At 51.4% G+C, this 228,545-nt stretch overlaps 29 protein-coding genes across 32 annotated transcripts; 18 read left to right on the top strand and 11 right to left on the bottom strand.

The window, feature by feature from the left end:
* The first annotated feature begins 1,262 nt into the window (after nucleotides 1-1,262).
* On the top strand, nucleotides 1,263-26,267 carry LOC128271125 (NPC intracellular cholesterol transporter 1). Its single transcript, XM_053008563.1, has 12 exons — nucleotides 1,263-1,400; nucleotides 14,410-14,628; nucleotides 15,765-15,921; nucleotides 15,997-16,301; nucleotides 16,385-16,589; nucleotides 18,115-18,255; nucleotides 18,774-18,959; nucleotides 19,027-20,877; nucleotides 20,941-21,816; nucleotides 22,575-22,657; nucleotides 23,839-23,893; nucleotides 25,206-26,267. The coding sequence occupies exons 1-12, from the start codon at nucleotides 1,263-1,265 to the stop codon at nucleotides 26,201-26,203; spliced, it is 5,214 nt and encodes a 1,737-aa protein (XP_052864523.1). The 3' UTR covers nucleotides 26,204-26,267.
* A 3,079-nt stretch (nucleotides 26,268-29,346) lies between these two features.
* Nucleotides 29,347-31,025, bottom strand: LOC128271124 (uncharacterized). Its single transcript, XM_053008562.1, has 3 exons — nucleotides 30,972-31,025; nucleotides 29,640-30,914; nucleotides 29,347-29,553 (listed from the first exon to the last, which is right to left on the bottom strand). Exons 1-3 carry the CDS (start codon nucleotides 31,023-31,025, stop codon nucleotides 29,347-29,349), a joined length of 1,536 nt encoding a protein of 511 aa, XP_052864522.1.
* Nucleotides 31,026-44,710: 13,685 nt separating this feature from the next.
* On the top strand, nucleotides 44,711-46,371 carry LOC128274483 (argininosuccinate lyase). Its single transcript, XM_053012700.1, has 2 exons — nucleotides 44,711-45,939; nucleotides 46,010-46,371. The coding sequence occupies exons 1-2, from the start codon at nucleotides 44,779-44,781 to the stop codon at nucleotides 46,286-46,288; spliced, it is 1,440 nt and encodes a 479-aa protein (XP_052868660.1). The 5' UTR covers nucleotides 44,711-44,778; the 3' UTR covers nucleotides 46,289-46,371.
* A 15-nt stretch (nucleotides 46,372-46,386) lies between these two features.
* LOC128271123 (uncharacterized) lies at nucleotides 46,387-65,722 on the bottom strand. Its single transcript, XM_053008561.1, has 13 exons — nucleotides 65,546-65,722; nucleotides 61,926-62,270; nucleotides 60,880-61,184; nucleotides 58,747-58,914; nucleotides 56,474-58,062; nucleotides 55,227-56,150; nucleotides 54,926-55,057; nucleotides 54,435-54,855; nucleotides 54,068-54,356; nucleotides 53,778-53,997; nucleotides 53,291-53,710; nucleotides 53,100-53,229; nucleotides 46,387-47,041 (listed from the first exon to the last, which is right to left on the bottom strand). Exons 1-13 carry the CDS (start codon nucleotides 65,720-65,722, stop codon nucleotides 47,017-47,019), a joined length of 5,145 nt encoding a protein of 1,714 aa, XP_052864521.1. The 3' UTR covers nucleotides 46,387-47,016.
* Nucleotides 48,450-51,150, top strand: LOC128274482 (carotenoid isomerooxygenase). Its single transcript, XM_053012699.1, has 4 exons — nucleotides 48,450-48,815; nucleotides 48,903-49,201; nucleotides 49,268-49,414; nucleotides 49,471-51,150. The coding sequence occupies exons 1-4, from the start codon at nucleotides 48,450-48,452 to the stop codon at nucleotides 50,825-50,827; spliced, it is 2,169 nt and encodes a 722-aa protein (XP_052868659.1). The 3' UTR covers nucleotides 50,828-51,150.
* Nucleotides 65,723-66,575: 853 nt separating the features above from the next.
* LOC128271122 (uncharacterized) lies at nucleotides 66,576-68,107 on the bottom strand. Its single transcript, XM_053008560.1, has 2 exons — nucleotides 66,830-68,107; nucleotides 66,576-66,770 (listed from the first exon to the last, which is right to left on the bottom strand). The coding sequence occupies exons 1-2, from the start codon at nucleotides 68,105-68,107 to the stop codon at nucleotides 66,576-66,578; spliced, it is 1,473 nt and encodes a 490-aa protein (XP_052864520.1).
* A 26,074-nt stretch (nucleotides 68,108-94,181) lies between these two features.
* LOC128273414 (RNA-splicing ligase RtcB homolog) lies at nucleotides 94,182-95,827 on the top strand. Its single transcript, XM_053011369.1, has 2 exons — nucleotides 94,182-94,490; nucleotides 94,552-95,827. Exons 1-2 carry the CDS (start codon nucleotides 94,246-94,248, stop codon nucleotides 95,825-95,827), a joined length of 1,521 nt encoding a protein of 506 aa, XP_052867329.1. The 5' UTR covers nucleotides 94,182-94,245.
* A 1,589-nt stretch (nucleotides 95,828-97,416) lies between these two features.
* Nucleotides 97,417-103,305, top strand: LOC128272173 (RING finger and SPRY domain-containing protein 1-like). The gene is made up of 6 exons (XM_053009930.1): nucleotides 97,417-97,652; nucleotides 100,462-100,795; nucleotides 100,870-100,959; nucleotides 101,028-101,145; nucleotides 101,210-101,829; nucleotides 101,906-103,305. The coding sequence occupies exons 1-6, from the start codon at nucleotides 97,417-97,419 to the stop codon at nucleotides 102,179-102,181; spliced, it is 1,674 nt and encodes a 557-aa protein (XP_052865890.1). The 3' UTR covers nucleotides 102,182-103,305.
* An 854-nt stretch (nucleotides 103,306-104,159) lies between these two features.
* On the top strand, nucleotides 104,160-108,293 carry LOC128271847 (protein phosphatase 1B-like). The gene is made up of 3 exons (XM_053009511.1): nucleotides 104,160-104,242; nucleotides 106,906-107,005; nucleotides 107,078-108,293. Exon 3 carries the CDS (start codon nucleotides 107,155-107,157, stop codon nucleotides 108,226-108,228), a length of 1,074 nt encoding a protein of 357 aa, XP_052865471.1. The 5' UTR covers nucleotides 104,160-104,242; nucleotides 106,906-107,005; nucleotides 107,078-107,154; the 3' UTR covers nucleotides 108,229-108,293.
* Nucleotides 108,294-108,771: 478 nt separating this feature from the next.
* LOC128271121 (protein phosphatase 1B-like) lies at nucleotides 108,772-109,989 on the top strand. Its single transcript, XM_053008559.1, has 2 exons — nucleotides 108,772-108,780; nucleotides 108,926-109,989. The coding sequence occupies exons 1-2, from the start codon at nucleotides 108,772-108,774 to the stop codon at nucleotides 109,850-109,852; spliced, it is 936 nt and encodes a 311-aa protein (XP_052864519.1). The 3' UTR covers nucleotides 109,853-109,989.
* Nucleotides 109,990-113,001: 3,012 nt separating this feature from the next.
* Nucleotides 113,002-114,072, top strand: LOC128272979 (metaxin-2). The gene is made up of 3 exons (XM_053010876.1): nucleotides 113,002-113,121; nucleotides 113,186-113,777; nucleotides 113,854-114,072. The coding sequence occupies exons 1-3, from the start codon at nucleotides 113,076-113,078 to the stop codon at nucleotides 114,005-114,007; spliced, it is 792 nt and encodes a 263-aa protein (XP_052866836.1). The 5' UTR covers nucleotides 113,002-113,075; the 3' UTR covers nucleotides 114,008-114,072.
* A 50-nt stretch (nucleotides 114,073-114,122) lies between these two features.
* Nucleotides 114,123-117,587, bottom strand: LOC128273902 (DNA-directed RNA polymerase III subunit RPC2). The gene is made up of 2 exons (XM_053011975.1): nucleotides 117,519-117,587; nucleotides 114,123-117,458 (listed from the first exon to the last, which is right to left on the bottom strand). The coding sequence occupies exons 1-2, from the start codon at nucleotides 117,585-117,587 to the stop codon at nucleotides 114,123-114,125; spliced, it is 3,405 nt and encodes a 1,134-aa protein (XP_052867935.1).
* Nucleotides 117,588-120,002: 2,415 nt separating this feature from the next.
* LOC128271120 (toll-like receptor 6) lies at nucleotides 120,003-125,563 on the top strand. The gene is made up of 8 exons (XM_053008558.1): nucleotides 120,003-120,139; nucleotides 120,218-120,378; nucleotides 122,145-122,467; nucleotides 122,531-122,733; nucleotides 122,792-123,038; nucleotides 123,095-124,246; nucleotides 124,311-124,993; nucleotides 125,058-125,563. Exons 1-8 carry the CDS (start codon nucleotides 120,003-120,005, stop codon nucleotides 125,473-125,475), a joined length of 3,324 nt encoding a protein of 1,107 aa, XP_052864518.1. The 3' UTR covers nucleotides 125,476-125,563.
* Nucleotides 125,564-138,453: 12,890 nt separating this feature from the next.
* LOC128271119 (uncharacterized) lies at nucleotides 138,454-139,677 on the top strand. Its single transcript, XM_053008556.1, has one exon. The coding sequence runs from the start codon at nucleotides 138,454-138,456 to the stop codon at nucleotides 139,675-139,677; it is 1,224 nt and encodes a 407-aa protein (XP_052864516.1).
* A 5,752-nt stretch (nucleotides 139,678-145,429) lies between these two features.
* LOC128271118 (uncharacterized) lies at nucleotides 145,430-147,436 on the top strand. The gene is made up of 2 exons (XM_053008555.1): nucleotides 145,430-145,908; nucleotides 146,056-147,436. The coding sequence occupies exons 1-2, from the start codon at nucleotides 145,430-145,432 to the stop codon at nucleotides 147,434-147,436; spliced, it is 1,860 nt and encodes a 619-aa protein (XP_052864515.1).
* Nucleotides 147,437-152,221: 4,785 nt separating this feature from the next.
* On the top strand, nucleotides 152,222-154,000 carry LOC128271597 (COP9 signalosome complex subunit 6). Of its 2 annotated transcripts, XM_053009188.1 has the most exons (5): nucleotides 152,222-152,438; nucleotides 152,484-152,745; nucleotides 152,819-152,970; nucleotides 153,043-153,402; nucleotides 153,471-154,000. In XM_053009188.1, exons 1-5 carry the CDS (start codon nucleotides 152,307-152,309, stop codon nucleotides 153,609-153,611), a joined length of 1,047 nt encoding a protein of 348 aa, XP_052865148.1. In that variant the 5' UTR covers nucleotides 152,222-152,306; the 3' UTR covers nucleotides 153,612-154,000. The 2 variants fall into 2 exon arrangements, with proteins under 2 accessions (XP_052865148.1, XP_052865147.1); XM_053009187.1 differs by having other exon boundaries at nucleotides 152,222-152,745.
* LOC128271599 (zinc finger protein 330 homolog) lies at nucleotides 153,672-155,137 on the bottom strand. The gene is made up of 3 exons (XM_053009189.1): nucleotides 154,814-155,137; nucleotides 154,182-154,729; nucleotides 153,672-154,107 (listed from the first exon to the last, which is right to left on the bottom strand). Exons 1-3 carry the CDS (start codon nucleotides 154,945-154,947, stop codon nucleotides 153,863-153,865), a joined length of 927 nt encoding a protein of 308 aa, XP_052865149.1. The 5' UTR covers nucleotides 154,948-155,137; the 3' UTR covers nucleotides 153,672-153,862.
* A 157-nt stretch (nucleotides 155,138-155,294) lies between these two features.
* Nucleotides 155,295-155,899, top strand: LOC128271117 (deoxycytidylate deaminase). The gene has a single exon (XM_053008554.1). The coding sequence runs from the start codon at nucleotides 155,295-155,297 to the stop codon at nucleotides 155,895-155,897; it is 603 nt and encodes a 200-aa protein (XP_052864514.1). The 3' UTR covers nucleotides 155,898-155,899.
* LOC128272821 (nucleolar protein 10) lies at nucleotides 155,887-158,310 on the bottom strand. Its single transcript, XM_053010702.1, has 4 exons — nucleotides 158,245-158,310; nucleotides 157,059-158,185; nucleotides 156,324-156,983; nucleotides 155,887-156,251 (listed from the first exon to the last, which is right to left on the bottom strand). The coding sequence occupies exons 1-4, from the start codon at nucleotides 158,308-158,310 to the stop codon at nucleotides 156,008-156,010; spliced, it is 2,097 nt and encodes a 698-aa protein (XP_052866662.1). The 3' UTR covers nucleotides 155,887-156,007.
* Nucleotides 158,311-158,601: 291 nt separating this feature from the next.
* Nucleotides 158,602-163,379, bottom strand: LOC128272435 (myb protein). Its single transcript, XM_053010245.1, has 8 exons — nucleotides 163,270-163,379; nucleotides 163,022-163,171; nucleotides 161,011-161,928; nucleotides 160,677-160,946; nucleotides 160,388-160,608; nucleotides 160,021-160,303; nucleotides 159,787-159,945; nucleotides 158,602-159,720 (listed from the first exon to the last, which is right to left on the bottom strand). Exons 1-8 carry the CDS (start codon nucleotides 163,345-163,347, stop codon nucleotides 159,592-159,594), a joined length of 2,208 nt encoding a protein of 735 aa, XP_052866205.1. The 5' UTR covers nucleotides 163,348-163,379; the 3' UTR covers nucleotides 158,602-159,591.
* A 2,443-nt stretch (nucleotides 163,380-165,822) lies between these two features.
* LOC128271967 (ribonuclease H2 subunit B) lies at nucleotides 165,823-166,810 on the top strand. Its single transcript, XM_053009664.1, has 2 exons — nucleotides 165,823-165,912; nucleotides 165,979-166,810. Exons 1-2 carry the CDS (start codon nucleotides 165,879-165,881, stop codon nucleotides 166,806-166,808), a joined length of 864 nt encoding a protein of 287 aa, XP_052865624.1. The 5' UTR covers nucleotides 165,823-165,878; the 3' UTR covers nucleotides 166,809-166,810.
* LOC128271968 (SNAPIN protein homolog) lies at nucleotides 166,710-167,438 on the bottom strand. Its single transcript, XM_053009665.1, has one exon. The coding sequence runs from the start codon at nucleotides 167,299-167,301 to the stop codon at nucleotides 166,903-166,905; it is 399 nt and encodes a 132-aa protein (XP_052865625.1). The 5' UTR covers nucleotides 167,302-167,438; the 3' UTR covers nucleotides 166,710-166,902.
* Nucleotides 167,439-167,667: 229 nt separating this feature from the next.
* On the top strand, nucleotides 167,668-168,384 carry LOC128272137 (NHP2-like protein 1 homolog). Its single transcript, XM_053009887.1, has 2 exons — nucleotides 167,668-167,764; nucleotides 167,876-168,384. The coding sequence occupies exons 1-2, from the start codon at nucleotides 167,762-167,764 to the stop codon at nucleotides 168,254-168,256; spliced, it is 384 nt and encodes a 127-aa protein (XP_052865847.1). The 5' UTR covers nucleotides 167,668-167,761; the 3' UTR covers nucleotides 168,257-168,384.
* Nucleotides 168,385-168,465: 81 nt separating this feature from the next.
* LOC128273076 (la-related protein 7) lies at nucleotides 168,466-170,343 on the bottom strand. Its single transcript, XM_053010991.1, has 3 exons — nucleotides 170,162-170,343; nucleotides 169,228-170,098; nucleotides 168,466-169,132 (listed from the first exon to the last, which is right to left on the bottom strand). The coding sequence occupies exons 1-3, from the start codon at nucleotides 170,340-170,342 to the stop codon at nucleotides 168,466-168,468; spliced, it is 1,719 nt and encodes a 572-aa protein (XP_052866951.1). The 5' UTR covers nucleotide 170,343.
* Nucleotides 170,344-170,527: 184 nt separating this feature from the next.
* On the top strand, nucleotides 170,528-172,677 carry LOC128272190 (endoplasmic reticulum lectin 1). 2 transcript variants are annotated; one of them, XM_053009947.1, is made up of 5 exons: nucleotides 170,528-170,766; nucleotides 170,831-171,520; nucleotides 171,783-171,830; nucleotides 171,974-172,156; nucleotides 172,223-172,677. In XM_053009947.1, exons 1-5 carry the CDS (start codon nucleotides 170,638-170,640, stop codon nucleotides 172,670-172,672), a joined length of 1,500 nt encoding a protein of 499 aa, XP_052865907.1. In that variant the 5' UTR covers nucleotides 170,528-170,637; the 3' UTR covers nucleotides 172,673-172,677. The 2 variants fall into 2 exon arrangements, with proteins under 2 accessions (XP_052865907.1, XP_052865908.1); XM_053009948.1 differs by lacking the exon at nucleotides 171,783-171,830.
* A 48-nt stretch (nucleotides 172,678-172,725) lies between these two features.
* LOC128273914 (intraflagellar transport protein 43 homolog) lies at nucleotides 172,726-173,563 on the bottom strand. Its single transcript, XM_053011988.1, has 4 exons — nucleotides 173,385-173,563; nucleotides 173,262-173,294; nucleotides 173,049-173,195; nucleotides 172,726-172,951 (listed from the first exon to the last, which is right to left on the bottom strand). Exons 1-4 carry the CDS (start codon nucleotides 173,513-173,515, stop codon nucleotides 172,726-172,728), a joined length of 537 nt encoding a protein of 178 aa, XP_052867948.1. The 5' UTR covers nucleotides 173,516-173,563.
* A 355-nt stretch (nucleotides 173,564-173,918) lies between these two features.
* Nucleotides 173,919-177,201, bottom strand: LOC128271937 (nicotinamide/nicotinic acid mononucleotide adenylyltransferase 1). Of its 2 annotated transcripts, XM_053009626.1 has the most exons (7): nucleotides 177,105-177,201; nucleotides 176,525-176,804; nucleotides 176,231-176,454; nucleotides 175,895-176,170; nucleotides 175,655-175,812; nucleotides 174,977-175,385; nucleotides 173,919-174,226 (listed from the first exon to the last, which is right to left on the bottom strand). In XM_053009626.1, the coding sequence occupies exons 2-7, from the start codon at nucleotides 176,607-176,609 to the stop codon at nucleotides 174,188-174,190; spliced, it is 1,191 nt and encodes a 396-aa protein (XP_052865586.1). In that variant the 5' UTR covers nucleotides 176,610-176,804; nucleotides 177,105-177,201; the 3' UTR covers nucleotides 173,919-174,187. The 2 variants fall into 2 exon arrangements, with proteins under 2 accessions (XP_052865586.1, XP_052865587.1); XM_053009627.1 differs by lacking the exon at nucleotides 174,977-175,385.
* An 8,000-nt stretch (nucleotides 177,202-185,201) lies between these two features.
* Nucleotides 185,202-202,711, top strand: LOC128269682 (homeotic protein spalt-major-like). Its single transcript, XM_053007067.1, has 5 exons — nucleotides 185,202-185,265; nucleotides 194,718-196,197; nucleotides 196,332-199,075; nucleotides 199,394-199,533; nucleotides 201,981-202,711. Exons 1-5 carry the CDS (start codon nucleotides 185,202-185,204, stop codon nucleotides 202,560-202,562), a joined length of 5,010 nt encoding a protein of 1,669 aa, XP_052863027.1. The 3' UTR covers nucleotides 202,563-202,711.
* Nucleotides 202,712-222,011: 19,300 nt separating this feature from the next.
* LOC128271115 (glucose dehydrogenase [FAD, quinone]-like) lies at nucleotides 222,012-223,926 on the top strand. Its single transcript, XM_053008553.1, has 2 exons — nucleotides 222,012-222,837; nucleotides 222,899-223,926. The coding sequence occupies exons 1-2, from the start codon at nucleotides 222,012-222,014 to the stop codon at nucleotides 223,924-223,926; spliced, it is 1,854 nt and encodes a 617-aa protein (XP_052864513.1).
* The last annotated feature ends 4,619 nt before the right edge of the window (nucleotides 223,927-228,545 follow it).

The raw sequence follows: 228,545 nt of genomic DNA, 5'->3' as shown, positions 1-228,545 counted from the left end.
TGACGCCTCGTCCACACTATGAGATATCTGGGCCAGATTTTGGCTGTGCTGGCGTCCACACTAGCAGATTCTGGGTCACAAATCTCTGAGCTACAGTAAGTGAAATGGCAGTTCGTTTGTTTTTGCTTTAATATTTCATTTTCCTTTTCCTTCTAGTGCCGTTTTTGTCATAATCTGGTCCGCGATCGAAAATCTGTGGCTGTTTTGGACTGCAAAGAAATTTGGCTGAAATTGCGCGCCAACTGTCAAATTAAAAAAGTATCCCGCCGACTTCAATGTCGACCAATAACCGCTGGGCACACCAATGTCGACTGACAGTTTACCCGCTGTGTTAGTTTCGGTTAAGAAACGTAAGGTTCAAAAGTCAGGTTTGCGTTCTTCTAGTTCTTAGTTTTCTTCGTTGCAAAGTTTTCATGTTTTCTTATTATTTTTATTATTATTATTCTTTTCTTTTTTGAAAGAGACCGGGAACGCAAAGAAACACAGAGGCAGACGAATACTCAGAAAGTTTTGAGAGTTGAGAAAAAAAAATTCAGGCGTGCGGTTGGTTGCGTTTTGTGTATTTTCGCGACTGTCAAAAAGGACGGAGAAGTTCACGTTTTCACAGCGGAAATCACTTTTAACATTGTTCAGTTCCTCCGCCTTCACCAGTGCCTGCAAAAGTTATTGTCGCTGCGACCGTGAATAATAAGAAAAGTCACTCCTCCGGTCCGACGAAGGTGTGGCGCCATAGGTACGCTCCGTTCGGTCGCTGCAAATGGCGGAGCGGTGGTGATTTGCTGGCCGACAACAATAGAAATACCGCGCGACCGCCTTGTGTCGCCTTCGGTGCGTGACCCTTTTCGTAAGCCCCGGTGCAAGAGGCACAAAGATAATTTCCCCGGCCTCGCCCGTGGCTTTCCCGTTGGCGCTGAGTGTTATTATCGATTGAGAAATCAATGCCACCGTCGTTCGGTCACTTTCGTCGTCGATTTTAGTGCAGAGAGCGATTTCGAAACGCCGCTACCCCCGTGCGTGTGTGTGTATCTGCTGGTGCATTTGTGTTTATTGTTAGTGCGCACGCAAGGCCGTGTCCAAAAAGTGAATCGAGAAAATTCACCAGCACATCGTAGTTAGCGGGGTTTTTGGTGAAAATAATCGGCGATACTGAAAGCAAAAGCCCGAGAGAGTCCTGCCGTTGGTGAAAGGCAGGCAACGAGAGTACTATCGGCAAGCAGCATCACTTCGGTAGTGGTCGATGCAATCGTGTGCAAAACATGAAAATGATTCGTGGCAGTAGTCAAACCTGCCGTCCATCCGCCGCCGCCGCAGCACGAGCTTGGTCCTCTAGGTTCACCGCCCTCGGACAGCTGGCATGGATCCTGGTACCGCTCCTTATCAGCGGCTGTTTGATCGATCAGGTAAGCATCCATGTTTAGATTGCTTAGACGCTTCCAACAGTTGATGATAACCTCACAGTAGTTGGCCGGACGTCCAATATTGGTTCGCTTTTGTGTTTAGGAATAGCATTCTCATCATCGACCAGCTGGGACGATGGAATCCTTACACACACCACCGTTTGCGCTTGTGTGTGTTGTTTGTAAACAACTGTTGTCTGCTAGTATGCGTAAAGTGTCGCAACACAGCGAGCCGTTTGACGTCACAGTCCAAGGAACATTAGATTTGTTGCTACACCGCGTGCCATCTCTTTTCGCCTGCTCCGTTCTGTCTCGATGCTCTCGCCGCCTTTTCGCGGTCGCAGTAGCCAGCGATAATTAGCGGTTTGTGGTGCGCTTACCTTCGTCCGCACCTTTCAAGAAGCGCAAATATTTCATGACTCGCGGATGCATCTTATTTGCCTGGTGGTGTACGTGCACCTCTCCTATCTGGGCCGGTGTGTGTGTGTGTTACGCGGAGGCCATTGCGCTACAAAGCAACAATACGCACGTCTAATAATGGCGCTCTCCCTTTTTAGCTCGTCGAGGGGTGTGCGTTTCACAATCTGCTGACTTCTATAGTCATGCGGCTGGAAAAGTGTTCCGCTAACGGTGGCCTCCATCGTTTTGCTCACAATTTTCACACGATGAAAACGCGACGTGGGAGAGGACGCGAATGGCGTTGAAAGGCACTAAAAGTGCCAAGTAATAAATCAAACACCACCGTTTGAAGGCGATCGAGAGGCAGCAACGGAACACAGTTTCTACTTCCAGAATCGTCGGTAAACAAAATCTGCATTTCGGAAGATTGCCATCACCATTAGTGCCGATGCTCGCCGATCGTTAACGGGTTGAGTCATGTTGGCTCTTTTGTGCCGACGTTCGATCGAGAACGAAATGTGGCTCAAAATATGAAGCGATCGAGTTTGTTGAAAGATTAACACCGACCGCCGGTGGGGGAGAAACGCTTTGAATTGATTTTTATGATAAGAAACCACTTTGTAGGCCGATTTACTGATAAAATTATGGACGAATCGATTGGCAAAAATCCAAAGGCCACAAGGGTGTGCGAGTCACGCAAAGCAACGTGGCTCAGGTGTATTGCATTGCATTAATTCCACGATTGGGGTGGAAAAATTTATTGGCATGATCACGACGGTCCGCACGTGAACCATACTCTCTTAACAAGATCAGGATTACTTGCGTATTCATCGGGGTTTCGTCTGGGCTCTTCTTTCGTCATTACCATTGTTAGCATTGTTGAATTGTTCAATCTATCGATTCCGTATCGCGCTTATCAAAAAAATTGGCCCCCGCATTGTCACTTCGCCAGTGAAGGTTTTCCACGTACCGGGGGCTGAATCAGGTCCGAGCTAAACCTTGTTTCGTTACACCTGTTGGTGATACGTTCTGCGTTCTAGGCCATGTGCCGCCCTACCAAGAAAAACAATCATCGGACCTTCAGCGGACTATGGTCGGCACGATTGGTGTTTTATCAGCTGATGGCCCCTATCAACTTCCTACTCATACGTGATTAATCACACCTTACGCTGAAACCGTATACGACGATGAGCTTGCGGTTGGTATGTGCAGGTGTCCCAGTTCTGCTTTATTGTTTCTGCTGACGCTGTGGACTGGCCAAAGGTTGTTTGAATTTGAGGTTGGAAATCTGAAGCATGTTACAGAATTATTGTTCAGCTCGGTAGCAATTTTGTGCTGGCAATTTTCCAGGGCAAGGTCTCGAGTACACTCGGTGGGCTACGCCCATCTCGGTCATTAGGACAGGTTTATGGTGATATATCATCCGGGAAACTAACTGGGTCAGGGAAATACATATATCCGGAAGATCATTCCTCGCGTTCCCTCGACCGCCGAGATAGGTAGGGCACACCATTCGCGAGCGTCACAGCTGTGCGTGTACCATATCGGTTCTCAAGTGTCCTCACTTCCTGGTATTATATGGCATCGATTAACCTTCCCTCCCAGCGGAGTCGGTGAGGCGATAAGTGATGACTTATGGATTCGCTGCAAATGTCACCCATCCGCCCGACCCATCATTAAGCTCAGGGGGAAACCATGTGCTGTGAGCCGGAGTGACGAATAGAAGCTCACGTACTCCGACCGGCGGCGCCGGAGACATCGATATGCATTTTTCACGGTTTCAGAAGCGATTACTGCTGGGGCGGTGTGCAATCCATTGACCAACCGTAACATTATGCGCCGGACACTATGCAGGACCAACATGTGACCGGATCCAAAATCGATGAAACATCCTTGGACCACCCTGCGTCTAGCGTTACTGTGGAACGTGATAAGGTCCGGCCGGCGCACCCTCTGGTCTAGTCGCGTGATCGCGTGATGGTGGTCAATAAAGTGGCCAGACTATGGCTGTGTCACGACCCTAGAAGAAAGAAAATGCCAGCTCGTCTGGAGGAGGAATAGGGAGTCTAATGTAAGCCAAAGAAACCTGTTATGCGGACTAATTCGATTAGTTCCGAAAGGAACTGCGCCGTCGAACTTGCCGTTTCGTGTATCAGACAAACGTTAGAAATGGATCACGTTGGACATCCGTTCCGCTTGTGAAACTATAAATCATCAATCAAATTACACAATAAATAGCTTGACCACATGATGTGACCATGCAAAAACTGTAAAAGGTGCAAAACGACGTCGTCCGACATCAAGCGGTGTGAATGATTTACGCAACTAACGTAGGATTGGCATTTCTCATGTACTTCAGAGCCATCCAGTGGCCAATTAGAAGGTACATATGATGTCCATTATCAAGATTTCACCGGCCAGTATCCCGATAATTGTCACATGTTGTTATTTGTCACACACACCAGCCGGCGGAACTACACATCGAACGGTCACAATCGATTTTCTTTATCTAACAAACCCGATCCGCTACAGGTATTCGTTTGCTGGCCAAAGTATGCAGCAATGGGTTTTAATTAATTCATGACGCTATCGATACGATAAGAAACAGGTCAGGTTCCAGGTATATTTTAGGGAAAACCGTGTCGGTGGCGAGTATTATTTTTAGATTTGGTTATCACACCCGGAAGCGGTCCGTATTTATGTTGTGCATATTTGATACGCCAGGTGGCTACGTTCAAGGTTACCTATCAATGTCACGATTGTTTTCGTCGGATGGTCCAACGACTCCGGTGGTTGTGGATGATTTAAGGTGTTGCACCATATCCGGACCACGGAGATCCGGTTGGATTATGAAACGATCCGCTTTACCTTCGTTTCATTGCCATTTTTTGCGATCACTCATATCGCTCACAACCGGCAAGATGGCAAGGTATGATCCGCAACAACAACTAATCGACGATTTGGGACGACTGGTGTAACTAGGACGCCCATAACCATTCAGCGTTGCTTCATCTCCGCCAAAACCGTGACGGCCACCAGTGATCGATGATCTGGAAACTCATTGCCGGTGGAACTTTTATGCAACGTCGGTGCTAGCTCGAGACAGTTCGAGAAACAAGTGCCGCGAAGAGGTATTGCGCCTTCAAAATGGCTGCAATCATTGGTATGCGACGCGCTGGTGGTGGTCACATGTCCGCGTGTCGCACGTGCTTCGAGAAGGCGAGGCCTCACTCGCAATGATGGAGTGCAGAACGAGGCCAAATTATCGAGGAGACACCACCGCGTAGTGTTGCCGTGTTGTTGACAAAAAAGAAGAGGGATCCCCGTCACCGGCGTCCAGGGGTTTGGCCAGGAAGCGATTGGTAATTGGATTTTCATTGCACGATTTCTGAATACCGCCGTCGGGATTAGTCGCCGTCGTAAATGCAATTAGAAAGCCACCCTCGAACTAGGTTAAACTAAAAACGGCCAACCGAAAGGTCGGACCATGTAACTTCGGACCAGTTGGCGTGGCGTTCAAATTAATTATGTCAACCATGTCCCCGTCGTAGGAGGACATCGCAGCACCGTCCACCGTAATTTCGTTGCTTTTGCTCTTGTGGTGGGGAACATCGCCGAAATAGTCAATCAATCTGCCACCCCAATCTGTCGGGGCCAGCACACGGTTGCAGGACGTGGTACCGAGGACTCGTGGTTAGGACGGCCACGGGTTTTATTGCCAACATTTCGGCCACATTTGGTGTGGTCGATTTGGAAGGTTACAGCGATCGTAGTAGCCGGCGGCGGGCTGCTCCTTGCGCGGTGGTTCGCTGGGTATGTTTACGTGCCTGTGCGGACATGTTGCCCTTGGCTGTGGGGCTGGCTTCGGAATGTGAGCATCAAGTAGCCATCGATCAACAAAGGCATGGCCTCGAGTGCGCTGTGAACCACACACTCGAATGGAACACTCTGGAACACCGTTCGATAATTGAAACCCGCCAAGAGTAGTCATGCATGCTTGGATGGTGGCAATTTCACTCTCTTCTTGCGGGCTGCGGCCGACAAAGGAAAGTATGGCACTAAGCGCCGCGCGCCCGCTGCTCATGTTTGAAATTGTTCACGAAAATCGCACGATTGCGGACAGACCAAACATTTTCCTTGCGGTTCGTGGTCCAGCAAACCTGCAATGGGTAGCACTGTTGCTCATTAGTGCGTACCACTGCAGTAGCCTGTGTGTGTGTGAATACATTAGCATCGAGTAGGCGAACGATAGAAACGAAAAGTTTTGCCGAAATTATCAAAATGGTTGGTGGTTGCCTCCAAGTAGGCTACTCTCTGCCTCTCTCGAACTGTGTTACTTTCGTTTCATTTTCCTTCTTCTGCGCAAAAATGAAATTCGATTGAGTATCAAAGCGTCGGCTGTTGTTTGTAAACAAAATGAAGCGAGCGAGAGTGATATTTACAAACGTGTTGTGCATACTAAGCAGCGCACTGTACGATCCTAAAGTGTAATCGGCAGTTTGGTGAAAGCAACACACTCTGCTGCTTTATGATTACGATTTAAATTTCTTCTTGTGCGGCTCACATTTCGAATGGACTTGATGAACTTTTCATTGGTCTTTGATTTGCCTTTCGAGGATTTTGGGATTTTCTGTAAAAGGAAATTTTAAAGAAGTTCGTTCGATCTAGTTAAGCCCACGGTCACGTGGCATACAAATCCGAGCGAACAACCTATGGTCTACTAGAATCTTATGAAGCCTCATGCCTCCGCCAGGCGCAGGCATCACGTTGTTTGGGGAGTACTGAAGTGGCCGCCGACCACCCATTTTGCTGTCAGCTGTTACAACTTCGTTGACAGTGTGAGTTGAAGCGCATAACAAGGATACTACGGCACACCAATACACAATGCGCGTGTGGGGCAAACCAATCCCCAATCCAGACTAACACACAGATTGCTACGGTTTTTCCACGGCTTTTTGCGACGGCTGCGCGTAGCAGCGCAGCTCGTCATTTCTTCGTTTCTCATTTGAAGATTTTAGAAAAGGTTTATTTCCTCACATAAAATGAGTCCGCAAGGCTCAAGAAGCCCCGTCCTTTTTCTTTCTCCGTCGTTGCATTTTTGGAACATTTTGGTCGCCCCATAGCAAATAATCTCTGCGCTGTGTACCGTTTCCTGGAATGGAAGGCCATCTGGTGGCAATCGTGATGACGTCATCGTTGGTGGAGCTTCCTCCTGAGCCGTCGTGACCCCCGGCGGGGCACTGGCACTGGTGATTGACCCGTTTGCCTGGGCCCAGTCAGCGAAGTAGCATTTAAGCGTACTTGTGCCGTGTCGTGTATTTTGAAAACAAACGGGAACGCTCCTGATTAGGAGAAAGATGCTGTGACTCATCCAAGTAACACACGACATGCCACATCAACCATGACATCTGTCAGTCGTCAGTGGCGAACTTCGACGAAAAACAATTCAGAACTGAACCGTTTGTCCGACTTGCTGCGTTCATCGGGGACCTCGCCGGACAGAACAAAACTGCCGCCGTAGCGTCCAGCAACAAAGGAAGTCCGTCAATCGGATGGACGGTTGATTTTTCTGAAGGATTCCTCCGTTGTCATGAAAGTTTTGTGACTGACGGAGAAAGATGCCTGATTCGAAGAAAAGAATGAATAAATTGAATTCGCACATACGAATTGGGTCACGGAGGCTCACTAGCAATAAAATAAACACAAACAAAGTGAAACGTTAGACGTTGGCCAACAGTTTGCAAGCATCAAAACATGGACACGGGTTAGTTCGTGTTTTTGGTTGATGATTCTGATATATTTTGTTCCCACGCCAAACGCTTGTACTCCTTGACATTGGCCCTAACAGTCACCTTTATTTGGGCCCTGTTGTCGATTTGCCAAGATCGTGTGAGTTGGTGGCCGCGCCAAGTTTTCCCCTTTTACAACCATTTGCGTTTTGTTTCCACGTTTTCGCCGGTAACGGTTAATGTTTAATTTTCATTAGTACGCCGTGTTTTCCTCGATGCGCCATATGTGGTGCCGTGTCGGTTCGCGAATGAAAGTGTCCGCGAACGGTGATGACGGTGTGTCGTACATGTTTGCTTACGACATTTGCTTGACGTTCATAATTGAGCCATAAGTTTCGGCAAACAGAGAGAGAGAGAGAGGGGCCACGGCCGTACCGGAAAGGAGACACTGGTGTTTTCTTTCTTTACGATCGAATAACGAGAAATCGATACGAGAAGGAACGGCCAGTAGTTTAGCGATGGCGCAGGACACGTTGTGCAATGAGCGAAGATTTAATTGACCAAAACATTGACTCATTTGAGCAATATTTGGCGCTTCAGTGACATTATTTATCAGTTGTGTCGTGCGTTTCATGATGACCGTAAAATTCTTCATCACTGCAGTCATCCTAATCATAAATGCGATGGCATTTCCGCAATACCCACAATTCTATGCCGTATCTGGCGTGTCACTCTCTGTCGTTTGAAGTCTGCCCTGGCCAAATGCAATCCGCTTCTTCGACAGTCACCTTGGTCAACAGCCGTATTATTGTACCGCACCACGTACGGCTTTACTGCTTCCATTCCATCGACCACGCGCGGCCACGGGGATAGGATTGTGGAATGACGTCACGCGCCCAAAAGTCGCGGTGACGTTCCGGTGTTGTTAACGGTCTACTTGCGATCGCGAAAGACAAAGAAATACACTACTCCGTACACGATCGGCCGCCCGGTCTGGTAAACGAGCGAAAGAAAGCTCGTTCCCACGTGAGGTGTCTCACGATAAGAACACGACGCTGTCACCGTGAGCCGGTGAGCAAACAACGTCTTTTCTGTTCAGAGCCCCCCTCTACGTGGCGTGATCGTGTCTTCCGATTTGGAAAGATCTTCCTCGTTTTCGCTCTGGACTTGTTGTTGTTGTGGTAAATTACGCACAGTTACATCGTAGCTACGTAGTACGCACGAGAATATTAGCCCTGGAGATCGTCGAAATTAAAAGTGGTCAAACCGGTTCGAAGCAACACAACATCTCGAAATCATCGTATCGATAAGAGGAATGTTCAATTTTGTTTTCCGTGTTTACTCTCTTTCCTGTTCTTCGCCCGTCAACGCTCTGCTCCCTTTGACTCCGTTGGTGGTACGGTCTAAAAATATAGGGATGTGACGTATAATACTATCATAATTCTTGCCATCGGAATGCGATGCATCCGTGCCTTAGCGTTAGCTGTGGTTGAACAGCCGTTTTTGTCGGTATTTCCGTTCGGCATTCAAACGGCCAGCTACTGCGCCAATGTGCAGCGGGAGTTTTAAAATGTCGTTCGTTCCGCCGGAGTATCGTCTTTGTCTCGAAGGCGGCCTCGCATAACTTCGCTGATGACTCAGCTTGAGTCGGGTGGTTCGACGGAGAACTCCGGCGGTTTATGATGGTGGCGCGGTGCGTGATAAGCGAGCGGCTGGCGTGTTTGATTTCACTCAGTTTCTTACTGGTTCGACGTAGAAAAACCCCTCAATGATAATGCCGCCATCGCCGAGCCCGTATGTGTTTCCCGTTCCCGTTTCGCTTTCCTTGCTGTTCCTTCGTTTTACTGATCGTGATTTTGATAAATTTTACCACCAAACATTGGTGCTTGTATTATGTAAATCGGACCTAAAAGTACCTTGAGGCCAGCAAATTTATTCGCGCCGCAAGAGATTGAAAAAGTGCATGCTCCCTACAGTTTTAATACGTTCAGATCACGTGACCCTTACACGGCTCCGATTTGCATGTTCACTGTGCAGCCTTCAGCGGGGTCTTGATTGATTGCGAAGGCCGCAAAGTGTAGCCCAGGCCCAGGACTAAACTTTCATCAACAACCCCGGCGGGGCTAGGCTTGTTGAATACCAAAAAGTGTGTTCGGTGTGCCCCTCAAACAAAGTTCAATGTCATTTTCTTCCCGCGACCTGTCGGAACTAAACGCAAAAGAGAGCCTTCCGTCGAGGGGGGAATTTTGTTGACCACAGCAAAACAAATTTGTGTAGAAACAATACCGAGACAGCGTCACACTTGCACAGCCTTTTTGAAGGTCGCCCTCAGCGGTGGCACTGTCGTGACTAAGATTTTGATGCCTAACTATGGCCCGTTTCTTGAGTTGTGCATGCAAAAAAGACACGTTGAGTTAGGTACCCCGCCGTTTATGACCTCTCGTGTGTGAGAAGACTAATTATTTCTGACCGTCAACGGTGCCGATCCTGTTCTAGAAAGGCCTTACGTGTTCTGCCTGTCGTTAGAACAAAATGTTAATATGAATGTTTTACATTACATTATGTCACCATGGGCGCTCCAGTAACACTTTGCTTCACTACCGTTTGTACTGTTGTTGGCTGAGAATTGCTCCATTTCGTGATAAATAGATGGTTTTTACAAACATTACGCAAATGTTATGACACACTTGGCCCGTTTCAGCGGGACGCGCTGTCCTCGACCTAAATTCTCCCAGGGGAACAGATTTTGCGGGAGAAAAATTACTATCCTCGTGGAATCACGAATATGCGTGTTCTAAATTTCCCTGCTCCGACCTCAATGACGTCGACTGGCCAGGATCCGGTCATGGTCACAGTGTGTACGCCACCAGCACACTACTGGAGCGCATTGGACCTCTGCCAATCGGGAGAAAATCGGGGACAAGAGTTCAAGGAGAGAACGAGATTGTTGGACCCCCAACACCATTGCCGGCGGGTACTCTCACAAATTACCCGTTCCGTAGTTTTGTAGATGTCCTTACATTGGTTCTCCAGTGCATGTAAATCGACGGTCAGCAACAGCGAACAACCGATCACCGGTGCTCCGCTCGTGCATCATCTCCATTTGCATTGCTTTGCAATGGGCGCTCTGCTTCCGCAATTGCTACTCGGCCTCGGAAAGGATGGCACTCAATCCGATATAAAGTGGCACTTATTCAACAATGCAGATGAAGATTTTTATTTTTTGTTGCATCTATTTGCAAACACGTGCCCCAGGTCACGTGTTCCACGTTTTCTAGAGTGCAACAAGGACATCGATCTGCGCATCGATAAACAGTTTGATTGGCTTCCTTCGTTTTACGCGGCTTAAAAGGACGGGGACAATCTCGTGGTTTTGGTTTTGATGGAAATATAGATTAATATTGTCCGGGACGGAAGTTACTGGACCCCTTTATGTCGGTCAATGTACGACTGTTATTGCCAAGAGCGCCGACGGCGAAACGTTTGGAACGATCCGGAACGAATACGCTAGTTCGGAAACACTACTCTATTGTTACGCTCCAAATCCGCTTTTTTCCCGTAATTGATTGAGGGCGCACACGCTTGGGGAAGGAAGAGTTTTTGGCACACACTAATTGGTCAGTTTGGTTCCTGTAGATGTGTGCGAAATGTCAATAAGTGCAGGAATAAAGATATTTTAATATATCGTTTATATCTTATGGTAGAAAACTAGTTCCTCCGGCCGACGAGAGGAACCTCAGGTTAATATTGAGATCGAAACGATCGATCGCTGCGGCCAAGGCCGTCCGGTCAAGGCGTTAGTGGAAAGGAATGCGGTGGACTCTTCGATGTAAAGCTGCTGAAGATTGTATCGCAACAACACCCGGAACAATCGAGAATCCATTCCAGTGTTAGTGATCCGGATCTTTCTCCGTTTTACGCTTGTGCAATACCTAGAAAATGGTATATATATTTAGTAGAAGCAAAAGTGTATGTACTTTAGGATAAGGATCCATCGGCTCAGGCCACGGCACAACATATTATCTACTGCGAAGGAAAACTTTTGGAGATGACGTATGCGAGGGTTGCTATGTGCCGATGTGGATACTGTTTTAAAACTCAAAGATAAGGCTCCGGATCATGCTTACAGGTGTGACAGCTACATCGTACGAGGCATGAGTAATCCAAGTCAATACTCGTTACATACTGCCGCAGCCATGCGATTAGTCAGCGCTGCTGCGACCGGGTATAAACGAGGGGGGCAAATCGAGGGTTAAACAAGTGTAATATGAAGCCTTAACAGGTTAGGCTCTGTTCCGACGAACTGATCAAGGAGCGCGCCGATGACTTAACCTCTCTAGGCCTTTGCTGTGCAATCATAGCAATCTGTGTGTGTGGGTTTCTTACGAACCGGTTATGCTTTGCGTTTCAACACTTTTGCTACAGTCGATCGCAACGAAGCGTTTCTCAACAAATAATATCTAGCTTTTTATCATAAACGATCGGATATTTACCTGTACGTGAGCAGAATGTTTGAAACAACTTTGCAAGCTTGTCAATTTGAATGGAGTATTAAACCATCCTCATGATTGCTAGCGATTTTTACGAGAAACACGAGCCGTGCAACAGCATCCTTAATAACAGCCCTTCATAGACACTGCAGCGGGTCAGATGCTGAGAGCGCAACCTCTGAGACGCACAAAAATGGCCCCAACCAGGCACGTGGCACACCTTGTCTAAAACACGTGAAAAGTATAAAGTAACACTAGTTATATGGGAGTGATGAGTAAAGGTTCCGGTGCACCTATTTTCCTCTCGAGTGAAATTTAACTGCACCGTGTGGTCCCTGCAGTCGTTAATCGAATGCATCTGCGGTCAGTTTCCGATGCTTCCCACTTGTTCGTTGGTTGGCCCTTTGATCTCCATCTCTATTTACTTCTGCTGTAACTTTTCGCTTGTCTGCCGCCGGGCCATGTTCGCTTGCTCCGAGAACGGCTACCAAGTGTGTAACCATCGCCACGCAACCACCATTCGGCAGCAATCTGGTTGGCGAACGGCGAACGGCGAAGTAAAAATAACACCGAACTTTGAGGAAAGCAATTAAACCGTCACAGCAAAGGCACACGCGTTTCGATATTTTTACTTGTCATCCAAACAATCGGCGATGTTACCGTTTTGGGTGGTTTTCAAAATAGTTTTTACAACCCGCTGGGGCTGAATGAAGGGCTGAAGACTCCGACAAGTGGGAAACAATGACGCACAGCAAACGTCACAAGTTTGCTGACTTTATTACTTCCAATTATACAATATTAGACGTTTGGCAATGGCATGGCTACTACGATTGTCTAAAAAGAAGTTAAGATTGGGCGAATCGAATGAAAATTATCTTTCAAAACTGACCTCGGCTTGTGTCTTGTAAATCAGAAACATCAACTTGTAATCTGAACCTTGTACCTTCTCATCTGATAGCGTTGATTACCCGGTTGGAGGAGAGTCCCCCGGCGACGAACCAGCACACTAAACTTGAGTCAAGTGTGTTTGGCCAATTGGCCCCCGTGATGTTGATTCAATTAGACAAATAATTTTCTCTGTCGGTGATTCCTTGGACAACGAGTGCCGGCTGATGTTCGTGGCAGATATGCCGTGGTGCCCCCATTTCTGGTGGATGACTTGTGTTTGATGAATGCGCCCCTCTTTCGGTTTCGGTTCCTGTGTCTCGTTGTGAATGGCCGCGCTCGGATCGAGGGGAGCGTGGCAATGATCCGGGTCCGGGTTCAACTTGCCATGCCGTTCGTCACCGTCGGTCGGTCTATATTGATTTGGTCGAACGAAGAAACGTTGTTTGATTGAATTAAGCATTCAGGCAGAGCGTAAATGCAGCCTCTACGTCAAGCAATAGTTTATTCTTCTATATTAAAAAAAACTTGAGAAAATACTTGACGACATTAACGAGCACAATGCGGTATCTAATCAGAACTTACTCCATTTCTCATACTCATACACCAGCGAGTGACCCGTCCGGACCGGTCGGAAACTGATTTTATCACTCCAGACAGCTGCCCCCCGGTCCCGGCAGGGGTTAATTGAGTACGATGCTAATCATGGACGTGCGAAAACACGAAACTGGCCGTAGCGTAGGGTCAGACTGGAGTTATGAGAAAATATTCCACAAGGCGCAGTCTAGAAAATGCAATACGGTGGGAAGTTTCCGTGATTCCGACGAGCTGGCCTTGAATACACCTACCTTTTATCGACCGTCTGGTCATTGAGCGGACATTTAATTATCACTTCCATCCAATCAGAAATACAACGATAGCAATATTAATGAGATTCTTCTAATTAGTGCTTGACTTGGTGCACTTTTAACGCTATCCTTCTAAAATCTTCATCGGTGACTGTTTTAAGGTAAAATTTCATCTTATCACCGCATCACTGTGCGCATTAGATTTGTTTTGCTGGCGTCCCTGTGCCCTTCTAGAGAGGCCAATTAACTTCCTGCGTTCCTCTTGGCTGCTGGCGATTACACACAAATGTCAACGCGGTGTGAAGTACGCGGTTGTCGCGCCGTCGGGAAATTATTTTTGGCAATTTTCGTGCTGACATTGAAAAGTGCAATGTACCTACCCCAGCAGCACCCTCCTCACACGGACGGATCGGCGTATGATGTGGGCAAATGCCATTAACCATGCAACAGCAGTGGGGCTTAGCGTAGCGACATTCGGCAAAAGTGCGCCGTGCTTAGTGAGGGCCCGCAGCAAATGAGCGTAACAAATGGGTGATGTGTTTTGTTGTTAAGCCACTGCAGTGGAAATTAATCTCCTGGTGGACAATTATGTTCCCATTTGGCCGTCGTTGATCGGTTTAGATTTATTTATTAATGTTTTCCTTCCTTTCCTTCTTTACAGACACAGGGCCAAACTAGTGCCGAGGGAGGACTAGGCGGTCAGTGCGTGTGGTACGGCATCTGTAACGTGGACTACTTGGGCCGATCTCAGTACTGTCCGTACAATGGGACGGCGAAACCGGCGGACAGCCAGGCAAAGGACCTGCTGAAGGTCTGGTGTTCTCATCTGCTGACCGAGGATGCTTCGGGCAACGTAAACACGTGCTGTGACTCGAAACAGGTTAGTTTCACCACGGACAGCTCTTCGCAACACTACGGCGCGCGCGTTGGCGAAGAAGCAGACCGGCCGCCGATGAAGTAACTTGGTGAAACGTTTTAGTTTCTACCAACACTCTGACCCTATGGCGGCTCCCACGGACCCCACAAACACATTTCAGTGATCTCATGCTGGTAAAACTCGTCCGACGGGTGGTGGCCCGTAATAACGCGCGCCCGGCAGAGGTCATTTGGCCTTGACAATGACGAAATCGTCTTACCCCGCGCGTGTCGGCTTCCTTGTCTTTGCTGTCGACCGATCCATCCGACCGTGTCGAGAATTCTTGATGCGTAGCAGTACCGCGTGTCCGTCCCTTGAGACGCCCATTCTGCGCAATGTTCTACGTTTCTGCGCAGTTCTGCGCACACTATGCGTGTTTCAGACGCACGACAGAAAGTCACAGAGTAGTCAACGATAGTAAGATGATCACGGACCAAGTTGGCGGAAAACTACTAAAACACGAGCCAGCGACGCGAGAGAGCACTGACACGGGCGAAGGCTGTGAACCACGGGGAATCGTAGCGACGCATCAAGGACTCCCGCCTTGCGTAACCTGATATTGACCCAAAGAGGAACTGCGAATGAACTCCGTTCGGGGTTCGGTTCAGTTTATTTATTCACGCTTCGAATCCAGCCCGACAAGATGCCCGACGGTTCCGCGTTGCTCTAAGACACAGTACGCCAATAAACACAGCCACTCTCTTTCCTTCCGGCAGCTCGCGCTAATCCCGTAGAGTGCGGCGTTTGCTTTTCTTTCCATCCTCCCGTGGGGAGGTTTTGGCAATAAACTATTTTTACAACACCATTGCGCCCTTACTTGACGGATGGATGGACGCATTTCGCATCGTAATGCTTTGGCGAGTTTCGCCTTCTTTAGCCTGTTCATGCAATGCGCTTCTTATAAACACAGCGGAAATCCTGGAAGTGGATCTGCGTTATTTTTCAAGCGGTTCCATCGAGAATGGCTAATCGGTTCCAGGCCATTATTAGTTTCGTATTTAAATCGATGTCGTTGGTTCGTCTGCGGCGCAATTTTAGGTTCCCGAAACCGACGCTAGAGTTTCACCGTTTTCTGTTTTTGTCATCCGTCTCTTCCACAGGTTGCCGTGTTGAACAAAAATGTTGGCCTTGCAGCCAACTTCCTCGCGCGGTGTCCTTCGTGCATGGCCAATCTGGTGCGGCACATGTGCGACTTTACCTGTAGTCCCCAGCAGGCGAGCTTCATGAAGGTGGTCTCGACCGAGGAGGTCGAACCGAAGGATGAGCCGGCCGATGGCGATGAGGACGGTGACGGGTCGTCCACCAGCACCACCACCACTAGCACTGCCCCGGCGGCCAAGGAGTACATCACGAAGATCGATATCCACATCACGCAGCAGTACCTAAACGGAACGTTCGGGTCCTGCAGCCAGGTGTCGGTCCCGTCGACCGGTCAGCTGGCGCTCGATCTGATGTGCGGTGACTGGGGAGCATCGCGCTGCAGCCCCACGAAGTGGTTCCACTACATGGGCGACGCGCAAAACAATCTGTACGTCCCGTTCCAGATTGACTACGTGGCGCACGGCTCGGCCAACGAAACCATCGACGGTTACCTCCCGTGGAACCCACGTGTCGTTCCTTGCCGCGAGAAATTGAACGTGCGTAACTCGATTGGGTTCTAGGATGTTGTTAGTGGACCTTTTTTTGAATGATCCCCAACCCTTGCTGCTCTCTCTCGTAGGATAACACTCCGGCCTGTTCGTGTGTGGACTGCGAAGCGTCCTGTCCGAAGCCACCGGCGCCACCGGCCCCACCACAGCCGTTCGTGATCTACAACCTGGACGGCTACGCGGTGGTCATGTTTGTGGTGTTTGTCGTCTGCAGTGGCCTCTTCCTAATCGGTGCCTGTTTCTGCCACTCGAGTGCCACGGGCAGCGCTGGAGCAAGTAAGTGTTCGGTGTTCGATGGTCACCTAAAGTGCGGCATTTCCGGGCCGAATTAACGCGATCACCCGTTTTCTCTTAACCAATCCAATGCGAGTTACTAATGGCGTGATTTTGGTTTATGGGGCAAAAGAGAGCAATTAATAACACGGGATTATTCGGGATTGGTGCAGCGAGTGCAAATATAATTTTCTTTCGGTTTTCAGCACCGCGCTTTGCATATTCAGATTGTTTATAGGGCCTCTACGATGGTGCCTCTATCTGTTGATGATCCTGGTGGAAATGATAATTTGGACACACATTTGGCACACCACAGTTCCCTGTCGAAAGTGCCGATCGTGTTACTTACCAACATTCGGCGATGAATAAATGTATGAGTAATGGTCTCTGGAATCGAATGCAAGAGCGTAACGGAAGTGATCGTAAATAAAACATACACCGATCGGCATCGGTTTCAGCATCATTTCACAGAAAGGTGACATTGGTTGTCCTCGATCCGTTGTCGAACGGAGTGTAACGGTGCAGATTGGCGATCAGTATGGATGCATTAGCATTTTTGACTGCACACCACACGACCGTTTGTTTTACATTTCGCTAGCGTGTCATGCTCATGTTTGTTGGTCAGATTAAGCTTCAGTCGTCATACGATGGAATTAAATACGGCAGCGAATGTTCAAGTAGATATCGATCCGCGGGCGTTGAATGGGTGAAATGTATTGACCGGGGTGGACGTAGCCGGCTCTCCGGTGGTAGCGTGCCAACCATCCGTCGATACCGGTCTGTCGTATTGCGACAAAAGGATGCCACCGTTGCGTGTCCACCGGTTTGATAGGGACAAAATGAAAGCTTCTTTGATAAGGTGTACTACGACAAGCGGTGGCCAAAACATGTTCAGCGTGCGAAGGTAGATAATGATTGTTTGAACGCTTCATTTACTTCGTACCATAAAAAAATGGAACAATTTTTATTGCATTACCTGAGCGTGAGAGAACGGATCGATTGCTTCCGCTTTTTGTTTATTTTCGGAAATGTATAGCAGTTTCGAGGATTCGAGGAAATATATTTGGACGCTCCTCGGGTCAAGAATTACCAAACAGAGCAACGATTAAATATGCCCTAACGCTAACACAAGTGTAACTAATCCCCATCGCCAATGGACACACATTTATTGGGTATCTCGGACAAGCAGAGCCGGTGGCTGGTTTCGGTGGCGATGCAACACACAAGTTCCAATCCGGCCGATGAACGCGAGATAACACTTTGACTGATCGCACCATGTTTTCCATTTTTTCTTTTTCTCTTTTTCTCTTCGGTTTGCTAAACAAACAAACAAAAAACCGCTCGCGGACACTGACTGGCCATTATGTAAACAATCGCGACAACCCATCATACGCATATCTCTCAATCCGTAAACAACAACCAAATCTACAACTACAACAACAACCAAATATCATCCCAACACCACCACTCCTCATTCAACAACCTGCAAACACCCCAACATGTCCATCCAATTCCGGACCGCGTGTAGAACTATTGGTTGATGGTGGTGACACTCTGCCGTCGGACCTGCGGGCCCACGTGGGCCGCAGGTTGGCCGGTGGCATCTCCTCTAACAGTGGCGATCTGGGCACGGATCGGGAAGACTCACCCCTACAGTCCAAGCGATCGAGTAGGTTCCCTTCGGGGGTTTGTTCGGATACCACGTGTTTTATGTTTGCACCGCTTTCTCTCATTCGATTTCACCCGACTTCATCGCGCAAACCTCATTTATTCTAACAGTATTGTTGGTGTGTATGTGTGTTCGTGTACGTGTGTCCAACTACATAACAATCACCATCACGACAAGAAGCCGGCTTCAAAGCCGGTACAGCACTCACACGAAAGAACACTAAGAGCCCTTCATCCTAACCTGTCCTTTTTGGAGCATCATCATCATTTGAAAGCTTCCCGTTAGTTGCTCCGAATTCACCTTTTCGCGATCTATCAAAATACACACACACACACAGTTGTCGTTCGGCACCTCTCCTTGCTCCTATCAGCTGTCTCTGGCACGCTCTGGCGCCTAACTTTCACTCACCGTCACTGTGTAAAACGAAGCATGTACACCTTGTGTATACCCATCTGTGGATCTGTCAGCGTGTCCCGTCCACGGTCCAGATACTGACTGGCTTTTGTTTCGCCCGATAGGTGCCACGTGGGACGGTGAACAGGAGCTTCGACCCCATCCTTCCGGCCCCGGGGCCGGTGACGATGATGAGGACGAATCCGGGTACTTCGAGCGGCTCGGAGCGAAAACGGAAACAGCACTGGAGCAGTTCTTTACCGCGTGGGGTACGACCTGCGCCAAGCATCCGTGGCTAGTGCTGCTAGGAGGTAAGCGGCCATACCATGTCCCACCTTCTTTTCGTCCCTAACGTTCCCGTTTGTTCATTTTCCGTAGGGCTGGTGTTCATTGTGACCATGGGCATGGGTATACACTTTCTGCGCGTCACCACCAATCCGGTTGAACTGTGGGCATCACCGTACTCTCGGTCGCGTGTCGAGCGGGAATACTTTGACTCGGCCTTTGAACCATTCTACCGCATCGAGCAGATCATCATCAAGGCGGAAAACATCAGCAACGTGCTGCACAACACCTCGAACGGTGTGATCGAGTTCGGGCCCGTCTTTAACCGGCAGTTCCTGCTCGATGTCTTCGAGCTGCAGGAGCAGATCAAGAAGATACAGGCTCCGGGGCTGACCGATAACGCCAGTACGATTGGCCTGAAGGACATCTGCTTTGCGCCGCTCAGTTCGGCCTACTCGGGCCCGGTCAAGACGGAGGACTGCGTGGTGCAGTCACTGTGGGGTTACTTCTCGGACGATATGGACAACTTTGACGAAGAGGAAGAGGACGCCCAGGGTTTCGTGGTGAACTATTTGGACAAGATGGTGCAGTGCTTCGGAAACTACTACAATCCTGCGTGCCTTGCGCCATACGGTGGTCCGATTGATCCGGCCATCGCACTCGGGGGCATCCCGCAGCCGCGCTCGCCGGACGAGAAGCCCAAGTACACCGAAGCTGGGGCCGTTATTCTGACGTTCCTGGTGCGCAACTATCACGACAAGGGCAAGCTACAGTCGGCCCTGGCCTGGGAGACGGAGTACGTGGCGTTCATGAAGAATTGGACGCGGCCGAACATGAGCATCGCGTTCACTTCGGAGCGCTCGATCGAGGATGAGCTGGCGCGCGAGTCTCAGTCGGACGTGTCGACCATCCTGGTGTCGTACATCATCATGTTCGCGTACATTGCCATCTCTCTGGGTCACGTCAACCAGTGGAGCCGGGCAATGATCGACTCGAAGGTCACACTCGGACTGGGCGGTGTGGCCATCGTGTTGGCGTCCGTCGTGTGCTCGGTTGGCTTTTTCGGCTACATCGGTGTGCCGGCCACGCTCATCATCGTGGAGGTGATCCCGTTCCTGGTGCTGGCCGTCGGTGTCGATAACATTTTCATTCTGGTGCAAACGCACCAGCGGGACACGAAGAAACCGACCGAAACGCACGCCGAACACATTGGCCGCATTCTGGGCCGTGTCGGCCCGTCGATTCTGCTGACGTCAGTGAGCGAAAGTTGCTGCTTCTTCCTCGGTGGCCTCTCCGATATGCCGGCCGTGCGGGCGTTCGCTTTGTACGCCGGTATGGCGCTGCTGATTGACTTCTTCCTGCAGATCACGTGCTTCGTTAGTTTGCTTGCACTGGACACGATCCGCCAGGCCGACAATCGGCTCGATGTGCTGTGCTTTATGCGGGGCTCCAAGAAGGACGCACCCGGGAACATCAGCGAGGGGTTGTTGTACAAGTTTTTCAAGAGCATCTACGTGCCGTTCGTGATGCGGAAGTCGGTCCGCGTGGCGGTGATGATCGTGTTCTTCGGGTGGCTCTGCTCGAGCATTGCGGTCGCACCGCACATCGACATCGGGCTCGATCAGGAACTGTCGATGCCGGGTGACAGTTTCGTGCTGAAGTACTTCCGCTATCTGCAGCAGTATCTGAGCATCGGTCCGCCGGTGTACTTTGTGGTGAAGCACGGACTGAACTACTCAACACCGCACGACCAGAATCTAATATGCGGCGGACAGTACTGTAATCTGGACAGCATGTCGACACAGCTGTACATTGCCAGCAAGCAACCACAGTCCACGTACGTGGCCCGTCCACCGTCGTCTTGGTTGGATGACTACATCGATTGGTCGGCCGCTCCTACCTGCTGCAAGCAGTACGCGAACGGAAGCTTCTGTCCTCACCAGAGTAAGTACAACCCATCGGGTGCCATCGGTGCGTTTCTAACTATCCGTCCCTCCCCGTCCACAGAGAGCGCTTGTTCGTCGTGCCCGATATCACTGACCCCGCAGAAACGGCCAGCCGAGGCCAGTTTCCGTCGGTACGTGTCCTATTTCCTCGAGGACAATCCGGACGAGGCGTGTGCCAAAGCGGGGCACGCAGCGTACGGTAGTGGGGTGAAGTACCGACCCGATGCCGGCTCACCGATGTACAGTGACGTTGGCGACTCGTACTTTATGGCGTACCACACGATCCTCAAGTCGTCGTCGGATTACTACGAGGCACTGCGATCGGCTCGCAAGATATCGGCCAACATTACCAGTACGATCCACGCCAATCTGCGGCTGCAGGGCCGCAGCGAGCCCGAGATCCAGCAGATCGAAGTGTTTCCGTACTCGGTGTTTTACGTGTTCTACGAGCAGTACCTGACGATGTGGCCGGACACGCTGCGGAGCATGGGCATCTCGGTGTTGGCCATCTTTATCGTTACCTTTTTGCTGATGGGCTTCGACATTCACTCGTCGCTGGTGGTCGTCATTACGATCACGATGATCGTGATCAACATCGGGGGGCTAATGTACCACTGGAGCATCTCGTTGAACGCGGTCTCGCTTGTGAACCTGGTGATGGCGGTCGGGATCAGTGTCGAGTTTTGTTCCCATCTGGTGCACAGCTTCTCGATGTCGGTGGAGGAGACGCGCGAGCAGCGGGCCGCCGATGCGCTCACCAAGATGGGCAGCTCCGTGTTCTCCGGCATCACGCTCACGAAGTTTGGCGGCATCCTGGTGCTAGGGTTCGCGCACAGCCAAATCTTCCAGGTGTTCTACTTCCGCATGTACCTCGGAATCGTACTGTACGGGGCCGCCCACGGGCTCGTGTTCCTGCCCGTCCTGCTTAGCTATATCGGTGAGTAACGGGCACCGACGTTCGATCGCAGCGCTAGCTCTCCTCTCTCTCTCGCGCGTTAGTTTCGAAGCTTTCTGTTTTAATCTGCTCACTCACCGGACGGCGGAATGCTTACTTGCAAGGACCGTTATGCCGCTACATGCAGCCAATGCTCTGATGAGGCACTGAGTGCTAACCTTTTTGTGTCTGTCATTTCAAAGTTTGAACAAAGTTTTAGTTCAGTTTCCTTTGCGCCTTTTCCCGCCATGTCATGTCATGTGTGATCACGACGGAGCTGAAGCAGCGTGTTATCAAGCCATATCCTCTCTCACTCAAATCATTAGCTTTGGAATTGGAAGAAACATCGTCAATAGCCGATCAGGCTCTAGATCAGTCTGCAGATTGCAGCGCTCCACATTCATTCATTTTTCTTTGATGATAGTTCCATTTTTCCGTGTCAATCACACGCACGAATCTAGTACCGTCATCGGAATAGTTAGTTTATGCTAACAATCGTAATAACAGTGTCCCGTGTAGCGTATCGCGTGTAGTTTATCTTGTCCCGTAGTGTGCATGCCTTGTGCCCCGGCATACGAACTGGGCGTCAAAATTATTATTAATCCTCGAATCGTATTTTCTTCTCTTCCCACCGAAACCCGGTGCCACTCGAAAATATCCGCGATCGCGTGTCGTCCGCGATACCCGCGCGAATTGGGGGTCTCAAAATTCGTCAATTTTCACAACCGAACCCCCACCACATCCATCCACAACATCCACAGGCGCCCCTATCAACAAGGTCAAGCTGGCCAACCACCGCCGGCAAGCGATGCAGGAAACCCAGGAAACGTCCCTTTCGACAACCGTAAGCAAACCCTCGAACCCTCGAACCGAACATAGAACCTATCCTACTGCCGACGGCTACCGCTACGTTGCCGGTGGTGGCCATTGTAGCAGTTGCAGTTGTTGTTGTTGTGTAGTGGCACCATCATCATCATCTAACACGACGCCACCATCATCATCCTATGCACCACAACCATTGCACCACGTATCGTCTTCATCTTCATCATCATCACACACAATGCATTGCTTGCGCTCCAGTAGCTTTAAGATTACCATCTTTTCATCCCGGGCGCCGCGCTCGACTGAAGGAGATCGTGGTGCGTTCGAACGATCGGGCACGATCTCAGCCGGCGATCACCACCCGTCTGCGGCACTCGAAGGCGGCGATAACAAGCTCTGTGGTTGCGTCGCACGTCCGCGGTGGTGGTTCGGTGGTGGTGGCACCCGGAGTGCATACCATTTGTCGGGTCTTGAAAGTACCTACTATTCCGACCGGGAATACTGTCACAATGTGACCCTACCGATGAGCTGCACGGTGGCTGCCAGCGCCACTGACGGTGCCGTAGCGGTGCAAAAACACTAGCCCCCCATTTTAATCGCTTCATCCGCTTTCCGGTTCCAGTTTTCATTTCGCGCGGGGTGCTTTCTTAAGTATGTTCGGCTTATTTTAATGCATGCCTTTCGGTGATGGTTCCATAGGAATAAATGCGTTGCGTTACACCCTTTTTTGTTTGTATGATTTGCGCATGATTAACAGTGGCTTGTTTAGTAGCATGTTTTATGTTTACTGACTGTGTTGCACCTCATTATCACGAGCGCCACGAAGCGAACGATCGCGCGGACCGATTGGAATGCCTGTTCTCTCTGTCTAATCTTGATTGAGCGTAATGAAAGGTGGTTCCCCGCTTTCTCTAGTTCATTCAACCGGACACGCATATAGTAGTCAGCAGTAGTGGCTCCCGCAGTGACCCACAGTTGGGGTCAACGCTTGAGAGCCAGCAGTAAAGCACTAAACACCAGCGCCCCAGTCAGTCAGTCAGTCAGTGCACCAGTAGTAGCGCCAGTGTTGTTCAGTGTTCAGTGGCGCGGCGCGAGCGAGAAGAAAACTAACCATTGTTTCGTTTCGTTTTTTTCTTTCATCTATCTCTCTATGTTCTCTCGTTTCTTTTCCGTGTTCCCTTCCGCCTTCCTGTATCGTTGCAGCTGCACCGGGATGAAAGAATATTTATGTTTGAGCGAATAGAGGCCGATATACACGGTTATTAAGTATTTCTGTTTCTCCGACGTTCGACGTGATCGTTGTGATTCTGCTTCCGTTTTGTTTCGTTGTTTGTGTACATTTGTGTGTTGTGTTTGTTGGTTTGTTTAACTGTGGTTGCTTCTAACGTTGCTGCGGGACGGTTAGAGACTAGTGGACCCTTGCGGCTCTTTTGTTTGCTCCTGTCCCCTGTTCCGGCCTTGGCCGGAGATTTTTACACAATGACCATTGAGTGTTTGAGAATTGGCTACTTTCGTTAGTAGAGCTCTCTGTGTCTCTCAAGCGTCTTGCTTCCATGTTTCTTCGTCAGTGTGTTTGCTAATAACTTGTGTGTTGGTCACGTAAATCTGCACCACTCGCATCCACCCGAAGTGGCACTGTGTTACCGCCAGTTTAACCAGTTGTGTGTATTGTCTCAGCTGGAATCCAGACTTGCTGTTCTAACTGGGTACACATATTTTTCATTGCCGCACGGCCACAGATTACCTTTTTTGATTATTATTTCCGTTTTGTTATCATTTTTCCTTTTTTGGCAACGATGAGCTAAGCGTTAGCAAGTGGGAGATCCAATAAAATGAGGACCTCTTGAAACTTTTTTGTTTAAACCACAATCGGCTACTACTAGAGAATCGTCACCGTGCGTTTACATTTCGAAGCCAATTTGTGCCTTTCCGTTGACGCGCTGGCGCCCCTTGTTGTGGATGCCGAAGGTTGGTACCCCCCCAGTGTGTAGCACTAGTGACTATTAGAGCATTGTTTGGGTTGCTTCTGTAGCTTTCAATGCTTCTGTGGGGTCGACCCTTAGAATCGACCAAGGGCCATGCAGAACCGTGGGCGGGTGCCCTGGCAAACGCAGCGCGCGATGCGCCACGCACGGTTGCGCTTAGAGAAGCAGCAGCGCTTGGGAAGCGTTTATGATTTTTACATATTTCACCTTGCCGCAAGTACTACTAAATACGGCTTCTAGTTAGTCATTGTTTCTTTCTCCTTGCGCTCCTTTTGAAAATGCTTGGGTGGTGGTGGTGGTGGTGCTGGTCGAAAGCCATGTTTTGCGTTGTTGAACAAATAAGGATTCGGGGCATATTTAACACAATTGCTGTTCGGTAGACCGCTATCTTTCGGTAGAATGCTGCTTTCGTATCTTTTCCTGTTGTGTACAGCTTGTCGAGCTGCTTGTACTATAGTTTTGAGCTCACGTTCCTTGTCCTGACTCTTGCTTGGTTCCGTTATCTGTCCCGATTATTCATGTGCATTTTTTTTGTCATTTTCCAATCACTTTTATCGCATGCCCGCGATTCATGCGCAAACACAGGCGTGATGCATCGCCGAAGACGTTTCAGTAACGGTGTCACCAACCCGTCACACCACACCAGTGTTGATGCGATCGATGAGGAGCCGAATCCGGAGCAGAAAACACCGTACCACAACCGACAATCCGCCGAAGATGATGATGACGACGACGACGACGACGACGACGGCTACGGACACGGACATCATACCGCCACCTACCGCCAACAACAGCAGGACCAACAGCACCAACCGCAGCAGCAGCAGCAGCATCAATCGCGTTATTCTTCGATTCAGCAGGAGCACGAACGAGACCACTGGCCGCCAGCAGCGGCTAACGGAGCAAACTACTCCGGAACACGTTCCCCCCAAAGCCAACAGCAGCAGCAGCACCGAACCGTTCTCGATGTCCACGTCCGGCACGTTCCTCCGGGCGAGGATAGAGAGGAACTTACCGAGCCTCTTTTGCAGCAAGCATCCACCAGCAAGCCGGGCCCCGCGGGCGGATCTCTAAGGCGGCCATCGAGTGGCTCACCACCGCACCAAGCAACAGTCGATCGCACCACGGCCAAGCCATCGCCAGCACAGCAAGAAACGAAACCGACGCCAGCACCAACCGGTGGACCAACATTGAAGCTGTCGCCTACCTCATCCCTGTCGTCCTCGTCGCTGTCATCGAAGGCCTCTAAAGCGTCCAAAACGTCCAATCGGCACCGGCTACGCAAGAGTCGCTCGAAAGATGCCCAAACGGAGATAGAGCATCCGAAGGCACCGCTGGTCGTGGCGGAAGATTCCGAAGATCTCGACGACGACGACAACGACGATGTTGACGAAGAAGGTCAAGATGAGCGTGTGGCGACGCAGCAAAGAAGAAGCGACAGCGGTGGCCGAATACCGTCACACGAATCTACCACTGCCGATGATGCCGCGGAAGGGTGGTCTAGCCGTAGTGGTTGCGCCGAAACGGCGGATGACCAACGTACTTCGTCCTCCCGATCGACGATCGTCAATCGTCGCCGGTAGGGGAAAGCGCCACGCGACAGGCGTACTGTGCGTGTGATGTGTTTGTGATGTGAAGACAAATCATTGGCAGAGCGAGAGAGACGGAAGGGATAAAGAGGATGCTGGGGGATGAGAGGCCTATATACGAGTTCCGTGGCTCGCGAGCGTCACGTAACGAGGGACGAACTATACACACGGACGCGCACGGACACTGTTGCCATTCGAGAGGAAAATGAAACTATTTTTCGGAACTCTATTTTTTCCCTGTCCAACTCTATGAGCTTGGGGAATGGTACCACATAATCGCTCGATCGCAGCGGAGATCGTCAGTCGACTGAAAGTAAAAGGATCGGAGAGCGCTCCCAGCGCTGTTGTGTGAGCCTCTCTGGGGCCCACGTTAGTAGGTTGACGTTGTAAAAATACATTTAAGACTTTCTTTTCAACAAGTTCACACGACACACGGGAGAGGGCCCTCTCGGGGAAGCCAAATTCCTACAAACTCGGCAAAGGCTTCGGAACGGCGATGAGATGGGTACAACAATGGGGAGAGGTCCAGTAGAACTGCGCGCGCGGGTTTATTGTGTGTGCATGAATGTATACATATGTGTCCAGATGAATATTCCTAATAATCGTACATAATATCGCCGTTCGTGAACTGTGTGGTCACTGTAATGCTGGCATGGAAAGTGTTGAGGTTGGAGGCAAACTAGAAAAGGGTATACTTAGGAAACAAATGATAAGAAAGGGGAATAGCAATTAAGGGCAATAGCAACGCGAGATGGCTCCAGCCAATCGCAAGTATTGTTGTGTTGTGTTTGTTTTAGCTACCGAAGGCCGCAGAGTGAGCGATAGCGAAGGAACCGCGAAAGTCAACGAAATCAAAAGTTCTCTAGAAAATGAAGACGCGACAGACAGATACAGGGCCGATATTGTGTAGGGAAATGTATTACAGATCGTTGAATGGTTGCTAATGGTTGTTGGTTGTTGATTTTGACACTATACGCTAGTAGAGAGGTGCGAGTTTCTTCGTGAGGATAAAAAAGGGTGGAACGATCAGTGGGTCTTGTGTATGCGAGTGCGACTGACAAGGAACGAGCAAAAGCAAACGAGAAAGATAGATTGCGTGTGCGTACTCTCGGTACAAATAAATATACGGCTAACAATATTTCTACACCGTCGTGTAAATCGTAAGCAGAAGACGATGCAAAGTGGAAGCAGAACAAACACAGGAGTGCTGATGTATAGAAAAGTACAGGAAGTAATGTTTTGTATCTTGCGACAGCGACCGACCGACCTAGCAGGCGGTATCAATAATGATGAGTACAGGCGAAACGCGCGGATGTTGCAACTCTCGATTTGCAAAAAAAAAAACACTTCATACCAAATGTAGCGAGGCGTGATAAGTGATGGCAGTGCTCGAGAGGACTTTTGTAGGTCTTTTTGTCCCGTCGGCAATACGTTTAGGTCATCGTTTCGCTCACCAACATCATCCCCATCATCCATGCAAACTGTTGCTTGGACGCGTTCAATCCCTACGAGCTGGTGTTACTATCTTTCCCCTAGCCCCGATAGTGAAGGACTTTTGCGGTGCCTTGCGTGCTGCGGTGAAGCAGCACTTCCTAAACCCCCCGCGGTATGGAGCTAAAGTTAAGAAACGTCCGCCACGGGGGAAAGTTGCAAAAACGGGGGGGGGGGGGGGGCCGCCACTCTCCAATCGGAGACACGCTGGTTGTTCGTTTTCGATTCGTGAATATAACAGTTGCACGAATGCTGCTCAATAGTTGCACTCGCCCGCAGCATTCGGTTTAAGGTGTCCCGGTAGTAGCTTCTTGTGATTCCATTGAAAACTAACTAAAAGTATTCTCTAGCGCGGCCAGGTTTTCAGAGCCCGAACCCGTCGATAGATAGAAATGCGTTAATGCAGCAAGTAATTCGTTCGAGTCTGTATTGATAGGAACGGTGTGCGATGATGCGTTAGCTATGGGTTAAAACACCGAAAGAGTCTGCGTTTTATCTTCGATTCCATTGGGCGCGGGTATGTTTTGAGTATTCCATCCCCTCGTCAGGTTCATTCTCTGGGCCGCCGTTACCATGGTAACGTGCGGTTTGTTGCTAGGAGTGCGCGTGCGCCGCTAGTATGTCTCATATATTTTAGTATCGTTAGGCTTAGTAATTATTATTGTGATTATCGTCCTTATAGCAACAAACCCCGCTAACTAGATCTTATGGCAAAAACTCAAGCGAAGCGAAGGACACAGCTCTAGTAGAAAGTTGAACCGGGTCGGGGTGCAGTTGTATAGCGTGTAAAAAACGGTCCGCGGCTGATGGAAACACGATGTGTAGTTAGAATTTATCGCAGATTGATAGATAACGAAGGAATGTGTTTTTTGTTGGTAGGAAATGATGAAATGACGTGTGGCGATCGCCGGTTCACTTGCTACTTGCTCTGAACCCGGCTCGAGGTTGTTTTCGGTTTCGGAGCTGTGCTGCTACATTCGTATTGAAAAAACAGACTTGTATTACACCTTGCTTTGCCCCCACCGTGTTTCGGAACGTTCGGTTGTTAAAAGTTGCAGCAGGGTTGATTGCTTCACACCGCCATGGGGCGCTTATGTTTTTGTCCAAAGCGGTCGACGCTTTCCTTTTGGGAGTGGTTACAGTGTTTTGTTTAGGAAGAAAAAGGAACAGATGGAAAGCTGGACATTCTAAACCGGGATCGGGGTGAAAATGTGAACTAATAGGACAAATGAAATACAAACATGAGGTTTATGAATAAATAATGGAAATGTAGTCGGTTTTGTGTTGTCTTTGTAGTCCGAATAATCACAATCCGAATTGTCTAAATTAGTGTATTTCTTTCACTTTTGCAACGACTCATCGTGGAGACGCATGGTGTTTGGTGATGGAGGCGCATGGTAGTGGCAATAATTTTTTGTTCTTCTTCATATGATCGTTTAGTGAATACTAACGCATTACTGCACAGTGAAGACTTCACACCAGCCAAGTCCATAAGGGCCAAACAAGAACGAACAAACCATGTTTCGCTCAGCTACTGTTGACACAAGTGGCTATTAGTTCCCTCCGCTTTATGTTCGAAAATTCGCCGATAAAAAAAGACAACGCATGACACGTACCGTTTTATTGGCAATTTTTCTTACGTGTTTCTAAGGCCCCACGTTGGGACCGCTGACGGTGCACTCCGTCAGGTCTGTGACGAGGGCCGCGAGAGAGATGACCATCGAATATTTGGCCACCGTAACGCATGCGTTCAGGCGCTGCAAACTAAAGTTGGTCTCCTGAATCAGGACGTCTACCATGTAGCTCTGCTTCGCGTCGATCGTGATGGCCAGCTCGTCGTAGTACGATCCGATCTGCAATGATGGGGAGTGAAACAGGGAGATCATTAGACTGCGCTTGAGAGAGAGAGAGAGAGAGTAGTTGCGCCCCAAAGGTTTACCAAAGTCAGACAGGCGGCACCGTTGGACAGAGGTGCGCATGAGGCGATCGCTTCCCCGAGATCCTCCACATCGAACACGATCATGTCGATGATCACCTGCATCAGCGTCTGCAGCGAGCCCAACCGGATCACCTCGATGACCTTGCACTCCGACACGTCGTAGAAGGTGAGCGCGAACTGGTTGAAGGATCGGGGAGAGAACTTGCTGAAGCAAAAGCTGGCGTACGGTCCGGATGCGACCAGGGCATCGATGGTGGCCTTAATCGCACCGCAGCCTTCACTCTTGAAGAGCGTTGCGATGGCGTCCGTGCCGGCTATCGATTCGTCCACCTGGGTGACGAAGTTGCCTAACGCATTCGCGATGTCGGTCTGCAGGGCACTAATGCCGTCGGCGTCAAGCAACGTGTCCAGCATGCCAAGGACCGGCTGCAAATCTTGCTGGTACGAGCTGATACTGCTCAGTGCGCCCTGCACGTCCGCAATGGCTGCCAGCTGCGCCGCGTACACCGGTGTTATGGTTACATTGAACGCCGTGCCAATATCGGATGCGATGGATGCTGTTGCATCCGCAAACGTCTGCTGATCGTCGTCCACCTCACCGAGCATCGTGTCTGCCTCGTTCGTCACGTCGGTAACGAAGGCATCCGACGTGGCGAGGCGGCCCTGCACCGAATCGATGATGTACTGTACCAGCGGAAGACTCGCACTGATGGACGACAGGGCGTCCTGCACGTCCGAGATCATGACCGTTTTCACGTACTTGTTCACGTTCGCGGTCGAAACGGCCGTAGCCGTGTTGCCCGGTGCATCGCGAGCCGCTATCAAGCCCGCTTTCAGCCGGTCCAGTGCTCCGGAGAGCGCCGTCAGGCCCTGAGCGACCGAGCCGAATGCATCGTTAAACTGCTTCGTTATGAACAGTCCCTGGGCCTGCAGGGTGATAAACTGTGCACTGTAGCCACTCGACAGCAGCGTCTGCAGCGCGCCGATAGCCGTGTAGACCGGGGCAAACGCTCCGTTCACGTCGTTGGTCTTGTTCGCCGCCAGCGTACTGATGGTGGATGCCAGAGTCATTCCGGCGCTGGCCAAACGGGATCCAATGTTGAGCAGGGCCGCTTTCATGTTCACCAGCAGCGAGTACCCGCTCGTCAGTGGGACATTCGTATTGTCAATCTTATCAAAGTTGGCTGACAGTTGCGACGACAGGGTGGTTATTCGCGAGGCACCACTGATCGTTGCCTTGATGCCCAGGTCCGGCTTTGGTTCGGCAGCGACACACTAAACGGAATGGACAATTAGACCCCTAGAAGTCCGGTCTCCAGTCGTGCGGCTTACCTGCAGCGAAACACAAAGGAGCAACACGGCCCCTAAGCCAACGGTTGATCTCATCGTTGCTTCAATTTATTTCAAGACACGACGGATGGATCCTCTTTTAACAAACCGAGAACTATGCTACCCGATTTGGGGCCGATTCATGCACGGTCAGGGTGCGTGTTTCACTCAAAAGAATCGACTGACGAGTGGTCCGTGGCGTTTGGGGCGAGTGTTTTCGCCACTTTGGCAAAAGGAGAGGGGTCCGTGGCCCGTTTCCGCCCCGTCGCGTTCCTAGGCTCCGTGTTGGATTAAGGTTGCAGCTGTGTCAACCACCAGACTTTGGTAACAGCTTTGTCGACAGAAAACAGAGATTCGCCATTTTTACGATCTACGCTTTCGGCTAATACAATGCGATGCCAGCAAAGTCAAGTGGCGTCATTGATGAGTTCTTTGGGAAGAATAGCTGTACCACCAGGGGTAGCTGTCGAAACGATTCTGACTGACGTCGCCAGTAATGGCAATAATGCGCAGAGAAAAAGACTTAATGTTCTGGAATCCGTGTTTTATTGAAGGAATATGCAATCGATTCTTCCGCTCAGTTGTTTGCTAATTATATTTCATTTGTAGAGTAAAACAGAGTTCTCGTTCACTGTCCTGTCGCGAGACTAATGCGAAGGGCCAGATGTTTCACACTGGCCGATAGCGGAGACGATCGTTTCGGCAGCCAGCACCATCTTGTACTTGGCCGTGGTCGCGCACGAGCCCATTCGGGCGGCGTTGGCGTTGGTTTCGAGCTCAATCAGCTGCTCCAGATCGTCCTTCTTCAGTGCCAGTGTATCGCCGAGCTCGATATAATATGGCCCAATCTACGAAAGGGCAAACAATAAGCGTAAGAGGAAGATCAAGACAAGGATGGATTCAAACCCCCGGCAGACCTGTGCGTAGCAGTCCGAGGCTTCGTCGATCAGGTAGAAGCAAGCGAGCACATTGTCGGCCAGGTCCGCGACGTCGAAGAGCATCTGTGTGACCATTCGTCCGGTCAACGTGAACAGCCGCTGCAAGCGAGTCGCCTCGGTCTGGTAGCACTCCTGAAAGTCGTACGAGAGAATGATGGCCAGCGCGCTGAGGCGCGGCGAGTACTTGCTGAAACAGTAGTCGGCCCACGGGCCGGAAGCGATCAAAACTTCCAGCACCGCGCGCACCGGCTCGCACAGCCTTGCGTCGAGGAACTCGCCGAGAAAGTCATCGAGCTGCGCGGCCAGCCCGAAGTAGGTCGAAAATGCGGTACTGATCGCGTCGTACAGAAGCTGCAGCCGCGCATCGTCTATGGCGTTGGCGTACTTGGCAAACACCAGCTGCATGGCGGTCGCGTACGAGTCCATCGTGGCCAGGTCGGCCATGATGAAGTTAAGCCGGGTCGTTTGATTCTTGTAGCTGGCCTGAATGTCCGTGAATACCATCTCACGCGTAGCCACTGCGTCCACGGATGCTTCAACGTAGAAAGGTGAGAAGTAGTTTACCGCATCCTGCACAGCGTCGTCCGCATCGGACATGAACCCGGACACGTAGATGTCGGCCGTCTCAAGGTGGCCGAGTGTGAGGTTGATGATGTAGGTCACTAGCGGCAAGTCGGACTTCAGGTCCTGCACCGCACGCTCCAGATTGTCGATTATCTTCGGTGTGATGTAGCGTCGGATATCCGTGGCCGGGATTGGCGTTGAGCCGTAAGCGTGCTGCGCCTCGATGGCCGCGAGCTTGGCCTTCGACAGTGACTCTTCTAAGCGATGCAGTGTGCCAGTCAACCGATTGAGTGCATCGCTGAGCATAAGGCCGATAGCGGGACCGACCGCTTGCTCGATGACGGATTCCTGTGACGTCAGATTCACAGTGATCAATACGGAGAGATCCCCTAGCGCGGAAGTGACAGTGTTGAACGCATCCGGTAACGGCCCCGTGCTGTTGGCGAGCGTCTCCAGCTTGGTCGTCAACGTTTGGCCGGCGCTCGCAATTTTGGTCCCGATGTCGGTCAGCGCATCTTTGAGCGTGTACAGTGTGTTGTACTGTGAGTTTAGTGTTATTGTCTTTTGGTCGATCAAGTCAAACAAGGTGGCCGCTTCACCGGCAACCGTCATCACACTAGCGCTGCCGGCTACGGACCCATCCAGGCCGAAGTCTGGTCTCGGTGAACCGAACGCATGCTGCTTGCAAAGGGAAAGAGCGAACGTTGTGTATTGCCACTAGGTATTGCACCGACCGGCCACTCACCTGGCACCAGAGACCCAAGATTAGCCAGCCAATAATTGGTTTCATCATTTACTCCTTGGTGCACCGACGTACTGGTAGCGGTGGCAATGAAATGAGCTATTTTCTACCGCCACCGAAACGCTATGTCACGAACGTATCACGAATCCCCCAGCTGTCCAAACACGTTTCGAGCGTCCTCGGGCTGCCAGACATCAGTGACCCCGCAGCACAGTGATATTCCCCGCAATGGATCCCTTGAATGCGTCGCAATAATCGCGGGGCGCCAAAGTTCCGTAGAACGCCTGTAGCCAAATTTGGATTTCAAAACGGTCGCTTTGCTCAGAGATCGGCCTGCAGTTTTCTGGCGTTGCAGTGTGAATGTGGGCCACCTGCGGAAATATCATTTGTGGGCAAATACCAGCGAATCCATCCGCTTCCTCTGTCAAAATCAACACATAGGACCACTTTTAGGAAACGTCTTGCTGTCCTTCACTCTTGCCTTGCTCAGAGACCAATGGAATATGTCGTTCTAGTCGGGCTTAAGAATTTAGTCGGACGACCCAACATGAGTTCGGTGAGAGGTTGGAACAGGCTTTTTGTACAACCGAACCTTCGATCGATGCCTTCTGTGATCGTATTTAATATCACACACAAAACAGATTGTGACTGAGAACAGATTTATTTGAAACCGCATATTCGATGCTTCCGAACCAGAAAATCATACCGGGGAATTGTCCCCTTCGATCGATTCCTTCGGGTCGTTTCTGTTCAGACCCAGCTCGAAGCATCGCTGCTGTTGGCTCACCAGCGACTCGAGTTCGCTCAAGGTGAGCTGCCGTGTAGACGTAACGCACGCTCCCAGCCGCTGAACGCTGCTTTGCAGCTCAACTGTGACCAACTTTTTCATATTTTCGATCTGCCCCTGCACAATCAAGGCAAGCTGCGCGTAGAATTCGCCGAGCTGCAACGAAAGCGTAGGATTTGGAGTGAATCTAATTCTAGCGCAGCCCCAGCACACAGATCTGCCGCGCAGTCGTTGGTCTTACCGTGGTTAAGCAGTCACCGGCGCCGTTGCTCATGGCAACGCAAGTGCCCAGAGTGGGCGCCAAATCTTCGACGTTGAACAGCAACATATCGACGAGAGTGGTAAAAACGTCGAACAGGGAACGCAAACGGCCGACCTCGGTATCGTAGCACTGGGCCGCAGTGAAGCGGTACTGGCTATACAGCGTGTAAACCCAAGAGCTATACTTGATGAAGCAATACTCGTTGTACGGCCCGGAAGCGACCCGTCCCTGAATGCTGCCTTGCACTGCCTGGCAGCTGGTCGTCTGGAGGAACGACTCCTCGTCCGCCTCTAGCGCGAGGGCCGCTGAAACGTACTCCGAAAATTGCGCTTCGTAGGCCAGCACCTGATTTTCCGCATAGCTAGAGCTGAACACCTCCAACAGAGTGGTTAGTGCTCCCTCGAGCATGGCAGGGAGTATGTTGAGCTGCACAAGCTGCCCCATAATTGGCGTCAATGCCGAGAGCTCCCTCTCGACGACGGTAACGAAAGTGTTTTTGACCGAGCGCACCGTACGTCGCAACCGTCTTCGGACGCGTTGCTGGAACTCGTGCAGCTCCACCGCCTGATAGTCGGCGGCGTTGCTCTGTGCTTCCGCAGCGACGGCGTTCAAGAAATCGTTGGCTTCCGAGAGCCCGGACATAGTGTTCTGGACGACGTACAAAATGGTCTGCACCGAGACCCGCATAGTTGTTAGCTCGATACGGATGTTGTTCTGCGTTTTACTAAGCACGTTAATGCGCACGACGGACGCAGGGATGGCTCCGGTCCCGGTGTAGACCGCTCTCGCTAGCTCCACTTGATGCTGCAGGTCCTGCAGATCGACTTTCAGCTTGTCCAACGTATCACGCAGCAGCCGAAACGTGTCCCGGAATTGGCGCGATATGTACACGGCCCCCGTCAGACGTGATAATTGGCGTAGCTGTTGTCTGAGCCCGGTTTTCGTCAACACCCGAAGCGCATCGATAGCGTCGTAGACCGGAGTGAAAGCGGATCCCACCGCTGGGCCCGAATTAACCGCCAGAGCACGCAAACTGTCCATCAGGGTGTTGCCAGCCGTTTGAACGCCAGTTCCAATCGTCACAATGGCTTCCTTTAGATTGCTCAGCAGCACGTACCCCGAGTCCAGATCAAGGTTGAACATGTCGTCCATTTGATTTAAGTAAGTCGTAACTGTGTTCGCCTCGCTCGTAACATCGTTCCGTGTGCTGCTGATGCTTCCATCGATACCAAAGTCTGGGTTTGGCTTCGCGAAACTGCCCTAGATTTGGGGGTTCGATTCGTTTACTGTTTTAGGAGCATGCGCGAAAACTCCGTGTAGTACTTACCTGCAGCAGGCAGAAGACAAGCGGCCACACAAAAACGATGCTACCGTAGAAATTCCTCATAATCATGTGGACCTAGTAAGACGAAGCCCAAAAACTACTTGTCACCGGTGAATGAAACGCAGCAAGCGTTTTTAAGCATAAAACCGAAGCCCGCCAGTTGCAGCGGGCTGCATTCACTGGTTGGGACCCTCCCAACTATATAAACAATAGGAATGCACAATACGGTTTGAAACACTAACAAATATGTGTGACACAATCACGGTTGGGATGGGATGAATCGGATTGAACGGTTTCGTAAGTAACATTGAGCAATAATGGGCGATCGACATCAAACCCAAACATGGAAGCTGGATGTGGAAACTCTCGAGTAGAGCAACCTTTTTTTACGGCAGTTGTTATTCGGCAGTTGAGTGGTGAGAATGGTCCCTTTCCTATCGATCCATTGAGTTGCCCAAGGCATGCGAAGCCGGCTTAAGTAGGTTTAATCATTTTTATGAAACAATTCCGAAATAAAAGTGTTTGGTGGAATTGTGATACGTTTGTCTGCGGGTTTTCCACGAGATTTCCGTAAATGACAGATTTTCCATCATTTTCAGTCAATCATAGCATTTTTATCGCCAGTCCCAAGACACAGCCAATGTAACAGGACAGGCATTTGTGGCATACCATAAGACTTTATGAAGGGGACAACCACAGCTATGGTGTCGAGAATTTTAAGTACTTTGATCTTGCAGGTGCCCAGTACGATATGTTTGTAGTTGTTTTTAGTTGTACCACAGATAGATTGCCACAGATAGATCTTCCATGGGTCCTGTATGCTGACCGCCAACATGATTTCTTGGACAGAACCTCCAAGGTACTAGGTACAAATCTTGCATAAAATTCGAAAGCTGCTACGCGTCTCGGACAATAGCCCCAAACATGCGATTGTTAATGAACGTCTTTTCTGGTCCAATTTCTAGTATTGCGATGCCTGCGGAAGGTTTTAATTGTGGTCTGTATCAAGGTATTGGGTATGGGTTGGACCATCTTCGGGGATTCGCATAACACGGCTTCCAATTGTGCAAATGCACGTGCTCGTGTGTGTGAGTGAATACGTGATTTTGTATAGGTTGCCTGACCGGCGTTGCGATAAAATAAATTCAAACGCTCTTTGGCATGATATTTTTCAACTATATTTTCACACTTTGGAACTAACGGACAGTTTGTGACCATGTTGGAAACAGAAATATTTGTTCTTAATCGATCGGTTTAAGACCCACCAGCGTTAGGACCGTTTGCAAGGCACGTCATGGCATCGTTACCGATACCAATGGAGACGTCGGTCGTAGTGTGTAACGTGACGCTAATACATGCTCCCAGTCGGTTATAGCCAGCAATCAGTTCGGAACTTATTAAATCGAATAGCGTATCCACGTGTGTACTCATCTGAGCAACCAACGCTCCGTAGTATCTTCCAAGCTGCGCGGACCAAAAAAGACACATATTAGCACCAGAAAGTAGGCGGAGAAGTCACAACCTTGACAACAGATGATCCTCATGGTGCTACTTACCATGGAGTAACAGGAGGCTGCGTCTGACAAATTAGGAAGACTGAGGCATACGGATAAATTATCAAATAAGTCTTCCACGTTGTACGAGATCTGTGTGCCGACAGCATAAGCGATATCTTCGACTACCAGTAGACGCTGCAGCTCTTGCTCAAAGCAAACATCCAGCATATCGGTGACGTCCTCTACCAGGGCGAAGGTTCGCGGAGAGTACTTGCTGAAGCAAAAGTCGGAAAATCCTCCGTTGACGATAGAAACATGGATCACCTGCCGAAACGAACCGCAGAGTGCCTTTCCAAGGAAAAGATCCATATTTGGGATCAAACTGGGCACGTTGGACACGTAGCCGTTAATATCGGACGTTAGCGGATTATTAGTGGACAAGTTTGTGATTAAGGAGTCGATTCCATCAATTGCCGGTTGCAGATATGCTTCGAATGCAAGATTTTCTTCCACGGCAGGCAGTATGTTCGCAATTAGCGTCGAAGGCAAATCACCGAATCCTTCAATGAAACTGGCGACATAGGAGGATTGTAAATCTCCCAAATTCGTCTGGAAGGCCGCCATAGATGTCCCGTAATCGGCGGTGCCGCTAACGGCTTCCACTTGAAGATCGACGATGAACTCATCAGCAGCCTGCAGGTTGTCTAGCGAGCTGGAGACAACGTAAGCCACCACGGGAATGGTGGCACGAAGGTTGCTAACTTGCACCTGAACATCGTTGACAGCCTTGGTAGGAACGTACTTCTTTACAACGGCAGCCGACACAGATGCGGAGTTTCCTGCTGCCATTTTGGCTTGTGTGATTTTCGTTTGAAGCGTCTGGAGCACAGGCGTGAGGCCGTTCAGGGAGCTTATTACGTAGCCGAAGGCATCTTTGAACTGTTTTGTGATGGAAGTATCAGGAGCCGTAAGAGAGTTGATGGCGTTCAAATTGTTATTTAGACCGGTGGTCAACAAAGTACGCAAGTTGTTGATCTTAGTGTACACTGCATTGAACACTGTGTCGATTGGTCCAACATCATCGTTGGCCAGGAGTGAGATCTGGGTCGCCAAGGCGTCACCAGCAGTGACGATTTGCCCTCCGACAACACCTATTATGGCTTTAAAATTCTCAAGCACCCAGAAACCCGCTGTGAGGGTTATAGTGTCTGCGGTCACTTTGTCGATTTCGACCTTCAACGCAATGGCGGCCTGGTCCACTTGGTCGTATCCAGTCACTACTCCATTAATGCCGAAGTCGGGACGCGGGTTGGCCCATGCCGGCTGGAAAGAGTCCGAAGCCATAATGAAGTATAGCAAACGGTGCACAAAGTGCAGGACTGGTCTAAACAGGAAAATAATCACAAACCACCTACCAGCATGGCACACAAAATGGTCAAAGTGAAGCAGACTACCTTCATGTTGCAAATTACTGGTACTTGTTGCCGGCATTTGCTTTTGCTGGTGCGCTTTATAGTCCCGTGATGCCTGCAAAATATGTTAGTTGTGGTTTATATCAAGGTGTTGGGTATGAGTTGAACCCTTTTCGGGAATTCGCATAACACGGATTACAATTGTGCAAACACGTGCTCGTCTGTGTGAGAACGAGTTTTTTTGTCGCCTCTTCTCACCGGCATTAGGACAAAAAAGTTAAAACGCTCTTTGGGGCGGTATTTTTCAACTATATTTTCACACTTTGGAACTAACGGACAGTTTGTGACCATATAAGAAAAAGACATGTTTATTGTTAATCGATCGGTTTAAGACCCTCCAGCGTTAGGACCGTTTGCAAGGCACGTCATGGCATCGTTACCGATACCAATGGAGACGTCGGTCGTAGTGTGTAACGTCACGGTAATACAAGCTCCCAGTCGGTTATAGCTAGCAATCAGTTCGGAGCTTATTAAACTTAACAGTGTGTTCACTTGGATAATCGACTGACTAACCAGCGGTCCGTAGTATCCTGCGAGCTGTGTGGACCAAAATAGACACATATTAGTACCAAAAAGTATACAAAGAACTCAAAAGCTTGGCAACAGATGCTCCTCACGGTGCTACTTACCATGGTGAAACACGAGCCTACGTTTGCCATGCTGGGCAGACTGAGGCAAACGGATAAATTATCGAATAAGTCTTCTACGTTGTAGGAAATCTGTGTGCCGACATCAGAAGCGATGTCTTCGACTACCAGTAGACGCCCTAGTTCTTGCTCAAAGCACACATCCAGCATCTCGGTGACGTCCTCTACCAGGGCGAAGGTTCGCGGGGAGTACTTGTTGAAGCAAAAATTGGAATATCCTCCGTTGACGACATAAACATAGATCACTTGCAACAATGAACCGCAGAGTGCCCCTCCGAGGAAAAGATCCATATTTGGAATCAAAATGGGCACGTTGGACACATAGCCGTTAATACCGGACGTTAGCGGATTATTGGCGATCAAGTTGTTGATTAAGTGGTCGATTCCATCAATTACCGGTTGCAAAGATTGGAATGCTTGATTTTCTTCTAGGGTAGGTAATATGTTCGCAATTAGCGTCGACGGTAAATCACCGAATCCTTCAACGAAACTGGAGAGATAGTCGGATTGAAAACCTCCCAAGTTCGTCTGGAAGGCCGCCATAGATGTCCCGTAATCTGCAGTACCGCTAACGGCTTCCCCTTGAAGGTCGACGATGAACTCATCAGCAGCCTGCAGGTTGGCTAGCGAGCTGGAGACAACGTAAGCCACCACGGGAATGGTGGCACGAAGGTTGCTAACTTGCACCTGAACATCGTTGACAGCCTTGGTAGGAACGTACTTCTTTACAACGGCAGCCGACACAGATGCGGAGTTTCCTGCTGCCATTTTGGCTTGTGTGATTTTTGTTTGAAGCGTTTGGAGCACAGGCGTGAGGCCGTTCAGGGAGCTTATTACGTAGCCGAAGGCATCTTTGAACTGTTTTGTGATGGAAGTATCAGGAGCCGTAAGAGAGTTGATGGCGTTCAAATCGGTAGTTAGACCGCTGGTCAGCAAAGTACGCAAGTTGTTGATCTTAGTGTACACTGCATTGAACACTGTGTCGATTGATCCAACATCATCGTTGGCCAGGAGCGAGATCTGGGTCGCCAAGGCGTCACCAGCAGCGACAATTTTCCCTTCGATATCACCAATTACTGATTCAAAATTATCAAGCACCGAAAAACCCGCTGTGAGGGTAATAGTGTATGCGTTCACTAAGTCGATTGCGCTCTTCAACGCAATGGCGGCCTGGTCCACTTGGTCGTATCCAGCCACTACTCCATTAATGCCGAAGTCGGGACGCGGGATTGCCCATGTCGGCTGGAAAAGGTCCAAAGTCAAAATGAAGTATAGCAAACTGTGCACGAAGTGCAGGGCTGGTCTAAAGGGGAAAAGAATCACAAACCACCTACCAGCACGGCACACAAAATGGTCAAAGTGAAGCAGACTACCTTCATGTTGCAGATCACTGCTACTTGTGGCCGGCATTTGCTTTTGCTGGTGCGCTTTATAGTCCCATCATGCCTGCGAAATGTTTTCGTTGTGGTCTGTATCAAAGTGTTAGGTGTGGGTTGAGCCAATTTTCGGAATTCGCACAACAAGGGTTCAAATTGTTCAAACTGGTCCCAACTGTGCAAACACACGTGCTCGTGTGTGTGAATACGTGATTTTGTGTAGGTTGCCTCTTCCCACCGGCATTAGGAAAAAAAAAAATTCAAACGATCTTGGGCACGATATCTTTCAACTATATTTTCACACTTTGGAACTAACGGACGGCTTATGACCATTTTGACAAGAGAAATATTTGTTGTCAATCGATCGGTTTAAGACCCTCCAGCGTTAGGGCCGTTTGCAATGCACGTCAGGGCGTCGTTACCGATACCAATGGAGACGTCGGTCGTTGTGTGTAACGTCACGGTAATACAAGCTCCCAGTCGGTTATAGCTTGCAAGCAGTTCGGCGCTCACTATATCGAATATCGTATCCACGTGTGTAGCCATCTGGGCAACCAACGTTGTGTAGTATCCTGCAAGCTGCGTGGACCAAAAAAGACACATATTAGTTAGACAAAGTAAGCAGGCAAAGAAAGCACATCCTTGCCAATGGGTGCTCCGACCCTACATACCATGGTCAGACAGGAGCTTACGCTTCCCGCGTCGGGAAGATTTAAACAATCGGATAAATTATCAAATAAGTCTACCAGGTTGTAGGAGATCTGTGTACCGACATCAGTGGCGATATCTTCGACTACCAGTAGACGCTGCAGCTCTTGCTCAAAGCACACATCCAGCATATCGGTTACGTCCTCTACCAGGGCGAAGGTTCGCGGGGAGTACTTGCTGAAGCAAAAATCGGAATATGCTCCGTTGATGACATAAACATAGATCACCTGCAACAACGAACTGCAGAGCGCCTCTCCGAGGTAAACATCCATATTTGGGATCAAACTGGGCACGCCGGACACGTAGCCGTTAATTCCTGTCGTTAGCGGATTATTAGTGGTCAAGCTGGTGATTAAGGTAGTGATAGAAGTCATTGACGATTGCAGAAGGTTTGTGAATGCAGGAATATCTTGCAGGGTGGACAATATGCTCGCAATTAGCGTCGAAGGTAAATCACCGAATCCTTCAACGAAACTGGCGACATAGGAGGATTGTAAATCTCCCAAATTCGTTTGGAAGGCCGCCATAGATGTCCCGTAGTCTGCAGTACCGCTAACGGCTTCCACTTGAAGGTCGATGATGAAGTCATCAGCAGCCTGCAGGTTGTCTAGCGTGCTGGTAACGACGTAAGTCACCACGGGAATGGTGGCACGAAGATTGCGAACTTGCACCTGCACATCGTTGACAGCCTTAGCAGAAACGTACTTCTTTATGTTGGCGGCCGACACGGAAGAAGAGCTTCCGGACGCCAGTTTGGCTTGTGTGATTTTCGTTTGAAGCGTTTGGAGCACTGGCGTGAGGCCGTTCAGGGAGCTTACTACGTAGCCAAAGGCATCTTTGAACTGATTTACGATGGAAGTATCAGGAGCCGTAAGAGCGTTGATGGCGCTGAAATCGGAACTCAGACCGGTGGTCAGCAAAGTACGCAAGCTGGTGATCTTAGAGTACACTGCATTGAACGCTGTGTCGATTGGTCCAGTATCATCGTTGGCCAGGAGCGAGATCTGGGTCGCCAAGGCGTCACCAGCAGTGACGAATTGCCCACTGATATCATCTATTGCTGATTCTAAATTGTCAAGTACCGAATAATCCGACGTAAGGAGAATAGTGTATGCGGTCACTTTGTCGATTTCGGCCTTCAGCGCAATGGCGGCCTGGTCCACTTGGTCGTATCCAGTCACTACTCCATTAATGCCGAAGTCGGGACGCGGGTTGGCCCATGCCGGCTGGAAAATGTTCGAAGCCAAAATAAAGTATAGCAAACGGTGCACGAAGTGCAGGACTGCTCTAAAGAGCACAAGAATCACAAACCACCTACCAGCACGGCACAGAGAATGGTCAACGTGAAGCAGAATGCCTTCATATTGTAGATAGCCGCTGCAGATGGATGGTCGGCTTCGGCTTTCGCTGGTCCGCTTTATAGTCCCGCGAACATGCCTGCGAAATGTTTTCGTTGCCGTCTGTATCGAGTTGTGTGGTGTTGGTTGAGCCATTTTTGGGGATTCGCATAAAACGGGCTGCAATTGTGCAAACACACGAGTTCCTGTGTATGTGTGTATAAATAGGTGGTTTTCTTTCGTCCCACCATCTCTGCATTTGTCGTTTTGTTCGGAAAAGTTCGCTCCATCAACGAATCTTCGAAGCAACACGGAACACTTGAGATCATCGAATTTTAAAAATGTGGACCGATTATACATTAACGAAAACCATTGTATTGTTTTTGGAGCTCTTGGAAATTTTTCTAAAGTAAACTTTTCGAACTTTTCCAATTACTCATATTGTGGCAACCAATCGATCACTTGACACGCAACGATGTTCCATTTCTCAACCACGGCGTCCATGGTTGATCAGTTGCGTAAATAAACCTTGCTACCGAACTGGGCGATTGCAATTTATCATTGTTATTTACTGGGACCTCTGCTTACGGAGTATTCCGTCGTTTGACTTCATGAAGAACCGCACGTTACGTCGCAAGCGTTACGTCGTTACTTCCCATGATGCTGGGAAGATGTAATCGTGGATCTTAATATTTGCTATGGCCACTGGCTGGGTAACAAATAGATTCCTAATCACGGACACAGCTGGTTAAGATTTTCATGGTCCTGTATGTGTTGTTCAAGAAACAAACCGGAAAATTGAACCATTTCACCGACAAATGTTGGCCAACGGTATCTTTCGGTATCAGATCATCACCGCAGCAATCATCGCTGACGTGGCATCAAAGTAACCCTAGGAGACATGCCAGCTGAAAAAGCTTTTTGCTTGAATGGAGTACTGGGGAGGTGACTAGAAAACACTGCTGACTGACACTGCAAGGTGATACAGCTGTTTATTTTCGTACGGACTGCTGATACTAATGACAAATATTACACAGCACTGTGCGAATTGAAAATAGAGCAATGTTAACCCATCGTGTACAGCCCAAGGACGCGACGAGTTTTCCGCGGCCAAAAGCATCTGGATGTGTGTCTCTGTTACTTTTTTGCTTGCTTTGAGAACGAACCTCTTCTAGTTGTATCGCCATGGCTACAATAATGCAGAAGCAAGAAATATCAAAGATCCCCTTTGACGTCCTGCAAATTCGGCTCAGAAATGGTTTTCCCACCACACTTCAACGCAATTGCAGTGTACCACCAGCCCCAGCCCAATCAAATGACCTTATCGCCACCGGCGCAAGTAACATTACTTCTAGAACAAAGTCTGAGACTGCGCAAAGAGGAAGCGAATTTATTTTCGGGTATTGATACGACCTTAACGCGGCGCGATAAGCAAATCGCGCTGGCGAATGGCGCATGATTGCCGACGTCCCATGATCCCAGCCGACGGAGAGAGTGGTTATTTTTGAAGCACGTACTGAATTTGACACACCTACCCACAGCACAGGGAGGTCAGTTTCACAGCAGCAGAAGCAGCGTAATTTCCAGGGGACGGACTGACCTCGTACGTTAGCGGCCCACAGTTCAAATTCTGAAACGCCGCCGCTGGTTCAAGTTCAAAGCCGACGGGCGGTGGCTCGGTGGCCACACCATGTCCAGCTGTTCGGTGACGGGTCAACGCCGATTACGCCGACCGTCGCCGGGGTTACGTCCGAGACGATCTCTCCCGCGATCACGTCAGACGCCGGGCTGTGATAACCTCCGGCGTGACCCAACCGGCATCCCAACTGGGTTCCTGCAGCGGGAGAAGTAAGGCCGCTGCTTACAATCGCTGTATGATAATCGGACGCAAGTGTGAAAGAGCACAAAACAGCGGTCGTATGATGAGCTCAGGACTATTTAAGGGCGCACCGATGGTGATCACAGCTTTCGAATCGCGCACGGTGCGCAGCCCAATTCTACCGAGTGTAGTGTGATCGAGCAACAGTTTCCGCGAAAACGAAACGATCGTATCAATCGAAAGTGCACAGTGTCGACCCCAAGATTCTCCGTTTGCAAGAGTGTTCTGATCTGACGGCAACCATCATAAATTAGTTTAATACGAAGTCAGCGAGCAAGATGAGCAACAAACCAAAGGCGCAATCGGCCGGGGCTGAGCACACGCAGGTGCCGTTCAAGTTGTGGGGTGGCCGGTACTCGAAGACGACCGACCATGTGCTGGCGAAGGTGAACAACTCGCTGGCGGTGGACAAGCGCCTGTACTCGCAGGACATCGACGGGAGTATCGCGTACGCCAAGAGCCTGGCCGAGGCGGGCCTGCTGACGCAGAGCGAGTACAAGGTGATCGTGTACGGGCTCGAGACGTGCCGGAGCGAGTGGAGCAAGGGAACGATCAAGCTGCTGCCCCGGGACGAGGACGTGCACACGGTGAACGAGAGGCGCCTGTTCGAGATCATCGGGCCGCAGATCGCCGGCAAGCTGCACACCGGCCGGAGCCGCAACGAGCAGGTCGTGGTGGACATGAAGCTGTGGATGCGGGACGCGATCGCCGACCTGCAGCAGCTGCTGCTCGATCTGGTGCAGAGCATCAACGACGTGGCGGAGCGCTACATCGACGTGGTGATGCCGGGCTACACGCACATGCAGCGGGCCCAGCCGGTGCGCTTCAGCCACTGGCTGCTAAGCTATGGGTTCTATTTCCAGGAAGACCACAATCGCTTCACCGAATTCGGCAAGCGGATGAACGTGCTGCCGCTGGGGAGCGGGGCGCTGGCCGGCAACCCGTTCAACATCAACCGCCATCAGCTGGCGGCCGATCTCGGGTTCGACGGGGTGTCGCACAACAGCATGAACGTGGTCAGCGATCGCGACTTCGTGGTGGAGTTTAACTTCCTCTCCACGCTGGTGGCCGTGCACATGAGCCGGTTGTCCGAGGACTTGATCCTGTACGCCACGAAGGAGTACAATTTTGTCGAGCTGTCCGAGGAATACACCACCGGCAGCAGCCTGATGCCGCAGAAGCGCAACCCGGACAGTCTGGAGCTGATCCGCGGCATTACGGGGCCCGTGTTTGGCCAGCACTGTGCCATCCTGATGACGCTCAAGGGCCTACCGTCCACGTATAACAAGGATCTGCAGTGCGACAAGAGCGGAATGTTCGGGGTGTACGATCAGATGCAGCTCTGCCTGTCGCTGATGGCCGGCATCATCCGGACGATGCGCGTCGACGAGGACCGCTGCCTGAGTGCGCTGGGCTACGAAATGCTCGCCACCGATATGGTAAGTTGCGCGGGAGCGGACCGGTTGTCGGCCCATAGACCTGACCTCGAATCGGTTTCTTGTTCCGCAGGCCTACTACCTGGTGCGCCGTGGGATCCCGTTCCGGGAGGCTCACCACATCTCGGGCGAGGTGGTCGCCCACGCGGAGAAGGTCAAGATCCCGATCAACAAGCTGACGCTCGAGGACCTCCAGGAGATCAGCCCGTACTTTGACGAAACGATCAGCCGCATCTGGAACTACGAGAACAGCGTCGAGCAGTACACCGTCGTCGGTGGAACCTCGCGACTGTCGGTCCAGGAACAGATACGCGTTCTGCGAACGTTTGTCGACGCACGGTTCACCCACTAAAGGCGCTGTAGAAGGCGTGTGCGTACCACCCAACAAGACGAGACGTGTGTGTTTGCTAGTTTTAGAACAATTTATTACATACATTCGCGCCTGCCTTTCCGGTGTGTTACTGTTACAGAGTGTGTGTTTTGCGCTAGTGGACGTCACCGTGTGTCCCGGTGCGTCCGTGCCGTTCCTTAGAGTCTAACTAACTTTAGCGCTTAGAGCTTAGCCGTGGAACTGTAATATTATCGGTAGTGAAGCGAAACGTATCCGTAAGTACCGAGACAGACAGACAGAGAGAGAGAGAGGTGAGAAAAGGCTATAAAGTGATCACAAGGTTAGCGGCTACGAGCCGGCCGTCACCTGTCCCCGTCGGCTTTCGAGAATTGATAACACATACACACAACTACTCACACAAAATAGTAGTAATAATAATGATAATAATAATAATAACACATTCTAGTATTCTTGTCCGCATCCGAATGTCGGCCCCGGTGGGGGACGGTTCGTGAATTCGTTTCGTTGTTCGGGTCCCAGGGCCCGGTGTGGCTTCTAGAAAACTCCATCCCAGGCCCACTTCTTCGCTCTGCATTATCGTTGCTTCCCCACGGACGGGACGTCTTGTTCTAGATTCTCCCCCAGTGGCATGTAACGGCCGCATGTCCTCTTATCATCTGACGCAACCGCTCGCCCCCGGACGGTTCTCGGGAGCCGCTACAAATGTGTTGCGCGGCGATCGTCCAAATTCATCGGTAGTGTTTTCTGGATGACCTGCAAAGAGAGACCGGACAATCGAACAAACCGGATTAGCGGATGTGAGGCCAAAGCGTAGCATGCATGCGATTGTTATGATTGTCTACGGGGCACGGTTAGATGGATCCGATTAAATGAACCGCCCGGTACCGGTTAGCGCTGCCATCGCGGCGCGTATAGTAATTGGTAATCTGGCGCATCATCTTGGACCGGGACCTTTCATTGACGCCGGCAGTTTCGGTTGACCGATCGACCGGCCGGACCACAAAAAAGGTGGTCCTGCTCGACTGACGCACCGATTTGCGCAAATGCGCTCTCGATCCGACCAGCTACGACCGGTTCTGGCGCCTAATCTGCGTCAGACAATCGTTTCTAATCGCTCGAAGATCGCTACTGCGCAATGGCCCGGAGCGACGGTTTGATTAACGAGTGAAAGTCACACTGATAACAAGGAGCGGTCCGCCGGGAAGACGCTTCATATGCCGAAAGCACTATTGTGGCGCAATGAAATCGGGGAGCGAGACGGATTTTTTACGACAAACAGGACACGTTAAGTAACAAATTATACTCGCGCGGAAAGTTAACAGGTTAACCACAGCCAGGTTGACTAAATGAAGACTAAACGCCTCCTGCATGCAGGCCCAATCGGCGTTACGGCTGCGAGAGCCAAGCAAGCTGCGAACTGTAGGTTAGAGTTTAGATAAGAAGCAAACATACTGAACGGTGAATCAAAGCAGCCCGACGCACCGCTTGCTAGATTCAAACGCAGTACGAAGAGCCCCACCCTGTGACAGCTTATCACGTGTTCCGTCCCATTACGGTAATTCGGAACAACTAAATCAATAGTGAGTGTGGGGATCGCCTTTGATGTTGCGCAATATGGCGAAACTAGGGACGGCGGACACAGCTGATGGCTCGGCACCACTTTATGCTTGATTTAAATCGCCGCAACTGTCACCCGGAAGGTCAAGTGCAAACGAATCCTCGGATGGGCGTGAAGTAATCCCTCGTAGGGAGCGATGGACCGCGATGGATAACACGGTAATATGGAGTCACTTCCATTCGCTTCCGAGAGGTCAGAGACGCATATCGTGTGGAGGTACTCCGCAGAGATTTGGCCCCTTGCAGTGACGCAATCCGGTCCGGTGGATTGATTCATTCGATTAAGTTAATTACAATTCGGCGGGAGCCAGTACAGGTGAGTGCAGGCAGGTGGCACTGAACCACAAAGCGGAAGCCACAAAAGCTCGGCCCAATATTAGGTCAATCCGACGAGGAGGGCTTCCTTGTCGACCGAGGGCGCATGTCACCACACGTCGTCTGTTCTGATTCGCTCAGTCTCGAGCGAACCGTGGAGCTGTGGATAGAATATAGATAAAGTGCTGCGCTTGTGAGTGGCGGGCCATTTTCCGACCCGGTGCCGAACATGGATTGCAGGGCGAAGTCCGACTTTTGTGAAGAAACCAGCTTCAGCGAGCCAGGGTTCGAGACGATCAGTCTGCAGAACATGGACTTTCTGCAGATCAACGGACATTTTACGGCCCACCCGCCGTCGACCTGCTCGACGAGAAGTTGTTCCTTGGCAGCAACTCCGGTTCCACCGGATGAGGTTCACTCGGATGGCGAGGTCGCCCCGGAGAGCCCGATGCTGCCACCCCGTCGATGCTCCCTACCGGCGGCGCACCAGTTCGATAGCGGTGGCCGTGCAACGCCCGTCTTCACTTGGAACCCGATGCCGACGTGTAGGAACGTGGTTTATGCCGAGCAAAACCAACAGATTGTGTTTTCGCAGGTGCATCCTCCGGGGAGTGTCCCCGTTGTTGTGGTGACCGGCGTGTTGACGTTTTGTCTTTTTTTTTTCGTGTCCCACGATTGCTAGCTCGAGCAAGAGGTGGAAACGGAGACGAGCGTTTCAGACCTGTCCGGCTCGGCCTCGGACGGCGAGGAACCGGAGCACTCCGACGAAGGAATGCCGCCCGAGGGCATCTATCCCAACTGTGACGTGAGCGTGTGGTTGCGGTCCTGCGAACAGGAGATTATCGACCCGATCGAGGGCACCGTCAAGGGCAGCGTGCCGGAGTGGCTGAACGGAAGTCTGCTTCGAAACGGTCCGGGCAGTCTGAAGGTGGGCGACATGATGTTCAATCACCTGTTCGACAGTTCGGCCTTGCTGCACCGGTGAGTTCGCTGTTAATCGGGTGTTGCTGATTGACCACTTCCTGACCGGCATTGTTCCTCACGCAGGTTCAACATCACGAACGGGAAGATCACGTACCAGTGTCGGTTTCTCAAGTCGGATGCCTACAAGAAGAACAACGCCGCCCGGCGAATCGTGGTGAGCGAGTTCGGTACCAGCGCCGTTCCGGACCCGTGCCACACCATATTTCACAAGTAAGTGTCCCGCCAGTGGCTCGGTTCCTCAAAGTGACCATTGCTTTCGATTGCAGGATTGCGGCGATCTTCAACAAGCCGGGCGAGAACAACTCCGACAACGCAATGATCTCCATCTACCCGTTTGGCGATGAGTTCTTTGCGTTCACCGAGAGTCCCATCATTCACCGGATCGATCCGGAAACGCTCGACACCGAGGCGAAACTGAACGTGTCCGATTACGTGGGCATCGTGAACCACACGTCGCATCCGCACGTTATGTCCGACGGGACGGTCTACAATCTGGGGTGCTCGGTGACCCGGACCGGACCGGCCTACACCATCATCTGCTTTCCGCACGGGGAGCGGATGTTTGAGAATGCGCGGATTGTCGCCTCGGTCCCGGCCCGCTGGCGGTTCCATCCGGGGTACATGCACACGTTCGGCATCACGGAGCACTACTTCGTGATCGTCGAGCAGCCGCTGAGCGTGTCGGTTCCGTCGATGGTGGTCAGCCAGCTGCGGAACAAACCGATGGCGGCCTCTCTGAAGTGGTTCGCCAACCAGCAGACCCACATTTATCTGCTCGATCGTGACACGGGCGAACTGCGGCACACGTTCCACAGCGAGCCGTTCTTCTATCTTCACATCATCAACCAGTACGAGCAGGATGACCATCTGGTGCTGGACGTATGCTGCTACAAGGACCCGGCCATGCTGAACTGTATGTACGTCGATACGATGCGCAACATGCAGAGCAATCCGGACTATGCGCGCATGTTCCGTGGGCGGCCACTGCGCTTCGTGTTGCCACTGCACTGCAGCGCCGGGAAGCTGAAGAAGCGTGACCTCACCAAGACGGCCAGCGTGGATGACGCTTCGTGGGCCGATATGTGGCAGACCTTGGGGCACACCGCAGACGCCGGGTGTCGCGAGTCCCGCCCGACCCAGGAACTGGTGCTGCAGAACCTGGTGCGACTTGCCGGTGCCAAGGCGACGGCCTACATCATGCCGAACCGTACGATCTTCTGCAAACCCGAGCTGCTGTGCGATCTGGGCTGCGAGACGCCACGCATCCACTACGAGCGGCACCTGGGCCGGCCGTATCGATACTTTTACGCCATCAGCTCCGACGTGGACGCCAGCAACCCGGGCACGCTCATCAAGGTGGACGTGGTGGACAAGAGCCGGCTGACGTGGTGCGAACCGAACGTGTACCCGAGCGAACCGATCTTTGTGCCGGCCGCCGACCCACAGACCGAGGACGATGGCGTGGTGCTGGCGGCCATGGTTTGGGGTCGCGAGGCCGAGAATCGAGTCGGGCTGCTGGTGTTAGACGCCAAGACGTTCACGGAGCTGGGTCGCAGTGAGTTTACGACACCGGGTCCGGTGCCCAAGTGTCTGCACGGTTGGTTTCAACCCGCGGCCAACTGAGGCCACCGCCGCCAACAGGGCCGTCGCGGGCCTAAGGAACTCTCGGGGCCAAAAAAACACCGGCTCCGGGCGTGCTTAGGCGCATGTCAATGCACCGCCGGGAGGTTATACGTATGCTGATAGCCGATAGAGAAGCCGGTTCTAGAAATGCACCACCCGCGGTGGCCCGATCCGTTCGGTGACCGCAAAAGTTGCGTTGCGTGTAGATAACGATCCCGCGGGGATGCGGATCACGAGATCACTTGGAAAACGCGTGCTCAGCGATGCGTTCCGTTCCGCACAATTGACCTTCTCTGCCGAGCCGCGATAGGGGTGAACCGGACGAGGCCACCGTAATCGCCCGGACCGAAGTGTCGATCGGACAGCCGGCGGCGGCCGGGCAGCTGTGTAATAACATTGTAACATTGTGCCGCGATAGGTCCGGAACGGATGGCTCCTGCGGCGTAGCCAGTGCACTTTGCACTGGAGGCTTTCCGAGAACACTGGGTCAGCCGCCGTTTGCCAACGACGCCAGCAGGCCAGATAAGCGGGCCCGGACTCAATCGAATCCGTGTGCCCCACTTGAAAGTGAACACGGCTATCTGGGCGCCCATCGGGCGGACAATCTTGATCGGGAGATGCCAAAGGGAAACCAAACAACCGGACCCCTGGCTGGCGTCAGATGGCACAGCCGATTAGGCAATGTCCCCACGTTAGCACGGTTGCAAAATGAATCGAGGTTAGAAGTACTACCCCCCGCAGGTTACTTGGCACGTTTTATGTGGGGTTTAGTCAATGCTGCTGTAATGATGGATTACTTGGGCCCACCGATCGTAGCACCCATTGGAGAGTCGCTCAGCTTGAAGAAGATAGAAATAAGAGTGGTCTTTTGGAGTTAATTTGTTTGGCCCGTTTCATTTTTCTGATGATGGTCGGAATTCACCTTCGTTTAGCAATTGAGGACAATTACCAGGCACAACTCACCGATGGGATGCCGTTATATGAAGAAGAGATTTTAAACTATTGCTTCACCCCTTGTTCAAGGATCTCATGAGAGAATTTGTATTTGTGAATTTGTATTTTGTATTAAAATCGATTTCAATGGTGCTCAAACCTTGAACATGTTGGAAAAGTGTTTCAGCAAAGATGCTTTAAAGAAAACAGTAGGCCAACATCATCATCCAACATCAACAACATCGAAAACCGAAGAAACCGTTGGTAAAGTAAAGGAAATGTTGGCGAACAAACGCAAGTTACCCATTTGAAAGATAGCAGAGGCCTTGAATATTGCTACTGGATTCGCTAGTGGCATTTTGGTGGACTAATTGGGTACTTCGTCGTATTGCAGTAATGTTGGTGCCAAAAAACTTGAACCAAACATGACATCGACAAAGAAGGCTGAATGGAATGCGACTACTTTGATGGAGACACTATCGACTTTTAACCATAAGCAGATATCGAACATTTTAAAAATGAATTCCGGGATTTTTTTGTACAAAGTAATACTAAACGATAATTATTTTCGCATGATCAGTCCAAAACAAGCGTATTACTTGATGCCTTGTTGCTGATTCGACTAGTGAAGACCAATTTCCATGGTTTGTGGTACCGAAGGTTGTTGTCTTTAATTGTTTTTTAACGAACATAGCCGGACACGTTCTATCCATCAGACTTTGGACTACTATTGGAAAAGAAATGACCACCCTTAGCTCTACCCGCCGCGAGCTTCGGTTATCAGGTTTTTAGCATCGTGTTGTGTTATGATGGCGTAGAGTAGATGGGAGAACATAATATGACAAAATTCACCTATTGGGGCAGAGTGTATAGGGCTCCCAGATGTTATTGCACCAACGCACAAACACACACACACACCCACACACAGACAGACAACAAAGAAGCAGGCCACAGGCAAAACATAAAGAAGCGGCGCACAGCAGCAGCATCCACAGCCATGGTGGTTGGGAGGAAGTGGGATTAGCGAAGGCGGAGCCGAAGCCCGGCGCGGTGTGATGGCGTTGGGCGTTGGGCTCCGCGCGTACCCTACGGCCCCACGGCCCTAGCGCGGCAGGCAAAAGCGGTCAGCGCTCATGCGAGGGGCGGAAGCGAGAGCGGGCGGGCGGGCTAGGAGCAGATGCACCGCTCCAGTGCACGTCGGCGGTGCCGCTTGGGCGGGTGCAGCGTGCGCCGGGACGAGTGGCGCCGTACGACCTTGGCCACCTTCGTTGGGTGCTGCTGGACCGGCTGGCGCCGCTTGCGCCGCGGTGGCGGTACGAGAAACGATTGCAATACGTACGTCGTTGTGCTCGACAGCGCGGTTCCGGCCTGGCCGGGCTGCACAGCTGCCGGTTGTCCGATGCCGGCCACCACCGTCTTTACGGGACGCAATCCGATGCAGGGACTGTGCCCGTTGGCAGCGCCGTGTCCTGCAAGATGTGAAGCTGTTAGCTGCGGGACGCTGCGGTTCCACGGGTGCCGCCAACTTACCGTTTCTGGAGCTGGAACTGCGGATCGAACCATTCGATCGCTCACTGCGATGCGATCGATGCGACGAAGATCCGGACACGCGCTCCGTCGATCGCGCCACCGGCTGGTCCTTCGAAACGTACCGGGTGCGGCGCGGTCTACGCGGTGGCTCCACGACCCCACCGTTCGGGAGGTCCTCCGAGGAGCTGGCGTTTGACTGTAGCTTCTCCTTGCTGCACATACGCACCAACCGTCGGCTCGATTCGCCGCTGGACGTGGACATCTGGGGGCGACTGCGTCGGCTAGAGCCGGATCGCGACGACAAGCCATCGGCCGTTGAACCCGACTGTACCGAGGATGTGCCACGCATCGAGTGACTTCTCGTGAAGCCGGTGCCCTCTGCCCGGTGGCCAATACTTTCGTTCGACGATGCGGATGACACTGTGAAACGGAAACAGGTGGTGATTTAGAACCCGCCGGGTCACTTGTGACCAGTACTGGTACCCACCTTTACCACACTGGCGATAGTGGTGGCGCTTGAGGCTATCGTCCAGGTTCTTGGACACTTGCACGCCCCGCGACTTCATGATCTTGTTCGTGGTGGAGCACTCGCGGATCGTGCCGAGGGCGCAGCCTCCGTTCGATAGCCGCCGATGGTGTTCGCCGCCATCGTTCAGCTCGCTCAGGATGCTCTCGACACTCTCACCGTTGGACATGTTGTTGACAACCTGCAAATGGCGGTTAATGGACGGTGAGTCAAGGAACACAAGGAACGCGCAGTGTTGGTGTGTGTCTTACATTCAAAATTTCATCTGCAGCCCGGGTGAGCTCCTCGAGGATGCGCTCGTCGCGCTCGAGATCCTTCTTGCGATCGTACGGGGCCACCACATCCTTGCTGCTGGTGGTGGTCGATGGCGGCGGTGCGTAGTCGGACCCGCTGGCCGCCGTTCGTTGGGCTGCTTTCGGTTTGGGCGCAAAATGGGCCAGATTTTCGTAGTGCGGTCCTTCGGCGGCGGACGAGAGCGTGGACGTGGTCACGCTGCTGCTGCTGCTATTCACACTTACGCTCGAGTTGTGTCCACCGATGCTGGTGCTGGTGCTGGTCGGTGGTGGCGGCGGCAGACCCTTACTGGCGGTCAGCTTGACATCGTCCACCACCTCGGGCTGTCCGTGGCGCAGTAGATCCGGTTTATCGTTCGTTAGCTGCCAGCTGGTGGCCGTTGCGGTGCCGCCAGTCTGTACACCGGACCGCCGCATAAAGGACGAGGTTAGGGTGGCTGAGCGTTGGAACGCTGAGCCGGTGGCGATCGATGGGGTCGTTTGGGGTTTACCGGTTCGGACCGATCCGGACGACTGCTGCTTGTTCGGGTTTACGCCGAAGAATGACAGTTCATGATCGCGCAGTTGCCGCGCCCCGGACGATAGCCGGAGCGAGGCCCGTTCCTCGCTGGCGGCGCCGGCCGACGGACGAGATCCGCCCGCCGTAGCCGCCGCCGCCGTCGTTGTCGTCTTGGTCGGAATGTGTCTTCGAAAGTTCGTTGACGGAGCCGTCGACTCGTCGTTCGATTGGGACTTCGTGGGTCGGTCTGGAGGAGAGAATTGAAGGAAGAAGAAGCCATTAGGATCTCCGAGTGTCAAACGTGTAGGGCACCGTACCTGGACTAGAGGTACGGGGCGAGGGCTGTTTCTTGGCGGGAATCGGACTTTTCAGCTCGATCGACATCACGTTTGACGGCTTGACTGCCTGGCGACTGATCCGGGCCGCCGAGGGCTTCACGATCTCGAATTCTGCGAATGGAACACAAAGCAAACGAGTTAGAGGATCTGGTCTGGGTCGATTCTCTTGGCTCCAGTTCTGTTAGTTCACTCGGTGCAGATGGGTGCATGGTGGGGCGGGGAATGCGGCAAGCTGCGCTACGGTGCATTGGTACAGTCAGTCGGAACAGTGCGGACTCACCTGCGGACGAGTTCACCGACGCATCTCGAGCCGTGCCGTAGTTCTTCTGAATGTTGCGCTTCGCCTTGATCCGGCTCCAGCTGCCCGACACCTCGGTGGTCAGCTTTTCCTCGACCCCGGCAGCAGCCGTTGCCAGCGAACCATCGGCCAAGCTGCCCAGGTACCGGTTGACTTCCTCGTCCGCCTTGGCACTATCGCTGTCGCTATCATACTGCTCGGCCGCATCGTACAGTCGTCTCAACTGTGACAGCTGCTGACTCAGCACACTCGAGCCGAGCTTCTTCAGCCGTGGCGCAGCGATCGGTTTGCTGGCCGCCTGAGCGATGTCGTCGGCCGTGCTCGATCGTCGCACGGCCATGTTTTTGCTCACGTACGCCTCCAGGTCCGACAGGCGCGACTCGTTGGTCAGCGAGCGCCGGGTGCTGATCATGCTCGTCGGCATTCCGGCGTATCGGGACGAGTGGCCACCGGTGTCCAACCGGTCCAGTGGGTCCCCGTCGAGGGAGGACGCATACTTGCCCACCTTCAGCTTTGGGTACTCGACGTAGATGCTGCTGGCGCTGCTCGACTTGGCGATCGACTGGCTGCCGGCCCCGATCAGCTGGAACGCCGAATGGCGCCGCGGTTTCGCGATGTCCGCCGACAGGCTCAGTTGCTGGTGGTACAGTGGCATCCCGGGACCGCTCCCGTCCTCCAGTGAGTCACGCCGGACGGCCTGTAGGCTTTTCAGCGCTTCATCGAACTGCGTTGCCGATCGCATCGTGCGCATGATCAGCGAAGTGGACTTCAGGGCGTCCGCTGGCCCGGTAGCCTTCGTCGTCGTCGTCGCAGCCGTTGCCGCTGCCGCAACCGATGTCATATCGATCAGGATCTTCGTGGTCGACTTCGCGGCCGCCGGGTCATGGGAGACTTGGAACTTGTCCGCTGGAGTCGCAATGTTGAGTGGTGTGCAAGGCAATGATGGCATTGGGTGCGATGGCGTGGCGCAAGCCGTGTTAGGTGAATGTACAGGTGTTGGGAAAGGGGGCGTTACACGGAAGGGGGTTTCCACCGGAGAGCGAGAAAGGGAAGAAAGAGAGAAAAACGGGAGATAGTTCTAAGTTTATCGGGTTCGGCCCCCCAAGAGAACACGTTCGTTTGAACAGACGGTTCGAAGATGGAGGTTATGTTGCTTGAAGCCTATATGTGTGCGTGTATCTGTGAGCACAGGTGTTAATGGTAAGCCAAGAAAGCCACACGCGCCTTACCTGCAACGGTGGTGTTCCAGGAGCTGGCCGCAGTCGGCGAGGCAGTCGGTTGCTGCGTGAGGTTGATCTTCGTCGAGTAGCTCCCGGCCAGAGGCGACACGCTCTTCGGTTCACCCCCAAGATCGACGCTCAGCCTCAGGTTGGTCGGCTCGACCGCCAGTGTCCCACTGACCGGCCGCAGCTTCACGCCCCACAGACTCTCGCTGCTCTCCAGGTGCTCGCCCAGCACGTACGGCTTCGGTTTGACCGGTTTGTTCTTCAGGATGCCCCGGAGCGATATCTCGTCCGCCGAGTGGCCATCGCTGTCGTCCGAAACCGACGGTCCCGGTGCGGCGGTGGACGGCGCACTCGGTGGAACAAACTTTCGCGGAGTCGGTTCCGGCGCCGCCCGACTTACGCCGATCGTCGTCGTGACCACCACCGGCAGTTCCGCTTCGTGTTCCAGGGGACCGGCACTGCTTTCACCCGCCCCATTGCCATCCGCCAGACATCCGCCGGAGTCGATCAGCATGTAGCCGCCAGCAGGCGACGAACCAGATGGGCGCCGGCGGCGTCGGAAGTTGTTGGTCGGCGGTGGCTTCTCGTCCGTCTCGACGATGTTCACGCGGCCCGAGTCGGCCGTGAAGTGGACCTCGGTTTTGCAGAACTCAACCCGTTTCTTGTTGCGGCTCATCTCGTCGATGAACGTGTGGCTGAATCCGTTCACGTTGACCGACGACTTGCGCTCGAACATGCTCCGCAGACTGTCCCGAACGTAGCTCGTCTCGTCGACGGCGATCGAGTGGCGCTTTGGTTCGTCGTCCTGTTCCGCATCGGCCGTTCCGCCGGCTTCGGCCTTGATTTTGATCACCATGGCCGGGTTCGGCTTCGCGGTGGCCGTTGGCCGCTGTTCACCCAGCGTCACGATGGTGGCCCGCTGGTAGGCGCTCTCCGTGGGCCCTCCGCCACTGGACCAGCTCGAGCTCAGCTCGGACGAGCGGCCGATTCCGCTGTCGGTCGACGAGTCCATCTTTGCCATCCCAAAGCTGCCACCGAGCGGCTGCTGAGTCATGCGCTCGAAGCCGTACGATTTGCGGCGTGAATGCCAATCGTCCGGTGCCAGGACGGCCGCGTCCGGTGGCTTCTTGGTGGTGGCCGACTGCAGACTGTTGCTCTGGTAGTTCGAATCGGACGAGCTGCTCGTTTCTAGCTGCCCGAACCGGGTCTCCACCTCGGTGATCGTGACGCCCGTAGCGGAATCATCACCGGAATCGCTTGGCCGTCGGTTCGTCGGCTCCTCGCCCGGGCTCATGTCGTCCCGGTACAGACACTCGTTGCTGAGTCGCCGCAAACGCCCCCGGATCTCGCGCAAGGACTCCGCCGTCAGGAAGGACGTCTTCGGCGGTGACTTCGGCGGCGGTGACACTTCCGGCTTGGCGCTGCTCGAGCCCGTTGGCTCCGTTACGCTCTTGAGAATGTTGTCGAGGGCCACAAAGTCGATGTGATTGTTTCTCATGGCCGTGTTGAGGCGCCGCCCGTTTTCCAACTCCTGGCAGATGCGGGACACACTGACGGAGTTCTCGGGCAGATCGATCGGCCGGCTGCTGGTCCTAGAAAGGGGGGAAGGGCGATCAGAGTAAGTGTGACAGCAACTTTAACTAGACGCAGTCGCAGTCGTTATTTATGACCGACCACACTCATTGAGCTGTGCCCATCCACAGCACACCGTGCCGTGCCGTGCCGTGGTGTCTGTAGCGAAAATGCTAAACCACTCGACAAGTCTGGCCCCTGAGGGTAGGGGGCTGGGCAGAGATTTCAACATGGCGCACGAACTTCCTACGCAGTTCGATTCGGTTAACGATGTGTGAATGTTTGCGAGCCCGGACCACGCACACAGCGGGCCCCGATTGGATCATGCATCGCGGCTGCACCCCCAGGGCCGCGTCGCGCTCAGTTCCGTTCTGACTGATTTGAATTTCAAGTGGATTATTCATCATCGCCCCGTCGCCGTCGTCGTCATCATGCGATGTTGCATTTTGTTGTTGCTGGCAACGCACGGGTTGTCGTAGGCAAAACAATCGAATCGCAGCAACACATCGCTGCACCGGGCAGCTTTCTTCTACTTCAAAGTATACTTGGACCGAACGAAACACGAAAAAAGAAATTAAGCTCCGACTCCGGTCGGAGCGAATGCCACCACGAAATGGGAGTAAATCACGTGGCACGCGCGCGTCGACGGGTGCGAAATTCACCGAGGAACGAAAGTGCTGCGCAGGCCACTGCCTACCACTTACCTCGGGGTGGTTTTCCTTGGAAACTGTAATGATCGCCGTATTTTGCTCACTCGCTTCCACTGCGTGGGCTCGACGTCGTCATCGAAGTTGGCTTCGTCGCGCTCGGTCGAAAGGTCCTCGATCGAAATGCTCTTACCGCGGGCCAGCGGAATGTTGCCGCCGCTTGAACTGCGGGTCAGCCGGAAATCCCGGAACACGCGTGCAACGAAACGAAATGGGTTGGAAACGGATTAGCTGTGTCAGGCCGGATGTCAGCGTCGGATCATAACACGCGCATCATGGTGCGCGCATTTTGATCGAACCACCACACGATCGTAAGCCTCCCAGAATGGGCTGCCTCCGGGTTGTGGGCGGCCAGTGCACCAGGGAGCGCGCAAGACCCCTACGCAAGACCCGTGCAATATTTTGCCACACCCGACGGCAATCCACAGCGCGCGATAATTCAAGATTTTGCTGCTCATTGTCTTATAACACGCCACGCACCTGGTCCTCGGGCGTCTTGCACCGATTGCAAGACTCGCAGAAAGCCACCGAAGGCTACACTTGATCTAATTAGGCAACTGCGGCTAATGAGACGAACCACCAAGCACTGTTCCACACCGAAAACCCGTTCGATCTCCGATCGAACGCACACCGGTTGTTGTTGATCGACCGATCGTTGCGCGAAGAATGAAGCAGTCGCTAGCATCAGACGGGCGGACCCCAGGAGTATGCCTCACTCGTGTGTGCGTGTTCGGGGCGATGTCACACTCGGTGCCGAAATCCCACGTACCAGAAACCGGCAACGGAGCGTCACTCTCTCACAAGCTGCGGCGCGGTGAATCATGGCGTGGTGAGCCGTTTTCTTGGCTCTACCCCCTGGTGGCCGCTGCTTAGGCCAAACAAAGGAGGAAACATGCCCAAACAACCGATTGGACGCACCGGGGCTTATGATACCTCCAGACAATTGCCAGCGCGGCCGGATGTCATTATTTCTTTCGCAAGTACCGCCGAGGGGGACAACATGATTGGGAACGTCGAATGGCGGGTGCTAAAGTATTGACTGCCGCGGCACGCCGAGTGCGCGGCGCAAACAATTCTAGCACAATTGGGCACGCCATACTGTCTGCGGCGGGCGACGCGCCGATCGCGTCGCCCTCACTCTTGTAGGTGGTCTCATAAACTTGACTTGACGCCCAAATTGGGAAATCGAGAAACCGGCGACGAGAAGGCCGAAACTGAAGCTCTAGAATATCGGTGGCAAATCAGTGACAGTGAGGTCCCCAAGAACGGGCGCGTGCCTCTGGTTGTGGTATAACATTGATTGCATTTTGATGAACTCTGCGATGGATGCGATGCTCCCGAAACACCCGACCATCGCGCTGTCGGTTCCCGTCGCGTAATGAACCGGGGTTCGTCGCTTCGGAGCGAAGTCTTTCGTTTTTCGGTCTCTTTTCGCTACTTTGCCGGGCGTTTGTGAAGCAATTACTGCACCAAATGAACTCACAGGACCGGGTGTGTGTGTGTGTGTGTGTGTCGGGTACACCGTCCACGGCGATTGGCGATGAAAACTTGTTGTGGGCCCCCGTTGGCGGTTGTACGAAGAAATTCCGTAGGTGTACCCGATGACATAACGAACTGTATCAACGCGCGCGCCCCCCGCTTCAGCACGGCCGGTGATGGCATTTTTACCAAAAAGGGGCGACGCATATCCTATCGCCTACATTCTTTCGACATCGCCCCCCCCCCCCCGGGCTGCCGACGACAGGGAGGGTCCCCGGAGGTACGTTCTTTTCGTTTGCAGAAGAATTGCTGTCGATTTCTGCCGGAGAGCGGGAGCCGGTTAATCTGATTTATGGAGCGAACCGACGGGGACGAGATTCCTTCCCGCAAACGTAGGCCCGACCGCGGCGAGTGTATGAGGTAAGAGATATTTCCAATGTTCCTACAGCTGATGGTACTAACCGAGGCTAACCGATGGTCTTTGTCTTTCGAGTGGTCACTTGGCCCACTTGACCGAAGGCAACGGCCTCCGGCGTAATCAGCATTCCCGGGGACCAGTTTCAGGGATAATATCTGCCACCTACCTTCGAGCTCCGGAGGATGCTAATTCTTGTGTCGAGATCGAGACTTGTCTAACTTCTAACCACTTACCGTTCTGATTCGACTGCAACGGTTTGCGCTGGAGCGTAAGATCGATCGTTGGCTTCCGATCCGCCGGCCTGGCTGAACCTGCCATACCGCAGCGGGCTACCGGTGATGAGGCTGCTGGAGGCTGCTGCTGTGGTCGGGCTCGAGAACAGTGACTCGTGGTTGGCGGAGGTGGAGATGCCAGCATACCGTGCCGAGAACGACTTGGCCGGGCTGGCGAGTGACAGCGTTGATGGAGAGTTCTGGGTGACAGCAGCGGACGGCATGTCGTCGGGCGCCGGTGGACCCGATCGGGTAAAGCTCGAGCTCTGTTGGCGATACGTGCAAATTCATTACGACCTGCTTCACAAACCCACAAAAGCTTTCGCTCGCCGCTTGAGACGTGGACAACATCGCCTCCAGATACATCACGACGACGGTGATGACGATGATGCTGCGAAAAGCTTCTACCTGGCCGCAAACCGAACAGTAATTGCACTGTGGGGAAATTATTTGCGCTCGACTCGGGCCAGGCCACCTACACGCCACGCGTGCCAGGCCTCGGCCGAAGGTTCGGCCGATGTTTGGCCTACAGATGGCACATGCGGAGCGCCCGGTCTAAATTTGGCAGCCAGTCTGCCCATCTAGGGGCCAAATGTCAATGCCATGCCGCGTGAGTTGGTATTTTATTTTGTTTCGATTTGGGCGCGTTTCGGTGTGGGCATTGAGGGTAATAAATAAATAAGGCAGGCAAAAACGAAGACGCAGAAAGACAGTGACACTGCTTCATCTAAACAACCCGTGAGACCCGAAAGTGCGGTGCGACGGTGCACTAGTACAACGCCGCGAACTCTGGCAAGCTGGCTTCGCAAATCTTCCGGGCCACTTGACGAAGGAATGCACAACAACGCCTCACAACGACAACGAGCGCCGATATTGTCGGGCATCTTGATTAGTGAAAATATTTACTCGATCTCTAGTCCTTGGGGTGATGCGAAACTCGCAGTCTCTCGCATGACCGGCTGCACAATGGGCCAACGATCAACTTCTCCAACGTCCGCTTCTCTTACCAGCAGTCTACTGGAACCGGCCACCGGTCGGTGGAACGGGGAACCGTGCGACAAACGGGGCTGGTGGTGGTGGCTGGGGAAACCATTAGCCGTGAGTGAGGCGACCAGTGCACTGGATGCGCCGCCAAGGTGCGCTACAGGAACGGTGGGGCCGGCGCCAGTGCTGCTCGAGATTTCCTGGTGCTGGTGGAGCGTCGACGTTGACCAGCGGGACGAGGTGGTTTGCACGGTTTGCGCCCGGACCACTTGTAGCGAGCCGGTGGACGTGCGGGCCTGAAGGATCTCCATCTGCTTCCGCTGCGTGTGCTGCGTGCCGTCCGGTGTCGACAGGTTTTGGGCGACCATCTGTGCGGGCGAGCGAACGAGCGAGAGAGAGAGAGATGGAGAGCGGGTGAGACACATGCACATTGGAGTAAAGTAAACCGGCAAATCGATCGATCAACCGAAACCCCGACGGGACGGGTGGAAACCCGCATCTTAAACGCTTGCTCCAAGGTCACCCGGTCATCGTGGCCACCCGAGGTCTGCACGCGTCCGCGCCCGCGCCCCGGACAAGTTTCGAGCGGATCTGTCATCGCCCTCGGAAGGGGGAACCACGGCAGAGTGGCGACCCGACTCGTTTTTTCTCCGGCGCAGCGCAGTAAACCGACACCCGGGAATTGGACCGGACGATTACATTATGCTTCACGCAGACCGCCGCGCACCCGACGAGCGGAGTGACACATTCCCGGCGACGTCGTCTTGTGTGTTGCAATTGAACTTTGTCGATCGATTTGGCCCGCGTTTTAGCGTTGCCAACGCGACGGAGCGTTGATTGACGGAGTTCCTGGTTTGCTTTGATTGAATTTCGCCCCAAAGACAGTCCCAAAAGACACAGAGAGTGGTTCTATCGACAATCAAGACGCACGAGGCAAGCTAACCGTCGCTAATCCGTCCACGGAGGGCGTCGATAGTTAGCGTAGCTAATTGGCGAGTTGGCGAGAGAATGAAACGAAAGCTGTCAGCCAAGCGAAATGGGGCCGACGATTCACTTCTCTGTGCGAATTACGCACAGAACCAATCGATGTCGCCACGCCATTACCGGTGGACACTGGCGCCTTCCGAGGCCCGCGGTCGCCGCCAGGCTTTCCACGGGCCTTTCAAGGGCGTGCCGGGCAAAGAAAAGTGACCATCGGCCAAAGTGTCACCCTAGCCTACGCTAATCTGTGCGACCCGCTAATCTGCTGGGTAAGGGTGGATTGGCGTGACGAATTTATCGCTCGCCAATCTCCCGGCCTAGTACGCGCGAATCGCATCGATCCTGGTGATTTACCGTAATTGGTAGCTGCACACGTTGGTTTTAATTAATTGCCCACCCATCGGCCGGGCGTGCGTGCGTGCGGTCAGTGCAGACCCTTGTTAAGAGCCACGACACCTCTCTCGGTGACGATCAATTACATATTCATTACCAGACACTCGCGCGGGGGGGAAGAATGAGGATCGAACCAATCGGAGGCACGGTGGCAGCAGGTGGCAGACTATTAATAGCCGTGGCCCGTGGCCCGTCCTTCAACCGCAAAACGGTCTTGAAGTATGGACACACAACAATGTCCGCCATGTGGGAAATATTACTAAGCCGTTGGTTCTATTCCTTTTTGAAAGAAATCCTCACCAGGTTTAATAGCCTTTCAATGCAGCCACGTAGTAACATCCTCATGTTGTTGGTATGTTTAAAAGTATGTACATATGATACAACAAACAACAGACCCTTCGAAGGGCTTCGAAGTGTTGTAAGTTGTAACAGAAATTCTTCCAATTACATATGCAGTCTACAGCACTTTTTGCGCAAAGTGTAGTACGAAAGAGGTGTCTGATGATTACTTCCTCATGTGCAGCAGTTTACATCACCGCCCAGCAAAAACCGGCGGTAGGATGGCGCACGGCACACGGTGCAAAAATTACATCCATCCGTGTGCTTACATGAGTGCAAATGTGGTTCGCAAAAGTGAACATAACCACTCATTATGCGCCCATTCACGCCATCCGCGCTTCCGGAGTGCGCCGTTACGATCGGTGGGGCGTTTTTGTCAAATTCTCAGTACTTATTAAAAACTGGCGTCGGGCTGCAATTGAATGAAAACATATTAAATAATGTATGCACATTTGAAACCACCTCATAAGCTGTGTTTACTCTCTTCGCATTGAGGTTCTCAGCGATCCGTGGGCCGATCGGTGACATCGTAAAACAGCCCTTTCTTCGCGGAGTGTGCATTGTGATTGTACTTTATTGCATCTCGATGACCTGCACAGCGCGACGGTCTGACCTCGATGGTTCGTTTGCCGTTTAGTCTGCGCGGGGGACTGTTGCAGATCCGATGCGCACTGATCCATAAATTCCCGACCGACCGAGCCGACCGAGACATCCCGTCCGCGGTCGTTTCCGGGCGCCTACCGCGAGGTACTTGACGTTCAATCGCTGCAGTTCGAGGCCGTACCCGTCGTCGTCGTCGTCGGCGGCTGATGAGAGGGCAAACCGGGTTGCCGGCCGGCTGGTTGGCCGGTTCATCAGCCGGTCAGGGCTTCTGGTCGAGATCATTGTTATTATTAAGTGCCGACCTCGCGGCCAACCGGGGGCTTCACTGCTGCTGCTATTGTGTCGCCTCCCAAAAAGGGGCATCTTACAATCAATAATTTTGCCACTCCGCCACTTCGCTGTTCGTCTTCGTGCCGCGCCGTGCCGTGCCACGGCCAGACATTCGACTCCGATGGTCCATTGTTTCGTGCAAAAAGGGCAAGTTCATTACAAATTCTCTCACCACGAACGAAAGCTTGGGCCACGGAAGACGCGCGCCGGCTCGATTGTTGCCGCCCTGACGACGTCGGCGACGACAACTTCCCATGGGGGAACCGGACCGGGTTCACTTTGGTTTAGTGGCCCGTGTCAGAGTGAGGTGCGCGCACCTCGCTTTAAGGACGTTGTAGAGCGCGAAAAACATGCGATTACTGCAGACACTGAACACAACTTCTTGCTTCCCACTGCCCCGGCCCCATTGGCGAGACTTTCTCTTTCGGCCACCAAACTGCGGCCGCCGAGTTTGAGCTGTACTTTAAGGCAAAATTGGCGTAAATGACCTCTTCGCTTCGCATCGGCATGTCGTTTCTGCACCTTCGCTTGCCAGCAGGCTTCCTGTTAATATCGCTGTCCACTTAAATGTGCAATAATATAAGATTTTAAAAAGCTTCTTAAAAGTATGTTTACGTAAGGAATATGCTGAAAGTTCAGCTACGTAGCACGCAGTGTCTTGCATTTTGATTATGATTATGTTGTATCCCCTTAGCAGACTTCTCTAGAGGTCCTCAAATTTGTGGCATCTGGGTCGTGGACACAGCGTCTGAGTTCTTTGGCCGGCAATTCATTATCCGGACAAGAACGGGGAGGAAGCGACAAACCAAACATAGGTGTCGCATTGGCATGTGGAAGTGATGTTTTGCGACAGAGAGGACGACCCCTTTTTGGCCGCGGGGCTCGCGTTTTCCCTGCACCCCCCATTCCTTTGGGAAAACCCCGTTAATTGTGGCGAGAAAAGAAGAGCCACCAGAAGAGACATTCCGTGGAACGCCGTCCGTCCGCCGTTCCTTACCTTGCCGTAGCTGTTGAGCGGTCCGTTCACCCAGCGGTCCGCCTCGAGGCGTCCCGTCAGCAGCGCGCCCGTATTTGGATCGACATGTTGCCACTCGCGCACCTCACGCTGGAACGGTCCGCGCGGGTTACCGACCGTCGTCGTGCCGCCACCACTTGTCAGGGCGGCCACCTCCATATCGGGCGATTGTTGTCAGATTTTCCCAACGAATTCTCGGACCGCGCGGCTAATATGCTCTCGGCGACGGGACGGGACGCGGGGTTTTGTGTTCCAATTTACGGTACGTCCAGTCCAATGATGTTTCTGTCCGGTTTCCACAATGACCGCCAGGGCAGCTCGCTGTAAAAGGTGGTCGGGAGAGGTCGAAAATGGCGATTAAGTACATTTTTCAGGCGAGAAAGAAGATTTATTTGAAATGTCCTCCCTGTGGACAGGCGCGGCGCGCAAAACGAAGATGAAATGGGGTCAAACATGTTCCCCGCGCGATTCGCTACTAGCGACTCCTAACAACCAATGATCCAGGTCCAAACGAGAAGCCAACGAACTCGATCGATACGGTTCGAGCGTTCGAAATGGTTCGTCTGCAACCGGCCGTAAAAGGGCCGGCGTATCGGCGAGCTGGCATCGGTGCCACTGTAAACGGGTTCCTCGCTTCATCCGCTCGACGATGTCTTTCGATCGCCGGGTGCTTCGACGGTCCATAAAGAACGCCGAAGCGCAACGCCGGTGCAAGTTCAATGCCGCCGGTTACGGAGGGCACTTGTTATTTATTAAAGTAGAAAAACGGCGCACCATTAAGGAGTGATCCAAATGGCGGCAGTTAATGGCTTACTTAGGGCGAAGAACGTTTCTTCCTTGACATTGCATTCGCATGACGACAATCGGACCGAGCAATGGTTGCTGCGATTTGCGAAGAAGGAAAGTTTCTATAGACTGAGTGACACTTTGCGTGATAGGTAAAAAATGCTTTATTTTATAACTTTCATTTGAAAATACACGTAACGCCCATCAATAGCCAAGGGCTACATAATTAGTTCCCGCCGGTGAGGCATTTTTTGAACTTCTCGTCCGTCGCCTTCACGTGGGAGTCTATATCGGCACGGATGGCCGCAGCGCAGATGGCGTATCGCTCGCTTAGTGCCGCCGTTTCCGTCCGCAAGAAGGATTCGAAACTCTTCAAACGATCCTGCATCTGTGAGTCAAGTGTCGGCAGTGCTTCGATGTACTGGAAAAGAGAAAAGTACTGAATCTTGGGGCACACTAAACGGCACGGTTGGAGCCTACCTTGGCCGTGCAGTTCGAGGCGCCTGATCCGCAGATTGACTGAGTCTGAGCGGCATAGGCGGCCCCGCTGCGAAGCTGATCGAGGAAGTTTCCGCTCGCCGCTTGAAGGTAGGGCAGCGTGCGAACATCGGCCTGGTAGCAGCCGGAGAGACGTGTTATCGCGTACGGTCCCTGGCGGAAGTCGGTCACATGGCGCTGCAGGCACCGATCCGCCGTGGGGCCGTCACTCACCGTAGCCTCATCGATCAGTGCGGTAGTCGCGGCGGAAAGCTGCGCTGCCACCTCGTCCGCTGCTGCCTGGAGCGTCCGGCTGTAGTTGGCGGACAGTTCGCGGAACAGTTCGCCCGCGAGTCGGTTGTGCTTGAGCCCCTGCGCCGCGACCATTTCGGCGAACGTCTGCACCAGTTCCTCATCGGCTGCGTCGGCCAGACGTGTCTTCGTCCGGTTGTACTCTTCGCCGACCTGTCGCACGGTACCGTTAGTCTGCAGCTCCATTTGGCGAATCGTTTCGGAAACGGAGCGATCGACGGTGGTGAAATGGTTGGACAGATCTTGCAGTGCATTGCGCACGGTAGAGTTCATGGCCACTTCCTGCGCTATGGCATCGGTGCGATCTTTCCCGATGGCAACGAAGACTTTCGAGATGTCCCCGAGGGCGGCGTTGATTGCACGCACCGGCGCAGTCAGCGACTGGACCATATCCGAGTCGATGAGGGATGCGATGGTGGAGGCATTGTAGCTCGACTCGGGATCTTCTACCTTGCGCAGTGCTCCACTGAAAGTGGCCACGTTGCGCACCAGCGTGCTGAGTTGCGTCGCGATCGTCGACACGTTGGCCGACAGACTTTCTACGCGCCTTGGGCCAACCACACCATCCAGCGAGCCCACAGCTTCCGATGCCGCCTCCAGGGCAGCGGACGTCGGATCCTCCAAGGTCTGGAGATCTTGCAGCAGCGTTTGCACGGTATCGGTGCTGTTGCCACCGAAAGCGGCGGCCACATGGCCAAGCATCCGGTTCAGTGGGGTAGTAAGATTGTTGGCCAATCCGAACAACACCACGGTGGCACCACTGCGATCGAGCGAGGCGTTATACTTGCCGAAAGTGCCGTTGGCCTTCACCACGCTTACAACGCCCGATCCGATGGTGCTACGGAAGTTTGCATCGAATCCGGGCACAGTGTAGGGCAAGCCAAAGTCACCGGCCCCGGTGGAACTGTCGGGAATGATAGCCGTCGTCACTAGCACCAAAGCCGCCACTAGCCCTCTTCCGCTGGTCATCTTCGGAGGAACGTACTTCGGTCGTCGGTCTATCACACACGGTAAAACACACCCAACTGGTTGGCCACCGATGTCCAAATCATCCCTAAAGCCCCAATCTTGTTTAAATATTCTCTCGCCTCTCGATCTCTTGCTTCTCCTGTTCTCTCCCGTTCGCTCGCTGGCGACTGGAAACGTGGCCGATTCGAACGGTACTTTTACAGCACCGTCGGCCGACGTGCCGAGGTGCGTACGGTGTGCTTGCTGAAGATGCGAAGAATCAAAACAGGAAACCTGACCGCAGATCGTGCTCGCAATCTGTCGGCGACCGACTTTCACCGCACGTTCTAGCCCTCGAAAAGAGAGCCGAGACCGAAGTCGGGCTCCTAACGAAAACCGGACGTCGGCGGATCAGAGGAACAGAACACGACCGGAGACCATTCCGGTGACCCCGATTTAGAATCGCTCAAATCGAGCAAACATCTACACCAGATTCGGGGCGGACATTGCGCAGAAGAATATAGCATTCTGATGTCACCGTTGGGCCACTCTCGTTGGGCACTCTTGTTTCGACGTGTTAATTGTTTGGTTAAACTGCCGAACAATTTGACTTCGATTGGTTTTAGCAGTTTAATAGATGCCACTTTTTATGTTTACACACATTAGATTAGATTTACTTAAAACTCACGCGCGCTACTCAGTTAAACCCAAAAAACAGTAATTAAAAATGGTAGGTTAAAACTTTTACATAACTTTAGGCGTAATTTGAAAATTCGAATATCGAACCCGAAACCAATAATCCGGCTGCGGGTTTCTCAGTCAATGTTTTAGTTCCCGTTATACCAGTATTAAGGCAAATTTGTTGTTGTTTGTTCAGATGGACCGTCTTTGGCCCGGTAAATTTGCTGTCAGCCACTGGAACTGCTGCAAGATTGTTCATTTTACATAGTGATCGGTTCACATCGCACCATTATGTGTTTAAGAACTCTTTCCGCATTGTGTGTGCGTGTAGCTTTTCAGGTAACGTATGTCCGATAGCCATGATCTACAGTAATCACGTTAAATTAGCCCATGGAGCAGTAATCGTGGTTCTCTTTTATTTGCAGTCAGTGCTCTCCATGCCTCGTGCCGACTTTGGCCTCTCGCAGGATGTAGGAAACAGTGCCAAAGTAGCCGATCGTGCCACGGTACTACGTGGATCATTTGATCAACTGGACAATTTCTCCGTCACCATCAAATCGGGATATGCGTTACTCATCCTGATTCGTGACATCGTCCTGTCGATCGCTACACAGCTGAGCGCCCGCGGAACGTTGCTGATGGATTCGATCGCAACGCTCGCCAACAATGATACCGGTCCGGTGAATGCCGCATTTGGACAAGTCAATCAAGCGATCGTAACACTGAACACCCTACTCAACGGGGGTCTCAGTGTGGAGCTTAATACTTTAACCAGCAAACTTGGCCCTTCGTTGAGCAACCAGTTTGTGGACGGATTTAGGGGCATCAGTAAGGCCTTGCAAGCGTTGTCCGTGGCACTTGGTGATCTTCAGAACGCCATCGCTCAAGCACAGCTCGCTGCCGGTAGTGGCCCCGTAACAGCGAGCATTGTCCGGAAGTTCGTCCCAGCTGCTCTGGTGTACAATGTGCTGGTGGCCCTCGATGGTATCGGATCCGGGGTGCCCAGTGTAATGTACACGCTAAAAACTACCCTCGGATGACACGAATTCGTTCGTATGTATTGCAAATTTACAATAAAAAAATGGCATTGTCTTTTGCGATTTGCGTGATTTTGGGTGTCGAAAATGTGTTGATTAAATGTTTGCTTCTCTAAGTTCTCTATCACGTGTGTCCCAGAAAGCGGTTCCAGGTCATCACACTTTTTGAGTAACAATATTTACTCAGATGAATTCGCAAAGCACTAGCTAAAACGATAGCAGCACTAGCTGGATAGCATTAACCGCAGTTTTTGGTTGTCAATTACAGTTCCAGTTCACCGATCGGTCCGTGGAGTTGAGCGGAGTCGAAGGCTTAAATTACTTCAAACCTCTTCTTGGAGTAAATGTTGTACAAAAGTAATCAGATGACCAGCATGAGCGTAGCAGGCACACTGATGCTGACCGTCTGTTACATACTACAGGTGAGGTAAATCGTTTTCGATCACTTTAAAACGCTTTATCCGTTATCGCGGTTTCTCTCTGCATTAGAAAGTATCGACCAGTCCTGACTTTGGATTAAATGGTAACATTTCGGGCAGTGTTGAGGCGTCGCAAAGGTCGTCGTCTGCCGCGGCTCTTATGGACCTCCTGCACGATTACATAATCCCACTCGGCTCAGGCTACCAACTGTTGTACGAGATGCGCGACGCACTGTATTACATTGCACGAAACTTCGTCGGTACCGGCGTAGCAATGGCGGACTTTCTCACCGCTCTGGCCGACGATAGTACCGGTATTGTGACACCCCCCTTTGTGAACGCAATTCAAGCCTTAACCAACCTGAAGACCCTGCTCAGCACGAGATTCGCGGAAGAATTTAGCACGTTTGAAAGTAGCGGAGCGTCGTATATCACCACCATGATTACGGATAATTTTAACTACATGTTGGAGGTGATATCGTCGCTCGAAGAAAGCCTCACCACAATGTACAACACGCTAGTGGATCTGGAGCAAAAAAATGGCCTCGAAGACGGAGCTCCCATATCGCGTGCCCTGGCTCGTCACCTAATTTCCCCGCCGCTGGTTAATGAAGTCTTGCACGTCATCGTGAATCTGCCGGTCGCCCTTGCGCGGTTCCAGTACTCGCTGCACAGCACCCTGGCAAACATCGATCAAGCGGACACATTCATCCTAACGGCCAAGAGCGACATCGGAACGGCTGTGCTCGGTGCGCACCAGGAAGTTGTTAACTTTAACGCCAGTCTTCAGGAACTGAAAGCGGAAGCAACGCAGCGCATCGAAAGTGTTGCACCAGCGTATTACGCGCAGCAGCAGGAGGTCAACGGTTTACTATCGCAGCTACAGGTAGTCCCGACGTTTGCGTCAAATCTCCACGCTGTCCTGACGTCGTTCAACTCCAGCCTGTCGGCGGTTTCGATCGCCGAGAAGGTACTACTCCTGAAGCAAACGCTGGCCAACTACATCCTGCAGGCTGCCACGTTTGTCGACGATCTGGCGACGGTGTATGGTCAACGTATCTGCCCAGCCCTGCAAAGTGTTGTGCTTGTGCTCGTTTCCGGCGGTCCCCACGCACGCTATTGCTACGCAAAGTACTCCTCGAAGGTAACGGATCTGTTAGTCGACAACATTTTCGACGTCACCCTCTGCTACGAGCAGGAACTGAATCGACTGTACGCCGTCGAACGACTGATAGGCGATATCGTCAAGCTGGTGCTGTTCAACGTTGCCGATCTCCTCGTCAATCTGTCCGTGTGCTTAGAATCAACGCCATGCCCAGGAAGCTGCGATAGTTGCATCAAAACGGTAAGTGAATCCCATAGAATGTTCTTTTGTCAATGAATTAACTACATTCTTCGGGTTATAGCTCGGTAAGTTCTACGAAACTTTATCCCAGCTGACGGTTGAAAAATTTGACTTGATCCTGCAAATCGTCCCTTACGAAGCCAATGCCAGTCTACAGCGATTAAGGTCCTGCGTAGCCTTTAGTAAATTTAAGATGATAGCCAATGCTCACGATCTGACCGATACGGTATACGATTGCGAGTTGCGGGGCTATTACTAGAGTACAATGGTGTTCTCTGATTGCACCTTTATGTTTTTGAATTATTGTTTTGTAAGTTTTAGTAATAAGCAGTTGTAAGTCTCACAAACATGGTTCGCATGGTTGGTTTGCTTGAATGATGCCCGAGAAACGTCTATTTGTGTTGGTCATGACCTCGATACTGTGGCAACAATTTGCAATCGTTCCATCCAAGCAAGCATTGAAAGAATGTTTTCCCAGCAAAGAAGATGCAATTCGCGGAGTATAAGTAGCTGTCCCATTTTCTTCGGCCAAATACCTTGGCCTACTAGTCCACCGGGCTGATACGCTGAACTTGTTTAAACAACTGGTGTGCTAAAACGGGAGAAAAGACAGCACCATGCTGCCATCATCCGGGCCTTCGACGATGGACATGTTGCTTAAGCTTATGACCGTTCAGTTGGTGATCGGTACCGAAATTTCCCTCACGTGATCAACTCCTGATTGCTGGAAATTCCGTTGAATGATCGGTAGTCATAACGAGGTCGAAAACGTCCTGTATTGAGTCATCGTTCATGAACCCAACGGTGACCACAAGCTGGTTTCGTCCAACGTTCATCAGTCGATGAGCAGCCGTCCTCTCAGCCCTCTCGTCCAGCGGCTCAAGTGCTCGGGTGAGTAATGTAAAGTGCTACTCTGGCACCACCCGATGTTTCTTCTTATGGTTCTTGTCCGCATAAACACCTGAGCCCCCCCGCTATCGGCCTGTGGCGCACCCGCTCAAGACAACTAGCTAAATATGGCTAATCACGAACGAGCGCTTGGTTTGAAATTGTTGATTGATTGTCATAACCGAAATCGTACGCTCCATAAGACCGGCGGGACTGACGCCGGTTTTGGCGATGGATTTCGGTGGAGTTTGACTGTTTCGGGTCGCCGTTTCCGACAAGATCGTGATCGGCGGTTCGTCATCGGCAGGCGCACGCCTATCAACACCCTGCTGCTCTGGCAGCTTGTTTAACATCAGTAATGAAGGTCGATCATTTCGTCAGCTCAAAACCCGATGGCAGAGTCCCGCGTATGGCACATCTTGCTGCGGAAATGTTTTAAGGCCACAACCGCAGCGGTAGATAGATTGGTGCTACGATAGTCCGCAGACTGCGATTAAATTCGGGGGGACATTGGTTCGAACGTAACTCAATATGCGCAGTCTCCGTTCACCGATTGGCGCCGTCAGATTTCAACTCCAAAACGCACCGCACAGAAGTCATCCCGTTAAAGCGGAGCCAATTGGTGGACCCACGGCTGGCACCAGAGATTGCTCATCGAAAACTATGACAGAAACTCGTTTGCGACTCAGCGCCGTGAAAGCTCAAATTTCCGGTTCATTTAAAGCCTTTCTTCACCGCGATGCTGCTGCTTCGCGGTTCGTGAAACAGACCGCCGTCTCATCGATCATTTTCAAGCTCAATTAAGCCCCATCGGGCGCTGGCCGCTCAACGGAACGGAAGACACACCGATCGTAACGCGAGCGTCACGGTATGCTAATGGTCCCCGAATGCTGCTGGGTCTTCGATTTGGTTCGTTTTGTTCGTTTCGACCGAAGGGAAAGAAACCAGTTGCGGCCCATCATGCAACGTCCAACGGAAGCAAGGTGGGTGGCGGTCGGTGAGCGTGGTGTGAAGTGAAATGCAATATAATCGAAAGTGAATACATTTTGGGACCGTGCGGACTACAGTCACACTCTAGCTGACCGCTCCGGCTCCGAAGATTTGAATCCACGCTGCTGAAACGATTCCAGACAACGATTTGACTCCGATGACGGCGCGGCGCTGCATTAACGCCTCACACGTCTGTTCGTGCCATCGTCACAGTCACTTCGAAAGAATGTCAAAAGATTGGCTGTGGCAAGCAATGAAGAAGAAAGGTCCCGAGGAGGATCAAACGTCAAGGATTTGTGGTTGTTGAAGTACAGAAACTTGACGCAGAAAGTTGGCCGCAAAAAACCCAGCTCACCGCAAGTCGTCGAGCCGCGTCGAGGTTCGTCGCTTTTAGCACAGTCTTTTGTTTTTGCCCTCTCGTCACTGTGGCTCGGGGCCACGGCGAGATCTGCGGAGAAGGACGAACGATCAGACTGAAACGAACCACTCACACGGCTCGGCTCTTCAAACCGGAGCACCTCACCCGGCTGACTAATGAAGACATGCTTTTGGTTTTTATCAGCACACTGGCTACACCTATAAATCATGATGGCAGCCAATATTTTGCCACGATGTTTGACGTTGATAAACCATTCCCCGTTTTGGCCGGCCGATAAGTGGCTAACGTCAAAGAAACTTGCCAACCGAAACGCGCGAAGAAGACGGACGGAAGAAAACGACTAATCTCCGACTCCAATCCCCGCCCCACCGGGCGCTCGATGTCAGGCGCCAAGTTTTGAATTTTAACGGAGTTCAAGGGCATGCAAATCAGCGTTCGGCCGTTCGCGCCGCACCGTAGCCCCCGCCCAGGGTAATCCGATACCGGCCAACGACCACGACACGTCGTTATGATCGTGTGCATAATGGTAGCGAAAGGCAGTGCCATATTTTCGGTAAAATATGCGTTTGACTCATATTTCAACCCATTTGCCAGGGCAAAAGATGCATTCCGCGTTTGTTTTTGTCGCTACGTTATTGGACGCTTGTAAACACGGGGCCACACCAACATTTCGAAACCGAAACAAACCAACCATATGGTGCCACGGACACGGAACGAGAATCAGACAGAGAGAAACAAGGGGGGTTCAAATCTCTCCGCACGCACACGCCGACGTTCGAACCGAATAAACAAACTCCACCGTAACAGAATTAGTCATTTCCTGGCCAGCCATCAAGCGTGTAATTTCGTGCACCAACCCCCCCGAAGGAAGGCAAAATCCATTTGCACTGCACTCTGCCCGCTCGCGGTTATTGTTTAATCGCGTCCCGTCGTCGTCGATCGGTATGCACGATTTCACTTTCGGTACTTTGCTTAATCCAAGATGGTTCAATTTCAATATTTGTCAATAAGCGATCGGTAGCAGCTGCTGTTAAGAAAATGGACCCACCGCCAAACCCACCGTGTGATGGGAAAGCAGAGCGCTCGCCTCGCAGTGATTTATTTGCTCACCGAACTAGGTCACGGCGGGCTCTCGGGGCTGTGTGCCTGCCTGGTTCCGGATGTCGACACGGGATGTGGGTTTGCACACCTAATGGCGCCCGCGGGCTTCGAAGCTATTTTTGTCCGCTCATCTCCGCTCTTCTGCTGACTCAAAGTTCACGCAAAAGGCAAACGTTGAATTGGACGCCCCAAACCCACCAGGATTTCCACCATTCTGCCGGCCCGAAGGAGGCTCGAAAGAAAGCGATTTGATTAATCGATAAACATTTGTCACATTTAATGTCAAGCCCGGTCCGGTTCTGCGTTCGTTTGTGCTTTGCCTAATCTGCAAAACAGAACCCGGAACCCCGGAGAGCGCCAGCACGGCTTGATGTCGCGGCCAAGGACTTGCTGTGCTCTGGCTGTTCACACAAGCCACAGAAGCCACACGGCGTACCGGTAGTAGCCGTGTGTCAATAGTTGTGCTCGTAACAAAACAGCCCGTGGCGTTACCATGGCGATTTGAATTCAGCAAACGCTTCTTCAGGTGTCATAATTGATGCTGCCCTTATTGGGTTCAGGTCCGGGCGGGCTCGGCGGACAATGTTGCGGAACGGCCTGGAGAGCTATCGTCGGCAGCTGGCCAACTGGCACGTCCACTCCCCATCGGGCATCGAGGGTACGTGACGGGAGCGTTTGGCGAATGCTTTTGTTTTGCTTCCTCCCGTATGTTTTTGTTACTCCAACCTGCCGTCCACGGCCACCCCAGTGACACCCCATGGTGGACCCCAGGGCTTGACTCTTGACAACAGTTTAGTGCAGCGAACCAGATAAACAAAGCCCACAATGTTTGGCTTCCCCCACCCAACACACACACTAAAATTGGAACTCCGAGTGCAGATAAATAGAGAATGATGTGTCAGTGTTTTTCGGTGCGTCCGCCCAACGATAAATCATAACTTTCGGCCACAAAGTGTGTCGAACGGCAGCCAGAAACAAGATGTTGAAACATTGGAAGGCCCCGTGCCGTGCCGTGCCGGTAGTAGTGTGGTACGGAACACAAACACTCCCGATTTCCATACTTTGCCGGGGCCCCAACCATTAATTACGAAGCGCTCCACCAGCGGCGGTCGCTCTGGCCAAGTTTCCCGATTTGGCCACCGAGACTCCCACCAAACCGGATCCCGCGCCGGGCTGGGATCGGCATCGGTTCTAATGGTCCCGCGAGACCGAAGAATTTACCACGCACCCCGCTGAGCGGCCCCCCAAAGGACCCCGAGCCCCTTGGTTTGATTTCGTTCTCGCCGCGTTCTCGTTTGTGCCAGAGTATCGATAAGTATATTTACCTTTCGGGGCCACTGTTTGCGGGCCGGATGACGCACAGAACCCGTGATCGCTGATCGGAACGGCTGGCTAGCGTTTCGGAGGCTTTCCCTTGGCTGGTTTGAAGGTTAGTTTTCTTTCCTTTGCTCCGGTCGGTTTTGGTCGAGTTTTCTGCACGCCCCCTGCGAGTCACGGAACGGTACGCACGCCAGCCAACCACGACGCACACACACACGCACACACACGGTGGGGTACCGTTCTTTGACCGTACGGCGAATTGCGGCTAATTTTAACCGGGGGCCCCTTTTTCAACCTTAACTTTTCCGATCCGTTTGATGGTCACCGGTTTCTGTAGTGGCCACACTACTACGGGGAATGCTTCTATTACCGGCACAACACACACACACACAGGCACTAGCACATGCGCGCAGATATTGGGGGACGTTTTTTGTGGCCGCGGGAGGGCAACTAAGCCGGCCAAAGTCCCTGTTTAAGTTGGGTCGATTTAGTGGCCGACAGCTGGCCAGCTGGCGATGGCTCTGCTTTGCTGGTCGGCTGGTGATCTTTCGTGTCCTGATCTTCAAAAGGACTTTTTGAGGCGCTTCCTTTAGCTTAGGGCCGGGTCAGACTCCAGTACAGCTCAGTTTAAAACTCTAGCTATTTGGTGCACTTCGAAGGCGGAGAAAGTCCGTGCAGTAGCGGTGTGCAATTCGAAGGAAAAGTGGTTACTGCCCAAAGAGGACAACTGCTGGTGCACAAAGATCGGAAGCGGAACAGAATTTTCTATCCAACGGCGCGTTGGACCAGCAATTCTCGGCGATCTTGCCTTCGCTAACACGCACGATGCACAAACGCGATGGTATGCAGATTCGCACCACAAAATACGGCCAGAGTGGCGGTCGCAACCCCTCCTGACGTCAAAACCTGGTTTTACGTCCGTTCGGATTGCCCGCCAACGCGATACTGAGCCAACGCGCGCGCAGCGGCCCAACGGCTTTGCGTGAACTCGCGCGTTTCGTGTTTTTTTTTTGCGCGCTCCCGCGAACCACAGCGGCCGAGGGGTGGTGATGGCGGGTGGGGGGGGGACGGAACGCACCCAGGTGCGCGCGCGGCCGGCAAACGAGAGAGCGGCTTGTGCAGCGCGCGCGTTCGACGACCGACGGCGGCAATGGCCCGAGACCACTCTTCGCGACTTCGCGCAAGACTCGCGACTCGCTTCGGCTTCAGTTCCGAGCGCCAGGGCCGATTGTGTCGATTGTGATTTTCGTCCCCCCAGCGGCGTGTGGGCCGTTGGGGTTCGCTTTACTGTTTTCGTCAGGATAAGTCTTGGCGTTTGCAGCTCGCCATCCGTAATTCGATTTGCCGATCCCGATCGGTTCATAAACAGAATAATTGAAATAATGATCATTTTAAGTAAAGGAAGACACCACCTCTAGGGAGTGCCCGATCTTTCTCGCTGCACCATCTCCGGGACTCTGGTTAAGGATCAGTTCGACTAAATCGCAGCCCCCCCGCCCGAACGTGGGGCAAAATCGCTCGACTAACCCTCGACGGCTTTCTTCGCGATTGCGCTCCGCGAAACTCGTGTTTTCTTTTGCCTCATGCGGACCATTCTCTTGGCTTGGCCCGGCCCGGAACCGGTTGCACCGTCGTCGTCGTCTTCGTCGTGCCCGTCGATGTGCCGAACGCCCGAAACGGCTGGGCAGAACAGAACGAACAAGGTAAGGCTGGGAACAGATTGAAGGAAGAAAAAAACGCATCGATACCCTCGGCCCAGTCGAAAATAAATAAAAACAACCATCGGAACCCTGAACCATCGGATCGGACCGCACAAACGGAAAGCAAAAGTCTGGGTAATCTCTTCTCGTCGCGTAGGGTCAACGGCGAGAGCCATGAACCCACCCGGCGAGCCAGCGCCTACGAGAAGCTGCCCAGGCTGTAAATCGTTGATGAAAGGACGACGGCGAAAGGCCAGACGACAGATGCGTCGCAGTACTTGGCGAACGTTGCGTGTAGAAATGGAGAAGTGCAACGAAGATCACGATCGCCGGAAGATCGACGACACCGACTATGATCGTTGGAAGAGTTTTAGAACTATAGAAAATCGCCATTCGAAGAACTGGACGCAGATGGGCCACTACGGGCGGCCAAGGTTGGCTCTCATTAAGGCCACCGAAAGGGCAACTCCATAAAGTGGCGCATTATTTTCTTTATTATCCTGACTCGTTTGCCCGCGCAGGATTCGGTCAGCCTTCGCACCGCGGTGCGCTTCGATAATTGGTCCATTCATGGACCAGAGCGTCAGAAAACAGGAACCGGACCGTCTCGCGCGCGCGCCGATTTGCGCCATTCCAAAACCGGGTTCAATTAAAGTTGCACTCTTCGGCCGGTACATAAATTGGCCGGGCCAGCTCAGAACCGGCTCGTCGGTCGTCGGGAAGCCAAATTCCCGAAAAGCCCACTTAAAATACCATAACACCTCATTTCATCCGCGCGGCACCCCTGGCTTGTTAGCCACGGTCCCCCGAGAGAGAGAAGTGTTTCGTTCTTCGCGCGCTCATAGGCAATTGAAGGAGCTCCCGTTCTATCCGCCGCACCCGGCTGTGAGGGCTTTTTCTGGGCCCCCTCCTTTCGAACCGGGTAAGATTGCAAGCAGAAATCCTACGCTCCGGCGAGCCACTTATGGGTGCCTCCGGAGCGTCGTGGCCTTTTTTGCGAGGCCCACCAAAAGCCTAAGCCGGAGCTGGGGGGGCCGCGCGAAGATGATAAAGTGCCACGACGGCCACGGTAACATCTGCGCCGAAGAAGACGTCCATTAGGGTGGTGGGATCGTCGCTAAAAGAAGGGACGACGAATTAAGCTTTGCCGGGCACGGAAACAGGAAACGGGCGCGTTTGCCCACCGATCGCAGCCAGCCCGACGGCTTAATGGGCCCGTCCACAACAATGCGTTTATCGTTCGCGCACGACGATGCTCGATGGCTCGATGGCGGGGTTAACACCTTTAGCCGTCTTCCGGCCCGGATTGACGTGGACGCCCATGATGCTCGGCCGAGCGATCCTCCGGAGGCCGAGGCCACGGCCAGACCATTAAGCCCCCGGGGGCCCGGGTCCCGGGCTCGAGCGCCGACAGTTTTCCTGTGGTGAGCGTTTGCCATCCATCCGTTGACCCAGCCGGGCCCGTTGCGCCCAGCCCAGCCCGGTGCAGTCCTTTCGATTCGCCAGCTCATAAATCATCTTCCTCTCGGGGCTTTTCGCGGGGGTCGCGAGACGATCCTTGATGGTGATCGTGCCTGATCGCGCGCTCGCGAAGTTTATGCGGAAAAGCGCAGCGCAGGCGGGACCTTTTCTGCACGGGTTCTGAGGGTGTTCTGGAGGCGCGTGGGCGACGATCATGGCGCGAGATGGTGATCGAATCGAGTGCGCTCTCCGTAAGCCGCACTTTCGATCGGTTTCGCCCCGACATATCGTTTATCTCCGTCGGGCCAATGACGGGGTGACGCATTAACGGCGGCGGATTAACCGATCGCCCGACGATTATTCGTTTTAAAAGCCACTAAACAGCTAGTAAAATGAACGTTACCGGAGAACTCAGAAGCGAGGGTTTCGTCTGCGCGCGCTAAGATTATTCAGTGCCGGATGCATTCCGGATCCCTTCGGAGCGACACGTAGCGCACACACGCAGCGTGGTGTCTAAATATTTATCCTTGCCCGCATCGTGGGCACCGCGGCCGGTTCGAGGGGGGGCCGCGCACTGTTGTCAGATTTGCGCCGATCGAATCCGCCGCGGTAATAAAGTAGCTCCGGCTGTCTGCCTGTCTGTCTGTGTCTGTCGGTCCGTCTGTCCAGCCGTCCTGCAGTGGAAAGCAATCAAACCGAACAAACGAACGACGCACTCTCGGTCGCCTCCCGTAATCCGGCGATGCACCCATTAAAATAAAATCGAGACGGCCGCCTTGACGCACCGACGGGTTGCTGGGCCGAAGGAACGTTAAATGGCCGCCACAGTCCGCAGCCCCGAATGGGCCTAACGAATGGGGGTCCGAACAATGCTTCATAAATCAAGGCGTCCCCGGAGGAGACGGGGTTCGGCGTGGCCACGCGATGGCCATGAAATTGAACTCCACGATCCGCGGTGCGCTGCGATCGGGTATCTCTTCGCGATCGCGGCCGCCCCGTGCGTATGTACGGAAGCCACACGCGGTACGGTACGGTCCTCCTTTTTCGGTCCATCCATCAGCCGACCGCGCGGCGAGGTGGTGTCTTAAGCCGCAGCCTTATCCTACCCGTTCCACGATCCGTTCCACTCGATCGGGATCGAGCTGATCGAGCGAATCGGATCGATTATTCACCGCATCGCCCGACCGATCGGCGGTGACTTCATTTCAGCGCATTATACCGACGCGATATCCGTTACAGTTTTATTAACTTGTTATAGCCTAGTCTTCGCACCGCCATCGTCACCGTTGCCGCTGCCACCGCCGGATGCTGATGATGATCTCCGGCTTAGAGAAGGCGGCGTTCGGTCGACGAGCAGCCTGCGGCCAATAACGGTCGCTAGAAAAAAAAAAACAACCCGATCACTCGCCGCTCGCGTCCCAACAAATATGGCCATTTGCTGACCGTCCGAGGTTGGGGGAAGAGGTGGAAGCCAGGCGGCCAGGGATGCCGGCATCCATATTCATTGCGCTCCCAATAACCACCAGCGAGCCACTGGAAGCCGTGAAGACGTGTGGTGCAGCAGCAGCAGGAAACGACCGTTTGTCGTTATAAAAATATTAACGCACCGATATGGGCCGGCCGCGGGAATCGCGAACCAGGCTAGTTAATGCCCCGCTCGCCTCAGCCCCATGGGGGGCGAGGAAGTAAAAATAGAAATGGCGGAGGATGTGGGCCGACCGGCTCTTCCGTCGTTCGGAGTAGAGAAACCGATGGAAAAGTGCAACGGAACGCGGTGCACACACGAGCTGGCTGCAGCGTAGACCTAAGGAGCAGACTGGACACCACCAACTTGGGAGTGGATTATGCCGTAAAGCTTAGCGCCCGGGACCGGGAGCTTTACTGTTGTTAAAATCAGATAATGGATCAGATTGCTATAGGGTGGTTGAGATTGCCCAAGCGGTTACGAAGCTTTCTGGCTACGATGGCTTCTGAAAGTACGCGCCTGCCCAAAGGCAGGTCCCGTATGTTGGAACACCCTTCCCTAGAGCTCACGCAGCGACCACAAACGACCAAACGATCAATTCAATGCTAATGGCCGTCGACCGTCGTTCAGCGGCCGCCCTCGGTGGTGGTGATCACAGAACTGGGCCAGCCATGTCCGTACGCAGAGAGTGGACCTTTTGCACCATCGCGGCCACTCCGGTAATAAGGGATGTCATCTATTAGCAAGGTACGGTCCAATAAAATGATGTCTTACTATTTGCACGCCATTTAGGACAATCGGTACGGGGTGCTCGATTCGGTGCTACCGCCCCGGTTCGAAAGGAAAGGACGATTTCAGAGAACCAAAACAGGAAACCGGGAAGTACGCCATCATCGTTTTATGCATTCAATATTGAAATCTGAAACGATTACTCAAAATATTATTGCAACTCGTTGCCGTTGCCATTGACGACCGCGAGGAATGCCTGTGCCTGTGATTTCTCCACCGTACACCCTTGAGCTAGCCGTCCGCGATTCTACTTTATCACCCAATAAATAACATCCCAAGCCCGCGTCGCGGTTCGATACAGGGTTTGGTGTTTTTGCATTTACAAAGAATGTCAAGCACTTAACGTCAAGCACCCTTTGCACAAAGTATGTGCACATTTGTTGATGTCATACTGCAATCGTAGCAAGCGATGCGTGTTTGTTGTCAGATTGAAATGGTTTACTAGCAGAGAGAGGGGTTTGGAAGTTCGCTTTAAAACAATCACATAACCTAGAACGCGTTCATAACTGACACTCGTTCACTCGTCATACTTTCGAGGCTCTCCTTTCTAATTTCTCCCGTCCTTTTTTATCGACTTCCCACTAAACAGCGCTTTCCCTGTGGCCTGATGGCCTGATTTTGAATGTTACTATAACAGCCACCGCGCATTGGATGCACCCCATAAAGTACGGGCGTATACGGTGCACCGTTTGGTTTCCCATTTATTTGAGCTGGTTACACGCCGCCAGCACCTTGGATCGGCGTAAGTGTACCTTCACTTTTCTCTATCCCTCTATCTTGGCTAAATTTTTCAAATAAACTCGAGCGTCGAGCCGGCGCGCCATCACTCAGCCCTGCCTTGGCCGATCGACAAAATTGCCATGGCGCGCGTGCACAGCGTTCACGTGTGAGTTTTTCTTCTCGCGCTCAACTCCGTGCTACTTTCCGGCTCTTACCGGATCTCCGGCGAAACTTAAACCGGCTCCGGTCGGTATCCGTAAAACTGGTGAGATTTCAAACTATTTTCCGACAATCGGCGCATCGTGAATGCCTCTCGGGCAATGCCGTCGCCGCCGCCGTCGCCTCCAGTGTGCAGAATTAATGACGGCTTCGCCAATCACTGTGACGCCGGCGTAGAAAAGCGCCGTGCGCACTGCCGTGATTGCTTGTGGAACGAACGTTCTGCCCCGCTGTCGCGTCGAAGCCGCGAACGTCTCCCCAAAATTCGTTTCCGTTTCCTCATACGGGCCGCGGGCGGGCCGGTCGGAGCGGAGTGGAGCAGAGTTTTCCAACTAGTCCACCAGTCACCGTGTCGAACTTTTCTTTCACCGCTTCCGCAAGCTCGGCACAACTTTCCTTTCGCCCAACAAGCGAAAGCCCTCCTGGCGCCGCCGTCGTCGTCGTCGTCGTCTTCGTGCGAAATGGCACCGCCGGTAATTACTTAGACCCACTTCCTAGTGCTGCTCTTTGCCACAATTAGGAATTTCTTACGGTCACCGGGGGCTGATTGGCGTGCGAAAGCGAGACAAAAAACAACAACAATCCACCAGCGCCGGTTGTTTTGACACCCGGGCTACGGGGCGCGAGGTTCGTCACTTGCGCTGCGCTGAAGTCTTTTGATTTTCACATCGAACTGTGGCGGGCGCTGACGTAAGAACACGCCCGGCTTCAACAGTTTTCGGAACCGATCGGGGCGGCGCATAAAGTTTCGAGAGGAGCTCTTTTTGGGGGAGAAAAATAAATAAACCCTAATGAGCGGGTTCCAAAAATGGGCATCTGGATTCCAGGAAGCAGATCGCGGCCAATTGTTCAACTTGCGCTGCGCACTGTATCGTCATGCGCTAACCGTACCGACTTCCCAAAACCACACACCTCGAACTAGTAACAACGAGAACAACGAGCTGTCATTCATCGAGCGTTGTCGCGCCGGCCTGACCATAACCGTAGTTTAACCCTGAAAACGCACCGACCAACCGACCGGACGGCGGACCGGAAGATAAACAAGGGCCAACCGCGACACAATGGGCACAATCTGCGGACCACTTGAGCTGAGTTACGGTTAGCCGGCCGCTGCCGGTGCCGTACCGGACGGCCGGAGATCCACGCCGTCCGTCGGCCGATCAACCGAGAACCGAGTGCGTGTGATTTACAGGCACCAATTGCATGTTTATCTTCTTCTTGGCCAAGGGGTATAGAAAAAGTTCTATCATATCCAAGTGTTGCCACTACCGCCGGTCCGGCACTCCGACGGCACGGAACGGCTTATTAATCAAACTGTAAGCGCATGCCCAAAAAGGCAAACGTTAGGTCATTAAAAAGCTCGAAATTGATCGTTATGCACGATCACCATCACTGATTACCATTCGGCCGTCGTGCGTTCTCCGTCGCCCGAGCCTTGGCCGACCGGTCCGGTAGACCGGACTTCGGAGGGCTCCACCGGTGGACGCCGCGGCCGCGTTTTTGTTCCTCTCCTGAACCGTTTTCGACCGATTCTTTATTCACTCCCCTCCCATCCAAGCACACAGCTGCCGGAGTTTCGGGCCCGTTCGGGCCGAGCCGGCCGAGTGACGACATTAGCGAAAACGTTGACGTCCAGCGATCGACAGTTTGGTCCCGCGACGGCCCCCTTTCGACGGCGCGCGATTGGCTTTTGATCTTAATCTTGGGCATTTTACGGGAATTTATGGTGATTGGATCAGCCCCGCCGTCGGCCATAGTTTGGTGACCATTCACAACGCATTTCCGGATTGTTGTGATGGCGCCGTTGTGGGCCGGACTTTTCGCACAATCATCCCGGCTAAATAAGCCGTTCCACCGTTAGATCGGATAATCGGAATTACAAGTGAGATTACGACCGAATCCTTTTCTGAGTTCTACGATAATTCTCAAGGCCACAAGAATAATGCAGCAGCGTTTTAATTATCTGTACCCTGAGGTGCAAAACACCTCCACTCTAATGCACATCTCGTGTACGTGTGCGCCAGACGGGAGTCCACGCCAAAAACAGAGTCCTGCCGTGCAATCGAACGACAACCGTTTGATTTCCGTCCGACGTTCGACATTCGTTCGCGACATGTTTATCACCTCGGCACCGGCCCCGAGTACATGGCGATCGTGATTGGACTTGAACTTGAAATCCTCGCCCTCGCCCTCGCCCTTTGCGCCTGCTTCTGTCTCTGCGGTCCGTCACCCGGTGTCTGGTCAATTCAACCGAAGAACTTTTGCTTCCGGGTTTCGGCCGGCCGGTCGCGGGTCGTGCTCGCCTCGGTTCCCTAGATGGGCATAATGTTTCTGCGCACCGGAAACCACTCACCGCCGCTGCAACCCATCTCGTGAACGATCGGCCGACCACACATGCGCTGCGACGCTCGGTTGTCGTGACGCAATCATTAGATGAGTTATGGTTCATCATTATCTTAACGGAACCGCAGCACCATGGGGCAAGGAAGCAAACGTGCATGTCAATGAATGTTTCAACATTCCAAATTCCCCAGCGATGACCTCTCTCTCGACGGACGGTGGTGTTGATAACCCTCTGACGATGATCACCGAGGGTGACTTTTGGACCTTTTGGACGGGGGGCCCGAAGGATTCTACCCCAGAATCCGGAAACGCATTCTGGTGTCCCGCAACTATTGATGATTGATTGGTCTCGCACAGGATGACGCATGCGTTGCGTTAAGGGGTAAAAAAAGGGCGTCTAATGATTTGTTTACCCAAAGTCGGGCTTCGCAAACTCGTGGTCCGGGTTGTTATTTTGTTCCGCGCATAAAAGTGACGCATGATCTTTAAGCTGAAATCAATCAAACCGCATTTCAAACATCTCTCGAGATCAGCCCCCGATATGAGCGATCACTTGGCAGCGGGCTCGGCAGCGAAACAAACACACACACAGGCATTGTCCGCAGGCAACGGCATCTGCTTCCTTTCGGGTGGTACTTCCCGGTTTTGCTACTTCCCTACATGGAACTGCGGTGCTGGTGCCGGTGGTGTGGTGGTTGAGTTTTGAATATTCATAGCAACAATCGAAAGTGGATCATCTAGCCAAGCGAAACCAAACCGGCCACCCGGCGGTTGGCCGGTGCAAGGGTGGTATTTGCTGCCCGCCAACCGGCAGCGCCATGTCCGGATTGTAGCATTTTCTTTCCGACCCAATCGACATAATATGCGTAAAATATTTAAATGATGTTTCTCTCTCGCCGTCCGGTCGGTTCTTTCCCCCGTCCGGGTGCGGTGCATGCAAATTTCCTGTTTTCCTTTTTTGCTTCCCTTGTCACAGACGACGCGCGAGCGCATGAATGATGGCCAGTTATTTGTGGCCCCCGGACAAGAATTGGTTTTTCCTTTCCATTTTTTTGTTGTTGCACTGGCGCATTCCACTGGCCGCCGTTTAATTTTGTTCCCCGTTTTTCCTTTTGTCCATTCGCTCTCTCTCTCTAGCTGTCTGTCTTGAAACTATTTCCTTCCTCGCCAAGCTGACCGAAGGCAAATCTTCGGTTTAAATGTGCGCCCATTGCTTCCACCCACCGTCACCGGCAACAATCAATCTGAACGCACCGAGGCAAACGATTTTTATCGTTACACCATGTTTTTCTAGCCTTAACAATGTTGCACCTTTCTCTGTCCTGTAGTGCCCTTTTTCCGGCCTGCCCGGGGCCGGCTGATTGATAGTATCCGCGGCGCGGATCCGCGAGCCAATTGGCCGCCGGGGCCGAAGCAACAACCTGCGCTCCCTGGCTCGCGGTGCGGTGCGCTATCACTAACGAGTTGCATAATTTATTTGTGTCCAAAGCCCAACTTTTAATGGTCAACACTTTACTCTTTTGTCTACTTTATTTATTTTTCCACTGCATTTTCTTGAGCCACACTTAGGTTGTATCTTTTATTCATTTACTTTGTGTTTACGTGTGCTTCTTTTATACGCGTCATTATTTTGGGGGCCCCCAGAGTTCCGGAGTTTCTTGCTTTCGTTTGGTTTTCTGTTTTGTCCGCTTTTCCATTCTCCATTTCTGTCGACTTCCTTCCTCCTGTGTGTGTGTGTGTGTGTGTGGCTTGGCATAACCTCTGGCGGTGCGCGATTTTTATCAACGTTTTTTTCCCTTCATTTACCGGCCGCTGGAAAACAATCAACCCGAGCTCCGCGTCGTCGGGCAGTTATGTAGAGCCCTTGTGCCGTTTGCTGTTGCGTTGTGTTGTGTTGCGGTTCAATTGTTTGCCTCCCGCACGTATCTGGTTTTAGCTCGTTTCCACCTTTTCCTTGATTTGTTTTCCATTTCGCCGCTCTTTGCTGCGGCTGTTTCCACTTTTCTCCATTACAAACCACTTTTCATTTACACCTATCTGTGCCGCTAGGATCTCTAACCCTGCGCTGCCTCGGAGCAAGTGTAGCGTAGCCGATTGTCGTTAAGGTCGGTTGTATGGGTCCTATCGCTGGATGGGCTTGTTACGTGCCTCGCGTTTTCCCGCCAACCGTGCCAGTGACGCTTGAATGTGTTGCAGTAAAATTCAATTTTCCACTCACCTGTTGGGCGTGTGTGTGTGTGTTGGGAGAGTTCAGAGCGGAGCCTGCCAGAGCGTCACTTAATGGTAGACTTTCACTCGACGAGCCCTCCTCCGGTACTCAACACTGATTTTCCACCCTCCATTCAGCATCGGCACTGGGCCAGCGAACTATGAGCCCCATAAACGGAGTGTTGGCGTTGGGTTTCGAAAACTGAAAATCGATTATTCTATAACCGTTTTGGCACTTGGCACGGGGTAAGCGCAGCCGTTTTTATGGTCCAACCCACCGGGGCCCGCCGGGGTTTCTTCTAATCCTCGCGGGGCTTCGATCCGTTTTTCACGCACGCAATTTATGATCTCCGTTCCGGTGCATCAGCTCGATCGCTTGTCGTCACTTTCATTCGGCGATCGGGTGAATCCGATCGGGCCGTTGAAAATGCGATAAATACTGTGTGCGAGGAGTGACCCAGTTGGGGCAACTCTCTGTCCCGATCAGTCATCGTCCGGGCTGGTTCGCCCCGTGATCGTTACGATTGTTGCGCAATCGATAAATTTTATTGCTCGGACAGCAATAGACCACGGACCCTGGACAGTGGATAGGCCACCACCGACGGGCGTTATCGTGATGCTGCATTTTGTGGGCATATTTATCATTTTTTACAACCAATCTGTGTGACACTGCCGGCCTGGCTAGGCAGCTAGGCGGCAGCAGGACAAAACACCCAAGCGGAACGTTCCTATTCAATGCTAACGACATGCAGGCGACAAACCACGGTCCACGGGCACGGGCCACCAGCCGGCCTCTTTATGCCGGGTTTGGACCCCTTATGGACAAAGCTGCACGTGCGGCATTCTACTTCTTCCTCCGAAATTTTACCGGCTGCTGCTATCAAAGCGTACTTGCGAAGGCCCTTTCTTGTGAGCGAACCGCAAGCATTCAATCCGCGATCCGTTCCATGCGATAGAAGTTTTCGACTGACGCCCCTTTCGAGTGGTGCACTTCGAGGACAGATCCCCGGAAGGGGGGAAAGGGGGGTATTGTATCGCGCACCGTTTGCATACCGGTGACCATCGAACACAAAAGAGCCACTAAATAAATGGTACGCTGAAAAGCCGTGTGATTGCCGGCGACTAAGATGTGCAATAAATTCTGCTTTATGTTAGCTTTGTGGGGACACCGGGCCTGGTCTATGGCCAGATGCCTTTCAGATTAGTCAAGAAGGGGCTCACATCTCAATTCTTTGCGTACACTATTAAGATGGGATCTGCGTCGACGAGAATTAACGCAGTTATTTCTATTCACATCGAGTTCGAGTCGTTGTGCCGGTCTTCATCCAACGAATGGCGGATACTGATTTATGGTTGTGATGTGGCCGATGCGCTGAAAAGATGCCCCAAGTAAAGCTTTATTGAAAGGCGGCACGCCGTCGCTGTTAAGAAATGTTGAATGACGGATGAGGTTCAGTAGTCACAACCGTCAATGGCATTTATTCACCTCTCCATCATCGTTATCTTTAGTTCGCGGGCAGAACCTGAAACGTTCCCACCAGTCCGATTCATCCGATGTTGAATGCTGAAAATTCGATTCAATTTTACACTCATTACGGTAGCAAGGTGTGCAGAATACATTCCGCGGCGAGAGTGAATGTGACCCAAATTGGATCGATACGAATCGGCGGCAACCTTGTACTGTTCGTGAGTGATATGTTTTAATCCTGTTTTCATCATACTACACACGTGTGCTCTTTAGGGTCGCGTATCGAGTCCCGTACGAAGTTTTGAAATTAACTTTACCGTACAAATTAATACATTTCGCAAAATGGAGCGAGACGTTACTCCGAGAGCATGTTGACCACAGCCACTGTTTTCACCACATGACGCCGGCGGTCGTGAGTTAAAACATTTTTATTTATTTCATTTATGATTTCTCGATTCCGACCCGGGCAGCTGTCCTTGAAGTTTGAGACAGTTTCTCCCGTTCAGCTCACCCGAAACCGCCGCCAGCACCGTTAGCTCCAGGCCAAGGTACCTCCGCCCGGTACTCGAATGTCGTGCTCCGTCGGAGATGCGCTCCAAAACTGCATGATAATGAGCGGCAGCAGTAGTTTTTAGTGCACAGTTCCGCGAAATTGGAACACGACCACCGGGAGGCTGGCTGGCTGGCTGGCTGGCACGATGCACGAGCAGATGCGAGCAGGAGTTAGCCTCCCTTAACGGTACATTCGAGCCACCCGCCGGAGCAACCCTTCACGGCGAATAATCGGCAAGGCTGTGTGTCTCTCTTTCTCCGGCCGTCTGGGCGTCCGGCGTCGACGAATGGGGCCACTGGAGGCGCAGACTGTAGGCGACATCATTACGCCTACCCTCTGGACGCTGTCTGGCGGCTGCACTGCGATCCTTCAGGGTACCCGGGAGAGCTACAGACGTGATCTGTCTGCCTTTTCGTACGGCGGAGGTCACAACGAATCTCCGGGGAAAGGAATCTTCTTTTTTATAAACCTGTTCGCCATTGTTTCGATCTGGCCAATTTCAATAAATAACACTAAACAATAGACTTTAGACAGATTTCGGGCTCGGGCGGCAAACCCGAAAACTATCTAATCGCTCAGGTGTGTTCGCACTGAGCACTCTACGGAAAGCATAAACTCGTACAATATACGACACCTAATCCGGTGCTGCACTGACCGGGACGCCTTCGGATTTGGCAGTGAGTTATGGGATCGATTGAACCTGATCAGTTCGGTTGGCTACTGAACAATCTTTCGAGCCTTTGCTTGCGGTTTATGCTGATTTTCTTCTCATCCGATCCAGAAATGGACAACATCATTAGCCGCGGGCGCCGTGCCGCTGATGAAATCCACTTTTGAACGGTGCTAATCTGTCGTAATATAAAGATTATACACCTCTTCTTGTGGCCCCGGGTGTTTAGCTTGGCCGATACGGTCGAAAGTGGTTGAAATTTTGGAGTGGAATAGGTTATGGAATCTGCTTCTGAAAAATGATCTTGAAAACGTCTTAGACATTAGCCTAATGGTCCAATGATCCAATGATACGAATCGTCTTCGAAGTAAGGCTTAGGTTGGAAATAAAAAGGTCAACGAATGTTGCTGAAGTGAAGTCGTTGTTCGTGCGTCCAGAAGTCGAAACGTGACATAAGCAACGCCTTCCAAGGTTACGGCAGACTTTCTACAGGTCAACGAGACGGATCATGCTTCCGAATCGACACACCTCCGGTAAGGGCCCATTTGTAACCCAATCCACCGAATGGCTGTGGATGACCGTTCAGCTAGTCGCGTCATCGCTAATTCCGAAAAGTATGCACCGCGGCACTCAAAATACCTCCTAACCCTGACACCGTAAGGTGGCGGCAACCACACCCTTCCCAAAATCCGCGTCGCGTCGAAACAGAAAATCAATCTCAACACCAGAAGTGTACTGAACGGCCGCCGAGCGGCCGTTTTTGAGCAAAAGAACTTACTGACCGAAAAAAAAGCGCGAGTGGGTTTGACCGAAGGTCTACCGGTGGGCACATGTCCACCAGCGGGTCCCTCGAGACAGCTTGTCCCTGGCGGAGCGAGGTGCGTAGTACGTAGCCGCAGCGGGCAGGCCCCGAAATGGACGAAATACAACAAAAAGCAATATTGAAAAGACATTCAAGCTCATTCGCCCAAATATGGCCCGGCCCGGCCCGCGGGCCCAGAGTGAAGCGAAGATCTAGCGGTCGCGATAGCAAATCGTTGTTCATCCCAGAGCGATCGTCTAGGTTTGCCATATGCCGCCAAGTGCAGCGGCGCGCGCTAATTCGTCCGACCGCTCCGGGGAAGGCTGTGGGTGTGCAGAGGGAAGCAATAAACGCCATCAGCCACCACTAAACTGCTGCTCCGTGGGGCTAGATGAAACCGCTGCATACGCAGGGTACGATCACGATCGTTCAGCCGCTAACGTCAACGATAGCGGTAAGACAACGCACGCCACGGCCACGACAACGATTGGGTGGGTGTCAAAATTTATGCAACTTTTACGCCAACCAACGCCACAGCCCAACGATCGGAACGGTTGACGGAACGCACACCTCACTGCGCGGCCAAATGGGAGGCCTACAGTGCCACGCAGCGGGAGCAGCCACCTGCAGCAGAGAAAAGGACTGGTGCCAAGTCTGGCAAGGGACTCGATTCTAGGTCGAACTATACTAGGCTTGCCGACACTGGGCTCTGGCGGTGCCGACCACGTCACCTCAAGTTTAGCTATCGCGCCGCTTCGACCCAGGCTTCGGTGTACGCAAATACGTGTTCTAAGCTATCTCTTTCGCCTCGGCCATTAGCTTACCTGTCGATTGATCCTCTCGTACACTCGTGACTCCTAAATCCTCAGCAATCAGCTATCCTCTAAACGGTGCGAACTGATGATCGCAAAAGCCAACCCAGCGCCACGCGGGGCGCCCCGAATGACGGTTTTATCAGGTGTCGTGTGATTGGTCGTTTGCCTCGTTGTGTTTTTGTTCTCGTTCGAGCTTTTAATCCGGTCCTTCGCCTTAATCCTGTTACACTTTAGTGCCGCACCGAGGTGGCCGCACTGCGATGATGCTGCGCGAGACGGTATGCTAATGATGTAGCAAAATTGCGTTAAATCACGGTAGCGGGTTTCACCAACGAGAGCCGGAGCCACGGAACCCACTTTTGACCACCAACCGGGGAGAGGCCACACAGCGAGTCTGGACTAATCGAATCAAATCGAGGATGGTATCGAGCATCGGAGTCTTAATGGGGTTTTTTTTTGTTTCTTCTCGTTAAACTGCCGTGCACGATTCTGGCGTTCGTTCGAGATCACATGATCGGTTCAAGTTCGGTCCGGTGCAGCCAAGGAAAGGCAACGCAACGAGAAGCAACCACAAACGGAGCCAAAAGAAACCAAAACTTCGCACAGCTTCGAACCACTTTTGGTGCACGGGAATCGTAAACGATGGCTGGTCGTAACTGTTCAGCAGTCGGTCGAAAACTGGTGCACTTCGCGTTCGGACACTCACTCACAGTTGGTCAGCCCATCCGCGAGTCCAGGACCAGACCTGGATTCGCCATGGCCGAATGTGGTTTTCCACGTTTTTGGTAACTTACTTATTCGGCCCAAAACGGTGTCTCTTTCTTTCTTTCCTTCCTTTGCCGTTTGCCCACCCGTCACGATACCCACCGCCCCAAAAAGGCGAATAAAAATCTACGACGAAGACACGGAGCAGGGAACTGACTGTGCGCTGCGAAATTCTGCGAAATTCGAGCTTCGTTTAGTTCAGAGCTTCTGTTCCCTGTTAATGGTAGGACGAAGGTGAAACCCGCGGAAGCTGCTCCGCACAGACTGCACTTGTTGGGTGAAAGATCACTCTTGCTCCCGACTGATGGCTGCCAAAAATTCTTTTACCATTAGCTGTCACTATCGGAACGGACGGAAGAAAACTGATCCACATTCGCTGATGGCGGTCGGCGATTAGAAATGAACATGCTTTCAAGTCACTGGCCCGCCTCTAACGTTCCGAATTACCTTACCACCGAGCGCGATCGCGAAGGTACTGTGAACTGAAGCGTAGTGTCGACCACGGCAAAGGCTGTCGCTGGCGCGATCGCGTGTACGGGGCCAACCGCTAATCTGTCGATTCTCATCTGCCCACGCCAAACTGCTACCCACCCGAGAGAGACCCGGGGGCCAACACGACGGATTCGGGACAACGGCAAGATCACACCAACGACGACGTTCGCCTGCCTGCCGTAGATCCGCGTTAGGCGACACAAACGTCATCGGAGTCGGATACACTACACCACTCGGTCATAGGTTGTCGCTGCTGCTGGATCTCAGGGCTCCGGCGGAAGGAGTAGGTTTTGAATAATGCACACCAACCGTGAACCGAAGGCGGCGGCTGGAGGCGGAGGGCAGGCTGGTTGTGGTACATGAACTGCCGAAGGCGACAGTTTACAACTTACCTCAGCGCTGGACATTCCCATCGTACACGCCCTCGATGCCAAATGTGTAAGCGGGGTAAGCGTTTCGACCGGTCTTTCGGCGGTCAGGTTCAAATGTACGCTCCGGGCAGCGTGTGGTGGCCATCGGAGCAGCCAGACACCTGGAGAGGATGGAACTCGCTCCACCATTCAGAGCGCTCGTGTTCTCTGCCAGATGTCGATTCCCCTGAACTTGGTGGCTGCTCAGAACCGAAAATCAACGCTCCACAATGACCGGTACATTAGATTGAAGAACAATGAATAATGAGTCCATTAAATGGTCAGGACCGACCGACGGTGACTGAGGGTGAAACGAAAGCATGCCGCCCCGGAAGGCGATGGTCATCAAGGCGACGGTGCGGTGGTCCTACCGACGGTGGCCCCATTCCGTTTCGCCTACATTGCCGATCGCTTTTTGGGGAACCGACCAAGGACTGGAGGCTGTGCGCACTTGCCCACTTGCGATCGGTTTTGTATTATTGAGGTACACGGATCCGACAATGGGTCGGCATTTATTTGATTCGGAAATCCCCATCTCCACCCACTACGGCTGTTCTGGAGATTACGTTATTGCAGTTCGGAAACCGTTGCCTACAAATAAGTAAAGTACGAACATTAGTCAATTGTTAATCAGAACTCTAGTAAGATCCCAGCTTATCAAGGTGTAATGCGTCGGTCGGACCTTAAAATTTCCTAGTTTACATACGATAATGGAAATGTGATCAATTACATTTTAGGTTGTTTTGTAATGCATTTCAGACGCATCAGATGACCTCACCGGAAGGACACAAAAGTGTAGGTTTTCTTCTAGTTTGTATGTTTTAAGGATTATATAAAATGGCGAACATATTTCCCACGAAAATAACCAATTATTTGGAAACATCAACAGTTTTGAGTATTTTAATTCATTTTCAAAAAACCCCAAATTGAAGCCACGCGACTGCGGAAGGCCAGTTGAAAGGAACTGTCAAAACGCCGGCCTCGGTTGTCAAAAGCAGCATCACAATATTGTGAAAAAGAAAACATTCGTCATTCATTTGCAATCAGTAATTTTTCTATCGTCGATTTCATTGCGAACACATTAATTTCTATTGCAACAGAACCAATAATTTCATCACAATGGTCGTGCGAGAGTATAACGAAGAAATGAAGTACATCGAGCGGCTGTCGCCAAATAGTTTTCTCATCAAGAAGGGCTTCCAACCGAACATGAACGTTGAAGGCGTATTTTACGCCAATAGCCAGCTCGAGAAGCTAATGTTTGATGAGCTCCGAAACTCGTGTCGACCCGGAATGATCGGTGGGTTCCTGCCGGGAGTGAAGCAGATTGCGAACGTCGCGGCGCTGCCAGGAATTGTTGGACGGTATGGTTTGAATTCCGTTCGTTCGTGCAAGGCTCTGATGCTTGTTTGTGGTACTTTCCAGCTCCGTTGGTCTTCCTGATATTCATTCCGGTTACGGATTTGCAATCGGCAACATGGCGGCATTCGACATGAGCAATCCCTGCTCCGTTGTTTCGCCGGGTGGTGTCGGCTTCGACATCAACTGTGGTGTCCGTTTGCTGCGAACAAACCTCTTCGAGAAGGACGTTCAACCGGTGAAGGAACAGCTCGCCCAGAGTCTGTTCGATCACATTCCCGTTGGAGTTGGATCGAAGGGCATCATTCCGATGAATGCCCACGACCTGGAAGAAGCGCTCGAGATGGGTATGGATTGGTCGTTGCGCGAGGGCTACGTATGGGCGGAAGATAAAGAACACTGCGAGGAGTACGGCCGTATGCTGAATGCCGACCCAAGTAAGGTCAGTTTGCGGGCGAAGAAACGTGGGCTTCCGCAACTCGGAACACTGGGTGCGGGCAACCACTACGCCGAGATACAGGTGGTGGAGGAAATCTTCGACAAGTACGCTGCCAGCAAGATGGGTATCGAGGAGCTGGGGCAGGTCTGCGTGATGATCCATTCGGGAAGCCGTGGCTTTGGGCATCAGGTAGCCACGGATGCACTGGTTGAGATGGAAAAGGCAATGAAACGGGACAAGATCGAGACGAACGATCGGCAGCTCGCCTGTGCTCGCATCAACAGTCCCGAGGGACAAAACTATCTGAAGGCGATGTCGGCCGCGGCCAACTTTGCTTGGGTTAACCGCAGTTCCATGACGTTCCTCACGAGGCAAGCGTTCGCCAAGCAGTTCGATACCACGCCCGACGATCTGGATATGCACGTAATTTACGACGTCTCGCACAACGTAGCGAAAATGGAGGAACACATGGTGGACGGTCGTCCGAAGCAGCTGCTCGTCCACCGGAAAGGTGCAACCCGGGCGTTCCCGCCTCACCACCCATTGATTCCAGTCGATTATCAGCTCACCGGCCAGCCGGTTCTGGTCGGTGGTACCATGGGAACGTGCAGCTTTGTGCTGACCGGCACCGAGAAGGGCATGGTCGAAACCTTTGGCTCCACATGCCACGGCGCGGGTCGCAGCTTATCGCGTGCCAAATCACGTCGCAATCTGGACTACAAGGAAGTGCTGCAGGATTTGGAAAAGAAAGGCATTTCCATTCGGGTGGCATCGCCCAAACTGGTGCAGGAAGAAGCGCCCGACTCGTACAAGGACGTTCGGGACGTCGTTCAAACGTGCCACGATGTTGGCATCAGCAACAAAGCCATCAAGCTTCGTCCTATCGCCGTGATTAAGGGATAATTCTGTATAGGGATTAAGTCGTTGATTTCGGCACTTATAATTTCATAATAAACGATGTTCATTACGAAAGACTTATTGAGGTGAAAATATTCAATGCAATCCAAAAGTTAGAGGTTAAACAAGAACCAAAAATACTTCGAAACATAATTTATTTACCGAAGCAGTGCTCGAGTGATGGGAACACAACGAACGGTTCTGTCACATTTGAACGGCAGATGTCAGACACAGTCGTTTCACCACCTGGGCCAACATCTCGTGGGAAACTGTCAGTTACTTAATGACATTTTCAGTTGTTGATTCATCGCCTTCAGGAGAAGAAACACACAGTTTCGCAGAAGATAGAACACACACGGAACAAATCAGTGTTATTCGTGTCCGGTTCGGTCTGCCCGGAACAGTGAGGCAGTCCCGAAAAACTGTTACTATCGACTTCCATTCGAATCGTTCCATTAGGTGTACCCAGAAAAACCCATGTGAACCGGACCGAGATTTGGTGACCAATCACCTCCCCACCCTTGCGTACGTTCCACAGCTGCTGCCACCATTTCTAGTTGTGTGCTGGACAAAACAAATCAACAATTTCAAAGTGTGCTGTTTACTAAGTTCTCCGCGCCACACCAAATCTACACATTAACCACTCGAGAGATATGCTAGCTCATTTCATTCCTGTTTACTGTCTGTCCTCTTTGCGTCGAAGTTGTTTCATCTTATCGAAAGTTTACCGAACGGAAGACGATCGGCAGCCGCCGCGCCCTCAGCCGTTCGAGAAATGCAGGATCCCGTTATAAAAGAAGATTACGTACGGCGAAGATGATGTGTTTGTCGTTTCGTGCCACGGCAGGGCGATCGTAATCGTCCCCCCGACAGTGGTGGATATTCTTGGCCTGACGTTCACGGGTGGCGAGAATTCATTTCGTGCAGCCGATAACACCTTCGCTTAAACCACAGCCCGGTGAAGTGTTGATTAGCAACGGCCAACCGATACGAATAACGGGTTAAGGTGATCGCACGCGAGGCCCTAATCGTTCCTGGTCTCGGGTGTGTTCGTACATATTTTGACCGTTTCGCACCCGCCCGCCGAGCCATCAGCGAGTGCGTTGAGATTGCGTTTGTTTACGTGTTTGCTGCCATAATCGCATCGCAGACGGCGACGATGTAAATTCGTTCGCGTATCTCCTATGCGCCGAGACTGCCGACCCATTTATCATCCTCTCACTGCACACTGTGTCTGCCGTGGCGTGTGTCTCTCGTGCTTAGGTGAAGTAAACAAGAAAGGGCAGTGGTGTGGCGTCCGGTTTGAGGGAAGCGAAAATAGCAACGCCGCTTTTCCGAGTGTAAACCCCCCCGCGGGGTGGAAAGTGAAAAACGATATCGAAGGTTGCGAATATCCGAGGCACCGGAAACGAGCGACGACGATGTTGACAACATAACAAAGTGGACAACTGAGTGGCGGCCCCTCTACGTCCGAGTGCGATCAACGCGTACGCACGATCGTCATCATCTTCTCGCTTCGCATCGGATCCGTAACGTGTGTCTTCGCGAGGAACTTCCAACTGCCATCACCCGATTTACGCACACTCGACCGCACAATGGGAGTTTGCCTCTGCAAGGACAAGGTCGAGGAAGGATTCGCCAATGATAGTAGCCGCGACTCGTACGTGGCCAGCAACAGCGAAGCCGGCCGGTTGGCCGGTGGCGGAGGATCCGGTTCGAACGGGAACCATTTGCGCAACTGCTCCCGGTCCGACCGTCAGGTTTCACTATCCGACACGGTCGACGAGCTGGTCAGGGAAACGCTCGAGATAATTGGTTCGATTGTGGACAAGTGAGTATGAAGGTTTGCTTGGCCCCAGGCTAAAGAATTATCTTGCACTTGTATCGTCCTCGATACCCGGCCACGGAAAGTTTGTAGTTTAGCGGTAGTTTTATGCAACTGCCAAGCGAATGCGAATGCCAGGGTTTTGCAACTGTTACGGAAACATTTAACACTAACTCGTGTGTGCGGTTCCTTTCCTTTGATCGAATTGTGCCAAAAGTTGTGACAAAAACCCCAGAGCAAAGACCATTGCCTCATTGCTTCTCCCTCCATGTTGACCCTGGGGCGGGGACACGGGCTGGCAGGCGAGAAACTCTCAATAAATTAGTATAATTATCGTGTTTGCTTCGAGGCCCCCGCACGATAAAATCCTGACTATCGACCGACCGACCGATGGAACGATTTTATTTTCATCGACTCGCCGAGCCACCTGGTGGCCACCACATGGCCAGTTCAAGGGTTACGCACCGGGGGCCATCAAGCAATGATTACCCGGCGACCTTTGCCGCGTCCGGAAGCTCTCGCTAAAGAGTAAAAATAAGGTTTAATCGTTAGCGTATATCCGAGCTTTTAAATGCTACGCTTGGTTGGGCGGTGGAATGTGTTTAGCTACTAGATTACACCTTTGTTGACGTTCCGAAACAGTGACACGCAAACGGTTCGCTGTAGGATGTCAAAAGTTAGTGATTTTTGTCAACTGTTTAAGTAGCCTTTGCAGTGGTTTGCTTCGATGTGAAAGGTGTTCAAACTGTAAGTAGTTTCCGTGCCAATTTTCGACGGCCACATCACCGACGCCGTATATGACCCGGGGAGATTTGGAACACTTTTTTCATGTCCTATTTTATCTGCAGCGCTCCATCCGCTCCACTGGTTTATATGAACCTTTCTTCGCGGGCCAGAAAATGAGCTGAGAATTTAGCATTGTGAAACTTCCCACCAGCTTTCAATGAATCAACCGTAAACGATGAATCACGGTGAACCGTTGAATTAATCTAAATCCGCACCATTACCGACCGCCAACACTACGTGCGATGTTTGATGTTTTCTCGCATCACTGGCATAGCCGCAGTGCGAAAAACGTTTATGGTTATAGATGGGGGGAACAATCTCCTCCTGCAGAGCGGCTTTCTTTCGAATCATAACCCCCATTGTGACCCGGCATGAATTTCGCTGACCTGGCAAAGATTTTGCACAAAGGTGGTTACTTTTTCCGCCATCGTTACCAGCACAGTGGTCCGCCTCCGTAAGCCAACCGTTGACTCTCAATGGCCCTCACGCCATTGCGTATAGTCACAGCCGTGTAGCCGCTGGACTAATGTTGATTGCAAGTAGCATGTTCTGTGTCACCGTGAACGTCTGGGGCTACCGTTCGCGGTTTTGCTGCTTTCGTGAGTTTCGGTGAAAACCGCTACACGTGCCTTTCGGCGAGGAAGTATACGAACATGCGTATCGCATTACCGGCCTCGAACCGCGAACAAATTGTTCGTTTTAGCCGTGCTTCTCCAGTGTTCTCGCCCGGTGTCCCCTTCACAGGGCACACTGCAGCACCGTGGGTCCCCGTGGGAGACCTAATTAATTTCTACACGAAACTTTTCAATACGAAAACGGTACCACTCCTTCGCACGCTGTCCGTCCTTTGGGTCGAACGGGGTCAAAAGCGGCAACGTTTGGTTTGCACCTCAGCATGACGTCATTGTCGTCGTACGGGTTCCTTGGCAGAGAAGGAAACTGACTTACGGTTGTACCTGTCGGAGGACAAAAAGGACCTCCGAAAGGCGCGGTCGGCTGCATTGTTGACTTGAGCTTGATGTAACTCTTTACCTCTTTTTCGGTAAGCAAACCGGATGCTCATCGTTCGGTCACTTGCTGCCGCAAATGTTTTTATAGATAAAACACGCCTTGGGCCCTTGGGTGGACTCGAATGGCGTGAAGCACATATTTTTGGATACGGAACACCGTTGCCTTGGGCTTTAAGTTTCGTACGACGGATGATTCAATATTTGGAATCCGCGTACCTGCCGAAAACTGACCTCACGGAACGTGCCGCTCGAGTGTTGACGGAGCAAAAGTTAATCAGCTGCGGTGCTAAACAGTTAAGCTGGATGATAAATGCACAGATATGTGAAACGTGCTTCCAATCCTGCTTACGATATGTTTGCCTCCTTTCAATTCTCCATTCGCTAACCAACCCGCAGAATTGATTTGTCTTTACTTAATTGTTAGTATGCTTTAGAGTATCAAAATGAAGAGCAATGTTGCTGAAATATGCGTGAGACGGCCCCTAATTGAATTGGAGCCATCCACCGTACCGGCAAAACTAGCAACGATTCCATACCCGAGAAAGGTGTCTGGAAATCGTGGGAAACTATCGAAAAATGTTGCGCATAAACAACACCGTCCATTCGGTGCCAAGATTCGCGCGCATCGTGTTTGAGGATGTGTCGGGTTGTGTGCTTGGAGAGAATTGTATATTTTTCTTATCGTCACTGCAAAACTAAATTAAACGGTCGGGACACGGACAGCTAGCGCTCGGACACGGATCTGTGGCCCTGGCCTGTGTGGCGTGCGTTGCACTTTGGCGTCGTATCGATTCAACACATGCACTCTGGTCATGTTATTCTGCAGCAGACGATTTGTAAAGTAAACTGAAGAATTAGCTACTAATGGGACTGTTGCACCAGACGAGACTATCCAGTTCTTTCGTTTTGTGGCATTAAAAACTACAGATTGTAGACTATTTTATTAACAACTAAAATTTATGCAACGACCAAAAGGTAGCGAAAAAAGATTTCAACTTGTTTGTCCAACTTATTTACAGTGAGCCGGAAACACCAAACTCGATGGTTCAACTGCACGACATAACGGACAAACCGTCTGGCTGGATACAGCTGGTAAAGTCGCTCATCCGCGTCGTTCCGCTCGACAATCCGATGGGCCCGAGCGTCATCACGCTACTGCTGGACGATAGCCCGCTACCGTCGAAGGACTCGGTGCTCGAGGTGGCCGATATGATAACGCGGTCGATCCGGCGAACCCCGAAGCGTGAGCGAAACATGTGCGTCATCCTGGGTTTCCTGGCCGAACGGCTGGCCGGACCGTGTAGCATCTCGGTGCTGTCGGATGTTACGCTCGGTTATCTACTGGGAAACTTGGTAATTCATTGACTCCCGTGCATCCGGAGCTACATCCTACAAGATTCGAACTAAAATGTCGTTTGTTTCCACAGGATGAAGGTATCCACCCGGATGTGATGCTATTTTCGCTCATCGCACTGGAAAAGTTTGCCCAGACGAGTGAAAATAAAGGAACCATACGGGTAAGGCGGGGATACAGACCGAGCCAAAAGGTGCGACGATGACAAATGAAATGATTTTATGTTTCTAGCGGAAACTGGCCCTCTTCCCGGACAATCCCCTAACGCGACTCGAGAGGCACACGGCCAGCAACGATTACACGCTGCGACAGGTTGGATTCTGTGCCCGCTGGTGTCTCGACAATTACTGTGAGTGACCCGTCTGCCATCGACCACGATATTTTTATTTAATGTCTCTTCCTGATGCTTACAGTCCTTATCGAGGGTCGCCAGTACTCGTACGAGGTGGCCGATGTGAGCAATGTGAACGTAATGCTAAACACGCGGGACGTGAGCGAATACCTGAAGATATCGGCCGATGGATTGGAGGCCCGCTGTGATGCGTATTCGTTCGAAAGCGTTCGCTGCACGTTCCAGGTTAGCGCCGGTTGCTGGTACTACGAGGTGCGCATCATCACGCCGGGTGTGATGCAGATCGGATGGGCCACGAAGGAATCGAACTTCCTCAGCCACGAAGGCTACGGCATCGGCGATGACGCGTACTCGATCGCGTTCGATGGCTGCCGGAAGCTGATCTGGCATAGGGCCAAATCGATGCAACACACACTGCACGTCTGGTCGGGAGGGTCCGTCCTGGGCTGTCTGCTCGATCTGGATGCCCGCGAGGTCGTGTTCAGCCTGGACGGTATCGTGGGCGAGGTGCAGAAGCAACTGTTCGGGTCCGGAGCGCGCGATGGCTTCTTTGCGGCCGCCTCGTTCATGTCGTTCCAGCAGTGTCGCTTCAATTTCGGCTCCGAACCGTTCGTCTATCCGCCGAAAAATCGTCCTTTCAAAAGCTTCAACGATCATGCCGAACTCAACGAGCAGGACAAGGTACGAACGAGAGGTTAATCTGGGTTCACCGGCAACTCACACACGGCCACGGGTTTGTGCTTTTTTCCCATTTCAGATCGTTCTTCCGCGACACCTTTTCCTGGAGCAACTGCGCAAACTGAGCGTCCGCGAAGACTCGTGTACGCTCTGTTTCGACATGAAAGCCTCGGTACGGATAGAACCGTGTCAGCATCGTGGCTTCTGCACCACCTGCGCTGCCATGCTGCAGTTCTGTCCAATGTGTCGCGCAGAGATCATCAGCACGGTGCAGGAAGAGATCGAACCCGATAGCAGTCCACACTCGGAAGTTACGCAACCGAACGCCGGCGCGGATGATGGTCCGGCATTGTGAGCCCATAACCGTGCCGCACCTGTCTGATTTTATTTGTTCGTTTTTGTCCCAATTCCATTCTTCCCTGTTTCCTTTCATCGATGCGAAAAGCAATTGTGATACTACTCCTTAGAGAAAAAGAACCGGGTCGGCGTGTTGGTTGGCTCAAGTAATCGTCGTAACACTTGCCGCGAGCGGATGTTTAAGTACTTAGGTCTTCTTCCAGTAAGCCTACAGCGTGTTACTGTTTCGGAATTGGTATTTGAATTGTCTTCCGTTGTAACGTAAAAAGTGATCCGTAACTCGTCGTTAGGTGAGCCGTTTGCTTGTGTACAGTTCAATACGGTTTTTATGTTCTTCTCCATCGATCGATCGGCTCGATTGCGCCTTGTTGACGGCGTGATCGACGAGTTAACTCTAAGGAAATCCGTTTTTGCCATTAAATGTTTTAATTTTATGTTTACACATCAATCCCACAAACTGTATGGTGTAGTCACACTATTGTTCAGCCACCATTTACTGTACGCCTAGGCACACTTCGAAGACAATACCGAATAACGAGCTGTAACAACTTGCAACAATCATCACCGTATTGGCACCGATAGAAGGTGGCCAAAATCAAAGGAATGCAGTGGAGCAGCAATGAACTGCTGCTCTGCATTTAGACAGATTATGTAATCCTTTTAGATTCTGTAGCCGTTTGACCAATCCTGTTCGTGGTCCGTTTTTGAGACTAGGTTCCCGTTGTTTCTTAATCTGGTCCGCCTAAGATCAACCACACACACACATGTTAATTACTCACACAAACACACCGTAAACCATACATGCACAGCATACACACGCACAGGTTGAATCCTTGCATTGCCGATATACAAGCTGTGCGACTTTCGTAAGTTCGTTATTAAGTACGGAATGCACTACTATACGAGGTTAGGTACAGATTCTAGAAAACAAGTTCTAGCAGAGGCCGTTGATCGATCGGGGCAAACGCGCTGCAAGATCAGTAATAGAGATGTATAAATAGTGTAATGAATACGACTGATATATTTTTGTACGTGCAAATAGGATGTTTGAAAGTAGTGTGTAAAGAATAAAACTAACAAAACATCAGAAGAGCGTGTGGTACATGCCAAGAGACAGAAGTTGAAAAATAAAATGTCTCACGATTGAATCTCATGTCTTCTCCGATATAAATCAATTCCTGAAAAGTCCCATTTGCAACCAATCCGAATTTTTATCCGAGAATTGTTTTGCTTTCAGCGGACCAATTTAAAAGAAAATCAACCGACCAAAAAGGTTTATGGCAAGCTCGGTCGAATCAATGTGCCGTTTGCACATTCCTACCCCCTGACAGGCGGGCGGCTAACTGTTGACGGCGCCGTGTCGTTGCTTTTGACGGCGGCTCGTATCGGTGATTGGCGAATGGCTTGCAGCAAAAAAGGGCGGCTTGTTGAGATCCATTTTCGCAGCTCGCACTTTTGGCGGCGGTGGTGAATGCGTACGCGAAGTTTGGTTATTTTGTCCGCGAATTTGTCCTGGGATTGACTCGATAATCCGTCGAGCAGACACGGTGTATCGTAACCAGCGCCCTGTGTTTCGTACGAACCTACTACTGCCGATTACGCAGCGTTCCAATCGAGACCACATCGCCGCGTTGAAGTGTTCTTGAGGTTGTTTTTCTTACTCGTACGCGTACGCCCAGTTGCATCTCGTGTGTTCTGTAGGTGCGCATTCGGAAAACGGTTCTCCACCACGAACGCTCCGGGGGCAGTGGAACGTGGTCTCGGGATTGCCCCAGAAAGAACCGGATCGGGAAGGGTGGTGGCAGTAAAAACGGCAGCCACTACCGGTAGCCAAGTGGCAGGCGACCGACCCTCGAGAGTGTCACCAGGCGAAGGTTTGTGAATAAAGACACTGCTGCTCATGTGATAGCGTTGCGTTCATGACTGACTGTATCTAACTGGGCTCTTTTTCTTGGCTTTGTTGCAGAACGGATTTCTTTCCGACTTACCGTTCAACCGGCACGGATGTTATAAAACAGAATCCCATCTCGGAAGGGGCGAGAAGCATGCGAGCTGAGAAGTGAGTTGATGGGGAAGAGAACGCATTGAGATCGTTGTGGGGTGACGGAGAGAAAGTTTAAATCGAAGCACACAGAACACAACAAACCCAGCCTAAGCACAACACACAGCTTGAGTGGTTTTGGCGTTCCAATAACCTATCGTAGTGAGCTGCAAACGCAAAAACTATGGAAGATGTGAGAGCGTCGAGAAGTAGTGATCGCAGTGTGCATTCTAGTTTGTTGTTGTTTTTAGTAGCCATTCGGCGCCCAGTGTTCCAATCAGGGTCTCGCTGTGGGGTCAGAGCTAACGAGCGGCAAGCAATTAGTGTTCGCGAGGCAATCTAGATCTAGGTAAACACATTGCTATCGCAGGAGGACTTTAAGGAGCCGCTCTATGTCGCTGACAATAAAGCAGTGGTCGCACCTTGGATTGGTTATTCGATCGTTAGTGATCGCAGGGCGACATTCACGATCTTACTATTCTTTGCTAACACACGCTGCCGATGACGTACTTCCTACAAATATAAGCGTGCATTCAGTACAATGGTTACATCTCGGAACAGAGAAGAAGCAATCAGAGCCTGACCTAGAGAGAAGCTTAGATTCAAAGCTGTTATCGTTTCGGTACAGTAGGCCGTGCACCGACGATTTTGTTCTTTCGATATTTGAAAGTGATGATTCACAACCGAACGGGGAAAAAGCGAACCTTGCGGAAATTGTAAGTTTCCATTGCATCACTCATACTCTCTTGGGGGCGCCTGATCAGTTTGGCGAACGTTTATGCATTGGCTGTTTATTTTCTGTCGGTAACCAGGGCCATCCTGAAATCCGTCCGGAAATCGGTTCCTCGTCCCATGCTGAACGTTGTGAACTGAACCACCCATAGTTTGCTATGTTTTCCGGACGCCATAACAACGGAATTCAAAGAGACATTCGAAGCAAACGCGTTCTTACTCGTGTCAGCCCCAGTGACTGAAGGGATTTTCCATGGTCTCTGAGTGCCGGTGGTGGTCCTGCCACAGATGAGTAAGGTGTGCACAGCAACGACGCAACTTTTCCTATCGGTTACACGTTCTTTCGCGTTTTCAACGTGACTCATTCGGCACGACGAAAGCAGGAAGTGAACTCTCGTGACAGAAGGTAATCTTTTGTAACACAAAGAAAAGAGGTCCACTTCGTAACGTGTTTCGTGACTTGACTGTGTCAAACCCAAACCGAGTTCAACTTTTTACACTGGACAAAGAAACCAGCAAAGCCAACCTCGATTTGATAAGTTGCGGTACAAAGTTTTTTTTTGTTATAAAACACTGAAACCACCCTTCCGTTCACCCTTCCGTCGGTGCGGTGCGAAAGGACGAATGAATGAAAATGTAGGTCACCGTCTGTATGCCAAACGTCCATTCATAAACCGATCAACGGACTCTAACGATGGCTCTCTCTCTCTCTGTTCCGTGTGATGGCTTCGCCATCCTGTGTAAGTCATCGTCTGGTTGCGCTGCAGAAGATTGCAGAAGAACGAGCGGCGGAATGCCACTCATCACATATAAAATTATGTCCTCTTTTGAAACGAAGCTCCCCGTAAGGGACGCCATGTCGTCCTGCTGAAGGGTACAACATTGACAAGGATAATCTTCGTTCCCGACAATGGGCAGTATCAGGCGGGCGTTCCTATGCTATGCCACATTGAGCGCGCATTGCCATAATCCTTTTATAGCCTTCCCGTGTGCGATGCGATGCTTCCTTAGCCAAATACCCGGCGCCTGTGTGTGTGTGTGCGTCGCGATGTTACCCGACGATGCATGACGGTCTGATGCAAAGTGTTTGCGCGTACGCCAGCAATTTAAAAATAATCTATTTTAAATTATTTAACAATGACTAGCAATTGCTCTCGATAGACGATAGGGAAGAGGTGGCCCACCAGACCAGAGACCACGGGGCATCAATAAGTGCGAACCAGCTTTCTTTGATGCTTCCACCGTGCCTACTATTTATAGTGATGATGATGAAGAGTGTAGCGCGCCGGTTGGTAATTGAATTGTATGTAAACATGCGCTGCAGTTTTTGCTCGCCTGCTGTGCGTCTCGTGGATGGATGCTCTACACACCGGCCAATGTGTTACTTTGCCGCGAAGCCTACCACGATCCGAGGCCGACAAGAGTGCAAACCTTTTATCGGTCGGTTTCACCGATGCCTATTATCAAATCAGTTGTCCACCCGGATACCACCCGAAAAGGGGATAAAATCCTCAATGGGATGGATGGCGGTCAGTCCACCCGGACCTCGACGCCCGTTCGCTCGCGTGTCATCGATCGGTGCTCTTATCGACTTATCGGTGCACGGCGCACAGTTTTACGGCTCTACTTTGACTGCCCTTTCCGTGCCATCGGATAACACCGGCCCGCGATATGAACGCGTGCGTCGGCGAGAATCGGCGGCCAAGAAGTAAAAAAGTAGAACTCATGAGATCATTTCTATTTTCGTGCGGAAGCCTCGCACGCTTCTGCTGTGAGACACGGACCACCGGGAACCGAATTCCGAAGCTCCACCGCAAATGAGGAACTCGGGAAGGGAAATCGTCATGCACGCTTCAACAGTTCAAACCGCTGGCGGCGTCTTATCACAGAGCGGTGCGGCCTGAATTTGTTTCTAATTCTAATTTATGTTGTCGTTTTTTCTCACCCAGGGCGATCATACAATCCCGGGGATAAGCATTGCGCGAGAGAGTCACGAGAAGAATAGCATTTAAAGAGGGCGCCTCTGGCGGCGGTCGTGAATACTTAAGGGTAAGAGCAAGTCCTCGCCGGTTCGGGCGGCTTGGGCCATGAATTATCCATAACCTTTTTATTCACTTGCAGCGTACAGCGTACAGAGTAGACAGAAGCATAGTGGAATTTGTAGGGAACGTTCGGCGGGCGCTACTACAACAAACGGAATGGGTGCCTTTTTAGAAAAGCCAATTACGGTGAAACACAACGAGCAGGGCGAGGGCAATGGGTTGCGGTTCGGTGTGGGCGCCATGCAGGGCTGGCGGTGCGAGATGGAGGACGCGTACCACGCGAAGACGGGCCTGGGCGAAAAGCTGGAGGACTGGAACTACTTTGCCATGTTCGATGGGCACGCCGGTGACAATGTGGCGAAGCACTGCGCGGCCAATCTACTGCAGCGCATCGTGAGCACGACCGAGTTTAGTAACAACGATATAACGCGAGCCATTCACGCCGGATTCCTGAAGCAGGACGAGGCGATGCGCGACATTCCCGAGCTCGCGTCCGGCGTCGACAAGTCCGGCACGACGGCCGTCTGTGCGTTCATTTCGCGCGACCACCTGTACATAGCAAACTGTGGCGATTCGCGGGCCGTGCTCTGTCGGAACGCGCAACCAATCTTCACGACGCAGGACCACAAACCGATCTTGCCGGGCGAGAAGGAGCGCATCCAGAATGCGGGCGGCTCGGTGATGGTGCAGCGAGTGAACGGCAGTCTGGCGGTCAGCCGGGCGCTCGGCGATTACGATTACAAGAACGTGCGGTCACTTGGCCAGTGCGAGCAGCTCGTGTCACCCGAACCGGAAATCTTCTGTCAGGACCGCGATCCGGCCGACGAGTTTCTCGTGCTCGCCTGTGACGGTGTGTGGGACGTAATGACCAACCTTGAGCTGTGCCAGTTCGTACACAATCGGCTCCAGCTGTCGGACGATCTGGTGGTGGTGGCGAACCAGGTAATCGACACCTGCTTGCACAAGGGCAGCCGGGACAATATGAGCATCATCATCATCGCGTTTCCGGGCGCCCCGACGCCCTCGGAGGAGGCACAAACACGGGAGGCAGCGCTCGAGGCCCACTTGCGCAAGCGCGTAGAGACAATACTGCGGCAGATGAACGAGGTCGACTTTGGGGAACTGCTGCGCGAGCTGGGCGGTGAAGACATTCCCGATCTTCCGCCGGGCGGCGGTCTGCACGCCAAGTCCACCTTCGTTTCGGACGTGTTCAAGGAGCTGCATCCATAGCTAGCGGATAGGTGCGAGCCCGGGAACTACTAAAAGGGCCGCCGAGTGCACACCGCCGTCATCCGTACACGAGTGTTCTTTGGCTCTCGACACCGGCTGGGCAACGCCGGTAGATGGTGTGCCCCGGAAGCGCGCAGTAAATGTCCCGAAGGAGTGTGCTCTCGGCACCAAACTTGTGTCACCAATCCTGACCGCGTGTTATCTGTTATCTCTTGTACGATCCTTGATATCTCCTCTGCCGCATTACCATGCACGAGATTAGCTACCAAAAAACAAAAAGTAAGCGAAAGTCGTTGATTGTGTGTGTGTGCGCGCCCATTGCTCATATTACCAAAGGGGTGTTAAGGGAATTCCACTCTGTGTGTGTGTGTTGCAAGTGGGGCGAGCCCGTTCCGGGGGAGCCTCCGACAGCCTGTGTGGCATCAAGGAACGCAGGAAACAAGAAGAAGAAGAAACTCTTATCATATACTTATGCGCATCTATCACACATACCCCCCCATTCACACACACACACACACACTAAAGCACACATACACACCCGAAATGGTAGTCGTAGCTAATAAGGCTGTGTTACATTGTTGCTGTTAGTAGAGACGAAATCAAGTGGCGGGGCCGAATGGTGGAGAAAATGCGAAGAAAAAAACACTAAAAAACATTGCGAACAACAAAGAGTTGTCTTCAAAAATAGGTGCCATAGCTGGAGGACTGGAACTACTTTGCCATGTTCGATGGGCACGCCGGTGACAATGTGGCGAAGCACTGCGCGGCCAATCTACTGCAGCGCATCGTGAGCACGACCGAGTTTAGTAACAACGATATAACGCGAGCCATTCACGCCGGATTCCTGAAGCAGGACGAGGCGATGCGCGACATTCCCGAGCTCGCGTCCGGCGTCGACAAGTCCGGCACGACGGCCGTCTGTGCGTTCATTTCGCGCGACCACCTGTACATAGCAAACTGTGGCGATTCGCGGGCCGTGCTCTGTCGGAACGCGCAACCAATCTTCACGACGCAGGACCACAAACCGATCTTGCCGGGCGAGAAGGAGCGCATCCAGAATGCGGGCGGCTCGGTGATGGTGCAGCGAGTGAACGGCAGTCTGGCGGTCAGCCGGGCGCTCGGCGATTACGATTACAAGAACGTGCGGTCACTTGGCCAGTGCGAGCAGCTCGTGTCACCCGAACCGGAAATCTTCTGTCAGGACCGCGATCCGGCCGACGAGTTTCTCGTGCTCGCCTGTGACGGTGTGTGGGACGTAATGACCAACCTTGAGCTGTGCCAGTTCGTACACAATCGGCTCCAGCTGTCGGACGATCTGGTGGTGGTGGCGAACCAGGTAATCGACACCTGCTTGCACAAGGGCAGCCGGGACAATATGAGCATCATCATCATCGCGTTTCCGGGCGCCCCGACGCCCTCGGAGGAGGCACAAACACGGGAGGCAGCGCTCGAGGCCCACTTGCGCAAGCGCGTAGAGACAATACTGCGGCAGATGAACGAGGTCGACTTTGGGGAACTGCTGCGCGAGCTGGGCGGTGAAGACATTCCCGATCTTCCGCCGGGCGGCGGTCTGCACGCCAAGTCCACCTTCGTTTCGGACGTGTTCAAGGAGCTGCATCCATAGCTAGCGGATAGGTGCGAGCCCGGGAACTACTAAAAGGGCCGCCGAGTGCACACCGCCGTCATCCGTACACGAGTGTTCTTTGGCTCTCGACACCGGCTGGGCAACGCCGGTAGATGGTGTGCCCCGGAAGCGCGCAGTAAATGTCCCGAAGGAGTGTGCTCTCGGCACCAAACTTGTGTCACCATCCTGACCGCGTGTTATCTGTTATCTCTTGTACGATCCTTGATATCTCCTCTGCCGCATTACCATGCACGAGATTAGCTACCAAAAAACAAAAAGTAAGCGAAAGTCGTTGATTGTGTGTATGTGCGCGCCCATTGCTCATATTACCAAAGGGGTGTTAAGGGAATTCCACTTTGTGTGTGTGTGTTGCAAGTGGGGCGAGCCCGTTCCGGGGGAGCCTCCGACAGCCTGTGTGGCATCAAGGAACGCAGGAAACAAGAAGAAGAAGAAACTCTTATCATATACTTATGCGCATCTATCACACATACCCCCCCATTCACACACACACACACACACTAAAGCACACATACACACCCGAAATGGTAGTCGTAGCTAATAAGGCTGTGTTACATTGTTGCTGTTAGTAGAGACGAAATCAAGTGGCGGGGCCGAATGGTGGAGAAAATGCGAAGAAAAAAACACTAAAAACACAATTGCGAACAACAAAGAGTTGTCTTCAAAAATAGGTGCCAAGTTCATAAGAAATAGGTGGCCGCAGCGAAAGGAAAACCAAATTTGTACAGAACACACACGACGACAACAGACTCCGAGGCAGGGCGCATCCGCGTCATGCTGCTTTTGCCCCCACACCCGCGGCCATCACTAGGCCGGCTGTAAGTGAGTGGCCACCAGTAACGTACTACAAACTTGTTATCAGAAAGGAACTCAACCACACACCGCCCACAGATCGGCGTTCGTTTTCACAAGCCTACGTTTCCCTGCTTTAATTATGATTTTCTTAACAACCAAAAGAGCTGATTTTAATAACTCCCAACTGGTCGCAGCCAAAAGCTGCGAAGCATCTTTTATTAAGTGTATAATTGTATTTTCTTTTTTTCGGAGGGAGCCAAGTCCATTCTTTCGCGTACGCCTTTTCGCTGCCTTTTTTTTATTATTATTGTCCTTCCTTCTTCTTTTGTCTAGTTCTGTTGAACGTAAACGTTAAGATATCATTAGTTTAGTGTGTTGTGATAGTGCTAGAGAATCGTGTTTGTTTATTTTAAATTCGGAACACCCGCCGAGAAGTGCGCGCTGCTGTCGTCGGGATGGAGTAGCAAAAGAAGCGACGTAACGATTGGTTCTGAGTTCGTTCGAGGGGTGGCAAGGAAAAGAACAGAGAAAAGACATTAATGGGTAAAGAAACAAACGACAACGGAGAATCAGGATCAGAGAGTTGTAAGAATTGTGTAGTGTAGAGCGTGGGTGAAGGAAAGAGAATCAAGTTGTAGAGTAATAGAATAGAACAAAAACCACAGAACGTTGTAAGTAATAGTCATACCCCCCGGTGTGTGTGTGTGCGTGTGTCTTTCTTTTGGCGGAAACATTTTGTGATACCAAGCAAAATTAGTGTCCCAGACAGAGCGTTGAGCCAGCAAACGGCAAAAGGGCGCAGCAGATCATCAGGCATTTAAAAGAACAGAAATACGAAACCGAGCAGAATGGCGGCGGCGGCGCAATGCCGGCTTCGATCCTGCGAAGTTGTTGAAACGAAAACCAATACATTCCAATCAGAGATGGCACACACTATCGAGTTTTATTTCCACTGTGACAAAAAACTCATCTTCCAGGCCATCACAGGAGGCGCGATAAGCTATATGAAGCGCGAACGGAACGTGTGGACATTGTTTTTTTTTCTTTTTGTGTGGACGCGCCATTAGTGAAAGCGAACAAGCAGCAGAATGCACTTGTAATGTAGTAGAGATGGCTTCAGAAGCGGTCAGGAAACAATGAGACTAATTCTAAACTCGATCCAATCTCGTTTAGAAACATAAAATGTAAAACACTGGTTTTCATAAACACTACCCGGCGTCGTCGTTCCCCCTATCGTACACGGTCGTGTGTCATTGATTCGTGCTGGTGTGGCCGACCCCCCTCCCAGAAGGAGGTGTTGATTGTGAACCAATGATTTGTTCTCCCAATGTCCCCCAGTGAGTCCCACAGTGCATATTAAACAGAAAAAAAACAAAGCGGCGTGCATTCCCGAGTATCGTAGAACGTTATTTATATTTATCAATGTACGAAGCCAAGCAGAAGCAGCGCTAAAACGGAAGTGTATAATAGTAAAAGCGTAAACCGAAATTTGTAACCTCTGGCAGCAGCAGCAGCAGGCGTTGCGGTGCGCGAATGCGTAACACACTGTGGTTGCTTCTCGTGTTCACTTTGGAAACGGAAAGCAAAGTGCGGTACGTAGTAAATTGCATTTAATCGCGTCGATGATTGATTTGTTAAAGGCGGAGGGCGGCAGCAGACCATAATATGTTGGCAGAATAAACTGAAAGTGTTGCAAAGTTTCCACAAAAACCGCTGTACCGCGAGAAGTTTCTGCCTTAGGTCTTAGGTGTTTCCGGCTGCCGGCCGGGGAACAGTTAGCGGCCAAAAGGCACATATAAGCTTGTGCGGAAGGGGCGCATCAGCGTATCTGCGGAATCGGAGCCGTTAGGAGCCCCCCCCCCCCCCCCCCCCCCCCGTCGCCATCGTACCAGCAACAGGAATCCTCCCTTCTCCGTAATCCGCCTATGATCGGTGTAGGGTGAACAACCTTTGACCGTGTTTCCCACCCGCCGTCGTCGGCACTCGAGTGTGTCCGCCAAACCGGAAACCAAACAAACAAAACCTGTGTAACACACATGATGTACATGAAAAACAACAAACAAAATAGAGTTGGTGTTTTATTGCTAGAAACCGTTTTTAATATACATGTATATATGTAGATGTTGTACAGTGATTGACACGCAGTGGAGTATCACAGTCGCTTCCAAAATACGGCGCCAAAAGGATCAGTAGGCCGGAGGAAACCCACCGGAAAAAAGAAGCGCTGTTTGCGCGCGCACCGCCAACGGTCAACTATTCGAAAAGTCGACATTGAGTCGCAAAGGTCGACAAACACACGCTGTCAGAGTGTTGTTGCGTTTGTTTTGATTTTTTCATTCGCGGGCCTTTATGTAATTTGCGCTCGGGTTCATTGAATCGTCCTTAGCTTTTGTTTATGGTGCGCTAGGGTATGTCTGCAACGATTGAAAACTTTCTGAAGAAAACCGCCACAGCAGGTAAGCTACCGTTCTAGCTGGTTTTGCTACCGACTGACCGCTGCCGCTGCTATTGCTTCCGCAGACATGCAGGAGTGGCCCCGGGATGCCGTGCTGTACCAACCGTACGAGGAGGAACAGATTCTGCTGGCCGAGAATGCAAGCTGTCTGGCGGTGCGCACGTACTTCAAGATGCTAAAGCTTCCGGTTGCACTCGAGCAGCGCGCCAATGCCGAGTTCATCTCACCCGGTGGCAAGCGCACCAAACTACCGGTACTACGGGTGGAGAACTTCATCTACGCCGAATTTGACCACATCGTAACGTTTGTGGAGCAAAACTTTGGCAAATCGATGAGCGAATTTCTGTCACAGGATGACAAGGATACGATGCGAACGTCCATCTGTTTGGCGGAACACATTCTGACCAACGCCGAGCATTACGTGAGCTGGTCGCTGAAAGAGGTTCGCGACACCGTGACAAAGCAGCGCAACGGGTGTGTGTACCCGTTTCCGCTCAACTACGTACAGAACTGGCGCAAAGAGAACGCCATCCAGCGTCAGCTGAAGAGGACGGAATTCCACGATGCTGACCTGGCGAAGGTAGTGGACGTCGTTCACCATTTGCTGACCGATCTGAGCGGACGTTTAGGTGACAAAAAGTACTTTTTCGGCGATCGGTAAGTCTTTCCGAGAGAAGGGAACTTAGAGTGCATCACAATAACGTACATTCCTTTACCCGCCCCCCCGAAACAGCCCCACAGAACTGGATGCCCTCGTGTTTGGCCATCTGTACAGCATCATCACCATGCCGCTACCGAACAGTGTGCTCGCAGAAAACGTTTCCCTTCACGACAATCTAGTTCAGTTTTGCAAAAACATCGATCGCGCATACTTCTCGGTGAAATGAAGCATCGTGATCTACAGCGCCACCCGTTGATCTTTGTGTTACAAATTCTTAAGCTTGAATATTAAAAAGGAAAAACTCAAACAATAGCGCGCTTTATTGGGAAACCAGTTCCAGTTCAGTAGTTCTGTAACTTCAGTCGCGGCACAATGTTCATGCTGGTCAGTTCCTGGAACAGTAGCTTGCAGGCGTACGGCATGGAGATTTTGGACACGCTGGCCGACGAGCGGCAGTTGTGGCACCAGGACGAGTACGCCAACCGTCCGCAGACGTTACACACGTCAACGTCGAACGCATCGGACGAGATCATGAGCCGTTCCATGATCAGCATCGAGGCCCCGTACGAAATCAGGCAATCGCGCTCCATTTCGCCCAACCGTAGGCCACCTTCGCGACTTCGACCCTGCGTCGGTTGGCGCGTCAGCACGGCCCTCGGACCACGAGCCCGAGCATGCATCTTGTCCTGCACCATGTGCTTCAGCTTCTGATAGTACACCGGCCCGGAGTAAATGTACACCTCCAGCGGTTCTCCGGTGATGCCCGAGTAGAACACGTCCTTGCCGAGATAGTTGAACCCGTGCTTGAACAGCTCGTCCTGCAGATCCTGACACTTGGATCCACCGAAAGCGGTCCCGTAGTGGAACTTGCCCTCCAGCACGCCCGCCTTGCTGCCGAGCAGCTCCAGCGTTTTGCCCACCGTCATACGGGACGGGAATCCGTGCGGGTTCATCACCATATCCGGCGACATACCGTAGTCGTTGAACGGAAGGTCCTCCTGCTCGACGATCAACCCGGTCACACCTTTCTGGCCGTGGCGCGAACTAAACTTGTCACCGATCTCGGGTCGGCGCGTCTGGCGCAGCAGGATCTTCACCAGAAACTCTTCCTCGTTGTTGGTCGACACCAGAACCCGCTCGGCGTAGCTCGGCTCGGTGCCCTTGTACGTGATCGGCACCGCACTGTACGCGATCGGTTGCTGGCCCGATTCTTTCTGTTCGATCGGATTGTTCGACTTAACGGCCGGCATCTCCTTGTTCACCATCGTCTGCTTGCAGACGAGCCGCTCGCCGGGCGACACGATACCGTCCGTGTCGAGACACTCGTGCCGTGCGATGATCTTGCCCGTCAGCGAGTCCTTCATGGGGCCCATTATACGGTCGAACGTCTGGTTGCTGTACCGCTTGATCGTACACTTGCTGTTCTTGTACACCAAACACCGACCGTAACCGCGATCGATGGACGCTTTGTTGAGGATCAGTGCGTCCTCAATGTCGTACCCGGAGTAGCTCATGACCGCAACGGTTGCGTTCTGCCCGGCCGGCAGCTTATCGAAGTTTGTCAGCTCGATAGTGCGCGATCGTACCATCGGGCTCTGCGGGTACACGATGTTGTACATCAGCGTATCGATACGGTTCTTCTGGTTGTAACCGATGATGCCCATCGCTTGCTTACCCATCGCACACTGGTACGTGTTCCGAGGGCTCTGATTGTGGTGCGGATACGGCACCAGACCGGCGCACACTCCCAGCAACGTAAACGGTTCGATCTCCAGGTGGGTCGTCTTCTCTGGATCGATGTCCCGCTCCTGGTAGGCAATGAACGAATCATTCTCCTCGTTCACATCCAAATACTCGATCAGTCCGTCGTGCAGGAAATCGTCGAATTTCCTCAGCCCCGCCTTCATCTGTTCCAGGTGCTCCTGCTGGACGAGTGGCCGTCCGCCCTGTACGATAATGTACGGCCGACACAGCCGCCCGCCGTCGGTGTGGATGTACACGCAGCGCTGCGTAAACGAGGTGTGAATCGAAACGAACGCCCCAATCAACCCACGGCGGCGCATCATACGGAACACTTCGACCAGCCGTCGGTACGCGATCGTTACGCCGAGGATGTTGCCGTTTATGAACACCATAAAGACGGTCGGATTGTTGATCGTTTCTCCACCGAGCAGGCGGATGTCTTCCACGCCTGCATTGTACGCCAGCCGGATCACCGGTTCTTCGTCCACCTCCGTCGTGATGTGCGTCATGAGGGCGAGGTTTTTTACTAACCCACAAGCCTCCCCCTCCGGTGTGTCCGATGGACACAGCATACCCCACTGGCTGGGCTGCAACGATCGTGGCCCGGACACTTTGCGCGTCTTCTCAAACTGCGAGTTGACGCGCGTCATCATGCCGAGGGCCGAAATGTAGCTCAACCGGGACAGCACCTGCGTCACACCGGCCCGTTCCATCTTGAACCGCTTGATCGTCCAATTGCCCGTCGAAATGGCCGTTTCGAGCCCGGATGTGATGAGCGCTTCGCGCATATGCTTTCCCACGTCGAACTGGGCGGCCTTGATCTTCGGAATGTTCTTATCCGCGATCATCTTCAGCTCCCAGTTGAAGCGTTTGAACAGATCCTCGAACATGAGCGAAAGCAGCGAGCCGGCCAACTCGAGCCGCTTGTTGCCGTAGTAATCCCGATCGTCCACCGCACTCCGGTCCAGTTCGGCCGCCATTACACGGCGAATCATCAGAGCCACGTAGATGGCCTTCACCTGAAAGTTAAAGCTGGGCACGGGAACGTGCGCTAGAATGGTGGTGGCCAGCAGATCCCGTGCTTCGTCCGCCGCCGTCCGGTACTTTGTCGCTGCCGTTGTGAACCGTTTCGCGATCAACTTCGAGCCCATGTACTCGAGGGCACGCTGCTGTGTGTACACCTTGTGGTTGGCCGCCTCTAGCAGCGACGGTCCGAAACGTTTCTGCGTTTCCTGATCGATCCCCACGAGTTGCATAATTTCCTGATCCGACGCAACACCCATCGCCTTCAGGATGATCGCCACGGGGATTTCTTCCGTCATCGAGTTGTGCTTCAGGTAGTACCGCCCGTGCTTGGTCAGTAGGATGGTGCGTGATTTTTTCTCGTGCGTCGAACTGGTCACCTGACACTGGATCACTCCCGCACAGTCCTCCGTGATCATCTTGTTCCAGCTCAGCTGCTCCTGGATGAGGATCACCTTCTCCGTGCCACGGATGATAAAGTAACCGCCCGGATCCATCGGACACTCGTTCACCTTCGACAGCTCGTAGTCCGATTTGCCCGTCAGGATGCAGTTCGATGATCGCAACATAATCGGCATCCGGCCAATCAGCAGCCCGTTCCGCACGACACGCTGCGTCCCCCGGGTGTACTCAATGTCAACGGTGATCGGCGCCGAATAGGTCATATCGCGCAACCGGCACTCGTGCGGCGTCGTCGACTTGGTGTTATTGTAGCCCTCTTCCACGTCCGGCTTGCCCACTGACACGTTAAGGTACTTGAGGTAGAAGCACGGGTCGGCATCGCTTTTGACCTCTTCGTTCGCTTGCACAATCTTTTTAATGTCCACATTGATAAAGTAGTTGAACGCGTCGATGTGCTGCTTTACCAGGCCTTTTACCTGCAGAAACGCCGGCACCAGTTTCCACTTTTCCTACAACACGGAGAGAGCGCCGATAGAATCGGAACAGTCGGACCACTCGGCAGGACTTACCTCCAGCGCACGTTGCACTTTTTTATAGCTTTTGCCGTCCTCCTTCCAATACTTCTCGTCGGCATGCATTGTGCCGCGGTTAGAGGTTCACTTTTGGCAAGGTTTGTGATCGAAATCGTACCTTTTCCAGTAATATTTTTAATGTTTTACTGGTTTAACAAATCACACGCTTTTGCCGAATGCCAGTGAGTTTGACGTTTCGTTAGCTTCGTGAGGAAAGTTGGCCGGCTCGCGGATGTAAACAAAACAACCGAGAGTGAATCAGGCAAGGTGAGAAGTGAGTAGAACGTCTCACTGGGCAAGGTTCATACACACCTCGCGCCAATACGTAAACGTGATTCAGGTTTATCCATAAATTCGATAAAATAACTAGCTTTGAGACGAAAATCTATTTTTTTTATAAAATGTTTAAACTCAATAGGTTTACAGATGCTTCTTCAGATTGATTAACAAGCAAACATTTTTTACCTAGACGCGCTAAATCCCTAGCGTGGCGACGTTGTAAACCTCCCGAAACGCTACCCATCCACTATGGCCGTCCGATCATTCCGAGCTTTCAAATTCTCTGCATCTTCCCTTTGGGTCGATCATTCGCAACAACTTGCACAACATCATTCCCCCCGTTCCACAAAGTACAGAAACAGACGAACGAGTCCAACGTACGATCGAGGGTGGAACTACCTCGGCGAGAAGTTAGTCGTACTTTCACATTCGTCTGGTTCGGTCCGATTTTCCAAGTTAGCCGAGCAAAGGCTGCCACTTTTAACCAGTGCTAATTGCAGAAGTGTATTGAACAAATTCATCGGGAAAATTCGTACGTACGAGGCTCATAAAATTGATTCGAGCCAACATTCAATTTAGGTCGGTGCCCTTGACGGACGGACGTAAAGTGCTACGTGGGCCCCTGCATAAATATGTTGCACAACTAATGGTCAGTGGAACTGTGATGTGTCGTCGTGCAGCCGATTTATGAGCCATTATGTGAATTTTGCGCACTTTCCAGAGCCCCCGTGCGTCGCGTACGGCAAAACAGTACCATCACGGTGCGTTTTCGTCGTTTATATGGTTCGTGATGCGAAAACAAGGTTCAGCTTCAACTCCGGCGTGCAGTGAAATAAAGAGAGCGATGGTCCAATTAAAGTATTCGCGATCGTCGATCTCGATGATGGTTGAGTGAATCAATAAAACATCACATGTGTATGTGTATGTGTGTGTGTGTGTGTGTGTGTGTGCTAACGATCGTAACAGATACCGGGTATTGTGTAAAGTGAAAGATTGAAACGATAGACCCGCCAGCGATGATAAGCGACGAACCCTCTCGGCGAAGCCCGATCGATGACGGGTGACGAAGATCGCATCGAACGAAGCATAGTGAAGTCAAGTGACTCCCTGAAGTACACTGTAGTGCTCGTTAGAAAGAGGCAGCGAGCCTTCGTCCGTATGATATTTATGATAATGAACAAAATTAACCTGCCCTTAGAGCGAGGATCAGTGAGGGTGTGCATGCAAAGAAAAGAAAGTAATTATGCACCCGCCGTCGGACAACGAGCCACTTTATGTTAATCGTTAGCAGGGTTCACCAACCGTACACATCATCGTTTGCTTTCCCGAGCGATCGATTTCACGGATAATGCGTAGAGGGCTTACTGAAGCATAATTATCTCGAGGGATAAAGTATTTTTTATTACAAATTTTACAATGTATGATTCTTTGATACAGTTTTGTAGCGTGCTCCGCCAATGAATGGCACACGAACCGATGACAGAAGCAAACGAAAGGGGTCTGCAAAATCGTTTCAAAGAGAGGACATTTTTAATTCAATCTCCTTTCGCGGGCCGAAAGCGGTATAAAATTACTGGAAATCTCGAAGATCGGCCCGCCGGTTATTGGGATGCACAATTATCTGTGCCCACATTTTTCTCCACATCTCGCCTATTTTCTTTGGAGACAAACGGGTTTTGCGTTCCCGCGTAACAGGTGTACTGTGAAAGGAAGCAAAATTGGACATTGGGTGATTAAGTTTCGTACAAATTCACCACACAGCGGCAGCATCCAGCAGCGATCAGTCGCACGAGAGACACAAAAGATCGGATGCCAAGTCATTTACGCAAACCCAACTGCTCGTGGCCACTTCCAGCACGGGTTTTATTTGTGTCTGATCACTTGTTCACGGTGTGGTTCGACTTTCTGTTTCATTTAGTTTTAGCCCCTCTGAGACCCCGGTGCGGACAAACCGGAAAAAATGGTTCGCAACGGAGGCATAGCGTTCATCAAGGTCAGTGAATAATGCTGCCCCTTAGCAGCCCCACCCAGCCAGGTTGGCATTTGACGCGATCGTGATCGCGATACAGTGTGACTGCAGTACAAAAGTGGAAGTAACGAGAGGGAGAAAAACAAATCCTTCAACATATGTCTCAACGCACAAGTCGCGTTTTCAAGGACTTCATCTACGGGCACGCGCAGAACAAGGTACCGAACTGAACAATGAACCGGAACAAATCTGGTTCCAGTGGGAGGTTAGGTTTAATTGTGGGTCTCTGCACGATATGGTTAGCTCTTAGGCCACCCAGTGCCCACGCGGAATACATACCGCCGGGGCCGAAGTATACGTGTCCGGAAAAGTAAGTATCGATCAGAAAACTGATCGCCCTGTCAATCACACTGTAATTATCTCTCTTCACTGCGCATTCCTCTCGCAGAGCCAAACTGTTTTATCCCTGCGTGTGCACCCGCGGGACAGACGATGGCCTGTACATCCAGTGTGAAAATTCGAACCTGGCCAGTCTGTCCGTTGCCTTCATCAATCTGGCCAACACGAACTTACCGATTGAGCAGCTTCGTCTTCGGCGCTGCATGATAAGTAAGTAAATACGGTTCCAGTGCAATATGCACAATGTGTTGTAAAATTTGGGCGTAGATTGGGCGAAACAATTGACCTCACAGTTTATCGTCGAGATAAATAAAGAGCTCATTGCGCCGCGGTTGCGTCGACCAGCGTGGTTTTGCAAACACCGTTCAGCGCCAACTGCAATCGTTTGAGGCTCATTGCTTCACGTCGATTCGCTACCGTTTCAGTTGATCTCACTTTATCTACTGAACGCACTGGATTTGCACTTTTGGATTGGCTAAATTGCGGTACGTAAAGCGTAAACCACGAGCAACTAGTTCGAGCGTCAGACGGACGGTTTCGAGCCCATTAGAATGTTGCGATAAAAAGATTGCGCTAACCTTGCCACTTTTCGCAACCTTCAAGACAAATCAAGAATTGCCAAAAAGGAACATTATGTTGCTTTATGAAATGTTTGTAGTAAAAGCGAGCTCCACATTTTTATAATATGATGATTTATTTAAACCGCAGAAAAAGCTTCAATTTTTTTTCCTACTCCCTTATGTATGGGAAAAGCATGACCCGATTGAAGGGAGGGCAGTTTCACTCTCTCTCACTCTCTTTCTACCTCTCTATTGCTCTTTGTGTCGGTCGGCGTCCGGCGAGGCATATGATATTGTTTGGCTGCTTTGCAAACGAGGTTAGTACGGGCGTATAAGTGTAATTGCTTTATACGCTTTTCCAAATCTGTTCCACAGCCAACTTCTCTTCGTTACTGCGCTGGCCAATGTTTATGCACACACTCACACTCGACACAAATGCGGACGGAAGAGTAGATAAAGGGAAATAACTAAACACATAATTTACGGAAAACAAAAACAAGCGCCCAATGGAGCTGAATTTTCTCATCAGGGCGCTGCCAGTGAAAACACGCGATGGTCCTTTGAAAACCCGCGGGATTTGTGTGGCGTGCTGGTACTTAACTTGTGCGTCGGTAACCTCAAACACTATTTGGCTGTGGGTCCGAGTCTTTGGCTGTCGTCAAATGTTGGTCCTCTTTTTAGATTGAAATATATTGTGTAACTACCGCGTTATTGCTTCATTTGACATTAGAAAGTTACCTTTGGCAAGTTTCGTTAACTTACTCGCTAACCTATGCTAATTTTCCCGGCGTCAACCATTCAAATGCAAATGTCTGTTTTAAACCTCTACCGGAACTACGTCGATGCTTTCTGCCCCCAAACCGACCGAGTCACAAATTGGGCAGCCCGATCTTTTGTTGTTTCATTTCGGATGCTGACAGACCCGAGTCAAATGTGAAGCACTTGATTTGAAAGTGAAATTAATCCCAATTTCTCCGGCTTAAGCTACGGCCACCGCCGACAGAGTTAAACCATTTCGCTTTGCGTCTCCTGCCACTCACGCTTTTCTGTCTGTGTTTCCGTTGAGTTTGATGGTTTGTTTTGATGTAAGCCTATAGTAGAAAACCCAAAATCGGCTCGGTGTACAGACAGCTGGACTGTTCCGGTGGAACAGAGACAGTGAGCCAAAGGGTAAATCATACTTAACACTTGGCCCTTCGAGTGGAACCGCCCCGGTCGGCCCTTCGTTGACGTGCTCGATTGACCGTGCTTGACGACTGTCACTGTGCGCCCTGCGTCCTGCGAACGGTCGTAAAATCGTAAGACAACTCACTCTAAATGCAATGGGGGGCCAACAAATCATTCAATCGCGTAAACTGTAAAATAAAGGTTTCATAATCGACGCTGCTGCTGTGCTTTTGTTACTGCGCTCCACAGAGAACCTTTTCGGTACACTGTTGCATAAGCTGCCGGTAAGGCATTTGCATATTGTCGACACGCCGCTGGCTACGGTTGCAGATCACGCTTTCTACGGCATCAACGATACGCTCGTCGAACTGCACCTGGTACACAGCGAGTTGACGCAGTTTCCCTCGGAAGCGTTCAAGATCCTCGGCCACCTGAAAGTGCTCATCGTCGATGGACACCAGATCGGAAGGCTGCCGAAGGGAGCCTTTGCCGGAGCTCATTTCGATGGTACACTGGAGAAGCTTCACATCATTAACGGACAGATGGAGGAAATAGAGGCCGATGTGTTCGCGGTAAGTCCAACAATTCTCGACAAATTCGATGTCTTTACGTTTTCTTACACCTCTTTCTAACAGAACATGAAAAGGGTAAAAACTCTCGATCTGCACGGGAACCGTTTGGTGGCGCTCAAGAAGGGCCAGTTTAAGGGTATGCGAGAAGTCGAGATTCTCGATCTTAGCTTCAACAATCTTACCAAACTCGATGCCACGCACGTGTCCGATCTGACGAAGATGACTTGGTGCAACGTATCGAACAACGCCTTGACGGAGATCACGAGGTAAGAATGCGATAAGAGTGGTTTGAAGTCCACTCCATTTCATTATCCTTTCCGATAGGGGAACTTTCGCGCGTAACACTGTGCTCCGCGTGGTCAATATGGCATCGAATGCCATTCGCAAGATCGACGCCAACACGTTCCGTGGTATGCGTTTTCTTCGGCGCCTGTATCTGAGCGACAATATGATCAGTGACGTTGGAAGAGGCACCTTCGGTTCCGTCACACGCATTGGCACTATCGATTTGGCGCGAAATCGCATCAAGAAGGTTGACTTCCAGATGTTCTTCCAGCTAAACTATGTTGAGGTAAGTTGAAGCGAACATCGCGCTAGAGCATTACCAATAAACTCGGTTCCTTTCAGCTCGTCAATCTGGCGGAGAATGAGATTACGGAGATCCAGAAGGACGCGTTCAAGGACCTCTATCTGACGCACATCAACATCTCACACAATCGGCTCGAAACGATCGAACCGAAGTCGTTCATCAACTGTGCCAACATGACGGTGCTGGACCTTTCGCACAATCTCATCCGCTCCATCCCGCGCACCGCGTTCGACGAAACAACGTACGCTACCGAGTGGATCATGACCCACAACCTTCTTACCAACATGAGCCAGCTTCCGCTGTCCAATATGACCGGCCTCAAGATCCTGAACGTTTCGTACAACAACCTGGTGGAGGTGCCGAAGAACACCTTCCCGAAACTCTACGAACTGCACACGATCGACATGTCGTACAACAACATCTCGCACATCTACAACGCCGTGTTCCAGAATCTGCTCTCGTTGCGCAATCTAAACCTGAGCTACAATGCCCTGGAAAAGGTAGGCCCTTCCACATTCGGCACACTGCACACACTGCTCGACATGGATCTGAGCCACAATCTGTTGCGCGATATTGCCCGTGGTGCCCTGGCGAAGATCACCGGACTGCGGTTCCTGCACATGCAGCACAACAAACTGGAGAAGCTGTTTCAAATACCGATCTCGCTGAACGAGCTCGACTTGGCGCACAATGAGATCACGGAAATACCGGAGAAAACGTGGCCCACGATGAATGCGTTGCTGGTGCTCGATCTGAACCACAATCAACTGGCGAACAATCTGGCCCGTGGTAGCTTCGCTGGACTTCTAACGTTGCAACAACTCCGCCTCGAATCGAACGGTATCACCGAAGTGCCGCGGGATAGCTTTGGCGATCTCGGTACGATGCAGTACCTGTACCTGGCGAACAATAGCATCAGCGCGCTTCCGAAGGGTGCCTTTGGTAGTTTGCCGATCCTGTTCGAGGTGCATTTAACGGACAATGGGCTACACACTGTGAGCGAACGGGCTTTCGATGGGTTGCTGCAGTTGCTCACGTTAAACATGTCCCGCAACGTGCTGCGGTCCGTACCGAACGGGGCCTTTTTGGGGTTGGTTTCACTCAGACGGTTGGACTTATCTCACAATTTGCTCACGGCGTTGGACAACAAAACTCACGGACTGCTGGAGGATTGCCTCAGCCTGGAAGAGGTGAGTAGAAAGAGTGCCGTTTAGTGCCCTCTCGTTTATGATACGAGCGCCCGTGTCCTTTCAGCTCAACATTAGCCACAATCGGTTCAGCTTCGTGACGAGAAAGACGTTCCCTTCGAACCCGTACATCCCTTACCGGTTGCGATCGGTCGATCTTAGCTACAACACCATGTCGGTGGTAACGAACGATCTGAAGATTGGCACCGCCACCGTCCAACATCTGAATCTGTCCCACAACAACATCAAAGAGATACGTCCCGCGGTGCTCGGTAACCTTACGTCCCTACGTACGCTAGACCTCTCCTACAACGAGCTGTCGAAGGTGGAAAACGAAGTCTTCAACCTGCCTGCCAACTTCACGGCGCTCTATCTGCATCACAACAAACTGTGGAACGTGTCGTACGATGCGTTGCTCCGGTTGAACAACCTCACGATGTTGGATCTGCGGGCGAACGAGTTGACCCGTTTCGAAGCACAGCTGGTGCGCAAGATTAAGTCCACCAATCTGACGGTGGCCCTCGGAGAGAACCCACTGCAGTGCGACTGCTACCTGCGGCCATTGTACCATCATCTTCGCACCCTGCCGTCGATCGGTGAGCCGTATCGGGAGCTAAAATGTGCCCAGCCTACTTCACTCGCCGACGAACCGCTGTACAATGTGACCGACGAGCTGCTCGTTTGCGTTCCGGCCCTGACGGATGATGCTTATCGGCCGCTGCCGGATTTGCGGTTCCGCGAGATTGCCTTGTAAGTTGACGGAATGGCTATGATTGATTTTGCGATGACAACCATTCCGTTTCTTTCTGTGCAGCTATCGCGGCCAGTTGATCGTGAACTGGTACGTAGCGGCGACCTCGGATGTGGCCGATTTCTACGCCTACATTCGCGACCGTGCGAATCGGATCATCTTTGAGCGCACAGTAGCGTACACCAGTCGCTCGACGGCGATCGATGGTGGAGACATCCGACCGCAGGGTGACACGCAGCTCGAGCTGTGCGTACTGGCCAAGAGCAGCGATGGGGCTGTTAATTTCCTCGACAGCCAGTGCGTACCGCTGCCGGAAGATCTGGACACCATCAAGCGGAAGTATAACGCACAGTACAACTATAAATATCCACTGAACCTTCCCAAGGCCGGCGCCCGGTCCGGGGCTGTGAGCTGTGATAAACGGGTACCGGCGAGCTATGTGGTCCTCGCGTTGCTGGCCACATGCATGCGAATGCTCTAGGCTGTAAGCGAAGCATTAATTATTTATTAATCATAACCTCAAAACCGATCGTGGAAAACTGTTATGCACGTGGTCGAATGGGGAAACAAGACGGAAAAATGTTAAGCCAACCAGCGCCCTTTGTGTTGTACGTAGTAAAGATAAAAATTCCGAGATTATAACAAACCAGCTGATTGTTTTCATTACCTCTATCGGTTCGCAACGGTTCGACCTCCGAAGGGAACTTTCGCTCGCGATAGACGAATGTCACCGTTTTATTGGTGTATCTGTTGAGACCTCTAGGCTATAAATTTAACCCCTTGTTTCGATGGCTGGTCGAGTGGGTGGCATCGATAACGGTCGCGGAGGGTGGTTACGGTCCAGAGTCTCCTTTCGCTTCGTCATCGCTGTTTTGACGTTCACTCGGCTCGACCGCCGCCGTATACGGTGCGGTGCCCTCACTCATCTTGCCCGTCGGACTATGACGAACAACGGGATCTACGGAAAAACCAATCTGCACAATGAGTGCGAAAAGGTATAGACACAGGTATCAGACGCGCCTAATTGGAATGCGATTTCGAGCGTTTCGCGAGAAACATCTTCGCGAAACGAACCACTCCACAGATGGCGTGGATGGCGTGGCGAATTAATGACCCGGTGAACGCTCCCCATTAGAGGGTGTCGTGAAAGTGATTCCAACGGTTCACGGGCACCGATGCCACTGAGTGAAGGCTTATTATGGCGGGCGGTAGTTTTAGATAAAATTTATCAGCCGAAAAGCCGCCGCTGATTTATGGTCCGAAATTGCTCAATCACATGTTTGTCCAAGGAAAGTGAACGATATTTAAGCTAATTGTTTTATTAGTGCGCTACGTTGTATAATAGACCATTGCCATCACTAGAAAAGGAAGGTAAGAGCCAATTTCTTATCTGCCTTTTTGGAATGAGTTTCAAACAAACAAGAAACACGTTAAATTTGGCTGCCTATCTAATCTGCTGGCCACTATTCCATTGGACCTAACACTAAGGTAATAATCGTCGACTGAAGGACAAAATGGCACATTTTGATTCAGCTATCTGTAAAATTGCAACAAAGCATACAGTTTCGTGTCTGCCATTTCAAGCTGTTCGAAAATAAAACTACTTTGCTATTGCACTGTTTTCGCGACCAAATAATTTTTATTAATATTCAACACATTCTGTTCTCTTCTACCGAATCGCTCTGCATCCACCATTTGTAATTTTCATCTCATAAACACTTTTCGCAGTGCAATCAAACCCGTTTTTTGTTCCGTTCGTCTTCCCCGTAAGCGCCGTAAGCCAGTCCGAGGTAGGGATAATGTTTATGAAGTAGATTGAAGGAAAAAGTAAAAAATATTCTTTTCCTGCGAACCGTCTCAAACCCGACAATGGCAGTGACAAGAGGGGAGAACAACAAAACTACTCGCATAATACGCTCCCGACTTTCCCCGGGAACGTGGTACGGGACGTGCCATCTTCCCCAAGCTTTGACGATGGTGACGATGGTTGAAGAAAATTGTTTTCCTGTTTCCTTTGCGCGCTGTCGGATGCGAAAAACAGAAACTCTGTCACCATGCAGGAAAAACATTCGTCACCATCTTGATCACCACTCTCGGCAACGGACGAATCCACGGTTTGTCTGCGCTTCGCTGTTCCTATTCTCCTATTCGCCATTGGAAGGTGATACCGATTGTGAGTGTTTTTCCTCGTTTTCCGGGGACACTTTTCATCCACACGTCGACAATCTTCTCTCGTCTCGAAGGGTGTATAAACGGCCAAGACATAAACAGCGCTGAAATGAGTCGTTACGGTGGTGCCACTATTCTTTGCAAATTTTTATCGTTGCTAAAAACCTATTATTCAACTAGTAAACGTTTGGTTGAAAAGGACGAAAAATGGCTTGGGCCCACGTAGGCAAACCGTAACCGAGTTATACGCTAATCCAGTAAGGATTCTTTCCATTTCCTCTTCAAAGCTGGTGGCGTCGTTGTGGTAGTTGTTTGGTTTACATAACACGAAGCCGAACAAACACCGATTCGCACACCGATAGAGACTGTCGGGAACTGGCCGTGGTGAGTGCTGTTGAAACACGCACAAAAACTATTTACAATCAAGTTGACTCTTGCAATTTTGCCGTGCAATCAACATTCTCGCGCATATTGTTTTAGCGGCAGAGGCCACCACACACTCCGAAGCCTACGAACCGCCCATAGCTGAAACCAGCGGTCGGGTCGGCAGGGTGCGGAACTTTTATTTTTCCTTTTTTTTGTCGCCACTTGGTGCCACTTTTCGACACCGCGACGGCTAAAACTGCTGCATCAGCGTGCAACGGCGTACAAAGATCCTTTTCTCGCCCTGTGGCCCCCGCACACGCACACACCGCCACTTTGGTCCATTCTTCTGTGGCCTCGCCCCCTGATACGGCGGTGTCAGCGTTATATTTGCCCAAGGATTTGATTAAATTTATCTCCACCCCCCTAAGTTCGCTAGCTCCGCCGGCGGCGAAGGGCGTTCGGTCTGTGGAAAATGGATGCTTCTCGCGAATTTGGCAAAAAACTGGGTCCCTTTTGGGTACGACAATCGGTTAGTAAATTGCTTCACCCGTCGGTGGCAGACCGAGAACCGAAAAGATAATGAAAATTTGTAATACATTTTTGGTGAACCTTTAAGGTTACGCACAGAGCATAAAATTGGCCAAGCGTCCAGGCGCCCCAGGAGGGACGCTGAACCGACCGGTAAAGACAAGGATTTTGATATTTAAAATAAGTAGTTATATTTTGGCATTTTTGTATAAACTGTATACACTCTTCTCTTCATATTTTGTCAAAGTTTCATTGTTCGGAACAAGCGATTTGGATACCAATCTCGTGAACGAATTGCATGAAATATTTCTGGAGTAGTAGATAAAATAGTTCTCCAAACTTTTGCCCAACCAACACGGGTCGAACACTTGAAAATAAAGTGTGGAAAACGGTACAGAACGCTGCACCCAAAACAACGCTCCAACAATGGACGCAGTGGGATGACTCAGTCGACAGAAGCGCATCTGGCCGCCCTTCTCCGGTCACCGCCGATCGCCGTCCATACCGCCAGACTGCCTGAATTCTCGCCGAGCGTCCCACAGGATTGCAAACATTAATCTACACTCCACAAACGCGTTTACAAACGCAATTCTTGTCCATGATTTCGTCCTTTTTTCTTCTACTTCGCCCAGTCCACAACCCGTTCCAGAGTCGCCCGGGAAATCTTCGCGCCACCGGAATCGTTCGCCATGACAAAGGATACTAACTCCCACCGACGCCACCCAGTGCTTGGGTTCGCCGGGTTGTGTGTCGGGTGGTGACGCACGACATCTTACAAAAGATGACTCCCGCACCGGGACGCCATTACGCCACGGGTTCAGAAAAAGCAATACCCCCCACACACAGACGGTTGTCGCAAACCGATCCACAGCCTTCCGATCTGTGGAAAGGTAAATAGATAACCTACAAATCAATTCTATTACTTCGCCTGTATGTGCTCCCACATTGTTGGGCTTAATGCGAAAATTTTCACAACAAATTTCATTACACCTCACTTCGGCTTCGATTTGCGCTTGTAAACGTGCTGCCACGTCCTGGCGGTTGGCCGGTGGTGCCGCCCTATGTACCGCCTGAACGCGCCCTATGTGCTCTGCGCGATCCTGCAGTACCGACACACCCGAACCCGACAATGATGGCACCCGGGGGGTTTACAACACGTTGCACATAACGAAAGTCACCGGTCGTCCCCTAGTGTAAGTGTCCTTTCGCTGTTCTTCGCTGCACGTGTGTGGGTTTGGCCATAGGGACACAGCCACAGGAAGATTGGTGGAACCGGTGGCGAAAGTGGCCAGCCAATAAGAAGCCCTCTTGTAACGAGAATTACGGATGGATGGGTCTCGTCCTACTCAGGCGCGAGTGAGTGAATAGAAACGAGACCACTTTCCCGCCGTCGCGATGAAGGCTGTGCACGTGTATTGGTGTAGCAAGAAGGACACGCAGTCCCACAATCCTTGCCAACACCATTTGGCCAGACATTTTGGATCCATTAAGACGGCTCCACCGATCGGGCGGACGACGCACGACACTAGGATGGCTAGGATGGGCGCATACGAAGGCGTAGATAAAAATAATAACAAAATTTTTGCCCTGCGCAAATTTTTGTACCCTTGTCTGTTTTGTCACTTCCGCTTCCGATTCGTTGGGCGCGTTCGGTGGGCAAAGTTTCCCTGTTATCGCCACACACCACCTATTCCGTTGTGTCCGTAGAACAAAAACGGGGAGAAAGTATTCGTACACACATGCCCACGGTCGGTCGATGGAAATTCTTCTGTCTTAGTCCGGGAGATTTGCCGAAACAAAAAACTAAGAAAAGCTAAAAACGGAAAAGCGAAGCTGACGAATAAATTCCAATCCGGAGCGCCTGTGTGGGACTAAAACCACTGTTTAATGAGATAATATTTAAACAGCGCACCCGGCGGCGAAAGCGAATTTCGAACGCTCGCTACGGCGGTGGCGAAAATGGATGTGAAACAATGGATGGAAGGCACAAAAGTTGAAATGTGCGGTGACGCCATCGACGCGTTTCGCAAAGGACGCCGCGGTACGGATAATTCGTTTCGGTTGCTTGATACTTTTGATTGTGCACGAAAGAAATGGGGAAAGGTCGCCTATTGGGTAGTGCGAAAAGTGAACTTTCTTCAGGTTTTTTTAAATGTTCATCGTTGATCTGTTTTAACAAAGAGCAAATTTTTGACCGTTGGTGTCACAGTGCGGCTTTCATCGCACGTCGTCGTCGTCGTCGGCCGCTCCGATACTTCTCATCTCACCCATGGTGATAAGGGCAACGTACCGTTTGGCATCGTTTGGCATCGTTTGGCATGTCTGCCGAATATCTCTTCATTCAATATTTATCTTAAAAGGTGAAGTATTTGCTGCACACTGCTAGATCCTAAAAGCAGAGGGAAGAGAGTGAAATTGCAAATTAAATGATTAGAGTTTAGTTTGACAATGATAAGAAGCAAACTATCCCAGTGCGAATTCTTTTTGAGAATGCTGTTAGCAGCATACCATCATCAATCGCAGGCAGGAGCAACAATCATGTATAAAATTCCTGTTCTCTGCGCTCTAACCATAGCAACCATCGCCTTACTACTAACACACACCAGCCAACCACCAACACCAAGCAGCCAAAAAAATATGGCAGAGGCTGAGGTTCCTTCCGGTCCCTTGTCTTTGCTCAGCCAAATACGGCACGTGTCGGAATCGATTATGAGCTGCATATTGTCACGCCATGCCGTCCCACGCTTGACTCACTTTATTGAGTAGCCCTTATCCCTTCCTGTTGCCAGGAGCAACCGGCGCCCATGAATGCCGTCACGAACAAAGTGTGTCCCGCAAAACAAGCAATAATTATTCGCACCATTTGGCTACTGCGATTTCGCCGTCGTCGTCGAGCAATCAGGCAGTAAGAAGCACCAGCGTTCGTTGGCTTTCTGACAGATACTCGCCTCGTGCAGCTCCTTCTGCTGCTAAGAAGCGGCTCGTTGGCAACCGGAAAAGCGTCAACGTTCGACTCGCACAGCATCCCACAGCGCAGAGTGTACGCCACTCTCATACGTTTTTCTTTCATTATGGCATCAAAAGTCCGCTTCCATCAACGCGACCGCTTGTGCTTTCGTTTGATGTTCGACTCGCAACTCGTTTTGCTTCTCCTTAAGCGGAGCAGCAAAACAAAAGAGCCATTTTGCCGAGAAAATGAGAAACGAACACATTTACGCTTCCACACACACACACACAGGAACACAAGTGCTCCGGTCTAGGACACTAATAGTTTTAATAATTTGCTAATGTTCTTCGCTGTGCCGGGCGGAATTGCTTGGAGCCCTCGCGGCCACAGAGTACGTGAGGAGATCCTTGGATGATGAATTACCGCGGTGATGATGGTGGCAATGGTGCAGTAATAATAGATTTAAGGGCCAGTTGTGAGGCATCAGCAACCGCAATAAACGTCTGTTTTTTTCCTTCTTCTTCAAAACAACTCGCCTGCTGGTGAGGGAGTGACAACACGAGTCCCTTCGCCCGGCGTGAGGCTCATGTTTATAATTAAATACTTACTTTATTTTCATATTTGTTTTATGACACTTTGCCGCAGCGCAACGTGGCCACTGGCGGGCGTAAAAAGGGTGCGCTTCGGAAGGGCCAACTTCCAACGAGCAATCGAGAAGGTTGGCAAGAAGGACAATAACGAAAGCGTTCGGAACTGGGTGCCGAGGATTAGAGCAGGACCAAGCGGTGCTTGGTTTTTGATACCGGTTTTACGCTTAATGGTTATGATGATGCTACCGGGAACCCTCGCGGATGCTACCGAAGGTTCTGGCTTTCTGGATTTTGCGGATGTCCCTTGCGAGCAAACAGTGGCTCAGGAAACCCGGGAGGAAAGTGGTTAATGATTTATGCCGCTTTATTAAATTTCCTAATCGTCGGTAATCCTGTTGACAAATAGTTGATCGAGAGGGTGCGACGGCCAACCAAGCCGAACTGTGCCCTCGCCCACACCGAGGACACTATTTGCACAGCCCATCCTCTTCCAGGGCACTTCCTCTTTTGTCTTCCCCGGGGCTTGGACTTTAGCCGGGGACGAAGTGCTGTTTGTATCAAATATTCAACCCAAAACAGGGCCAAACGGGCTTCCCGTGTTGATCAACATAATTCGGACGATTGTTGAGCTGCTCTTTTATCGGGAATCTCGCCATATGGAATCGATTGCTCAGGTGACGGTTTTCGCTGGTTTAGGTTGGGTTTTATTGCTATGCATATGTTGAGTTCGCTACGGCAGACAACGGTACAAGAATCGAGATGATTTTCGGAAGAATGTTCATTACTTGAGAAAATAAATTTTATATTTTTGAGCACTTCCGATTGCTGTAATGCTTATAAATGGAGTGTTTTATGTATTTTAATGTTTAAAAATCAAAACCCAGCGAGGGCAAAGAAAATAGACACACGAAAGCCTCCAATCGCACACCATCAGTGACAGAAACCTCGTTTTGAAGTAAAGATAAAGTAAAGCGTGAGGTACACATGAGGGTACTAAAATCAACACGACTAATCTCTTGATGAGAGCGAAGGAAAACAAAACACGGGGCTAAAAGGACATTCTTCGCCCTCCGGCCACCCGTTACACCGTTTCTGTTACCGATACCAAAGTCCCGGTGCGCCCGTTCCAAACAAAGGTCTTACAAGAGTTTTATTTTTCTTTGACTGCTTACACTCGATGTTGGCTGTCACATACAATCCCCGGCACCACTCGAGTCTCTTTGCCCTCTTTGCGTGCTGTTTTCGTCCCGTCGAAGGACGAAGAAAGAGACCGGCTCTTTAGCCAACACCGACCGGTGTACGACACAAAACACAACCTATGCGAGGCAATCAGGATGAACAGGAAAGCTGGATACGAAATGTGTTATGTCTCTGGCAACAACATCCATAAGCGCGTGCCCGCTTGGAGTGTGGACGGGCGAACAAAGTGGCAAGAATTGTAATCCGCTGTAAAGTTCAAAAGCGGAAGCAGCTTAGGTGAGGTTGTGTAACATTTCTCAGAGACACTCTGTGGAGAGATCGAGAAAGGAAGATGAAAAATATATGTGTTTTCGTGCATGAACCGTTGTGATATTTTCCATTATTTTTACCGATCACAGAAAAGCAAACAATTTAAATAAAAATATGTTGCACGAGTCCGAAATTAGTATAAAGGTTGCTGCTGGTTGCTTTGAGTGAATATTTTGAAATATAACGAGCACAACACGAGCTCATTGTACGCAAATGCCTCTCACAACCGAATCCTTCGCTAAAAGTTTATTTGTTTGCCCAAACTGCCCACTTCACTTGACTCTTCGGCGGCACCCATCATCCTTTTTCCTTCGTCTAACGGAAACATCGCCCAGCAAACGCCGGAAACATCGTTCAACATCCCCGGCAGCTCGTAGCCCGCAGTTCCGAGGTGCGCAAGTTTAAAATACCTTGGTGTAATTTAAAGGTTGTTATGATCGTTTGTTTTGTTCTTAAGCGGCCCTCTGCCCGTTTCGACACACAGTACGCCCCCTCCGATGATGGTGTTCTCCAAAGGATGGACCTTTTATTGTGTGCTTTGCACAACAATTTCTCGACTCAGACAACACTACTCGGTCGGGTGGGCGCGGACAAACGGGGCGATCAAGTGCAAGTGGAGAGGATTTTCCGGCCACACAAGGAAACAATCGAACGGCTTCGGTTTCGATCGGCAGGGCTGAGCCGCAAGGTAAACAGCGTATTTTCTTGAGCATATAGACACGCTTCACAAATCTGCTTTGCTCACGAAGTAAGCGCCGCGGGCGGGATGATGAGGAGCAAGTCCTCGCGTTGCGATGGGAACGCACAAACGTCGCTACGTTGGTGCGCAAACGTCAAAAATATTGCGAACGCTATCGACCGCTCGACACATTCCACAGCAAATGGCAGATTTGATGCACAATTATGGTCTGTTTTAACAAATTTTGAACCATCAAAGACAAAGCGTGACAAAAAGAGCATAAAAGCACAGCAATCGGTTTTCGAGTGTATTTCAAACGAGTGAATCGCTTATGCAAATACACCTTGCAGCATAAAGCACCCCCGGTACCGGAACTTGGCCGCGGTTGAAAAGATTTTAAACAAATTCATTTCTATTCATCCACACCCAGACACTTAACCACGGCTGCTGCTGCTGGTGGCATATAATTGAAATAATTTGAACGAATCGTGGTCTCAAAACTCAACAACCATCCATCTATCGGCGGGTCATCGTCAGCGTCTTCATACCGTGGCCCATCATTATGCTCCTAAACCAACTGTTATACTTTTGCAGCCCCGGAAACCTACGACAAGCGTTGCCCGTTCGATTCGCTCATGCACCGGCATAGAAATATTATTCCGCCATTAGCGGCCCGCCGTTTTCGTCCCGGCAAGGGGTGCACCACTCACGCCGCTCGCTGGCCACATACAATGAGGGGTTTTCTCTCGTCCTGCGACTTCCGGCGTTTGTGGGGCGCAAATTTTTCGAGCACACTCTTTTAGCTGGCATTATTGTTCCTGCGAGTGCGGTAGAATCGCACAAAATTTCACCATATGATAAGCACCCTGTTGTGCCCGCACCGGTCGAGAGATGGATCAGAGGTTATCTTTTTTCTTTATTAGAAAAAATAAGTGCGGATTTAACCGTCTCTCGCAATGTTCATTGAGCATATTTGTGCATCAAATCGCCCGGGAAGACATAATTCTTTCGCTCGATTTTTGTAAAATAAACATTAAAAATATTATTTCAAAAACTGAAACCATTAAAGTCGGCAAAATGAAGCTCTAGGTTTAACTGGAACCGTGTCGAACCGATGTAGCACGCAAAGCGCTCGCAATGAATGGAAAATCGTCCACACACTCGAGGACCGGGTTCTTGTTGCGTTTTTAAGTAGGATAGGATTATCGCTTTCATTTCGCTACGCTCCGGCCCGAACGAGGGGACGAGCAGCGCCAGGGATCCCGGGGTGTTTTGCGTGGAAGATGTTTGGCAGTTCCAAATACCCATCATCATCCCGCAAGGGCCGGAAATGGTCCCGGTGACCGAAATCGAGCGGAAAACATTACTTCGCTCGAAGCTGCCGAGGGTTGGTCCGGTCGGTTGTTATCCTTGTCGACTGTCGATTGTTTCCAAAGTGGTACACGGAGGCGCAGAGAGACAGGCCGGACGGTTGAGCGTGGCTGGAAATGACGGCGGTTTGCGTGATTCGGGGCCTTTTTTATCACCCTGCTGCTGGGCACTGGGCATCGGAGAGGTTTGACCGATTTTTTTTCTTTTGTTCCATGTTGCGTAAGGTACGATGAACGACGGATTAACTTTAAATGTGCAGCCAATGGTTTGTCCTGGTTTACGGTTTTGGTCCACACAGCTTTCGGATACGGATCCGCTCGATAATCCTTCCGGTGGTTGCAGGTTTTCAGGCATTTAAAGATACTTTGACCGAAAAGCCCATCATGCGGATAAACTAGCGGGTGCGACAGTGACCACAGACGATTTAATGCAGTGTTTTCGAACTTTAGCATCATACTGTATGAGTACTACCTATCAAACAATCCAAAAATAAAGCTCCATTCCAGAACTTTGTTCCCAAAGTCACACGGTCACACGGTTCACTGGCAGCCGCACAAGTGAATCAATCAGTGGCCGACTATCGAATTTCTAATTTGTTCCCAATCCGCTGAACCGTTTTCCGCTACCGCTACTGCTGCTGCGGTTAGGAATGAGCGCCGCAATCGGAGCCTCTTCACCGGGGGCTGCACGGGAAGAAAAATGGCCCAAAAAGACCCACTTCCTTTCGGGGCCAACCATGCCGCCAGCATTGCGCAATCGGCGGCCACATTCGAAGCGAGTGGCTGCGGTACGCTCTCTACTGCTACGGATTATTTGACAACCTCTCGAAAACCAATAGTTCCTGCCTGCCGACTTCGGCCGGGTTATTGGTTCGTTCCGACGAGTTTGCTCGCAATTCCGGACCGAAGCAGCGACGCGATCCCTAGCACTCCCCCCCGGGCGTTGGGCAAATAGCGCCATCGCCGGGAAACGTGCGTTCCGATGCGCAATCGCGCCCCGTTTGGTATTAGTTTCTATTCAATTTAGACAAATGCGAAATCGAATTTCGCCCAAAATGAAGGGATGAACGGGCCTACGTGGGGGGGCACGCGTCGGTGCCGTGTTTAGCGAATCGCTGCGAACCGGCTGTGAGCGTGCAATCAAACTAAATTTCGCCGAAAGGTACCACCGCCGACGGGACCCAATCCTGCCGGATCCGTGCCCGCGCCATTGGTGGGCACGGCGCAATTGGATTGGAAGCGACGAATATTTGAATATTTGTACACACTCCCCAACGACCAGAGGCACACTCCCCTCAAGGATGCGGCGTTTAGAATGGCGCCCGGGTGGTTGCGTTCGAGCTGGTGCGAAATTTATTCAAATCAGACACTTTTGTGCGGCACAATTGGGACCACCGTGCGACATTGATTGAGAGGTCCTATCCCGTCCCGTTCAAAAGCCTCTCCAAACCACCAAAATTCAAATCTTCCAACCATCCCGGCGGTGGTGTTTGTCAATGTGCAAAATCAATCCGCTCTCGAATCATATCGCTTTTCATTTTCGGCTCCCTTTCGCCTGACCAGCGGCCCACCCTGCGAAGGGCCACTCTGGGTGGAGGGATTAGAATCGCGAGCAGCAGGTGAAGCACGCTCCAGAGAGTCGAGGCCCCGGTGGCCGCGGCAGAATAGTTATTTAATTAAGTGCGATTTAGAATTTCCTCTCCGTCCGAATTCGATTTACGACAATCAAAGCCACCGGGTGGCCCGGCGGGGGGTGCAATTGATTTAATTCGTTTCTCGTTACCTCGCGCCCGGTCACGCCATCGTTTATTGCGCGGAAATGAAATCGGGGTGTCGTGGTCGTCGCGAAGTGGTTTCATTCGTTTCCGGAGCTCCCGCTGTGTCGCGCTATGCGCACCATGTCCGCCCGATGGAATTATTAGGCAATATCTCGAGAGTCGAGAGTGTCAGCTCTAACAACTCCCGGGCCCGGGTCCCCGGGTAAGCTCCTTACACGACCCAACCCACGAAAGAAACAGTTCTGGTCCACTCGAACCTGTTAACGCGAGCTGTCGCTTTTAATTTGTCCCATCGCGCCACACGATCCGCTCGTTTTGTGGGACAAGAATTTAATATTAAACCTTTCCCCGTTGAAGGCCAATCATCCGACCGGGGGAGAGAGAGAGAGAGAGAGAGGGTGTGAGCTGGTACCGGTAGACAGGGAGGCTGCACGGCAGGCAACACGTGGCGTGATAGCCGTTGCGTGAAATGATATGTTTATTTTCACACCCATGATGTGCGGCTCAATAACGAAGGACGATTTCCGGTCGGCCGTGCCGGCCGTGAGAATGTAACCGAATGGCACCAAAAGAAATGAGTCGTGGAAGAACCAAAAAAAACCTACGTTTCGAGTGCAAATTTGGTGTGTTGTTTGGTGTAAACATTATCTCAAGCATCGGCACGTGGACTCGGTGTCACGGTGCCGCTCGACTTCGACACGTGGACGGTTGTTGGCAGCCAATCGGGTGTTGATGAGTTGTATTGCATGTCCTTGCCGCGCGCACGCCGGAAGACGGTGGAAAACAACGGCCCACTGTTGCCACAGCGCCCACATGCCTCTTGAGGGGGTTAAATAAAATAAATACGTACGCAGCGAAGAAAACGCAAACGCATCCGGGTGATGATCGGGCGCGTGTTTGTTGTTGGACGTGATTGTTGAACAGTACGAACGTACGGACGGTGGGTAAACACCAATCACGTCATCCGAGCTTACGCAGAGCCCTCGAAGAAGATCAAAGAAATGCTTCTTTGCAATCAGTGGGCGATAATCGGTTTTTAACATTTGTTTCCCGTGTTTGAAGAACTGCAAATCGTTCGGGCAAACATAAAATGATTACAACTTACTGATTACAGTCCAGTGGCTGTGCCTGTTGTGGGCACCCACAAAAGGATTATGTTCTGTTTAGTCTTCTAGTGTTTTACCTCATTGCATGAATTCAGAAAAATGTATTTTAAATTAATTGATCTTAACTACTCTCAAAATCAAACCTCTGGGTGCATTCGAGGATGACACAACCTTACAGAAAGCAGTTTGTTTCTGTTGTAGGCCAAGCCCGCTCGGCGTTTGTAATTGCCGGATAAGAACTTCAAAATAAATAAGGTGAACAGAAGCAGGCTATGACGTATACCATTTGATACCTTCGAACACATCGAAGTAGACATGACTACAGCCAATGACTTTTGATTCATTTCGCTGATTCAGTGTTGTCACCAGCAAACGGTACTTTCGGTGGAGCTTTATCCAAATTCCCCGTCACCCGTGATGTCGTCGGGCGTTACGCTTACGGCTGCCTCCTTCGGCTCGCTAACGGACAGTGCCGGACGAAGCGTGGAAGTGAAAAAATTCACCTGGCAAACGAAAGCCGGCCTCAAGCTGGCCATCCTCAGCCTGGATGCTGCCATCGTCGAGCTGTGGGTGCCGGATCGCGATCGGCAGTCGGCCAACATTCTTCTCGGCCCCGACACGCTCGAGGAGTACCAGCAACTCGATTCCGACCTCATCTGCGGCGCTTGCTTCGAGCACGAAGGCACCGAGTCCGGAGAGACGAAGAAGCGACCGTTTGCTGATCGAGTTTGGCAACCGTTCGTTGACGGAACACGGCTCCACCTGAGTGTGCTGCTGCGGTGTGGTCGCAAGAATACGGTGGCCACCGTTAGCGTGTCGGTCGACCCGGCGAACGTGGTGCACTTCCACTATCAGACCTGCAGCACCGGTAAAGTGGTCCGGCTGGCCCACCGGCTGCTGGTGAACCTGGCGGGGCGAGATGCGGGACCCGCCGGCACGTACGCACACGTTGTCCAGCTCAATGCCAATTCGTACGTCGATGGCCGCCACAACTTGCGAGATGCCGCCGACGATGTGGCCGATCTACGTGTTGCGCAACATCTTGGCTTTTCCATCCACCGGGCGAACGGTGCCACTAAGAACTTGGCCGGCGTTTACTCACTGCAAACCGGATCCAGTGCGGGATCCAGTTTTACCCGTGCGGGTCAAACCTTCGGTCTGCGAATGATCCACGGCGGAACTGGTCGCGTTGTGGAGCTTTATTGTGATTTTCCGTGGCTTCGCTTCAACACCCTCAACCACCTGCCGGACACGGAGGACTCGATATCGTCCTACTACCCGCGCCACGGGTTACGTCAATTGTCGCTCTTGTTCGATTTGAATCGCTTCATCATGTCCATCGTCAACGTTATCGAGGGAGCCCCGGAGGTCCTCATCCAGCATAACAAACATGACAACAACAAGGAAAAATTCAATCCCGACGGACGGTTTGTGAAGCACTGCGGTTTCCTGGTGCACCCACTGGGCAACATCGTCATGATCGGGGCAGGAGGCGGAACGCGGACAGCGGAAGCAGATCCGAAGTCACGCCCCACATACTTCAATGCACATGTGAGCCTGAAGTTTGGTCTCTGCCGAGAGATGCGATCTCGATCAGCGGTTCGTAAATCGGTCAAGTCCATGAAAAAGGGTTGTGTTTAAAGCTGGTGAACTTCCAGACACAGGTTTAGTTCCATCAGAGTGCCACGGAATGGAATTCACCATAAAAAGTGCAACCAATCTGAGCGTCTGATGTCGAAATCGAATCAGTCGATGGGATTCGAAATCAATCATCTCAGTTCCGTCGCCTGTGGTTCTGAATATTCTTGACCGATGGCTACCTTCCTTTGCTTTACTGGGCTATAACCGACACCATTCGAAGGGAACCCCATTTTAAAACTAAATCCAATTCCTATCGATAAAAACAAATAAAATAATGCTAATTTTTATGTTTCATCACCTTTCATTGGCATTACTTGGTAGTTTTAACCTTATATTTTATCTGTTACATGTACCTTTTTTATACTGATCGTATTGTGGAATAATTTAATTACAATTGGAAAGCTTTCATTCCATTTCCCTCGATGGGTTAGAGCACACAAAGGGGCACAAGTACGTGCGGCAATATCTGCCGGATAAATCAGAAACGCTTCTCTGGAATTCGATTCCTGTCGGGTCACCATGCGTCTCCATCGAGGACGCTTCGGCATAACATCACTCGCTGGACGGACGCCCGTACCCAGGAATGCTGTGGCCCTCTGTTAATATTGGTGTTGTCTGTATCAACAGTAATAGAAGCTCGAGTTTCGTGGTGGCTTCACTGACTCTGGCCAACAACTCCGGGGCATAATATAAAGTTCGTTCGATTTGTGTGCATACCAAACGAAGGGCCCGTGCTTAGGATCGAAATCGAAATCGAACCTTGCGATCCGATTCCCGCCAACGATAGTGCTTCGAGCCTTGCGCACTGTCGAACGGGGCGCACATCAATCCTTTCCGGTCCCCTTCGTCCATTTATTACCCTTTTGGTCCAATAGAAACGGTGCCACGGTACGGTCGACTTCAGAAACCCGATATTGAAATGAAGGCAGCGAAACTCACGGCATTTGGGTACGGTTTCGAATCAATTCCCCTCTCTAGCCGAATGGTTTTGCTTGGCAAACCAAAAACTTTCCATGAACCATTGTGTAAGTCGACCAAAGGATTCGTCGTTCCTCGGAGAGCGGGATTGGAAAACTTTTCCAATCGATCCTGGCGTCGAAGAAGAGCTTGGTTGCTGGAAGTGCTGGACGCTACGCTGTTGGCAATTGTAGTCGAAATACCTCACCAATGTGGATAGGTTTGGTTAACTGATTGGCTTTACGCGTGGTTTGCTTACACGCAGGGGGTTGATTCTCAATTCCAAAGCCGATAATTTGAGATTTAAAACTTCTTTTGTGGATTTCAATGCTACTCACAAAAATGGTTACGCACTATGAACAGGAAAATAATTCGCGTGTGCTTTCAGAACGAAAACTGCCGGAAGCAGGATCCGCTAGAACAATGTAATGTACGTTAAATATGTAAACTTCGTAAATTCGTTTATCATGTCGATAAACAGTTTTCCTTGTCGCTGCCAGTCTCGTTCGCAGCCAAACAATCTATGGTTCCGCCATGCAGCCGCATCATTCCCAGGCAACGTAGATAAGTGCTACAATATGCTGCAGTGGAGGGCTCAAGCAAGTTGACAGATTTTTCGTGCGCTACCGAACTGAGCACCCTGGCTGCTAGGTGCCGTTGGACAGAATAAAAAATCTTCACAGCTGGCTTCGTTCACAGACCACTCTCGGAATTGCGTCGCCTTGCGCGTCCGGGGCTCTGTAAACATTCCAGCTGGCGGTTCCATCAACGCATGCTGCGACCTTAAATTGCTGCATAAGAGGGCGCTTTCTGAATTGGGAAGAAAGAACCGACGTAGGCCTTCGGGGCTCGATCACACCGTCCGTTAATTGTGGAGACAGAAACGAAGTAAGCCATTGTCGACGGTCTATTTGCACAACTGACAGTTCGATCGTGCCAAACTTCTGTTCGCATACAACCGCGATACACTTTTGTTGGTCCTTTATCGAGTGGACGATAAGGGCAGGACATTTGGCGCGTTTTTCTTTTATTCCGGATTTGATTCCGATAACCCAACATTACGCGAATATTTTGTTTGATTCCATCGCGCTTCGCCTGAGCCTCATCATATTCTGCTGGCCAATGGAACAATAAATTGGGATATATAAAATGTACACTTACACTCTTTTTTCTTTCTATCGCAAGGCAGCAGACAATTTTCTTCTTCAAATCTGTGAAATACGACCAAAACACCACAATATTGAAATATCCTTTTCCAAACGAGATCATCAATCTAATCCCGTTTGGTTGCCAGTACTTATCGAACGTTTCGTTGCAGGCTAAAGGTGAGTGAATGTTGTACAAAGCAAAAAACATCCCTTTTTGCATAAACGCTTCGAGTCCGGGCGGGTTTGCTGAGCGTTTATTTACCGGACGGATCGTGCCCTTTGCGGCCCTGCACATGGCACATGGGTTCTGTGTGCCTGTGCTGCGCTCTCGACAACAGTATCCTGGGCAAATAGCCGCCGGATATTGTGTGACAAAATCATAATCCGGGCAAAATGATAATGTTGCAGCCGTGTGCGTACGTATTCGGTGTTCGTTTGCTTTTTCTCTGCCCATTTCCCTGCCCTCGGGAGCAGCGTTCAAGCTTATAACTGTGTCTCCTTTCAACGGCGAACAATGTTGTGTCTATTTACACATTTTCTTCATAAACCACTCAACTCTTTCGCATAACTAAATGCTGATGTTCGGTGTCAGATCCTCTAGCTGCGGGGCTCGGACAGCAAACGGATGCTGTGAATCTGAGTCCGTTTTCGTGCGTAAGCGCAAGGCAAACGAAATCCTCTTTTAATTCCTCTTCCACTCGACGTCTGAATCCGTGTTTATATAATCATTGCCATGTTTTTATAATAGCTCACTTTGCGTTAAGCAAGATCCTGAATTTATTGCACTAATTTATGTGGTGCAACACCGATTCGATATAGATACGTTCAAATAACGAATATCAAATTACTAATCTGCTTATTCGCACAACACGGCCTCTCTGAATCGGAGCAAACCAAAGAAACCAGTGGAGTCCGGAAACCTCTTCAGAATGCACACTTCAGAAAACCTTGAAGGGGTCGAAAAGCTTACGGACGACTTGTGTAATTCATCGTGGCAAAAGGGCCACCAGTCTTGAGCTCTTCTCGTTCAGGCACGCTTGAATGTTTTTTCCGCATCATGTCCATTTGTCATTTTTCCCTAATTCTGCCTCCCACGGAGCCAAACTAAACCGAACGGAAAGCGTTCGTACTCCGACCCAACAACTTTATCCATTTCGGTGCCCGGGTCGCTCCCAACTTTGTCCGCTTCGAGCTGCCGTGTTATGAAATTCACCGAAATTGCCGAACAAAAGTCAAAGCAACCGTTGTTGATACTTTCGCTCCGTTGTCATGGGCCTGCCGAGATGGGATGTATTGTCCTGTCGGCCACCGATAAACGGTGAAGCGATGAATGCTTACATCTATTGGCGACATCAAACAATTACCCTGACGTTCCGACCGGCAGCGTGATTCCGCAGGACAATTCAATCCGATATGGATTCGTCCCTCACCGGAACGTACTTCGTGTTATGTTGTGTATAGGTTGAAGGACGTGGAAAAATGTGAACCAATCGGGGGACTGCAAGGGATAAGTATTGAATAAATGAACATATAACTAAGTAGTTTTTGGCAAATTCCTTCAGCAAACTTTGTCACCGCTTTGATGCGACACCGACGGCTACGGCAGAGACTACACAGCCCTGTGCATCCTACCAGCGATGAAAATATTGTGCAAAATTCTGTTAACTAGAACCACACACGCATAAGCACACGTGCACAGGGGCGTAATTGGTTTTAGCATCCCGGCCATTCCAGCACCGGTGCCGTGTACTGCAACAAAGCGGAACAAAATTACTATCTTTTTTCAGTGAGCAGCAGCCAGCAGCTGGCCGCCGGGACATTGTTTCGTTTCGGCAACACAATGCAGCAATTCCCGTCCGGTATATGGCACGAGTAGCGGCCCAGTTCGGCCGGGTTCCGGCTCTTTTCATTTTCATCCCCAGCATACAAATTATCACATGTCGTCAAATTGAATTACTTCCAACAACGTGCACCTCCTCTGAGGACCCCGCTGCTCTGGGGCGCTGCCACCCGCGACGCGACGGACCACCGCACCTGACGACGATGCCAATTCGTGCACCCTTCCGCACACGGTCCGCGCTTTAAGAGCTTTGTTGTGCTTGCCTGCCTGGCATGGAGCTGGCCGGAGTGGCTCTCTTTTTCCGTCGATGGCCTAATGTAAGGCCTATGTGTCAGCAGCACGGGTTTTCCTTCTGTAACGCAGAATCGGAAGGATTGTTGGAAAACTCGGCAGGCGATGGGGCCCAGTACCACCCAGATCACAACTACACGCGCAACAAGCGCTCTTTGTGTGCGTGTAGCAGATCCTTATGTACTCTCCTGCAGGACACCGTCTTGTGGTCTCGCTCACGCACAGTCAGCTCTCTTTCCTGCCCTACACGTTGTAGCGACGGAAAGGAGAGTATTAGGACACTTAGGACACACCCCGAACTCGCCGAACAGGATGTGGCTCTCTCGCACGCACACCAAGCATCGACGGGTCAGTAACACGCACTCACACAGGCGCGCGTGCCCCGGAAGCCAACAGTATCGCTCTCACTTTCATCCGTACGGCGATCGTGGCGTGGTTTGGCCAAAATAAATGTTTTACTTGCCAAGGAACACAGTTTGTACAACTTTTTTCCACCGTGCGATGGCCACCGCCAGGGGAAGGTGCGAGGGCTCGGTGGAAACTCGCGTGCTTTGCTGGTGTGTGTGCGGATGGGGCTGGGCTGCAAGTGTGACGCGGCGGCGGTAACTGTCGAGAGGACGTGGAGAGACCTGATTATCACATTACAAGCGAACTTCTTGACGAAGGACCTTCGGATCAGAGAAGGCCATGAGAGTTTGTATACACCTCGGCACGGCACACAACTACAGCAGCAGCAGCAACACGAACCGAGAGCGACGGAGCCATTGGGCGAGTGAGTGAGAAAAGCGAGCGAGACGGCGCCATTTTTTGTCCGTCTCCCTCCGGCGAGGGCCACATGCAAACTCTGGCAGAGTTGTGCGCGCTTTTCTCCGCCCTTCAACCACCACCCATTCGACTGGCCCGTGGCCGAAGCCGCGCGGAAGGATGTGTAGTAGCGCGCGTGCAAAATTTTCACAATTTTCCACAAAGTTAAAATAACATTTTCATTCTTGCCGTCGTCGGTGCCGGTCGCAGAGACGTCGGTCGGTCGGTCGGTTGCGCTTATCACATCCCGTTATCACGTCAGTCCGGTGCGTTCGCGGTCACGTTCCGGGCGCTCCTCACGGTGCACAGTGGATTGTGGACTATTTTTGCCTACATCCTTCCGACGGGGTTTCCGACATTTATTACGAAATCGGTCTGTTCATCGGCTGTGTGTGAATGTGTCGTGAAAAGTAAAATTTGTCGAAGTGATTCGATCAAATGTGTTACGCCATTTAAGGAACCGACAGTGAGCTGTTCGAAGGGCAAGATTCGTTCCAACGCCGATACGGCGACAACGTTGCTTTGCGGAATGCGAAAAAAAGCGTGAATAAAGTGCAGACACCCGTAATAGTTCCGATTCCCACGCAGTGCTGGCAATAAGGTGACGATCAAGTAATGAGTATGAAATGGCCAAGCAGACAAGAACACAAGCAAAAGTGTAGAATCTAGTGAGCGAATACTGACTGAGAGACTACGAGACCGGTTGGAAAAAATGATGCATCCGGCAATGGCCTCCCCACTGGATCTACGGCCGGCGGGATTACTGTCCGTCAGCTCGACCGCTGCGAATAGCGGCCCACTTGGGTCGCTGGTGGCGGAGCCAGCAAACACCTCGCATCAGCCACACCATCATCATCACCTGCAGCAACAGCAGAACCACCCGCCACCGTTGAACCGGATCGGTGGTGGATCGTCGCGCAACCGAAGCCCCAGTAGCAGTAGCTCGGAGAACGGTGCCACCGGACATTCGACTCTTTTGACTGCCGAATCGGACGGGACCAACGGGGAAGCAGTTCCGTCGGCCGGCGGCGTCGCGAGTGGCGGGTCGACGAGTGGCAAATCGGGAAGCCATCGATCGCAGAGTCTCGTGAAGCCACCGTACTCCTACATTGCCCTCATCACGATGGCCATCCTGCAGTCGCCCCAGAAAAAGCTTACACTCAGCGGGATCTGCGAGTTCATTATGACTAGGTAAATTGGGGAATGCGATGCGATCCGTTGTAAGGTCACGGCGCGATCGTTGAATGGTGTAATTTTAAAACTAAAGGCCCATGGTGTAATAGCAAAAACCGTTCATTGGCCCGTTGTGCATCCGTTCGTTCCCTCTCCACTCGACAGGTTTCCGTACTACAAAGAAAAGTTTCCGGCGTGGCAGAACTCGATCCGACACAACCTCAGTCTGAACGATTGTTTTATCAAAATTCCGCGCGAACCGGGCAACCCCGGGAAGGGCAACTTTTGGACGCTCGATCCGCTGGCGGAGGACATGTTCGACAACGGTAGCTTCTTGAGGCGCCGGAAGCGCTACAAGCGCACTACGCTCGCCCAGAGCATGGCGTTTCCGGGTGTGTTCGGTCCGTTCGCCCCGTTCTGGATACGCAAACCGGTGCCGGTCATTCCGATGCACCAGTTTGGCCCGGCCGGCCACACCGGCTCGCCCGCGATGACGTCCGGGTTCGGTGCGGAGGGTCCCGGAGGGCCGTTAACCTCGCTGGGGGCCGGTCGGGCGGCGAGTGACTTCCTGTTGGACAGCAAGCTTAACCTCTTCGGTACGGTCAAGATGGACGATCTCAATGTGGCCATGATGGAGAACAGTGACTTTCTGCAGCGGAACGTCGACAGTTTGAAGATCTCGAGCGCCATGAACAAGTTCTTTCACGGCTACCACCAGAGTCAGGGTGGCGGTGGCGGTGGCGGCCCGGTGCTCGATCTGTACGACGATGGCGTCCACCATGGGCCACTCGGTGCGGTGCATCACTGTAATGGTCGCGACGGATCGAGCTACTATGGCGCTAAGGGAGGGAGCCTCCTTCCAGGTGGCCTCCCAACCAGTGCCACGATGCCAGGAGCCGCCGAAGCGGACTCGGCCGGTGGCAGTCGACGGGGGCACGAGTTTCCTGGAGACGCCGATTTGGATCTTTCCAGTGACGACCGCATCGACGTGGAGAGCGAAGACGATTACAAGTCACCGGCAGAGAGAGGAAGTGCCCTGGTCTACCACGAGCTACTGTTGGACAGGCACAAGTCCGCAACACCCACCGGTATTGCACCCCCCGCGCAACAACTACCTGTCTCCCCGCGGCATCTCGGGCGGCCATCTTCCACCGATGGTCCACCGGTGGATCCGGATGGCTATTCGCCACGCTGTAGCCCTTCCCGTGCGGTGCGTGATCCGGACGAGTATTACGTGGACGAAGACGAACAGTCGGACAAGGTTAGCAGCGGCTCGATGGAGGAACGAGGATCGCAGCACGACCAGTCTGTCAGGAGTAACTATTACGACGACGTACACCGCTTACCGACACCAACGGAACCGCTACCGGATAGAACGGGCCCCAACAACGGCCCGGATGGAGATTATCCCGCGCTCCGAAGTGACAGCTACACCGAGACGGCAAAGATGCTCGAGACGACCTTTGCGACGCGAAAGCGCAAATTTGGCAACACGAAAGGTTTCAGCATAGAGAACCTCATCGGCTGCAGCGTGGAGGACAGATGAATCCGATGTGCCGCGGCAATCGCGTGGATCGGTGGGAGATTAGCCAACAGAAACCAAAGAATTACGGATCTTACGGTGTGTAAATACGGCCAATGTTGCGAGCCAAACACCGTCTAGCTTTAGGGGGGTTAGTACCATTTTTATTTTGTATAGAACCGGTTTTAGAATGCCGAATGTCCTATCGCGCAAGCGACCACGTCAGATACTATGGTGTATAAATAAATCGGCAAGATGGTTTTAGTATTTTGACTACTCTGTGCGTGGCTCGAGAAAAGGAATTCATCCCCAACATAATGGCTTCTATAGTTCCAACTAACAATTTAGGGGCGATTTTTTCTTCGCTGGCATTTCATTACTCGCCTTTTTACGTGCCGCTTCGGTGGTAGCTTTACTTAGCCCCAACGGATTCATTGCGGCAGGGCACACGCTTCCCGATCGGAACACTTTCTCCGGCGGGGCCACCTTTGTGTGACATCCTCCCGAATGTCTGACCAAAGTTGATCGAATCGCTGGAACAAACTTCTTTGAGGCAGGCACCGTACCGCGTCTAGTTTGAAGAGTGGTCCGTACCCCGCACGTCAGGCAGTTGATTGATTCAGATGTGGCGACCCTAGCTCCCGTCACCGACACAGCGGCCGAAGGCCCGGTGCCGGCCAAACTGGGCTGCGTCGCCGTAAAGGAGCGTATGTTTTTCTCGATTTGCTGACAGCGACCGTTTAGCTTAAACAATTGGCTCCGTATTTCTGTAAGGTCCTGCGTGGAAGCTTTGACCGCAAGCCCCGTCGTTTGCTGATAGTGGACCGTCTTGAGGTTTTCTTCCACGCTGTGCACTTGCTCCTGCAGCTGAGTCAACATCCTGGAGAGATCCCGCACCGTGTCGTTGTACTGATCAAACGGAACGCGCAACGCCATATCCGATACCAGCACGTGATGCTGGAGCTCCGTCTGCAGTTCTGCTTTGCTGGCTTTGGTGGATTCAACGTCGTTTAGCTGCTTGCTGAGAGCGCGCATCTTTTCGTTGGCCACATCATGATTTTTTTCCATACGCTTAAATGTCCAATCGATCTCGCGCACTTTGGAATCGTGTTGCTCGAGACGCGTTTTAATTTTGGTGAAATCTACTTCGTAGTCCGACACTAGCATCCCAAGGCAGTGTGTATCAGTTCCCACCTTATCTAGCTTCGGTTCCACGATGGCAAAGCGACCCACCAGGTTGTCGAGCCCGTTGGCCAGTTGGAGCGAATGATCGTGCTGGGTCTCCCATCGGGTTTTGAGCGCAATAATTTCCTCCTTCAATGTTTCCATGTGACGCTTACAGCCTTCCAAAATAGCGATATAATCGTGTGCCTGTGCTGGCAAGCTGGAATTTGGTTCTCCGTCATGAATAAGGTTCGAACAGGAAGCAGTGCAATGGGAAGAAGTTACGGGTGAGCTACGATCGGGCACATTTCCTATAGAGTCTGTTGGAAAGAAGTTTTCATCGTTCCTTACAGTAGCAGTACTCTGCTGGACAGCATTGTGGGAAGGTAATTCGCTTGTTGTGTGTTTTAAATGGGAACCAGACGTGCTTCGAGTGGGATTGTTCGCTTCCGAATTGGAGTCAGCTGAAGAAACTTCTTTCGAGATATTCGAATCCGACGGTGTTTTCAAAATGTGACTTTCACCAGAAGAAGCAACCGACGGAATATTTTCAAGGCTAGGCTCAGTTCCGTTCGTTACTTGACAAATGGGGTGGTCAACCTCTGCATCAGTTTTACTTTCCGATTCTTCCTTATCCTCTGAAACACTGTCACTCGAATCTTCTGGTTCGTCAATCCTGGTGGTGTTCGATAAAATCTGACCACTAGTGTCGATCGGTTTTGTACCTGGATCCTCGCTGTTGAGTTGATTTGGTTGAGTTATTGTTTCCGGGGCGATGATAGTGCCTTTGCTAGCGGCTTCGATTCCTGCAGCCGGGGGCAACGTTGCTTCGTCCTCAGCTTCAACCATGTACTGTTCGTGCAACGTGATCAAACCGGTAAGTAGTTTTTCCAGTTCACAAATATTAATTATTCTGTTGCCGGAAACACAGCCTAGTGCCGCGCCAAGGTGTTCCTTAAGGTTTTCAATTGCTGCCCTCTTTTCGCCTTTACCCGACGCCGCCATTTTCATGATTTAATCCGCGTGCAGCTGCAGCTCATGGCTTACTACCATCCATCCAAGCGGTGTGTGCAAGCTGTTGAGTGTAGACTAAAAATAATACAGTCACTGTACCGTCCCTGCCGGAAAATGGTATATCTGGTCCATTCTATCCTTCTCCCAGTCACCCAGGCACACCATAGTGGTTCGGTAGTTAAATATTAAAATATTATTTGCCCTCCGATGCGCCAAGCGTGACCGTAACGCTGTATGTACTAACGGAGAACAATAGCACGGCGACGGTTTATTGCATTTCGTGCATGTTAATGCGTCCCGCTGTGAACAATCAAATCGCGGAAATCCTCCAACCGGGGAGGAATGCGCTCCTAGTGTCCCGGGCGGCCCGATTCGGATTAAGCGAAGGACGGCCCGCAGACAGGACAATGTCAGGACACGGACCGTGGCAGGACAGTAAAAGCACAGGATGGTAACGCGTAATCGTAACACGCTGACAAAACCCTCCCGAGGCCCGTCATTCTCGGTCGTACCTGGGAAGTCCAAAGGGAGGTCAGTCGAAAGAAAACCAACGCACACACTTTTTCTGAGCAATCTTACTTAACGGTATAAAATCATCCATCTTTTAGCTATCTCGTTCGTTCGGCGTCGTCTCGCTCGTAGCAGGCAGTGCAATGTGAGAGTGAAACTTGATTGTTATTTAAATTACACTTCAATTAAACGCTCGATTGCAGATCAAAATATTTTCCTCTCGGTGTGCCTCATTTCGGCTCAATGCGGATGCGGATTACGATGTGTGGTGTTCCGAATTCAGCACTCTGCCATGGCATGAGTTGACTCAGCGGGACCAAGCGGGCCCTGCGCTTAATCCTTGAAACCTGCCCTACCGATTGGAGTGCCATCTTTGATGTTCTGCTGCTCCCTATTGTGTGCGAACTTTGCGTCGGCTTTGTACCACATAGCAGGCGGACACCCTTCGTTTCGTGCTCCGGACCGTCGTCAAGGATATTTCGATCATGAGACGGGATAATCGGTTGGATTTACCGGGCCCAAAGAGGGCCAATCGACCGCGATTCAACGGTGATCGAAGGCAGTATGATACGGATTGTTACACACTCGATTATGGCAATCACGGACAACCAGGAAGCCACAGATTAGCAACGAATAATAATAAAAGGATTCTCGGGAAAATTCTCAAAATAATTTTTAGCCTGCCAAAGCTGCGCGAAAATGATTCAATAAATTATTGAATTAAAGAACGCAAATTTATCAAATTTCAAAACCGTCATTTTGCAGGATCCACCGTCAAATCTGTAGAGTTCATCATAACGTTTATTGGTTGCCAAAATGCCGGAACCGATACTTCAGATGTTCAATTAAACGCCGCGCCATATAAGCCAACGCTGGCATTGGTTGTGATAAATTATCACGCCCTAATTGTGTTCCCTGTTTCGCACTACGAACCAATTGACTTATCATCCTCTCGCCGTGTGAAAACCTCTCTAAACAGGAGTAAATAGGTTAACATATTGCGGGCTGATCCTTTTTAATGTGCCCCCTAATTCCCGATGCCTTACCGTCGTCAATCGGTCGCCTAAAACCACAATAAATTGGTTTCCCTTTCCCCGGTCGGCTGCGGCCCTGTTTGCAGGAGAAATGTAAATAAATATCACTGGTACCGGAGCGAAGCTGAATCCCTAGTCCACAGAAAAGCAATATGTCAGGCGAGTCGGTCGTTTATTCGGTTTCTCTCCGGTGCCCCGTCAGCAAACGGTAATCACTCATTCTCGGTGATACCAATATTAGTTGGCACCCTTGATCGGCCAAAGCGCTAAATATCGAATTTATGAAAACTGTGCATGAATGAAAAACTGCACCCACATTACTGATGACGATGATAATCCGTGCCATAACCTCGGCTGATGCACGGTAATGCATCATGCACAACTTTTGTTGTTTATCCTTTTGTGAGCTCGCCACCAATGCTCGGCCCATCTGTGAACCACAACGCGGTCCTTCATGGACAAAAGGATTAGCGTCAAAGACAAACACTCGTTACTTACTCGCTTATCCTAGCATTCCTCTTGCGCCGTCACACTAGCGAGTGGATTGAACCGAGGATTCATTCACACCCGGCATCATCATTTCAATACTACGCGTCGTAGAAATCAAGGGCGGCGGCGAGTTCACGTATTTTAGACACTTTATCCACTCGCAAAACAATGGACCACAATCTACACCACCTTTGTTTCTGTTTACTGCTGATCTTAACCGCACCATTTGTCATTCAATCATTTGTCCGTACGGCAAAGTCTCTCAATGCTCTCAATGTAAAGATATTTTGAGGTTAATCAAAACGGAAACGAATAGCACGGTACATTAGTTTAGCGACGCTTATATATTCGGGCAAATATTTGAAACAATGTGATTTACTTTACTTCTTTACCATACTAAAAGCATAACTAGATTAGTTATGTCCAGAATGCATAGTAAAAAACACTTTTTAATTTCATTCACATCAGAACATTGAATTTCAAAACGCGTGTTAATAAAAGTCGGCGTAGGGCTCTTCTTTTCTAACTCACCTCCTGCTGTGGGGTTCTATAGTAACCTTGGCTTTGCAGACGTCAAACGAAGCGGGATCAAAATATTGTTTTCCATTTCTCGCAATCGAGTCGCAAGCGGATTGCCTTGCCACGGGTTTGTAAGTTCGCACAGCCAAAAAGTTTCGCAAACAATGAGCCAACCGGCGGAGGAAAAGATGGACGTGGACAGTGAAGGAGTTTTGGCCACCGCCAGTACATCTACCGCAGCGGCCGCTGTACCACCGATCGCTTCAACCTCACAGGCGGTTCCATCGCCGGCCCCGGCCGCCGCCGGTACCAGCGGTCTGGGAGGGAAAGCATTAGCGGAGGGCAAAAATGTAATGGCCGGCAGTGCAACTGTGCCGTCCGTGACGTGCTCGCTTCACCCACTGGTCATTATGAACATTTCCGACCACTGGACGCGCACTAGGGCGCAGAAGGGCAGCAAGCCGCTGGCCTTCGGGGCGCTCATCGGGAAGCAGAAGGGACGAAATATCGAGGTGATGAACTCTTTCGAGCTCAAATACGATGTGCTCAACGACGACGACGTAGTAATTATGATGGATTACTATCATGTAAAGGAAGAACAGTGTAAGTAGTCCGTTTCGAACCTGGCGACATCGACATCGGCCACTCACGATTTCCGTTCTTTCCGTCCCCACAGACAAGCAGGTGTTTAGCGATCTCGATTTTCTCGGCTGGTACACGACCGATGCGATTCCCACCGAGAAGCACATCAACATTCATAAACAGATCTGCGAAATCAACGAATGTCCCATAATGCTCCTGTTAGATCCGCTCAGTCGAAACATGAACGTAAGTTTCTCCAGCAACACCATCGCTGATGTTGTTAATGATTCTTCTGCTTTACCCATTGTCCCTCTACAGCAACTGCCCATCTCAGTGTACGAATCTGTGATCGACATAGTACAAGGTGAGGCCATGATGTTGTTCGTACCGCTCAGCTACACATTGGCCACCGAGGAAGCGGAGCGTATCGGCGTTGATCACGTTGCACGGATGTCCACCAATGAGTCGGACGAAAACTCCACCGTCGCCGAACATCTGTTGGCGCAGTACAGCGCGATTAAGATGCTAAACTCGCGGGTGAAGATCGTACTGGCCTACATCAAAGCTGTTGAGAGCGGTCAGCTGGAACCGAACCAGGAGATACTTCGTATGGCCTATTCATTGAGTCGCCGACTGCCCGTAGTGCAGAATCCTTCATTTAAAGAGGAATTCTATACGGTAAGCTTGACGATTTAAACAATATTGTTCCGAATATTTATGTTCTTTTGGTTTCTACTCTCCCCCAGCAATCGAATGATGTCGGACTGATCACTTACCTAGGGGCACTGACGAAGGTTTCGAACGATATGAACCAACTGGTGAACAAATTCAACGTCCTGTACGATCGCCAAGGAATGGGCCGACGTTTGAGAGGAATGTTTTTCTAGGCGTTTTAAACGTCAGCCGCTGCCGCAATCAGATTCAGTTTTCTTTTGTTTCATCACCCTGTTAGTTGCCCCCGAAATATTCATTCTTTTTTTATTACAATCTGCTAGCCCACGAAATTCCCGGCCAAAGCCTAGCGCAATCAATAAACGCTCCCAACTCGTCTACGATTGGCGCTGCACATAATTACTAACTTACTGAAAGAAACCATTTGCGTAGAAGAACACTTTCCGGGCGGGCCAAACGGAAGGAGCTATGTTTTCTTCTGTGCCCCACTGGTGCTGGCGGATTCTTTTTCCGATTCTCCAGCATCGCTGTCCTCTTCGTCCTCATCACTCTCATCTTCGTCCTCGTAATCGTCATCGGAAGAACTACCCGAAACCTCGTTGTACTGATCGTCGTACTTGTTCCGGTACGCCGTGTACTCATCGTCGTAGGCATAATCATCGTCCTCCCCTTCGTCATCCAGCCGTTTCCGTCCGTACTTGTGACTGCGAACTTCAGGTTGAGAAAAGAGAGAATGTCTGTTAGCAACCTAAACCGCCGTATTCCGTCGACCAACATGATCGTACCCGACATGCTAAGATCCTTCGTCTGGCTCGTCTCGTAGTTACACTTCGGACACGGTATCGGTTTGTTCTTGTCGTACTTGAAACCTTTCCGCCGAATGTGGTCATCGCAGTAACAGGTCTTGCAACGCAGACACGAGTACTGCCCAAGCTTGTTGCACGACTGACACTTGTAGGATTCGGATTCCAGCACCTGGCAGGACGCCTGGTGCTCAAACTGGTCGTCCTCGCACAAGAAGTTGTCACAGAAGCAGCACTTGTACATCCGTCCTCCGTGATCCCAAACGCCGCGCTCGCATTCGATGCACACAGCGTCCATCAACGGACAAACGCAGGCATGCGACTGGAGACACTTCCGGCCGTGGCAGATCCAGGCCTCGCAGTGATCACAGATCGCTCCCACCATCTGCAGGCCGGTCGTAAACACGCCAGGATGCTTGATCACACAGTCACCCGTTTTCAGCATACACTTTTGCTTCCCACACTGCGCACAGACCGGTAGCCGCTGGACACTCTGGCAAAAGTAGCAGAAAGCTCGGGATTTTTGTTTCCTTTAACAGGGAGGGAACCGTGCAAAGAGAGAATAGATGCATCAGATCAAATATCGAGAACAGCATTTCTCGACCAGCACGTACTTGCCACACTTTTCGCAATCCATCGCTACGTTGCATGGTTGCTCCGGGAGTTGAGATTCGCGGTTCCGGATCTCCTTCTGCCGAAGCTTCTGCTTTTCGGCCTTCTTCCGCTGACCAGTCTTCTTCTTCGGCATCTCGAGCTATTACGATCGATACGGCAGGATGATAATGCTCGGCAACGCTGGTACCCGTCCTCGGCAAACGAGACACACGAAACGGCCGGTTCCCTTCGGTCAGTGTTGCAGTAACATTATTCAATCGACTAGCTGGACACCGGATCGGCCAAAAGAAATTACGCACGTAAAGAGGCCACCACACCAAAAAGGAAAGCTGAAAAACTGACAGTTTGCCGTTTTGACAGCTCCCGGGTGACATTTGGGTTGGCGCGTGAAAATTCCGGCTTTGCACCAGAAACCAACAGGCACACAAGATCACGCCAATCTAATTCTATCCACTTTGCAGGTCTCGAAAAATCCCCTAAATGGAAAACAATATCTCGGTCGAATCAACGGTGAAGTCGCCGAAAGACAACTGTAAACGAAGGGACACCATCGACTGGGCCGAGTACTTCATGGCGATGGCTTTTCTGGCTGCAAAACGAAGCAAAGATCCTTCGACCCAGGTCGGTGCCTGCATCGTGAACGAAGAGAAGCGAGTGGTTGGCCTCGGCTATAATGGCTTTCCCACCGGCTGCAACGACGATGACTTCCCGTGGTCGAAAACATCGGACGATCCGTTGGAAACGAAGTACGCCTACGTGTGCCACGCGGAGGTGAACGCAATCCTGAACAAAAATAGTGCGGACGTGAAAAACTGCACCTTGTACGTGGCCCTGTTTCCGTGCAACGAGTGCGCCAAGATCATTATCCAGTCGGCGATCAAGGAGGTGGTGTACATGAGCGATAAGCATGCGCACAAATATCAAACGATCGCGGCGAAGCGGATGTTCGATGCGGCGCGCGTTAAGTACACACAGTACAAACCGCGCCACAGTCGAATTTTGATCGATTTCACCGAGATCGATTGGGACAGCTTGAATCAGCTGCCAGCGACACCAATGAAGTACGATGGGAAAACAACTTGAACTTGTTTGTATATTTCTAACTTACAAAAACGCCCATTTCAGTTCGATATTAACCAATTTGACCGATGCAGTTAATAAATCTTTTGCTTGGTGATACGCTGCACAAAAGTTTAAAATTTCTTCGTCACCGTCTTCCTAATGACACCCTTTGCCGAACGTATAACTTTCCGGCGTTCTTCTTTGTGTTTCTTCAGGGCCGCCTGATAACGCGACCGATCCCGTTCTTCGCCCTTACCACCTTTCCGCGATCGGGCTGCCGTAGTGAAAGTGATTTCTCGCTTTCCGATACCATTATCGAACTGAGCGGTCGTCGTGGTGTGATCCAGTTTCGTTACGCGCTTGCCAAGTGATACACTGAAAGGATGCCAGAAAGTGGAGCATATTAGGACAATACGATCAATTACGATAATGCCGTCAGTTACTAACGTTTGCAGTTTCCTCGATGGCTGAATGATGTTAAAGTTGGCACCTTCTTCCACGTCTAGAGAAAACGCAGCTCCATCAGCTTGTTCGTCATTCTGAGTACCAGTCGACTCTTTCCCGCGACCATTGCCAAGCTTTTGTGGTCGCACATTTGCTTTTCCATTTCGGGGACCCTTTCCGGGACGTTCTTCACCCATTCCTTCGTCTTCCTTATCGTCCTCTCGCTCGCTGTCACTTTTTTCGCTGTACAGATCATCGTCCGTGCTCTGCTCATCGTTCTGCTCTTCCTCCGGATCGACAACCACATTCTCCTTGCGCCGTGCCTTATCTCGTTCCGAGCGCTGCAGAACGGCACTGAGGATGCGGTACTCGTTCGCTTCCTTATCCACTTCGAAATCGGGATTTTGAAACATGCCCTTAAATCGATCGTCTCTTAGCAGTCCCTTGGCAATGGCGCTTCGTTTGGCATTTCTCATGTGTTCCTCTTCCATCAGCTGCTGGGCCAGGCCACGATTTACCTCGGGCAGGGCAGACTTCAGCTGAATACGGGCCGGACGAGCAGCTTCAATCTGCTTGCGTATCTTCTCCTTTCGGAATCCATCGAAAGCAAACGTATCGGAGACGGATTTGGCCTGTTTGTATAATCGTATGTCGATAAAGAACCTAAAACGGGGAACAGAATAGAAACAGGAATAGTGCGGCATTCAACACTCGCTGGAGTCTTTTCCATTCGCTCACCCATGCATGTACGCTCGAAGCATCGTTGTGCCCTCCAGATGGTCGAGCTTCAAGTCGGCCAGTTCCTGCTTCGTAACGAACTTGTAATCGTCGTACAAATTGTGTACCGTTTCCGACTCGATGTCCTCCACGAGATTGTCGAGGAACGAGCACCAGCGCGGTGCCGGTCCCTCGCTCGGCACGTAGTACGGGAGCATCTTGGTGTCCTCCTCTGCAAACAGAAACAAACCGCTGCCGGGGAAGTGTGCGAAATCGTTGAAATTGCTGCTCGATTCCACGCATGCCTTCTGCTTCAGCGTGCTTTCGTCCCAAATCTTCAGCATGGCCGCATCGAGCGAGTAGACCGATTTTTGCTCTCCCTGAAAGCGTATCTTTTTAATCGGCAGCTGGTTGAGATGGTCCTTCACGGCGAGTGGACTGCGCCCACGAATGTCGTACAGTAGCACGTGGCCCGTCGATGTGCCGGCCGCTATCGTAAGTCCATTTTTAAACTCCAGCGCAGTAACGGATGGTACTTCTTTACTTTGCGGTAGGCTCGAGGCAACATCCAGTGTTCCACAGCACGCTTTATCACGATAGTCCCACGCCTCGATTGTACCTTCCTGTGTGCCGACGCATATCATTTGGTGTTCCCGGTTCACCGTGACGCTATCAATGGCACTGGCTGCGGTAGTGTAAGGCAACAGGAACTGTCCGCGTTCCAAGTTCAACCGGTAGATGTCCGCCGACGTACCGACCAGCAGCAGATCGCAGGTCGGCTTGTGGTACACTATATCCCTTCCGAATCGTGGAATCCGCAACCGATAGTGTCGACCGGGTGCTGCGTGTATCTCAACGTATCGGTCCGCGTGCAGGAAGGCCACCTTGCTGTAGTCATCGCTAAGGATTTCGAACTTTTCCACCTCCGAATCGAAGCAGCGCTCAAACTTTAGTGACAAATTGCTCACTTCGAAGCACTTGACACGTGGTTTGTATGTTCCCGTCGCCAGGATGTACTGTCCATCCGGGGTTATCGCTACGGCCGTTGCAACGCCGGGCATATCGAAGTCCTGTATTAGCTCTATCCGGCGATCCGAACTGGCCTGCTTCTTTTTCGGCCCTTGTTTCCGCTTCCGATCGGCTAGCCACTATGGCGCAATGAATAATAAGTATTGCCCGAACTAAGCCAGCCAGATGTTGTACTTACTTCCGGAATTGATTTACCCCCGCTGAGGTTATAGATTTTAACATTATTTATGTCGGTTACCAACATTTTTTAAACATTCATTCACTGTTTCGAAGAGGACTTTTTGCATCCAAGCACGCCGCAAAACGTGAGCACATTTGTAAACAGTGCGTTTGACAGCCATAGGACCAAGGTACATAGAACCAAGATGCAGAATGTCAGCAAGAAGCTTGCTCTACAAGTTAATGGAACCACTGGGTATTTGTTAGGTAAGCAAAATCATTAAGGCTTCTTGAGCAGTTTTTTGTTGTTGTTTAGATGAAAATATGTTTATTTTTCGGTACAATTAAACCACTACCATTCTTATTGTAGCCCGTGCTCAAAGTGGTGAACTCTAAGCCTGTTGCTTAGCGAAACATTTCCTACGCTATGCTACGTTATTTCTTTTTGAATAATTTGCAAAATTACGATGGTTCAATAACTTTTGTTATTACTCCCTTACACTGATGTACACTTACACAAACACAATATTCGATGAGAATAAGCTTACGTTCAATATGTGAAATCCTCCCATTGTTCCGTCGGCGTTACAACAAATTTTGCTCAGCTTTGCTCAGGTTGTCAATGATTCACAAAACAACGATAAAGGGGGCAAAAGGCTCGAAAAGAAATCGGGTAAAATTTCAAAATGTTATAACTGATCAAAGATAGAAAAAAAAAGTCCTGTAACAAAGTTTTCAAACTCGACTTATCTCAAAGTACAAAAAAAAAGTTCGTCGAAAAGCTTACATCTTAAGTGTAAAATATTATGACTTGGTATATGTTGCCCTATCTGGCGAGCATCTCCGGCATGGATGGGCGCCCTTATTACTCTCTTTTCATGGATAGAATTACTACAACAAAACTTTGCAATATCTAGGCAAAATAAATCAAGCTTGTATACCTATGTATGCTCCATATGCTAATTTAGTGTCTACCGGCACAAATATTAGTACAGTATGTACGTGTCCACACATGAGGTTTTTGGTTAGTTGTATGCGTTTCTCTTATCTCCCGTATGTTGGACGAAGTGAAAACTCATAGTTGCGAGTTACCGCTACCAAATTACATCGAACGAAATTGTGCCGCCAATGGCCGCGTATGATGCGCGACGGAAAACTCCTTTACATTCCAGTTCCTTTGTGGGCCTTTCGAACTTACATGTTACATGTATGGGTGATTAAATTTCTAACTGCTTCCTGAAACCGCCCGACTGCTGCACTTGGGTACACTATAATGATTTCATGTTGTCATCAAATCATTCATTGCATCTGCGACGATGGCCTTATGGGGATTGGTACGAACACATCAATCCACGCTCACGTGAGCTTATTTGTAAAAGTTCAAAGAGCGTGGCTGAAGGGACGTTTTCTTGAGACAATTGTGTGCCTGCTGGGCAATGGTTTGCTGGTCGCGTGTTTTGCCACACGCGTACTTCAACCATTTGTGGTCGACGGACTAAACGGGACAAACAAAGAAAATATGATGAAACACTAGCAATGGCGGACATTACGCGGCACTCACCGTTGGTGTTGTGGGTTTGTTTTGCAACCTGTTGTCCGCAGAGTTCCCAGCGGTTTCGTGCAACCCAGTGTAATCGTCAAGCAGTATTTCCGAATCGCCCAGCCGATCGCGGATCGACGGAGAATAGGGTACACCCGTTTCCGAGATGACCGACTTGCTCTACAGGCAGAAGAAGCAGAAAACATTATGTGCGTCTTGCAATGAGCCGAGATAATTGAGGTGCCATTCACTTACAGGTGTTTCCGCAAAGAAACTCATGTCCGAGTTATCCCACTGCTGCGAGAAGACCGAGCTGGAACCCTTTTTGTACATCCGTGGCGAAGAGGGCGGAATTTTGTTTTCCTTCGACTGCACCTTGCCCTGTGAGTCCTGTGTGCCATTACTGGCCGTCGTTTTGTTGGCGGCGGACGATGAGTCACTCACCAGCGACGATTCGGACAAGCTTTCCTTCTCCCGCTCCTGGTGCATGATTTCCGCGATGTCCTCTCCGATTCCGGCAGGGCTTGGTGGTACATAGCTAAGCAGGAGCGACAATCGAAATTAAATTTCTAGGTTCTTTTTCTGAATTTACAAATTACCAGCCCAAGCCCCCAACACTTACACTTCCGATCGTCGTTTGCCCACTTCAGCCATCGCATTTTTAAACGGTGTTGGCGTACGTGGTTCAAACGCTCGCTTTGCCTCTTTCAACGGGGTTTTTGCTTTGTCCTCGTCTTTGTCCGCGCTCTCCTGCTGCTTCGTCGCCGACGGAGGTTCTTTTTTGATGATGGAAGGACCAGTATCCTTCGCTGGAACCGGGGTACTCAACAGACTAGTGTCGTTCTGTGTACAAAGCATACGATCGTTAGTAAATTGTTATCAACCAAAAGGCAATTGAACAAAAAACGTACTTTAAGTGCGGCCCGTTTGACGGGTGTACTAGCCGGAATCTGATCGAAGGACACATTCAAGCTGGGTGAGTTCAGGAACTGACTCGGCGAGAACGGAAGCGGCTTAATGGGTGTGATGGACGGCGAGAGAATGTGGGAACCAAAGCCGGGCGCCGTATAGCCATAGCCACCGCCGGCCCCTGCGCCACGTGCGATTTGATCGTCGACGATCGGATTACCAGCACTATCGACCTGGTATTGGGCCTGTGCTCGCAGCATTTGCAGTTCGTTCTAATCGAGTGAAAGGAATTATTGTTATTCAGATGGCGAAGAGCGTCCCATTACCACCACTTACCATTTCATCCCCAACATGTTTCCTCTTGCGCCGCAGTATGTTGGGCGTTACCTTGCTGTCCACCGGCTCAACATCCTCGGCACCCTTTTTGGGTGAGTTGATCAGTTCGTGCAGATCGATATGGGCGGGAACACACTGGGCCAACTGCTGAATCCCGCCATGGTGTTTCTGTACGAGCAAGGTGGCACCCATCACGTGGTACCCGCTGCCCGGTGCCGTCGGAGCATTTCCTTCGCTGATGGGGTTGTTGTTGTTCAGCGGCATTTTTCCCGCCTGATTGTACAGGAGCTTCAAATCCAACTTCGCCGAGTACAGCGGTTCGATGACGTAATGCTTCCTACGGTCGGCGACGGGGCTGACGAGAAAGTCGCCCCGTTCCGTCGACACCGCGACGGTCCCATCAATGATGCTCTCTTCCGCCGGCAGGTTGTCGTGGAGCATGGTATCATCCAGTGTCGTTTTTTTGCGATTATTGCGGATAATGTTCTGCAGACTTTCGCGCTTTGGGTGCGGTTGCGGGCCACTGCTGGCGTTTCCATCCGACGCGTCGCCACAAGTGCTGCCCCCGGACAGGGGTGCCGAATAGGACAAGTTGGACAGTTTTCCCCGGCGTCGTGTTGCTTCGGGGCCTTCATATTTGCGGCGCATCGTCGAGTTCCAGTGGTTTTTGATGGCATTGTCCGTCCGGCCGGGCAGCAGTTTCGCTATCTTGGCCCACTGGTTGCCCCACTTCTGGTGCGCCGTGTAGATCATCAAGTCCTCTTCGTCCGTCCAGGCCGACTTGATAATGTCCGGATTCAGGTGGTTATGCCACCGTTCGCGACACTGTTTCCCGATGCGTCCGCGCAGGTGCCGTGCGATGACCGTCCACTTTTTTGGTCCATATTTTTGCACCAGAGACACCACCTTGTCGTCCTCCTGTGAGAATGAACAAAGACGGTTCGTTATTTATTGCAAACATACGACATACGATTTGATATTTGATTCATAATTTTGAAATAAGATCCACCTGTTTACGCGGGTCTAGGCCACAACCGGCCGTAGTGGTCGATAGCATATAACAAACAAACGCACCTAAGGCAAAAACAAAAGCGCTGCATCATCGGAAATAGGATCGGCTCCAAACGCCACTCAAATGCCGATCGTACGATTTGGGTCAGTTTGAAGATTGGTGCCCGACCACCAAGCACCGCGATGACCGATGGAATTATCGTAATGATCCAGTTCCGGCATAGCTACGGCATGAAGGCAAGGGCATAACAACTCCGTTTCCTGTGCCGCTTCAAGCTTTTCGATGTACCTTCATTGCAAGGTCAGATCGATAATGTAATTTACATGCGCCCAAAGTTCTTTCAAAATTTAACGCCAACATGTCGTGTCACAGCTCGGTGACCGTATTTCAAAACTAAGACACAACTGCTTGCTGGTTCCCGGTGACGGGGAAACAAAGAACAACAACCACAGAAACCAACCAACCAGCAGAATGTTGGTCGAGGAACTTCTTGTCGTTTCCTGTCGCTGGCGTTACGGTCGAGTAGGATCCTTGTTCCCGGGGGGGAAAAAGAACATCGTCGTCGCCGGCCGACACACCTTGTGCGGCAATCTTAAACCTGTGCCCTGGGAGCGGCCACACTAAGGGAAGTACATAAAATACGATCGACGATGGGAGGAAGAAGCAAAACTAGAAAGCAGCAAAAAACCGAAAGGGCTCGCCGCCGCCGAGAAACCTTCCTTCCCCTTTTTCGTAGGGCAAATTGTAGGATTGTGCAATTTGCCCCCTATCTTCGTGCACAAGGGGTCAAAACAAAAAAAAGAGCGAAAAGATCTTTCTCTGATGGGACGCTTCGGTGACTCACCGCCACGATGAAACGGGGTCTGTTTCGAAATCATTTGTAAATTCGGCCAACCCTTCTGGAGGCCATCTGTAGGAACTGCCAACCAGCAACCATTTTGGGCGATTAGATAATTAGATTTACCTGGGGCTCAGAAATATCTTTGCTGTCACGCTTACCTCTTTCGTCCAAGGGCCCTTGATTAAATCCGGGTTGACCACCTTGGTCCAACGTTGCTGGCATTGCACATCGGTCCGGTCCTTCAGCAATCTCGAAACGATTTCCCACCGTTCACCGTACTGTTCCACGAGCGTTTTCAGTGCGGCATCCTGCGGGGACAGGGATCAACACCGTGGTTAGGCCATCGTGACTCACGCGACACTTTTCTGGCGCACACTCTGCTGGTTGCGTAATCCCAAAGCCTTACCTCGTGCTTGCTCCAGCGTGTTTTGCTCAACCTATCTCCCTGCGAGTGCTCCGAATTGTCGTCGTCCGAGGAGTCCATTGTGGTGCCGAGGCGCTATCGCTTCAAGACGAGTCGGTGAAAGCAGTTCCCGGCGAGATATTGGAACGCACAAAAGTTCAATCAACTTTCTATAATCCCCCGGATCGTCCTATTCTTTCATCACAAGCCCGTGACACACGCATACAAGCGAACGATGCTTCGTCTTTGGACCACGAAGGGATCTAGTGATCCTGGACTGCTGTTGCTGCTTTATTCGATTCTTGCGTATGCCGCCGTCGGGATGCGCCTGGCGCCCGGCTGCGTGTCCCGGACCGGCGAGACACGATCTCCACGTCTTCACCCTCACGACCGACTTGTTCGCCCGTATCCTTTGCCGTCTCCCTGCGCACCACTACCAGCGTAGCCACCACCTAGCACATACGCAGCATAATCATCGTACCGTGCCGTGGCGTGCCGTGCCGTGTGTTTAATTATTATTTCCACGGCAGATGTTTTGTTTCCGCTCGCGTTCTCATCTCTCCCTCCCGGTGTGTGGCACTTCAACGCGTTGCCTTCTGTTGTGTTTTGCTTCCTCTTTGGCCCATCAATTCACCCACTAGCACTGTCCCGGTTCCGCACACGCAATCGTAGATCACTTGTCCCTCGCGCACACCTAGGCAGGCTACGCAATTGCTCGAAGGGTGCGCCGATGTTGTGTCTCTCTCCCGCGCACACACGCACACACGCGCGCACACGAATGTGGTGCCACTGTTGCCAGGACTTGATCCCCTGGCCCGCACGTGCAGCAGGGTTCGGTTCTTTTTTTACGCTGCCTCAGCACTGCGCACACACTTAAACCACGTACACACGAAGTGAGTCCCGCTCTCCGAGGGTCCGTGGGCCGAGAACCGAGGGACGAGGGATGGGACACTATTCAAAAAATGTAATGAACGGCGCTAAAGTGACTGGCGCATGCCCGCGCGGATGAAGCGGATAGTAGCACAGTAACCGCACTACTATGTTTTTTAGCAGATCACACACTCATCAAAGTGCACACTGAACGGCGGCTTTTACAACAGATGCAGCTTCAGACCGTGTTCTTATTTTATTTTATTTCATCGCACTCTCAGTTGTCCCGGCAAAAGATGCCGCGCCGTACGCCACACAAATCGAATCGAATCGCAACGACGACGTAACGAGGGTCGCACCGTTTTTACTTCCTCCGTCCGTGAAAATGTGTCCCTTTCTTCCGGCCGCAGCCAGGGGTGCCGAGCGTAGCCCGCGGCCTACTGGGACGAATGGCAAAGTACCCCCTCCTCCCTCGGGGTGGGCTCGTTCATTGATGGTGGTTGCTGCTGCTGCTGCTAGTAGGCGCTGTTTACGCCTAACCCTTCGCCGGGGGGTTCGCTGCAGCCCGGAACGCAGCGGGAGGATGGTACTTGTTCGGTGGCACTAGAACTTTGGGCTGCTTTGCCCAGACAAGTGCGATTAAGCGAGCGAATGGCCACCGGTTTGCTCGTTAGCCTTATCAAACACGATATGTACTAGCACTCTATCTATCGTTACCTTCGCTCTTGCGCGCTGTTTCTCTCTCTTTCTCTCACTCTAACAATCGTTGCAACTACGCTAGAGGAAAGAGGCCAGAGTTGCGCAAGCTTCGGTACGGATTCTTACGTTGCATACACTTTGCCGTTCAAATTCGAACGAAAGGTAAACATTCATCCCACGAGAATGAGCCGAGCCAAACGATAGCTTATCGGTAGCTGTGTTAAAAAGGGTTACGCACGTAACACACGACAAACATCCGACGGACAGTAAACACGCACGCTGTGGGGGGCGGGGCGGGGCGGCTTTAGGAAACACACATATTCCGCTTTGCTAAATTCCTCTCTCGAAGCCGAGAGAGCACTGCGGGCGAACGATTCTGCCAGTGACAAAACGAGCAAAAGTGGATCACAAACACTGAGTTTTCACTTCACGCAACACCGTTCGGCAGCTGCTACCGTCGCAAGGGCCCAGCACTATTCTACCATTCTGCGTCCACGGAGAAGACCATATTCGTCAATCGAAGGCTTCCCGAAACTGTCCACGACACTGGCACACGCCGCGTAATGACCAACGACGCACTTCCGGTAGAATTCTGTGCGTATGGTGCCGAAAGGGCTGGTAATTTTGCGAAAAACTTTTGCTAGTTTACCGTCGTCGTTACGCGTTGTCCGACCGTTCGCTTTCCGTTTCTGGCTGGGTTTCAATTTATTTGACAGCAGCAACATCAACATGGAGAGGCATCTGTTCGAAAAGCAAGCCTTTTCGAAAAGCCTCTCGTGCTAGCTTGACGCCTTTTCGTGAAAATGGCCCACAAATCAAGCTGATTTGCACTTTAGAACGAGTGCAAGTGGAAAAAAGATAATAAACAAAATCTTAAGCATCCAAGAACAATAAAGGTTTTCGGAAAGTTTTCTTTCTTAGAAAAACTAATGTATTCATTTTCGAAATTGCACGTACCCGTGGGGCGCACCTTTTTCATAGGGCGAGCCGAAAATTTGGCGCCGTGATGGAGTTTTGTTTGCCGGCCATATATTTTTGTCGCAATGTCTAATAACAAGTTCTTTTTTGTTTTAAAAGGTAATTTAACATCCAAAACTAACTGCATTCCGGACATTTCTCAATAATCGTGTGTTTTTCTAACAGATTCCCTCATTGAAAGTGGTGGCGTCAGTTTACGAATTGTGGCTCTACGAAATCCGGCTACGACGAAGGCATCAAAATATCTGCTACACCGAGAAGGGCCTGGCCAGAGACAGAGTACTCTGTATGAAGTGAATTGTTTTAATGAGCAACACAGGTCCTGGTTCATTAACCAGACCGTATGTTCTAATGGAAGGATATTTTTACCCACTCTCATCGATCCGCTGTTTCTGGTCCTTCCGTATTTGGAGCAGCATTGCGCGAAACGAGCGGTTCCACTAGAACAAGCCCTAATGGACGAGGAATTTCCACACATTTCCGTGTTACTCGATGTTCTGAGTCCCGCACGGTTAGGTTTAGTATCGGATGAAAAGCGTGCGGGTGATATCATTGCTTACAGGTACAGTGAAGCAAAGGCTTTGGCCTGGTTGGTCAGCAAATGCCAGCGGTTAAGCGGAGCCGTCAGCAAACAGGATGGTTCCGCGGCACGCTCCAAAAACTTTGTCAAAGAGGAAAAGGAGAACGCAGCGGATTTCGATGAGAAAGAAGCGCTGCACACGGCGTACGGCATCGTTAGTGACTATCTCTCGCTGGACCTGGCTAAAAAGCTGTCCATAGCGCTCGATTTTCCCGAGGATGAGAACGTTTCGAAAAAACGAAAGTCCATCGCTGATCTGGAATCGGCGGTAGTGAAAAAAATTAAAAAGGAAGAACAACACGACACCACTCCCATCAAGCTGCAAGCGCCGGAAAAGAAAGTTTCTGCCAAGTCCAAAGCGTTGGCAAAGGCCGCCAGTGGGTCTAAAAGTATATCAAGCTTCTTCAAGAAATAAACGCACTCAGTACTATTGATGAATGTTTAATGAGATGTACAGAACAATTATATCCTATTTCAATCACGCGCTTAGTTAATCATAGAGTGGAAAGTTATGGCTCGGCCGTTGCTGGATCTACTGTTTGTAGTTCTTGCTGCTGGCAAAGCAGCAACAATCTTTCTTGGGCACCTTGCAAAATGTTCATAATCACCACCACTTTTTGCTTTATGCGCACCATTCGCTTAAAGTATTCGTGCAGCACAGGATCGTTCTCAAAGTTGAGGTTCTTCATTTCACCAGACAAATCATCGAGCACGGACCGGAGCTCGTTCTGCGTGGTGCTTGTGTCTCGAATTTTGTTATCCAGATCGTCAATCACGGGCTTAAACAGTCGAAAAAAGCCTTCGGTCAGGATGTCTCTGGTCGGGTTTTCACAGAGGTTCTCTGTGTTGTCGGTACGTTCTTCATCGTCGATGGACGTTAGCGAGCTATCCGAGTGTTCTTCTGCCATGGTTTGTGGTCGCTAATCTGCCGAAAACACGCACCCTCGTAATGCAAATGCACGCACGTAAATTAAGGTTGACGATGCATTCCGCTGCAACTATGGCACTGAGTAGCGACTGCACAATCTACAAAGATCACCTATGAAAAATGGTAATTCACTGTGTAATTTTACTCTACCAAATAATATTGCAATGCTTACTGTGAATTTCTTTGCAAAAAGGAAAAAGGGGTAAATTGCAAGCCCCTGGAAAAGGCTACAACTTAGAAGAGAGAGAGAATCAACTGTGGCTTTTAAATGTCAACCACGAACAGCGTGCTTTTGTTGCCGGGTGCGTAATGTCAAAAGCGTTCGAAAACACATTTATCGCAAGCGGCCAATGAAGCTACAAGCAGAGGCTTTGCATTAAAACCTATATTTCTGCATTCTATATTGCATTCCCTGGTCTATTACTTCTCGAAAACTCAAAATGGTAAGTATTTTCCCTAGCAGGCGAAATGAAAGCTGCGGAACGCTCTTAATCGTCGGTGTAGGACGAAGCTCGAATTCTAACCTCGTGGTGGCGGCATGCTCTTTTCAACAGACGGAGGAAGTCAACCCGAAAGCCTATCCTTTGGCGGATCAGGCGCTTACGTCGAAGATCATGACGCTGATCCAGCAGGCCGTAAACTACAAACAGCTGCGCCGTGGAGCCAACGAAGCCACGAAAACGCTGAATCGCGGTCTGTCGGAGTTCATTGTGATGGCAGCCGACGCCGAACCAATCGAAATCATTCTCCACCTTCCTCTGTTGTGTGAAGATAAAAATGTTCCGTATGTCTTTGTGCGCTCCAAGCAGGCCCTGGGCCGTGCCTGTGGCGTTTCGCGTCCCATCGTAGCTTGCTCAGTTACGATCGACGAGGGCTCGCAACTGAAATCGCAGATCGTATCGATCCAGCAGGAAATCGAAAGATTGCTCGTCTAGAAAGAGGAGCGACGACAAGTGCTGGTTTACCAAGTACAAAATGTATTCCGACGCACTTCCTGCTAAGGGTTGATGTACGGGGACTATTATTGCTAGATTTGTTTTACGAATAAAACGGTTCGTATGATGCGGAATTGAAACGGTTTTTTGCACATGAAAGAAAAGAATTGCATAGCGCAATTTTATTTACTTGTCTCTTCGAACTGTCCTTAATCGTCATCATCGTCAAACTTGATGTGGCTATTGATCTTACGAATCAACTTCGTACGCCCACGAACCTTCTCCGTTTTAACGCGTTTGTTCAGTTTGTCCTCCCGATCGCGCAGCATCTTGTGCCAATACTGTTGCTCTAGCTCGCCACTGAGTATTAGAGCGCTGTGTTCCGCGGAGTTGTACTCCTTTACGAGCGCGTTGGCCGAAGAGGGTCTATCGACGCGTACAAACGCCTCAAAGTCACCTTCCTTCAAGTCCACGTACTTCACATACGCATATTGTCTCAGCTCGGCGCGGAAGTCCTTTATGTCGACACACGGTTCCCGAAACTTTATGCCCACAATAAGCCCCGGTTCGAAGGAGAATAGGGGATGCTTTGACATAGCGGCACTCGTCTCGGTTACCTCCGGCTCATCATTACATCCTTCTGCTCCGGTGTGCTCCTCATCGACAGGCATGGCACCGTAGAAGTTGACCCGTGGGGATGACTTGATCGATTTCACTCCACCGCTTCCCGACCTTCCACTTCCTACTCCGGAAGCGTTCGATTTTGACTGCCCACGTTGGTGATGTTTTTCGGACTGCGCGAACAGTCGCTTAAGCTTAATGGCTTCATCGCGTTGTAAGTTGAGGTATTTGTTCCGTAATCGTCGCCATTCTTTCCTATGCGAGGGCGAAAGATGAGTTTAATTTTTAAAACACGGGGTCCGTGTGTAAGTTAGGACGTGAACCGCTGAAAATAGTCGGAATGAACTTACTTTGTCATTATTTTCAACTCATAAACCTTATCGTCCAACTGCAACTCTTTCTGCATGGTACTACAACCTTTCCTTTGGCGGCATTTTTTCTTCCCATGCGCTTCCTCGCTTATTTCGTGAGCGATCGAAACATCGTCCACCGGTTCTGGTTTTTGTTCGTTGATTTGCTCAGCCAAATCAACGTTTTTGTTTGGCTCCACTTGTGCGTGACGTCCGTCCTGTGATTCATCTTCGTCACAAGCTGTCTCCGTTTTAATTCTTTTCGATGGTGGCTCAACGCTGTCTTCTTCATCCGGAAGAACGGTCTGTTCTGCAGGTTGCGCAAGTTCTGGATTACTTTCCGATTCACTTTCCGGCTTCACTTCAACGTTTACGGTTGTTGCTGAGCCGCTCTCATCCTGCACGATCGCTTCCGCACCAGTCTGCATTTGTGCTAGTTTGTCCTGTTCGTAGCTTTTGATGCTGGCCATCTTTCCCGCGTCAGCTGCCTCGTAAACGAGCACTCCACCGAACGTTTCGAACGTCTTCAGTGCCTTCTGAACGCTGGTTTCCTCTTCAAACTCGACGAAGCCAAACTCTTTGATCTTCTTGGAGTGCTTAAATTTTGGTAGCGACACGTACGCTACCTTGCCGTAGCTGGAGAACACATTACGCACCCAATCGTGGTTTGCCTTCGGTGGCAAACTTTCGACGTACAGCGTACACTCTTCACAGTTCGCACGTGCCACTAGCTCGTTTTGACGGCGCACCTTCAGATTATCATCCGATAGGGCGAGAAAACTGGATTTCTTGAGTGCAGTAGCAATGTCCTCCACGCTCGTGGTAAGTGCCTTGATTTTGTTAAACTTGAGGAACTCGTCTATTGGTATAACTGCAAAGTAAACATGAACTCGGTTAACAAACTAGCCAGTGTAGATAACACTTTATTGCTTACACGAATCATTGCGCAGCAGCTGCCCCATGTAACGGTCCTTGCTCAGATTGGCATCGGAGAAGTAAAACTCAATCTGTGTCCTTATTGCGTTGTACGTATGTTTCTTTCGATGACGTCCTTTCTTTTTATCATCGTTATCTTTTGTTGCACTCTTGGTAGGCGTCTGCTTTTCCGACTCCATTATCGAAACAAACCAGCAAAAAGCAATTATTTGCAACTCTCACAAGTTTGTGCTCTTTCAATGTTGTTGTTTGGTAAGGACGTCAACATTTCAAATGTACGTGAAATTGGCCCCGCAACCTAGGCGCCTGACAGCACAACTGACAAGCGGGTTATCAGTTGGGAAAGTGAAAATTGCCTACTTGTCTCCGTAAACAAATCGGCTCTTGCACCAATCAATTTCTACCACGATTGCTCGGATATGGATGCTTGATCTGACTAGGATAGTGTGAAATTGGCTAGTTTTCGGAGTGACTATGGAGTTACTGCTTTTGTTTACTCTGCTGGGGTCGTCTCCGCTGCTGCTGGTCAGGAGCCACGATTTGAAGGGTTTCGACGATTCGGTACTGTTCAATCTTGTTTGGCACACCAAGGATGAACTGGTGGTGAGACACAAATCGTTGGCGCAACAAACAGGGCCAGGGCTTTAATGTGTACGTTTCTCCACAGCCATCTGCGCCCGACGCCGAAGAGGTTGTGATAACGTCGGCAAACAAGGAGAAGTATCGCTGCATGATCCCGTCGATCACGGCCAAGGAAAGTACCGGTGACGTCGAGTATGCTGGCCCTACACCCTTGGAGCTACTAGAGCCTCTGTTCTTGTCGACCAGCTGCTCGTACCGCATCGAGAGCTATTGGTCGTATGAAGTGTGCCACGGCAACTACATTAAGCAGTACCACGAGGAGCGACACGAGAAAACGAGCAAATTGCAAGAGTACTTCCTCGGCCGCTGGGACAAACAGAAAACGGAAGCATTGAAAGTTCGCCTGGCGCAATCGGACGCGCAAAACGAACAGCTAAAATACAAAAAGATTGAGGGCTTCAATCTGCCGTACCTGGAGCTAGAAATGGACTCCGGAACGGTCTGCGATCTCAATGGGGAGCCGCGCGTAACAAAGGTCCTGTACGTGTGCTATATGTTTGGCAAGAACGAGGTGTACTCGCTGAAGGAAACTTCCACCTGCAACTATGAAGTAATCATTCTGACCGCTGTGCTGTGCACTCATCCAAAGTATAAGCCGCAGGATACGGAGGAAAACAAAATCAACTGTAGTCCGATTGGGGACTCGCCCCGTAAACCGAAGGCCCTGCTGGAGATGGAAATCGAAAAGCTGAGACAAAAATATCAACAGCTTTCTGTAAGTTTTCGTCAGTTGGAGACGTTTTACTCACTCACTATTCGTTTTTACCCTAAGTTACTCATTTGTGTGTGTCTCCTGCTTGCTTTGTACAGAATTGGGTGCAATTTCTATCGTTTTCTAGGTGATTAACTGCCAATTGTTGATGATGCTTTTGTTTGTTGCGTGTCGTACATTATCCATTTCCTTTGCTTACCCCTTTGGTTTATCTTTTGTACGTATTTTTTTCTTTCGTTTTCCGTTTCGTTTCCTATGTTCTCAGGTGACTATAAGCGACGTGTTAGGATTTGAAATGCCAGAATTGAACGAGGTTGGTTTCTATTTTCTCAAGCTTTGGGTCGCACTCGGGGCCAAGGGTGTGACGCTTGTTAGATGGTACAATTTGGCTAACACTGTAGCGCAAGAAGTTGGTCGCTTACAAGCAACTTAATGTTACATTTTGTGCGTTCGCAGGATGGTTCGGCTCGAGGGGAACCGATACGGAAGGACACTTCGTACTCGTTCGACTGGAAAGTCGTCGATGTGGATGCAGACGAGGGCACTACGCCCGTTTCATCGATGACCAGACGTCCGAAAAAGTCCAAGGAACTAACTTCACTGCTGGAATTCTTGGACGGAGCATACTGTTTACCGGGAGTGAGTAACATTCGATAAAGAAACTTATCGTTGAGTAAGCGCAATTGTAATGCTTCGGTCCCTCAGGGTTCCGGTTGGTGGAAGTTTGAGCTTTGCTTTGGCAAACACGTGCGTCAGTACCACAAGGACACGTCGATCTATCTGGGATACTTTGACGTGGACAAACATCGTGAGTGGCTGGAAAAGAATCCGCTGGTGCGCTTCACGCGAAAGAACGACAACCAGATCAGCCACTTCTACACCGGGGGCGATGTTTGCGACAAAACCAATCAGCCTCGGCACGTGGAGGTGAAGCTCAAGTGCACGGAACATTCGGCCACCTCGGACGCAATTGGCCTCTATCTGCTCGAGCCGCGGCCCTGCGAGTACGTATTGAACGTGGAATCGTCCAAGATTTGTGATATCTTGCCACTGGCATCGGACGACATGCTGCTACCGGAAAACTTGCAGCATCTCGATGAAGAAACCCTTCTGGTCATGGATAGTTCCAACAGTAACAATAATGTTAATGATTGAATAAATTTACCACCACCTTAAAGCTAGTTCCCTCGACCATAAGAAACGCCGCGTTAGTTGCTAAACTCGGCAACGGGCGCCTTCGTTTCGGTACTTATTTTCACCGACAGCTGAGTAAACAGTTGGTCCCAGGTCCACACTTCGTCCGGCTCCTCGATGTCTTCTTCGCTTTCCAAGCACTCGGTTAGGATGGAAATGTTGATTTCGTCTAGATTACCGAGCGCCGAAGCTTTCCCGTTTGCAAAAATATCCGAACCAAGATCTTTGTACGTCGTTACGCTAAAAATGGGCGGCAAAACAAATCCATTGTTAGTTTGGCCGTTTTTCCATCCAGTCAGTGTACAGAAATAATTGCTTGATGCACAGTGAAACGTACGTCGGCAGATTGGGACTCTCGTTGTACAGTAAGCTCTCGTGAATATCGTCCGCATCCGGCAGCACAGGAATATCATCTATTGGATTGTGCTCCACCACGGTGTTGCTTTCGTCCAAGGACTCCACGTTGCTGTTGCTGAAACGTTCCCTGTAACGGATTCACGCCTGCGTTAGTGGCACCTCGATCCTCGATCACCGACCGTCGGTTACTCACATCTCAAGAATGTTTAAGAATTTGCGACCGCTCCTGAAAGACAGTGAAATCCAAGTGCCTTCGTTAATGCACCTCCCACGGGACGTGTTTGATCAATAATCGGGTGCGAAAGCGCGTACGTACTTGCCATGGCCCTGGTTCGTGGTAGGGTTCGTTAGTGTCGACAATGATCGACCAATCGACGAGTCCTCCATCCAACTGTCCGTTTTTACCTTCGCTGGTGTGGCAGCGGTCGGGGACGGTTTTTCCTGCATCCTGGAGCGGAGGAGGTGTGACGTGTTTCTTTTTATGACGACCCGTCAATTACCACCGTGCTCGTTAATTATTGTCACCCGAGCGGAAAAACGTAAAGCTACTAATTCAATATTGATGTTACGATTTGGTGAGAAGATAACATGCCCATCAGAGAGTCCCGTTATGTTTTGGTTACGATGGCAGAATCGTTGCCAGGGCAACGCGGAAAGCTTGAGCTGTCAAACGCCGCACAAAATATAAACAACGCGTGAAACTGTTTTTGCTACTCATTTTTATTAAGTCTTCAATCTAATCACATTCAAACATTTTCCTACCCGCTTCCGAGAGTATCGTAAAACATGGAACAATTCCGCATTCTCCGCTAATATCATGCTTTGTTTTGCAAAGGCTATGGCCGTAAAATAATGAAGCTACCTTCACCGCAAGACTAAGTTTTATTGCAACGAAGAACGATCTTCGGTTAAGATTTTACAGCCAAAGTCACGCACCATTCGAGATTTAAGGATAAATAAATAATAACAAGCTAGTCAAACAAACATGAAGGAACAGTTTAAAATATCCCCCGGTACAACTCGTTCCCGCATTATTGGGATTTGTGCTTCAGCCAGCGGACTGAAAAGGTACACCATCAATGGCGCGCGCAATTGACGACCAGGCCCAGGCCCGCTCCTCTACACGGGACACGCAGACTTCTTCATCTTTTTCACGGTCTGGAAAAATAGGAAAATAGTGGATTAATACCAGGTTGCGAAGGCATTTGTTTAAACCTACGGCATGCGATTAGAGTGTAGTAAAAGGTTCGAGGGGATATGCTTAAAAGGGATAAATGAAAAATGACCGGACATAAAACACATGCTTATCCGGACCCAACGGTACCATAACGGCGACATGAATCATCTTAGAGGGAATGCTGTTCTAGCTAAAACGAGGTCTATGCTACGCAACGGCCAGCTACTGAAAGAGTGAATTGCCATTCGCACGTACTTACGCGAATGCATGTGCGTTTCAGAAGTCTACCCAAACCACTTGCTAGCGTTTGCCTCGAAGGCCAACCGATACCAAGCCGCGCACGATCTCTACACTACATACTCCCGATCGCTAATGACCTTAATGCCGTGTTCGGTGAAAACAAACTTGATCATATCGTCGTAGCTACGCGACGGACTGATTCGTCCAGTCGAAGCACTCGGGGATGCGATCGGACGATCGGTGGTGCTGGTGCATAGCGCAGCCCCTAGACTGTTGGTCGTTTTGGTGCTCGATTTGGCGGTGGCAGAGGCAGTGTTCTTGTTTGCTGGCGACACACTGGCGACTGTGCTGGGAAAGGTTGTGCGTTTGATCGACGTCGTGCGGGTCGCACTGTCATCGTTGGTGCTGGATTTAGCGCGTGTACTAGACCTGCCCACAACCGGCGAGGTCGCTGGTCGTGGGGATACCTCAGCTGCCGCATTGTCACCCACCTTCTTGGCGCTCATCCTGCGGTCTTGCCCATCGTCCAAGGTAATGTGTTGTGCGGGTTTTGTGGTCCCATCCGGTGATGTTACCGAAGGTGGGGCTGGGGTAGGCGCGGAAGTAGTTACTATTTGCACCGCACTTCCTGGCCGACCAGTGCGAAACAGTCCCTTGGAACTGATAGTGTTCGGAGGCGCGGCTTTAGTGTCATTGGCGCAGCAGAAAACTTTGTTAATGTTAACTCCGGTAGCCGGAAGCGGTGGCGAGGGAAAATCCGTCTCATCCATCGCTTCGCACGACGAACCAAGTTGATTTCTCCGATTCTGGTGCTCAATGTACAGATCCGGATCGTTGATTGGCGATATTGGCGAAATGCTCATTGCTTCCGCTGTGCTACCCGGTGTTAGAATATACTTACTGCTTGGCATCCCGCAAACGTAGCAGTGGCACAGACATGTGGGAAAGCGGATTACGGTTAGGGGTTTGTAATGGGATGTGTTTTGGATGAGGTAGTTTGGCCAGTTAGAACTGCACACGCGAGCGCACACACAAACTATCCTTTTCGCTGTGCGGAATGGATGATCGATTGAAATATGAAATCATTTTCCATGGGCTCTTTTCCCCACCGAGATCGCGAATAGCTGTTACGATAAGAGCGACCTATGTATGGCCCCCCTGCTACTTACGTGTCATTGTTGCAACCGAACAGGCCGAATTTTTTTATGTACTCCGTAACGTGCTCATCCAGCAGGTACTTTACCGACAGTCCGCGACTCAACAGTCGGCGGACGAGCGTGGAACTGACATCGTTGGTCACCCAGTTCGTAACGATCGTAATGTTACGCTGCAGATCGAACGGTAGACGTTAGTACGAACGGAAGGTTAGTACGAATCTCGGCACGATGCTACGTTTACGGAGAACTTACACGATAGCGACTTAGCAGATCCGAGTTGAAAATAAACTGCTCCGGATTGGAACCTGCTCGAGAAATCACCACAATGCCGTGATAGCCAAGAATGGCTTCTAGATCCTCGTCTTTCCAAAGTCCCGGCGTGGCAAACGATTCCAACAGATCTGCACCGCACAGAAGCTTCAGGTGCACTTGGCCAGCCGTTTTCTTGATGCCCTCCGGTATCCACGCGGGTATGTGCTGATTGTTGATGGTCCCATTGGCGTCTTTCAAGTAGGAATTTATGAAATTCTGCAAGGAAATGTCAGCATGTCAGTATTCGAGCTAGGTTCTTTCGGAGGGCCAACAAACCTGGTGATATTGCAGAACCTGCCGCGTACGGGTCCACTCTTCCTGTTGCGTTTCCCAGTCGGACAAATTGATCCATTCCGATGACTTCAATCCGATCTTTACCATGGCACACCGGTGTGTGGCCGGCACGAGTCCTTTCTTGGCGTACGAGTCATGCACCGGCGACACTATCCCGCCGACCACCTGTCCCAGGCCCATCTGCTGAATGTGGTCCCGGGCAATTTCTGCGTAGTACGAAACGTCTTGAATCAAACAAACCTCCGAAGAACCGTTTTCACCGTGCTTCAAACTTACCAAACATTCGGAAGTGCATCGGAGTAGGCGGACTAAACGACCCGCAGGCTATCAGCATTATTTTCGTCGACGATGTCATTCTCATTTGTTTAGGTTTGAAGCTTACGCAGGCTTACACTGGAACTTGCACAACTTTGCCGCACGTGCGAGTTTTGCTCGGCAACACTAGGAACTGCTCACCACTATCTCTTCACGAGGAGGTGCTTAGTGATTCATAGTGATGCGGGAATATTGGTTATATTAGTCACACGAACACACGATTTGTTTACTGCAGTAAAACCTGAATGTGCGCAAGAAGAAACCGTTGTTACATCAATAACTTTCTCCTTTTACCGTCTCTCTCTTCCCCCTATGACTAAACGCCGAGCGGAACGGTTTCGAGGAATGTGATGGCCTCGTGGATGTCCTTTGCGAGGACAGTCTAGCGAGGCATGGGTTTGATGCATTCCAAACACGAACCAAACACACGGACAGTCTCCAGGACATGTGAAGTAGCTTCCTGCGATTTCGATTGGATTATTTCCTTCACAAATGTAACTGCGCGACGGTGAAAGCGCACTCAGGCATCCTGTATACTTACAAAACAATGCACAGGGACTAAAAAAACACTAGTAGCGTAATTTCTGCGTTCAATTTCGGCATCGCACTTCGTAAAGTCCTTATCTGCGACCGTCTTTACACAACGAGTGATGAACTAGCAAGTATAAACGATGCGAAGGGTAGGAGAGATTTGACAGTTCGTTGTTCGGGACAGTGTTTGTAGGACAGTTTGTTTTCGGCCTCTAGCGCGAATGCATTTGAAATTGATTCGTTTTCTGTTATATAATATTTTGAGTGATGTTTGTGGATGCCTGAAATGAATGAAATGAAAGAATTCTTCAAACCCCTGGATAATTTACAAATGATTATGAATAAATGGTTTAAGTATTAACTTTTTTCACAATCCATCTTCCGTTGACTCCATTCTGTAACCGTCCATATTGAAATATCAAGCATGTAAATGACTCGGCTCAAACTAAGCATTTCCTAGTCCGTTTTGTTGGATGTGCTTAGCTAGAATTTATTCCAACCACATAAGTGAGTTCATTTGGAGAAAGGAAAACTGCTTAACCTTGATTATTCATTAACTTAACCCTTCGCTCGTTTCAGGTCAAGAACATGAGCCTTACTAGCGGTGGAACTACCAATGCCCTGGTGAGGGTAAAACGCTGCCGAACTTTCCGGCAACAATGAACTATATTTACCGCTCCTCAACCTTTGCTGCTGTTCCGATTTAATTTCAGATTATGCTTCGCTTCTTCGCGAGATGCGTTAGGTCTTTCGAATTCGGTAAACATTTTGACGCTCGTCATCGAACCATGGTAAAGTTTTCCCTATTCTTGAAAAATCTGCACCTCGGCTGACGAATGGCTCGGCACGCGCCAATGCCGGGTACGGGATAACGCATCACTTTTCGATTCTTCACTGTTGGAACAGAATATCTTCGCGGAAAGTTTGAGACTTCTTTTGACGGCCCCCAACGTTGCGGGTTGTAGCTTTGGGATGGGCAAAACATTGATTGATCACATCTTTCTCCGGGACCTTCTTGCTTCCTAAAACAACATACACCCGTCCGCGTCGTACCACACCACGGACGCCGTGGCTGGGGTGGGTAAGGCTTTCTTTAGCACCAAATGCTCGCAAACGATGACGAATCGAATTGACTTGCAAAGGAGCAACGAACATGAAGTTTCGGATCAGCTCACGATTGTCGGAAGGCGGACGAACCTGTTCACGGCTCTGTACTCATCACGCGTACTAATAATGGAATTAACGAGCGGGTTCTTAGGCCGCCGATTGGATTTTGTTTGAAAGGAAGGGACTCCGGAATACGAAATAACGCGGCGGGAAACTCATCCATTTTGATACCGTTTACCGCTGCTCACCCTCTTCCGCCATTGGCCGTTCTCAGTTTCACAATTTTCGGTCAATCTTTTCTCGACGTTCCGGAAATACCGTGATTAATTCTCCATCGATTTGTATCGCACTTAAGTCTACGCGTTCTTTGACGGCTTGCCGATGCTGCAGATGGAAGGAGTTCAATTTCCGGCCGCGCTGGGAGAAACGTTTAATTTCCATTTAATTTCCCTCGCGGGGCAAATCGACGGGCATATTTTACTGTACTTATTGTTAAATGAAAAATAAGTCAGAAAATAAAAAAAAACCAAAATAGTGCCACAAGATGGATATAGCGAGCTCTTTTACCTTTGAATGTGTGACGACCATTTTCAGGACACAACAGGCATCGTCAATATGCGCAAAAATATTCTCCCATGATCATCAACTCTTAGCCGAATGGAGATTGAATCCGACATCGATCTCGTGATCGGATCCGAAGTGATGCTGATCGCCCACCCGAACACGGTAAAGTTCGATCATCGTCAACGATCGTCGTTTATCTCCTTCTTTCGCGTACGCCGCCAGCCGCAGATCAGCGAGTCTTCTCGGGCTCTGGCTCCACCGCAGATGATCTCAGGGGTCTTCTCTTTCGTGCGCCCGTTGCCGGGCGCGGAGGGGCCAGGTTCTTGCGGGCGCCATGCTTCGGCGAGCACTGCGGGAGAAATAGTGGGAGTGAGAGTGTAATTAGCATAAATATTAAATGATTCCCTGAAAGGGGGTTGGCCGACCAGTTCTCCAAGGGTGCCAACACAAAGACCGGCGATCTCTGTCCATCGCTAGTTCCTCTACCTAATCTGCCGATGCTTCTCTCGCTCTCTCGCATACCTTTCTTCTCCAGTTGGCTTCTTATCTATGCCCGTTGGTCGATGCCCAGCCCCACGGGCACCCACCGCCTCCATGAGTCCACCTCAAACATTCTTCCGGAAACATCGAAACACGCCACCCTAGTCTGAATAATTTTCTTCCCTCCGGTGTACGTGCCCGGCTTTCCGCCGGTGCTTCCGGAATGATTAAGGAAAATTACGCTGGGCGTACTGGGGGGCGCTTCGACCGGTGGCCACACTGTGGAGCGCAGCGGCGCGCCTCGAGGATGGAAATTGAGCATTACATTTCATATTGTGTCAGGTTGCCATTGAACCGCGAAACTCTGTCCCCGGCGTGCCCCGAAGGAGCACGCGGAACTCGAGCGAGCGAAAACAACAGGACAAAAACAAAAACACGAAAAAACGTACAAAATAATGAAGGATGAAGGGCCCAATTGTTTAAATTATGGCCCGCGGCCGGGCGCGGGGATTCTTATCCTCGGCAACTTTTCTTTACCGCCTCCGGCGAGGGCCGGGCGGCGCAAAACAACATGGCGTGGTGGCCGTTCGGAGGAGATTAGTAATTTTTCTTCTCCCCATTTCCGGCTCTCGGCGGGTGCTCGGTTCTTTTGTCTCAGGCGTACTGAGGAAAAAGTTTTTCACCACCCCCGGGGGTGGTCACTTGCCGAGGGAAGATGGAAGGCCAAGACAGGAACGAAAAAACACAGGGATAACATTAATTTATTCCATTTATTTTATCTGCTATTTACATAAGTATAACATTGAATTTATTTTTCTCTGGAACGCCGCCTTTTTTCTTCGGCCCACTCTCTCTCACTCTCTCTCTGTCCGTCGCTGTTGTCCTTCCATTAGACTTCTACACTTCCGTTTGGTCGAATGTAATCACAATGAGCCGGGCCGGACACTAAGGGGACGCCGATTTTTGCGACTCCGGCAAGGGAAGGCCGTTTTATGTTTTTGAACGGAGCGAACGGAACGATTTATGGTGAAGAGAAAATCCGTACGGTACGGGACAGGCGACGGTTTATTCTTTATGTTTATTGGTTTGACAGATTTTTTTCCTGGGCTCGTACTGTTTTCCCCCCGGTTCGGGCTTTTAATTAACGAATTGGGGAATTGGCCGGCCGGCAGGCGCGAAATGAATGAGTAAGTTTGAAAGTGGCACACAAAAAACGAGTAATGATGGAGAATTTCGGCTCGGCTGTTCGGTTCGTTGGGGCGTACATTATTTACCAGGCTTTTGCCACACTTCTGCAGGCGCAATGCTGAGAAGGTCTTAATGATGAATGGCACGCCTTGAGTGACAGCATGGCTTTATGATTGCAAATGTTTATCTTACGCACTAAATTAACGGGACCAGCGAATGATGTGTGGCCCGAAAGGTTGCCGCTGCTAGAGAAACAATTTATGATATAATAACGGACGACAAAATGAGGACCAATTGGTTTGGCGCCAACTAATTTGTGCCGACACCGAATACTTCAAAGGATCGCCGGTCGGTCAGGGTGCAGAATTGTTTCAATAAATCTCAAATATTTCCCCAAACTGCTCCTCGTTTTCCCAAAAACCAGCTGGCCCCGAGCCGGTCTTCGCGTGTGGCTTTGCGTCTGACAAATTGGTCGATCTGGTCACCGATTCCTCGGTATTGCTGGCGATTAGGCGTTGATGAGTTGGTTCGTCTAGCTGTGCCGTGAAGAATGTGATCGTTAGCTGCGGTTGCTATTTTCGTACCAAATGTGAACCGATCGCACCGACATTGTGTGAAGGACCATGCACTTTAGCCACGGGTTTTTCTTAATGTGTTGACCAAACCAATCGAATGGGGCTGTTTTATGAATATAGTAACCTAGAAGTACGTTTATGAGTTGCTCATAGCGCGAGTTGTTAAAATTTGGGTCAATTGGTCACTGAGTGTGATTATAATGAGCCGTATGAGATGACATTTCTTCGAATTTACTCCACTCGAGGCTGTTAAAATGATTTTGAAACAATAAAAAAATCGGTAAACGAAATCCTGATTCTGGTAGCCGAGCGTATCGGACGCGGGGGCGAAACCTCAGCCACCGGGTATAAAACACGAGAAAGACGTTTGAAGACGAAAGAGTGACGTGGTTCTGATTTATTAAATGACTGATTTATGGTCGTTCATCAAACGCCCCGGTCATCTCGACGAAACCACCCGACGATCGCCACAAAAAACTTGGGGCCCAGATCGGGGCAAAGCGGTTGGGTGCGCCCGGTGACAATCGGATTAATCCACGGTTAAAGTCAACGCTGACGCGAACAAATGGCCGGCGTACAAGAGAGATTCGCGGTTTGATGGGATGATTACAGTGGGAAAGATTGTGATATGTTGATCCCACCGTTCGCCGGCGGTTCGGCGGAGGAGGCGCCTTGCCGCCCCGCCGCTTATGATAAGCCGGGTTGGGTGGGTTTGCCCACCAAACAGTTATGAACTCTTTTTCTGCTGCTGATACGCTACGGCGATAAGCGAATCGATTCGAATCGGCAGCCAACGTTGGGGCCATTGTACCGATATTTGGTTCATGTTGCACTGCAGCCCGTACCGAGGGTTTGATTGCGCGGGTTGTGCGGCATGATAACAAGCGGAAGCTGCTCATTTCGACATTTTATTTATTCTGCCAACCCATCAGCGGGGGTACGCTAATTGTTTTGATGAAAATTAAACGGCACACCGAAAGTGTCACCGACAAATTACGCACAGCAAACGCAGACGATGACGCCACGGTGTCAAAAAGAGTGTAATCACATTTTGCTGCGATTATTCTAGCTCGTTCCCACCGGTCCCACAAATTATGGGCCATTTGTTTCTGACGACGATGGCTAAATGGTTGATGGTATTTGTCAGGCGAGCTTCTGGCAGCGAATGCATTTCGTGCGGGTTGGGTTGAAGAATTTTGAACCAATTAAAGGTGGTGAGTTATGAAATAATGAAACGAAAAATAGATTACGTTCCTTGTTCTTCGAATCAAGCGGTTTGCGGTATTTTTGTAAATCTACATTGTGCCACACTGAAATAAGACATTTTCCGGTGTTTTTGAATTGTAATATCATGGAAGTTTCGTATCAAGAATGGCCACAATACAGGCACGGAACCTACTCTGCCCGTGGCCGGCTTTTAACTGTTCCTTCCGATTTTAATGCCCCTCCACGGGGGTCATTCGCTTTCCACGAACGAAGCGATTTTATGTGTGGGATCGGTGGATCGACCGGTGGAGCTCCTGGGGATCGTTTTATTGAATTGGAACTTGATCGTACGTCAACCGGCCCACAGTCGCACGGGGCGGCCCAAACAACAAACTGTTGCTATTGGCACGGTCGAAAATTTATTTTTATTACGCCGCGCAACGCACCGAGCGAGGCGACCGCGTTGATCCGGGGCATAAAACAATATTAAATCTAATTTATAATTCATCAAACCAAGCCCAGAGATGAAGTGACACAAGACAGAAAAAAGGTAAAGAGTGCGCCCGCGGACAGGGGCCAAGGCAGGCGAAGTATAAATCGTCCGTACGCGCACTCCGCGCAGCGTCCGGGTACGTTCATAAAACCATAACAGAATTCAATAAATCACTATCATCGTGTCTCGCGTGAAGTGTCACCATCGCCCATCGTGGCCTCGCGGGTGAAGGAATTTTTTGACAACCAGCACGCAACACCAACGCCGGCGAACCGCCATCGTGTGCATGCAATGAGGGTCAATTTTTCCGTTTTATATTATTCAATGATAATCACCCCTTTGGGACCCCCGCTCATGTATTGGTGTGTGTGATGCGGTTGGGGTGTCGTTATTTTCGTTCTGATAATAATTTTCGGCCGAACCGGGGCCGACCGAACAACGGGCGCAATGAGAAAAGATTATAAGAAAAGAAATGAAATTCTGCTTTTATTACCGCCACGCCGGGCCGGGCCGGGATGTAAAATAGAGAGAAAATGTCCCATGAAACATAATCCCATTCCCATGCCCGGGGCGAATGGAACGGCGTTAAATCACTCGTGCGCTATAATTTTGGCCATTCTCTACCCCTTTTCTCATTTCATTTGCACAGCGATCGCACCAATTAACCGACCCGGTGGCCGTAAAATATTGGAAGAATGTTGCGTTTGCGTGCGGACAATTTGAGAGCCGTTCCTTCGCTAATGAAAGGTGATGTTTCCGGGACAGGCGGGAAATGTCGTTTAGGAATCAGTTTCAAAAAAAGTGGCAAGTTGGAAATCGGTTGTCGCTGGCGTCGATGATGATTAGTCGATTCCCAGAGTCCTTCGATCAAAATACCGAGCTTCAAATCATGTCGTATCGCACTGAATTAGGAAGCTTTCGCCACGAAAGCTTATTGAAACAACGACTACATAAAACCTGCGTATGTATTTGCGGGTGGGTGAAGGCGTGGGTGGGGATGGGGGATGAAATGGAATAAAATCGAACATTCGGAATAATGATACACGCGAGAGCGAGAGGGACCAAGATATGAAGAAGGCCAAGACAGAGCGAGCGAGAGGCGTGAGCGTGAAAGAGAAAGAGATCGGACGGAAGTGGAAAAAGATGAAGCGCAAATCTAAATGCTACAATGCTCTGCTCCCCCTCTACACAATCATAACCGAGAGCGAGAGAGAGAGAGAGCAAGGTCCTCCTTTTTCTGCGGCCCCTTATTAATAATATTAAAAATGACTCCACCTTTTCTGTCATAATAATAAATTGTTTATGACGCAGTGTGTCGGCACGAACGGGACGACAAACAACGCGGTGGCGCGAACGGGACGGCACGATTCGCCACCCCACGACTCGCTAGTAACACAAATTTATGTTTATGCTTATGAAAGATTCGTTCGTTCGTTCGAAGAGGAAGTACATAATGTAACGACGACTGTTCAAACGAACACTTTGACTTCGTGTATGTTATGTTTATATACCACAGTTTATATACGTGCCTCCTTTTCGATGTGTGCGTACAATGTGCTGCTGCACTCGAAGGGGAAATCATAGCTTCTTCGTGCAGTGCATCATGGAGGGGATGAACTCGGCTTTTGGTTGGCCACTTGGCGCGTGTAGAATTATGTTTCAGTAATGTTTTGTAGTTTGCGGAAACGCGATCGAAGCGCACGACGACCCGCGTTTCAAACCCGCGTTTCAAACCCGCGTTTCAAACCCGCGAACAACGAACACGTCAAACGTCGCGCGAAACATAGAACGAGGATTTATTTTTGATTCCGCCAATGTACTCGCGCACCGGAAGGGTTTGTCGTTCTCTACCGTTTTTTGCGTTGATCGAATGTCTCCTAAGGATCGGAGTGCAGTGCCAGTTGAGGTGGTAGTGTGCAGTGTGTGTTAAAGATTCGCCACCCAAAGTGTGGGGTTATGAAATCAATTGCTCAGCGAGCCGTACCGAGCAACCTGTATATCGACGGCAGTGTGTTGTTCCTGTAAGGATTAAAAACTGAGGACACAGAAGAATGTCCCTCGTGCCGGGAACCTCGTGAACTCCACGTGAACCTGTCGCCTCGCGGAGTGTGTGGTCTGTGGAAAACAGTGTAAGCTACGGCAAATCGGTGCTATTCGGCTAAGTGGAGGCGCAAAACTGCGATACGAAAGCGTTTTTATGTAGTGCAATGAGGCTGATGTTCTGAGAAGGCAACTGCACCGGATGAAGATTCAATTACATTTCAAACGTTCGGATCAGTGCATAAAATATCCGAAAACATCCGCTCGCGAATAGTGGTGCGAATTTTCCTTTCCGATCCTCAGTGCCCAGTGGGTGGGACCATGCTGTGTGAGTGTACGGTTGCAGCAGCAGGGCGAACAAGTGATCTGCAGCAGCAGCAGGGTACGGTCTTCGTCAGCATCGTCGTCGGAACCGTCGGAAGCCGCCAGTAGCAGCGAAGGCAGCACACAAGCAATGATTCAGGTCGACTCTGTTGGATATCCGTCAAACGTTAAGGATGAGTCCAGCGCAGATGAAGGTGAATTTTTGCATCCGTAATCCCCCCAAAAGAGCGTTGCCGTGAGGCCGATTCGGGCGGCCACCGGAATGCCGTCGGCAAAACGGTTGTCACCGGCGCGGGTTTTGCGCGTTGTCTGCTGGGTGTGCAATCGGTTGCAAAACAATGCACGGCATCATAAAATGTGGTACCGAATCCATAAAACAACCCCCGGTGCCGCCACCCGACTGATGGGACACGGCGCGTGAGGCAGACATTAACAATCAATTATATTTATAACATAACATTTACTCATTCGGCACTCGAAAACAGAACCCGCGCGCGCGCTCGGTAGGGTAAACAACATTCGAATGTTGCGGCCGGGGGCGAATGGAAAATTGGGTGGAAAATAAATAAATTTTTCCCCATTCTGCTGCACGCCCGATCGGCGGCGGATCGCGCCGGTGGTGGTTTTCTGCAATGTGGCACCGAATAAAAAGCAAATGAGAACGAAGCATTCGCTGCGTTCCCGTGGCAACGGGGAGATCGAAGCCAGTCGAAACCCGAAAATAGTCGCGTGTGAGTGTGCCTGTGCCGTGTTCGAAGTTATAGACTCTGGCCGGGTTGTGAGCGATTTCTGGCGCACCGCTCTGAGGCCCTCTGAGATGGTTTCTATCTAATCGATTTATTTTATTTTTAATCGACTGCGCGCGGAACATATGAGAGCCGGGCGGGCGGGCGCGCGTGGCGCTGCTGCTTTTCCCATCAACCCGTGGCCTCAAAACTTTTCCACGGCCATCATCCGTCCGTTCGTTCGGGTGGGTGTTCCGTGTTTACGATTTATTAATCGTATTTCGCACCATTTCATTCCTAATAATGCAATTAATAAGCGGATTTTATGTGTGGCCGACATGTGTTTACCCGCTGGGACGCTTTATGGCCGCGGTACGCTGTCTGTCTGTTGTGTCGATGCCGATCGTGTTTAACGTCAAACCGAGACGGTTGAATAGTTGCTTTTCGAACCACAAATGGCCATGTTTTTGGGGGAAAACAGGAAAATATATATTCGCCACAGATTCGAACGGTTCTTCGTTGGTTTGTTTGTGGGAATAACCTGGATAATGAGTTTATTTTCTATTGCACTCAAGGCTCAGCAGCGAGCAGCAATAAAACAATAGATTGTATCCTGTTAACCATCAAAGCAGACACATTCGATCGCAACTCGAATCGAACCCTTTGATTACTCGATTCTCTCGATCGTTGGTGATCGAATCGTAGAATACCTGGTCGATTGTTTGATGGTCCCAGGTGTGGCGTACATTGATAGTCGCTCAATCCATTTACTAATTACTTATTTTTATATGCTCTAATAATGCTGCCTGGAGGTATGCAGAGCATTGTCGGTTGTCCTTGTCGGGGTCGGCCATTGAGTTTTTCCAGTTCCGGCCACCAATTGAGCTGTCAACAATCGCACCAATCGACACCGCGCGATTAGACGATCGATTTGATTGATTGTTTTTGGTTCAGTTTTAGAAGTTTCTGGCAACATCTCGGCGCTGATGTTTTCCCATCACATCCCGATGACCGATCGCGTTTTACCGTACAAAACCGTTGCGCTAGCGAATCATAATGGGCGGAGTTACGGCTGGTGTTATGTGTCTTCTCAAGTCGGGAACAATCTCGCGGATGTTTTTAATAGCAATTGTGGTTGTGGGGTGCAATATTTGTGGGCCACGAGAGCCGCCTTGTGGTTTGTGGCAAGGGTGCCGCTTCGGCCAATCCGATCGATGGATTAGCGCCGTCGTCGTCGTCGTTGTCGTTGGCCGTCGTTAGGGTGCACGCGCTTCACGAATGAAAATACGGCGGGCAACCGAGCAACGGACGTCGTCGTCGGGGCAAATTTGAGTAACGGTCGCGTGATGAGCGAGACCAGAAATGCATCTTGAACCGTTGCCAAACAGATCTGCATCGCAAAACGTCAAGTTCGAGCTTCATTAGTTCAACAAAATTGCACACCCGTTCTGACGTTTGCACATTGTATAACAATCCTTTGACTGACACCACGAGCCCATCGTTCGGTCGCCGTATCGATCTGCGCCGTAGCTTTCGGTGCGCCACGAACGGTGGAGCGGAGATTACGTCTGAAAATATTAAACACCCAAGCTCCAAGCACCCTAATTTGCATTTAATTATTAACACATCAAACAGCGGCCATCTTGCCCACAACACCGGGAATACCGGCAATTCTTCGTGGAAAACCCCAATTTCCCAACCCAGCCCGAAAGAAAAGTCCTTTCCCGTCGTGTTGATTCAGCTCCCCTAGCAATGGCGGGTTCCGACGGGACCGACTCGCCATTAACTGCGCGCACTTTCGCGGGAGGAATGTAATTTGCCAAGATGCTCGCCCAAAAAAGGGTTTCCCGGAGGGTGCCCGGAATGACCGTCATTAAGAAAGATAACGCTCCGGCCACGGCAGACATCCTTCGGCCCGCAAAAGGAGCAGCCAGTCCGCCATCCTGGGGAGTGATTAAAAATTAAGATACCTTCCGTCCCGCGGACTGCACGGTGTCCTCCGTGGGGCCGTCGTTTGATTGGACGCACGAAATGAAGGAACCATTTTTTGCCGCTCAGACAGCGCGAGAAGCGAACAATAAAAATGTAATCCCGTACCGTAAAACGAGCGGGGACGGAGATAAGATTTTTATTATTACTGTTATCCGGTTAAGCCCGCTGTTCCCGGGTCTCAGTGCCTGTGTGTTGGTTCCCTTTTTTACGTTGACAGTTGATACCGCTGACAGAGTTGGATAGTTGTTCCAGTTTAGTGGCCTCGATTTGGGCCGCGGATTTGTGCGCGCAACTCTGACAGGGGCCAGCATCGCGAGCGATGGCAACAGGGACCGAGAGGAGCGCCCTAATCATCAGCCCAAATGGCGGCCCGAAGAATGGTCATTGATGGCGTTGTCGAACAACTGTTCCCGTGAAGCATAAATTCACTCCGACACTGGCCCGGTGTGTGTGCGAGCGCTTGGCTTCGCCTTCTTTTGGCTCTTCCTACCGCCGGATCGATCGGCGATGATCAGTGTCGATGGCGAAAAACAGGTTTCTTTCGCAACGATGACGTGTATAAATTACCTTCCATCGTACCACCGGGCAGAGTCCTCGATGCTCTTTTTGCCCGGCTCCGAAAGTGCACGCTTTAACGGGGGCCGGCCGACCAACGGGTGGACATGATCATCCTCGGTGCGCCTTGCACTGCTTAATCTTCGTGGAGCGAGCGGGAAGGGACGGCATGTGCCAATCGTCAAACTGCGCAAGAAAACACTCTAATCACAGGGCCTGGGGTGTCCCGGGCCCCGGAAATGGTCATCGCGGAGTTGCACCGGGGCCGGCTAATCCTCCGCCCGACCGACGACAGGATCGTTGGGTCCGATCGCGAGCGGCATGTGCCCGATCGAATATGGAACCTGCTGGACTGGGCTGGGTGGTGGTGGGCCGAGGGGCCCGCACTGGGCCAGTAATTGAAGTCAGTGATTTCGTTTTCCAATGCCGTTGCCATCCGCGACGCGACGAACCCGTTTTGTTCGCACCCGATAAGCTGGAGCCACCGGAGTCCGACCCGAAAGCAAGAAAGAAGGACCCGCGGAGAGAGAGAGAGACAGAGAGCACGAAACCAGAACCCCCCCGGGGGCCGCGGAGGAAGGTACGCGGGAATGCACGTGCGCGCCTTAACTGGCCAAATAATAAAATGGTCGCCGCCGTTCGGATGATCGATCAGCAAACGACGGGCGAGTTCGCTGTTCCGTTCTGTTCCTTCGCGATCGTTGTCAGAGTCGCTGTGTCGTGTCATCGGATTTGATCGGAGCAACATTTTGTCCGCCGACTGGGGGAGCATTTTTTGTGCCTGTTGCCCTTTCTCGGCTCTCTGTTTTCGGGGTGGCCAAAAGCGGGACGTGACATTCGGCACCCCCCCGCCCCGGGGTACATTAGCACCGATCAATCGCCGGCCGATTCGTCCACCATTTTGTCGCTGGGCGTTTTTTGAAATTAATAACTCGTTTTTGGGAACCCGTCAACGCGTCAACCATGCTGCTCGAATGCTTGAATGGGCAACGGTCGACCCCGGTGTGCGATTGTTTTACGTTTCTTCGCCGGCCGCCGGTGCACTGTGGCCGGCCACGATCATTTCGCATTCGCGCACGTTCGCAGCAAGTGCACGTCAGCACGTCAAAAAAGCTCCGATTTAAATCGAGAGCATCGTTTGTATGAAAATTCCAAGTGCCGTTTGCCGAGTTGGAAGGCTCAAGAACCCGCCCGCAAAACGCAACTCGGGCCGCGAACTGCAATAGCAATAAATAACGGGAGCCAGCCGAGGCCAAATGGGCAACCATCGCCGTAAATTCGCGCACTGCTGGTGCGTTGATTAATAAGTTTAATTTGCCAGACGAATTGTAATTAGGCGACCGAAAAAGCTGGTTCACCGAAAAATTTCACCGGCTCGAAGTCGGCCACAACGACCGTTTTTCGGCCGGGCATTTGCATAAGGTGCATAATAATTTGGGGCCACGCCACGGTGGAGTTCGAACTCCGCCATTATCCAGTGCCCCGGTACGTGTCGGAAGGTGGTCCCGTTCGAAAGTCACCGTTCGCGGGTTGCTGCGATTTGCATGAACGGAAACGGCTGCAAGGTAATGACCGTGATGGGCCCCCGGACAGCTTTTGGGTTGCCATGGCCGACGGTAAAGGTTGAAAATTTGACCACGATCGGACTCGTTACTTTGCCGTCGACATTGAAGCATCTTCTCTGACTGGCCCCGCGCGGTTCTTGGGGTAGATTAAAGGCTCCGAAGTGCATTCACTTACATTCAATTGATAATGGGAATGAGCTTCGTCCTGGAGCACGTTTGATTGCCCCCCAACACACACACACACACACACGTAGGGAAAAAAGTGTATTGGCCAAAAGGAAGTTTTGCCTCGCCATCCGCCGACCACACCCGAGACGTTTGTGGGCAATGAAATAAAAGTCTCCCGCAATGCCATATCCGAGCCCTCGGAGTGCACATGTCCGTGTGTGTGTGTGTCAGAAATTGACCACATCACAGACGGGAAACGTGAGCAAACCTCAGCAAACCTTGCTGGTGCTCGGGTGGAGAAAAAGAAGCAGCAAGAAAATCAATTTACAACGCCCTATGCTTATGTCCGTGGCAGGTCCAAGCCGTCTGCCCTGCTCCTTTGCGTCAGTGATATGATGGCCCGGGGGGTGAAGTGCTTTGGTCCGACCAGTTGTGGCCAGTGCGCGCTGTGTACATGAACACATATTGATTCGGGGGGCGACGGGCCCGACGGACCAACGGGGTTCCATCACCGAGCATCGAGGGACGATTGAAGTTATTGCATTCAATTTCGGAATACACTTTTCCTTTCTGGACGTAAGCATCAATCCCCGCCCTGCCGCATCCTTCCACCGGGGTCCGGGCCGGCCAACTGGACGCTTTTTATCGTTCGATTGTCAAACAGTGTTTTTATGAAATGTGGCCGTGGTGATTGGAGTGCGAGGGGCCTCTTATGTTATCCGTTCCGTTCGCTGCCTGCTCCGGTCCGGGAAATCGGTGTCGGTGTCGAGTCCTGCGGACGTTGAAGTGTCGGAGCCCGGTGGTGGGCATTTTCTTATCGTCTCCACCGCGCTGCACCGGGACCGGAGCACAGATAGAAGAGGAAAATAAATTAACACTTTGCGCTCGGTGCCGCCACCGTAGAAGGTGCCGCCGTCCGTGCCATGATTTCGTAGCCATCGATTGGTCGCCGTACTCCCAACGCACACGTTTGACAGTTGCCAAAGGGTGCTGCGATTGCTGTTGTGGAAGGAGCAAACATTATCGCCCACAGCGGGTTCCTAGAAGCTTTCTCCTAATTGGGAGCCCGGTTAGCTGAAAAATTCGCGGCGCGTGTTATTTAAATTTTCAACAAAATATGAACCCCACGCGGCACACACACATCAAGGATGCCGCACCGGCGGCCCATCGTCCGGCGAGGATGCAGCAACAAGCCGTCGCCGCCGGTCAATAAAAGTGCCCATACACCGGACCGAGCCCGAGCCTGCAATAAATATGTCGTGGATCCCTTTGGCAGCCGGTCGGTGCCGGAGTAAAAGCAACGGACGAGATACGCACCTCAGGACTAAGTGAATCGAACGCAAGATATTGCCAGCGGAGGGTGGGTGGGGGCACGCGGGCCCGTTGCGCGGGACATCGAGAACATAAATCCAAAACGGGGGTTAAATTTATAATAAATATTATATATATAAATTTAATGCTCGAGACAGACCAATCGGGCGCAACATGTACACTTCGGAGTCCAGAGTGGAGCTTTTAGTTCGATTTTGCGCACACACACGCAGACCGCCTGGTTATGTTCCGTGCGTGTCCTCCTGCGTGTGTGTGTATCTGCTCATGTTGTTAGTTTTTGTTTTATTTATTTGTTTTCGGTTTCGTTTTATTTCCTTTTCTCAACCTTTAACGGCCATTCCACCGCGCGTTCCCTGTGCGCCTTGTGTGTAGGGGGGGCGAGCAAGGCGATGATCTCGATTCTCGAAACGCACGGGATCGCGTCCCCGTGCGGGACCTGGGGGCTGGGCTGGGAGGTTGATGTTTGCAGTGTTTAATTCTCGCCTGCCTTTTATGCCTAATAAACGAAACCTAAATGGCGCGAGAAATCGTGTGCCCCACCGCACCGCCGCCGCCCGCCGATCATCGCCGTCATGATCATCGTCATCATCGGCATCACCGTCGTCATCGACATCTCGGATCTCTCGGGGCGGTCGGGCGGGGCTCCATCGCCTGGCTGCGGCCGGAATCGATCGCGATCGCGGTCCGCGTGCGTGTCGTGCCTTCGCATTCGTGCGTGTGACGTGGGTCTCCGGGGATTCGACCGGCCGGCTGGTTGGCTGGCCGCCCCCGGTGCGTGCCGTGCGGCGGGGACGCGATGGTGGAGGCCGGCGGCAATGGCGATTTTTAACGTGGTTATTCATGCAATGGATTTATTCCCTTTTTGCTGCCTTCGTTTCGTTTCTTGTTCCGTTCCTTTTTCCACGCAGCGCAGACAGCTTTACTCCTGCATCGTGTCCTCAACCCGTGCCACCATCGATCGGGGGTCCAGGTTCTCCATCTTTGTTTTTTTCCTGTGGCCCAGGGTTTTGCTTTTCGTTTCGATGTTCGTGTCGCGCCGTGTGTCGCTGTTTGTTTTCTCGTTTTATGCATCGTTATTAAAATATGGAGTCGATTGGACGTCGGCCGCAACGTTGGGCTCTGCGAAAGTCCTTCGCAGGTAATTGGGCATTTGACGGGCGAACGTGTCAATATATTAGGGCCACCGGAAAGTCCTGAGCGCGTTTTTGAAGCGACGCAAAATACGTTACTCTACTGCAATACTTTGTGTACAGGTTGTGGAATACATGAGTACTTGGCAGTTGTCCTGATATCCTTATTTTGATTAATTCATTGTCCTTGGACGTAGTAGTAGTCAGCGCTAATACAACACCGTCGTTAATTTTGTATGTTCCATGAGAGGTTTAGAAGGCCAAAACCAATTGTTTGTTACTGCTTTAGAACTTGAGTTCTTCAATGTCCAATCCAATGTCTTTAAGATGGTGAAGATTTACAAAAAAAATCATGCAGCAGCATGGTGTCCTACTTATTCGCCGCCTCCCCCTTAAGCCCTAAAAATTCTCCCTTGAGCGGATCTTCTTTCGTTATTAATTTCATTTCAAAAGTTTTTGAATATTCCTCCGTTACAGTAACATTATTCGAAGTAAATTGATCCCATTCGAAGTTACAAGAAATTCTTCCGACTCTCGAAGACATTTTGTGAATGCGACGAATTTTCTGCGACGTATCCGGCCTAATTGCACAAAGAGCGCAACGGACTATGGGCCGTTTGTATGAAATTTTAAATACAGAATGAGCCGTTGGAATTAGAAGAATCTGGTAACCCTATACCTTTGACATTGGTTGTCAGATCGACCAATGTCATTGCCGCCTTGGAAACGTCATTTCAGTACAAGTTTAAACAGGAACAGTACACAGTAAAAAGTAAAGGTTTCTCGATCATCGAGGAAATGTTTTATCAAATGGAGGCGGAAATAAATAAAATCGTCAGTTTTAGGTTACCGAAAACTCTCAATCAATCCAATAGCAGTCTCTTTGGTGTGGTGCGAGAATATAATGATCGGAGAATAAGCCATGATAACAGATTTTGTGATGCCCATTGTTCGTGAAAAAGAGAGGCACGATGACAAGTTCCAACAGGATGGCGCCAAATTTCACACAGCTCAACTCATATCGAAAATTGGCGACTGGCCACCGAGATCACCAGATTTGACGCCACCAGACATTTATTTGTGGGCTTAGTTGAAATCCAAGCAACACGCTAACTAGCAAAGAACCCTGGAGTTGGCCTCAAGAGCAACATCCGACAAGAAATCGCTGGAGTTCTTTTAAAAAAGGATTATGAAACTTGTATTCAAAGCATCTTTTACAAAGTCCTACACAGTTCTGTTTCTTTCGCGTTTTGTTGCAATATTCATTACCTTAAATAGACTTAATCGGGCAGCGACTTCTAACCAATCAATGTTATTGTTGGTCGGGTTTTTGCATCTTGAACATGCATAAAATCGCGACCGGATGAGCTTTTTGGTCGACCCAAAACTTTTCATGTTCTCCTTCGTGCACTTGCGCCTTAGGCTCGAGAAACCCGCCCGCGTGGAGGTGGTGACCGTTCTGTGGCTGTTCGATCCGTCGATCGGATCAAAACGACCAACGCGCAATGGTCGGCAATACAAATCAACCTTCGAAAAGTATTAAACATACCCCCCAAAAACACCGCACCCCTCGGTCGGTTCTCTTTCAATAAATTGTCGATCGATCGATCCGAAGGGCAGTTCCGAGAGCTTTGCTGAGGGCTCTGGCTGGCTGTATCAAAATGTGATCCCAATAAAGGCGGCCCGAGCTCGCCTTTTAATGGAAGCGCCGATCGGTCGAAGATGAGTTTTATGTGCCATCCATCCCCGGAGGCCCCCTGGAGGACATTGTAGCCGGTGGATAACGCCCTATCGCCCCCCGGGGGTGGCGGGAAAGCGCATTGGTGTAAATGCAGCCCCGGCTATCTCGGGCGCATAAACATGCCAAAGGTGTAATGCGAGCGCCAAGCCGGGGCAACTTTTATCATCAGCCTCACCCGGCCCGGTCGATCGGGGAATTCGAGGCGGGGTGAGGGCGAATGCAAAGTACGCACAGTACGGTGGCCGCTCAAAACCAGTTCTGGGCCGCCCGCGGGAGGAGCATAATTTGCGCTGCAGCCGGCCATGGTCGGCCTTCGACCCGAAAAAGGGCTTGGAATTGGATTCAGAATTGGAGGGTTTCGGAACCCCGCTCGGAGTGATTTTCGCTGAACTGATTTTCCTCCCCTCTCTCTCTCTCTTTCTCTCTGCCGGGGCACAGATATGAAGGAGAATGGTCGCATCGACAACGGCAGCCCAATCGCGAAACCGTCGGTCCAATTGTTAGCGAAGATGTCGGAGGAATTCGCCGAAAAGGCGGCAGTGGCGGCGGCAGGACGGTTGAACGACCATCATCAGCAGCATCATCGGCACCATCATCATCATCTTCGTCACCACCGGGGTCACCACTATCAGTCAGCGGCCTCCGCGGATCGCGACGAGATCGGGGCGGCCGATCGGCGGCACAGCGAGGCTGATTTAAGTGAAGACGAAAACAATGAGGACGAGGAGATGGCCGAGGACGGGCGCGGGCGAAGGGACACACCGAGCCGAGGGGCCGAGGTTGGCCACGAGCACGATGATGGCGGCGCCGCCGACGAGCAGGAGGAGGATGAGCCGGAGAAGCTACGGCTGATGGCGATGGAGGATGATGGGTGTGCCACGGGGCGCAGTAGTCCCCGAACGCCACCGCCGGCACCGCCACCGTCGGTCCACCGAACGCCCGAAGGTCTGGCCTCGCTCCTGGGTGGTTCTGTGGCGGGTGATGACGCAGCGGCCGCCGCAGTAGCCGCTCTCGGAGGACCGGCGGCGGCCGCGATTGCAGCGGCAGCCGCTGCGGCGGCTGCCTCGGCGGGCAAAGGACCGAACGCGGTCACCGGCGCCATCGGTGCACTGCCACCGTGCGGGGACTTCAACCCGGCCGCCTTCGGGTTTCCACCGGTGCCGCCCCCAGCCGCCGCGGCCCCGGGAATGTCGATCCAAGCGTTCCAGAATGCGATCGCCCAGTTCACGGCGAATGCACTGGCCAACAACGTCGACAACGAGACGGTGGTCAAGAACCTGGCCATCCTGCAGTCGGCGCTGTTTACGCTGCAGCAGCAGCAGTTCCTTCAGTTCCAGCTCATCCAGCACCTCCAGTCGCAGCTGGTGAAGAAGCACACGGAGAAGGATGACGTCGGTAGCCTGCTCGGGGTGGGCATGGCTGGCCTAGCGGCAGCCGCGGCCGCTAGTGGCGGCGGGATCGTAGGCAGCTTGGCCGGGCCGGGTGGAGTAGATAGCGCAACGATCGGTTTCCTTAACAACAACAATAACAATCACAGCCAATACAATCACAACAACCACGGCAAGGGCAGCGGCAGCAGCCGGCAGCACCACCACAGCCAGCACCATCATCCGCACCATCAGCAGCAGCAACAACAGCACCACCACCATCACCACCACCAACAGCAGCAGCAGCAGCAGTCGAAGAATGAGCCGCAGGACCTGCGGAAGTCGGCACAGCCGGCGGCCGACGCGGACGAGGAAGAGGAGGTCGAGGAGGAGGGCATCGAGGATGCGTTCAGCAAGAGCTACCAGATGGCGAACATGATGGCGGCAGCGGCAGCGGCCGCAGCAGCCGCGGCCAAGTCCCACCACGCCCCGCCGCACGTCAGCGAGCTGCTCCGGCCGTCGATCCACCCGATCCCGGAAGAGGAACTAAGGTAAGTGGCCCCCCATTCGCAGTGTGTGTGGCGTCGCAAAGAAGCCGGACGCGCGCTTTATGTCGGGTGAAACATTTCAAAGGAAATATTGCATCTTCGGTTTCGGTGGTCTTTCGGTCTCATTTCGAACGCAGGAAACCGAAACCAGCGGATCCGAGCTACGGTTCGTCATCGATGGCCGCCGACAAACCGTCGGCGTCGTCGGTAAACGCCAGCTCCGTCACGCTGCCGCCCTCGTCGTCCGGACCCACGGGGACGTCTTCGTCGGCGGCAGCGGCAGCCGCTGCTACGCCTGGTTCGTCCAGTGGTCGCTCGGAAAAGGACGAGATCCTGCCGTACTCGCACCAGCACCCGGACCACCACCTGCAGGGCAGCTTCTCGTCGCTGGCGGCCAGTATCATCACCGACCACGCGCCATCGATCCTGGGCGAGCCGAACTCGCTCGCGATGTTGGAGAAGAAGGCCCAGGAGGTGCTAAACTCGGCCTCGCAGGGTATCCTTTCCAACAACCTGCTGGACGAGCTGGCGTTCGCGAACGACAAGTCGTCGCCGAACGGGCGCAACGACGCGGCACTCTTCAAGCACCGGTGCCGGTACTGCGGGAAGATCTTCGGTTCCGACTCGTCGCTCCAGATCCACATCCGGTCGCACACGGGCGAGCGGCCGTACAAATGCAACGTGTGCGGGAGCCGCTTCACGACCAAGGGCAACCTGAAGGTGCACTTCCAGCGCCACTCGGACAAGTACCCGCACATCCCGATGAACCCGAACCCGGTGCCGGAACACCTGGACAAGTACTTCCCGCCACTGATCCCGCAGGAGGCGCTCAAGGAGCAGCAACAGCAGGAACAACAGCAACAGCAGCAACAGCAGCAGCAGCAACGACAACAGCCACCACCAACCAGTCAACCCTCGTCCCAACCGCCCGCCGGTCCGCCTGGGTTCCCGGGTGTAGGCGATGGTCGGGCACCTCCATTCCCACCGCGAGGCTTCTTTCCGGACTTTTACATCCCGCGGCCACCGTTGCAGGATTTGTTTGGTAGCGTCAGCGGTGCCAGCGATGCTGCTGGCCGTAATCCGGTCGATCTGTCGCAGATGAAGAAACCGGAACCGGCACCACCACCACCAGCGCCGCCACCGTTGGCGGTACGGGCGGAATCGAGGGGAACTCCCGAGATGCGATCGCCGCATTCACCGCTCGACGCCATGCCGAGCGAGCGGCCCGGGTCGGCCAAGATCAAGCAGGAGCCGATGGACGAGTCACTCGATCTGTCGGACAAGTCGACCAAGATTATGACGCGATCGACGAGCACCCCGATCCATCAGCTGCACCACCATCACCACCACCAACACCACCATCCGCTTCGGCAGGAGCAGGATGAGCCCAAGGAATTGGTAGCAGCAAGCGTCCGTGACCGGGAGGATAGTCGCGATGCGATGGAGCGTGACTCGGACCTGAAGGATGACGGTGCCAGTGGGGCCGGGGCGAGCGCGGTGAACCACGCGCTCAACAGTTCCGCCAGCGAGAAGGACTTCCCGCTGAAGCTGAAGAACAACTCGGTGGAGAACCTGGCGACGGTGCCGTCGGTGTCGCCACCGTCCAGCTCGTCGTCCGGCTCGCTGTACCAGGACACGGTACTCGATCCGTCGTTCTACGCGGCGCACCTGCCGCGTCCGGACAGCAACGACAGCTCGTGGGAGAACTTTATCGAGATCTCGTCCGAGACGTCGAAGCTGCAGGAGCTGGTGGACAACATCGAGAACAAGACGTCCGAGCCGAACCAGTGTCTGGTGTGCAAGAAGGTGCTGTCGTGCCGGAGCGCGCTCCAGATGCACTACCGGGTGCACACGGGCGAGCGGCCGTTCCGCTGCAAGATCTGCGGCCGCTCGTTCACCACCAAGGGCAATCTGAAGACGCACATGAGCGTGCACCGGATCAAGCCGCCGATGCGCACCCTGCACCAGTGCCCGGTCTGCCACCAGAAGTTCTCCAACATCTTCGTCCTCCAGCAGCACATCCGGCTGCACACGGGCGAGATGACGGACCTCACGCCGGACCAGATCAAGGCGGCCGAGATCAAGGATTACGGCGATGGTGGCCCCGGCGGCCCAGGCGGTCCCGGCGGTCCCGGTGGCGTTCCTCCACCGCCCTCGGTCCATCCGGATGCGCTCCGGCTCAACCCGTTCGGGATGCGGCTGGCCAGTGAGTTCCACCAGCAACAACAACACCTCCAGCACCAGCAACAGCAACAACAACAGCAGCAACAACACCTCCAGCAACAGCAACAACAGCAGAACAAGCGCACCCTGGAGCACTCGGACGAGGAGAACGAGAACGATGGTCCGTCGATACCGGCGTCCGTCGAGCGCGTAACACCGATCGGGAAGCTCCCGAAGGTGCCGATCCACGAGAAGCTGAAGGTGAAGGCTGGCCTGACGTCGCCGGCGATCGACAGCCAGGTGGAGGACCTGCGGGCGATGAACTTGCAGCGCCTTTCGATGCGTTCGCTGCCCCCCGCGGTGGCCGATGACTCCTTCTCCCGGGATTCGTCCTCGTCCGCTAGCCCGACGGCGGCAGCGGCGGCCAGCAGCACCGCCAGCAACTCCGGCTCCGAAGCGAAGCGCCTCCGCTCGTCCAGCCCTTCGCCGTCGTCCCGCCGCTCGCCCATGTCCACACCACCGACGATGATGGGCGGCGCGGAACAGGCGAGTGCGGCTGGTCGGGCCGCGGCAGTCGCCGCCGCTGCCGTCGCCTTCCCGTACGGCCCACCGTTCCTCGGGATGCCCCAGTTTCCGCCCTTCATCCAGCGGCCACCATTCCTCGGCAGCGTACCGATCGTGCCGCCCGGCGCCTCGATGCCCCCGTTCGGCCTTTTCGGTAAGTACCGCTCACCCTCGCCTCCCCGCTCCGCCTGCCCGACATCCCCTGCCCTCCCACACACACATTTGGCCACCTCATTCTTGCCTGCCTTGCCGCGCTTCTCCGCCATCGCATCGCTGCCGTCAACGCCGCTTACAGGCGCCCTTTCTCTCTCTCGCTCTGTCTCCCCTGCGCTGCGCTGCGCTGTCGATCACCCCTCGATCCTCGAACCGTTCCCGCACCGTCCAGTCCCTCCCGCACCCTCCGTTCCCCCCGTTAATCATATCGTTTCAGAACATTCAGATTTCTTATTACAGAAAATTTGATTAATTGTAGGCGTCCGTGGAAACACAACAACTTGTAATATTTGCTTTAAAACTTTCGCCTGTAATTCCGCACTCGAAATTCATTACCGAAGCCATACGAAGGAGCGCCCATTCAAATGTACAATCTGCGATCGAGGATTCTCTACCAAGGTAAAGGAAACAAAAACAAAATCCAAACCCACCCACCCACCGCCCCCAAGCCCCCCCAGAACCGAATTCCCGCCCCGAACACCCGGCAGGCCGGGATCCGCCGCGTGTCGTCCCCTGTGTGTTTCTCTGTTTCTGTGCTCTCTTTCGCTCTCTTTCGTTTCCTGTTTCGTTTAGTTTAGTGTTTGGCACACTCTGTCCATAAATGTGTTTTGTACAAAGTCTTCGCAAAATTTTAGTGTTTTTTCCGGTTTTGTTTCCTAAACGGATTCAGTAGCGTGTTTCAAGCAGTTTGACAACCTTCCGTTGTTTGTTTCTATTTCGAACTTTTTGTTTCATCTTTCTCTCTCTGTCTCTCTGTCTCTCTCTCTCCCTCTTCCTCGAGGGCCACTTTCACTTTAGTGTCCCCCCTGCCGTCGCGTGCCCACACTGTCCTTGTCCTTTCTTTTGAGTGAGTGTACTTTTTGTATGGCTACGAACTTGGCATCAAAAAAACGCAAGAAAGCAAAACACACAAAACAAAGCAAATTGGGAAGCCGCACCGAATTGCGGGTCGAAAAACGAAGCGAACTCGAACTATGAATATGGATATCCTTTCACCGAGAGCCACCGGCCCACCGAGGAGCTTCCGCTTCGCCGTATCGCATCTCACAGGGCAGAGGCAGATTATTGTTATTAAAGGAGCCTGTGCCTTTCTTCAGGTATCAACCAGCGCACACACCGGCAGCTGGGGGGAGTGCAAAGTAGGCGCATTGCGCTTTCATTTGACAAAAATTTGATAACTGTCAACAATGCTGTTGACAGTTATGAGAGAGGCACGCAGTCGAGCAGCGCGCATTGTTGAGCAGAAAAGGATCGAGTAGCCCGGGATCGGTCATAATCGAACACAAAGAGAACCCAGAAACCCGGACGGGGCATAAGAAAGCCCGAAATTGGTACTAAACAAACAACCGAATAATGGCAGCCCGAAATGATTCGGTTCGGTGACAAAGAATGAAACGAAACGGAAAAAACTGAAAGATGGTCCGAATCGGATTCCCAGTTTTGTCACCGATTAGAAAAGGAAAGCCATCCCAGGGTTGGCCCAATCGCTCGCTCGCTTTCCCTCTTTCTCGTTCGCTCGGAGCGGCTCGCTTTACGCAATTATACACTTCGGTGGAAAGCCGGTCGGTACTTCTTCAGCCGGCGATTAAAATAGGCGATTAAATGTCATTTGGAAATGAATCTGCCGGAACGGAAAAGAGGCGCAAAGGCGGCGGTGATTGTGAGATGATCGTTAAGCCTCGACAGCAACGGCGGCGGGGTTCACGAGGGATCGACACTATTTTCGTCGTCGTCCCATCCCATCGGCGAGCGAGAAAGTTCAAACTTTGCGAAATGCAACGGAATTGTTTCATCGCGGCATGCCGGGAACAATCCGGGCGCAGTTTCTCCCGCGGTCCGATCGATCCGCGCCATCAAATTGACATTTCGGGCGGCTCCCATCTGCCCCATCCAATGAGGGGGGTTTGTTCAGGGCGGGACGGTGGGCCTGGGCCTTCGAGCGATCGCTGCCGCATGGTTCGGCAACAAAATTGCGAGAGCTAAAATTAAGCGCACGCAAAGCGCTGCGCTCACATCAGTTCTGAGGACATTCTGCCCGAGGAGGCCACGGCGGCGATATCGACGCGCTGCGGATCGATTTTCCGCCCCAGCCCCCACCTTCGGTTATGGTTTGGTTCTATTTTTCACCACAGGACCTCCTCTCATCTGCTTGTTGCTTGCTTGCGCCCCGCTTGTCACGCTTGTCGCTGCTTTGACTTATTTTTATCGTACCGCACGCTAGTTTCCGTTGCTCCTGTGCTTCTTATTTATCACTTTTTCCTTCCTCTTTGAGTGTCTTTCTCTGTGTGTGTGTGTATGCTCTCCGTGTTCTGTTCCCTTGGGGCCCGTTCCGCCGATGCGTGCCTTCAATTTGTGTGCAATAAATTAGTGAAATATTTCGGGGGCTTCCTGACACACTGGGACTCTATTTAGCGAGGGTCTCGAGGAAGCGATACATGGTGAAACAAACGCTGGAAACACCATCTTTGGTATTGGTTCACTTATTTATATCGCAGTAAGTCCGTGTCACGGATTAACGCGTTCAATCCGTGCTCACCTCTCGTTTTGTTGGGTTTCGTAAAGCCTCTCGTGGCTCGTGAGGTGCCGCTGCCAACTCCCGATCCTGATTGAACTGACTTTTCGCACACTCTGTCGAGAACCGGACGGCCGCGATTTGCTGCCAGCGCTCTAATTTTAATCGTGTTCTGTTCCTGTGTCCAATCCCCATCCCTTCCCTGCCTGCCTGCCTGCCAACCTGCCTGGTCCTACTCCAAGAAGCCAGAAAGCCTCGTGCTCCCATAGCCGCATAGCCGTCTAACTAATGGATGTCTGGTCCGGTTTCGTTCGGTTCGCTTTTCACTCCACAGGGAAATATGAAGCAGCACATGCTCACTCACAAAATCCGTGATATGTTCGGCAACTCGGGTGGCAACTCCGGTGATGAGTCGCGCACGCAGACGCCACCCCAGGACAGTCACTCCCAGTCGTCGAACGGTTCCGAGCAGAACAACCACAGCCAGCAGCAACAGCAGCCGCAGCAGGACGGATCGTCCCAGGACTTTTCGCCGTCCTCCGGGGGTGGCCATCGGTACGGCGGTGGACGGTCCGGCAACCGGGAGCGCTCCAAGTCGGCCGGCAGCTACGACGACGACGGGATGGTGATGTCCTCCTCCTCCTCGGGGGGCCCAGCCCTCAAGCGCGAGCGGCCCACGGATGGAGCTGACCGTGGTGGCCATGGTGCCGGCGACGAGAACGGGCAGCAAGGGAGCACCTCAGACCGGGGCAGCTCGCCGACACCGCTGATGGCCGGCAGTGCTGCCCTGGCGGCGGCGGCCGCTGCGGCTGCCTCCAACAACAACTACAACGAGTACATCGGCAAGGAGGTGGTCGATCTGAAAAACTGGTGCCAGAAGCTGAAAGAGATGCCGGAGAACATTGCCGCGAGTTGATAAGTTGATCGGCGTCCCCCGGGGGCCCGGTGTCCCGGTGCCCGATCAACGACGCCGATCGTTGATCAAACACAATCGAATTTCTTTACCAAAGCGACAAGCGGAAGCGACATGAGTCTGACGGCCTTTTTTTGGTAAACTATGATGCAGATGGCGGAGAATCAAAATGGGTGGGCAGGGAGCGTGGCAGGGCCGTGTTACATATCAAAACCCCGATTTCTACCCCGGATCTTTTTGGAGCCGGCACTGACTCTGGCCGGCGACCCCTGAGGAAGCTTAGGAATATCGGCCCGATCGGCTCTGCTTTGTACATACAGGCGAAAGGCGACGCGAAAACAGGATCTTTGAAGATAAATTCCACAGACCCCGAGGCAGCGCGGGTGAAGGGGCACACGGTGTTACGCAGTAGAACCAGTAGCAGGACAGTGAACACAGGCCGTCAAACTGGCCAACCATGTAAACTCAAACTAAAACCCCGCTCTATGTGCGTGTCGGTGTGTGTGTTTGTGTAAGTGTGTAAGTGTATGTAAATGTACAATGTCCCCGGATAGCATTCGGATAGCTGTGAACGGGCGAGGGAAACGGCGCAGGAAAAGTGCAACACAAGCGCCGAGATCGCGAAGTGACGAATGCAAATCAAAGTAACGTTAGAGTTGTTAGGTGCGAACCTGGAACGAAAAGAGACAAAGAGAGAGAGAGAGGAAGAAAAAGAGCGACAAAGGATGCAATGTTCGAGCGACAGATCATACATATATTATCAAAGACTACAAAAAAAAACAGAAAACCACTTATATGTAGCATTAAGTTTTAGGTGTGTGTGTGTGTGTTTGTGCGTAGCTGGGGAACACAGCATAAACAGGAGTATCAGCTAGGTATCGGGACTAGGAATGCGGGAAGCGCAGGGCACAGCGAAGTAGACAAAACACAACACGCAACAAACCTTGAAAATCAATCCTCGGTCCGGGTCCGGGTCCCCGGTGTGTTATGAGATGGTGTAACAATGTTTTATCAAATCAAATCAAACAGGCAGACTGTAGGCGATAAGGAACCGGATAAGGGCGGGGAGCCTCGGAAGGTTCTGTCCCGATGTCCTGCGACCCGTCGCCGTCGTAGAGCGCCGAGCGGAAAACTGTGTTAATCATGAAATGAAACAGCACACGCCTCGGACTTCACTCACACTGTTTTGGCGAAAGTTTTTAATGAGACGATCGAAAAGGGAGAAAACGAATGAACGGAGCTTGCCGAAACCGTTGCATCTCCATAAAGGGCGGCCGTACAGGAAATTTGGGACTCTTATTTGGCTTCGCGAGCCATCCGTTTAATCCGTTCGATTTAGTTTGACCCTCCGCGCGTTCGTTCGTTCATCAAATGAAGAGAAACAGTACCCGGAATGGAACCTCTGGGAAACTGAGGTCTGAAAAGGGGGCGAACGTTGGATACGTTTTCCGTCGGGGGGGTGCACACACACACACACGCACGCTTCACTCTGGAAAGGCTAGCCCAAAGGCCAACCGCACGCTGACCGCCGGAAACGCAATCGAATCGAATCAACATTTTTGTGATAATTTACGTTATTAGCGACTCGGATGTATACTTAGGTATTTATGCTCTATTCCTTAAGGACCCTCTGTTTTTTTTAATTTTTATTAATAAACCAACCACGTGGATGAAAATGAGGAAACATGACACTGACTTCTATCTGCGTTGTTGTGTGCTTTGCACGGTCGTGCCCCATCCGAAAACCTTTCTCGGTGATCCTTTCTAGCCCTCCTTGCCGGCGCGCGCGTTGAACTATTTATGGTTTGCTCTATATTTAGATCTATGAGGTTTGAGACGATAATTTACGGAGCTTGCCAGGGACCTTTGCTGGGCAAATGGTGCTGGGCAAATGGTGGCCCTAATTCTGCTTTGTCTCGTTAATCAACGTTCGTCGTCAGGATGATGAATGTTCGATGCGCTCTCAACATTATGTCAGTTTTATATCAACTTCCGCCCGAACAACAACATTACTAATTTCACTCCGATTACAAAGGCCATCCCGATTCGGGGCGGGAAGATGAAATATGTCCGGATTGGGGCCATTTTTCATTCCAAATCTAATTTGCGCAACACGAAAGATGATCACAACCTCGGGGGTCGCACACGTGGTGAAGAAGGCGCGACATCGGCCCGGGTGGGGTTTGCGTAAAAACACGGTACGCTTAATTAAGCCCACGGTGCCCGAGAGTCATCATGCTGAAGCCTCCGTACATAATCTTTCCCGGGTCATGAAAAACCGGCTTCCACCGGTCCACCGGATTGGCCGGATCTACCTGGCAACGGGCACGGGTATGGGAAAATGCAAAATTGGATTGTAAATTTCCATTTTCACCACCTCCGGAAACCCCGCTAAAAACGCGCCGCTGCTGGTACGGTGTCCCTTCGTTCCGGGGGCACCGAAGGAGAGGAAGAATAATTACTGGCCAGCATTCCACGGGTGTGCCGGCCCTGGCCTGTCCCGCAAGCTACGGTAGGTTTTGCCGAAAGATGAAAGTCATGTCGAATCATCGTTTATTATGTAATTTATTCGTTACGCCAACGCCCACCGTCCTGGTATGTGTGGTGCCCGGGGCGCCCCGTTTCGCACTTGAGCCACCCGAGCGGCAGGTTCGATTCGGTAGAGTTTTGGATTTTAATGAAAAATTTAAATGATTTTTCACCCGAGAGTCCCGGCGTCGGCAAGGATCTGTGACGAAGCATCAAATGGCCGTTTCCGCATTGGACACGCTCTCGGGCCGGTGGAAATGGAACATAGTGGCACAGGCACAGTTTAGTGCTTTGATAGTGCCGATGATTTAAACGATGAGCCTCCGGAATATCAATTACACAGCCGAGTTGAAAATAACTAATTTAGAGGATTTCATTAGCATAGCATTCGTTTGCCTGTTGAGTGTGGATAATTTTTTATTTTCATCTCCTGAGAGCTGTATGGATTTTTGGTATTATGAAGGTGCTGTTATTATCATAGCAACGCTAAAGGATAAGCCTCACTAGTTGAATGATAGCACTCAGGCACTGCTCTAACATTTGCGATGTTATAGCTGGTCTAATAACATTGAAACAATGAAGAATCTTGCATTCTAATACATGGGTCGATAAGTTCAAATAAAAAACACTGTCTTTAAATATTCCAGTAATGTGTGCATCTTAAAACATAGAAATCATGGCCTTCTCGAACGATCTTTGCGTCCTGTGTCACTTCGATGATATTCTCTGAATTTTGGGTTATTTAGACTCGGGAATGTAACGTTGGATTACAGTTTTCGTCCGTTTTAACATGCTGACGTAAAAATGCCATTTCATTTGACCGAAATAGCTTCAAGCAGCAGCTCTGCGAATCATTAATAGTTTGAAGGTTCTGCACGATTTTAGACGAACGTCGTTCATTTACTTTAATATGGATAATTGCCAATTTTAGATAGCAAATATCTATATATATAAAAGAGTACCGCGTTATTGTTCTCTTTATAACTCAAGAACGGCTGAACCGATTTGGCTGAAAATTGGTGTGGAGGTAGCTTAGATCCAAGGGGGTAAAATAGGATACTTTTTATAATCCGATCGCGTCACAATGAAGCCACAATACGCACAATGTGTTTTTCTCCCCCCCCCCCCCTCCCCTTTCCCCATCCAAATAAGGTCGACGCGATCTCTCCCGCTGAGGCGGCATCGACAAACGATAGACAGAGAGCGAAACAGCAAGCAATTGTCTCTCTCTTGCGTATGCTTACACTCTCTCTCACGAACTTCGAATAGTTTGGCAAATTGTCAGCCAGTGAGAGAGCGCAGCAAACAATTGTTTACTTCTCTTTCAAGCTTCCGCCCCGCTCTCGCGAGCAGTTCGACTATTCACATCTCATTTCATCATTCGCGTCGTAAAAAAATTATCGTGCGTGGGAATAATATTGAATACTTCATTTTAAACACTTGCTTTTTCGGGAAATAATTTTAATCGTAGGGAAGCATTCCCCAGTAAGTATTTACTTAAAAATAGTGAAATTGTACCGTACCGTGTTTTGTTTGGGAAAAAATGTGAAGATTCGTGCAATCCTGATCTTCAGGTGAATAAGGAGATACCAGCTAACAATTAGGAATGCCAGCGCCAAATCGTGAACTGAATGACGTATATAATCGAGATGTTTGGCGCATGTTGCGAGATGTTTTGGAGGGGCAATGATTTTACTGTCCTGAAATTTCCGCCAAACACTGCCAGTAATTCCAAGATCAGCTGACGAAATGAAGTGCTTCTCTTCTTATTGGACAACGACCGCTGAACGGTTTTAGCCTGCACCAACCAGCGACAATGTTAATCTCTGATACTCTTTCTAAACGTTCGTTTTTACGGGCCGGGTTGTTAGTCCCGCGCCAACCCCCCTGGAACGCCGGAATCGGGAATCGAACCCATGGCCAGCTGCGATACAGGGACGAGCGTTACCGACTGCTCCTATCACCGGGGGCCCATTGCCTCTGGGGCGAAACAGAGTTCGCCGGGCCTGCTAGTAAAATATGAAAGGTATGAAAGCAAAAGTAGTATGAAAAAATAGAGTAAAGAGTACAAAAATGAGAGAGAAATATCATTTGTCGCCTATATACTAGGTGCCTAGTTATGAAGGAAAGAGCTGTAAAAGGATGTCCTTCAATATAAGGTATACGGAAAACAATAATCAAATAAACTCTAATGACCACAAGCCCTGGCAAAACAATGGTGAAACGAACGGTCGCGTCCTTCCTTGTGAGGCGAAGAATGGGGAAAACCGTTCGAGATAATGAGCTTTACGAGGACTGGGGCCATGGGACCTTCCTGTTTGTGTGTGTGTGTGTGTGGTGACTCCAACGTCCCCGGAACTTGGGGTGCCCGGAGTTTTCGGGGGGCGCCCTGTGGTTATATATGAACGAGCGCCACCCCGGTAGAGGGTGAGAAAATATATGAAAATACATTACTCACATTTTTCTCATTTTCCCTTCCGGGTGTTCGGCCGAAGTTCCTAAGTATCATCGTCGGTTCCAACCGACGGAGATGGGACCGGGCCGGGGAATGGCGAAGGGTCCTTCGTGTGTGTCTGTGTGCGTGCGTACGAGCGATGAAGGTCCGATTGTTATTTCTGGTCGTAATTTTGGATGTGTCCAGCGCAAAACTCATCAACATCTCCGTGGCCGACCGACCCGACCAGGGGAAGCCGGTCGGGTGAAGGTGGCACCGGGCATTTGTCGGCCCTCTCGTTAGTCTCGACACTTTGCCTCTGTCCCATCGACGGTGACCATCGTTCCCTTTCTCGCTCGCTCGTATAGATTCTAATTTTTATTCGCTTCGCCTGCACGGCCGGACCCAACACGGTCCGGGGTGACCGAAGGACTCTTGTTAGAGTGGTGCCGTTTTTGGGGAATGTTTATGATTCGGGCAGTCGGGATTCGCAGGCCATGCTTCGTTTGGTAGATTGGTTTTCTCGTTGCTGTTTTTCTCCGTGCATCCTTCGGTTGCCGGGGGCAGTTAAGAGATTGTCGTAAGTTCTATTTTGCAACCATTTTTGCGCCTCGTTTGCCTGCGACCGTTTTTGGGGGGGGCGGATTCCCAACATAGCCGCGGGTGCGGGTGCGGGTGGGATGGTCGGGTGGTGGTACACAGCACAACTGTGCAGTCGACCCCCCGCCAAGCCGTTGGTTAATATTTTATGTGGGCCCCCTTCTCGGTATCAGCCCGCTTCGGGTTCGTCGTGCGTAACTTCCGGAAAACGGCATATTGCGCAAAACGCAACGCTTCAAAGATGGCCGCGATCGTCCTTCGATTGGACGCTTCGGGAAAAGAAGCTCCGCAGAAGAGAGCAGACAAGAAAACGGCAAACGTCATCGGAAAGACTGTCCGACCGCAGGCCCCGGAGCCGGCTGCCGGAAGCGTGTCTTCCTTTTTGGGTGGCGACCGGCAACCCATCGCTTTTCCCCTTTTTTCCGGAGGGTTGCGCCGAGTGCCAGAGCGGGAAAGACAAAGATGAATTTTTATTATCGCACCCATCGCGCCGTCTTATGTCGCAAACCCGACCCTTCTGCTTCTTCGTCGTCGTCGTCGTCGTTTGGGAGGGAAACGCGCGCGATGCGCGAAAACTCCGTCCCGGGCACTGAGCGGGCCAATGATGTCCTGGCGCCCGGGCGCCGGAAGATATGGAACAAAATTTATGAAATATTTTGACCGCATGCGTGTATCTCTATCGCTATCTCTCTCTCGACGGTCGTCTCGCTCGGTCACACCCGGATCGGTTTCTCGCTCGCCAAACAAACCTGGTGCCGTTTCTTTTTGGCCTCCAGCGCCCGGGCGAGCAAAAGAAAAGACTCGGCGCTTTTCCTTCCCGGGGGTTCCCAGGGTAGGTTATGTACCGTGTTCCGTGTGTCCAGCGCGACCCCTGCCCGGTGCTCGGTTTCCGATTTATGCGCCCCCGGATGGGAAATCGAGCCACAAAACTAGCGCGGCTTATTACTTAAGCGCCTCGGACACTCACGGACTATATACTCGGACGGGACGCTGCGCACTCACACGTACAGAATTCACCTCATAACGAAAGCGGAAGTCCGGATCTTGAAGGGATCCGGATACATATAGGAGGAGGAAGCAAAAAAAAGGAAAGCGAAAACCAAAAGAAGACTCGACGAGAGCGCGATGTCCGCTGAGTGGCGCTCGGTCTATCGGCCTTATCTTTTGTTGGTGGTGAAGATCCGCGTATCCTTTTTCCGGCTGTCCACTACCACTACACACACTTATCGCGGAGACAAACGTGCTCGCTCTCTGTCTCGCATTCTGGCCACCGAGGAGCACTTGTTGTGGGTCGTGGGAAGATGGCAGCATTTTATTTTTAGTACAACATCTTGGCGCTTCGTCTTTCGTTATGCTTTTTATCGATCGTTCATTTCGCACTCATTTGGGGCGCCTTGCGCGGACACCAATACCGATCCACGGGGATCCATTCGTTCCACACCAGCGAGCACACCAGCGAGAGGACCGTGGTCGCAATGGCGCTGACCACTGGACGATGATATTATTTCGAGAAAAATCTGTTCCTGCAGCCGTTTCGGGTCACTTCTATTGCTCGTGTTACGAGGGTTACGAGGCAGGCGAGACTAGCGATGTTTTGCTTTGATTTGAAGATAAAACTGAACTGTTGTAATCAATGTAGAAAGGGACACATTTGACAAATGATACGATTTACTACGGTGGCCAAAGAATTATGGGAACCAATGAGAATACTATTATAAGAACCAAAAAGAATACCATCATAAGTTCTGCACAGCGTTTTCAGGATCCTTTCGTGATGATTTGGCCACAAGCTCGACCCAGATCGTTCGATACGGTATGGCATATATTTAAAAAGAATAAAGACATATTTTTCGAGTTATGAAAGAAATCTCGATAGGTTTCGCCCACAGTAGTATGAGTCGCCCGCGAAGCGACCCGAACAATAGAACGTGTTGCGTCCTGCGTGTTGCTCTCCATATTGATCCCTCCGAGGAAGCTAAACCATCCCCGGCACCAATCTCGGGTCTAATTCTTAATGCTGGCGAAAAATTGTCGCCCAATCGCTTAACCTTTGGCCTCCGATTGTCTCCCTCCCGGATGGCACACACACACACATCGCGTCGACTGCACTGGTTTGGGGGAATAATTCCAATTATGTCCTCGGCCATCGAAAGCAATCGACAAAAAAGGATGTCCATCCCGTCCAGGGTGGCAATGGTTATCATTCAGCAAACATCCGTTCAATAGAGTCGCCGTCGCCGGCAACATATGCAAACATCAATAAATACGGTACGGTTCGTGCACTTTTTGTCAAATTAATATATTGAGCAGGTTTCAGGTTCTGGGAGGATCAACCGTTCTGTTCCCCGGTTCCCAATCGAACCCGGGATGAAAAGTGCGTTCAATAAACTCGCTCGGTACGCCGTGTCTCGGCTCTCGTCCCGGGGAATACACTTCCGACTAATGGGCGAGGGTAATTTCCTCGAGATAATGTTTCCCCCGGCCAGCGAGGGACTCGGGCACCCTGGTCATTAAACCGAAACCCGGAACCGACCGCGGAAATGACTCCGAACGGACCGGGTCCTGCCGAACGGACAAAAGATTAACTCTAAACCACTTTACCATCTGGACGCATTTACGGACACTGTTGTTACACTGTGTTGCTGGCACGGGAACGAACCGATTGTCATTCCTGTCTGCCGGAGCCTGGGGAGCCAGAGTGACACACCCCACTTTGCACGGAGAGGGACTGAGAATTCGACAGGGTAACAATAAAAAAAACAGAACTCAGATTTGAAGCAAAATTGGTGTTTGTTAAAAATAGTTCACAACAAGAAAAGGGAAGTGGATTGTTTTAAAATTAATAAAAGGATCTGGACATTGCTGATGTTTGAAATATTTCCGTGCCTTTGTGGATTTGAATTCTTGCTCCGTAACCTTGATTTACAAACAGGAGACTCTTGTCGCAGCACTGCTTCCGGGTTAATTCCGGGTTCCGGCAGAGCGAGTGACGAAGTTGCCACACTTTGAATGCTTCATCCTTTTGCCCAAAAACGCCCGGCAAAAGGGAGAACGGTGTGCGCGCACGGAACATGTGAGGATTCTGATTAGGGACCGGGTAGTGTCCGCGTCCGCGTCGGGGGCCCAGGAAACCCTACGCCTGCTGATGGGTTCTGTCTGGCGAAAATTCCCGTCCCGTGGCCGGCTCAGGGAAAAAGGGCACACAAATTGAGGAAGCGAACCATACGGAAGCCAACGGGAACAAGTGTACAATTTCACAGTCAATGGACCGATTGTGACCCGGGGCCGGAGGGATAGAGTCGTACAAAGGGATTAAAATAATCTCCGGAGTTATTAATGGAAAATTGTCATCTTTTTATTTTCGGCAGCCCGGACTTAGCGTCAGCGGGGCGTCTACTTGACAGGCTCCGGTGCTGACGGGGTGGCGAACACCACGCTTGTTCCGTCCGGTCGGATCGGATTTGAATCCGGGGAAATCATACACGATGCAATTATCTTCACCGTAGGAACTCGGCGCGCTGCAGGAGAAGTGTGATAAATCTCGGCCCAGAATCACGTCCTCGAACCGGGTGGCGGATGAATTGGTGGTTTTCAAATTGTGGAAACGGTTCCAGGCCAAAGCGTCCGGTGAGGGCCGCTTTCGAGGCCCTGCTGAGCGTGCGGCCTTCGGATGGCCATTTTTGGGTTGGAAAAAGGTGGCCTTCATTCTTCGGCCCACTTGTCAGCCGGAAAGGAAGCATCCTTCGGCGCCCGGGGACCAATATTTTCCCCGTCCCCGAGAATTCCGGAAGGCGTCGTAGAGTGGCGACCACAGAGTTGCGTAAATTAATCAACTTCAGCCAACATTTTCGAGGGGACGCCCAATCAGTGTTCCGTGTGATGAGCCAGAGCCGAACAAATTTATGAAATGCAAAATTACGGTTTGCAATGAGCCGTACCGTGTTCCGGACACCTTCCACAGAGGGCGGCCTCACCGGGGGTAGCCCTAACGCCTCGGTGAGGTTTTTCTTTTGATGTCAAGTTTGACGTCGAAAGGCGTTCAGCAACTTTTCCATTTGTTTCATCATCCATCTTTCTTGGGCCGGGTTTTCCCAAGACCGGGCCGGAGGCCCCTTCCGGTATGGTAAGTGATCCGAGGGCGAAATGAAAAACACACTCAGCGCCTTCGCCAACGCGCTCGGCCGATCTAAGAACGTACGGCCTGGGAGAGAAAAGCGCAAAAAATAACAGATTTTCTTCGTCCGTTCGTTCCGTTTTTCTTTCGGCAAACAAAACCCAACAGCAAGCGGAGTAGATTAGCCGGGGCACTGGGGCCGGGGTTTGGGTCGGCCAGACGCCGGATTTTCCCGCTTCTCGAAAAGTTTCGCTCGTTCGATGCTAATTTCACATTAAGCAACATAAATCATAGAATGTTGGTGGCGATGGTGGCGCAGAACTTGCTTCGGGTCCTGTGACGAGGACGAGGTTGTTTTCGTTGCCGGCCCTGTCGTACAACGGATTTCGTTGTCTTAGAATGGGCGTAAGACGACTTTTGGCTGTGGTTCAATTTTTTTGTCGTCGTCTGCCAACAGACAGAGAGAGAGAGAGACAGACGATTTATGGAGACGTGTCCTTTTGAAAGGCGATTCCTTTTCAATTCTGGCTTCCCTAATGTAAACCTGGTATGGGTTGGCAACTTTCGTTCTGTTAGCCAAGAGATTCATTAGACCCCTGTGGAGCTGACGCTACTAATTGAAGCCGGGATTGGTTTTAGGGAAAACAAATACTAAGGCGAAACGATAAATGCATTAAAATAGTCGTTCGTGCCGGAAGTCTAAACCTTTCCGACTACAAATTCTGCTATTAGGATTGATAACCTTCGAAAGGTTGTTTAAGTTAAAAATTTATTGAAAAATGTTACATGGCTCCAGCAAACTCACGTGGACTTTTGGGAAGCTTGTGGTTCTTATGCTCTAACCGACCGTGGAATTTAATGCCTGCACAATCACCTCCATAGGAGAAATTGACGATAACAGAAGCAACATGGTGAGATTTGAACAAAGAGGTCGACTACTACCACCAAGGATTGCCAAGTAAGACGCTGTAACGTGGCAGGATGTTGTCCTGGAACCAACCAGTCTCCGGAATGATGAAATTACTCATAAAGTGATAAAACGTTGATGATGACAGATCACAGCTTAGGATAGGACTGTTTTATATGAAACAATTCATTCAAGACGCACAGGAGAGCAGATGTTTTAGCGAATTCAAACTGCCCATTTTTAGGTCCCCCCTAGACTTTTGTGCCTCAGATATTTTTACATTTCAACCGCCCGAGAATGCGACGCTCCCCTAGGCTCATTATCAGCGCCATCAGGGCGCGTTTGTTGGGCCGAAGTGAAACAAATGCAAAGAATATCGCCACCGCCACGGGATAAACCGATTATTCGAAGCGATTTCTCTTCCACGATATCTCTGCTCGCCCGGCACCGGCTACAAATCTTACATCGCGCCGCTCCCGATCTTGGACCCTTTACGCGGCGGCAGCAGGAATATGTATTTCGCAATGGCAATGGCACACGAGTGCCGCTCGGTCTCAGTAATGCAAACCACGGTGCCTCCGGATGCCCCGGTGTCGTCCGTCCCTAAACCGAACGCCATTTTTCTTATCCACCGCCGTCGTCCAGTGCCGCTGTCGGGGAGTGGGCGCTGGAAAATGAAAGGGAAAACGGCCGCGAAAGGTATAATCTCGAAAATTTGCATAAATGTATAATAAAATAAAGCATTTGTCTTTTATTTTTTTTATCGTCCTGCGCCGAGTGAACACCAAAAAAAAAGTACATCTCAATTTTATTTGTCCGCGGAAAGGACCTCTCGGGCTGGCTGGTGGGGTGGTGAAACCATTCAAAAGGGACGACGAGCCGAGCGGCTTTTGCAACATGTACTCCGGCCGGCCAAGGACGAGCGTCTGCGGGTTCGTACCCTGTCGCCCGAGAATTAGAATGGCGAAGTTGGTAAAAGAATCTCCGGCCGCTCCGGGTCCTTCCTTTCGGACGGTTATCGCGGTCTTATTTTATGAGAAATTTAACCATCGCACCACCGCCACCAGCACCTTACAGTGCGATTAAGACCCTTTCTTTCCGGCGGCATCGGTGGCCATCGTGCAATATTTTCTTTTTCTTGTTTTGTTGGCTCCTGCGGCTTTCATCTTTTTTGGGCGGCTTTTTACGATTGGGTTCGCCTACTTCGACTTTTCCGCTTGAAACGTGAGTGTGCGAGTGAGCAGGATGCTTTCCCCATCGCCCACTGCGATGCGGAATGAAAAGCGTCCACTAGGCAGCAGCATCCCCAATCGCCCGGCCGTGGCGTTTGCGCCATATTTATGTTACTCAGGCACCTTTTCTCGGCGATTCGCCGGGGTTTGATCCCTTCCTCCGCTCTCGGTGCCACCCCGTGCCCCACCGAGTGGCGGAAAATATTGATCTTCTATACGCCCGCTGGTGGAGGGTTGGACAAAAATAGCACACAAAAAACAAGGAAAAGAAGAAGGGCACCATAAACCAACCCCATGAAAGACAATATAGGGAGCCGAGCTGGGCTCGGGCCGCAAAAAAACACAAAACAAACACACACACACACACAGACAAAGGCAATGGCCATAAGGAACGGAGAGCGAAATAAAAATAAGTAAGCTCATCGGAAGTGAACGGAAAATCCCTTTTCTGCCTTGTTCCGGTTGTGCTCCGCTCCGGTTGTTCCGGTGGGGTCTCCGGAATGGGCCCCTTCTCTTCCACCGACCCCGAACCCGGCACAGGGGCACGGGCGGGCGAGGCGGACGAAGGATCACTCGCGGGGCTCACGCTCGTCCTTCCGTGGCCGTGCGCTTTTATTGTTTTTCCTCATCTTTTGCCGTCGACGTCCATTTTGCAATACTTTCCACCTCGCCCACACGCCACCAGTTTGGTCGTGGGTGGGTGGTGCCGGTGGTGGCGAGATATTACATTTTATCCATACAGATGAGATTTTTATGGCAATTTTTGTTTATCGGATCGCTCGGTGGGTTTTCGCTTCGGTCCGGGTCCGGGTCCGCCTCGTTCGGGCGGGCAATTTTGAGAACCCCACCCGGAAGCGCCGTGCTTCGGGATCTTGGTTTTATTTATTTGAAAATTTATTGTTTTTGATAAAACGGCTTTCCGGGGTGCCCGGGTGCGCTGTTCCGACCGGAGTGCGAGCGCCCGAAAAGGATTTGTTTTAACGACGGATAAAGGAAAACGAAGCCCGAAGCCGCGGGCCCGGTGACAGTTGATCGGTTTATGGCGCCATGTCCTGAGCGAAACCACCCAGGACGAACGAAAGGTGGAACGCGGGTGGTGCTGCGATTTTTATCGCCCCGGCCCGGCTTAAGAGTTACGTCACGGAAACTTGAGATGCAGCACGTGCATGCTCGGAATTGTTTTATCATAATGGAACGCTCACGGTGAGATGCGCCCGGGCAGGGATGTTGTTGTTTGAAGGAAATCCACCATTTTGTTTCTGCTCACGGCATCCAAACATTCCCTTTCGTCGGTGTGCGCGCGGACGCCAACAGATGCCTTTAAATTCGTAATAAATTGCTGGTAATATTTGGCCAATTTGTCGGTCACACTTCACCCCACGCCATCGTTTGCATAACCTCGTTTGCGCGGAGGGGGAACCGGCCCGAAAGGACCTGCGCAGGCGAAAAGGGTGCCACCCGGTGTGTGTAAGGCAGCGAGCAGTCACTTAACTCTCGACGCGCACAGTGGATTGTTTCAAATACAAATTTGTCATATTTCTCCGGCAGAGCCGAACGAAGCCGGAAATCCCCTCAATTTCCGCCGTCCTTCTCTCGGGGCCTTCAACGGGGCGATCATCATAAAAGTAATCGACACGACTCGGTACTTATTTTAATGAAATTTAAATAATTCAATCGCCACGCAAATGCGCCTCTTTACGGTCATTTTCACCGGATTCGGTTCTGGCCGTTTATTAATTTGTTGCCGCCGGTTCGCCCGGCACTGCGCCGCATCTCCGAGGACTCCGAGCTATCTGTCGCGTGTGTTTTTTTTATTCGCGCACAGAGTCTTCCCGTGAAGGCGAAACCGTGGCGAAACATTTAAATTCCTTGCACGTGGATTGGTGAAATGGTTGGGGGGCGCACGCCCGGTGCTGTGTGTGTGGCCAGCGGGAAAATTGAATTTGCATGTCGGCTACGGGCTGCGGAGCCTAAGCCCCGGCTGGAAGCGTAGAAAATCGCGCCATCGCCCAAAATCCTCGCGTGTCTCATCGGCCGATTTGGGACACATAAATGGGCGCAGTTAATAATGCGTATCGATGTGGCTTCTTTTTTCCCGGCCACTGGCAAGTGACTTCGGGGCAACCAGGATTTCGAAGCTACAGCTCAATGGTGATATCTTTTTAAAATTGATGTCCTTTGGAGCTTCTTCCGGGGACCTGTGGGTGATCTTTGCGGAGCTGATGAGACTTTGCGGGCTGATTCGGCGGGCTCTGGGCTGCTAGAACCCTGGCGCAAACCTCCTCGTTGTTAGAGCTAACCGTTGACCCTAGATAGATGAAGCTCTAGGCCACTTCGAATTGTCGACGTGCAACGTCCATGTCATCAGCACATGCCAGGTTCTGGCTGAACTTGAACTAAATGATCCTTGGGGTCTCTGCCACGGAGAGCTCGCTTCACCTGCCTTGGTCATGGTTATTCTAATAAGTCTGAAAAGCTTGGTCGACATTCCGAAACTAGTTTTGGCCTCAAACAGTTTCACTTACTGATGATAAGAACCGTAAAAATCAGGCTCGGAATACGCCACTGTCCTTCCCATGCCTTTTCGCACGGCACCGAAAGTGTCGTTTTCTGTCGTTCGCCCCGAAAATTCGGCTTCCATTTATGCGGCGTGGCCATATTTTATTTGTACTGCCGATCATATTTCTTCGGCCCATTCCCTCGCCGAAGGGCCATTGTCCACGAAACGGTGACAATCAAGGCTAGTGCTCGGCAGCGCTCGGCAGCGCTCCGGTGCGATCATATCGGGTGCGCGCAGCATTCCGGTCCTGTCATTCACTTCCCGACGCGCACGGCGAGGGACGCCGCAAACCAAAGGACGCCGAACCACAGGATGCCGGAGAGGTGCGAAAAGAAATGTTTGCCCAAACATTCGCCAAAGAATCGATGTTTGAAGGCGACCGGCGGGGCAACAAAAACAAAACCAACAGCCGCAGGGGAACTCGCCATTTAGTCCCCTAAAACGGCGACGGCGAACGTCAGAGTGTCGATCGACTTTCCATAAACGATCGGGCGGCAGGATGCTGGGTCACGGCTGGGGCTGGGGATTTATTCGCACTGTATTTATAAATTTATAATTTAAAAAAGACTCAGGTGTTCAGGCGAGAGACCGGCGAAAAGCCGACCGACGAACCTCAAACGGAATGCGACCGCACATCCGTTCCATTCCGCGTTCGGAACGTTTAAGGGAAGACCTGGGACCGTGGTGCTCCACGAAACATGCTGCCGGGTCCCTGTCCCGGCCAGACAGAGTGGCATTATTTTACCCGTCCGCTGGCCGCCGCTGTCCCGGCCGCCTGCCAACCGGCATTTGTTGGAAATTTTGAAAGATGCCACCACCGCCTTCGCGAGAGATCCATTTCGAAGATATTGATAATTCAATGAGCCGCGGCCGCCGGGCCGGGCACCGTTTTCGGCAGCGGGCATCGGGCCGTTCCGTTTCATGTGCCCTTCCCCGAGAAGCCCTTTGATCCGAGGGGCGAATCAATAATTCTTTCTACCACTTAAAATTGATGTGAATCAAACTTTTCCCCGGCCACGGCCCGGCCCGGTCGAATTCGGGTCGAAAGGGACAACCGAGAAGGTACCAAAAAAGCAGCAACGACGACGACGACGTGCCAGATTTTACACAATCCTTCCACTTCGGGGAATCCCGGGGGCCTCCCCGTGGAAGGCGACGGATGTCGCCGTGCAGTCTCTCCCGTCCCGGCACACAATGCACGGCGCGGGGCCACGTGTTGACACTTTTGGTCCGTGGCGCGGCAAAAAAGGCGGGATGGCCTACGCTGCTGTGCCACTGTTCAATTATTCACGAACGGAGTGTCTTCTAGACGTCTTGCGCGGTGTTTTGCTTTGGCCAGCAGCAAACGACAGCAAACAACGGACCCTCTTTTGAAGATGCAGCATATTTCCTGGGGGTTTCTCGCGTCGACACTCGATTTCCGGACCGCTGTTGATACATTTTAAACCGAAAACGGAGGCCATAAAACATTACACAATATTGTGGCCATTCACCGTCGTCGCGTTTTGCGATTTGATTGGATCGGAGCCAAGTTTGTGTTTGTTAAATTTTTGACGACCCCACGAACCACGATTGTTTATCGCCGAAATGGCTCGCGCGGTTGATAAGTTGCAACGAGCGGTGCCGATTGCTTAACGGCCATTGCCATGATTATTGATCGGTTTCCGCTCGCTCTGTCGGCAGATATCGGAGAAAAATCGGTTCTTCGCAATGCAGTTACAACTGACCACCCTCCCCGTTGGACCCGGACTGAAGCGCCCACACCACCCTCCGGTCAGTGTGCGGCCTCACGAACCGAAAGGCAATCAATTTCACGTCATGATTTATTCAGTAATTATCCCCGGAATCGGCACTACCAAACTGCCTTTCTGGCTTGGCCAGCCCCGACCCGCGCATGACCCGGCATGACATTGTCCCGGCCACCGAACTCCCGTCCATCATACGGTCAGTCCGGCGGGCCAGTGAGGGGTGCACAAAGATCGAACACAACCATTTCTGGCTCATCTGGCAATTCTCTTTGAGGCCGGCCGAATCCCGGCCCTTGCTGCATCTAGTTTCATGCATATTTTATTACAAATTTATATCAATAAATGCATACCAATGGGCAAACTGGGCCGTGCTGTCCACCTCGTCGGCTGGCAGTTGATTTGATTTGACTATCATGCCGGGCATTCCGAGTTGTTTTTCCTGTTCATCCGCGGGGTCCTGCTTGACCTGCCGGTGGTGGTGCCTGCCGCAGCACCGATTGACTCAAATTCCCCCTGGGGGACCAGCACACACAATTTTGTCGTTTCACCATTTGCCACTCCCAGGACACGGTTGTTACAACGGCTGTGTGTTGTGTTTGAGCGAGACAGAGTTGGTGCTGGGATGATAATTGAAAATATATTTGCAATGGGCGCTGCATATACTGGCACACACACGCGGCCCCGTTCGTCGCTCCGGTCGCTTCCGATCGATCCTTCCCAAGGGGACGCCACCGGGACGGCCGGCGGAATCGGAATAAAGAAATAGAACCAGCCTGTCGACAGCCCTACGCGAATCGGGCGCCGGTGTGTGACAAATGTACCGACCGAGCGGAAGGTAAATATATCTTTTCAAATTTATCCTACCGTCCTTTATTAATGTTTACTCTACTTGGTCACAGTGTTTCATCTTCTGTGTGTGCTTTCGCTCCGCGGCTCCTATACGCGACCATCGAATCCTATCACAAACCATCAGCGTGACAGATCCGCCAGGGATAGAACGCACGGACACAAAGCGGCACGGAGGACACTTTTTCGCAAGGACATTCAGTTCGGGGGTTTCTTTTTTTACGCTCGCTCAAAAAGATGTCCCTTAGGGTCTCGAGAACCCGATAAGCGTTCCGGTAGGTGACTTTCACCCATTTAACAAATAATATGTCGCACAGACATCATCACTCTGCGGCACCAGAGCGGCACCGGTTCCGTCCGCTGTTTGATCCTTTTTCCTTCACACACAGGAAAACCAGCGGACCAGCGGAAAGCGGAGGGAATGAACGAGGGCTTTTTGAGACCGGTCCGGACCAACAACAATAAAACACGTGCTTTTGCGCGCCTTCCGTGGGCCCCAAGAAGACATCTGTCAAATGAATTAAGTGTGAAATTATAAACAAGTTATTGGGCCAACGATCCCATTTGCCGAGGGCACGCGTTCCCCTGGGGCCCCCGACAGGAAGCACTGTGTCCGCCCGGGCTCGGGAGGGATGTCCTGACACGACCGGACCGCACGAGAGTGAGTGAGAGAGAGCGAATGATGGGACCTGCCAAAAATTGTGAACCACGTCATCATTTCCCAGGCCGACGGGTCTGTGGCGCACGGAATGTAATTATTTGTAAATTTATGTAGGGACTTTAAACGCCGCGATACACACACACACGACGAACCATCACGCACACACACGCACAAAAGTATTGACGGGCCCCCGGCGAAAGATTAATGGTTCGGAGTAGTGTGAAAATAATCTGCCAGAAAAATAGAGAAATAGTTGGGCACGAAAAAGGACCAGCATAAAAAAGTGGGAAACCAAACATAGAAAGGCCGGGGCGAGGAAAGGTGACGGTGGCGATGGCGGGTGAGGAAATTAAAAGGATAATGTAAACATTTAATCAAATCAGTCATCCGAGAACCGAGCGCACCATCCATTCGGCCGGCCCGGGCTTCCTGTGCGGTGTATTTATGAAAAAACATAGTTCATAAACGCACCGCCCGTGCGAATGTGTGTGTTAAGCTGATCAACGCTCCGATGGTCCTCTGGCCGATGGGGTGTGTGGTGGCCTGGGGCACGGCGGCGCGGGCACTGTATCAATTTCCTCGGCGCGCAGTATCTTTGTCAAAGGGATGAGCCCTGCCAAGCGGAACCGGATGAGGCTCATGTTTACCGATCGTGTTTTGCACCGTATCATAAACCGGAGTAGGCGATGTGATTCGAACATTGTCACGCTCCGTGAGATCCGCACAGGAACGGTTCGGGGACATCATCCAGCGAGCGAGCGAGTGAGCGGTTTGTATGTCGCAACGGTTGTTATATGCTAATGTTTCAATCGAATTACAATACTACCTTGTACAAAAAGTTCCTGGAAATCGTTTAAGAAATGTACGATATCTGTTCATTGTTCCAAATCGATATTGTCTCCATCAAAGTAGTCCCCATGGACTGCAATGCTCGATGTTTGGTATCTCGATTAGGGCCATCTCCGAGTGTTTTTTTGGGTTAAAAACAAGAAGGATACAATCTCCGAATGCACCTGATTTGACCCCCTGTGATATCTTCTTGTGATTGATTCTTGTTCTGATTGCGAAAACATTGAGCGGAAGGTGTTTTAGCAGCCGAGCAGTTGACAGTTGACAGCCGAGTGTTGGGAGCGTCACCCGGCGGTCAATCCGGGAACTTTATGTACAAGGTGGCCATCGGTTCGAGTATTTCACAGGAAATGCTAATACTTTCGACCCAAACCTGTTTTTTTTTGTGGCCTACGGTGCCGTAAAGTCGAATGAAGTCTTCCGGTTGACCTTTTCGGCTGTCAAAACTCCACCTCGAAAACGCGTTTCTGTCATAATCCATAATCGTCTCACTTTATGATCGCGCCGTAATAATGGGAGGCCACGAAGATGCCGCGTGGAGGCTGCCCCTCCACGGTGATCTTCAGGACCGCTCTGGTGACCGGTTTGTTGTTGTCGGCGCATGTTTTGTTAACGTTCTATCCGCCCGCCCGCGGTTGACGTGGAGAAACTGCCGTAAACATGCGTGTCGAGTGCCACTTGTGCCGGGAGCTATCGAGGCTAATGAACCGCGGCACTTGAGATGTGACCCCCGCGGGCCGGGGGACTCACGCAAAAAATGGACCGCCTTGCAGCTTCAGAACGGAACACAGCTAACGGTTTCCGAGGCAACCGGTTTCGATGCCGACGGTTCTCGGCGAGCCACTGAACCGCGGCGCGTTCTGAACCGCGGCGCGCCAGAACCATTCGGGTGATTCTGGTGTGCGGATCGCGAATTTTGTGTGCGAATAATATTTGCAAGCCAGGACGTGGCCGTGTCAGCAAGCTGTCAAAATGTGGTGCACCAGTGTAGTGGTTCTACTGTCGTTCCAGCTGAGTGTGGCCATCCTTCCTCAGGGCCTCCTAAACGATCTGGCTGGCTTGGTGGCGGGTGTGGGTGATCTGGAGTACGACAGTGGTCCCAATTTGCGTGACGTGTACGATTACGTGATCGTCGGGGCTGGTCCGGCGGGCTGCGTACTGGCGAACCGCCTTTCGGAGGATCCGTCCGTGACGGTGCTGCTGCTGGAGATTGGGCGCGGCGAGCGACCAGCGTTTGCCGAGCCCCCGCTCCTGGGACCAATGCTGGCCGCGACGGACTACAATTTCGGGTACACAACCGAACCACAGCGGTACGGCTGCCAGGGACTGACGGGGCGCCGGTGTAACTGGGCGCACGGCCGCGGAGTCGGCGGTTCGTCGATCATCAACAACGTGATCTACACGCGCGGTAACCGGCGTGACTTTGACAACTGGGCCCGGGCCGGCATGGAGGGTTGGAGCTGGGATGAGGTGCTGCCGCTCTACAAGCGCATCGAGGACGCCAACGTGCGGGACTTCGATGGGAACGGTGCCCACGGCAAGGGTGGCCCACTGTCGGTGGAGGACTGCCCGTACCGGACGCAGGTGGCCGAAGCGTTTGTGGCCGGCGCCCAGGAAGCCGGCTACAGCTATTTGGACTACAACGCGGGGGACACGGCGGGGGTTTCGTTCTTGCAGGCTCACACCAAACGCGGGCGTCGCATTACCGGAGGGACCGCCTACTTGAAGAATGTCCGGCACCGTCCCAATCTGCACATCTCAACCCGCTCGTGGGTGGTGCGGGTCCTCTTCGACGAAGGTAGGTAGGATCGCAAGGGTTCCCGAAACGGGTCTAATCGTTGGAGTTGTTGCCCCGACAGCAAAGCGCGAGGCCGTTGGAGTGAAGTTTACCCGAAACAAGCGCTACCGAACGGCCAGGGCTCGGCGGGAGGTGATTCTGTCGGCGGGTGGATTTGAAACGCCCAAACTGCTGATGAACTCGGGCGTTGGACCGAGGGGCCACCTGGCGGAGCATGGGATTCCGGTGCTGGTGGACCTGCCGGTCGGTCGGAGGATCTACGAGCACGGTGGCGTGTTCGGTCCGATCTTCATCGTCCACAATGGGTCCGCCGAGGAGCGTGGTCTGGTCAGCCTGGAGAATGTGATCAATCTGGAGGAGATCCTGCGCTTCCGGCGGGGCAGCGGACCACTGACCTCGAACTCGATCGAGAGCCTACTGTACGTGAAGTCACCGGTCGCGGCCGATCCGGATCCGGAAATGCCCGACGTCGAGGTGATGCAGTCGTTCACTTCGTTCAGTTTCGATTCGTCGCTGGCGACCCGCGGCGCTTACCATCTGCCCGATGAGTTGGTCCGCCGGTACTACGGACCGCTGGAGGGTACGCGCAACTTTATGTTTCTGCCGATGCTACTCAAAACGCACACCGTCGGTCGGCTGGAGCTCAAGTCGCGCAACCCGTTCCACCATCCGATCTTCCGGTATCAGTACTTTGAGGATGAGCGCGACGTGGAGTCGTTGGTGTACGCGATCCAGGAGGTGTTACGGATTGCGCAGACCGGACCGTTGCAGCGGCTGGGCATCGAGCAGTACCGGCGGCCGGTGCCGGGTTGCGAGCAGCAGGAGTTCAACACGGCTGACTATTGGCGCTGTCACGTGCGTACTTTGACGGCCACGTTCGAGCATCAGGTGGCAACGTGCCGTATGGGACCGGACAATGATCCGGATGCGGTGGTTGATCCACGGTTGCGGGTACGAGGCATCGGCCGGTTAAGGGTGGCCGACGTGAGCATTATCCCTGAGCCTCCGTCGGGGCACACCTGTGCCATGAGCTACCTGATCGGCGAGAAGGCGGCCGATATGATCAAGCAAGACAACGAAGGCCACTAGGTATTGGTTAATTCTATGGATTACTAGAACATGGTTGATAATTCTAATTCTAAGCTTGTAAGTGACCTCGGTAATCTTCCTTTGGAGAACTCAATAAATGGATCGGTCGGGTTAGTAATGAATGAATTCTACAGCGCACCGAAGGTGTGAAAGGGGATGGACCCACAGAACATAAAAATTTTTCCAAAACGAACCGAAAAACGATAAAACAAAAACTGGCCACACCGTCGTCGTCGTCGTCGTCATGTGGGGATGTGAATTCTAAATCGCCTATGTTCACACCATCCGAACTGGAGTCCACCGGCGCATCTTGCGCCTCTGAGGGATCGTACGTGGGCCTGGGACTCTCTTTAACCACGTCCTCATGCAGTCCAGGGTCGGTTCTTTCGCTTTCTTTCTCTCTCTCGTTGCGTTAGTTCCTTGTCCGCCTTTTTTGTTTTCGCGTATCCCATTTGTGGTCAAAAATGTCCGTTTTTATGATTTTTCTTATGAACGAGAAATTTATTGGATACTCCATTCCGGTCACAACCGAAACCCGGCTGAAGGATTGCCCTTCGTCGTCGTCGTCGGCGAGGTGTTGATGCTCGTGACGTTTCGGAGAACGTCGGGAGAATATCAACCAACCCGGGTGCGCTGAGTCTTCTGGGGCCGTTTTTTTGTCTGTTTTTCTGGAGACCCCAAAAGGCGCGCCGTTTTATGGGCGCTGCGCTGCGTTTGGTATGAAGAAATCATAGGACAACGGCCGCAACGGTTGGTTGACGAAATTTATTAGCTAATATATTCCGAGTCGCGGCGAAGCTCCACTTCCCACTGGCCGATGGCCGTGTGTGACAATCGTCCGTCAAATCGTGAGACGAGTAACGTTCCCACCGATCCGGGGCCGGGGACAGGAACTTAATTATTTTGGGGAACTATCGGGCGCTATCGGGTTGCCGGCGAGATTATCGACATCGACGCGATTTTGTCGTTGTTTTATTGGAATCTAATATCAGTGGTGCCGCCGCCATCGGCCGCCGTGGGGTTGAAAGGCCAGGCCACGCCGTTTTAAGACCTTCGCCAGCCGAAAAGTAGTCAATTAAAAGGGAAACATAGCAATAGCAATCCAAACCGAAAACCACCGTTTGTCTCCGTCATCGTCGAGTTTCTCCTTCACCGGCCACCGATGGACAATCAGAGTTAGTGAGAATGGGCCGGCCGAAAGCTTTTCGGTGGGAAAACCTCGATAAACGAAGTCACCGGCGGTTTAGGACCTATCGATGAGTTATGAAGCAACGGCCGCGGCTGCCGTTTTGGAGACGTTAGCAATTAAACTTTGGTGGACTTTTCTCCGAACTCGGCGTCTTGTGCCATCCGGGGCGTGAGAGTTTTATTTTTCCTCTGCGAGCTCTTTGCGAAACCGAACCGACCCCGTCAGCCGACCCCGTGTGGAAAGCCGTTTCGTCATGTTCGGTTGAGCGTTTTATTAGTTTCTCAAGATTTCCACAATCGTTAAGACATTGATTACGCACTAGAGCCGTATTTTTATAACCGTTTTCGCTCTAAGGCTCTGTGGCCGTCTGTGGACTTTTGGTTCCCGAATCGCTTCGAACTTCTCGGAACTACGGAGTTTCTAAGCAAAGTAACGTGGCGCCAGTAGAAAGTTCGCCGCCAAGGCAAACTTTCGTCAACGCTCAGTGATTCCGGTGGGACTGGGCAAGAAATTAATCTTATCACTTGCGAGGCAGCACAAATTTATGCACATTCATTCGTCCCGTTCCCGGACCCGGGGCCCGGAGCTCGCTGCGCCAAACGGGCGAAACTTTTGGCGCTTGGCCGGTTCGCCCCACGGTAGCAGCATGTGCAGTCAACGAGCATGAAATTAAAATTTTGCTGCAGTTTTGCACGGCACGGCACAACTTTGCCGGGGCTCTAATTTAGAACCCGGCACACACCCCCTCCCCCGGGGCCGCCATCGCATCCCCGGGGGCCCTCCACCCCGTCCGTGACACTTTAATTATTACATTTCGGGGGTCCTCTTCCGTTTTTTGCTTTTCCTGGCGGCCAGAAGTTTCGGCTCAAAGATCGCTCTCTACAGGCGGCCGAAGACCGGCTGTCCGTGTTGATCCGGGTGTTCGTTCGGACAGTGACAAAATAATGTGCAGCAGCGCCCAGCACGGGTGCAATTGCACCGGGGAAGCGCAACAGGCGCTGCTAGAGTATCCTCGATTCGGGGATCCTCTCAAAAGGACTACCCAAATCGCCAAGAATTCGAACGCGCTCTGTAGCGCTAACCTGTGCCTGGATCCAACCGGGGAATGATACGCGGAATGATTGGCCAAAAGCGGACGGAAGAAAACGCGGTTCCGCCACTTTCGGTTTAGGTTCTGCGGCCCGGAGTCCCGTCCGTCTGCGGTTATTATAAATATTATTAAATCATTATCATTTCACAAACGGTCGGAGCGGATCAAACCGTAACCCACCATTTCTGGGGGTTTGATGGTGAAATCTGTAATTATCCTTTGAAACTGTGTGGCTCCACATTTGCATAAATGGTACGCGGCGGCAGCGACGGGCCCTTCTAAGCCCCCCTCCAGTGACAGGCTCACTCAAATCATGGGATTGCAATTTTAATTTTCCAGCGCAGTTTAGAAAATGGCCCCGGGAGATGTCAAATTATTTTTGGTTTTCTTGTACATTTCTTGTTGCATTATGCCGCGGTTGGCAATTTCATGTTCCTCAGGATTATTTGCTTCGTTGCTTTGTTTGTTTGGCCTGTTAGGTCTTAAACCTCTTTCTCTAATCGCAAAATATAATAATGAGTAGATCCTCCTCATAGTTGCTCAATGATATAGGAAAAAAGTAAGCCAGTTACAGTTACAGTCACAATTGAGATCCCCGTTGATAAATAGAGTAGTCGGTAGTGCTCGTCGTTTTCTCGTAGACGACGATTGTAATTGACGGATCAGAAATCGCAATTGAGACCCTCACAGCATTTTAAAAGCTTTATAGTCTAGCCTCGTGTGAACCCTTTAAGAATGGTTAAATCTGAGGTCAGCAGCCCCAAATGAAGAGAAAAACATTAACAGTTTCGGTCGATATTTTGGAAACCCGACACGCAGCAGCTAGGCGTGGTCCATGAGAGATCCTGCAGGGATGCGATACCTTTTTCTTCGCGTTTCACGATTTTCCTCTATTTTCTAATCGTCTGCCCCTTCAAGCCCCTTCAAGGAACAGCGTGTTCGATGTCGCTTTGAAAGAAAAGCAGGACCACCGAAAGAAGTTGTTGAAAATTGGAATCGAAAGAACTTTCGATGGTTCGAAAGCACCCTCCGAGGCTCAAACCTCCCTTTTTCCCGACTGTAACCAACAGGGCGTGGGGAGTGCCAGTTCCAAATCGCTTCATTATTCCGATAAATAAGCAACCCAGTGTTCATGCCACATTTCAGCAATTGTTCGCCAGCCGATTACATCTCCCGAGCCGAGTAACGTTTAATTGTCCCGACAAAACGTTCCGGGGTGGCGTTAAAACCAACAGACAGAACGTTAGCTACGCGTGCCTTGCGTGACTCGGGCACACGGGAAGTTGAAAATTATGACGAATTTAATTATGCGTTATTACTCCCATTTGGTTGCGATGCGAGCGATAAAAGCGACGGTTCACGTGGATTCCCCGTGAACCTAGGACGGCCGTATCCTCGAAGACAGGCGACTCGGGCGGAGTCGTAACAATGCAGCCAAACACGCACGTCGGTCGGGGGTCGGGTTGCCAAAAACCCGTGGCCGGCGCTTCCATTCACACGTCAACCCGTTAACTCGAGCTCGTTTTATTGTTAATTTAGCAATGGGAGCGTTTTGTTTCCGGCGTTCACTCACATGGCGCATGGCGAAGGGTGCGCTTCAAGTGATTCGAATGCTTCCGGCAATTATCAATTCTTTTTAACCCCATCTTGGCCGGCACCTCGACTGGCATACTGCACCTCGCCTGGGGGACTCGGTTGCGGTTCGCTTCTTTTTAACCGCCACGTGAAGGCACCCACGCGGCCGTGTGGGGCGGATCCCTTCGCGAATCACGTGAATTCTGGGTGCCGGGGGTAGGTTTTAATTGATAATAATTTTCTGGTCTATTGCAATCTGCCTTTGGAGAGTATAATTGGAGGAAGGAGTCCCCGGAATGCTTATCCTCGTGATCTCGGGCCAGCTGGACAGGAATCAATTAAAGGTGGGCGGTGGCGGCGGATTGATGCTCGCGCGCCACGAAGTGGTTAACCTTCGCGGTTAACCTCGCCATCGACAACTCGGAACCCGGTGGTGACCTCAACCTACGGGACCTCAAATTTCTCCAACCTCTCGAAGTGAGTTATTTGACAGCTGGAGCGGCGGCGAGTGGCAAGCCATGTCGCCGAGTCAGTGTCGCTGTCCGTCACATCCCCAGCGTGCCCGACCCGGCCCACCGGGGTCACCGGGGAGAAAGTGTCAACCGAACCCGGAGGTGACGTGTCACGGGTGGCGCGGTCCGAATATGAGCCACATTCATCAGCCAGTTCTGGCGAGGGCCGGTCGGCGCGCGGTGGTGTCTTAGTAAATCAAAAATAGTGAACAATACTCGAGACCCCGTGTCGTGCCGTGCCGTTCCGGGCCGT

This window comes from Anopheles cruzii, chromosome 3 (genome assembly GCF_943734635.1).
Source record: "Anopheles cruzii chromosome 3, idAnoCruzAS_RS32_06, whole genome shotgun sequence".
In the NCBI taxonomy this organism is placed as follows: Eukaryota; Metazoa; Arthropoda; class Insecta; order Diptera; family Culicidae; genus Anopheles; species Anopheles cruzii.
Note: the sequence above shows the minus strand (reverse complement) of the source record. Positions and strands in the feature narration are given on the sequence as shown.

Bases quoted from the DNA above. Each gene is read 5' to 3' on its own strand.
- LOC128271125 (XM_053008563.1), top strand. From the start codon at position 1,263: ATGATTCGTGGCAGTAGTCAAACCTGCCGTCCATCCGCCGCCGCCGCA. The intron at 14,629-15,764 runs GTTAGTTTCACC...TCTCTTCCACAG, and splicing joins CGTGCTGTGACTCGAAACAG to GTTGCCGTGTTGAACAAAAA. The intron at 18,960-19,026 runs GTAAGCGGCCAT...CATTTTCCGTAG, and splicing joins GTGGCTAGTGCTGCTAGGAG to GGCTGGTGTTCATTGTGACC.
- LOC128271124 (XM_053008562.1), bottom strand. From the start codon at position 31,025: ATGAGATCAACCGTTGGCTTAGGGGCCGTGTTGCTCCTTTGTGTTTCG. The intron at 30,915-30,971 runs GTAAGCCGCACG...CATTCCGTTTAG, and splicing joins TCCTTTGTGTTTCGCTGCAG to TGTGTCGCTGCCGAACCAAA. The intron at 29,554-29,639 runs GTAAACCTTTGG...CCATCATTGCAG, and splicing joins GTGCCGCCTGTCTGACTTTG to ATCGGATCGTACTACGACGA.
- LOC128274483 (XM_053012700.1), top strand. From the start codon at position 44,779: ATGAGCAACAAACCAAAGGCGCAATCGGCCGGGGCTGAGCACACGCAG. The intron at 45,940-46,009 runs GTAAGTTGCGCG...CTTGTTCCGCAG, and splicing joins AAATGCTCGCCACCGATATG to GCCTACTACCTGGTGCGCCG.
- LOC128274482 (XM_053012699.1), top strand. From the start codon at position 48,450: ATGGATTGCAGGGCGAAGTCCGACTTTTGTGAAGAAACCAGCTTCAGC. The intron at 48,816-48,902 runs GTGCATCCTCCG...CACGATTGCTAG, and splicing joins AACAGATTGTGTTTTCGCAG to CTCGAGCAAGAGGTGGAAAC. The intron at 49,202-49,267 runs GTGAGTTCGCTG...TTCCTCACGCAG, and splicing joins AGTTCGGCCTTGCTGCACCG to GTTCAACATCACGAACGGGA.
- LOC128271123 (XM_053008561.1), bottom strand. From the start codon at position 65,722: ATGGAGGTGGCCGCCCTGACAAGTGGTGGCGGCACGACGACGGTCGGT. The intron at 58,063-58,746 runs GTAAGTGGTAGG...CCCCCTTTCTAG, and splicing joins CCAAGGAAAACCACCCCGAG to GACCAGCAGCCGGCCGATCG. The intron at 47,042-53,099 runs GTACGTATTGCA...CTCTCTTTGCAG, and splicing joins GCGCTGTCGAGCACAACGAC to GTCATCCAGAAAACACTACC.
- LOC128271122 (XM_053008560.1), bottom strand. From the start codon at position 68,107: ATGACCAGCGGAAGAGGGCTAGTGGCGGCTTTGGTGCTAGTGACGACG. The intron at 66,771-66,829 runs GTAGGCTCCAAC...TCTCTTTTCCAG, and splicing joins CCTCGAACTGCACGGCCAAG to TACATCGAAGCACTGCCGAC.
- LOC128273414 (XM_053011369.1), top strand. From the start codon at position 94,246: ATGGTCGTGCGAGAGTATAACGAAGAAATGAAGTACATCGAGCGGCTG. The intron at 94,491-94,551 runs GTATGGTTTGAA...GGTACTTTCCAG, and splicing joins CTGCCAGGAATTGTTGGACG to CTCCGTTGGTCTTCCTGATA.
- LOC128272173 (XM_053009930.1), top strand. From the start codon at position 97,417: ATGGGAGTTTGCCTCTGCAAGGACAAGGTCGAGGAAGGATTCGCCAAT. The intron at 97,653-100,461 runs GTGAGTATGAAG...ACTTATTTACAG, and splicing joins ATTGGTTCGATTGTGGACAA to TGAGCCGGAAACACCAAACT. The intron at 100,796-100,869 runs GTAATTCATTGA...TTGTTTCCACAG, and splicing joins GTTATCTACTGGGAAACTTG to GATGAAGGTATCCACCCGGA.
- LOC128271847 (XM_053009511.1), top strand. From the start codon at position 107,155: ATGGGTGCCTTTTTAGAAAAGCCAATTACGGTGAAACACAACGAGCAG.
- LOC128272979 (XM_053010876.1), top strand. From the start codon at position 113,076: ATGTCTGCAACGATTGAAAACTTTCTGAAGAAAACCGCCACAGCAG. The intron at 113,122-113,185 runs GTAAGCTACCGT...TTGCTTCCGCAG, and splicing joins GAAGAAAACCGCCACAGCAG to ACATGCAGGAGTGGCCCCGG. The intron at 113,778-113,853 runs GTAAGTCTTTCC...CCCCCGAAACAG, and splicing joins AAGTACTTTTTCGGCGATCG to CCCCACAGAACTGGATGCCC.
- LOC128273902 (XM_053011975.1), bottom strand. From the start codon at position 117,587: ATGCATGCCGACGAGAAGTATTGGAAGGAGGACGGCAAAAGCTATAAA. The intron at 117,459-117,518 runs GTAAGTCCTGCC...TCCGTGTTGTAG, and splicing joins AAGTGCAACGTGCGCTGGAG to GAAAAGTGGAAACTGGTGCC.
- LOC128271120 (XM_053008558.1), top strand. From the start codon at position 120,003: ATGAACCGGAACAAATCTGGTTCCAGTGGGAGGTTAGGTTTAATTGTG. The intron at 120,379-122,144 runs GTAAGTAAATAC...TGCGCTCCACAG, and splicing joins TCTTCGGCGCTGCATGATAA to AGAACCTTTTCGGTACACTG. The intron at 122,468-122,530 runs GTAAGTCCAACA...TCTTTCTAACAG, and splicing joins TAGAGGCCGATGTGTTCGCG to AACATGAAAAGGGTAAAAAC.
- LOC128271119 (XM_053008556.1), top strand. From the start codon at position 138,454: ATGTCGTCGGGCGTTACGCTTACGGCTGCCTCCTTCGGCTCGCTAACG.
- LOC128271118 (XM_053008555.1), top strand. From the start codon at position 145,430: ATGATGCATCCGGCAATGGCCTCCCCACTGGATCTACGGCCGGCGGGA. The intron at 145,909-146,055 runs GTAAATTGGGGA...TCCACTCGACAG, and splicing joins TGCGAGTTCATTATGACTAG to GTTTCCGTACTACAAAGAAA.
- LOC128271597 (XM_053009187.1), top strand. From the start codon at position 152,307: ATGAGCCAACCGGCGGAGGAAAAGATGGACGTGGACAGTGAAGGAGTT. The intron at 152,746-152,818 runs GTAAGTAGTCCG...CCGTCCCCACAG, and splicing joins TCATGTAAAGGAAGAACAGT to ACAAGCAGGTGTTTAGCGAT. The intron at 152,971-153,042 runs GTAAGTTTCTCC...GTCCCTCTACAG, and splicing joins CGCTCAGTCGAAACATGAAC to CAACTGCCCATCTCAGTGTA.
- LOC128271599 (XM_053009189.1), bottom strand. From the start codon at position 154,947: ATGCCGAAGAAGAAGACTGGTCAGCGGAAGAAGGCCGAAAAGCAGAAG. The intron at 154,730-154,813 runs GTACGTGCTGGT...TCCCTGTTAAAG, and splicing joins GATTGCGAAAAGTGTGGCAA to GAAACAAAAATCCCGAGCTT. The intron at 154,108-154,181 runs GTACGATCATGT...CTCAACCTGAAG, and splicing joins GAAGGATCTTAGCATGTCGG to TTCGCAGTCACAAGTACGGA.
- LOC128271117 (XM_053008554.1), top strand. From the start codon at position 155,295: ATGGAAAACAATATCTCGGTCGAATCAACGGTGAAGTCGCCGAAAGAC.
- LOC128272821 (XM_053010702.1), bottom strand. From the start codon at position 158,310: ATGTTGGTAACCGACATAAATAATGTTAAAATCTATAACCTCAGCGGG. The intron at 158,186-158,244 runs GTAAGTACAACA...ATTGCGCCATAG, and splicing joins GGGGTAAATCAATTCCGGAA to TGGCTAGCCGATCGGAAGCG. The intron at 156,984-157,058 runs GTGAGCGAATGG...TCCCCGTTTTAG, and splicing joins CTTCGAGCGTACATGCATGG to GTTCTTTATCGACATACGAT.
- LOC128272435 (XM_053010245.1), bottom strand. From the start codon at position 163,347: ATGGACTCCTCGGACGACGACAATTCGGAGCACTCGCAGGGAGATAGG. The intron at 160,609-160,676 runs GTACGTTTTTTG...CTTTGTACACAG, and splicing joins TCAAACGGGCCGCACTTAAA to AACGACACTAGTCTGTTGAG. The intron at 159,721-159,786 runs GTGAGTGCCGCG...TGTCCCGTTTAG, and splicing joins ACAAACCCACAACACCAACG to TCCGTCGACCACAAATGGTT.
- LOC128271967 (XM_053009664.1), top strand. From the start codon at position 165,879: ATGTCTAATAACAAGTTCTTTTTTGTTTTAAAAG. The intron at 165,913-165,978 runs GTAATTTAACAT...TTTTTCTAACAG, and splicing joins GTTCTTTTTTGTTTTAAAAG to ATTCCCTCATTGAAAGTGGT.
- LOC128271968 (XM_053009665.1), bottom strand. From the start codon at position 167,301: ATGGCAGAAGAACACTCGGATAGCTCGCTAACGTCCATCGACGATGAA.
- LOC128273076 (XM_053010991.1), bottom strand. From the start codon at position 170,342: ATGGAGTCGGAAAAGCAGACGCCTACCAAGAGTGCAACAAAAGATAAC. The intron at 170,099-170,161 runs GTAAGCAATAAA...TTTACTTTGCAG, and splicing joins GCTGCTGCGCAATGATTCGT to TTATACCAATAGACGAGTTC. The intron at 169,133-169,227 runs GTAAGTTCATTC...GCCCTCGCATAG, and splicing joins GAGTTGAAAATAATGACAAA to GAAAGAATGGCGACGATTAC.
- LOC128272190 (XM_053009947.1), top strand. From the start codon at position 170,638: ATGGAGTTACTGCTTTTGTTTACTCTGCTGGGGTCGTCTCCGCTGCTG. The intron at 171,521-171,782 runs GTAAGTTTTCGT...CTATGTTCTCAG, and splicing joins AAAAATATCAACAGCTTTCT to GTGACTATAAGCGACGTGTT. The intron at 172,157-172,222 runs GTGAGTAACATT...TCGGTCCCTCAG, and splicing joins GAGCATACTGTTTACCGGGA to GGTTCCGGTTGGTGGAAGTT.
- LOC128273914 (XM_053011988.1), bottom strand. From the start codon at position 173,515: ATGCAGGAAAAACCGTCCCCGACCGCTGCCACACCAGCGAAGGTAAAA. The intron at 173,295-173,384 runs GTACGTACGCGC...ACTGTCTTTCAG, and splicing joins ACGAACCAGGGCCATGGCAA to GAGCGGTCGCAAATTCTTAA. The intron at 172,952-173,048 runs GTACGTTTCACT...GCCCATTTTTAG, and splicing joins GAGAGTCCCAATCTGCCGAC to CGTAACGACGTACAAAGATC.
- LOC128271937 (XM_053009626.1), bottom strand. From the start codon at position 176,609: ATGAGAATGACATCGTCGACGAAAATAATGCTGATAGCCTGCGGGTCG. The intron at 176,171-176,230 runs GTTTGTTGGCCC...ATTTCCTTGCAG, and splicing joins AGGTTCTGCAATATCACCAG to AATTTCATAAATTCCTACTT. The intron at 174,227-174,976 runs GTGGGTGACAAT...CTATTTTTCCAG, and splicing joins GCAGGATGAGCGCCAAGAAG to ACCGTGAAAAAGATGAAGAA.
- LOC128269682 (XM_053007067.1), top strand. From the start codon at position 185,202: ATGATTCAGGTCGACTCTGTTGGATATCCGTCAAACGTTAAGGATGAG. The intron at 196,198-196,331 runs GTAAGTGGCCCC...TTTCGAACGCAG, and splicing joins ATCCCGGAAGAGGAACTAAG to GAAACCGAAACCAGCGGATC. The intron at 199,534-201,980 runs GTAAAGGAAACA...TTCACTCCACAG, and splicing joins ATCGAGGATTCTCTACCAAG to GGAAATATGAAGCAGCACAT.
- LOC128271115 (XM_053008553.1), top strand. From the start codon at position 222,012: ATGTGGTGCACCAGTGTAGTGGTTCTACTGTCGTTCCAGCTGAGTGTG. The intron at 222,838-222,898 runs GTAGGTAGGATC...TTGCCCCGACAG, and splicing joins GCGGGTCCTCTTCGACGAAG to CAAAGCGCGAGGCCGTTGGA.